Source organism: Lathamus discolor, chromosome 4 (genome assembly GCF_037157495.1).
Source record: "Lathamus discolor isolate bLatDis1 chromosome 4, bLatDis1.hap1, whole genome shotgun sequence".
Taxonomy (NCBI): domain Eukaryota; kingdom Metazoa; phylum Chordata; class Aves; order Psittaciformes; family Psittacidae; genus Lathamus; species Lathamus discolor.
The window spans coordinates 53,751,266-54,039,623 of NC_088887.1; the positions used below are offsets into that span (position 1 = coordinate 53,751,266).

Genomic DNA, 288,358 nt, shown 5'->3' on the forward strand with positions numbered 1-288,358 from the left:
TTGGTCTGACCCAGCACACTCGCATTCTTTAGTCTCAGGAAGGAGTATGGCATGGGACATTTGAGGTCTTTGGCAAAAGATCTGCACTGGAGACTTTTTGACAGAGTACCACCACATATTATGATATTAAGTACAGATTCTTGTGTGAGAAATTTCTCTTCCAGGATCAAAGCCTAGTTTAATGGTTATGCTGATGAAGGTATGATTTATATTCACCACACTTCAAATTACCTTCCTTTACTGCTTTTACTTCCTTCAAGGCACTCAGAGCTTAAATAGATCTTGTGCAACTTACCATTTGTTTCCAGTGACAGCCAAGGGCAGAAACATTTATAACAGCAGTGAAGCTCAAAAATGACATATATTTCATAAGTATTCACCAGTAATTGTGAAAAAAAGGCCTAAATGGTAAAAAAAAAATATTTTTGTTGAGACAAGAATGGGAAACAGTACCTAGATGCATTGAACAAATGAGATACTGAAAGAATCTTGGGAAGCTTCAAGGCCATGCAGTGCATGTTTTTATTTCTGTCTGCATGTGCAAAAGGTTCATGTGAAATACTGCCTGGGAAACAATGTGAGGTTAACATTAAGAGTGACAAAAAAGCCACTGACCAAGGCAAGTTTATATAGAAAAGCAAGTAATGAGAAAACTGCAATTTAAAAAACATATTTAGGATTTGGAATTTCCATCCTTAAGCAAGGACTGAAATTCTACAGAAGAAAGACATCTTCCACATATCCTCTTAAAATTCAGTGGAGATTTACACAGAAACCCACAGAAAAAGATTTTTGATGTTCTAGGAAGTTGAGAGTCCTTGTAAACTGAAGTGGAACAAAGAGAGACTGCCACAGTGCTTAGGAGCGGAAGCTCAGATGTTCTAGATTTTAATTTAAAAAATGCATTGAACTGCATAGTAATAACTAAGTACTGAAAATATCACATGGAAAATCCTGGCCAAAAGTATTCTTCCTGTTAAATTTAGGATTTTTTTTTTTTGTTGTTGTTGTTGTCTATGCATCATGTTACCTATCCTGTTGTGTCTCTGTCCCTTAGCTAACAAGAATTATCTACTATTTCATTTTTTGCATCCCTAATGAAATAAGATATATTAAAAGAAACAAAAATAAAAGCCAAAAAAACCCCCAACAAACAAAACAAACCTTGATAAACGGATAAAAAAACCAACCAAACAAACAGGCAAGAAAAATCCTTTTCTGGGCTTAAACCATGACACCTGGCAAGGATATCTGCCAAAAAATGGTAATACTTTACTTTCCTTTGCAAAACAAGTAGGCATGTTTGCTTGTCTCATATCAGTTGGCACTGGCTTTCAGACAGAGAAAGACTTAGAGAATGTGTAGTTTTTACCATTGAGAAATAACTACAAATATATTATGGCACAAAGTGCCATCTCTCCAGAGAGATTTAACTTTAGCTGAAGTCTCTTGCTGGGTTCACCTTGACTTACAAGTGAGCATTATACGTTTTCTGAAACTCTAGATGTTTTGGATAAATGTAGATTGTGGGTAGTTGATGACTCAGTCAGTTTTGACATCAAAGCAATATATGTATACTTCCAAAAGCCCAAGAGGAAAGCTTGTTGTAGCTGTCTTCCTTAGGGAATCTGATAAGGTTAGTCATTAAGTTTTTATTTCAAGATTAGATAATGCATTATAAAATATGAAATCTGAAGAGCTCAAACATTTACACAAAATGAAAGTGAATTAAAGGAGCAGTTACATGTATTGTTTAACAACTAACAGCAGTAAAACAAAAATGATCTTTTTTCCAAATAAATCAGTCTCTAGAAACCTAAATGATACAGAAAGATTTCAGTAGCATTTTTTTTCTGCTTGCCTTTGTTTCAGTCAAAATATAATTTTCACATAGCTTTTAAGAGTACTTCTTTTGAGGGTGATATTTTTTACCTACATCTATAATAAATATTGCTGACCAATACTTTTCTATGCTCAGTATGAAGTGTGATCTATAGCAATGTTGCTGGGACAGTCTTTTTACCTAAACAAACACACAAAAATTGGCCTTGAACTTTCCAAGACAGACTTTATGAAATGGTAGACAAAGCACAAGGAGATTTTTTGAAAGCTTTAAAGCAGAGTCTGCTTCTCAAGACTTGTATACATTTGCGATTAACTGAGTAACTCTGAAGCTATGATTATCTATGATTAACTTCATGAGTCTGCTCTTATTTAAGAGAAACTTAGCATTTCAATATCTATCCAGGGGGGCTGTGTTTGTTTTTTTGTGTATGCAAATATGGTTGATTTTTTGTAACCTGAAATAGCTGGTCCCTAGTTATTCAGAATGAGAAACTGGAACAAATCAAGGTATTTTATCTGAATCTCCTGTTTGGGGAGGACTTTGTTCAGATTCTAAACTCTTAAACCCAAAATTACTTCAGAGTAAAACATGATCCTTATTTTTCCTAAGATCTGTAAGATATTACGCATAACCACATTTCTCTGTCTTTGAGGATGAGATTATTAACTTTTGATTGTTATTATTGAAAAATTAAATGGGAAATTTTATCACATAATGATTAAAAAGAAAATAACTGAATGATAGCTAAATAGGCATACTCATCCGTAAATAAACTAATAAATGTGTTTCTCAAGTACTATACAATACACACAAGGTACTATGTGACCTCATTGCTCAAAATTATTACTTTCAAAAAATGAAAAGATGTGTAGATATAAGCAAAATGTATGGCTTATTATTTGATATTTCACATTAAGGTTCTGGATTCTGTGAGGTTTTTAGAGAAAATACACACTTCTGTTTTTTTTACAGTATATTGTATTGTGGAATGCAGTTCATTACAAAAAAATAACAATGAAGTCCACGTTATTGTTTCACATTGTTTTGTTTAGTTGTCAGGTTAATATTTTTTTTTGCTAAACCAGAGTTGTTGAGAACAACATTTAACTTACATAAGCAAACATTCAGTTACCTGGAAAAAAATAAATCTGCATGATACTTAACTATAAATATATAAAACATCATAATGTTACTAAAACGTAATTTATTCCCCCCCCCCCCCCCCCCCCCTTAGAATTTAAGGGATTTAAAAGTTGCCTGCAATTGCACTACAGCAACACATAGCAATGAAGACCTGTCTCAAGGTCAAAAAACTCTTCAAAGATCTAAATTGTGCAAGCTGTATATCCTGCATGGGGATTTGAAAACACTCAAATTATGAGATAAAACAAGTTTCCTAGGAAATCAAGTAGTTTAGATGAAAGGTCTCCATTTGATGTCAGAGTAAATATAGGGATTGTGAATAGATGCTTGGCATGGTAGCTAGTCACAGCAGGAAAAAAAAAAAAAAAAAAAAGCAGCACGGCATTTTATTGTTTTCAAACTCAAAAAGAAATGCTTATTTTGAGTGAAAATCAAAGTATAAGCTGCTACGGCGGTAGGAACAGTGGAGGACCCTGTAACTTCAGCTATCCTTTGTCAGAATTTCTAAACATTTAAGATATTACCATACATACTTTATACATGAGGAAAAAACTTCAACAAGCAAACCTGGCAGTTCTACCAGAATGACACACAGTTCCAACAGGTGTATGCTCTTAGCTATGAACTGGTGAAAGTCTTCTACCATGCTGTATTTTTTCTGGGAATGCAATTACATATAGCCTAGCAGTCAGAGAACATTTTGTAACACACAGGAAAAAATTATCTGTATTCTGACCTGCAGAACCAAATGGATGATTAGAGCCAAAAGCTCTTATGCAAATTTACTATTTAGTTGGCCTCTCCCATTTCCAGCCACTTGTAGATCACGTACGAAAGAATCCACGCTAGCCCTGCAATGAATGAAATTCAGTGATGGTTCCCATAATGGGTTTGAGAAGCAAATATCAAAGAGAAATATTGGATTTATAGAGTTTGCCAGGTGCAAAACGATACCACAAAACTTTGCGTTTTAACAAGGAGATTTCCTCAAGTTTTTTCTAAGCATATGCGCCTGGATAACCACAAACACTACAGTTTGGTGCCAGTCTGGGCTATTTCAGGCTTCTTATGGCTTTGTAGGAAGTAATTGCAATTAATTGAAGAAAGCTGCTTTGGACAATCCCTAACTTTATTTTCCTAAATCCATATTGGCATGTTATGGGATAAACTGTCAAAGAAACGAGGGGCCCGGTTTACAGGACAGCTTAAACAAGGCTGGCGTATAACTGCAACACTATTTTCAAAATCAATACAGAAATGGACCAGCCAAGGCACAGAGCGTTCAGCTGCCCTTACCATACTGTTGAAAAGAATAAGGAGATTTTGGTCACTCATGCAAATCAATGAGTCTTTTCCAGGCAGCTAGAAGGTAGAATTTAGTATTGCTCTTTTACTAATTTAGATGCCCTACATACGAACATTGATGTGGTAGATATCTTCTTCCATTGCCTTCCAATTTGTGGATAAGAAAAGCCATGTCATTACATGCAAACTTTTTTGTATGTTGTTTGAAGAACATATTTTCATTTTAAGGCTTCATTTTTGTTGAAGGCAGGGCGAAGATGACAGTGTATTTCAACAGCATCCCCAGCATAGTTTAGGTTTACTGGTACAATCTGATGGAGTTTTTTTAAGATTTAGTTGTTATTTTTCTCTGCTACCATTTCTAACTCATGTAAGTCCGTAACATAAAAGGGAAGATCTAACAGTTTAAACATGTTAAAAAATCTATTGAAATCAAAAAGAAAAATGTAAATTGTGCTGAATCAGGCTGCTGGATAAGCCCAGAAATAAGATCTAGGGCTGAGAAAAGAATTGAAATACAAGTCCAGATATTTTAGCTTTGTTGCTGACTGTGAGCATTGTTTCTTTATGGTATAGGAAAATTTATTACACCACAGGAAGATGATTGCATTCAGTCAAAAAGAAAAAAAAAGAGGATCACAAAGCTCCATATAGGTGGAATTTAGAGACTTCACTGACCATCTCAAGAAAATATCATCTGATTGCAGCATGTGAAGTTTCAGATAATATCTACAACTGTACTGCGTGGCATGCTCATCAATCCCTCTGCTTGTGGCTGAGCTAATTCAAGGGCTAAAATATGTGTGACACAGAAAGGAGTTATTCTTTTTTTTTTATTTTTCCTATGCCTGTTAAATCACCCATTTTTTTTAGGTTTACTCAGATATCCAACTTATTTAGGGTGCTTTGAACAGTCACTCTATTTTTTAAATAATAAATTAAAAAAAGAGAGAGAGGTTTCCAGTGAGGTGCATCCTTACTTGCTATGACATGAAATGAGATGTTACATGAAATTGTCCCATGTAGTCTCAGCTAACAGATTAGATTAAATCTAAGCAGTTTCACACAAGGCCAGATGGAGAATTTCTTCCCTTTGGACCAACGACTAATTGTGTAGACACAGGAGTGTCTCAGGATGGGGTCATCCAGGTCCCAACATGGTGATGCAGGTCTGCTAAGACTGAAAATTATGGCAGGTGGTAGCAGTGGAAAGGGTGAAGAGGCAACAGGGAAATAAAAAAAAAAAAAAAAAAAAAGAAGAGCTGAAGTGGAGGAGAGGGGATGCAAAAAGGATACATGCAAGCAAGATGAGAGGAGAAAGGTCAAAAAGGCAGCAGCAGTAGATTGAGGGACTGTGCAAAGCAAATAGTGTAGACTTCCAAGTCCTGAAACCTGTCTCCAGGTATGCCTGAGTGAATAGCTCCTGAATATTTTCCTCGCATATCTGGGAAGCTAAGTCTATTCTAGTCCCTGGAAGAGACTGTTCAATAATGGTCTCCTAAACAATTCCCGGTCATGGTTCATAGCTGATATAGAGTGGAGTCCACTCACAGCAGTCAGTTTGATTATGGATGCCCTGTTTCAGATGCTGCAGGAGTTTAATAGTACACTTCTGAACTATTCCGTAGGTCATTGGGCTCTCTGTCAGCCAGTGGTTTGAAGGACTTGCAAGTTATTAGGGTAGGTGTAGACTACAGCTTTGAAAAACTCACATCATTTCACTGTCCTGGGTTTTTAATTTTTTCCTAACAGTCTTAGACCAAAAAAACTCCCCTATTTTTATATGCAGGCTTAGACACGACTTTCAGGACTAAGAAGTCTACTTGTCCTTCTCCCTCTGATGCTCTGCTTCCACCAGAGATGAGCACCAAAGAAGCCCAACTGTACCTCTGTCCTGTGTCACTATGTTTACAAGGATTCTCTTTTCCTCAGAATACAAATTATGATTTCAAACTATGGAACCAACCTTCTACCCAAAATCATCAATACTTTTCCAGCCAGAGACTGAATAGGATGCCGGGAGGATATTTCCTATCAGTGAGTAAAATGTAAATGTGAATATTAAAGCCTGCAATTACTTCTTCAAGTGAGTTTTCTGTAGTTTCTCTGTAGCAAGGGTGTTTCTATTTAATTTGAGCAAGTTTTCACCTCACACAGTACATATTGATTTGAATAGTCTGTCACTTCTGCTCATTTTCTGTCATTTAGAGATGTTTGAAGAAGTATGCTAACATCAAGAACTCTGCTACTTGAGTACCAGATATTTTTAATCCTATGGGAAAACTATTGCCTCAACAAAAAGACATATGACTTAGTGTCTAGGTATGTCCTAGTTATTGCTTAATTTACTTCCATTATCTGTCTTTCATATTGTTTAAATCAAAAGGATGAATTTTTGGGTGTTCATCCCAAAGAAGAATAAGTACACATGCACATAAACACACAAACTTTTATATACATATAATTTCACATAAAATATGTACAATATGTGATTGTTTTCCAGTACTATGTACCTTGTTTCCTAAATATATTAGTAATGCTTTTTGATATGGTTTCTTTTTTTTCATATTCTCCTTCTTTGTAACTGATTTCTTTGTATTTAAAGCTATAGATGTTCTTAGAACAAAGATATTTAGAGATAGAAATGACATGCAGTTTCCAGTATAACACTTCCTGCAGGATAACAATTCTTTTGATACTATCCTAATCCATTATATTTTACCTCTTTTTAGGTTGGATCATTTTTGCATTTGTTTGAAAATGTAGCAGTATAATCTAGAACTATCCTTTATTTTAAGCACAAAGCAGCAACCACAGAAGCCAATTGCCTGCTATTCCTGGAACAGACTTTTATACTCCTGCCATCATGTTGCTTTTTCAACAAGACCTGTTGTGTTTTGTCTAAGATGTGAAGTATTTTCCTAAATTTAACATTGTCACTGCTTAGAAGAAAATTTACCGTTCAAGGCTCTCCAATAAATACTACTTGAAAAGAGTTCTAGGCAATAATTATTGTATACAACCTCACACTGAAACTTTTCATAGTCTTGCTGTTGAAACAAATTTTTGTCAGTCAAGAGCCAGAGTTCATTTTATTCTCTTCTTTGTATCCATCAATCTGAAGTGTGAATGCTGGTTTGATAGGTTGATGCATACTAGCACTAAAACAAAGTGACATCTGTATTTTCATTTTTTTCCAATTGTTTCTCTCATGATGACTAATAGTATGCAATGATGATTGGCTGCTGCCGCAAAGGAAAAAAGTCTGGACTCCTCTATATTCCACTTCTCCCTTCTTGGGGGATTTTATCATTGCTACATTAAGAGTAGGTCCATTAGCTTTAGGCATTTACAAAATAGACCTCTACATGTCAGAAACACGTCTAAGTCATCAGAACAGATAGTCAGATGAGGTTAGGATGCAATTATCTGATTTTTTATTTTTTTTATGTTCTGCATCACAGTAGAATGAATAAATCTTTGGAGGCCACAGATGTCGTTTAGTAGGTCTCGACAGAATAAAATTAAGGTTTAGGTACTCTAGATTAAATATTACACCTGTGCTGGAGTCACCTTAAGGTAAGTTTGGTGATGCCACTCTGAATATCACAAACAAAATTTCAATGTAAAAAGATTTCAGGTCTTTGTAGATATGCTAGTTCAGTGGGTCAGCAGTTATTATCTTTATTCATAAGTTGTGTGTATTTAACTATTCATTCTGGCATTTCTGTGCAATAAGGTTCCATAGTATTTAGTGAAACATGCTTATTTTGAAATAAATTATTTATAATTTTGTTTTGTACTAGACTAAGAAGTGTTTGTCAGGCATGCAATTTTAAACTATTCAAAGTGCTTAATCGTTACTGTGCCATGTTTTTAATAATCTATTTTGAAGGTAAACTATTTTTCATTTATGGGTTGAAATTATGCCTTTTGTTAGTTTCTTGCATGATGCTGTCAGAAAGTATAGCACATCCTATGAAGACAGGCTGAAAGAGTTGGGCTTGTTCAGCCTTGAGAAGAGAAGGCTCTGGGGAGACCTTATAACAGTCTTATAGTACCTAAACAGGGCCTACAAGACATCTGGAGAGGAACTTTTTACGAGGGAATGTAATGATAGACAAGGGGGAATGGCTTTAAACTGAAACAGGGTAGATTTAGATTAAATTTCAGGCAGAGAGTCTTCACTGTGAAGGTGTTGAGACACTGGAACAGATAACTCAGAGAAACTGTGGCTGCCTCACCCCTCAAAGTGTCCAAAGCCAGGCTGGCCAGGGCTTCAAGCAACCTGATCTAGCAGAACATGTCCCTGCCTATGGTTCCAACTATGTACTAGCTATGTTCCAACTAGTTCCAACTATGGCAGGGAGGCTGAAACTGGGTAATCTATAAGGTCTCTTCCAGCCCAAGCCATTCTATAATCCTATGATTCTATGATCTTCACTTGTTAAATTGAAGGAGTTAACAGGAAGAGCAGACATAGTTTCAGCCCCTGAGAAAGAGAATCCCTGAGAAATCTTGCTTGATGTCGTTCATACAAAATCTTTTAAGTTAATAAGACTAAATTACATTTCCATTTACAGCATTTACAGTAGCACAAAAATTTACAAAATGCGTAATTCTAATTCTGCGTTTTCTAATAACATTGTTCTTCATGGCACTGATGAAGAGTGTATAGAGTGTATGGGTTAAAGTTGACCTGCCTTATTCATTCATACATATACAGAGCTGTAAATGAATAATAGTTAATGGTTTTGTAGAAGAATTTGAACAATTTGGACTTAATTATGTGTGTGTGTATGTGTGATTACATAATTTGAAAGATTTACAGGAAAACATTTATTCTTTTTTATTGTATCACTTATAACATGACTATTAATTGAGCTGATGAGAAATTTTATTTTTTTAATATTTAAACATACACAATGTCAATAGCATAAATAACCATTGTCTAACATACTTCTGTCCTATAAGGCTATGTGTTGTACTATTTGTCATATTCATTCCACACTCTAAAATACATAAATGCTACTCAGTTTATGGTCTAGGATTTGAGGGTGGACACTTGTGCTCTCAAATTTGTCATGAAACGAACCAAGATGCTTATGTAGTGTGTCAGATTTGTGCTGTTATAACCTTGACATAAGTGCATATTGTAAATTTTATACCAAAGGCTTCATCAAATGACAGCTCATTCTTTTTATTCATTTTCATATATTTTCCTGCATTGACCTTGCTTCAAAAAAGGAAACTTTTATGGAAAATAATAATTAGTTGTCAGATGTATTTTTCAAGTACTTTGCTCCCTAACATCTATTTAATCAGAGCTGACTGTCAAGAATCAGGTTTCTGTTCATATCTTAGATTAAGTTCTTCTATTTTTCAGTCTAATGCAGAATTTTGTTGTCGGCTTATGTAAAAGCAATGGACATGTGTCTCTTCCTAGTTCTAAGAACCTTCTTAAAGACTTTCTCCATTAAAAATATTTTACTGTCATATAATTTTGAAATTTCATTGTCAGCCATGTGTTTTTCATTGAGTTCCTTCAGTGAAAGTATGATGTTGTCATCTTCGTGTGGTACTTAGTGTCACACTCTAATCTCAGTGAAAGAGTCTACAGGATCTGCATCACTTCCAGTCCTCTGAGAGGACCATTGGAAAGGCAGAAGAGTCAGAACACACAGAAATTTGGTTTTTTTTTATCTTTTTCTATCCCAAGGCCATAAGGTTCTACTCTGTTAAAACAACAGCAGATATTACTGACAGAAGGGTCATTGTCCCTGAACTGTTGCTGGATCAGCAACAGCAGGGATGGCAGGTTTTGGAGCTTGTGTATTACTACAGGGTGGGTACCACCCTGTCTTCTAAGTTGCAGGGAGAGTGATCTTTTTCTTGCATTATCTCCCTTTCTATGGCAGTTTCACACATGCAATTCCTCAAAAGAAAAAGTGCTGTCTGTCTTGCAGGTGTGATAGCAAGTAGTACCCAAATAAGTAAGTTCATGCTGTGGTGAAAGAAGGGGTTCCAAAAGCCCTTTAGTCAATGTAATCCCCTCTTTCAGTGTACCTTATCATGTTTCTAGTATAAGTTAGTCAATTTCCTGTGGACTTCTCTTCATGCAGTTTTGATTACATGAAGTTGATACGCTTTTTCTCTGTTTTATGGTATTTGACTATAAACATTTCTGTAGATTGCCTATATCTTCTATTTTTCTCAGTTAGCAGATTTTTAAAACTTGTTTTCTGTTAGTACCATAAATACAATTGATTAAATATAATCTACTGAGTCTCATAGTAGCATCACACTTTGAATTTGTAATTGCAACACACTGAAAACAGTTTTGTTATGACTGCTTCCAAATCCCATGTCTGTTTCTCTGTCATGATCAGAACTGCTGAAGAATCCAGTCAGGGATATAAAAGAGCTTGGGAAACAAATTTTCTCAGGTGTTTTATAAATGCACTTCCAGGTCATGTTGTAAATTTTTGCCATAAGGCAACAAATGTAACACATTCAGTTGGCTTTGGTTTTGGTCCTGTTTTGTGGGTTTTTTTTCTGAAAGTAAAGTCAGAAAGTCAGAAACTTTGTCAGTCATATGTTATGAAGCTCTCTGGTGTCTTTGGTTAATATTCCAGTGATGCCAAAAAGACTAAGGCATACTTTTTACTCACTTTTTTCCATAAGGTTTAATAACATATTTGTCTGGTTGCTTTGAGGGTGTTTTTTTTTTTTTAAGCAGGACATCTTAATCCTGTTACAGTTGATAACAAATCTGTTGATCTAACTGGCACAAGGGTTTCAACTATAGTTTGATTTATGTTCCCCTTGTTGTCCTGGGTTCAGCAGTGCAGTCATTTTTCTCCTTCTTAGTAGCTGGTGCAGTGCTGTGGTTTTGACTTTTGGCCTGGGAATAGTGCTGATAACATTGATGTTTCTAGCTGGTGCTCAGTAAGGCTTACTCTGACCAAGGACTTTCTGAGCCTCATGCTCTGCCAGGGAGGAGGGGAAGGCAGGAGGAAGCAGGGACAGGGCACCTGACCCAAACTAACCAAAGAGGTATTTCACACCACAGCACGTCATGCCCAGCATATAAACTGGGGGCAGTTACCTGGAAGGGTTAGATCACTGCTCCTTCAGACTGGGTATCAGTTGGCGGGTGGTGAGCGGTTACATTCTCTTCCCTTGTTATTTCCCTTATCATTATTATTATTGGTGGTAGCAGTAGTGGTTTGTGTTATACCTTAGTTACTGGACTGTTCTTATCTCAACCCGTGGGAGTTATAGTCTTTCGATTCTCCTCCGGGAGCAGGGGGAGGAACGGGGTGGGGGGGGGGGGGTGTGGGGGGTGGGAGAGTGGCAGGGGGTGCCAGGTACTGAGCAGGTGGCTGTGTGGCTTCTGAGTGACAGGCTGGGTTTAAACCATGACAGTTCTTTTGGGTGCCCAACGTGGGGCAGGAAGTGTTGAGATAAGGACAGATCTGACCAGAGTGTGTCTAATCGTATTTGTGATAAGCAATCATTGTTCTGGATTAATAGTCACTTGTCACAATGCTGATTTATTGGCTCTCAAAGTTGTTGCTCTAGATCTCACAGTTTCAACATGTCATACCTTACTTAGAGCCAGTATTTGCTGTGTTAGTGTTTATAGGCTGGGGGCCTTGGGCTAAGGTTCTTGTTTCATTGTACTTTATAGTAATGACTTGTAGTACAATAGACTCATTGATCATGAAACCGATCTGGCTTGCATTCCCAGTGTGTTCACCACCTTTATACTTTGGGCCACCACACTTATGTATCTGCAGAAAACCTGCTTAATCTTGATTACACATGCTTAATTCTCACTGGCTACTCCTTTGCGTATGGGATAGCCTCATGTTTGCAAGCCAGCTGAGTATTCACTGGAAATGGTATTCAACACCAACAGTGTCTGTTTTACCCTTTTGTGGGATCATTTCTAAATGGCTGACCTTTTCATTTTTTTCATCACAGAGGCTCAGCGTTTTCAAGTGAGGACTTGAGAGAACTTGTTTATTATTCAGCAGTGTTTTTATTTTGAAACCCAGGGATGATGAAAATCTAATTCACAGATTTCTCCCAGCTTTATTTCTGTAGCAACAAATATTTGTAGAAGGAAATACAACTTTAACCTCTATGAGGTTAGCTGCAGGAAGTTACAAAAATAGTCAGAAATGAGGATAAATACATTAAACTTCAGATTCTGTGGTTTTGCTTGAAACAATGTGATTTGATAAAAAAATCAATTTTTATTAAAAAGTAATTTTTTACTAATGTGCGTAAATGCTCTCATTAATTTCTCTTATCTACACTTACCTGTTATCATCTTGAAACTCAGAAGAAACTAAATTTTCCTCTTCTTTACACCCAAAGAAGTTCACCAGGTCCAAGCTCCAGTACTATTTCCTAAATAGGCAAACGCCTTCCCACACTTTTGCCTCAGAGCAGGGAATCCCTGTTTGTAGGCTGAAATAACTCCTAGATAATTTCCGCAGGAGTGGATGGCACATGTCTGTTTTCCATTTTTATCCATTACTTTCACAGGCTGTCTGCCAGTAGTAGCAAACACAAATTTTTGGTAGCTGGCATGCCCTATCCCCCAGAGAGCAGCAGCAGTCACCTGGGGATAACAGGAACAGAAGTAATACATTACATTTAAGGCTGGGCCTGAGACTTGTATCTATGTCTGCCATTACTCACAGAGGTAGATTTTATGATGCTGCCATTTTATATTTTTCTGGTTTAAGAACTCGATACTGTAGATGCTGTTTCCTATTTTAGTAGCCCCTGGAGTGTCTCAGATATTACTTTATGTTATTGATAGCAGACATGGCCATAGTCTCTGTGGTATATGGGACATTTCTGGTGAAACTGCAATCATTTACTGTTAAATCTAATTTGAGAAAAGAAACTGAATGCATTGCACAATGTGTACGTATTAGAAAAATAACGGAACAAAACACCAATAACTCAAGATAATGGAAGCAGTGGGTTTCCTTCTGTGAAATCACAGACTGCTCAACTGCAAGCCCTCTATATTGTGTCCAAGCTCTCCAGACACCAGGGGTCTTCAGAAGGTCCCATTGTGAATTTTTCTGCTGTGAAACACAATAAAGTAATGTTCTAAAAACCAACGAAAACAATCTATTTTGAAATTTTTAATGTAGTAATAAAAATACATTTTATTTCCTTTATGTCTTAAACATAGCTGTCACTGCAAAATAGAGACTCAGTCTGAAAAGTCCATAGCCAGTCTTATGTTCTACTAGGGAAGTTTCTGCACCAAATCATATAAATTATTGACAGGAGGTGCGTACAAACTTTTTGACTTTGAATTCATTCCTTGTATCCCTTCAGAGTCTATGAAAAGGCATCACAGCTGTCTACTTCTTGTGTCACTTTTCCATGAAGATGATCTTGACAAAAACCAGCAAAGTTATTAATTATTGCCTTTACCCAAGAGAAATATCATCTTGATGATGAAAATCAGATATAAACCAGTCCAAATCTAAGTGTCCCACAACACCACTTGAGTTTCATCTGTGATTAGACCAGAAATTAGACCAAACCTTTAATGAAGGTCTGAAATACTCAGATAACATTTTATTTTTATGGATGCAAATTTTCCTTCTGGGTTCCAGATGGAACTGCAAATGATAAAACACCAACAGTGTTTGCTGCAGTATTTCAGAACCAAAAGCAGAACAGCTCTAAATTTCCTAAGAAAAGCCTACTTGTATGATCTCCAGATTTGTTCTAAAACTGAAGCTATTCAGAGTTCAGCTGAACTCTGTCTACTCAGCAAAATTGACTATATTTAGATGAAAAGAACCTAAACAAAGAACATTTATAATTGCACCTACTTTAATGAGGTAGCAATGTTAAATGTGTTTTCAGTGACAACCAAGATGAAAAGGGGAAAAATGAGACATGGAAGACATTGAAAGCTGTGTGTGGAAAAGTGAGGATACTGAAACTTAGTTTTAATGATAATGTTCTGGCAAACGAACAAAAAATGCTCTGTGTTTTGTGATGGTTTAAATCCATAAAAAAATTATTAAGACTTTTAGTGCTTTGATAGGTGCTGGATCATGTTTTCAGTGAACAGGAAGAAATAGAGATATGGAAAAGTACTGCTATCTGTCTTGGAATCGGCTATCACTGAAAAAAAGCATTTAAGATCGAAAAATACACCAATGCAAAAATTTGCCAGAGCTAGCCAACCAGTTTAGCCCTTTAAGTTCTCATCCTAAGTGATGATTACTGAAAGTACTTAAGCTTGAAAACCCCATTAATGGTGTGCTATATTACATGATATGAGAATGAAGAACTTTATGAAATTGTGAAAAATTGCCCACTTCTTTTTTAGTCAAGGAACTGGAAATGCCAGGAAAAAATAAGTCTATCATCAGGGGTTGGTTGCTGTTGTATGGTACATCAACCTACTTACTCAAAAGCAAAGTATGTGTGAATATAAATAAAACAGAGTTAATTTGGTACATAGAACCTTGTTAAGCATTCAAAAAATGTGATAAAGCATTTTACCCTGAGAATGAATCAAGAAATGAATGTACGCCTTTTAAAATATAGGAATGGTACATTCTTAAGAAAACTTTAATAGGGAATGAGTGTGTAATTTGCTCTTTCTAAGTCTTAATTCTCTTTCTGCTTTGTCTAAAAACTGGACTACTTTCCATTTGCTCTTTGTAACTTGGAGTAATTAAAAATCCATTATACTTCCCTCTTTCCAATGACAGTACATAAATTAAGCTTCAGCAGTGTTGAAACACATGCAAAAAGTGATGTGACCCTTTCAAAGTGTCACTTATCTGCAATGCAAATTTCTCTGGGCGATCAGAAATTCAGCAAATATTTTTCATTTAGAACTCAATCTTTTACAGCTAAATGGTGTTCGTTTGTTGATTCACAGTTCAGAAGTTACTGGGGTGTTTATTTTTGTTAGTTAAATATGCACTTATCTAGTTTTTTTTTGTACTCCAGAACTCCTGGTAGTCAGCCTTCAGAATGCCTCAGTGCCTCTCAGCACTGAGACCTGCAGAAATATTCAGGCAGGCTTTTGCTTTTTAACATGTCCATTTTCAGTAACTCAGCAAGCCAATTCTGCTAAAGTGTGTATAGCATTTATCTTTACATATCTCTATTTTAGGTGTGGGAAACAAAAAATAACCTAACCCAGTGCTTCTCAGACCTCTTTAACCCAAACCTAGTACCAGCTGATTGAATTAAACTTTGTAATTGTGGAGTTTCATGAATCTGGGGTTCACAAAAAGGAAGAAGTACTTCTAGTTTGCCCAGATCAGATGTCCCTGCATAATTTTTTAGTCACCTTGTAATATCTCTTTTTCCTGATTACTGATTTTCTTTTTCAGTTTTATCCTGTGAAAAAAATTGTCCTTCTAAGCTTTTCTGAAGATACTACATGAGATTTCCATTTCTCATTCTCAAACCCTGGCAAGTGCTATAAGGTGCGTACTGAAAATAATCATAGAAATGTTGGCTAGAAGCAACCTCTAGAACTCATGTAGTCGAACCTCTCATTCAAAATACAACCAGGTCATACAGGCCTTTGCCCTGGTGTCAGGAAAGAGAAGGCACGGTTGGTGCTTAACTGGACAAGGGGCATGAAGAATAATAAGGCTTTTTATAGATATGCCAGCCAGAAAATGAAGGTCAAAGAAAGCGTACTCCTCCTAGCCAATGAGCACAACTAGCAAACTGGTAACAGCAGATGAGAAGAAAGCTGAGGTACTCAACTTTCTTGCTTCAGTCTTCACTAGCAACCTCACTTCCCACGCCTGTCAAGTGGATGAACCTCAAGGGACTGGGGAAGCAAAGTCCCCTCCACTGTAAGAGAAGACTGGGTCCATGACCACCTGAGGAACCTGAACATATATAAGCCTATGGGACATGAAAAAATGTATCTCATAGTCTTGAGGGAACTGGCTGATGCAGTTGCCAAGCCACTCTCCATGCTATTTGAAAAGTCATGGCAGTGAGGTGGAGTCCCTGATGACTAGAAAATGGGAAACATTACACCCATTTATAAAAAGTGTAGAAAGGAGGACTCTGGGAACTACCAGCCAGTGTGCCTGGGAATTTCCTGGAACAGGTCTTCCTAGAAGCTATGCTAAAGCATATTGAGGACAGGGAGGTGATTCGAGACAGCCAACAGGGCATTACTAAGGAAATGTCTTTCCTGACCAACCTAGTGGCCTTCTGTGACAGAGTGACTGCATCTGTGGTCTGGTGAAGAGCTGGGGGCTGCCTGGCTGAGAGCAGCCCTGCAAAGAAGGACCTGGGGATACTGGTAGACGAGAAGCTGGACAGGAGTTGACAGTGTACACTTGAAGCCCAGAAGGCCAAACATACCCTGGGCTGAATCAAAAGGAGCCATGTAAGCAGATCAAGGGAGGTGATTCTTCCCCCCTATTCTGCTCTGGTGAGACCCCACCTGGAGTATTGTGTCCAGCTCTAGAGTTCTCCATACAGAAAAGACATGGACCTGTTTGAGTTGGTCCGGAGGAGTACCAAAAATATTATCGGAGGGATATAGCATCTCTCCTATGAGGAAAGGCTAAGAGAGTTGGTGTACTTCAGCTTGGAGAACAAAAGACTCCAGAAACATCTTATGGGGGCCTTTCAATACTTAAAGGGGCTTATAAGAAAGATGGGGACAAACAAGTTTTAGTAGGGCCTGTAGTGATAGGACAAGGGGATATACCATCTCTAAAAACATTCAAGGTCACTTGGATGGTGCTCTGCACAGCCTGATGTAGTTGAAGATGTCCCTGCTCATCAAAGTGGGGTTGGACTAGATGACTTTTAAGGGTCCCTTCCAACTCAAACCATTCTATGATGCTATGATTCTATGATTCCATGATTCCATGAAGCTCCTACAATTTCTTTATGTAACCTGTTCCCAAGCCCTGCCCTCCAACTGTATTGGCAGTTACATGAATACTAGATTTTCTGAAATTTTTGCCTGCTTTCCACAAGGTTTTTTTTTTCATTTTCTCTCTATTAGTTGCTCACAGAGATTGCATTATCATATTAAAAGAGAGAAAATCAAGATGAGCCAGCCAGGATCTCTTGAAACAATGATGCCTACTCAACTGGCTATGTTAAACCAGTGAAAAATTGGTGGTTTATGTGCCAGGGACCTGTGTGCACCGTTCCCAAAACCCCAGGGCACGCCTGGCTGCCCAGGCTCTGAACCAGACCTTCAGGCTGGCTCCTGACTGGGCATCTGTCATTCCCATCACTCTGTTCTTGTCAGGAAGTTGTGGGCTTTGGGCTGGCATCAGTCACTGCTCCAAGCCCAACTCCCTCACTGGGTGCTGTAGGATGAGGCTCATCTTAAGAGAGCATGTCCTTGCTGCCCCAGTGGTCACAATTGTCTCCTCCCCTTGGGGCAACCAGCCCTCACAGACATGGTCATGTCCAGTCTGTCTATAAGATCTTACTGCATTTTTGGGAACTAGAGAGCAGGTTGCAGCTTTGAAGACCTCATTGGCTTCCAAATAATGTAGTCCTTTTTCTGATTTCTGGTGCTATATCAGAAAAGCGTAAGCAAAATTCAAACATTCATTCCTTTACCTCTAACTTCTACTTTTCTATTCTCATCTGGTTTGAAGTCTACTGATTTTTGTCTTCATGCATGGTCCAGCTCTCTATGAGATCATGAGACCTTTTCCAGACTTCTTAGTATGGCAGCTGTCTTCTTCAGTGAATCATACTTTCAATAACTCAATTAAAATAAAAATGTTGAAAATTTACTAAATTTATGCTAAAAAGGAAACACTTTGAATGCTTGAGTTCATGACTGACAACTATGACTTTCTCTTAGCTTTGCTTCGTGTTCTTGCGAAAATGTGAGCAAATTCATCTTAGCATGAAATGGAAACTTACAAGCAAGTTTTTTTCCTTATTTATTTCAGTCATTGGCTTGAATCTTCCCCAAGGGGTGACTTGATTGAAGTCTTCATTATTTTCTGATGGCTTGAACTCCTCGTGGTACTGCTGCACAGTGAGATGAGTAGAGGCCAAGGGTAATTCAGAGAGGGTAGGCATTCACTTCAGAAGCACTCACATCATTGCTGTGTCTCTGAAAATATTTATGTCCAGAAAATTTCCTCCACGTTTATTGCAACAGCTAGAAGCCTTTTAGGTTAGTTTAGTTCAGTTTTTAATTAAATCCTAGGTTCTTTAAAAAGAGTTCATTATTGCATTTATTATATGAATCATAAATATTTTCATTCAGCTTTTCACCTTTTAATGCATCTACTCTCCGATCTCTCAATAATACCTATTGTCTTGAGGTATTTGTAAAGAACCCTTGGGAAGCTTTTATTTATGTTGTGGGGTTGGTTTTTTTTCCTCCTTTTCACCTCTTTTTTTTTTTTTTTTTCTTACTTGAACTCATTGTGAAATACTAGATTAATCTTGAGTGTTTGAGCAGCTACTATGATGCTATTGGCTGATTCTGGGCACCATAGGTAAGACTGGCATTCAGAATTATTTCAGAAATAATTTATGTAATGCAAAATAATATATACATATGGTGGGTTTTTTTTTTTTTTTTGTTCTTTGATGTTTTGATACTTCCCTTGTCTCATAAGCAAACCATATATCCTTACGCAATGAGGTCTGAGCTGTACCCACAGATGAGTTCATGCAGTGACCCTCTGGAGTAAGAGTAAAGTCATTCTACTCCCATCCATATTCCTATAAATGCCCTGTTTTATTTACCTTCTGGCAGTGTATGAGGAAATCTTGTCGTTCAGTTTTAAGCAGGCTAAATGCTTCCACTTCTCTTTAGAGGGTGCTACGCAGCTTTCTATAACCTTTATCTGGGAGTTTTTACAGTGGCCAGCATTCCCATTATGTCTTTTCTATGCCTGTCCTCACAATGGTTACTGAGACACACCTTTTGCATAGTACCACCCAGGCAAAACAACCCCCTTATGCAATTGAAAGTATTGTTTCATCTTCAGTTTCATTCTTTGCCACAGGGCATGAGAGCTTATTAGGAACAGGTGGCAGTAGCCAAAGTCCTAGATTTTGCTTTATTATTTGTGTGCATTTACAGCCTTCCTATGTGACAGTCTCATTTAGCTGGTGCTACAGGCAATCTCTGTCTGTACCTAAAAATATCTTTAACAGCTGCACATAGGGAACAATCACAAGGGGAAGGAAAAGAAGCATACAAAAGCAAAAGGTAACTTAGAAAGGAATTGGAGCCAAAGGAATTCAAGACTGGGGTTCTTTTCTTATCTAAAAGGACACTTATTTTGAGAAGCATGCAGAGTTTGCTTTTACTGATTCTATTTTTGTTGATATTTTGTTCGTTGCCATTGTTTGCTTAAAATAATTTCTCAGGAGATACCTGGTTGCTGCAGGCAGCAATTCTTCGCAAAAGTAGCTCTGAAAGTGAAAAATAGGATTATTCTTTACAGAAGACAACTACTTTATACAAGCACAAAGAAATATCTGTGAATCTTGGCATTATATATTAGGATGTGTGACAAGTTCCTACAAAATCACAGACACAACCAAGAAATATTATGAAGAAAATATTTTTCTCTTTCTTCAAAGTTTCATCTGGAACGACTTGGGGGGGGGGTGGTGGTGTAATATCTTTTATGTCTTTTTCTGGTACACACTGGAAAAATCACATTTAAAAGTTGGATTTTGTCCTTTCTTCCCAAAGTCCTTGTAGCATTTATTATCTCACAAACTTTGCCTTATCCCACTCCTGCTACCCTGTCACCACCTTAAATATTGTTAAGCTATGGCTGAGAATAATCATTCTTTCTTTTTAATTCCAAGGCGGAGACCTTAAAATGGCAAGCAGAAAACAATTTATAACCCTTTTATGAACTATCCCTCCATTTCCTTCCTTTTCCTTAGCTTTTCTGCTTCCTTATAAGCATTTTGGCTGTGTGATTAGTCAGAACATTCAGTATAGACCAGTTTGTCATTGGACAACCCATCAGGGCTGCTTGATGCACCAGGTCAGCCTGCCTGTTTCAGATACTAGTCTAAATCCTGATTCATTTCTTTCTTCCCCCCCATCCCCCATCCCACAGCCTTGAGATCATAATAGGAACAGGTTTCAGGATGTCCTAGTTTCCTGGGAGATAAAATTAAGTATTTTCCTCATCCCAGAACAGTGTAAAATGATTCATGTTGTCTTCACTTACAAAATGTTTTTATATGTTCAACATCCTGGCTCCCTGAGGAACTCTAATTGGAAGTGTATTAGAAAGAAAGACCTACTCAGGGATGTGGAAAATGAAGTGTTCCTCCTCATATGCAGTATAAGAAAAAATATTTCATACTACCCAATGTGCAAACAGATGACCACCGTTTTCGTCTTTTTACGCTCATATTACAAGGGAAGAGTAGCAGAGATCTGTACAGTGTGCCCCTGATACCAGTGCAGGAAAGCCGACACATGCCCAAGCATCTTTCTCATCTTTTCCGTAAGTTATGTTATCTGAATTATACGGGGCTTTTGCTTTCTTTGTCCCTCAATTTATTCTGGGCAAATATTTGTCTACCCTGTCATAAAATCCTCCAGTGACTAGGATTCTACAACATGCTCAATACTCTTTTCTGGTGCTCCACTAAACATCCTGAACTCAAATAATTTCCCTCTAATCCCAAACACAATAAAAAAAATAAAGCAAAACACTCACCCAGGCTCCATTGCTTCCAAGCCATTTTTATATAAATCATCTCTGGCAACATTCTTCTAACCTGCATTTACATAATGTCACATCATTGGTCAGTCTTTACAGGGCCCCTTTTTCTTACCAGCCAGTTGCTGCTCTGCCCCACTGGCCATTATCAGCTCTCCAGGAAATTTCAGCAGGTTTGCCCTTTTCAGGTCATACTATATGCAGATGGTTTTCCACTGGCCACAGATGTTTGGTCCAGAGTTCACACCTACTTCTATCTCCTTAAGGGAACACATTTGTTTGACCAGCTTGGTATTGCTTTTGTCAGATAGATTTCTTTATCTGGGGGCAGTTATTGGTGTTAATAAACCTCTACATAACACTGTGATCAAACAGCACGAAATTGGATCTCCTTGGTCAGCAGTCCAGTATAAAGAATCAAAACTACAATTCCTCTTCACACAATTAAGCAGCTCCTCACGGAGTACGCTATTCATTTCCCTTTGTTTGTCATCTTCCAAAACATGCATTTTCGAATTAGTCACTTATGCTATTTGTATGTTGAATATGTGCAAAACTAGCAGTCATTAGTAGAATTCTATTCAGTACACATTAGGTATTTTTAATGATACATTTGAACATTTTCTTCCATAAAGCATCGTAAGAGTCTTGTGTAGAGCTTTGCTAGCCCGTAGACAAACTATAACCACTTGCTCGCTAGACTGCTCTCCAACTATTTGATAGTCACATTTTCAAACTACTTAGCTCTCATATTTTTCAGACCTTAGCACTTTGGATTAGCACAGTTATTAAATGAGGGTAACAGCCCATTCTTATTCGGAGACTGCCCTTATCAGAAATGGCTGAATGAGGACTGCAGCAGTATCTGAAACATGCTCATATGCCATGTCTCAGCTCTAACGTCTTGACATGCCCTAAGTTGAAATACTGGACCACTGATACCAGAAAACTCCGGTTTCATTAAGCTTCCTCCTTGGCAAGACTTCCCCTGAAAGAAGTATAGTTATGTCCAAAACTGCAAAGGTGGGTCTGAGCACACCAGCAAGCTATGGGTTCCCATAGATGAACAGCTGTCCAGCTCCAGATGTGTGTCTCCTGAGGGACAGCACATCTCTGTGTTTGAATTCAAGTGGGCAACAGCATGACCAAGGGTGTCTGAAACCTGTCCTTGCTACAAGAGAGGCCTAACCTGTCAGGTGCCTTGCAGAGTGATGCTGAGCTCCTACGCTGTGGGAAAGAGGGTAAATAAAGTATACTTCCCAAGCCCATAAATTCATAGCACAAAAAGGAGCTGCCACTCATAGCTGATTGAGCACCTCTTAAGACTCTCTCTTTTCTGACATGCTTTGATGAACAGTGAAATAGTTAACAGTCTTGACATTTATAGATTCTCAAGAACAAATACAGTTGCTAAAGCATTCTGCCTCATGGTGGACCAAGCTTTCATTGTCAGCTTCTCTTTACAAGTTTATAATGTGTTGACATGGGAAGATTTTTATGAAATTAAAGGGAATAAATGATAATTTTAAATGCCTCTGACAGAAATATTTTATACTTGTAAATATATAAGCAGAGGTTTTCCATTATATAAAGACAGGTAATGTGGTTTTCGTTCTTTATATCTTTCCGAGATATGAATTCTCTTCCATCAGAACTCTTCTGTAATCACATGAAAATATAACACATCAAGATTCTGTGAACTCATCTGAAAAGAAGATCAAATTCCCATGGTTCATAACCTTAAGCATCTGCTGGGGCAAGAGCAAAACAAACAGCAATATGAAATAGAAATAATTGGTACCTAAATTGGGAATGTGTATACGTGTATGGGAGCAAAAGAGAGATAGAAATCTTTAATGAACACGCATCTGTTCATTCTTCACCCAACAGTTAATTCTGCCCCTAAATCTCAAAATCAATATTGTTCTTTCCAGCTTGAGCCTAGTAATTCTGTTCCTCCTTTAAATCTGTTTCTCATGTACTGTCATTCCTAAGGCTGGGATGTTGTGCATCTCAGGCCTCTGCTTTTGCAGAATCTGTGTATATGACCACTTATTAGAGGCCTGGGTACATAATGATCTCTCCTGCGGCTTTCAGACAATAGATGATGGAGGAATGAGTGGCATAGCCTTGGTTTCTGCTTTATTTTTTCCCTTTTCATGTAAATGGAAGACAGGAAGGGAGTTAATTTTACTTTTCATAATGTCTCAGGTTGGTTGCTCTTTTCCAGAGGCGTGGTTTAAAAAAAAAAATAAAAAAATCTTGTCAGACCAGAGGGAAAGATGGTGGCTTCTTCAGATGACACTAAATGTATGCATAATCTCCAGAAAGAAGGATCACAATGCAAGGATTAGGTTCTTTCGCCTGTGACTCATAAGCGCTGAAAATAATCAGTGCATTCTACTGCAGGTTCAGGCAGTTACCCACTAACTTAGACCTCTGTTTTCAGGGCACTAATATCAGAGCTTTTGTAAAAGATACTAATTTTCAAGCAAGGTAATAAACTATTGTGGGCTTGCTGATTTTTTTAAATAATCTGGGTTGAGAGTTTAATCCTCTGTAACTGCAGGGTTTGTGGTGATACTGACCATTAATGTCTGGAAAAATGGGCTTCTGATAACATAGCCTACTTGTGGAAGAGAAATAAGGCCAGGTTGTACAGAGTCTTGGGTGACATGGTTTAGTGTGAGGTGTCCCTGCCTTGGCAGGGCAGGTTGGAACCTGATGGGGGGGTTGGAACTAGATGATCTTAAGGTCCTTTCCAACCCTAACTATTCTATGATTCTAAATAAAGTGAGTCAACCATTGCAATGAAATCAGTATTCACCTGACCAGACATTGACACTGATTAGAGCTGATGGTTAAGTAGATGTCCATTCTCTAGGCTCCTCCTAAGACCTGCATAAGAGCTCAGTAATCTGTGTCCCTTTTTCCATACACAATATTAGAATAAACCTAACATAATTTAGAAACATGGAAGAAATAAATCAGAGACTATTAGGTTTATCTTGTACACACTGTAAGAGATAGACAGGAAAGCATTTGGAATATGCCAGCTGGGTATTAAATATACAGATCCGGTCAATAAGACTGCGTTTAATTTACATTAGACCATTCATGAGGCCATGTGAAACATTCAAACAGAAAACAGCTCACAATTTTTAACTATATTTTCAGGCAAGATGTTGGAAAAAAACCTGAAAGTCTGAAGTGAGAATGACTGAGTCAAGGTTATCCATATAATACAAGACGCATGGAAAAAAATGTCCTCCCCCTAGTTCTGCGTGTAGAAAAACTCACAAATTTCTAGCAAGCCAGAAGCTTTCTTGGTACCTCTAGAGCTATCCTCTAAAAACTGATGTTTTCGACCAATTCCACCTGTAGACTTGACAAGACCTTCAATGTCACTTAGCAGCTACCAGGGGCTCCTCAATCCATTGCTCCTAGCTAGGAGTGCCTGAAACTCCAACTAGTGAGTCTCCTTTACAGCAGTAAAACTAGAGAAAGTTCTAATCAATCATTTTAATAAGCTCCCACTGAAGTCTGTGAAAGTTTAGGCCACAGTTAAAAAGCTCCTTGCCCTTATTCATTAAATATTCCTAGTGATGTAGCACTGCAGGGGATAAACCATATGACAGTAGTTTTGGATGCTTCAAAACTATATTGCAAAATCTGTCCATTAACTCTTAGTCAGCATAGATTAATGTAGATAGCCTTTAGTCATAAACAAAAATGTCTAGTAGCTGTTCATATTTATTTTGAAAAGTCATGAGGATTTTCAGTTGAGCCTTAAAAGTGAAATATGAACTGCATTTTGAGGCTTGTGTTTTGAAAGCATCTTGTGTATTAATATTTAATTTCTAATATAACAGTTTTATAATCTGTATTTATATAAAGCAGTAAGTTCTTACAGTATAATAAAGAACTTTGACATATTTTTAAGATAAGCTATTTTTACACATGAAGTTGTGGGTACACTTAAGGAATCACAGTGCATAAAGGTTTTCATGCCTTCAAAAGTGAACAGAGTTTTGTCTAAAAGGGACATAAAAGTATATATGGACCATTGCCTGCAATTCTGAAAATATATTCATACATTTCTGAACTTATATTTCACCACAACAATTTGCACAGGAAAGTGCAGGAATTAATTCAGTTTGTATTATCAGTGAAAAAGGACATTAAACATACTAAAGGATAGGTGAATGGGAAACTAAAATTGTGTTTAATTCCATTATTGCACCACAGAATCTTTCTATTGCATTAGACAGATTTTTCCCCTTGCATTCAATATTCCTTAAAATTATTAATATTATTACTAATATTTACTAATATTATTACTATATTACTAATACAATTATAGGTACTAAGTTATATATCAAATGCCATTTATTACATAAACATTTGTTTGATTTTGTTGTCAGTAACTTTAATTTCCTTAACTGAAATTCCCTTAACTAAGTTAACTCCATAATATTAAAGCATTTAAAGAATGAAAGGTGAATCTGAGTAACGTAGAAAATATTTTTTTGCTAAATTTATTTTCTTAAGACTCCTACAGACCATTTCCCTTGAAATAAGATTTTTAAATAAAAAGCTCATGCATTTTCTGCAGCTGAAATCTGAATGAAGTCTATATATTGAAATCAGATGTTCAGTGGGAAAGAATAAGTTTAGATTTTTTTTTTTTCACTTTTTAAAAAAATGCTAGGAAATCTTCAGATAGTCTACAAGTAGGAGAGGGAGCTGATGATCTTCTGAGCTCTTTTCTAGCTCTGTATTTATAAAGATCTAAAAAATAGTTGCTTTTTTTTTTTTTTTTTTTTTTCCAGCAGTTGCAACCCAAAAAAAGTCATGATAAACTAAACTGGCTGAACTATAACCTATATGTGAGAAGATAACTAACATCTGACCTGTCCCTTCTGTCTATAGCAAAAATAAAACGGTGGATGATGAAATTTTTTCTTTCTCCTCCAGCTGCACTGGAAGTGAGGAGATGAGATCTTGGCAGAGCAGCTGTGGATGAATTATTGTACTTGAACACAGATTATGTGTTAAGACCATCTGGGTATTCTGCATCATCTTGGAGTATTTTCCTCCAAATTTCAGTGGAGGAAAGGTCGATACAGAAGGAAAAGTGATTAGTTCAGTAAGCAGGTAGTAAAATAATTAAGGATATAGTATGTAGTGGATGTTTCACCTTCCAGCATCAAGAAATATTTGACCTTACTAGCCTTTTTCATATCTGAGTGATCTTATCAGGAAACCTGTCTAAGCAAGGAAGAATCTCTTCACTAACCACATATCCAGAGGACACCCTCACACTGCACTGCAGTGATCCCCTGCTCTGCGTGACCACAGAGATCACCGACTGATTTTCCTGTCAGCTGGAGTTTGCACACTGTGATCTTGCTCACCCGCAGAGAGAACCTTGCCCTTTTAGACCATCATCATGAATCTCAAATTGGGGTTGGAGCACTTTCCAAGAGTCAGCCTAAAGCCCTGAAAACAAGAAAAATAGACTGCCCACTGTACCAAATAGTTAACACTACATTTTCTTAACAAATGAGGTTTTTTTCACAAGCTGTAGTATTCTCTGTGTGTTTCTAAGCTATCTCATTTTACATCTACAAAGGATTCCTTGAAAATCAATTTTTCTATGAAAGTGTTTGAAATTGCAATGTATCATTTTATGTTGGCAGGGTAAGGTTTGTTGGGTTTTTGTTGGCTTTTCTGGCAGGGATTTTAGAAATGATTCAGAGATTATAAAGCAACATAAAGACCAGCTTTGAAAGATAGGATAAACTGCTCACTATGATTTGTATGAACTAATCTCTACTGCTTCTTTGTGAAAAAACATCAACTGAAGGTTATAGTCCATTGCATACATTAGCAATGACTACTTATTAATCTTATAACCTTTTCTAATTAACAGAGTAAATTCTAAAATGAATACAAATTGAATGGATCCAAGGGTAATATATATTCAGCTATGAAATGTGCCCTTAAATTTGCTGAAATATCTGCAAAGTAAGTGGTGTGTCACAGAAATAATCTGTTTAATTTCTTTTTTGTTCACTTATAGTCAACAAGAAGTGCCAGCAGCTGGCACTTTGCAAATAGCACATCTGTGTCAATCGCATGTATTATTATAGGCATGGCTAGTAAAATTGCATTGTTGCTGCTGCTGTTGCCATTGCAGCTGTTGCTCTTTACTATGTACTACAGTTCTTTCTTCTAAATGCATGACCAATGAAAAACAGAAGAGAGATCTGAAGGGCAAATTTAGAACAAGCATCTTAAATTCATGAAATGCAATATATGAATGAATCCTTAGGATGAGTGATGCTTATGAAAAAGATGTAAGTATAAACTCCATAATGTGTGAACAATGTGAAAATTTAGCTGCAAATATTTTAGCCAACAGTCAGCACATAAAAGTCAGTATGGACAAAAGCCCATGCAGGAACCATTACTACAAACAGATACAAGTGCCTATAGAGAGCCAGATATGGCAAGATGCAGAAAATATAGCTATGGTTATTTCCTAGCAGGGATCAAACTGTTGTAGTTACATGAGTGAGAAACGAAACATACGGAGATTGGATCTAGTGGTAAACTAAATTTTACAGTTTTAGTACCTGAAGGAAGGGAAACCATGTATGTGCAGTCCTTTAGAGGCACCTGACTCTCATTCCACTATCTATACAGAGAATACAGAAGCTGCATTAAACAGCTGAGCTTGAATTGTTCTTTCAAACAGTTTCAAACAGTTTCAAACAGAAGTGCTGGAGTAGAAGTGATGCATTACTTCAGCTGACACCTGTTTAGGCAAACTGAACTCTAGAATAGTAGTATATTTCTTTTTCATGTGGGGGAAACCAACTTAGATTCCACAGCACATCTGCAGAACCAGATTAATATTATACAGCAAAAAAAATCCTACAGAAAATGAGAAACATGAAGCATATAAGAATAAAATGGGAGCTGGTTTTCATTTTTCCTTGACATAACAAAACCTCTGTAATATCCAGTTAAGACAATGACACTGATACACCAAATGTGAGAATAATAATTTTGGGTATGTATGAGTCTTTAAATGTGCATTTATGTGTGTAAGAATATACGTGTATAGGAGTGTAGGAGCTAGGCTTATTTCAGTGGTGCCCAGTGACAGGACCAGGGGCAAAAGGCACCGACTGATACCCAAGAGGCTCTGAGCATCAGAAAACTGAGCATGACTGAGCACTGACACAGGTTACCCAGATGGGCTGTGGAGTCTCCCTCTGCAGAGACACTCAAAGTCTGTCTGGACACAGTCTTGGGAAACCAACTCTAAGTGGCTCTTTTGTGAGTAGGGTGTTGGACCAAATCATCTCTGGAGATTCCTTCCAACCTCAACCGTTCTGTGATTCTGTAATAACATTAATAAATCATATATGATCGAAATAAAAAACTATGACCTTATAAAGTTTTCTGTTTAATTAAGATAAGCAGCTTCCATAGTAATGCCATAAAGGAAAATTAGGACTCCTTTGTAGTAGATTAATTTTATTCCAGATAGATTTTATAGGTGTTAATCTGTGTGGATGAATGTAGATATTAAATATGCTGATTCTCTTTGACCCACATACCCAAAGGCATTTAGATATTAAAGTTCTATGGACTGAAATTGATGAAATTATGATTAAATTGAAATTAACTGAATTTCCAGTGCCTAAATCTCTCTGAGGTATTTTGTTTTCTCTCTTTAATAGGGAAGCATGTCAAACAGTAAAAGCTTATCACTGTATAGTTGCCTTGGCACAGCTCTTGTTTCTTGAGCGGCATGACTGACTCTGTGTTCTGTAAAATTACCAGTACTAAAACTGATTTTTAATGGAGTTTTCTCTTCTTGTTACCCCTCCAAAATGTATACAAATATTATGAAAATAATAACTCACAATTAAAACAATGCTGTTAACATATACATTTTTGTATTCAGATTATTTTTCAAATAAGGCACTTCCTTATAATTTTCTTTGAATGCTGTAAAGACAAAACCAGCTGCTATACTAGAAAAAATACGAGATATGCATAGAAAACAAGAAAGATGAGTGAAAAGTGAGAGCTAAAAATGTAGTGTAACAATTTTTCTTGAATTTTTGCTATGTCTGGCTCCCAAAGGCCACTTTGGATTCTGGACACATTTTTTGCCTTGTAAAGACTAAATAATATGTGCTATCGTATTACCGTGTCAGGTGAGCATATCCATACAGACCAGCATTAATATATATTGAGCAGTTCATAAGAAAGGTATAATTGGTGATTTAAAAAATTTTGCACATATTTGCAGTTCATATTCATTCATCAGAAGCATTCTTTGAGTTTTTCTTTTAAGTCAGCATACTGCATTCTACCACTTAGTTTGGGAATATTGGATGTACCTGACATAATTAAAGGCAGATTCTCACATCAAGGTTATGTGAGTTACGTGCATCTATTAAAGCATTAAGTGTTTGCTATGTGAGGTAAACAAGAAGACAACTTTGGGTAGTATGGATAAGCTGTCAGACGTCAAAATACAAGTTTTTTAATTTGCAATAAAAGCATGCAGTCAAAAATTATATTCACTGCTGATGGGTGCTCCCTTGACTGAAAAAACGGCAACTGCAAACACATATCCACCCCAGAAAAACCCACATTTTCCATACAGAATAGAAAACCTGCTGGAGGGAAATCAAAATATGTTATTGTTTTATTTTGAGCCCAGGTTTTTGTCATTTGCTCTTTTTAATAATAGAGTGATAGACAGACATGGATCCATCAAGGCATTAATGCAGTCATTCCGCATAGTAGTTACTAACTCCTGATGTCAAACCATCTTCTTTCCAGTGAGAACTATGACAGGAAAGACAGCATGGTACCAGTTCTTTTTTGTTTCTTTTTTTTTTTTTTTTTTTTTTATCATTCAAACAGGTCTTTGATATTAGAAAGATCTGTTCTCATTTGGAGATACTTATAAGCATTTTTTGTAAAAAAGTGGCTGATTTTGCACTAAGAAGGAAATGCAGCAATGCAGAAAAGCCATGTCTCTGTAGGGACCTCTGGTTAGCTTCAGCTCCAAAGGCATCAGGATCTGGTAGTCTGCGGTGCCTGACTGATACTCGTTTGCTTGCTGACTGGCAGTATCATTTCAGACGTATGTGAGTAAATACAGTTAATTATTCTCTGAATATACCCAAGCTTTAGCTCAGACTCATCTTACATTTCATGAGTTTTGCATCCACTGGAAATCTGAACTGCAACATCCCAGGCATCTCCTATTGTTCAGCAAACAGATGACACAGGTGTTTAAATAGGACAAAAGTATTGGAAACACTAGCAACATCCAAGCATTCTGCTTCAGCATACTCTCCCATCTGCAGTCTGCCATCCATTTCTGGGCTGCCATTCAAGAGTCTGTTTTTTTAAACTCTTCTCACTTTGATCTGATTTTATATTCACACTAGCACTTTGTGCATACAAATTCCTAGTAGCTCTTGTGCACTCAGTTTAGCTTGAGAACTTACAGTGAGAAACCATGTAACTGAAAGATAAAGCTCCATGCTTCCATTTATTTGAAACAAGGTGCCTTAATATTCTGTATACTTTAAATCGTCTTTGCTTGCTGCTTCCTCAATTTCTCATGCAAGTACATCACTTCCATTGAGATTGAATTTACAATAAAATTTACATTCGATGGGTAATGGTCTCCCCTTAGACGGATGGAAAAGGATTCTTCTCTGGCATCTTTTATTGAAAAATTCAGTTTCTCCCCAGTGTTAATCTTACCACCAGCACAATTGACTGTCACAACACAGTTGTCCAGTGTAATGGCCTAAGTGTATACCACTGAAATAAGAAACAGCTAGTAATTAAAGTTCTTATTCTCACAGGCTTCATTCTACACTGTCTTTTAAAGAAAAGGGGAGTTAAAAGACAACCCCTAGTTGCTGTATAAGGCTCCTGATCCATCACAGGCTTGGGATTGTCTCCCTTACCCTCTGAATTAATTTTATTCATTTGGGAAGAAATCACAGATGGTATTTTAAACTTTTATGTTTCAGGAAGCATTTTGCTGGCTCCCTCAGCAAGTACTCTTTCTTTATTCCCTCTTGGTAATATTTAAATAACTTCCTACTGTCCCTGTCCTTATTTTCAGGTTAATTTCATACTTTAATTAATGTGGTTGATATTCCCTACAAACATAGGATCATAGTTTTATAAAGCATCATAAATGCCATGTCTGCTTGGTACAGTATGGCACTTCAGAGTCATCAGTTCTTGGGATGGGACTACAAGGAATAATGCAATTTTGCTACCTTCTGCTAGCCTACTCCTTGTGATGAGAAAGCTCCAACCTCCAATAATTTAAGACCCTGCCAGTAAGAAATATTTTCCTCTCCTTCCAGCCAATGAAAGATCTTTTACCAAGTATTCCTCCTCTACTGAGAATGTGGCGGAGACGTATAGGCATGGGACTGGGTCAGAGGCATCAGCCAATACCTTTTGCAAGCAGTTGGTGCAGCAAACCAGAAAAATCATGTTACCTTCAAAGCCACCTTCTCCTTCCCTTTGTCCCTCCCATTCTTCTGCTCTGTCACGTGTGGTGTCATTTGAAACATGTGAAGGGTAGCACAGATAAAGTCAAAAGCTTGGGAAGGGAATAGGCCAGAGATCCTTAGAGCTGCCTGCTCCAGTACTGAGGCAGCAGGGAGACAGCAAAGCCCCCGCAGAAATGTAGTTCTGTTGGGGAATGTGTCCAAAACTGACCTAGTCCTGGGAAAAAAAAAGGAAGAGCAGGAGAACTGTATGGTGGTTGAAAGGGCTGGAGCCACAGGATTGACTTAGGCTGAAAAAAATGTCCCTACCTCAAACTACTGATTACCCACGACAGAGGTTCCAATTCCAGTTGTCCAAGATAGAACAGGGCCGGCAGGCTTTTTATTATAAAAGCAAAATAAAAAAAACAACCAAATAAAAAACCATAGGGAGAACCCCCCTAAACCTACAGCTTTACCCTGTGTATTCTTTTAAGTCTTTATAGTTGGATTGAGAGGGGAAATGTGGGCATTATGTTTGGCAGTTCCAGAGTTCCTACTGCTGCCTTTAGAAGATGATCCTGTGCACCATGTCTGAATTAATGGAAAAATTAAAGTGGTATGTCATGGTGGCTTAATTGATGCCAAAGAAGCTTGTGGGGAGGAGGCAGGAGAGTCAACGCTGTTTCCACACAAGATTAATGCTATTATGTATATCAGTACTGATGTGGGCACAAGATTACGCATAATAAACTGTTTTAAATAGCAATAATTAAAAGGAAAATTATAATGAAATGGATTCAAGGAACTCACACTGACTGATAAATAACTAAATTTCAGAAGTTCTTTACAAGATCAGATGTATCATATTAATGCAGAATAGTTACAGTTCAATTAGGAGCTTAATCTTTATTGCTTCAGTATTAGAGCCAAAAGACTTGCATTCCAACACAGGAAAAAAAAATGTCAGAAAACCAAGAAAAATCTTCCACCACAGTCCCTTCTTTCTGATCATTAGGAATCAGTCTCTATCTGATGAACTTCTCCAGGATGAAGAATAAGGTTGTTTGCTATCCTGTATCTTTATGTGAGAGGCCCTTGCACACCCTATAAATTCAAAGATATGGATGTGGTAAAAGTACTGCATATGATAGAGAGTAATTTCTTAGCTGTATGGTTTTGCTCTGCTTCTGTAATCTCACTCAAGAATCTGTTATATAACACTAAGCTGAATGGGACCTATCTGTGCTCTGGCAGTAACAGAATGCCTTCCTGAAACACTGACTGAAACGATAACATCTCTTGAGCACTGAAATAATGTATGCTTCAAAAACTTTTAAAGAAGATCAAGCTTCACAGGGCAGAGGGCAGGGAATACTCACAGAACAATAATAAATATCACAAAACTCCCTCGCTGTCTACTTGAGACTTCGTATTCCTTGGAGAAGAAAAATTTTGTATTCTTCGGAGAAATCTAAACTGGCTGAGAAATGCCCATTTAAGCAATGTTGCGCCACAACAAAATGTTATATCTGGTAGCAAAACATACAGTATCTAGCTCTCAGAGTTAAGTCACAGATAGCTGAGAGTACTTAGTATTTGAAATGTGATCCCATTCTAATTCTGAGTTGATACATGGATTTATATCCTTGATTGTAGGCATTAGGCATACGGCCTTCCTTTTAACTTGCAAAAATGCTTTCAGGGCATACACAAGAGCAGTGCCTTACAGAAAAGAGGGGAATGACAACACTGATTTGCCAGCAAAATTATTCTTATATTTTCCACTAATGGAAGATAACTTTTTTTTTGTCAAAAATTAAAGTTTTCAACAAAAATATGTTCATTTGTCTCAAAAAAAGAAAGAGAACAAAAAAAAGTAAGAATTTGCATAATCTCACAACAAGCGTCTCAATAAAATACAGTTAAGAGAAGGTAAAATGGGAAAAAGGGGAAAGGAATAGCTCAAGAAAGAAAAATAATGCTGTGAAAAGACTTATGATGTAAAAAAAAAAAAAAAAAAAAAATCCAGCTAAATTAATTTCATCCTGGTTTGCTCTACAATTACACAACAAATGTTTCACAATAAAAACAAAAATTCACCAAGTCAACATGACCCCCTAGTGCCAAATATATCTTGCCCTCCTTCAGATGAATATTCTGTTTTGCTACAGATAGTTCTTTGAAAATATTGCTGTAAAATGTTTGTCACCGTGACTACACATCTCACAGTTTGAATCTAAACTAGTGTGGTAAACATTTGAAAAATAATTTAAAATGTATATTCTATAACTAGTAATCATGAATTTACAAGTACCACATGACTTCGCAAAGCTTTCAAGTACCACATGACATCACAAAGCTTTCAATCACCTCCTGCAGCTCCATAGTTTCATAGAAAAATGTTTTTCTACTGCAATTTAAATCCTTTCTTTTTTTTATGTGAAGGAAAGCTGTTTACATTAAGAATCCATTTATTTTCCTAGATTCCCAACACGTAACATGTATTTTTATTTTATGTTGTATGATTTTGATATTTCAAAGAGCATTCAGTGTGAGAGAGGTATGCACTTTACCCTGTTAACCTTTATGATCTCATTTTCCACAGTTGCTGTTAAATTGCTTCCTGCAAAATGCCAGAACAGGTGACATTGACAATATGTTCTTCATTTTACCCATAGCATCCATGGGCAAAAATTATTCTAATAAGTCCTCATCAATAATTACAATCCCTTAAAAACATATTGTGCATATCTTCCCATAAGGTATAAGAATGGTAGAGATCATAACAGTCATTTTAATGGAGTTTGAGAAGTTCAAATTATATTATTTTCCCTTTTATATTTTTCCTCCAAAGGGTATTCTGAAAGTTTATAAAGGAGACTTAATGATGTGCATGCTTGTGCATGAAGAGAGTTTGTGCATCAATATTCCAGAACTGAAAACACAACCAAGGAGATCTCTTTGCAATATGCCAGTTGTTGGTATGCCCTTAGGGTAAAATAGTTGCAACATTTTATCTGAAAGCCATGGCAACATAGACCTGCAAGATCAAATCAAGATTGAGTTCAAAAGACCAGGCTGTCAAGCAACATATTAAAAGAAGTCAGGTCTGGCATGGATCTCCAGATATATCTAAGCAAGTTAAACCAAGGCTTTTTAACTGTCAGCATTATTTGATCTTACTGGTACAAGGACACTGAGAAAAAGATGAGACCAGACAAAGCTGTTGAGTGGGCAGCATCACGCAGTGGCTTCAGAACCCATTTTCAAAGGGATCCTAATAATAAATTAGTTTAAGTAAATCAGACAATTCCTACTGTATTGAAAGCTCAAAAGCCTTTCCTCCAAAATTTTTACTGCTTAGTGGCTCTCACTGAATGCAGTCATCATGAAGCACTACATATTTTCATCATATACCCTTGAATGACAAGAAGCCTATTGTAGCCAGGGAAACCATGTAAGCCAAGTCTATTTACAAAAAGTGGCATTCAAAGGACTGATGGAAACGTTCACTTTACATTTTAGGGCTGAGTTTGCTTTCTACTTTGGTGAAAAGAGTATCCTTGTTGATACGACAGCTTAGTTTCTCTGGGGTATTTGTTATTTTGTTCTAGTGATTTGATCATGCATTCAAGTCTTTTTTCTGCTAGGTCTTCTCACTCAGCTTATGTGGAGAAAAGGAGAGGAAAAGTGAGGAGAGGAGAGAATGCGAATCGTCCACCAGTTATAGGAGCCTAGCTGCAGATTCACTTAATTGCATAGGTGTACCTTTTGAAGCAGTGATTGAAACTTACTCTTAAATTTCATTTCCTCATTTCCTTAGATTTCCACTCTGTATATCTTCCATTAATCATTTCTTAAAGTTGGTAACAGTGTTTATCACTCTTTCAGAAAATGCTGCTTCTTGTTGATGATGAAAATGAGCAAAATCGCAATGGCATAAGTAGGACATAAACGTGATGGACAAAAATAGAAGAAAAATATAGACAGACGCTTCTATGAAACTGAAATCAATCTTTCTGCCTTCTTAGCTATTTAACACACATTTGTTCCAATTAATTTTAATAACACAAAGCCAAAAGTAAATAAATATTGAAACACGGATAAAGGAACCATACTTGTTAGTAATATCTAGGCATGATTTTCACCTAAGGTGAATAGTGGAACTTGTAGACAGTCCACTAAAATTGCAAATTATCTCTCTTAAGCAATCAGTTATACTGGGTAGGCTTCATGATATTATAGTCTTTAAATAAATTAACATGATTTGGTTTTTTTGATGAATGTTGACATGCACGTTACTTTTGTCAAGGCAATTAATGATGCATAAGAATAGAGAGTCTGCTGGTTCAATTCTGAATATTTTTTTATGTTTTTCACTATTTTATGTTCCAGAAAAGTTCACACAATATAATATTTAGAAATATCTTGTCTTCTTGTTTCTGCAGGATCCCTTGCTAGGTTCTATATTGTGCTCTTTTGTGAACTAGGAGTCGCTAGACACAGGAACAAGCAATTTGGATCATAGTTCATTTAGACAGTTGCCTGTCTTTTCCATCAGAGGAAGTATGCATCACCCTTTGGATACATTGTTTCTTTGATATGTTGTATCTTGATGCATTGTCTTTTCTCTATAATAATGACAATGCTGACAATTCATAAAAATGTGTGGGGAAATGTATGCTTGCATACATGCAAAAACAAAGGAAAAGCTTGCACTCTAGGTCTGAGCTGAGTATTTTGTTAACTTCAAGTCACATCAGGTTTGGTTATGTGACTGTACTTCAGATTCCCATGCAGCTAATGTAGATGGAATGAGCTTTTTCTTTTTTTCTTTTTTTTTTTTTTTTTTCCTGAGCTTACACAGTTGCTGGTTTGCCCCAAGATTTATTTGGTTTATTACAACATTGGCCAAAATTGTCTGGTGAAATCACACTTAAATTTTTTTTTCATTTTGTTCGGAGAGGAAGAAAAGACGTGCCATAAACACTGTTGATGATGCTGGAGAATATCCTCTGTCCCAAGTTTCAGATTCCAAGCCCACTACTTCTGGACTGCTTCTTCCTCTAAAATTAGCTTTGAGAACTTTTGTTTCAGCACATCTGGAGGAGGAACCTGTATGTGTTATTTCATTGCTTACAATTAATTTGCATAAATTAGACTTTCCTCTAGAAACCTTCAAAGCCATCTACATTTCTGCACTAAATATGTATGTATGAAAAGCAGGCATTTAGAGGGACTTCCTCCACTGTGTAGAAATAATAGCGCTTCATAGATGTCGAAGTTAAACAGATCTTTTCCCATCCAAGACTATAGGATAAGCCAGGCGCCTGGTTGTCCTTACTCATCCCAGTGAGAAATGTTTATGTCTAACACACCACCCACAATGAAAATTGTAAACATGTTTTCTTATTCTGGTCTAGATTTTTTAATTATTTCATGTTCTCTTCTCTCTTCTGTTTATTAAGGTCAGTGGAGCTGGCGTTTATTTTTATTTTTTTTTTTATATTTTTATCTAGTTATTTGACTAATTCGTATAGTCCATGCTTGCATCAGGTTTTATATCTTTCAGTTTATTTCCTGCCATGACAACAGCTATTATTATTTCTATGAAGCCATAAGCCAATGTGATGATAGTTAATGCTGGGCTTAGCTTTTTTCTAACTCTGTGTGAAAAATACTTCTTTCATCTCTCATTTAAATATTTTTTGTCCTCTGTTTTTAATAGTGGAATCTAACAGATTCAGTGTTGCTTCTTGTGACCCATGTGAAAAGGTACATTTTACAGCTGGATAGTAGTTGACCCCTCAGTGCCTTTGTGTTTATCCCCTCTGAAAGCTTTTCATTGTTCTGTTAGGTTTTTATTATCTTTTTTAGCCAGTACATTTTACATCATGATCTTTATGGTAAACAGTATCCTAGTAACAGAAGCGTTGAACTCGGAGAAAAATATTAGCTTGCATTGTATTTCCAACAAAAAGCAAGGCTGGAAGCAAGCTTACAAATATCTGATGGGCACAGCCTGAGCTTATGGAATGGGAAAGGATGAAAACACCCTTTAAAACTTACACAAGATTTTTGGTTTAGAATAAATCCAAGATATCGACAATAAGAGTAAAATATTATAAAATACTCAATCTGCATATCTTCTGTTTGTGAAGGGTCTCGCTCTGCAAAGTTCCTGAATATAGTGGCATGGTGAAGACTGCTATCTTGCAAGCATGTGTTCAAATGCCTGGCTGGAGTAGGATCTCTCTGCTCATATTCTTTCTTATTAGATATGTACTTGGTAATGAAATAATACAGACTATTAAGAAAGAAATCCATTAAGGTGCTACAACTAGTTTTATATCCAATATAATGCAGGCTAAACATTTTTAACATCAGAAAAATACTGCAAAAAATGCGTGGCAGATGGAGCCCTAAAATAATGTTTCATGCATAATTCAGAGCAGTTTATTTGTTTGCTTGGCTAAGAAGTATTTCTGAAGAGATGAAGATACAAGAAGATGGAAAATGTACAGTATGCATATAATAATGTAAGCTTTTTCACATAGCAGGTAAACATTCTTTGTAATAAAGATTGACAGTTGTATATTAAATGTTGAGATTTTTTTTTTTTTTCAGAAGTTCAGCCGCATTCTTCAAGTTAAGGTCTTTCAACACAATCATAATTGGTAGTAACAGAAAATGTAAATTGGAAAAGATCCTAATTTATTGTTGGCAAAATTCTATTTAATTGGAATATCTTACCCTAGTAAAATAATTAAAATTTCAGCATACACAATTATTATTATGACCTTAAAACCAAATTGCTTGGCTTGTATAATGATGATAGCTTTTAAATATTTTCAATAGGCTATTTCTTCACTGATTTGCAGGGCATGATAGAGACAAAAAGAACTGAAGGTCAGTGTCAAAAAAACAGTAAACAAACAATTGTAGCTTTTAAAAAATTACTCTAAGTGAAACTTGGGCAGTTAGTTGCAAAATTCTGATTGTGAAAATCTCCATTTAGGAAATTTCATATATGCCTCACTTTTAAAAAAAAGATCTTAAGCAGTCCAGGAGACAGAAGTGGTATTCAGCTTCCTAAACGCAGATGTCTTGAGATTTATGCTGTTTATACTGGTTATCTTATATCTTTTTTTAATCTATGCAAAAGCAAGAAAAGAATATTCCTAGGCATGACTGATTTAATCCTCACATAGCTGTACAATCTAGGCTAGACATATCTTGTTTTTCTCTCCCCTAAAGAGAAATGGAGCTGACCTCAGTTCTAGATACCTTCACTGTAAGTGTATAAACTTATATAAGAAAAATCTCAGACCTACATGTACATTTCTTCCTACAGTGATTTCTACATCTTTCTGAAGCCAGGAAATACATCCTCCTTGGGACATCTAAGGACTCTGATCCTACTTTCTGAGTGCTCCTGGCAATGCAAGAATGAGATTCTTCCTGCACAGGCACAGCTTGCTTTCAAAACCCCAAAGAAGACAGAGGATTCTTTTGAGCCTTTCCTCCTCAACTTGTTTCTAGATGGGTTGTGTAGTTAAAACAAAACATCCCTAGAGCAGCTGACTGGGTGTGAGAAGACGGTGGGCAAGGGGAAGCACAGTGCACTTTTTGCCCTTTCCACAAAAGCTTTGTGGCTTTGCAGGAAAGACTCCTAGACTCATGGGGACAGGAAGCAAGTTAATGGTGACAGAAAGTGACTTCATAGACATAAGGCATGTCCCTCTCTGCTCTAGAGGCAATCTGTTTCTTATGTTATTAAAAATACTTAATCAATCTTGAAGTTTCATAACAAATCTGTCATTACAACCTACGTGAGTACCTTTACTGCTTTACTTTACCCTCTTCCTGATTCCCTGGATTTAAAATTGTTTACTACTGAGTGGCACAGTTTCAACCAGAAGATGAAGAGTGTTTTTCTTTTTTTCTCATTCCCAATCTGTATTCTTCTCTAGGTCTTAATTTCATCTCTCATCTCTCAACTCACTACTACTACTTCTACGACTAATACTTTTAGTCCTCTAAACTGGCTTGTAGATGTGTGCTCTGATGACACCACAATCTTCTTAAAAAAAAAAGAAAATTGAAAAAATTAGGCACCATGTAGTGTTGCCTATGTCTGTTTGGTCCACAGACCAAACGTTCTCCCCTAGCAGAACAAGGGCAGCCACTGCGGAATGAGATCATGGCTGGGGCCCATAGCTGTTGTGAGAAGATGAAAAGCATGCCCTAGGCTTCAGTCTGTAAACACAGAAAAGCTTCCTTATTCTACCCATTTCCTGACTATGTATTTCATTGTCAATCTAGTATAATTCACAAGCTCCTTTCAGGAAAGCTCAAGGTTCAGTACCCTGAGAATCAATTGGATAAAAGTTATGCCACAGCTTCTGTTAAAGGGCTGGTGCCTTACAAGTCTCCAATTAGCAGGGATATACTGGTAGTAATATTTCAGTGAAAATAAAATACTCTTCTACAGTTTGCATTGCCTTCAAGTCATAAAAGGAACTTTGGTTTAATCAGGCACAGTTCCTCAAGAAACTCCTATGACATTGTTGCCTTTCTATGGTTTTCCCTAAAACAGCTTTACGGATGTAAAATGTTTCTTTGAATGAAAAGAGGTTGTTATGCTGTTAGATCAAGGTGATCATCCATTAAGATCTTGACCATGGTTTTTAATTTGTGAAGGTCAGAGTCTGGATCTGAATAGATGATCACCTTGATTTATCTTATGGGGTAAAACCCTTTCATGCTGTCCTGGTTTTGGCTGGGATAAAGTTAATTTTCTTCCTGGTAGCTTGGCTTTAGTGTAAGAACAATGTTGATAACACATTGATGTTTCTAGTTGTTGCGATAACACATCAATGTTTTTAGTTGTTGTTCAGTAGTGCTTTAGTGCTTACCTTGATCAAGGACTTTTCAGTCTCATGCTCTGCCAGTGAGGAGGGGACAAGAAGCTGGGGGAAGAGGGCGGATAGCAGAGACAGAACACCTGAACCAAAGGGGTATTCCATACCACAGAACATCATGCTTTGTGTATAAACTGAGGGGAGTTATCCAGAAGCGTCTGATTGCTGCTCAGGGACAGACCTCTTGTGACTGAGTTTTTTTGAAAGATAATCAAAGAGGGCTGTGATTCAGTAGCATTAAGCTTAGTATCAGAGATCATTTCCCTTTATTTTTAGTCAGTATTACAGGGGAGAAAGATGGAGCATGAAGCAGCTCCTTTTGTGAATAATACGCTTTTTAAAAGCCCGGTGAATGACGATATGTCACTGGTGACTGTGACTTTCATGTGTATCAGACAGAGAGGAATTAGGACCTAAAATTCCTGTTCTAACAGTCTTCCTGGAATTTAAGCTGTAATCTGGACAGCAGCATACATCAGTTGCTTCCCAATGCACTAAATACGACAGTGTAAGGCTGACAGTTACAAAACAATCAGCAGATTTTCCTAAACCTGTATATTTTGCCTGTTTGGCAGGAGGATGGATAACATTACAGATAAAAAATGAAAGAAATGCCCACACATGATACAAACTTTTAGTAATCTTTTTATCACTGTCAGCACTGGGAAACCACTTCTAAGGTTAGAGAGAGGATGTCTTCATAGTTCGGTTTTCCATTCCAGCAGGTCGAAAGAGGTGATCCTGCCCCTCTCCTCTGCTCTTGTGAGACCTCACCTGGAGTTTTGTGCGCAGTTCTGGTGTCCTCAACATAAAAAGGACATGGAACTGCTGGAACTAGTCCAGAGGAGGGCCATGAGGATGATCAGGGGACTGGAGCACCTCCTGTATGAAGATAGGCTGAGGAAGTTGGGGCTGTTCAGCCTGGAGAAGAGAAGGCTGCGTGGGGACCTCATAGCAGCCTTCCAGTATCTGAAGGGGGCCTATAGGGATGCTGGGGAGGGACTCTTCGTCAGGGACTGTAGTGACAGGACAAGGGGTAAGGGGTTAAAACTTAAAGAGGGGAAGTTTAGATTGGATATAAGGAGGACATTCTTTCCTGTTAGGGTGGTGAGGCACTGGAATGGGTTGCCCAGGGAGGTTGTGAGTGCTCCATCCCTGGCGGTGTTCAAGGCCAGGTTGGATGAAGCCTTGTGTGGGATGGTTTAGTGTGAGGTGTCCCTGCCCATGGCAGGGGGGTTGGAACTAGATGATCTTGAGGTCCTTTCCAACCCTAACTATTCTATGATTCTATGATTTGTGAGCAATGAAGGCCATATTAAAACAACCTTATTCTCTTGCAGTCCAACTTCAGTCCATAAGGCTTTTAAGATGCTTTGTATCTAAACTTCTGAAAGAAATATTTCTACCTAAAGCAACTTCATATAAAGTTCTCTTAAAATGTCACAATGAAGAATTCTGCTTTGCAATTTCCACCATTTTGCAATATTTTTCACACGAATCAGGTACAATAAAATATTATCTGCATAAAAAAGCTTTATTACTTTATAACTGTAGAATAAATAACATTGCAGGTATTTTTGTAAGTGAGCTGACCATACAAGAACCTGTTTTCTTCAAATAAATAGTTTTCTTTTTCAAGGAAAATACCTGTGGAACCATTCTGTCATAGGGAAGACTAGCATTAACCTACAAAGGGAGTCTAGCATGTTTATATTAATGTTCTCTAAGTATTCAGGAGATGCTGTATAAGCATTGCAAAGCCTATAATCCACGTCCTGAAAGATCTGCAATGTTTCATAACATTGAGAGTACAATTAGAAATGTGAAGATAATCAAGCTGGTTTTATTCTTACTAGCCAGTATAATGCAAGGTACAGCAGAAGTCAGGAATTCATCATCTTTCCATATGCATAAGAAACATTCCATTGCTGAATCTTTTGTTGGCACAAGCTCACTGCTTTCAGTACTCAACTAGTGGGTTAAAGCTGCTGTGGGTAGTCTTTAAAAAAATTTCAACATCCTTTGTTTGCTGTACAGATGAAGTTTTAGGCAGAATCTTCTCAGTTTTGATGCAAATGAAACTAAAACCTTTTTGGTGTTTCCCAGAACACAAAAATGTTCTGGAAAAGCCATATGTTCTATCAGGGTGTTCACAGAACCCCAGGAGATACATGCAGTTTCAGCAGCCTGTAAAACTGGGAGTCCCTAGAGCCTGGCTCTGTTCTTCAGTCTTGCAGGGAACAAAATGTGTGACTGTTGCTATCTTAGACCCAGAGATTCAGATCAAGATCTGTCACCTCCTGAACGGTGATTCGGGAGCAGCCACCTTGGTATGTTCACTCAGAGGCAAGGGAACTATCACTGTGTGGGCACCCAGCAAATTTTGAACAGACAGTCTGAAACTGAAAGATACTGCTGCAGAAAACACTGCAGTCCAGCTACTGCAGAGGTGACCTCATTCCTCCTGTCACCTGCAGTCCCTGCCAGACCCAGAGGAACCACAAATTCATAAGTCTCTGTCTTCAGGGTGGAGATAAGTCCCTGAAACCATCTGCTCCCTGGTGGTTCCCAGTGCAGTGTTGCTTTCTGGCAGCCGCTCCTCCTGCTCACACAGCCAGCCACCCTGCTTGCGCTGTACTCAGGCAGGGTGGACTCCTCTTGAAAGTGAGCTCCTTAGAGCATCTTTCAGATGCTGCACAGGCAATGCTAGAGGAAAGAGAAATGACAGAGAAGATAAAAAGTTCTGGCTTATGCACAGAACCATCATGTCCTAATATAAGTCAAAACCCACTATGCTTTAAAATCAGAACATACGATTTTTGTAGCTATGCTTGTCCTATTTTTCTTTCTTTTTCCATTTTTTCCTGTATCAGGTGACATCTTAAGTGAAATTTTCTATAAGTTGCCCACACATTTGAACACTCAGATCTCACGTTACTACAATGTGAAATAAACTATAGCTGGCAAATGATGATTTTCACTGAGCTGTGAAGGATACTGACCATATTCACTTAATTCTCTGCAAACTTTCTGTTGGATTTCAGTGAGCTGACTCCCATTTCCAAAGGCCCATATTTCGTTTTCATTTTTCTTTTTTCTGACACAGTAATTTGAGGCAAGTCAGTGTATTTTTAAAAGCCAAGAACCTGTGACAACCAGTCCCTGAGGGGGAAATATTATTTAAATAATTCTCTGTAGTCTCCTCTATCTACTAAAAGAGAATAAATATAATTAGAAAAATGTGACTAATATCTTTCTCTGAATCCTCAGCATGTGTCTCTTTTAGCCATCTATTCTCACTCCTCCAGGCCCTAGTGCCACATGGGCTAAACAGTAAGCACAGAACCTGTCTATAAACCTGAAACTAAGGGTATCTATCTTATACCTACTAATATAGGGGGATCTTCTAAACGTTAGTTTTCAGGCTCTTAAGTTGTGCTTTCTGTAGAGAAGGTGCCTTACTGACTAGAAAATGCACCTTCACCAGCTTACCACTTTCAGCAGTTTTTGTTCTTTCAGTATTCCCAATAGTTAGAGAACTATTATCTGTTGGGCACAGAGGAGGAACTGAGAGACAGTTAAATGACTTACACTGAGCCATATAGGTATCCCGTGCAAACTAGGATGTGATGATGTTAAATAATACTGTAGAGCAAAACACTTCCCTCTGAAGTTTAACTCCCAGTTTAAACTGACATATTCTACAAAGAGGCACCATGTTACAATACCAATGCTAGTTAAATGATGGATTGAAAATCAGTCTCAAAGTACCAGAGCAGCACATTCTCCTTGTGCCTTCCTTGTTCATAAATTGTGAATCACATATATCCCATCAACAGTGTGTTGTGAAAAAACAAGATTTTCCTTGTTAGATCAGGCAGTACCATTACAAAAATGGTATATTGTGCTTCTCACTTTATTTTGCAGATAGATAAACAAAGACTACTTTAATTACCATGATCTAACATGCCATCTCCAGAACAGAAGGTACAGTACTGAAAGGTATAATACATTTGCAATACAGGGAAGGTTTATTTTAGGCATTAAATGAAATGACATTAACATAGACTATAAAAAATACTGCCCTATTCTTAATAGAATCTTTCTTGAAGGAACAGTTGTAAAAATGGATTTCATATTTTACTGCCTGTCAAAATATTAAATGTTGCACTAAATTATATTTCTGGAAATATGAAGCTTTTGCCAGAAACAAGAAATAACTTCTCTTATTGAGGGTGGCCTGTGTGTGTTTCAATTTCTTGGATTTCATAATGCAGAGTTAATCCTTACTAGACATCAAGTAAGTAGGAGGTTAGCAGTGTCACAAAGCTCTAAAACTCAAATCTTTTCACTAAAACCACTATCTATTTTGTGATTCATTAGGGCAAAATATCCATCATCAGTATGACAAGCAAACATGAGGACTGAGTGGCAAAGAAATATGTAGAAAAGTGAGGGTTGTGGGCTTTTTAGGAAGATTAGAGAGATGGCACCAAAAGACAAGAAAGGTATGAAAGAAAGGCTATATTCAGGCAAGAAGAAATCACAGCAGTAGAAAAATTATGATTTTTGATACCTCAGTCAGGCAGCACAGAACAGCTGCGGTGCCTAACGGAACAAACAGTTCTTGCACCTGCAGAAAGAAAGGAAATAATAGCAACATAGCATCTTCCCAATGAAAAGAAGTAGATGTGGATGTCCTTGAGAATATAAATTGAGATCCCCGTCAAGGTCACAGCCCAACAACCATGGGAACAAAACAGATCCAATGGCACCAAACACCTTGTCTGGGTTACTGCTGTATACCTAACACACAACATATTTTTTCATATACGCTTCAGCAGGAATATTTGTTCAAAAAGTTTTGTATAAGCTGTGGCAGAGCTGCAGGAGCTGGAGAGAGCATCCCCCCATGCTGTGGTGCTAAGTACAGAAGCAGCTGGCACCCTGGCTGCACACTGCAAAAATAAGCATGCAGGCACTGGTGCTGTGCCCCAAGGGGGTCTTGGAAAAGACGGTGAGCACCAAAAACATGGGGTGTGTGGATCCCACCATGATGCTGAGAGGCAGTCACTATCACTGCAGAAGAATACTTCTATTCAAACTGCAGACATCTTTCTTCCTAAGTTTATGTAGAATAATAAGTGGCTACTTAAAGCAAAGAGGGAATTATGTCACATTACTGTCCATCTGACAGATTTCCAGGTACAATATAAACTGCCCTGAATGGTTATCAGACAAGTACCTGAACAGTCTAACTTTATCAGCATACACAGGATTTTGCTACATACAGAGAGCTTGCAGAGCACATATTTAAGATACACAGTCATGAACACAAGGCGAAACATCAAAAATAGGACTTCAAGGAAAGAGTACAACATTTCCCAGGACAGACATCTGGATATTGTAGAGAATGAAATTTTGAATGGAACTGCACCAGAAAAATCAAATAAAGCCCAGGTTTTACAGACAGAGAAATATACCATATATCACAATATATTCTTACAGGACAGGCTTCAATAGCTCCCAAGAACTAGGTCACACCCTTAATGTTGGCTGACTGAAGCTACTGCACTGCTATCATCACTGAGCACTTTTGTATCGAACAGATTTTAACATATTATTCTATTGGAATTAACCAGTGTCTTATGATACGGAGCAAGCTACCTTTCATTGTCAGGCATCAAATCATTTTAGTATTTTGCTGGTACAATGTGCTAAAGAAACTCGTTTGCCTGCATGTAGAGTGGAAAAAAAAAAATTGCCTGAATAAGATGTAGATAAAAATGGATACAAAAATTAGTCCTGAAGTACTGTATATTTCCCAAGGCTAAGAACTCAGAGACAGTTATATTTAGCTTTAAATGCTCAAGCCCAAGTTTCTTCTCAGAAAATGATAGATCCTTGTCAGAGAGTTTAAACTATGGCAAAGACATTTAAAGGAAGATCACATTTTATTTATTTGTGATCACACTACATTCATCAATAAAAGAATAGGTATGTCATAGACAGTGAAAGACATCTGTGTAGTATCATGTGAATTTGGAACTCAGATATCAAGTATGGACCAAATCTTTCTCTTTTTAGCAACTGGGCTCTGACCATGTGATGTATCCGCATCAGGGTTTGAAGGATTTGGGTGGTTTCAGGGGTTATGAATTTGGCATGCAGATATATATATACATATGGAGACTTATGGCACACACTCAGGCATACCTGAAGTAGTTTCCTTTTGAAACAAAGGTTGTCGTTATACAATAAGACACTAGCTAGGAAGCACTATTTTAATGTAGACACAAAGTCTTTGCTACATAGCTCTCAACATTATTATGGCACACACAATGTTAGATTGTTGGCAAGCTATTTATTATTTCATATCCATAATACTTGATAAAGATGCTATTGCAGGTGTCCTCTTTACCTATCAGTTACTAAATTATAGTAACAGGTGGACGTCTCCATTATTATCTCTGTATTTTTAATTGCTCTGTAATGTCCTACTGATACTGGGTAGCACTTAGCAAAAAGGACAGGAAAGTGTGCATTTAGTGATTGTAATTGACATACTACAGGTAAATTTCTTGCTGTGAAAGAAGAAAGATGAAGCTGAAGATATCTAGATAATTATCACATCTAGAAAATGTCTACAGCCTGCCCATTGGTAGATGAGGATGACAGCATGTGCTTCATACTAATTCTTGCATTATAAAGATAGAAAAGGTGTGTCTTGCCCTCCTTCTCTTGGAACATTTTCTTGACTGAAATCTTCTTCTGCAATGATGCATTTGAAGGCAGGTGCTCCTACATAACAAAACATTCTGAAGTCTGGTACCACAGTGGTTCAAGTCAGCTACCCACACTCTCCTGTTCCAGTTTCTAAAAAGGAATTGCAGCTTGTTTATCCTGAATTGACCTCCAGCAGGCTCCTTTCTGAATCATGATCACAGTAGCAAGACTGAAAGAGAGATGAGCAGCACAGCTGTAGCCATGGTTTCCAGAGAAGGTTGTCCCATGACAGCTGGTTAGGGACAGCATGGAGGGATCTGGTGTGGTTTTCTATTGCTAGGTGTATGACCCTGAGGATTTCATAGAAACGTCTCTCTGTTTTTGGAGTCAATGGTACTTTCTCTTCAGGGTCTGTGGAGAGATCAAAGAGCAGTGGGGGATCATGCCATGTGATGAATCTTCCATGGCAGAAGCAAACATGAGAATCATAGCAACCATTGGAGTCTTCTGGACTGAAGTTTGGAGTGAAGAAGAAGACTTTCCAGACAGATTCACCTGCAATTTACAGACACAAAACAGCTGGTGATAAAATGAAAAACCGAAAGTCCTCTAGTCTTATGAACCTTTAATTTACACCACAGGAAATCAGTCTTTTAGTACAACCTTGCTCTGTAGAGGAACTGCAATATACTGGAAGAATAAAACAAAATTGAGCGAAACAAAAATAAGCAAAACACACTTTCAGACAACACACTATTTATGAAATAATTATGATTATTTCATTCCCTTGGATGGATTCTGATTAACTAAACCATAGAATACTTAAAAGAACTTTGCATTTTTACATAAACTGTGCCAAGAAGATTTGCATAAATATTTACTAAGCTATTGTACTGTCTTCTGCAAGACTTATTAAAATGTACCTCTGCCCCTTGACCATATCCAGACATTTCTAGGTCATGTCTGCTTCTCATTTTACTAATGAAAACAATTTCTTTTTTACCTTTTTATCTCTTCCTCTCTTTTGTGTATTAAACTATTGCCCCCTGCCACATGCTTTCATTGCAAGCACCTGGAGACAGTTTCTTACATTATTAAATGTGATGGCATGAAAAGGTGTAATGGATGCTAAACTGCTCTCTCGGGCCTCTAGATGGTGGTTTTGGGATTTTTTTCCAAAAATAAGTAACTGTTACAGTGGTACAATTTTTAGGTGATGAACTGCTTTGTAAAATGGGAAGCAAAGGTCTTCATTTGCAGTTTGGTCATTCTCTTTCAGCTTAATTTGCTGTGTACAGAAACTGAATTAGTGTAACTTCAGTTAGAATTTTCACAGTTAAAAAATACTAGTTATTTCCTGGATTAAGAATAAACAGATATCAATTGGCTCCTTCAAGAAGCACTCTTGAACAGAAGGTACACTGCAGAATCCAAAAATATTTAACAAGAAAGGAGCAAAAAAAAGAAAAAAAAATAAAAGAAAAAAAAGGCTACTATTTTCCTCAAGTATCACAGAACAGACAGGAAAGACAGGCAGAGACAGGCACTTCCAGGGAAACACAAAGTCCTCCCAGCCAGGGAAGCACACTGTTCTCCAGAAATGGACCAGAGAATCATTAAATAGATAAAACCCCCTACTTCATTCTTAATAAAAGTAGGACATTAATCATCAGTAATTTCCATTCCTCAGCACCCTACTGTGAAAAACATTTATGTATCACCTCATTTTTTTTTTTCAGTACTGGGGGAAAACTCTGGTATTTTGTTGAATTTTATCAGAAAGCTTGTTAATGTTGCAACAGATAGCCACAGATATATGTGCACTACAGTGGTTAATATTTATTAATCAATTCATCAGTTCAACAGAATGGAAAATACTAGAACATGTGGGAAGGGCAGAGATGAACTGGTATATGACAAGCTGTAACTGTATCATACTCAATTTTTAAACATAAAAACAGGTTTAAAGAAAGAAATGTTTCAGTGGACTAAAGACTCACAGGCTGTAGTACTAGTCTATAGCATGAATTTAAAGGACAGTATGTGACCTTCAGATTCTTTACAGCTTCTTCTATCCCACAGCATTTTTCACATTATGGGAGATTTTACCTTTTGGAACCAATTCAGCGACAGAGCCTGGAGACTTCCAGTTCACTTCATCTGCACTTAAATCAGGGTCGGAGGGGTGATGGTTATTACACACATTAGACTGGGAGAACCCTCCAAATGCTGCCTGGAAGCCAGCAAAGGGGAAGGAGCTTTAAATGCTGAGAGTGACTTGCAGGCACAGGCAATAAGACGTGGCAAGCTTTAAAAGGCGTTGGCTGTTACAGCTGCAATGGCACAGTCTTACTGGGAAAAACAGAAGGAAAGGGAAGGGAAGGCAAGGCAAGGCAGCATTCCTTCATTTACCTTTTGAATAAGATATTGAAAGGTTGGTTTGATACTTGAATTCTTTGCTGTTTTCTCAGAATTGAAATAAACAAACAAAACAACACTTCTAAAATTTCTTTGAACTTATGCATGGAACACTTCCAGGAGCAGATATATGCCTCTTATTTACTGAGATTTAGAATTTACATTCTGGGAAGGTATGTAATTCCATACTAAACATTCCTTCAGGCCCTTTAAAAGTGTTTAGTTGGCAAGATGGACAATGAATAACAGAAAAAGCCAAAGGGCTTTATTAATCAGTGCACTGTGCACCTTTGTAAAGCACACATTTGCCCTGCCTGAGACTTTGATTCAGGGCACTATAACAGCTTGATAGAAAAAGAGAAAAAAAAATTCTATAGCTATTAAAATGTCAATTAATAGAATTCCAGTAAGGCCATGCACATGAGAACTTTGTGGTCAGGGTGTCTTACCACACATCTATCTTTGGTGCTACACTTGTGCTGAATGACATTGAAAGGAAATTTTCAGCCTTTTTTTTTACAGTTGGGCACTGTATCACCAGGCAATTTAAGGGCTTATAAATAGCAATATAAAGTTGGGGATTTTGAATTAATGCAAGTCAGTACAAGCAGCTCATGTAGGTAAGACATGGGGACAAGGAAGTAATAAGGCAGTTGTACCTTCCCCCCCCCAAAGAATAAAGAATTGTTCAGGTTTTGCTCTACACAGAGTAGACAGCATGTTGCAGCATCAGGTGTGGGGTTGGGGAGAGAGCATGTGTGACATCACATCATGTCTGAATCACACTGCTAGTGTTTTGAAGAGCTAGTGCTAGTTTGTTAGCTATGCATCTATATAATGTCATGATCATACTGCACAAAACACTGAGCTCTGCAAGAGCAAAGTCTGTTACTGTGTAATGCTCATCTGTTGTACTGCAGTGATGTTTCAGCAAGGATCTGGAACTTCATGTGGTGCTGGAGGAACAGCAGCACAGACTTTAACTGCCAATTTCCCAAGCATTATAAAACTAATGCATATCTATCAGTGTCTGTTGCTGTGGAGCAGCCAGTGTAATATACTAGGAGACATAAAGAGTTGTCAGACTTCTAATCTGTAAAGCTGATGAACTGTATAAGACTTGATATTAAAAAGTAAGAGCTCTCTCCCAGTCTCTCAGCTGATATAAAATCTCATTTTGTCAGAAGGTTAACTACAAGGATCAAATTAATCTCTCAGTAATTAACGATACCTTTGTTCTGCAAAGCATCTGGATAGTAAACTCTCTTTATATAGAAAGATAACTATATGTCTCCTCCTCAGTGAAGTTAGTAGTAAAATTGTCAGGGCTCCCCTGCAGCCAAGTATATCAGGTCCCTTCCAAAACAGAAGGCAAGCTCTAACTCTGTAGCACACTTAAAGATACTATCCCAGTGCTTCACAGCTACTTTATTTAACATCCATTTTTCCTGCAACTCTCCAGCTCTCTGAATTGTCCAGCAATTCCACCTATTCAACTCTTAGAACATCTCTTCCCTTCACACATTAAGAAAAACAGAAACTGCAGAAGCTGTACATCTAAACAGTCTCACATTAAAATTGGTTGTAATTAGTTCAAGCAAATATGCTATGAACATAATTGTTCAGAGTTCTCCCTAACAGACTCCTGTTTTAGTATCCTTTACTCATCTATTTATTCTCTTATACTTGAACAGACAGATAGCTCCAAAAGACAGGCAGCAGTCATGAGATCAAATAAAAGTCTCTCAGTAAGTTATAGGAATATTTCCAAGATGAAGTAACACACTGGATAGGGATGTACTCTCTGTTATAATATCACTGTTCTTAATCACTGATGGCTAAATGGCGTTTTTTGATAAGCAGTTCTTGAAGTGAATAGAAGCTATTGATGTGTTATTGCCTGGACCTCATTTTTACTGAATTTAGTCTATGACTTATAGCTTTATAAGTTTGCTGCAACTTATCTCCTTTGTTCACATTATGTTTTTTATTCTTTCTGTACAAGAACAAGTTAAACGAGTCTGTTCTTCACTGTAAATTGCAGTGCTGGTCTCTCCTTGACATCAGATGCCTTTGAGCATAACCCTGTGGGCGTAACGTATTGATGTAAATTGCCTACAGACTTTTCCTGTATCTCGAGTGTGCTCAGTAGCCATTGTCAGCTCCTACACTCCTAGATCAACCTCTTCAACATTTCTACAGAGTAGCATGAAAATTACATTCTTCAGATAACTCTTGTTATTAGATTGAATCCTTTCTTCCCACTTCCTGTATCTTTAGACTCATTTATTGTTAGGTTCTCTGCTAATCTCATATAAAGTAGATATCACATGTGTATATATTCAGATCTTCAATAATTTAGCAATTTAGAAAAGGTTTCAGTTGTGAAACCCTTGTAGAGCTATATGTAGCTCCTAGAGAATATTATCTGGTTGCTATAAAGAAAATACAAGCATTACTTTAATGACTACGTGCATTCCCCAAACAGCTAATAAAAATCTGCTATTTGAGTTTAAAAATTTCTAACTTCATTATTCTTTCAGTAATTTTTTCTTTTCTTTTTTTTTTTTTTTTTTAGATACTTATTTTAAGTATCTAGGTATCTTACAATGTTATATTGTTACATCAGTCAAAAGACCGTACCTTACGTCCTGTAGTAGGAGGTGGAGAATGAGTGGTATTCAAAAACATAATGTTATTTTATGAAAATCAGTTGTTGCTAGAAGAGGCTTGAATAAAGAATTCTGCAGAACATACAGTATTTGAGGTAAAACCATGGAAAATACCAATAGTAGTAGTGACTTTAAAATCTTACAGATAGAAATTGCAGTGTTAAGTATCCTCTAAACTGGAAAGGATTCCACATGGATGAATATATAGTAATCATACTAAACAACTGCTGGAGTAAAAGACAGTGAAACCATGCTCAGCCTGCTGAAGTCAAGACAGAAACTTCATGACTGAGCTCATTATCTAGAGTAAGTGATGTGCTTCCATTGAATTCTCCTGAATTCTTCATCATCTTCAAAAATACTTGATTAATCATTTATAGTGTTTTCTTGTTGACAAAAGTCCCAAATGGGAAGAATCTGTAGGTACAGAATCTATGCTGCTATAATGCAATTATATGCTTCTTATTTGGAAGTCTTACTTAACAGCAGTATGGCAGAATACATGTTGCCCTGCAAAATAAATAAATAAATAAATCCATCCATAATAATTTGGTGCATGTAATCCAGACACTTGCTAAAGATTTTTTTGAAACAACTATTTACTTGCTGAATGATGCATGTAATTTTCAGTTCATCCAAGCAACAGTTGACGGCATGCTGAAAATAGAATATAATGGTGGAACAAAATTAAAAAAACCCCAAACTGGTTATTTCCAACCTAAATTCAAGAGTCCTTGAAAACAGAAAAGCCTTATTTTATTGCTTGTGAGAGAAATAGTATCAATTTGCATGTACTGGTTTTCCACTGGAGTCACTAAGAGATAGAGTTAAGAACTGAGACACCACCACACTGAAGAATGTAACAGATAGTCGCTTTGACAAAGATGGCAAATACCAAAGAGAAAACTATCCCGAACTGTGTTTTGCCTTTTGTTCTTTCTGCCCTTCAAACACACATTTTATTAAAAGAAGATAAATTGAGGGCAATGATTACTCCCTTACATAAAGTGGATGCAATCATTCTGAGTGAAATGAACAGATCTGCAAGATTCAGAAAGCAATTTTCCTGATACTGAGCAACCATAAAAGACAAAGAAAGATGCAAAGAAAATCCCAAGCAACCTCCGCAGAAATTTTCAAATGAGCTTGAACCAACCAAAACCAAAACTATCCCCACAAATTTGTATATAAATTATCATTTTTTTCAAAATTTAGATGACAAGAAAACCCTTGACACACAGAATGCTAATAAAGTATTCCAAATTATTAATCTAAAAACTGGTAGTGTGTTTAACCTTTAAGTAGCAAGATGTACATCTAAAAATAAAAACAATTATGCAAACATAATTTGAAAATTAAAAGTATAAACTTTGTTATGCTGTTGCCTGGAATTTTGTACACTGCCAAAGAACACTGAATATTTTTTATTTTAAAAACTTGGGTACATTATACTTCCTTATCGGTGTCTTAGTTGAATATTTAGTTGTTTGGTTAGTTGGTTGACTTTTTTACTGCTAAAAAGCTACTAGGATAATTAGGAAATCTTCTGAAAAAAATGGGTTTATCTTGAAAATTGAATTAGTTAAGCACAAATGACAACATAGCAAAGGGGTTCCTTTTGTCAGGGTGAAAAAACAATAAATATTGAATCAAGGAAAGCAACCACTTCTATGTGATATGGTGCAAAAATCTCAATACCAGGCAGTCCTAAATATTAAAAAAGTAAATCTGAAAGACTGAATTTTCTTTTTACTGTAAAGATTATAGTATGTATAGTTTAGCATCTGAAATAAATGAGAACAGTTTTTGTCTCAGTGTTAGAAAATGCATCTCTTTGCCAGAACCTGAAACTTGTAAAAGATTAGAAATGGTGTAAAACTTTTGGGGGAATACCTGAAAGAAAATTGAAACTTGTATTGTTTGTATTTATTAGAAAGAAAAGTTGAGAAAATTGTGCAGGTACCAAGTCAAGTAAAACTAGATAGCTTGGAATAGCACCTAATACCTTGGGGGTGTGATCAGAATTTCAGGTGGAAACTGAGTTTTGAAATACGTAGGAAAGTTTATATCTAGTTCATTAGGGTTCCTATGAGCCTATCATCTGGAAACAATACATTTCAAGAAATGGAAAGCAGAAGTTTACTGAAGGTCTGTGATATAGAATAATGTGATTAATAAGAGTATGTTCAAACAATGCAAAAATCCCTCAAAATCATGAATTAAAAATAAACATCAAAAGGAGATAACACAAGATATTTTCTTAGAGATGATCAGGGACTCATATACATTTATTCCTAATAAAATTTCTGGAAGTCTATTTTCTGTTTTTACCTGTTCAAGGTTCAGGTATTTCAGCAGTCTGCCAGTCTGGATCTCTATACAAAAACCAAACAATTCATTTCACAGTTCTCCAGTCAACATGAATGTTTGAGTTTGAAGAGAAGAGTTTTAGGAAAGCAATGGGAAAGAGTCTCAGGAAAGTAATTTTCTTTTCTTGGTGGTATGCAAGATAGATACAGACATCTTCAGCTATTCTCCAGATAACAGAAAGCAGTGGAAAAGGGAAAAAATCTTGACTCTCTCCTAATTTGCAGCTTAAAGAATGCATGTATGCAGTGCAGTGAAAAACAGGCTTTACCTTTTGAAGTGCTAAAATCTCCTTCATATTAAAAACAAGGACAGAGAAGGGTCTCCTGGGGCTGCAGATGGGATGAATACATTTCAGCTGTTCTTTATACAGCTTCCAATGCTGCAGCCATTCCTGCCCCTTAGTTTTCAATCTAAACCATGAGAAAGGGAAATGCAAATACAGAAAAACAACCAAACCAAACCAAATCAAACTGAACCAAAATAAAAAAGAAACACTGAAAAGAAAAAGAAAACAAACCAAAAAACAACCCAATCAAAAACAAAAAAAGAAGAAGAAGGTCTCTATTTCACTTCAATCAACTGGATTAGGAAATTGGGTTTCTGTTCTTACAACGATTAGCAAGAGAGTAAATATATTTTTTTTAAAAGAAGCAAGGATTTAACTTCTTTTTTTCTGGAGCACTGCAAGTCCCAGTGTATAAATAGCTCTGCCTGAGCCTAACAATAACTCTACTGCCACTGTCACAGAGCAGAGCAGAGGCAAGAAAATACTGTAACAATATTTGTCATGCTTGTCAGGGGAAACACTTTCCTGCCTAAAATATTGTTAGCAGAAATGTGTATCAGTTGATCAGGTCAATTTTCTTGAGCTGGATATAAACAGTTTTGTGGTGTCTGTTCAACCTAGAAATACACTTCTCTCCTTTAGCAGTTACATTATTTCACACTTACTAAATAATATGCCCATGATGTGTCACCCAAATTTAGCTGCATTTGCCCTGATATATGGATCAAGATAGCAAATTAAAATATTTAGTGAGATAGTTTAGTTAAATTACACTTAATACTTGTTCTGCTTCCTCCAGCTGTTGCAGTTGAAACGCTGAACATAAATGAGGGATTTGGAAGATGATTTGGAATTTATGGAGGCTTTTCTTGATTGTGGTGCGCCCACGAAACAGGCAAGATCAGGTAGAGAGAGAAAAAAAACCCAACAAATGAGGGGGCAAACAAAGATTGAAGATGATACCCACAAAGCAAGTTAGGAATGATGAAACAAAATATCTTCAGTAATCAAGAAGATGAAAAGATTATAGTGGACCTCAGCACAAAATAGTAGTAAATGACTCAGATGTTTTATGCAGGGCAAAAATGTATGTCTTCTTAACATCAACAAAGAAGAAAACCAGGAGCAAAGAGAGAAGCCAAAAAGGTGTTAAAAAAACCACACACATGCCCCCCCAAAAACAACAAACAAAAGCAAACCCTACTTCTAAGATAAAAGACTTATCTAAAGAGAAAAGTGAAAGTGAAGGAGCCTGTGAGACAAACAAAAAAAAAAAAAGTGCAGAAAAGGTAAATGACAGGAAAACCCTCATGAAGGTCAAAGTTCACTACAGAAGGGGAAGATACACAAAGATTTTGTCAATTAGAAGAATCAAAAGGAGATTCAGTGTCAATGAGACTAGAAGCTCAAAAATGGGGATGGAAAGGGGAATAAACAGATGGGAAAAGGATGAAAACAGGGTAGAAGGACACAGTTCAGAGGGGAAAATGGGACTGCTCTTTGTCCAGCAAAAATGTGAACTGAAGACCACAAGCTATTACTGAACGAAAAATGAATTTACTCCAATGACTTACATACTGTAAATTGTGCTATTTAAGTCTTTCATGGAATTGTGTAGCTGAACCAGTGGAGAGCAGACATAAATCTACATCACACTGACACTTCAGTGTCCTCATGCATGTGACCCTCAAAACCAGAAAAGTGGTCTGCTGTTCTTGCCTCCTACTGTTCAGGAAACCTCAAGAAAAAGACTTTGCTACAGAGTATAACATGCAAATGTGTAAATATCAGTAAAAGATGAGTATGTATTTATAGAAACTTGTTACTTATTGTTACAGTTGCTACTATTTCTGTGATAGATTACTTAGTCACTGTGTTGCTGTTAAGACAATGGCTGGTAAAAAGGCATGAGGTTTAATGAGACTTATTGACATTTATAAAGTTATTTTTGAGAAGGACACCTATGCCTCCACATTAAAAGCTGCCCCAAACACCTGTAAGAAAGCATAAAAATATTTTCAGAGAGCTGATAGCAAACAGAGAAGATAAATGACCATTTTTGGTCATGTGTTAAAAGGAAAATTGAACAAGCAAAGCAAGTGGCACCTTCTCAATTAGATTTTAAAGATCTTTATGCCACTGTAACTCAAATCAGGATCTGTATCGCACCCATGTTTTTCTTTTCTGACCATTCTTGTCAGTTCTTTCATGACACTGGTTCATGGATAAAATGTCACTCTGTACTACAAAACTAAATCAGCATGTATTGTACTACATAGTCTAACTTGGTTATCTTATTGACTGCATATTTCTAGACAGGCCCTTATTCGAACTTTCACTGATTTAAAAGAAAAATAACACTAATTAAATTACAGGATTCCCAGTCAACTTCAAAAGACTCCCATAGTGTCATTCCTGACATTTATCAAAATAATAATGTTTTTCACATTGTGAAAAACGTGGCAAGGCATTTCTAATTTTAAATTCAAGGTACTTAGTAGGATTTATTGCTCATTGCTATGCTGCTACTTAGTACACAATTTCAAAATCTGGTGACCTCTCCTAATTTTGGATCCCTGCAATGTGGAGGTCTTTATGTAAGCTAGCTATGAGCCCATACTGATCTGCTACTCACCTTTGTTAGAAGTCTGCCTTAGGTTGAGAAGAATTCTGCTTGTTTCTCTTTTGATAAAACTGACTAGCTTAGGTTAACTGGGAGGTAGATGTTTACACTGCCAACTTCTACATGCTGTCATCACCATCCTGAGAATTTGCTAAAAACTGAGATGTCAAGAGCTTTGAGGGTACCAAAGAACCTCACTGGCCCTGCCCTGCCCTAGGGTAGATGTTTATCCATGCACCCTGCCAATGGACCAGGATTCAGCTCATCCCAACATCATCAGTTCCTGCCCAAGTGGACAGTTCTGTCTGTGCTCTCATCTCCTCCTGCTGCTGACTGGACTCCCCGGATGGACCTTGAACCTGAATCACCACTTTACCAAGTCAGGAGCCACTGGTGAATACTGTTAGCAACATGTAGCTCTGCTTGCTCTGCTTGCCCTGCTTGGGTAGTGGAAGACCTTTTTCCATCAGTAAAAGCGCTGCAGTGCTGGGGGCACTTGCAGTTTTTCCAGAGTCACTATTACAGTGAAGCATCACCCCAAGTTAGAGAGTCAAAAATCTTGTCCCTCCAGCATTTCTAGTCCATCCTTAATTTTGTTTTCTAAGGTTGAATATCTATCTATATGGTGCCGCAACTTATGAAAAATCCCACAGTGTTCTCAAATAGTGGGATAAACATCTTTCAAGTACAGCAAAAACCTACATATTTAACTGACATGGCCAGAAAACACAGGGGTTTGCCTTCCTTTTTCATATGTTAAACATAATTTTATATCAAATAAAAGTAATTCTATATACTTTTAAAATTAGTCTTATTCATCCTTAATGATCATTCAATGACCTTTGAAATATATTTGTGGATGGATATAGTCAAATATATTTTTGAAATATAGTCAAATATGCAGCAAATCTGCATTGACTCTGCTTACGTGATGCGTGCAGCTTTCTCATATTAATGCATGCAGTTTCCTCTGTTCCTGTTGTAGCACATAAGAACAAAAGCTCATTTCAGATATTTCAAATGAATTTTCTTTTTGTCATCTAATTCATCCCCCTGCCACTGCACAATTGTTCCCTACAATGTATTTTTTAAGAGCTCCCTTGATGGATGGTGTCTTCTATTGTAACTTTTGTGCTACTATCATTCATTTCCTTTATTGCAGAAGACAAAGACATTTCATTGGCACACTCCTTTCACGTAGTGTTTTATCTACTAACTTTTTCAATACAAATCCTTTACAAACTTCTGCTGGAGTTTAAACAAAGATTTTGGTGCAGGTGATTGCTCGGAGTTCGTTTGGGTTGTCCCATCCCTCAATTACCTGTTGCATTGTCTAGCCCAAATTTAATTTCTACACCTTTTGTAGAGTTGTAGACTGAATTGAATGTTAAAATCCCTGTGAATTTACTGGGAGGTTGGTTTCATCTTGTTTGCCTTCTGTTCAGTAAAGTATTTGACCTTAGCTTAGGAATACTAATAATAACCTCATGCTTAAATTTAGAAAACTACAATATAATCTATGACTGAAGATGCTGAGGGCTAAACTAATTGTTCAGGCAAGGACCGACATATGCTCCTCATCTTCCATCAAATCTCCTACTTCAAACCATTAAAAAAAAATTAAAATAGTAAATTATTTTCTTGGCACTCTGTGCTGTTTCTTACTAAAAAAAGTTAACAAAAATGTTTTATTTCTTTGTTATACTGACACTGATGGATAGGCTCTGAGTGATTTATTTAATGTTTTCTAAAAGTCTATAGGAAGAAGAAACCTTTCAATCAAGTTTTAAGAAGTTTAAGACAAGTGTCCAGTTCACTGGACAGCTCTACCTTGTACAGTAACCAGTGCTCAGCATTCAGATCTTACCTCCCTGAAGACTAAACTGATGTCTGCTTAGCAATATCCTCTAACACCAAACATAAGTTCTTCAGTTACTCGGCATCCCATTGGTAAAACCTTGTTGCATTTTATTCTTCTATCAGATACATGGCTATGTATACATGACATACTACCTAATATATCCAGGTAAATCCCGGTGGTTTTGAACTATGTGGTTCATAGACCTGGGTGCAGAATTTGAGCAAAGCCCTTTCCTTGGGCCTCCTGGAGAGATTTAGCTGTGTAAAATAGTCCTACACAATGACCAGAGAGCTCACCTGAGATGTAATCAGCCACTGAATGAGTTCATCTCAAACTAGAAGAAAGCAACAAAGGAGCCGGGAAACTCCAGACATTGTCATTCATTCTCTGTGTTAAATCTTACAGTTTTAAGTGTAAAAAAGACAAAATTGCTAGCACTTAAGGTGGCATTAGATTTCTCTCACAAAAATGAGTATAATCCAGATTCTAACTTAAAACTTCTAGTCAATCATTTTCATGGGCCATGAAGGGTGGGTTTTGGCAATTTTTCTCCCCATGATACATGGGTGGCAAAATGAATTCAGTCTGTTTTTATACCTCCAATCTCTGAAGCACAGTTAAAGGATTGTACGTAGACCACAGCTGCAAATCAGGTATTTGATCTCTTTGGCTTCCTGATCTCCTACTTTTAATTAATTCTATAATTCAATGTAATAATTCTAGCATGCCTCAAAGTATCTTTGAAAGCACTTATGACAAAAACTTAATCCAACATTTACTGCTATTTATTGTGGCACTATGAGGTCCAGGCTCTGTTACACAAGACAGTTAAACAAAGAAAGTACATCCTTGAGCATAAAAGCCTATATCTTTTTTACTGGTCTAAGTGTATGTCCTCATAGACGTTTACTTTCACGGATTTAACCCATTATTTTAGGAAATAATATAAATAGAATATAAACAAGCTTGCAGTCTAAAGTCATTCAGTTACACATTGTATTTCCTCAAAATTACTGAAAGCGCTTTTGGCGTTACATGATAAGGTATAAATTTTATATATATGCTCTCCTCCTCACTGAAGTTAAGAGTGATGACAGCAATCAATGGATACTGTGAAATACAAACATCTGTATACGGGGAGTTGTTTTTTGGCTTTTGAAGCTTACATTCAACTTTTAATTTACAGTTCTGCAAACAGTCTCCATCTCTCAATTTTAGCTCAGTTCTTTGTCAAAATCCCAGATCTTTAAAGATCTGAGATAATAGCAACATTAACAGGAAACACCAGAAAATGTTTTTCTATTGTATTCACTACCATGGCTCCTACTACTAGGCATTTTTATGTTAATCTCTCCAAGACAAGTAACTAGGCACACGTTCCCCCATTCCTCATCTGTTGAAATGGAAAAGAAAATGGATTATGCAAATTATTTTCAGCTGTAAAACAGGTTTGTTTCAGCACTGAGCGGTGATTTGCAGTGATCAATTCTGCTTCATACTATAGTGCATTGCATGCTGACAGACATTTACCACAACCTCAGTCTAGTGATTAATTAAAACATTCTAATTCAGACAGTGTTTAGATGGTTGCTTAACTTTCTCTTACACTTCTAAAGATGGAAGTCTAACTAGCTGGCTGTTTCTCTACTAATACTCTGTTTCTTTACTAGAACTGAATCAGTATTGCTAACTGAGATCCTGGTACTTAGGCTGTGTAGACATAAAAAGGTACTTAAGGGGTCTTTCATTCTACAGCAATAACATGGATTTATCAAGCCTGACAACATGAAAAAAATACTTAGTGGGGAATACTCAGGCCATTGTGTGCATAGACACTGTCTTTGTTAGTTGTAATCATCTGCCAGCATCTTAAATTTGAGGAGTACCCACTAATGGAATAATCCTTTGCAGCACTCAAATAATTTATACTTAATTTTCTTACTTGATTACAAGATAAAAAATTATAAACTTTTTCACATTTAAGCTGTGTTAAAAAGACACAGTAAAATGTTGACCTTTACATATTTTTTCTGTCTTCAAAATATGAACACTCCTCATGGTTACTTATAATTGGATTAAGTACTTTGAGAGATAGGTACTAAAAAACATTCTGTAAAATATGAATAGTACTTTTACTTTCTTTTGTTCAACCTGCTAATTGATGAACATTCAAGTATGCTTCTCAGAACTTAGGGTTTTTTGTTTTGTGTGTTTTGTTGTTGGTTGTTTTGGTTTTTTGTTTTCCCCCAAAATAGTATGCTGTAACTGTTTAACAGCATTGGCTGAAAGTAAACCACTTCCTAACTGAAGATGAGAAATATTTGGTCATATAAAAGGGAGAAGAAAGAGGACTTTGATGATGCTCAAGAGCTACAGGCATTGTATAATCTGTTTAGTATCAAGTTTCAAATTCCAGTTAAAGCATTTCTCAGCACCTTTTCTTGATTATGACAACCTCACTCTGAACACCAGCAGGGTTTTCTAAGCAAGCCTTTCATTGTCACTACATGGTCCTAGTGTTTGGACCTACTTGATATTCTTGACATCACCAGAACTTCTAAATGACTTAGCAGCCCTGCTAAGGCAGAGCTGAATGAACTGAAGCAGATAAACGAACAACCTGTATCCTTGTGTAATTTTTTGCAATTGCCAGTTGCTTTTCTATCCACTGACTAATTATGTTTACATTGACCATAAAACTATACCGAGACATTAGTTTTCAATACTTTTTTTTTTTTTTTTTGCTAAAATAAGCTTATTATTGCACCTTACAAGGTTTTCAGAAGGATAAAACTCCAAACTGTCAATGTATGATATTTAATAGGATAATTTCAAATGTAAAAAAAGCTGTTGGTAATTTTCATAAACCCAAATGTCACAATCCAATCTACATACTGTAGGGCAAGAACTGCATTTTCCCTTAATACAACTTAAACATGTCTAGGACAAAAAAGTAACAGCTCACTAAAGGCAAATAGCTTTGCTGGCTAAGCGGTTTTGTTATCAAGGATATGAACTGATGCTCAGGTATCTATAATGCTTTCAGGACTGAGATTAAATTTCCACTTGTCACTGAACAGGTCCATATGGATGGGTCAGAGCTATGGACTGAAAACCTGCCTGTACAACATCCTATCACATTGAAGAGAGACAAGATAATATAATTAATTTAATCTTGAACACTTTACTGAATCTTGAAGACTATTTTCACTGAGCAAGTGAGATGATTGAGATGGTTGAGAAGCTGACTTCTGTGATATAATTAATGGACAATACACAGGTAACAGGCTGTAAACAAAAACTTAGGACAGTGGGGTAATGACAAATTTATCTTATGGTCGACTAACTCTTCCTAACACTAAAAGGGTCACTAGTGCTTTATTACACTAGTGCTAATTCTAAGTACTAAACTATCATGACTTTATGGAGTTTTTACAGTCTTGTTGACTTTTATTGTGTGATTCCACCATGATTTCTAACTTCATGATTTCTAACTTTCTGCTCCTACTATGAACCGTAGGCAACCTATTTTGCTCTAAAATGCCAGTGTTGAAGAGTGAGTGAGTGTGTCTGACAAATATTTCATTAGAGTCCTAGATCTATGAGACCATTGGGTCTATAAAAATAAATGCATTATATTTACTATTCTGATTATTATGATTGAACTGCACCTGACATATGATTTTCAACAAAATTTGGGGTAAATCTTTGAATAAATTTGAAAAATGTTACAACATTTTTTGTTTCATTGGAGGAACTTGTTCGATATTACTTCAGGGACTTCTCATTTCTACGAAGAGGTCACTGAAAGAACTATGAAGAAACTATTATTGAAATCCATTTTTTTCCAGTTCCAAAAAAATTTTACACAAATCCGTCTGCAAAATTGCCCTACTAAGAACAACAAAACAAGAATGCCAACCTTATGAAGTTCAACCACGACAAGTGCAGGGTCCTACACCTGGGTCAGAGCAATCCCAGGTACGGCTACAGACTGGGCAAAGAAGAGATTCAGAGCGGCCCTGCAGAGAAGGACTTGGGGGTGCTGGTCGATGAGAAAATGAACATGAGCCGGCAGTGTGCACTCGCAGCCCAGAAAGCCAACCGTATCCTGGGCTGCATCAAAAGGAGTGTGACCAGCAGGTCGAAGGAGGTGATCCTGCCCCTCTACTCTGCTCTTGTGAGACCTCACCTGGAGTATTGTGCGCAGTTCTGGTGTCCTCAACATAAAAAGGACATGGAACTATTGGAACAAGTCCAGAGGAGGGCCACGAGGATGATCAGGGGTCTGGAGCACCTCCCGTATGAAGACAGGCTGAGGAAGTTGGGGAGTTGGTGAGGCCGCATCTGGAATATTGTGTCCAGTTCTGGGCCCCTCAATTCAAGAAGGACAGGGAATTGCTTGAAGGAGTCCAGCGCAGAGCCACAAAGATGATTAAGGGAGTGGAACATCTCCCTTATGAGGAGAGGCTGAGGGAGCTGGGTCTCTTTAGCTTGGAGAAGAGGAGACTGAGGGGTGACCTCATCAATGTTTACAAATATGTGAAGGGTAGGTGTCAGGATGATGGAGCTAGGCTTTTTTCAGTGATATCCTGTGATAGGACAAGGGGCAATGGGTGTAAACTGGAGCATAGGAAGTTCCACATTAACATCAGGAAGAACTTCTTTACTGTAAGAGTGACAGAGCACTGGAACAGGTTGCCCAGGGGGGTTGTGGAGTCTCCTACACTGGAGATATTCAAGGCCCGCCTGGACAAGTTCCTGTGTGATGTACTGTAGGTTACCCTGCTCTTGCAGGGGGGTTGGACTAGATGATCTTTTTAGGTCCCTTCCAACCCTTGGGATTCTGTGATTCTTTTCAGCCTGGAGAAGAGAAGGCTGCGAGGAGACCTCATAGCAGCCTTCCAGTACCTGAAGGGGCCTATAGGGATGCTGGGGAGGGACTCTTTGGCAGGGACTGTAGTGACAGGACAAGGGGTAATGGGTTAAAACTTAAACAGGGGAAGTTTAGATTGGATATAAGGAGGAAATTCTTTCCTGTGAGGGTGGTGAGACACTGGAATGGGTTGCCCAGGGAGGTTGTGAGTGCTCCATCCCTGGCAGCGTTCAAGGCCAGGCTGGATGAAGCCTTGTGTTGGATGGTTTAGTGAGAGGTGTCCCTGCCCATGGCAGGGTGGTTGGAACTAGATGATCTTGAGGTCTTTTCCAACCCTAACCATTCTATGATTCTATGAAATACGGGGGGGGGGGGGGGGGGGGGGGGGTTAGCTTCCAGGACTTACATTCAGAAGCAACTACACAGTTCACAGTGCACATCAGCCACAGCCACAGACTGGTCTCCAGCGTAATATCATCCAAGGGCACCCATCATCCAAGCACACCCATCATCCAAGCATCCACTGTTCTCTTTTATTATATTTTCTGCCTTTAATGGCATGGTCTTTAATGGCATACTGAGAAGTCACTTTGCTCTTGACAGTCAGGTTTCCAGGGAATTTCTCTAATACACAAATACTTTGCTTTATTTTCTAGGAGTAATAGGGTGTAAGAGACTGTGGCACACAGAATACTCTATGTGGGTTGTACATGCTATAACTACTTTCTTTGAAGAACACTACCTAAGACAACATAATGCCATTGAATACAATTTTTAAATTAGGATGAATCAGCGCTATGTTCTGCATGTAACATGCAGAATGCTGCAGGCTCAAATCCAACACTGAACTAAAGATATTTTTGGAAGTGTAATGCTCCAGAAATTCTTAAAGACCCACTTTTTACGTTACTTGGTAAGCTGAAATTAATTTTTGAAAGTTGCAGGGCATTTTTATCTCTCTATGTTGTAGTTGTTATTTATATTTGCTTTGACTACTGTTAAAATTATAAATAGATAAAAAATTACCAGACAGTAGCTCCAACTCAGATTTTTTTTTTTCTATTTGTGTTAGCTGTGGAGTACCAAAAAAAAAAAAAAAAAAAAAAAAAATCCATGGAGATTTTTCTTTCGTCCTGTCACAAGTGCATGACACAATATCTGACAGCAAGCCACTCAAGCTGAAGTTTAAATAATACTGAATTAGCTACTTTAAATGCCTTCGCCTTTATATAATCACTGAAATCTGTCAACCTTTCTCTGTTCACCCAGAACATTACTAATTTAGGTCAGGATATGTTGGATTCAATACAGCAGTATGTTATGGTTGCTATTTTTATACGAAGAAAAAGAACTATGATATGATCACTGAAAGTCTGTGTGTATAATGTCAATGTCAAAGGACATTTACCGTGGTCTTTCACTGGGGAAATGGCTCTGAGACAAAAGCGTTCCTACATCCATTTTACTATGACTAAAGAAGTCTATAGCTCTAGTTCTAAAGTCTATAATTTCTAGTTCTAAAGCAGAAATTTTTGTGTCAATGGGAAAATCTTACTCCTTCAAATTTTTATCTTTTCTTATCCCTTCCCATCTGTTCTTTTCTGAGAAAATATATGAGGTTAGTACCATAAGACTTGATTAAAGAAAAGATATTTCCTTGTAAGAAAACAAAATGTTTCCTTGACAGCAGTTATAGTCACATGGTAGCATTAGCTTTCTCTTTGAAGATGCTGTGCAAAAGAAGAAAGTTCTGGATGAAATGTCTTTTAAATTTACCTTCCTTTGTATTGCTAAGCAATGAAAAGAACTATAACTACTGGCATTCCCGGGGGCAATATAAATCCTTACTAATTTGTAACAGCATCCTCTAAGACCTTTGTTCACCACAGAGAAGGCAAATAAACAATAAATGGAAAAAATCTCCTCAGGGAAGCAAGCAAAAAAATAGGAAAAAGCTAGGCAACGTTATGGGATCTGCCAATGGGACTACTGGGTATGACAAGCACATCCTACAGTTTACATACAAAGCTACCACTGACATTTCTTGTTTGTATTAAGAAAGTAGAAGCAATATTAAGACATATCTTTAAAATACCAAATATTGACAGATAACTAATACTGTCTACTTCAGAGAAAACTGTTAATTTACTTTGCGGATGTCTGAAAGGTTATGGTTTTTAAATGCTCTACAAGGGCTGAACAAGAAAGGTCTGGCATTTTCAAATAGAAGTATATTACCACCACTTACAGTCCAAAATGTCTCTCACATACAAATTAATGCATCTCCATTTGCTAGTGACAGCCACTAGCTTCACCTACCCTCACACTGAGAACTTGACTGTAGAAAAAACTTTTTAAGCTGGTATTATAGAACTTCATAGATATTTCCTAGTTTTTGCTACCTGTCTGGGCTCCATCTGCTGCACTCTCTCAGGACAATACTGTGTTTGCAAGTTAGCATTCTTTAAGCATATGAATTCAGTTTATACTTTTTAACTGTTAAGACTTAATTCCATTTCACAAGAAAGGTTGCATCTGTCCAAATCAGAAGTTGTTACAAAACAGCCCTCCTGAACAGACTTTTTCCTGCTTTGTCCTCTTTATTGGACTCCAGTGTCTTTAGATGAACCAAACCTGCAACATTCTCTTTAAAAAAACCCACTATTCTGTAAATATATGCTAAGTACACAGTCTGAAAACTGTAAAACAGAAAATATTCCTCTCCATTCTCTTTTCATTTGTTTTTAATCTGGAACAGCTGAAACTGCAGAAAAGGCTAAATGAATGACTGAGAAGAGGCCATCATCCCTAGCCAAAGAACAAAATATGCCTCATGAAATACTGTAGACAACTGGACGCCGGAGGACACTGCAACAGCTAGGCATGAGAACAGCTATGAACTCTGTGATAATATAGAAAGAATCCCTGGTTGGTGAATTTGACAACACTATTTTCAGTAACTGCAGTAGATCACAACATACAAGAAACTCAGAATAAACAGTAATTGAAATATATCCTCTTTATTACGTGACGCAAAGTAGAAAATGTCTATGTAAAGCTTTTCGGTGAACTTCTACTGTCTTTAAAAGTCATTATATTTGCATGATGAGCTAGTTTCGTTATATTGTCTAGCATGCTTCAATTTAGATTGCCATAGCAAGTCTCTTTTTCTTTTGTTTACTGAATGACATTTCCCACTGAATAATGAAATCCATTTTGAAATAGAAAAGGTGAAGTGCTGTTAGTAAAGTCACTCCAGCATTTATCAGAAACATTAGTGTATTTTTATTAGTACCAGAATACGGTGAAGATTATTATTTCTTTATAATACAGACTGTATTGCATCACTTTTCTCAGTTTTTGTTACACAGGATTACAATATATTTCCTCCTTATTAAATGAAAATTCTGCACACAATCAGAGGAGTCTGAAAGAGGCAGTAGTTCCATTCAACTGTAGATTTGTTCTGTATCTGATGAATTCTCTCCTTATAATTAAGTTGTCATAGCAATGCATTTTTGATAGCACTGATTCATACGCCAGTAACGTTCTCGAGACAGAGATCTTGCTAGTTTTTTAGTACTCAGTTTTGCTAAATTATAACTTTAGCAAATATACAAGTACTTGTCTACTTGCCCTGGCATAAGAGCATGTGATCAGACCTAAAATAGGCCAAAGCATAATCTGATGTACACAACTGAAAGCTAAATAAAAGTTTGGGTGTCTCAGCTCAAGAAAGTAAAAGCAGATCCTTCAGCTGCTTTGTTTTAAATGCAAATGTCTAATGACTAAAACACCTTAAATTATTACACCTTACTAGGCAGAAAGAAGTTTGCGTTTTTTTCCAGAGGTGTTGCTTTTTTATATTGGTATTCATATGGTACACCAAGCAGCCATGGAGAATAAGCATTGATAATGGGCAATCACAGTACTTTGCTGACACTGTTTTAGCATGTCTTGCTCTGTACTTTTAACAGAGCAATTAAATTACATATATTTATAAGGTTTCAAAATTACAGAAATTCAACCTCTAAGGACTAGGATTGTATGCCTTGGCTGTTTCTAATGCACTGATACTGAGTGTCAGCATGCACAAGTCTGAGAGCAAGACATGAATCACAAGCAAAGAAAACTGCCTGATAACTCATTCCTTCTTTTAATTCAGAATGTGAAGAATAATGTGAATTATTTTTTTATATCATGCAAAATGTAAGGGAAGCAGAAAAAAAATGGTGTATCATCTTTTCTGTGGCTGACAAATAAGTGGAAAATAGAAGAAAAAAATCCTTTTCCTTATGTGTCTCTAGAAAAGATAAGGCTTAAATTTTGAAGGTTTACTCGAAAAGAGCATTGCATAGCACATATCCTTTAACCGCTCCTTCAAATGGCTGATGAAAGGGAAAGTTTATTGTGAATTCAGTAACTTACCTAAATAATACGTCTAATGAAGATATGTATTGATGTGGTTATGAGAAATGCTTAGCCTCTAAATATATAAATTTAAAATGGTAATTATTCACTCTGAGATACTCACCTTCCCTGAATGATGTGAGAATCACCCCTGCTTAAGTCAGACTCTAGAAGCTTGCAAGCAGGAGAAAGGTATGGAAGTACTGTGAATTTAATATATGCTAAATTTACTGGGTTCTCATATATGTAGCCTAAGAGTCAAAAATAAAACCCAAAAAAGTTTTTTGGAGTGAAACACAGTGGTAATCTAACAATGGCAAAGACAACGTTACTAAAGGAACTCTGGAGTAATGGAGTCAACAAGGGACCAAATGGCTAAGCGGTACTTTTTCTTCCCTCTCACTCCCTGGTATACACATTTTTCCTTAGGGTCAAAATCCTGTCTAAGAAAAAAAACTGGAATATGCAAGCTGAAGCTGACACACAAACTAAGACTTCCCATAAAATAAATACAGCAAGAAATATGAGAATATGTGCATTAATAAGTGCATTTATGCAATATATGCACATTTACCCTTTATTTAGAATGGACTGTACTTTAGTTACATAAGCACATAAAAGCATATTTTTTTCCTTAACAGTTGGAAGCCTTTTCTTCTATGAATTTTGGTAGGTTGCTGCTTTTTTCTTCAAAAGGTGCAACTTTAAGTTTGTAAATTGTAGTCTCAGACAATTGGGTCCTTTTTATAAGTGCCCATCACCAGAACTGTACAGAAGATGCTGTATATGGCTGGGATTTCACCCTGTGGCAGTTTCTTCTGCTAAAACCTAGGCCTAGTGGGAGGCAGAGCTGGTTAGTTTTGTCCTGTACATCAGGTATAATCTGCAGGCAGTATGTGTTTACACAGTTCCAAAGTAGCCGTAGTCAACCTAGTTAATTATCTGGGGAACACAGATAAAGAACATCACAAGTCTTTTCTGGTTTGAAAGATCATTTACAGTACACAGGAAAAGACAATTGATCCTTGATGAAATTTTTTGTCAGGAATATCATTATTTTTCTTAGATAAGGAGTATCGCCTTTTCAAGACTATCCATAAGGTAATTATCAGTTTGTGGAGGTCTTCTCTGAATTAAGTGCTATTTGCATGACTATTGGCAAGGTGCAACTAAAACATGAGAAATCCTACAATCATTTCTAGATACTGGAAAATGTGTGTGCTCATGGAGGAACGGGGTAAATATTTAGGCCATAAATTCTGTTAGACATGGAATACATGTACAGTTAGGAAAGATGATCAAATCCTGAAGACTTACAGTCTTGTAACTGATAATAGTAGCATGCTGAGGTAAAGTGAAAGTTGTATAATTTTCCAGCTTTCTAGTCTGTCTTTAATGAACGCGGCCTCATTAACTTTCTTGAATGTATTCCTAAGTATAGGGAATGAACTGTTGCTATAGGATACTTCTAATTTAGTTCTTTGCTGCTAGGCAAAAGCTCTGCAACATTTTGAATTAAATGTTTGAAATAATTGCTTTTCCAGGAAAAAAAAATAAAGAAAAAAAGGGGTGGAGGGTGTGTAAAGAGCATTACATTATATTTCTGCTTTACCTGTGTTCATTTTCACTTAGTATAATATCACTTAACAGTACAAGAAATAGTGACTGCGGATAGACTCTATCTGTAAAGGGTGAGCTGTGATGGGAGGCTAGAAGACAAAAATACCCTAGGAATATAAGGCATGTATTATCAGTTGCTTCATATAGAGCTGCTGAGATATCAGAAGAAAAAATCCCCATACTCATTTTTCCATGAGTACCCACAGCAATGCAGATAGCATCAGGTGCGTACAGCTACATTTATCTCTATACAAGAATAACACATGGGAGAGAGATAAACCGGCAAACATTTAGCTGACTGCAACAAATATCTTTACAAATATGGTTGCATTGTCTACATGGAAAAGGAATCTGAGATTGGACAAGTAAGAAAGAAGAAGGTGTTGAGCACTCCCAGACGTGTACAAAAGAGAGTAGAGAGGAGTATTCAACTATTGTCTGCTCTCACACTACACTGTAGGCTGACAAGGTAGTATATCAAAACCCCTTTGTGCTGGTTTCGACCAGGATAGAGCTACTTTTCTTCATAGAAACTAGTGTGGCGCTGTGTACTGGATTTGTGCTGGAAACAGTGTTGATAACACAGTGAGGTCTTAGCTGTAACTGAGCAGTGCCTACAGAGAGTCAAGACCTTTTCTGCTCCTCACGCCACCCCCACAGTGAGCAGACTGGGGGTGCACAAGGAGGTGGGAAGGGACATGGCCACGACAGCTGAGCCTAGCTGACCCAGGGGATATTTCATACTGCATGGCATCATGCTCAGCATTGAAAGCTGGGGAAAAAAGAATGAGAGTGGTTTGTTTGGAGTGATGGCATTTGTCTTCCCCAGTAACTGTCACACATGATTCTTTCCTGGAGATGGCCGAACACCTGCCTACCCATGGGAAGCAGAATAAATTTCTTGTTTTGCTTTGCTTGTATGAGTGGCTTTTGCTTTACCTGTTAAACCGCCAAAACCCATGAATTTTCTCACTTTTACCCTTCTGATTATCTTCCCCATTCCACTGGGAGTGAGTGAGGGCGCAGCTGTGTGATGCTTAGTTGCCAGCTGGGGTTAGACTATGACAACCTTGCATACAAAAGTCACATCAGTGTTACGCAAATGTTATTGCCAGGTTCTGACTGGACTTTGTCTTTTGATTGCCTTGGGGAAAGGATAAAGGGAGAAACAGTCTACATTGTTGCCCCTCATGTAGGTACAACATACTAGTCCCCCATCATTGCTTCCCTTCATTGCTCCTATCCTTCAATGATAACAAAGCTGAGCCTTTCCTCAGACAAGGGGTACTTCATCTTGCAAAGGTGTGTGTTTGAGATAAAAAACTTCTCTGCCTGACTGGGGGGTCTGCCTACTTCTCATCATAAGGCAGAATAATTTCATCCAAATTTAGATACAAAATGGTATTAGATAAACACATCTTTATTGCTTTGTTCTTTAACTATTTATTGAAATCAAGATATATAGGCAAAGAAGTGGTAAATAAATATTATAGGTAATATTTTCACTTTGCCTAGTTTAAAGTGAAAGAGTCAGGTAAAGAGTCAACCTACAGATGATATAGAAGACAAAGTTTCCTTTAAGTTTGTCCATCAACTATTAAGCAAGTCCTTTCCCAAGGTACATAAACAAACAAACAAAAAAAAAAATCATAGAATCACAGAATGGTTTGGGTTGGAAGGGACTTTAAAGATCATCTAGTTCCAACCCCCCTGCCATGGGCAGGGACACCTTCCACTAGACCAGGTTGCTCAAAACCCCGTATGAACTGACCTTGAGCACTTCCAGGGATAAGGCAGCCACAGTTTCTCTGGGCAACCTGCTCCAGTGCCTCACCACTCTCACACTAAAGAATTTCTTGCTAATATCTGACCTACCTAAATCAACCGTCTTTCAGTTTAAAGATATTCCTCCTTGTCCTGTCACTACACTAAAATGTCCTATCACTGTCCTAAAAAGCTACATCAAAGCTTGTCTTGGACCATCATTCTGAAGCTGCAACACAAGTTGTCATTTTGAGTGTCAAATGGGATGAGCCAAATGTGTATTTGACTTCATTTGGCAGAGAGATTTATAGAAAGGGAAATATGCATTTGTTAATGTGGAAGTTAATACCAGAAACAGCAAGCTGTTAGTTAAAAAGAAGCAAATCAATGGGAAATGCCTTTTCCTTGGCCTAAAAGTGGAATTATATTGTTCATAAAAAGCATGAAAAGAGAGCCTATAATACTGTATTCATTTATTGGATAATTATGACTTTGACTCAATGATTCCCCTATACTTTGCAATTTCAGTAATAAAAATGGCCATTCTGTCATCATACTTGTGTTGTTATTCAGCAATAATATTTTTAGGAAGACAGTTAACAGTGACTACTTAATTCTGTGACACAGACTGTCTTTCAGGCAAAATTAGTTTCAGATACCTTAGATCTCAGTATTGCATTGATATGTAACATTAATGCATAGCAAAAACTTAATATTAAATGTTAAAATGGTGAATAGGTGTGATCTAGCAAAAAGAAAAATGGAAAAGAATTTAAAAGGCTAGATATTTTAAATAAACTTTTGTTACTATAGCCCAAGGCTTTTTTCTGATGCTTTTCAAGCTACAATAAAAATTAAATTAAATATTTAAGATGTGAACAAGAAGTTTACTTACTGTTTCCCGGATGCCAGCGCACTGCATTTAAATATGCATTGCAGTAATGGAAGAGAAATTCATGGTTGGATTGGGTAATTTTTCCTTGAAGTAAGGGCATCAGATCATGTCCATCAATAATTCTGAGTAAGAAAGCATTTCAAAATCAGAAGGTTAACCCAAACCTCACTTTACTGAAAAGATTTCATAACTCTGCATTTCCATTACTTAAAAAAATAAATCTGAATAGCCACTTCCAGTTGGTCAATTTGGAGAAAAACCTTCAGGTGCTCTTTCCCCTTGTTTTTTTTACACTATTTAATGTAAATTTTACATTTTGCCATTAGGAAAGTTTGTTTCCTCAACAAATTTTTATATTTTTTTCTTTACTTTTTTTCTGAGAAAATGACCACACATTCAGGAATAAATTGTGACAACACAGCCCTCCATGTATACCTGCTAAAACTGTTTGGGACTAATTTGGCCAAAGTAACCCTAAACCAAGAGAAAAACATGCTATACTGTGTTAGGACCCTAGTAAGAACTCTGTCCAGCAAATTATGTATGCCAGGATTTGAAACAGAAGTAATTTTGAAGTTGGAAATAAACTATGTCTAAATATGTATTTTTCAAATACAGAAAAGCCTTTGAATTGCCGAAATCAGCTGGCAAGGAAGAAATCACAATCTGTACTTTAGACCTGTGTGAATTACAAATGTTACAAGAAGTTCTATAAGAAATTATTTTTACTGACATACAGTTCAGCAGTTAATTTTTTTAAGCATTTTGAGCAACTTCGCACAAAAACTTTTTTGAAACTTTTTTCAAAGTTCAAAAATGTCCATTACTGTGTAAAACCATTTTCACATTAGTGTAACTACTACAACATAGGTACTAACTTCACTTTTTTAAGCCTATCATATGTATAAAATTTTTGGCAGCAACTGTATTCAAAGACACTTCTCAAAGGATGGGCAGGAAAACATCATGGAATTTTTAAAGCTATACTGTCCAATAACTGCTTTCTGGGTGCATCCCTGTCTGTGGGAGTCTGTTGAATTAGAGTCTTTCTCATTTTCCATCTGTCATGTTTTCTTGCCTGAGTAATGCACTTCTGTTTTGTCCCTTGGCTTGCCCACTGTCAAGCTGGGAGCAGGACAGATGCATGCCAATTGTACACTTTCTGTTCTTCAGCATGTTGATAGGGAAAAGGATGTCTCCAGCAAGATGTCTCCAGTACTCTTGCATTACCACAACTGCTGGTTTCAGAGGGTATGGGAGACTTTTCTTCCTGACCCACCAATGAAGCACTAATTATGGCATCTAGTCTACACAGAAGAATCAGAATAGAGCAACCTGCAAGTGGAAGGTACACAAGTATACTGGGATTTCTATCAGGGATCAAAATAAAACATCTGTGCTTGGTCTTCACTCAAGCAATATGAACACCAAGTGCATAAGATCTGCTCCCATTAAGAATAATCTGAAATGCTTAACAGAGTTACTTCTCGTAGGGCATCTCTCAAGACCAGCCTGACTAATTTTTCATGTCTTACACATGTCCTGCCCTGACATTTCCTTCAAGCATTAAATGAATCATCATTAGCAGAGTGTCTCTGCTCACCACTGGTTTTTCCCACAGGGATTCTGGATGCTTTGTGCTCAGAAGCTGTTTGTGTGTGTTAGATGTTTTCAAAGCATATGCATATCAGCAGGTTTCTCTATTTATTGGATTTGGATGGCAGGAGACTTTTGGTGGAGGAACTTTGCTGCTGAGACTGAGTATCTTCTGAACAAGACAAAACACAGGTAGGTAGGAGTGCCAATAAAGCATCTAATGAATTTTAGAAGTCCAGTTTTGTTATCAGGCTTTAAAACTCTGTAAGGGATTATTTTCACTAATTTCAGTAGAGAATAAAAAAAAAAAAACAAACCCAAAACTGTGAGAAATGCCTAGCTGGCATTTTGATGTATTTTGTTATTCTAAGCAGGCTAAGGTTGACCTCGCAAAGTTCGATTTACACTTGCAGTTCCTTTCTTACCACATTCACTCATGCAAAACACAGATTTTTTTTATACATTCATTTTTGATTTTAGGAAATAATTCTAAGGCCTGATTTGACAGTATGTTGCTCTTGGTGCTTGTTTTGGTTTTGGCTGGGATGGAGTTAACTTCCTTTTAGTAGCTGCCAATGCTGTGTTTTGGCTTTGGCCTGAGAAAATGCTGATAACACACCCATGTTTTAGTTGCTTCTAAGTAGTACTCACCCTGATTAAGGATTTTTCAGTCTCATCCTCTGCCAGTGAGAAGGGGCACAAGAAGACAGGAGGGACCAGAGACAGGTCACCTGACCCAAAGGGGTATTCCATACCACAGAATGTCATGCTCAGTATATAAACTGGAGGGGTGACAGGGGTGAGGGAAAATGGGGGAAATTAGACCACCTCACCCCAGTCCCACAAAGTTATATTATAACAGTAAGGAAACCTTAGGTTAAAATGCAGCTGCTACTTCCAGTGTGGGATGCGGTTGGCATGTATGGAATCTACCTGATGATAGTTACCCAGGCAAACCTAGCTTCTTACCTCAGTGGTGGGGTTTACATTCTTTCAATTCTCCTCCTCATCCCACCTGGGAAGAGGGTAAGGCAGGGGGTGAAAGAACAGCTGCATGGCACTGAGTTACCGGCTGGGTTTAAACCACAACAGCTGTATTCTCTTCTTTTTGCTTGGTGCTTGTTCTGCAAGTTAAGCTGTATTTACTTATAATGTTTCTGCAAAATCTTTGAGTATATCGATATTAAAAGAGACAGCATACTACTGTAAATGATCACAAAAAAGTGCTTTTAAGCTCTATTTTTTCCTTTCTACTTCTATCTTAATAGACATCACCAGAATATATAAAACACTCATGAGACTTCCTCCAAAACAAAGATGACTACAGAGCATACCTGTCAGAGGGTAGTTGTGCCTCAGCAAGTTTGACTATGGTAGGAAATATATCCATGTTACTTGTTGGTTCATCAAGATAGGCACCAGCCTGTATCATTCCAGGCCAACGAAGCAGCCCTGGTACACGAATACCTCCTTCCCAGTTCGTTGCTTTTCCACCTGAAAAATGTAAGTTTTGTTTGCTAAGAATCAATTTCATATAAAAATAGCCACCCCATAAGATTCAATTTCCAAATATTGAGCATTCTGTCTGTCTCGAATCTTTTCATCAGATGCTTTATCTTATTTTCAATTTGCTGGGTTTAGATTTTCCACATAAAATCAGCACTTTTCTCATAGTAAATCTACTAATATATATTAGAGCTTATAAAATGTGTTTAGTTTACAAACAAAACTAAGTGACAGATGTAGGAGATAAAAAGGCACCTTGCAGGCATCTTAAGATAGAACTTTGTTTAGTGTGACACATAGCTACGTGAAGGTATAACCAAAAAATAGGAACTGAAAATAAATTGAGGTATGACTATATGTCTGAGGTATGAACCCAGAGAAGATATAAGATATTTTAAAGATATAAGTTATAAAGATAAGCTATTTTAATAAAGATATTAAAAGGGTACCTAATGACTTTAGATAGAAGAAAGTACTAATTTAAGTACATTACTGAATTCTCCAATGCAATAGGAGAATTGAAATTAGCTACAAGGATGGTAGATCTCAGTTTGTTGCGAAGAACCTTTTTGACTGGAAAACAAACACAGTTGCATCGAATGCACTATCAACTGATTGCATTCAATACTACATTGCAGCCATTTTCTTTGTTTCTACAAAATTCATCACTGGCCAGCCCACCTGAAATCCTTGCAGAAGGGCAATGTCTTTGTCATATTGCTACTATTACTTAATATATGATTTTAACAGCTCTGTATGAAGAGCTATCACATGTTCTATCATTAATGTCTTACAGTCATGTGATTATGTATAGCACTTCAGGTTGATCTTTGAAATTCATATATCACTTTGGAAAAAAAATCTCATAAGCCAATGAGTTTTGGATGTGGTTAAGAGTGGTCAGGGCCAGGCATTTACAACTAAATTGAGATTGGTTTATATAATAGCAATGTCCGAAAGAAGAGAAATATGTCTGTTGAACCCCTACCATTAAATGAATCAAACAGTAATTCAGGGGTCTGACAAAAACTACTATAAGTGTATTTTTTCATATCTCCCTTTTTCAAGTAAAAAAAAAAACACAAAAGAACAAAATATTACAACAAAGTACTTCAACAGTTCTGTCTCCTCAGCCTCTTAGACCTTTGAAACACCAGAGAGATATTAATATATTTGGCGTCAAGCCCAGGCCTTGCCATACATACTGCCTACTTTACTGACTCCTCAATGATCTTGTCTATTTTAGCATTGGGGGAGTCAGAATCCAACTGTTTTTCTGCAGCTTTTTCATTGCTCAATAAGGTTTCTACAGGTTTTTCACTATTCATAAAGGTAAGTAGCAATTTCAAGAGAGAATATTCTCTTTTGCGTAGATCTTTACCCTATATATAAACAGACATACATATATATACGTATATATATATATATACACACACAGTCTTGTGGCTGAAAAATCTTTAGCTCAAGATTCTTTGCAATACAAATTTTTTTGTTACTTTTTTCACAGGCTTTATCAGAATTCATAATATTGAATAGTCAGGGACATGTAATTATCTAGTCCGATATCAGAAAACTTAGACTTTCTAATATCTAACATTACATCAAGCAACAATCTGTGCTTTAGTTGTTTTTGGAAAGCAGTGCCAAGTTCAGAGCTCAGCACAACTATCTGTCTTTTAGAGCAGCCTGAAAAATTTACTCTTGTCACTGCGTCAGATGCAATTCCATTCTCGAGATAAAGCATGTGGTTTCCCATCCTAAAGCTCAGGAATGAGATACTTGCATTATTTTTGTTTACACTGTACACTGTTGTAGAAAATCCAATTTTAAACGAGAAAAATTTAAAGAAAATGTAGATTTATGTTTATTAATGTGTTGTTTGGTGAGGTTTAAAACACCTGTCACGTAGGAGAAAGAAGTGTTTGTCCAACAGTACGACGATTGGTTGTTAATACAGTTGAGACCAGGGTAGATGTCAATGGACTGTAGAAAAGACGGCTCTACCCATGTACAACAGTCATTAGGTTTTTAAAGGTCTGGTGAGGATTATGTGTTACTTCGCAGGAAAGTGTTAAGATTAATATCCTGACAGAACTATGATTCACAGAAAATCCTACTGAGAAGGGAGTAGTTAAATCTGAATAAAAATACAAGAAAAGAACATAAAATTACAGGTATCCTCAAATTAAGACATTTTCAGTGAATAGCTATGCTGGGGAGAAGATTTAGTTCATAAGATGGATCCTAGTTCTGTGTACACATCACAGCAGCTTGTTGGATGGACAGTACGGACAGACAGAAAACTACCATAGGTAGCTTTTAGTGCAAGGTTTCCTTTATTCCTCTATACCTGTCTGAACCTAGTAACAGTGCTAGATAGACTGGATTGTTTAAATAAATTCTTGTTTTATTGTTGCATTCTGTGTAATCTGAAGACAGAGCAATTTCAAGATAAGCGGAATTCCATTCCCACACGTTGAAATTCTTAAAACCTAGATATTGGATCACTTTCACAGCTCCTAGGTGCACAGCACAATTTTCTTGAATCATTACAGAACAGGGCAAAAAACTTGCACATTACCCAAGCACAAAGGGTGCACTCAGCAAACTCAGCCTCCCTGCTGTGAGATACAAAAAGCAAAATGGACTCCACAGCAGGGCTATCTCCTCACTTATGTCTATGAAGAAGTGATTGCTGTTTTCCTATCAAAAGACTAATTGGAGCATAATTTTTTTATATCTCTGGAGGTTAGGAATTGCAAGGAACCAGGGCAGGAATTACAGGTCCATTGCGGAAGACTGTCTTTTATTATCTATGCCTACATGGTGTTCATCTTCATTAGAACTAGTTTTACTGACATCACTAGAGTTGCTTAATGATATGATATGATTACAAATCCCTTGATATACATTATCTTTACAACTCTAGCTGTTAAACATTGTTCAAGCTAGCTACATTCTTTTTTCTTTAAAAAAAAAAACAAACAACCAAGGTTTCACTACCAATGCTTGAAACATGAATCAAACATTGAAATAACTAAAATATTAGAAGGAAAATTAAAAAATCACAGCAGGACATTATTTTAAAATAACATATTTTGATATTTAAGGATCTGACTCATTAGTTTTGTATTTTGCTTGGACTTGGCAACACTGAAACAGAGAAAAGGCAGCAACCTAGTAGTCTTTATCCCCAGCAAACTCTAGGCAGCCTAGTTATATATTATTTTTCTTCTCTTAAATTCTTCTAAAATATTTTTAAAACAGCTTAAATGACCCTGGGCTGTATTTTTATGCTTGGCTATCTATGCTTTCTGAGTAGTTGCACCCTTCAGTGCTATATTGAACAATAGCCTACATTTACCTTTCCTGAAAAATCTGCAGGAGCAGACTAAGTACAGACATAACTCTGCAGTCATCCACAACATGATGCCAAATTTCCATTTTAACCTCATTTTAAATCTAAGCTATGAGATTATCTCTTTTTTTCTCCTTCTGGTTTAAATTGACTGCTATTACTGAACTCTGGGAATAGAGCTTTTACAAAAGATGATATATAAAGGGGAAGTCTGTGGTATATCACTATTGATATTTTGAATGATGAATGATGAAAACTATTTAAAATAACTTTCTTAGATCATTTGGGTTTATAACCATACTGCCCTTTCTGTCCTTCTTATATTCTTCTAAAAACAAAGCTTCCAAGCCCAATTAATTCTCTTGAATAATAGAAAAATGCAAGGAAATTAATTATTCTACCCACCTGTAGTGGACTTCATGCTACTATTCATTACCTTAGTAAATGATCAAACAGCAATTTCTTTTCAGTGGCAAGTTCACTATTTTACTGATTTTTAATCTGTTTTTTATATATCTTTGTTAGTTTTCAACTTGAGCTGTTCTTGTACAGGTGAATATAACAGATATAGCTCATTTGGATGAATCTGACCTGTCTTCCAATCAAATGAGAGGGTTTCTAAAGATATTTTCTGTTTCAGTTAAAATTACAAGACGGGTTGATTATATAAAAATCTGGATTGCTTCAGAGAAAATATAAACATACAGTACATTTGAAACAAAAGCTCAGTTCCAGCTCTCATTACAATCAAAGAGGAAACTCCAACTAATATCACTAAATATGCAATAGCAGAGTTCCTGAGGCCAGAGTAATGGTCAGCTTGATTATTCTGTGACTTACAGATAGGAAAAGGTTTACTATTAGCTTCAAGAAACACTAAAGAATGAATTTATTACTGCAGTATATGAAATTATGTAAAAATAATAAGCTTCAATAAAATATTGAATAGTTGATTCTTCCAGTCCTTGTTTAGCACTCACAGATCTGTAGTAGATGTAAAAATCAGGGTCTAAGTCCTTTAGACATGTTAATTATTATTTTTCATGGATATTAACAAAGTATCTATGCATATACCTATTTTTAAGACGCAAAGCACTTAGAATGAATGTTGTACAAATGGTTTACCATTATCAGTGTTTGACTCCATTAGCAAACTCATGACCCACTCTAGCAGCATGATAGTAATCAAGTGCCTGTATTCATTGTGTTAAATGCTTCACAAGCACAAAGAAAGTCAAGTTTTCTAATATGCAGGTCCAAGGTACAGGCAAATTATATTTAGATACACATCGAAAAGAAGCTGACAGAAAGAGTATTAAGAGATACAAGGAGACTCCATAGAAAATCCCACACGTAACAGAGTGGAATAGATGTCAACAACTGACAATGAGGGAGGATTTCCACTGTTTGAATATGTACCAGTGCAATAGTATAACAATAAAAGGTATGGAGAAAAGATTTTAATGACTTTACTGTTTACTGCTATAAAGTACGGGATGGAAGAGATGCATTTTATAGCACAATTTTATAAAACTTATTCAAGAAATAAGTAACTAAGCAATTAAATAAAACTTACCACAATATAATTAGATTCAATATCTCAGGGCACCAAAGAAAAGTATAATGGCATCCTTAAGACCATCTTAAACAGTGTGTTTATTCAATTGAGCAAATATTCTATTCATCTTATCCTAAAATAGAGATCTAAAGTATTTTGGAAAACTAACCTTAGGTAGCTACTTCCTAAAGGAAAGCTAAGATGACTAGCTCAAATGGACATGCTTAAATTGCAGATGTCATAATAATGAGAAAGCAAGTGAAAAACGCATAAGAAGAAGTCAGTGGAGGTATCCTGCATATCACATTCAAAAACAATACCTCAAAGTTACATACCTTTCAAAACAGAGATATCACAGAAAACAAACCCCCTCTCCCCACCACTCCCCCCCCCCCCCCCCAAAAAAAAAAAATCTTGGAAAAATACTTTAGAAAGTCTTAAGAGACTTCAGTTAAACACAACAGTTGTCATATTTTGATCTAAAAATGTTAATTTTAACAGGGTGAAAACTAATTTATATAAGTCATAACAACTTTTATGTTATAAACAACTTAGAGGTTATAAATTATACATCCAATATGACTTATGTGACAATATATTAAAAGTCACTCAGTTACCTGATATGAAAGATAAAGAGATAGATGGGAAAATACACAGAAACAAAGATTTTAAAAGAAAAAAGAATCACAAACCTGAAGTTTCCGAAGAAAATAACTGGCCCAAATGACTCAAAGGACCACTAAGTCCACAGGAACTACTAGGTTTCTTTCTCTGATTACTGACCAAAATACTGAGTAACCAGGAAAAATGCATTATCACGAATGTACCCAGGAGTTCTTCAGGAGTTCAGGTAAGAAAGTCTTGAGTTATTGGGAAAAAATTCTTACTGAAATAGCTACTATTTTTTGTTTTAGAGGCTATATCCAGATTTCAACCTTTGAAAGATCTTTGAGAAGGACCTTCAGAAACAGCTTCAGAAACATAAATCATGGGTTAGGAGACAAAAGGTTGTCATGAATCAAAATCGGACTAACAGGGAGGAAACAGATAAAACAGCCTGTGAAACTATGCAAAAAGGTTAATATTAAGGTACCTTGATGCTACCCTGTGTTACATCCCTTGCTATTTTAATATATTTACTTCGATTTTGGAAGGGTGGTGAGCTGTGGAATTCAAAATTCCATGTATGACACATTGATCAAATTCAGAAGAAAAGATAATGGACTTCATCCCAAGCTGGATGGAACAGGAAACAAGATGAAGGTTCAAAATCTATAAAAGTATTTGCAGCACAAATTACCATCAGAATAAGAATTACTTATTCTAAGTATTCTAACTAAGGTCTACGGCCTTAGTTATTCATACCATAACATTCACTGCACACTTAAGAAAAAGGACCTATGCAAAGGCTAGTGCCTAATGCACATCTGTAATTAGTAAGATACAATGACAACAGGCAATCTATAGGATCTAATGGATAATATTAACAAGTAAGTATACAAACAAATAGTGGCAAAATGTGAAAGGCAATACTTGCAAAACCATTTTAAAAGACTGTATTTTGCAATTCAAAAGAGTTCAAAGAAGAAAATAATGAGAAATTAGGGACAAAAAATCCCTCATCAGTTGAGACTAAAGGGGCAGACTGGAGAGACAATTCTTTTCTGAATGAGATATTAAAAAGAAAGAGGCATAATAAAAGTATATAAAAGAAAGGTAAGCTGAGGAAGTTATAATAAGTTTTCCCTCCTTTATCCTGTATCAATGAGGAAAGAGTATTAAACTTCAAGATGTTCAATTAAATTTGCAACAGTCCCATTTCAAAACAGTAAATGAAAACACTGTGCTCTCATTGCCAAATGATTTAGGCTACGCTAAGAATTTAGAAAGACGCAAAGTGGTATTTCATCTTCCTAGCATTTATATAACTAATGCTAAAGTTCTTTGTAGAATCTAAATTGACAGGTTTCACAACTTAAACCAAGGTTGTACTATCTGGGATTAGGAGAATATCTTTTTAGGGACCTTCTTTGTTTACTACACAGCTTCTGCACCTTCCTCCAAGGAAATATCCTGATAACTGTCAGAAAAAGGCCATTGAAAACATAGGCCATGATTTTGATCCATCACTGCAATATTACTATATAATGTCTTCTGGAAAGGATATTGAAGAGAGAGACTGTAAATGTAAATGACAGCAAGTAGTTAAACACTATGTTAGCTCTGGTTTCTAATTTCAAGGTCTATACAAGTTTATGGTGACTGCTGTGGTCAGAACCCAAAGTAATAAAAACTTCAAAAGCAATTTCCCCATTCTGCATTCAGTCTTGCAGCATTAGCCTAACTCTCCAAACTCCTCTTAAAATTTATTATTGGTGCTCATTTGGCTGGATATCAAGACAAATTGGTGAGTTTGAATTGTGGAGATCTGTTGAGAGCTTTTGATTTTAGGGCAGAATCAATTATTGCTGAGCATACTGCTCCAGCTCAGACAAGAGGGTTAAGTGTCTTGATTCATATTCACATTCATGCAGTGCTCATGTGCAAAAAGATAAGTAGCAGAGGTTGTCTAGCAGAGACAATCTCTGGTAGAAGAGAAAACGACATGCATATCTCACAGCTTTGTAAACTGCTTATCAGATGATGCAGACTCCTAGCGCTTGCACACATGAAGCACAAGTAGCATAAAGATAAACCTTCAACTTTTGGTTTTTTTTTTTTGGCATATTGCTATATCAGTGCTGGAGACCTAGGGCTTCAAGGGTCTGATGTCCATTAAGTCTTGCAGAGATGTACAGACCAACAGACCTCTTAACACTGTTTATTGTACATGACTTTTAATATGAATAAAGTCTTGCTAATTATGCAATTGATTGATCACTTCTACTTCATCCCTTTTGAAGATTTAGTGTAAGGTGTCCCTGCCCATGGCAGCGGGGTTGGAACTAGATGATCTTAAGGTCCTTTCCAACCCTAACTATCCTATGATTTTATGATTCTATGAAAGATGATCCATAATATACTTGATAAATTGAGGACTGATATGGAGATGGAAAGAGTGGAAGATAAAGCAGAATTCATTGTATTTTTAAAATTTAGAAGTACATTCAAATGACGGCATTGGTCTTTTAATTTACTTCTATTTTATTAAGAATGTCTCTCATGCAATATTTTTTTGTTTCTTATATAGTGATTTGTTTTCTATCCCGTAGTATAGTACAACATTTGCCAGCACAGCATAGGTCGTAACTGCAAACCACGCAATTAATATTAAAAATTGCTCCCCTAATAACTGTATCAGTCAGATTTTTTATTAATTCAGATTTATTTCAAATTGCTCTCCATTCTGTAAGTATGAATACAAAATTTTGCAATGCTCGATAGAAAATGTTCCATTCAATCATCAAGTTCCTAAGGAAGACATATTCCCCAGTGTATTTGTCTTTTTTTCTTCTGCCTCATCATTTATCCTGTATCTTATGTCTGGCATTCTAGAAGGCAAGTATTTTTTAGAGCTTCTAAAACCCCTCAGGCTGTGCCTACAGCTACAGATATGTAACCATATGGTTTCTTAATTACTTAAATCACTCTGTAAAGCCTATGTGCTAACAGTCAAGATACATTTCACTCTGGTGTTAGCTGAAGGGAACCCATCTGATAGTTTGGAACCTGATGACTGGTGTTGCTCATTTTGCTTGTGTAGCATTTCCTTCACACACAGCTCTTTTAAAGCATAAGGGTCATTTCTCAGGCAGATACCTACTGACTAAAAACTGTAGAGTCTTCTCACTTGAAAACCTCACTGTATTGTTATTGTTTACTGTATATGTCTACTTTTCTTCCTTTTTGCAGTTTTTCAGATATTACATAACTAAGAGGAATTGGTGATCCATTGGTGGTTGTGCTGCCATCCAGAGGGACCTTGACAGGCTGGAGAAACTAGTCAAAAGGAACCTCATGAAGTTCAGCAAAGTGAAGAGAAGAAAAACAAGCTGAACTTCTTAGTGAAAGAATGAAAATAATTTTATCTCTGGTAAAACAACAAGAATATTCATCGCATTTACTTAAAAAGAATAAAACCAAGCATTCCTACCCTGATTCAATGAGATTATTAACAACATGTTGACATGCATTTTCCTAATGCTGTGTGTCTACTACTTGGACACTGGAAAACTGTTTTCTGTAGCTTGTCAGAAGGAATCATTTATTTCCTATTTGATAATGTGGTCTATGAGCAGTCTGTGACTGAATAATCATACTATTTGATTATGACCAGTCTGTGACTGAATGTTATAGCCATGCTACCGAGCAGAATTTTTCCATCTCCACATACTTCATTCTCTCATTCTACTATCTCTTCTTGTCTACCTTAAAAAAATAAAAAATAAAAAAAAAATGCGGACAATAATTATTTTCATCGCCATGTTGGAACCATGTTCTCAAACATATTCAATGACGTAGTACATCCCTGCTGACTGAAGAGAATCACGATGCCAGGGATATAGGAATAGAAAAACTGAGGAAGGCTATTTGCTAAGCTGGAACTTTTCTTTTTCACAAATCACCATATTGCAACAAAAGAGGTTCCTTTCAATACTGCTGTGTGATATCACCAGGAGAAAGTACACTACAATAAGGTAGACTTTAAATGCATTTTAAGTCTCCACAGAATAAACAGATTTTGGTGTACTAATCTCTTCAAGATCTTCACTAGAAAGAAAAAAACCAAACAAACTAAACTCTGTCCTTTTAACTAAAGTCTCTCCATTTCTCAATCAGTCCTCAATTTAGTGTGTTATGCACTATTTTCAAAACTCTCTTAGTATTTTCTGCTTGAAATCTTGTCCTTTTCTGGCTGTCGTTGAACTTGCGCATCCCAAACTCAATCCAACTCCGAATTTTTCCTTTTTTTAACCTAACTTTCCTTTTCTACTTTTTCTGTAATGAATATAATGGACTCTGTTCTCCCATCTTCTCTGCATCTTCTGTTTCTGTGATCCCACTCACTCCATGTTATTTAACTCCTAATTATGATTCCTGGTGGTTCACAAACCACCTTTTTTCTGTTCTATTCTGCTATCTGGCCATTATAATAAGTACTATGACCTGACATCCTTCCAAAGCTATACCTCTGCACATTTCAGGAGTATATTTGCTAGTGTTAAAACTCCACAAAGCTCTGATTGAGTATGTACTCTGGTTGAGCTGCTGTATTTTACAAGTAAATCCCTTGTATTTACTACCTACTTTTGAAATTTGTAATGACAGTCATGAGAAGTTTACTATTAGGGAATTGAGTTTTGACCTTGGCCATAGAGTAGGTTAAAGTTTTGGAGTGAAAACAAGGAGATCATAGTTTCTGACAGAGATTTTAAGAATCGCCAGAGAAGGTTCACCTTTATATATGCCATTGTATCCGCCATGGACTTCTCCAGAACTGGAGATTTCTTCCACATGAGCCCCTTGGTCAGATGTAAAGTATACGAGAGTTTTATCACTCAGATTATATTTATCCAGAACATCCAGAATCTGCCCTAGAAAAAAAAAAAAAAGAAAAGAGAGAAGAGCTTTAGTGTCTTTGACTGGCTTTTTCATTAGCCTTGGCAGATACAAATATTTTTGTCCTTATGCCTTTTTAAGACCACTTTCCATATAAATATTATTATACATAGCGATTGGCCTCATGCAGCATACAGTAGGGGACAATTGCACAAACCTTGTTGCAATCAGGACTATGATCGATTGCTGCAGGGTTACTTGAAGCATAAAATAAGAGAATTTGTGAGCATCAGAGAAAAAGGCTGATCCAAAGGGAGCCAGTGACCTTTGGAAGCAGTTGCTCTCAATCAAGGAAACCCCTCAGCAAGAAGATTCAAACTGCTGAAGATATCTGAGAGTCTCAGCATGCAGAAAAGAGCTAATAGTTTTGGGGTAAAGCTTTGCTGCTTAGCAACCTATAGAGGCAGCAGGGCAAAAATCTCAGTGTGAATGTTAGAATAAGACTTTCTAAGAAAAAAAGAAAGTTAACGTATGGAGTGCCTCTGAAGGCCCCATGTTTTGTTATCAAGCCTACTAATTAGTCCCTAATTTCTCATGATATAAGAGTAAACATCAACTAAACTCAAAATGTGAAAATTATTACATACACATACACATTTTAAAAGAGGAATCCACTTGGATGTGTTCTGTAACTTTAAGCCATATGGGCTTATGCTTCTTTTTCACAAAGGACTCCTCATACTGGCACTGCAAAGAGCCTTGCAGGACACATAAATTACATTCAAACCTATTTAGACTGAGTTCTTTAAAGAGGGTTTTCGTCTGAAGGAAAATGAAACCACTCTTTGTAACTTGCTCCAGTGAATTTCATATGGAATTTAAAATTATTGGTCCTGGAAAATGACCAAGGTTTAAGAATATACTTCTTCACATCAGCCTACAAATGAGTTTTAACCTTGTCCTTTAGGGATCTTGGAGCATATGAAGATGATTCTGTCTTCACAACCATTTTATCTTTACTCTTTTTACTTAAACATCCAAGACCAGTCCAATTTCAGTGTTAATTTTGATTTGCTCACCTGTCAACTAAAAATTAATTCATCAGCTGATGCCCAATTATTGTGTCAAGGAGGCTGAGATAAAAACTTTGAAATACGGAGTCTACTTTAAAGATTTTCAGATCACATTTCTGTTGCTATATCTTTTTTTTTTTTTTTTGGGGGGGGGGGGGGTAAGTAGTAGTTACCTTACCTTATTGCTACTATTTCTACATGTTTTTTAATGTTATAGCATCCTAAAACTGCCTTTTTAAAAAGGCTGACTGTCTTCATTTCTCATCAGCTCAACTGACTGGGTGATGAATAAAGGAACACCAGCAGTTAAGAAAGCGATACCTGTTGGTCTTGTTTGTAGACTAAGAGCAAAGAAGAAATGTAAGAGCAGAAGAGTTTGTTTATGTAAACTTTGAAACCTTGTGGGAGTTAAAGTTTCCCAACAGAGCTGAGAAAAATCTGTTACAAAGGCTGACATTTTAAAGTTGGTGGGTTGAGGGAAAATCATGCAGATCCATCTGACAAGACACTCGCTTGCTGCAGTAGGTGGACTTAGTGCCAGAAAAGAAAAAGGCAATTTCCAATTGGCCTCTGAGGTTGTCTGGAGAATGTACTTGCTAAGTAATTACGATATCCTTTGGAAAAGCTGCAATGATTGCAGAAAAGTAGGGTATGTAGATAAATTAGGGCATTATGTGTGGATATTCAGCCACATGACCTCCTGAATTCCCTTTCAACAACTAACAATCTATGATTTTATGATTCTATGATTATAATAATAAATGGGATTGCACAAACAAATATATGTGTAATGGCAGGCACAAATGTATTTTTATTTACATGCAGTTTTTCTTGATGAAATGGGATTTTACAATTCACCCTGTATATAAAACAAAATGAAAATAAAATGAGAATTCCACTCAGTACATCACATTAAATAATCTCTGGTGATCAGACATCTGCTGTCATTCAATAATGGATATTTTGATTTCCTAATCATTTCAGGAAAAATGTAAAGCAATGAAAAATATCTCACTATCACAAATAATTAAATAAAGCAGCCATCATTATAATTACTTTTATTTTTCCTCTGCAAGTAAGGTTGATTAGCTTGACTTGGCCTGAAAAAAAAATAAAAATTCTGGCACTCGAATGTTACCATTTCAGAAAAAAAAAAAAAAAACCAAGAAAACAAACAAACAAACAAACAAAAAACCTCACCAAACCACTGAAAAAAACAACCACCCAACAAACAAAACCAACAAAATGCACACAAATTCTCATCCAAAGCTTGTCTAACTCAGTGGCAAAACTTCCATTTTCTTCATTTGGATTTTTAAACACAAAAAAGATTGGTTACATTAGCATCAATTAACAAACGCTAAAATGACAGTTTATTTTAGCAACAACATTTTGCAGTACAGATGGACTAATAGTCGTAATTCAAATGACACTATTGTCAGAGAATGGCAATCACAAGTGCACTCACAGAAATGAAGCAAAACTTCCATTTTTATTTTCATCTTGAACACTGCCACCTTCTAGAATGAAAACTATAAATAATCAATATAGTGTGTGCTACTAAGAGATAAGCCCCATGAAAGTGCATTTGAATGATGTGGCCACTGTCAACACAAGCAACACATTCATTTACTGGCATTTCTAAATGGTAACCAATACAGAAGAAAAAATGCAAATAATGTATTATGGACCTCTGTGAACAGATACCTTTCCCATGCAATATTACATCGATTTTGGAAGCAAATGCTACCAAGTAGGCAAAATACATCCGCTACTGCTTTCTTATAACAATTTAACTTCTTCTTTAACTCTCCACTTTCATTATTTCTGTAGACTTCACAGAGACTTTAGGATTAAGTTAAAAATGATACTGTGTTTACAAATGTGTTAGTGATTTGGAAAACTGTCCAAAGGTTTAGTCAAGCAAGTGTATGAGCAAATGTATTCAATTCATAAATTAGTTTACTGCCATCTGAAGTCAATATGACAGAAAGGTTATTTGTGTTAATTTGAAATAATTGGGTCTTCAAAAATTATGAATTAAAAAGCCCAGAATACAGAAGACCTCTGTGTAGGACAAAATACTGAGGAAAGCTTTAAAGTAGTTTGCCAGATTTGAAGAAAGAACTGGATTCAGAAGGAGGCTTAAGGATCTGTCTCAGAACAAGATAATGGATGATAAAGGGAATTCCTGTAAATACAAATTTTTCCCCCACTCCAACAGACTTTTAAAACCCTCTGTTTCATCAGAAGCTTCCAGGAATCCTGAGACAATTACTGGACAAAGAGTGATCTGGGAAGATCAGCCATCACATCTCTACCTAAAAGCGGCAGTTCACTGTGGGTTTTGTTGCTGTTGTTTAGTTTTCTTTAATTATTTTTATTTGTGTTTTCAGAATTCCCTACTGATACTAGTGTTTGGTTCTGAGCAGAATCATTATTCAGAATCACAACTAATGTAATCAGCTGAACGGGGTCACCTCTGTGAGTGAGTGGCAACTCAGGAGTGCTTTCAGTACATGCATAAACTCCTACAAATTAACCTTACTTGCGTAAGTATCTGGAAGCCCATATTTCTCCCCAAAAAGATACTGAAGCTGTTTAACTATATAACCACTATACAGTAAACCCCTTGGGACCCTCTTCCTCCTACAGGATTTAATGAAAGTAATTCCACAGTTCATCATCTCTTTAGGGATCAAAGGCTAAGATATTCACCTTATAAAAACTTACTGTTGCAACTTCTGCACACCGTCATGCAGAAGCTAACAATCATTTTAATCTCTATGCTGATTTTGCATGATGAAAAAAGATGCTTCACTCTTTAATGCACTGATCTGATTACAAAATACACTGACTAAAACCTTCATATAAAAACAAGCTTAGTAACTAAGACCAAGACATCCCTATCTTAATTTTAGGTTTTTTTATATTTTAGGTTATAAATATGCAAATGTTTCTGTGGTATGCTCAGAGCCACCCAGTTTCCCCTTGATAAATATGCAAATCAGTTTGTCTCTGCAGAGAGGAAGTAATTATCACTTTCAGACCTAGTCATTGAGCTCAACACTTGAGGTAAAGATGGAAAATAATAAAACCATTGACAGCAATACAAGAAGTGGCTGCACATATGGTGAATAGTACATAAACTCTGCATGCAATTTGTTTAACATTCAGAGCTAGAACACAGTTACCGGAAAGTGGAAATTCTGGGGTGAAGCAATAGGTTGATGTTACAGCACGTTATCTGGAAGACGAGTGATTCTGCATAGATGAAGTATTAGTATATGAACATCAAAGGTGAGGGGAATACTAGTTAATATAACTGCTTGTATTAGAACTGAAAACAAAAGCATAACTGATTACAAAATGTACAATAATTCCTGCAGGAAGAAAGCGGAGTGTAGATTCAGTGGAAAGTCTTGAATCAGTCTTATTGTGCTACTATTATTTTTAAAGTTATGCTATGGAATCAGCCCATACAAAGAAGTCTTCTCCAAAGTACAAAACTGGAGTTTCAAATGTGCTCAGTTCTTCCTATGACATGTTAGTGGGATCTTTGGTGTCAATGGGACATTGCTAATGTGCTGACAGTCTCTCCCCAGCTTCAAATAGTTCAGACGTGCCACTGTTGGAAGTTCAAAACATGGAAGGACTGATGAATCCCACACTGAAACTCTGGTGCTAGCACAATCAAGCTCCACTTGTGCACATTGTAGATACATACGGGGTGGGATCTACAAACGGTGTACCCATCTCTATCTGATATAGTTACCATAAAGATTTTTTAAGATCAGTAAAGTAAAAGAAGCATTTTCATACACAGCTTATCTATCTTAAGATGAATGAATTTGGCCCCAAGAAATCTGAATCCTTTTCACAATAAAGTGAGACAATTGCCCTAGATTTACCTACCTACAGTTACCATGCAAATTATGCAATTGTTAGGTCCAGATAGGTCTGCAGAACATCAAACATTTTTCTATTGGATTCCCCTAGACTCAGGGTGAGGCAAGTAAAATCAGTGCTTGGAAAAAGGCAGTCGTTTTAAAAAAAAGCAGAGCAACTTTGGTGTGGGGTCAGCTAAGCTATCCTTGTGAATTTGCTTTCTGTTTGGCTTTGGATTGCCATCTAATTATAAACTTGTAATTGACCTGTGACTGTTTATACAGTCTTATAAGTATAATGTGTCTTTCAGACCTCAGGATAAATTTTCAGCATAGTGCACAGCAGATTAGGTATGCACTGCTTAGCAGCTATGAATAAATCAACCAAATTTTGACTTGTAATTATGCATAAGTTTTTCCTAGAGATAAGTACCACATATCTTATTTTTCTTATTCATATAGGGTTCAACTTAACTTGTAAATGTTAAAGTTGAAATGGTATTTTAGATATTTATAAATGCATGTGGATAATGAAGCACAGAGTTAAGATGTGATTAGGAAAGATGTGAAGACCTGTAAGTATAGCTGTAATATAGACAATGCAGGATGGAAAAGTTTTTCATATTTACATCAATACTACAACACTAATGATAGACGATTAAAGGTCAAAAGTATAACTATTCAGTGGCTATCTCCTTATTAGTATTTAAATTAGCTAATAAATGTATTGCTTGAAATTCACTTTTAGACCTTACATCTGTTGAACATAAGGCTATGTATTTCTAATGCAAACCCTAATTTTTAGCTTGCTTAAAATTCTAAAATATGAGAGATGGTCATGCATTTTAGAAGGGTCCATTGCATTTGCATTTTGCATGACAGCTGTGACAACTTTTTGAGGAAATTCGCATCTTCATTCTGCATACATCTGAGAATAAGATTCCATTTCACACATACAACTAAGATGCATAATGCAAATCACACTGTCTAGTTCCCCACTTTGAGGTATCCCATGTTTTCTTTCAGATTTTGGAAGGGATTTCTCTAGATAGGACCTAGACAAACTGAAAAGACAACGGAAGGATGCTGTTCATTTTTGAATTAGACTGTCAGGTGAAGTTAAGGCTTCAGTTATTTGACCATTTCAATATAAGCTGATGGTGATTGATTAAATAATTATGGAGTGATAAAAGAAACCCTTCTCCATATCTTCAAAGGTTTAAACATCTATTAATGTCAGACTCAGTTTTAAACTGAATATGCATATGCTCTTAGATCCAGATGTATAATGCCAACTTTTTGCCAGATTAAAGTATGAAGAATTATGAAGAATTTTAAAAGGGCAAGTAATTTAACCTCACTTTTTAATCCTATGCACTTTTCTGAAAATTATAAAGTATTTCTCAGTGTGTTTGTTTCATTTTTATAATTTTTGTTAAATAAAATTGGAACTGTGGTAAAATTGATTGACATTAGAGCCTAAGCATTTCTTTCTTTCAGCAGCCAAACCTTGTAACCCTTGCTGAATTTGGGAGTAGGTTTTAAAATTTTGGTATAATCATATACCATAAAGTTAAGAGGACTATTATCAAGATCAAATTTATAGTCCTCAGGAAATCTTAATTATTTTAATTTCCTGTTTTTCTGGTTTGAATTGTATAAAGGTAATGTTACATGAAAGTAGCTGTGCATTAACTCACCCCAAAACACAAGATGCCTCTTTCTTAGCCTGGACAGGACCACTACCACTCACAATTACTAATTCATCTACTTCTCTAATTGCTCTGGGGCAACTCAGTGGCTTTTGTGCCTAAGACTCTTGAAGCCTACTATGCAATCTCCATCTCCAAAACATGCTACCTGTGAACGATTCTCTGTACAGGCATTGTTAATACCAATAAGAAAGCAAGCTTGACTGATAATTGCCCTCAAGGGAGTTTTCCACTAATGAATGCAAACTCCAATCTGCCTTGTCTAAATGACATTCTAAATTAAGTAAAAAAAACCCAAACAGATTGATGGTCACAGATCTTCCTTTATGATTCAGGTTTTGCTGTTTTTTTTTTTTTTTTTTCAATTCTCCTTCTTTCATTTTTTTTTTGTGTTCCCAGTATGTGTCTGTGTGAGTTCAATATGACAGTATCTATGTTTATTTAAATTCCAGAGGATCCTTTCAGAAGGGAAGGCAAATATTTTTTTTCAGGTCATTCTCACTGATCATAGATGACTAGCTGAAAAGATTGCTCACTACCTTATAAAATGGGACTTTGATTCCTTAATTTATCTACGGGCTCTTGTAAAAGTACTCCCAGCCTATACAGGAAGAGCTTTTGTTGAAGTTTCAGAGTAGTATTCAGTAGCAGAACAACAAAAATAAAACAAAACAAAATAAAAAAATAAGCTAAAAAATAAATCTGCTTTTTCGTGGTCCAAGGCCTGCAAAAAGAACCATGTCACTCACTTTAAATCAGTTTGAAAATAATTGAGGTTTCTGCCTTAGGCCAAGATGCATTTGATACCCCAAGACATGGTAGGGGCATGAAATCATGGAGGGCCCTGAAATCATCAGGCCATTTCTTTTTTTTCCTCTGTCTTTTCTCTACCTAATTCTTACTCATGAATAAAGAAATATGTGATGTGAAATTACTAATATTGTTATTAGTCTACCTTTATAGAGGTTCAACAATATAAATGCTATGTCTCATTTGGTTTGTAAAATGGAGTTACAAAAATGGACCTATGTGACTTTCCTGTGTGAAGGCAAGACAGATTTCTGGAAAGGCTCTGCTTTGCATACAAGGATCACAGTAAGATGTGGGTTTTAAGATAAATCTGAAGGATAAATACGAGATGAGGAAGGATCATTCACATAGCAACACCACAGATCAGCTGAAATACTAACATATATACATGAACAAATTAATCTAACTGTAAATATATAGCATTTGGGGAAGAGAGGCGTTATTGCTAAGGTAAACTTTCCTAAGCACTGATGACAAATAACTACTAGAATGCTCCAGACAGCAAGTTTCTTAGTTACAGGAATACATAGATAGATAGGCAGGGACATGGTTAGTTCTTTCTGAACCTATAACCACAGTACTTAAGTATCACATACAGAGAAAAGTAAGTATAGAACAGCAAATAGATTTTTGCTCTCAAAGGCACTGGAAAAGCATGGCTAGCTATACTCAGCCACTGACTGTATCATTCTTGAGATTATATAAGTAGGACAACAGTAAGATAGAGCATTTCATACATTTCCTGATTGTGTATATTATTACATAGTGTCTCCTTTTTAAAACAATTATTTTCTACTATCTTACTGTGTATTCCTAAAGGTAATATAGACCAAGGAAGTAATTAAATGCCACATTAGAAAATAAGTTTGTATTCTGAGAGAGAAATGTGATATTATTCTCTAGCACCTTTTTGCCAAGAAAATCCCCAAAGCTGTCTTTAACTCAGCCATCTACTTTTATGAGCAGGGGGCTATTGCAACAACTACCTGACCAACTATGGCAGAATCACATGTAAGCTGAAGTGTGAATAGCCTGAGAAATTTGGGATATGGGGCTTGACTACCTCAGCTCTATAGGTAAGAATACTTAGGTTATATCCCGTATAAATCTTTTAGGGATCCTTTTAAGGACAACTGCCAATTTTGTGCCTTATTAAAATAAGCCTGCAATAAAAGCCATTATAGCAGCACTCTGCCCATAACACTGTGCTAAGATGTTCAAACTTTACCCTGTAGGATGTGCCATGGTTGATACAAAGGAACTTACATCACTCTTTTCTGAAGCTGGGCTGGAAGTGATCTTCAAAGATCATCTAGTCCAAAACCTCGACATGGGAAGGTACATCTGTCACTACTACCTGGTCCAGAGTCTCACTGCACTCACAGAAAATAATTTCTTCCTAGTATCACACTGTAATGTTTTTTGTTTTTTTGTTTTTTGTTTTTTGTTTTTTTTTTCATTATGTCCTATCTAAACCTACCCTGTTGCTGTTTAAAAGTGTTGCTCCTTTCCTACTAATACAGGCCCTGGTAACAAGTATCACTCTTCTTTATAAGACCCCATCATATATTGTAAGACAGAAATAAAGTGTCCCTGGAGCCTCCTCTTCCCCAGGCTAAACAACTCCAGCTCTCTCAGCCTGTCTTCATACAGGAGGTGCTCCAGCCCTCCGATCATCTTCATGGTCCTCCTCTGGAACTCATTCCAATGGTCCACATCCCTCTTGTGCTGGGACCCCCAGAGCTGGATGCAGTATTGCAGGTGGGGTCTCACCAGAGCAGAGTAGAGGGGCAACATCATCTCCCTCAACCTATAGGACATACTCGATGCAGCCCAGGGTACAGTGTTGCTTTTTTTTCTGGGCTGCAAGTGCCCATTGTCAAGTCATGTCCAGTTTTCAAACACTGAACTGAACAGATAAATCATATCTGTTCCAATCGTAAAAGAAAAAATATTCATGTGTTACTTGTTTAATGTGTGCTTTGCTGTTTTGCGGTACAATAATCAGCTGTACTCTAGACTAGAAGCACTTTGATGCCTTTCACAATAGCCATATTCTATACACATGGCTATACTTTTCACACTGCCAAAAACATTATCTTCCATGACTTTGGTAGAAATGCTGAGACATCCTGAGCTACTCATTAATTTCAAACATCTGGCACTAAGTTATCTTTGGGTCTGCAGGAATACAAAATTCATACTACTCTTCAGGGGCAGACCGTTCTTTTCTTTAAGTTCAAAGCAAATTTACATTGTATTATTTCTTGTTTGCCTGCTTTGTTTCTAAATTCCAGTCTGATTCAGAAGTGCACATAGAATCTAACTCTAAGCCATGAATATCTCATCCACTGAAATACAAAAGCCTGAAAAGCCTAAAATCTTTATCCTCATAACACAGAAATTGCACTAGTACTTTAAAAGCATGTAAACTGAAGCACACAAAGGGCAAAGTTAATCACACATAATTTTAGGCAAACTAAGTGTGACATCAGTCTAGGAGTTTGCTAGAAGGGTACTTGCTGAAAAAGAAAGATGCTTCTCTTCTTTCTCCTTTGTGCTTTACCTGGAAGCTGGCTGGGAAAAAGGAGGGAAGGGAGGGAAAGGTACTCTGCCTCCCTTCTTGTGGTAGCAGCAAGCTGCAAGATAGACTGAAACTGTGGAATTTAACTTCATGCTGGTTTAAGATAGGGCTTTTATTATCTTAGAGTCTCTCTTTCATCCTCTCAGTCAAGCAACAAAGCCCTTAGGGGTCACATGCTTCTTTGGATATGACCTTAGTACTGTAACCTGAAATCTGCTGGGTGTTCTCAAGGTTAGTACAATGTGCTCTTTCTGAGGAAATGTTACAATGAAACTTCCAGGGGTGGGAGAGGGAATGATTGACAAAGAGGTAAGCCAAGAGAAGACAAAAAAGAAAGCATTCAAAATAGTAATACCCTGAGTACACTAAATAAAGCATGTGAAAAAAAAAAAAAGGAAAAAAAGCAACATTAATAAAAATCACAGGCAGGAAAGCGTAATGAAGATTCAGTATCAGTATTTCTGAAACAGCACCCTAAACTGAAACAAAATTGCCATATTTTACAACCAACTAGTGAGGAAAAAAGCCGAAGAAGCTCAAAGATATCACTTTACCAGCTTGCCTTACACTAACCACAGCATCCGTATTCCAGTGCTTTCCCTAACCTTAAAAACTTTGTTACTTATCTCATTATTATACTTCATTATTACACAGAAAATGATAAAAAGTTTTCTGTAATGCAAAATACAGAACTGATTTCTAGAAGAATAATGACCTTTGGTAATATTACCAGCCTGCCTATTATATAGTGAAGTTGTTTCAGCAGTCAGACAGACCACTGAAAAAACCCCAATCACAGTCAATAAAAAGGCAGTTCTCCTAACCTCATCAATAAGAGCTTATTAACACATGGAATTTGAGCCTTGTGATTCAGCAGAGTAAAATTTCTGCATGGCGATTCACTAACAGGAACCAGCCTGGCAATGAACAACAGTTTACAACATAACCAATAGTGCCATAAGCTCTATTGAATGATTACTGTTTTCACTGAGAATTAGTTCCCCTCTTTTAAATAGGATGGTCTCAAAAAAATTAACATACATTTCAGAAGAAGCATGAAAAAGTTTCATGTCTCTCTCCAAGAAACAGCAGGGAGGATTTAAAAAGGACCCCCAGGATTCTCAGCATCATCACTGAAACTGAAATGCACATGGCCAGTTTTAGGGTTTTTCTACAGTTAAAAGAGATGCAGGCAACTATGAATAAATGGCAAAAGGCTGGAAGACTTTCCTGAATCATCACATAAACTGTTCATATCGTTATGCTTCACATGTTGGTGAAGACCAGAAGACAACTGGAGTTCCTGAGCCCAGGTGCACATTCTAACCATTTCCAAACTCCAACATGGATCAAGACCTGGAAAGATAAATGGCTCGCTTTTCCCTCTTCTCCACCTCCATTCCAGCTGAATCAAAATCCTAACGCTTTAGTACAGGTCCAGAGATGGATTAGTGGGTGACTGGCAGCAAAGCTATACCTCAGTAGATAAATCTGAACACCACCTCTGTGTCTCAGTTTCTCATCTGGGAAACCAATTAATGAGATTTGCCTGCTTCACAGAAACTTTGTGTAAGTGCTTATTTGCAAATATATTACATAGTTTAGTGAAGAAATGCCACAGAAAAGATGAGTGGTATCAAATAAATCTGTCTTCAACACCGAACTTCAATAGTGTGTGTTAAATAAAACATGAGAATTCATATTTGACAATGAGGAATACACCTACTGTTGAGTAGCTGCTAATTAAGAAGGCATTCTGTGATGATGAGACAGGGTTCCAATGGGAAAAGAAATGCCATGTACACATATACTTAAAAGCTGTACCATAAAACACAAACACAGGAAGACTGATTTTTTCTATACCTGACTTCATAGCCTTATAATGCTCAATGTGCCTTCTGTGTGTTTGTAAGAATTCATAGACTGCATCAGTTATACTAAGGTACTGGGTAATCCACTACAAAACGATCTGAAGGTATAAGGAAGAGGTGTGGGAAGGAAGGTTTAAATATCTTTAGTTCATCTGCTCCTCTGTTCATGTTTGATCTTCTTTCATGGGGATGTAACTTCTACCAGCAACATCCCTCATCTATTAGTTCAGTTGCATCCTTTATTAAAACCATGATTACAAGCTCTATAAATACCTAGACAGATACTGCTTTCAGTGTCCAAGTGTTGAAGAAAAAGGATGGCAAAAACATGTTCATAAGACAGTGCTGAAGGTTTCAGGTTCACAACAGGGACACTTTGGCCTAAGAGAGCAAAGTCTGTCATCCTGATCCCTCGTTCTAGGTGACTTGCCTTACTAAATTACTGGTGACTTTGGGACAGGGCAAATGCAATTCTTCTTAACAGAAACACAGTATCTGTGTGAAAAAGTCTGCTATGCAGAAGCACTCCACCAGCACAGTCACTAGTAGCTTCCTTTAAACGGCTTTCCTAGCCTGTATTTCGGAGATTAGCTATCATTTGGATACAGTTAGCCCAGTCAGTTTCCTCATTGCAACCTCAGCCCAAGAATACATAGAAATCACTGTATTCTTGCATGTCAGTTTTGGCTTAAATCATTATTGTTTTCTTAATCCCACTCCTCATCTACCTGAAGCAAAGAGCAATAATCCAACCATACCATTTATTTGTGAAATTAAACTTTAGGGGAAAACGTTAGTAGTACATTTCATTACAAAAATTCCTATCCTCTTGCTTGGAGAGTCATTGGGATGCTGGAGAGGGACTCTTCATCAGGGACTGTAGTGACAGGACAAGGGGTAACAGGTTCAAACTTAAACCAGGGGAAGTTCAGGTTAGATATAAGGAAGAAGTTCTTTACTGTGAGGGTGGTGAGGCACTGGAACAGGTTGCCTGAGGAAGTGGTAAATGCTCCATTACTGTCAGTGTTTAAGGCCATGACAAAGAGAGCCTTGGGTGACATGGTCTAGGGTGAGGTGTCCCTGCCCATGGCAGGGGGGTTGGAACTGAATGATCTTAAGGTCCTTTCCAATCCTAACTATTCTATGATTCTTCTATCTTTACCAGATCTAAGACAAGCTTTGTGCTTTATCCTGGGAATGGAGATTAGCTTGTACCAAAACCGATGCTAATGTTTTCAATGACTAGAACATTTTGATCACAATGTCAGATGTCATTTCACAATTTTTGTATTAGACACAATTTTTAGAAGTTCATAACTAATAGAAAGCCTTTAAAACTTTGGAAGCATGTGACTACATTTTTGTACAGTAAAATGCACAATGCACTAACACATCTTGCTCTGACAATTTAACTCTTGCAATATCAGATGCAAACGTAATCTGCTTAGCAGTTGGCAGCAAATTTTGAACAACACAGCACTACTACCACAAACTGCATTACACTGAAGTTTTCTATCATGGAGTACACATTACTAAGTCATTATTTAAACTTGATTGATTAAAAAAATGCTATGAGAATGGCTGCTTAAGATGTGCTTTGCAATATGACACCTAATGTTCTAAGAAGGAGCTTTGCTGCATATAAAGATGTAATAAAGAAAAAGGGAACTGTACTTAAGAAGGATTAGGTAGCTCAGAAGGCTTATCATCTTGGAAATGGGAGTCTTTCATCACTTAGTTACCTCTTAAATTCAGTCCTGTTCAGTAGTGACGGAAAGTCATTGCTGCTTAGTGACATATGAAATGAGTTTGGGTCTTAGTGGAGATGGTAGTTTGAAAGCATCCACATCATAAAAGGCAGAATCACAAATATCCTCAATGTGCACCCTTACTGGTGATTTTCCCAAATCTGACCTAAAAACAGGATGTGCTTCAAGAGCTTACCTACTGCCTTAGCTGAAGAAACAGCCTCTTAGAGTAAAAGCAGAAAAGTGTGGGAAAATTCTGTTCAAGTCAGAGAGTACCTGTATTGGCTGAATACCTTCTTCCTCAGAGATGCTGGCTGAATATTTTCCATGATAACAACACCTGGCTCAGCTAAGTTTATGTCACATTCAGAACAGCTGGGTAAAACAGATTGAGCCTGCTTATCTGCATTTTCTGATAATGTGGCATTATTCTGCTGTGCTTATATTTTATATCAACTTTGCACTGTTACAAATTACTACATCAGGTGAAAAACCATGATAAACTAGGCTTATCTCCGTGTAAAAGATTTTTTCTGGAAAAAGTAAAAATAAGAAAAAAATGATAGCTTATTCATTTTTTTTCTCAAAGCAATAGGAATTTTTTTTTTTTGTTTCATATTGTTAATGATTATTTTTAGCATAATTCAAAATTCTCAGAAGATTTGTGGTACATATTTAGATTGGTTCAAATAGTGTAGGATTCTAAATAGAGGTTGAAAGCAAAAAAAAAAAAAAACCCACACAAAAACCAAAACACAGTAAAGTTAAATAAAGATGTAAGAATTCACAGTGACAGCCATTTGCAATTATGTGTAAAAGAAGAAATGTAGATTTCAGATGAAACTCACCAATACTGTGCTGTTTCACAGAAGGAGAATAGTTACTGCTCAATATAGGAAAGAACTTGAAACAAAAAACAAACAAACAAAAACACCAACATCTAGGAATACAATTTCATGGGCAGGATTACTTGAAATAAATGTTAAAAGTATATTTTAATTGCTTTGTAATTAAAACTAATAAGTCAAGTTTAAGAGCTTATAGAATCAACAGGTTAAAATAATTACTTTAGAATGATAAAGAAAATACTTTTACTAGGAAATTGAAGACAGATCACACGCTATTATGCAAGCTTACAAAACCTGAAAAATTGGGTGACTCTAATGTGCTTCAGAACCTCAACAATTCCTTGGCTGTAAGATTTAGACCCTTTTTTTTTGTTTGTTTTGTGAATTCCTTAGACTACGATACCTTCATCAGAGCAAGAACTTTACTGAGTCTTGTGGGCATAGTTCAGTTTTATGTCTCCATTACGATTTTCCAAAAGTAGCTTTTGTTTGGTTCTGAAAACATTCTTTCCATCTATTAGGAAAGCAGTGGTATATCTATTACTTAAACAGAAAAAAGCTACAGGGGTCAATAAAAATTGTTTAAATTTAATTGGAATGGTTTCTACTTAGACCGTTGATTCACATCACCCCATAGTTGAATAAAAATTAAAAGCAGAGGACGTGATCAATCCACAAACATCACACATACTCTGTTCAGATGTGCAGACACTCATCAGATAATAGTCATATAAGCATTTGGCTTTTATCATCTTACAATCAGCCACTGTACAAATTAAGAGACGGCATAATTCTGCACATTTATATTGATACAATCTCTTTTACAACCCTGGGTAATCTTATCATGGAACAAGTGAATTAGATGCTTCCACAAAGGTCTGGAGTTGACTTGGCAGAGTTTTTCTCTTCCCTTCCTCCTTGAAAGCACTGTGTGAAAATAAGTTTATAGACAATTCCTGAGCATAATAAAAGCTGAATCAAAGAAAAACAGTGTGAAAAGTGGTCTGATTTTCAGTTAGATTTTATTCTAGCTGGCCTTTTTCAATTAAGTATGCTTTAGTTCTGCCTTGCTGTATTTCATTATAGGACACACATCAACCCAGACAGTTCTATAGTAGACTATCACAAATGCTTTGAGAAGTCATAAATGTTCCTCAGGAAAGGTTAAATTTATTGAGATACCAAAGATCTTAATTACATAAATGTTTTCAGTTTAAAAAAGTTAGGTACTGCATTTCCTTGTAAGTAAAACCTTTTTAAGGTATCACTGGTATCCTCAAAATGTCACCACTGTAGTAACACAGAATCACAGCATGGTTTGGGTTGGAAGGGGCCTTTAAAGATCATCTAGTCCAACTGCCCTGCCATGGGAAAGTACATCTGTCGGTAGGCCAGGCTGCTCAAAGCCCCATCTAATCTGACCTTGGACACTTCCAGGGATGGGGCATCCACAACTTCTCTGGGCAACCTGTTCCAGGGTCTCACCACTTTCATTGTAAATAAATTCTTCCTAATCCAAAACTATTCTCTTGCTGTTTAAAACTGTTGCCCCTTGTCCTGTCAACACAGACCTTGGTAACAAGTGTCTACATCTTTTTTATAAGACCCCTCCCTATACTTAAAGGCAGAAATAAGGTGTCCCTGGAGCAGAATTGTTCCATTCCTCTGACAGTTTTCGTGGCCCACCTCTGGACCTGCTCAAACAAGTGAATATCTTTCTTCTGCTGGGGACCCCAGAATGGGATGCAGTACTACTTGTGGGGTCTCACCAGAGTGGAGGAGGGACAAGAGTATCATGAGAGTATCTTGCTTCTGTTTGCTTCAGTGATACGGAACTACTCTCTTCGTATAAAACTCTACCAAACTTTTCAAAATATTTCAAACACCAGTTACAAGCAAGATGCATTGGGATTTATTTTTGCTCCTTTTCTTCTTAATTTACTAACATCAGACAATGGTAATATTTTCTTGGCATAACTTGATCTTAAGACAGGTCAGAAGATCATTGCAGAGAGACAGTTAAGATTTTGAAGCCTGTAAGGCATCTACATAATAAAGATATCCAGACAAGGATATGCCAGACTACCACTTGTGAGACTTTTTTACACTTAAACCACTCAGTTGTGATTGTTCTATGAAGGACTAAGAAGTGATATGTAGTTTTTCTATTAGCAGAACAGTAACAAACCATTTGCAAAAGTGATGTTGAGTCAGTGTGTCTTCACACAGCTTGTATGCAAGTCTACAGGGGGCTCCAAAACGCTTTGCAGTGATATTTTTTGGATTAGTGTAATGCAATTCACATCAAAAACAATTTCTGAACATATTCATTTCTCTTTCTATACTCAATTAGGAGTGAAGGAATGAAGGAAGGAAAGAAGGAAAGGAAGGAAGAAAATTGTAATATTGAATTCATTCATACATTAATCTTTTTTTTCTATTTTTGGACTGTAGGATTATTTTATCTGCTCTCATATGAATTATAATTAATAGAATTAATAAGGTGCTCAGCCTGCATTGAAAGAAAATTAATGTTATTAGTCAGAGAATAACTCTCTAAGGCATGTCACATGCAGTGACACTATAACTCTGAATGCTTTAAACATTAAATTCTGTTATACACACATTGGTATGCAAACGCAGTACACATATATGGTCCCAAAGCTTACCCAGAGACTTTGTATTCCTCATTTTTGACATGGACTGTAATCATACCCTTCAGTATTGGTTCAATAAGTCACAAATATGAAATATTCAAAGCAGTATTTTATTAATGCGTCTTACAGGTTTTTTCCTTCCTAGCATGGGGATTGTCTTATAATTGAATAATTGGTAACTGATTCCCAACAAATAAACAAATGAAAATAGAACTGGTTTTTATTTAGAATTCTCATTCATTGTGGACTTCTCTGTCTTAATAGAAAGACTGTTGCTTCTTCTCTTGTAAATGGCAACTAAAGTATTTTTTCTGATTCTAGCAGACCTCTCAAATCAGGAACAATATTTAATTTGCATTTCATGGTCCAATCTTGATACAACTTTTTCATCACTGGTACCTGACAGTATTAACTTCTACTTGTAACTTCTATTCTACCTTTTTTTTAATTTAGTCATCCACAAGGGATTCTACATTTTCTAACCATTGGATAATACAGCTTCTTTCATAACTGAGTAGAAGTTTTTGTTTCTTTTCCTACCAAACATTTATGATGTTGTGCTACAACACAGTTTTCCATACACTTATTTTTATTTCTTATGCTTGTGTTGTCTTTTATTATAAGGTTTTGCATCAAGTTGTTACATCTGGGCCGCTTTGTTCTTATTGCTTTTGCAAGTTACATTCATCTATGCATAAATACTAATTTCTGTCTAGTGGATAATAAAACCTGCCTTTGTGGAAAGCTTATAGTTTTATCTTTTTTAGCTTTTCCAGAAAATTTTGTTTAACTTTTCTACTGTTACATCTTCAGAGGCATTACAAGAAAGTACTGGCTACTGACATCAGCAATGCAGTGAATAAAACTACTTTGGCTGATATAGCTGATGCACTAGAATTTTCAGTGGAGGTCAATGAAAATAAGCACTCCCTTCAAATGAAACAAAGAATTAAAAAAGAAAAGAAGTTATATTATTCCTTTAGACTCATTTGGAAATGCCAGCCATAACTTTTTTCACCATTCTAACACCGCAACAGAGAGTAAGAATGGAACTAAATACATTTTCTGCCTCCTGGAGCAAGTATGCCATGTGTTAACAGAGGAATCTTACAAGACACAAGCAAAACCAACGGACATAAACAGACCCCCAACTGAAACAAGATTTGATGCCTGTATACTAGTAAATGACAGCTGAGGATCTGTTTCCTGATTAAGCTAACTCTATTGCCCCTGATGCTCCTGTAATGAATTGTAAAGGACAGTACAAGAGGAAACTCATTTATTTCCTCTGAGTTTGTTTAAAATTCCTGTTAGCACCATTAAATTTGTATCTCTGATTTATCCCAAGCTTTTTTAATAATATGCTTCTGTCTTACAAAACCTGGTTTGTTTGACACATCTCCTAAGAGCCTGTGGTCATTCTGGAAGAGAGCAGTCTTTTTAAACCTGTTACCACCTCTGCATCATTAAATAGCCAAAACCAGCAGCATGTCAGCTGCCCTAGTTTCCAACTTGCTGTTTAAACCCCGAAGCCACTCTCCTGGAGAAGGGAGAAAAACATAATGGCAGCAGCAAATGACCAATTAGGTTGGAATAAGCTAAATATCATAGAACAGAAAAACAAACAGTAAAATCAATCACAGACAGTAAGACCAGCTAATGCTCAGTAGATTACTACAACACAGATGCAAACAGAAATGACAACACATGCATACTTTTACCTAATGTGAGCACTTGATTGACCAAATGCTGGTGACCATTATGAAAGTGATAATGATTCAAGTTGTGATACAACTGGAATGAAAGCCACTCTTTCTTTACAAAAGCTGATTTAAAAAAAGAGGGTTTTTTTCTGTTATCTGCCACAGGAAAAGCCTTCCTCCTGTATCACAAGGGTTTTCCCTTTTCCAAATAGCGCACCAAATACATTACAAATCACTAAATGTGCTATGCTGCCTCTTCTCCCTTAGCTTCTGCAACTAGAATTCTTGATGCAAAATGTGCAAAGAAATTTACATGATGTTTACATGCACATGCTTGCATAGTTTAAAAATATGTATGCACCAAAACTAAGTATCTGTTTATAGCAATTTAATAAGGAAGCAACATGTCCTTGGAGAAAGCCAATTTGCACTGAGTTGTACTGAGAACAGAATTGACTTGAGGTATATGGGAAGGAGGAATGCAAGATCATCTTTAACGCCCAATGCTGCTATGCTCCAATCTATTTTTAAATATGAACTGTTAGTTGTACAGAAAGCCTGTTGAAAGATGTAATGATCAACTGCTCTCCAGCTTCAAACAGAATGGAAGGCTCTGTAGGGCAAATTGTTTAGTGTTGACTGTTTTTCATGAACAGAAGTGGACCACATCTGAGTGATTTCACTAATTCATAAAACTCACTAAAATAATTAGCAAATTACTCTTAGCAACACTATGTGTTGTAGTCACTGTATTTGAAAATGTTTTGTTATCAATATAATGTGGCCACTTTTCAAATTAGTATATTGTTTTATGAAGACAACACGCAGAAGCCAAATAGCACCCAGAAGCTCATGGAATTGGATTTAACTATTCTGCTTCAAACCTCCACATTTATGGTGTCTGTATCTCTGCTGAGACTATACTATACAGGCTACATTCATAGTCAAAGAACAGAGCAGACATTTGCAGGACACAATAAATTTGGTCATAAAGTAGATATCGCAAGAGGTCAAATTATTGTGCCTTTTAAACAACTGTTTCTTCCCTCTAAGTATAAAAGACAAGTATCTCAGCTATGCTGTAGACATTTAAACCACAGAAGCCTGCATTTGGTGAATATAAGTCTTCCATGAATTCCCTCCGCTGCTATTAGAAGGACATGTAACATACCTACACTCCAGTCCATTTCTTCCACTGCATCGCCATATAAACCATGCTTGCTCTTTCCTCTGAAATTTTTTGAAGCATATAGAGCAGTATGGACATGAAGATAAGACAAGACAAGAAGAAACTGCACATCAGTGTTCCTGAAAAACAAAAAAGAAAAACAAAAGAAACAAAACAAACCCCAAACAATTAGTATATTTTATAACAAAATTTCTACCAAACCAACAAAACAATAGCAACACCACCACAAAAAAAAAAAAAAAGATGAAGAGTAATACTGTAACTGATTACAAGATAACTCTGAACACACACACACACACATGCGCATGCATGCATGTACGCACACACACACAGGCACACACGCTGAACACTGAATTGAAAGCAATAATAAATGACAAAACCAAACTAATTGCTGTTTGCTATATATATTGAAAGAGTTGTTTAAAGCCAGGAACATAGTTTCTGGCTGCAAGCACCTCTCTTCATTTCACAAGTACATATTTACAAGCCCAAACATAATTGCTGTTCAGAAACATACCTTCTAAACTATATATGCATATATACAAGGAACACAATTACCTTCTTCACAAAGTCGTAACTATTTGGAAGTTGATAACTAGACTGTATGATGACCAGGATCAAACATATCATAACATCATAACTATGCTAAACCAAGAATACTAGTATTTTTCCTCCTCCTTTATCCTGAACTAAGATATATGACCAAATCTCTTGTCATTTAATGCTCTCTCTGCATATTCTCAAATAAATAACAGTACGTAACACTATAAGTGTGTTGCACCAAAGAATATGTAATCTCAAAGTACATACTAATACAAAGATTTTTCCTCTCACAGTAATTAAGTCTACATTGTCTTCAGCCTATATCCTGAACTGATGCAAAAGAAAAGAGTACAGTAAATAAACTCTGTAAATTTTGCTCTTCATGTGATCTGTCAACATGATATTTATGATCAATTCCGGCAGGCTGTGAAAGCACAGCTCAAGTAGGAACTTTTACTTATGCATTATTTATAGAACTTTGCTTAAAATTGTGTGGCACTAGCCAAATTTACTGCTATATGCTCTAACAGCATTTGTAGTGCATTATGCATATTGTAAATATCAGTTGAATCACAAAAGCACTACCCAGAAAATTTGTCTGGATCTCATGTTAAAGCACACAGCAAATTACAGAGTATTTTGGGTTTTATTTACCATATTTTCTCTCTCCAGTTTGTGGTGGCTAATACCTGTGATTCACATCAACATCAAAGGGAGACTATATATTTCCATATGGAGTTGATTCACCCACCCTTTAAAGAGGGAAGGAACAATACAGACATGCACACACAAACTGTTTCTTTAAAATGAAAGAAAAAAAATTTCTAACCTTTAGAATCTGAAAACAAAGTCTTAATAAAATGTATTAATCTGATATCAATAATTTATTCTTCAGGAAAATAACTAGATATAATCTAGTATATTTATGATCCATTTTTCCCCTCTCCTTGGTTGGATCTGGTTTTATACAAGCTGCATGGTAAAAGCTTTCTTTTTTACTTACGTACACAGCAGTACATAAGCACAAAATGGGAAAATTTGATCCAGATTACTCACTTGATGTTTCTGACTGGGACTTTTTTTCATATAAATTTTCCCTTAAAAAAAAAAAAAGTAAATGACAGAATAAAGAAATTTCATGTGGAAAATGGAAACAAAGTTAATTCCCTTCAAATATTTGGGCACATATCCTGTATTTTCTCACTATTACACAGTACAGATTCAAAGAAAGAAAAAAGGCAATATTTTTTATAAAATATACACTTTCTATGAAGTTGTGTTGCTATTTGAGAGGTCATACATGTTACATTACTGTAACAATAAATAACATGGGACTTCTGAGTCAATTAAGAAGACTGGAAATATCAGCCCTTCAAGTAAAAAGAAATATAAGTATAATATTTAATATGTACATTAATGTAACACTGACCTTTCACTAAAGAACATTTCTGCAAGGCAGCTGATTCTCAGTTTACAACTTTTTACTGCATGGGATTATCTCTGATTTTTTTCTTAAGTACAGTTCAATGAATTGAGAGTAAACTAAAAAGTCTGAAGTAAAACACCACAAAAATTTACTTTATACTTAAAACGGCATAGTCACAATTTACTTTCCATGCAACTGCCTTGTTCTGTGATCACAGAGATATCGTATTACTGAAAATGTATACCCGTATTGCTAAGAGTATCTAAAGCCTCCATTGCAAATGTTATTCTCAAGAGATAATAATTCAGGTTTGGTTTGTGGGTTTTTTGTGGGTTTTTTTGTTGTTGGTTTTCTTTTCTTTTTTTAAATGGAACTGACACAAAGATCTAACCTTCATGAAGAGCCATCTAATCAAGGATTGATGTGGAAGGGCACTTCATCATTCTCTTCTTTGCAACTCAAATTGACAGGATCTGATTGACAGTTTGCTGTCAGGTGGAGAAGTGTCTTACCTATTAATATCTTATAAAAGATCACAGGCAGCTATTTATCTCCTGCCAAAACTCTTTGAGAAGAATCGTAGCTGTCTACCTTTACCGTGACCTTGAAAATGGAATAACAATCAGCTTGTAGGCAGGAGAGAAATTTGACAATAACAGCTTAACTCTGGAACCACTTCAGTAAACAGCACCTTCAAAAATGTATTGCCACTATCTTTTACACAGTTCTAACACAGGGAACTTCAGTTTCAAAAGATCAGAGATTCACTTACTCAAATATAGTAATTTTTTTATCATAATATGAATCACACAGTCTTTTCAATTTACTGAGTAGCCAGAGAGATTACATATATATAAGACATTCTTTCATGTGCATTTAACTGATCTCAAAAACATCTAAAAGCATCACGTAACTGATGACTCCCCTGCATTGTAGAGTACTAGGTCCTTCTTTCTTAGTGTGTACTTTTACATTACTTAAGGATTCAGCTCAGGTTCGAGCTGCAAAGCACAGCTTTAAAGTGGGTGAGAGAGCAAGGTACAACCAATCTGACGTTGTGCTTCACAAATGGCTCTTTTTTCCTGCAATTTTGCTCAAGAAGCCTGCTGCATTGAAAACTCCTTAGGTAATTTTGTTTGCTTTTCTGTTCATTGCTGTTAATCTAATAATCGAAGACTACCGCAGCAGTGCAACAGGTGGGGCTCTGAATTTGTTTTTCTGCACTTGCAAATCAAACTGATATTTTAAGTATGATTCTGTACTTGAAACAAGATGTGGATATGCCATACTGGCAATTCAATTTACTTTTTCACAATAAATTCTAAATTAGCCTTTAATATGATGTACAAAAATGATCTTTCTGAACATTTTTTAACTATCCTAACACTATCCTAACATTTTAATTAATTATCCTAACATTCTGTCATAAAGTAGATAATTTTATCTTTTTAGACCATTACACCCCTGTATCAGTGAAGCTACTAGAATTCACAACAGCTGACTATGAAAGCAGATATATTTGGCTTTCCCTGAGTTGGGCAAATGCTGTGCTGTGTTAAAATTGGGTGAACAATTGTTTCCATAATCTCCAAAGTCTTATAAATTTCAGCTGATTCACACATATGACACACCTTAAAACACAGCTCTCATATTTTCAAAATTTTCCTAATCTGAAAAGAGAAATCCAGATCACTCAGGGGTAACATCAAAACCAAAAAAAAGGTGTTGAAAATGGAATGAGAAAGGGAAAAAAATGTAGAAACTTGTAAAACCTGAGTGTTTCTAGAAGACATAAAAAAGTAGGATGTGTTACTACTATATGTACATTAGTGAAACAATTCTAACATGCAAACAGACAAGTTACTTTTGACACCTCTGATTTCACAAACATTTCTTCCTTTAAATGGGTAAGACACATAATTCATATATGTTTTTATCTCTCTTCTACATAAGCTTTTTTTCCCTTCAAAGAGTATATTCTCTTAAACATGGGGTGGGGGGGAAGAAAGAAATTTCTCATTTACTAAAAATTATACTCGTTACTAAATCCCTTTCCCCTGCAAAGCCTTGGAGCCCAGTTTATGGATCTACTGCTTTTTAGAAGTGTTCCATTTCCAATGCAGTCTGCCTCTCATCCCAGAACAAGTTAGGTCCTTAATTCTTAAATTACTTAAATCTTTCATTTCCAGATGGCCCTAAAGTATATGAATTCACAGCTTCTTCCTGTTAGCTTTTTGCTCAAAAAGAACAAGCAGAAATCCGAGAAAAAGGGATGAAGATCCAGCAGAATTGTTATGGCTTATAAGTTACTACCCTTTTCTAATATATATGCACATATGCATCATGTGTATACAAAGAAAAACAAACACTTCTCTATAATTTGCATTTTGCTGTAAACTATTAGGAATATTCTTGTAGGATTCATAAAAACACTTGATTTCAGAACTCTAACTCCAGTACAACATGCTAACTGCTGTTATCTTAAGACCTAGCTATACATGGAAAAACTCTAAACTATAATCTGATAGAGTAGATAAAAAAAATAAAAATTAGAATGCATACTTTAACAGTGTTTTGATGACTGAAATAGAATAGATAAAAGGAAAATTAAAAAAATTATTGACTGTTATCACAGAATTTTGAATATCACAGCTATCCAATCTATAACTGAAAAAATTGATTAAAAATTGTTCATCTTCAACATAGATTTTGAACATATACAAGTTTACATACAAAGACTGCTTTCCAGAAGTGAAATTTCATTAGGATTTTTTATTTAGTATTATTATTTGTGATCTCCTATAGGATTTGTCAGAGAAGTATTCTGAATCATAGAGTGGTACTTCTGTGTTGTTAATTTCTGATATGTTAGAAATGGACCTCTGGAATTGTCAAAATTTGGATTGTCTGTGCAGCATGTCATTAAAAGATATGCTGAAGATGTCTGAGTGACAACCATATTGAATAATCAGCATCCATTTGACTTTCAAATATGCTGTAATGTTTAGAGAGTGTTCTAATAGGTTTACAAGATGTACACACACTTGCTCTTGGGAAAAAGTAGTGAGAATTAACATACACTGAGCTGACATGCCCACTTACAATTAGGGTGAACAAGTAAATTAGTATTGGTTTATTTCACACTTAGATCTGACACTTTTAATTGCATGCATACTTCTCCTACTCCATTTCTGAGCATCCTCTCTTTCAGTTTACCTAGGAACAAACGATAATAAACATACACAAGACTAAGGAAGAACAAATACAATACCACTTCTCGAAAAAACCACAGACCAAATTAAGTATAACTGCACGTACCTATATGCTATTAAGAAATTATAGAAGACTTTAAAAATACAAAATCTAATGATTATACAGAATCATAGAATCATTTAGGTTGGAAAAGACCTTCTAGATATAGTTCCACCATAAACTTAACACTGTCAACTCTATCACTAAACCATGTCCCTAAGTACCACACTGACATCTCTTTTAATTACCTCCAGGAACTGTGACTCATACGTCCAGCTATGTGACAGGCTGCCCATTCCCCTGGTCAGCCTGTTATAATTCTTGACAACCCTTTTGGCAAATTTTTTCTTAATATCCAATTTAAACCTTTGCTGGTGCAACTTAGGGTCATTTCCTCTTGTGCTATCACTTGTTACTGGGGAGAAGAGACCAACACCCATTCAGTACAACCTCCTTTCAGGTAGTTGTAGAGAGTGATAAGGTCCCCCATGAGCCTTCTTTTCTCCATATTAATTTGATTACTCTTATCCCCAGGAACAAGTTTTATGGTCACATACAATGTGAACAGCTCACAATTAAGATTGCTCAAGTGCCCTAATTGTTTCTCAACACCTTAATGTGCTTGGATATTCCTCAATTTAACATTGACTCTGAATTGTTTGGGTTATAATTCTCATTATAATTGCAGCACTCCTTTAACAAAGTTTATTGTAAATTATGAATATGCAATAATAACTTTGACTTCAATTTAACATCTCTTTTGTCTCGGAACCACACTGAGAACTGAAGCCAAGTACCCCCCGATATAAAGTCACCTACCTTCAGCTGCATCAACAAAGCTATGCTGACTTAGATGATAAATTGTTTTGCCAGCTCTAAACACTAACGTATGCAATAACATTGTCCACATTATGAATAGTAATAAATTTAAAAGAGATACTAGTGTTCTAGCATTGATTTCCAGTCTTCAACTCACCTGTTTCGGAGCTACTATTTTATTGTCATTGCATTGAAATCAATGCAACACTCAGACATATCAAAAACATTATGAATCACTACAGGCACACTGCACACTTGTAAATCACGAAAGAATCATCCAACATATAGCTAATGTACTCGAGAGTCTTTTGAAATCACCAAATGCTTGGTCACTGAGCAAATAACCTTTCAACAATTTTCGAAAGGGTGTGTGTTTATAGTAAACATATTACTTCACTGTTAAATTAGAATGTAGATGAGAAGACATCTATATATTTGTCACCACTGCCAAGAGGAAATAAAGATGGTTTAGGTTATTTATAAACACTCATGAGAATGTTGCTTTTGGAAAGGCGTACTTACTTAAAGAAATTTGATATAAGAAACATTTTATTTGGTACGATGACTATGGATGGCCACATCAAACATTTATATAGATAGAAATGATATAAAATTGCAGTATGAGATCAAGATTTTAGATAACCTTTTTTTTTTTCTTGCTAAAAGTCTTGACAAATGCCACACTAAGTCTAGAAAAGATAGGCTTCAATTCTTTAGTATAAGTTTTCATTCAGCAATAACACCATGCAAATGTATTTACAGTAACAACCTGGTACATACTTTTCAGAATAGCAATTAAGAGACTTCCTGTATTTTAGAACATATTTTTACTTTTGATTAACTATTTCTAGAAATGGTGCAACCTGTTTAAAAAGTGACCAATACTCTGGAATATTTTTCAAGAATTTAAATGGATGAAATATTTTTCTCCAAATATATCAATTTATATTTCACAATCTATAAATTTATACTTTTATGATTTTATCTCATTAAGAGACCTGTGGTAATAATTACACCAAAGTAGCTAATATTTAAAAAATGAAGAATGACTTAGGATGATTTTGTACATCCAATGTTTAGGTAACCCAATGCGATGGCTATTAGAAAAATCATTGCTGTCAAAACCCCATTTACTTCCTAACTTCTGTAAATCAAATCTTCTCAAAATGAATCTGCCATAAAAGTGAGGCATCTAAAAGACAGTATCTTAAAAACTTGGCCTTATGAATGCCATTTAATGGATGCATCAAATCAATGATGAAGAACAGTTTCCCATTCCATAAAAGTAATGGATTATGACTCTGCATTGTGCTTTCACATAATTAAGTCACATCACGAAAGATTTTTCATGTCTCAAGTTACATGAAATTCTCAAGAATGAAAGTCCTGAAAAAGCTAAATGGTTTTTTTGACAAAAAATTATGAAGCATGTAAACATAAAATTTTTAATTTTTATAGATATAATTATATACTCAATAGAAAAAAAATAAAAACAACAGTCACTTTCACTAAAAAGATTAACTGCAGCCATCTTTTTAAGGAAAGAAAAATGATGATAATAATGTAATGACATACTCCTTATGCCCACCAGATCACTATTTTCTTTTCTACTTCTTCAGAAGCATCGCCATTGTGAAATGCCACCATTAAATTACAACACAATTAGAAACCTACCTTTCTATAAACTGCACAGCTTCCTTTGTGAGTCTCTGAGTAAGGTTCTCATAGGAGAGTGGTTGCTGGATAATCTGATGGCCCCTCATTAAAAAGCAGTTCAAGTGTCGAAAATGGTAAAAGAAGAAAATCAAAATCACAAGTGAAATGGTGGCTATTAAAAAGCAGTAACACAGTGCTCGGAAAAGTATTCTGAGGAGACCTGTGTAATGCACTACTGCCAAAGAGACCAGGGTGATTCCAGTGATTTGGAGTGGGATCACAAGGGATTTCTGAACCCCTTTTAAAAATACGCTGCCTTGTCCAGGTTTGCAGTCTCTCAAGTTAGTCACGGTAAGTCCATAAAAGTAATCAAATCCATGACTGAGGGGGTGGTGGCAGAAGTCATTGCTTCTTTCACAGTTCATCCCAAGATGCCACTTCCCTAAAAAAAGAGAAGGACAGTGAGTATTTTTTGTAGTTAAATCATCAAACTTATAACGTTCCGTATTCCAAACATGAAACTGTCATTATTTGATATTTTCCCTACCCCCAAGCATTTATTGTGAGGATCTCTATTTTCTATCTTCTATCTAATCTTTCTTTATGCCTTCATCAAAGACTTTGTTCCATGTCTGCCTCTTCATTTTAGTAAGAAACAGTTTGGCACAGGTTCTGGTGGAAACCATTAAATTCTGAGTGGGCTAGCAGGTCACTGAAGAGCAACATAGCCCTAACAGATAATTAACTTTGAAAATTAAACCCTTGTACATATATAGTTAAGCAGTCATAAGAAAACTGTGGCAGCTACTGCTTTTTTAGAGAAAAGCCAATATGTAGTAATGAAATCTATTTTCCAAAATTTTGCTGGAAAATCATTCATCTTGAACTAGGTTTAAAAAAAACACCACAAAACAGTAACAGGCAGACAAACAGGAGATAAAGCAAGAATAGTGAAAATCAAATTTATTACTTAAATGACTGCAAGGTGTCTGAAATGGATACTATACATATATATAGTGAGGAAGATTATTTTATATATGAAATATATATTATATACATATTTATATATAAGGGTGTATATATACATGAAAATAAAAGAAGAAACGATAATAAAAAGGAAATTACTGCCAAATACTATCTTTCACAGCATTTTGTCTCACTAGGAAATCATTGTATTTCTGCAGTAATGTTGGACACTGACTGACACAAGAAAACTGAGAGTCTGATTTGCATTGCAGTAGCATAATCTATTTCATACTAATGACAAGTATTTAGGTAATTCAATCTATGACTCAGGTACATCCCTTTATCACATACTTATGCATCACTTAGTCCCACAGACCTAACTGTTTGGTAGCATTAAATCCAAATGCACAATTAAAAAAGAAAATCAAATTTAATTAAGCCTATTGACGTAAATGATGGCTAAGGCTATGTGCTTTTTGGTCTCAGCAAGGAAGTATGTTGAATATTTGACAAACATATCAGCCTTGACAAAACAGATGACAATATGTACTGCTGGGTCAAATTTTATTTATTTTTTCTGAATCAAATACCTAAACATGACCAGCACATTTTAGGGATCATGATCTTTAAAGAAATAAACAAAACTCCCCACAAACCCAGTAAGTCCTCATCCCCATAACCTAGCCCAAAGACATTTGAAATCTTTTGTTCTAGAGACTTCAGGATACAGGTGGTAGAAAGTACATAAAAGGAAAAAAGGACAAATAGAACTTTTTCCCCTTTCCTGCACCATCCCAGCTTTTAGACATCTGTAAGAAAAAGTCCTGACGCAGGCAGTCCTGAGCATCTCCGGGATCTAGAGAGCAGCACATTGATCCTGCACTTCTTAATTTGGCAAAGACAAATGCAGATACTGCAGTACCAAAGAGGGTGAAGATGGGGATCAGTTCTGATTTTTTGAGATAGTGCCTTGCAAATGGGATCAATGTCATTATTTCCCTTTCACAGCAAACGTGAATTAAAACACAACAGAAATCTTGAACCTGAGTGTTTGACTCCACTTCTCCTCGTGTATCTCTTGATGGTCTTAGCTTAGAAATGCCTTCAGTAGGTTACAGATGCAGCTATAAAAGCATTTGCAGGTCCTAGGTGCCAGTGAAATGCAGGTGCTCATAGCTTTCTCACCCCATCAGAAATTTTCCCTCTTAACTGTCAGAATACCTCCTCACCTGAGGAGGAAATTTGCTTTCTGTGGGCAGAATGGCTCTCATCACTACTTTTGATGTGGTCCAGTGAACATTTTTGTGACTGATTACAAAACCAGAAATGCAGGCCAATGTACCGAATTTTCAGATGTTAGAATGGTGCCATAAAGGTCTAGCCAAGGCTGCAACTCTCAATTTCATTCCCAGCAAGCAAAGATACAGATTTTGGAAAAAAAATGTTTCAGTGTTTTTTCTTAGGTTTACATGACTGTCTTTACAGAATAATTATAAAGTCAGATCTGTAGCAAGGTTAGGATGTAACAATTCTTATCAAGTTACGTAATGGAAATAAAGTTAGAGATTTATAACCACAAATATAAATGATCTTAAAGTCTGGGTTTTTTTCTCTGTTACTTCTTAATCTCAAATCACTTATAATTCAGTAAAAAAATAAGAAAAAGAAACCATATCAACTTAAGCATACTTTCAAAGTAATTTATTATGATACAAAAATGTTTGTTTAAACTAGATCTCAATAAAACTAGATACTGCAAGCTAGGGCAGAAGAATCTTGCAACAACAAATTAGGACAGGGGAAAATATAGGACCTGTTATTTCAAAAGGGTTTTAGCAAGCACAACAAATTGTTCAATGTCAAGATGAACTTGGGTCTCAAAAAAAGATTTGTTGAGAAGCAACTTAAGCCAAACAAAGCAGACAGCAGGTTAGCTGGGAAAAGCACAGAAGCACTGGTTCAAATTATATCTGCAGCTGTGATGGAAAAACACAATTGCCATTCTCAAATGGCTGATGAGGTAGAGGGTTTTGATAGATGCTGTGCTACTCTGAAAAAGCAAGTGATGACTGGGTCCACAATACATGTTTTGTTTCATTCCATGTGACAATAACTGCTGCCTGGAGCTAGTGCTTCAACAAATTATTGTAACGTGCTTTACACTCTGGGGCCCTTGTGAATCTGAGAGCAGTGCAAAACTCTCTCACCTCCTTGCCAAGTGAAGCTTCATAGCATGGGCACTTCAGACAAGCATCATACACACTTCAGCAGATTCCAGAAAGCTTTTGAGTGAGATTTATGCTGTTAATTGTAAATTATCTGCACCTAATAGTTTGAAATCTTTTTTCTCTGCTTTGGCCACAAATAAAGCTTCTGCAGAGCAAGAGCGATGCAATGAAAGGCACATGGAAAGGAGAGGCAAGTCCTATTCAGACAAGAAACTTCATTTGGAACTCAGTTTTTCAGAACCCAGAATGCTGAAGAAGCTGCAAAAAATCAATGTTTCCCCTCTACTTTTTCTTCAGACAGTTGAAAGGGGAGCATTGTGAAGACTGAGTTGTATATAATGATATAATTCTGTTCTTCAGATAAATGGTAAGATGCAAGCAGAGCAAGATCCAAAAAGAAATATTTTATGTGCTCAAAGTAATATATATACATGAAGTACATAGCAGTAGTAAGTATTAAGCACATATTGTTAAAATAGTCAGTTTTTAAGCTGTTCTATTAATCGTGCTCCATAGACTCTGCCAATTTTGTATTGGACACATCATTACTGTGATGTGTCCAAATATTACACCACCTCATTCTGGAGGAAAGATACAAGTCTCAGTTTATACATTAATACTTCAAGCTTTGGAGACAAGCTACATAGGTGGATTTTAAAGTTCTCTGGATGCTGGACAACACACCAGATAACAGTAGTGAGGAAAAGCTGACTGTAATTGAGCATAGTAGTAGTTAAAATAATATCCATCTACTTTCAGTAGAATTTTTGCATTATAAATAGCTATGTCCTATACAACATCAACAGTTCTTGCTAATCTCTGAGATCCTTAACTGGTGAAATATTACATATGCAATGCATCTACCTTTTTTGAGAAAACTTGATTTAGTTACAGATCTTCTGACGATGTCTCTTCCTGCCAGATCTATTGGATGTCACCTTCTTTGTGTCACAGGGGAAAAAAAGTGTATACATAAAATAGATTCTTAGCTAAAATATATCTCAGGATGTACCAAGAAAGAGAAAGTATATACGCGGAGACATGGAGAAAATTAAAAAGAAGAAATGAAAATGCATTTAGGGAAGAAAAAGTGCCCTTAGAGAGTAAAGGGGAGGGAAACTTAGGAAAAAAAAAAGAAAAAAAAAGGAACTGACAGTACAGGCTTGAGGAACTGAAAGGCTTCAAATTACCCTTATGCCAATCTTGCAGTGGTGCAGGATTTGACAATTAATTGTTTCGGAACTGCTGAGTTAGACTGAACCAAGCAAAGACTCCCTGACCTAGACCAAATATGATGTGATAGGAATACCAGCAGAGACAGAAAATGGCCTGGCTGGGAATCAGAGTCTGCCTATCTAGTCTTCAGATCTACATAATTTTTCTTTTTGTCATTTACACATGCTTTATCCTTAATTTTAATGCACTTCTTGATTTTTAGAAGCCTTCATTATACTCTAAGGATATGTTAATATTACATCTTATGGTTTCACAGCTATCATTCAGGCCACTTGGAAGAATTGTTCATTAAGCATCATGGAGATAACTTCTGGAGATCTAAGTGGCAAGCTGTCATGTTGCAGTGAAAGTAGTTAAAAAAAGAACATTAACTAGGTCAGCCCCAGAAAATGATTTGTATTACAGTGCTTTTTGCAAACAGAAAAATGATTTCTTTGCAGTCTTTAATTGAATATGGAGCAATAGGAATTAACTCCATGATGACCATGACAAATTATGAATAGCTTTTTTACACTATGATTCAAATACACCTGCACTAAATATACTTCAGCTAAGATTTTCAGGGTTTATATTTTGACTCTGTCAAAACATCAAGGTAGCTTATACTTTCTCAGACTGCGGTATCTCTAAGTAGGATTTTTAGTCACAAATATCAGTACTGGGTAGCTACATCATACATGTATTTTTAAACAGTGGTATGAATTGCTAGCCATGCTAAATACACTAATTTTTTTAAACAAAAATTACTCCCAAAATTGCAAACTTCTATTACATTTGAAAATCAAATTGGGTAAAATTAGGTACATCAATCATGTAAATTAATGTAGTAACATTCCGGTATGATGTTCTCTAAACAACTATTTCCTGGCAATTCCTTTACAGAAATACATTACGTAATAAAAGTTGTATTTCACAGAAATATTCTAAAATGAAAGGAGTGCAGAATAAGTCCATGGCCAAATTAGGAAAAAGTCTCCTGACATTATTTAAATGTTATACCTTTATGATACTAATTCTAATTCAATTTATTGTTCATCTAATGGTATTCCTTTTACTCATCACTGGATATTTATGCTGCAGTTAGTTCTCTGAACTATTTTTATAATGAGAGAGAAACACATTTTTATATTAGATATCTACCACAGGATGAGACAAATTTCCTAGAAATGCTCACTTTTGTCTGATGACTAAGAAGAGAATCCAGACGGTTAGTGCACATACTACATCATCTAGTTTATGGATATTAGAAAACTGGTGAAATGAATCCCACCACTGTGCTGACTTGTACCCTGCAAATGATCCGTTATTGTCTCTATGTTGTAATCAAACTCCTATTTGCACTGAAAACTTTCCAAGAGCTTGACTAATTTTCAATTTGTTCATCATGTTTCTTCAGTACCTTGCACGATGAGACTATAACTACAGAACTGAATTAGACATACTTACCTGATTAGTGCTTCACATATGCATGGGAATGTGATCAGCTCTGTGCCAGAAAAATAAATTCATTATGCTGTGGGGGAAAAAAGCTTAATGCAGATCCTTAATAGCCTATATGGAAAGCTAATGTTCTTTTGATTGGAATGAATGAAAAATAATTCTGTGTATGTATGCAATTTTACCTATTAAAGCAGTTGCATAACCTCTCTCCTTCAGGAGTCTGGAAAAAGTTATCTCTTCAGAAGGAAGTCCCCCAGAAGAGGCAGAAAATAAGAAGACACCAACTCGTGAGAAGGCAGCCATTCCTAAGTACAATAAAAAAGAATGATATTTGGTTGATATAGTGAAACAATTTCCATTAATTCTCTCTGCATGCACTATTTTACATGGTATCACTTAGATTACATACTGCCACCAGACACTAAATGTTGCAAGTGGCAGATACAATCATCCATTTAGCTGAGCAAGGTCTTTCCTGCATCGACACCAGAAATTGAGAAGTGGAGAAAAAAATTCTCTGCTTATAGTCGTGGAGCCAGCCATCACATAAAAAGCTGCAGCCCCTTCTGTAGATGTTCTAAGGCATAACATATCTGAAAGAAGTTGAGTTTGCATAATTCAGTTTTCCTGTACATAAGGAAGGAATGGAGCTGGGAATGAAGCAAGATCAACTCTCGAGTTCTACTCTCAGAACTTCAACTATCCTCATACGTGGTTTTCTACAAGCCTTTAAGGTTATTTGAAAGAAGGCAGTTGAAATAGGGCAGTCTTACTGTTGGGCATGTAAGTAACATGAGGTGAAAAAAGAGCAAGAGAGAGTCTGGTTCTGGAAATAGCGTGGCTAAGGCACTCAACTTCGGTAGGACAGGACCACTGATGCAACAGTATGAAGGCCCATGATTCAAAGCACACAGAGTGCATTAAAGAAGCATAAGGTATCAGCTAACAAGACAACATCTAAATAAGGCACAGTAATTTCTACATTACATGCTGAGAGTCTGAGGAACATAAACTTGAGCTTATAAACTACTCTTAGGATGAGGAACTTGAGAGCTCAGGTTCATGAAAATTAGATTACTAAGATTCCAGATGAGAGCTGGCTCCAAGTATAGACAGACAGAACACAGAATATCTATGCAAATCTGTGCAGATGTATCTCCAAGAAGTCTGAATTATGCAATTGTATGATTGCAGTGCCAAAGTTACATGACTGATGTAGACAACCAGACTCTTCCCTCTGGTATCCCTTGTGGTTAGATAAGAAAAAGACTCATTCGACTGGTTTATTAAAGAGAGCTCAACCTACCCGCCAAATACTGACTTCAGTTTTTCACCCCAGCTATCTTTATTGATCAACAATTTAGCTAGTTTTAGTCATCTGTACATATCTATATTTTACTTATTATATATTTATTCATATTTATTTTTTATGCACTTCAATATCTGGTAACTGAAATCAGTGTAATTCCCTGAAGTTACCAGAATGAGAGAACTACGATTTTTTTTTCTTTTTTTTTTTTTTTAATTGCTACATTTTTCTGGGTGTGTCTCTCATCAAATACTGCATTTTTGAATATTTTTCTTCAGCTCTATTGGCAGGATTTTTAAATTTCTAACATTTTTTTCCCACATCATGATTCTAGTATCTTCTAGACATAATAATCCTTTATTAGTATCTATTAATGTTTGGAAATAGTCCACATTTAGCAATTTAGTCATTTAATTAAGACAAAGAAAATTTTTGTACAAACATGGAAATAATCTAGTTTACCTGAGAGGCAATCAGTTAAGAAACAAATCAGTTCAAATGCTAATTTTTTGGAAATAAGAACACAGACCATAATGGAAAGTGATCTGTGGCTTTACCTACAGTAAATATTAACAGCAATTTAGCTGTAACAGGTATATAAAATTTTCCTTTGCAGCTGAGTAATAGAAAATTTTGCAAGTTATATTAGCTAGAACTTTTGCAGAAGCTTGTTACTTGATTTGAATGAGCACAAACGTATCAAGTAGGCTCCAGAGTCTTGCTTTGCTTTCATTCCCAGAAGCAAGGACAGGATGTTTTATCACTAATGAACAAGTGATCTGATTAATGTATAATGATCCTTGCTAAAAATGATGTTAAGGGAATGTTAAAGTTGCATGGCTAAGCACGGAGGGGCTCAGTCCCAGCACACTAAAATAAACAGACTGGATCTTCACTTACTTAAATGGGCTTTGGATCAGGTAGTTTAAAAGTAAGACAAGTTATTAAATGCATGCATTCATGGGGTACTTACCACTGTGTATGCATAGATACGGAACAAAAATACTTAGAAAGAAGGGAGAATTTTTTTCTTTCTTCCCAGTATTAAGGGCTGCTAGAAGATCTTAATGAATAGCCATCATACACTCCACACCCCCCCCATCTCCTCCACCCCCTGCCACCCTGAAAAAAAATAACTTGCTTAAATCAAAAGATTTTGCAGAAACAGAAATGTCTGAGCAGAAGGATTTATACCAGGTTTTCCACTGTGTCTTTCTAGGTGAAGCTCTGTGATGCCCAACAGTCAGGCTGCTCTCAAATATCCTAGGAGCAGCCTGAACGCAACTGGGGAGGCAGACAGAGAGGTCATTTGGAAGGTGGAGGAAATCAATGGAATTTGTCTGCTCCTTACATTAAAAAAACACAATCAGATTTTTTCCTCAGTATTTTAAAAATCTTTTTTCCCAGTAAAAAAAAAGTCTTTATTTTTGTGTTAACTTATCTGAAATGTGAGAATTTCCCATATATATGGAAGATTTGAAATGCTGACCATCTGCACTGAGCTTGATTCATCACTGGTTAACTAATCAAGTAATGATAAAGAACAAGAAAAACCAGTGAAGAAAATGCTTACTACAGATAAAATATTATATTTATATAGAAAGCAATGGAATTTTACCTGATCTGATAGGATATCGCCCAGTCAGGAAAGCAGCCCTACTTGGAGTACAAAGTGGGGATGCTGCTATGTGATGAGTAAGTGTCACTCCTTCCTCTGCCAGCCTGTCAATATTAGGGGTTCTAGAAAAACATAAGCAGGAAAACAACAAACGAATACACAAAGATAATTATCTGGAAATGGGCATGGCAAGATCAAGGCATCTGAAACAAAAACTATCAGGAAAATCAAGTTAAGTCTTATTGCATACAAATTATCAAAACCATGATAGGGTTGCAATTCTAAATACTATTGTGTCAAATATTTTTACATGAGGTGTCAGGTACATTAATTAATTAATTTATTGAGTACAGCATGAAGATGAAGGAAAAAAAATCAGCACTTTATTTACGATCGGCTAGTGACAAAGTTTGCTTAACTCACGAATGCTTTAAAATATGCTTAATTTATAGTACTTGTGTCATGTATATTTCAAACTACAATTGCTGATTATACTTTCCTTCTAGAGACCTACCCTTATTTCATTGGTTGCTCAATTCTCTGTTTATGATGCAACTTTTCAGCAGGATAAATAAAACAGATAAGTCTTCTTGTTAAGAAAAGAAAACAAAGATTAAATATGCTATTGTCCTGGGTTTACCAGGAGCCGTTTTGCTCCTTCTTAGTAACTGGTGCAAGCTCTGTGTTTTGACTTCCAGCCTGGGCAGAGAGCTGATAACACCGATTGTTTTTAATTGTTGCTAAGTAATGTTTATTCTGGCCAAGGACTCTGTGAGTCTCATGCTCTGCTGGGGACAAGGGAGGCCGGGAGGAAGCAGAGACAGGACACCTGACCCAAACTAGCCAAAGAGGTATTCCATACCACAGCACGTCATGCCCGGGGAGGTAACTGGGAGTTACCCGGAAGGGCAGGCTCTCTCTCTCTTCGGTGGGGTCGAACTCGTTCGGCGGTGGTATCGTATTCTCTTGTTATTTTCTCTTATCAATATTATCATTGGCGGTAGCAGCAGTGATTTGTGTTATACCTTAGTTACTGGGCTGTTCTTATATCAACCCATGGGAGTTACATTCTCCTGATTCTCCTCCCCATCCCTCCGGGAGTGGGGAGGGTCAGGGAGGGGTGGCGAGTGGACGACCTGCGTGGATTGGTTTAAACCACGACAGCTATTCTCTAGAAAGGATATTAACTTTGCTTACCTATAAAGAACTAATGAAATCTCTGAATGTTTTGGGGTTTTAACTTTACAAATCCATAGAAAAACTAAAATAAAGCTCTGACTCCCTCAACTGTATCATCATACCTTAATGTTCTGTTTCCATAACATCCTAGGTCTCCAATACCAAGATCATCAGCCATCAGTAAAATGACACTGGGACTTGAAGCACTGTATGCTTCGACACTGTTTATGGCACACTGGCAAATTAGTAGAAATAAAAGGAGTCTCATCTTCTTCCTGGTGCATAAGAACAGGTGGAAAACATAATAGATAAGACTATTAATCGAATTTAGTCCTATTATTTATTCCTCTGGATTGTATAGTAGAAGAAAAAAAAATCGACTGTAGATTTTTATTTGGCTGTTTTTTTTCCTCAAGAGTTTTTTCAACTTTATTTTCTCTGTTATATTTCTTAAAAATTAAAATGCATCTTTTAGTATATAGATAATTTTTCCTTTCATCTCTTTACACAGATGAATCCTTTAAATAAAGATGAATAAAGAATTAGTTACAACCTCAGTAACAATACTTTTGCATACACAGATGGACTATACAGCAGTAAATATGACAGCAAATAATTTATTTTTTTTATTATTTTTTTAGGTATAAATGTGTTTTAGGGAACAGAGAAACTGAAATCTTTTAGGACCAAAATTTCTAAGATTCATTGCAGGAAAAACAAAACAACAACAACAACAACAACAAATGTTCATCAATTCTGCTACCAATATAAATGACTGAATATCACTTCACAAGGGAAAAAAAAAATCCAGCTCTAGTTTCTTGACAGGAATAAGTACTATCCAAAAGGAAATTAAGACATACATTAAGAAATTATTGAAAGGAATGTTCAAGAAAAAGCTCTTTGCAAACATTTTAAATACCAAGGCCTGTAGCAAAATTATGTAAAAATATTTTATATCATATCACAATGTTCAATAAACAATGCTCATGCTATATCCAACTTAGGAAGAAGAATGTATTGTACACAATACTACACACCAGCTTTTATGATAAGAGCACAGTCCATTACTATTTTACCTAAGCAGGGACTTGTCGTATCTCTGTTTTAAACTGCATCAAGTATGCTCTGGTTGCAATTGAGCGCCTCTAGTCTGTGAAGGATTGTGTCAGGTATACACATCAAAAAAGAACAGAGACTCACTCTCCTTTGCTTCTAGTAATACTTCCATCATTTCTGGATGCAGGCAGCCTTTTTCAAATGCAGATGAGACATGAGTCACACCTGCACCCTGGATTACGCTGGGACAAGAAGGAAAAGGGAGGAAACCAGGACTGAGGTAGAAATTTGAAAGTAAAAGAGTAGAAAAGGGAAATAGAAACAAGAATTTTGACAGAGAATGGGGACAGCAGGTCAAGAAATGAAAAAGTTGTAAATCAGTGAGTTACAGTAGATAAAAGTAAAAGAGAGAAGAGAAAAGATAAAGAAGCCAGAACTAGAAGAGCTGGTTCAGAGACTAGAGGTCAAGAGAGACACATTCGTGCATCAGTGAGGTGCGGTGGTTACAAGTATCTGTAGAGAAGACGAAGTAGTCAGAACTAGAAGAGCTTGCACTGACTTGAATAGAGCAAGAAGGAAAGCCTGAGGCCCAGCTGGAATGAGAATTGCAGGCTGAAATTAGGAGAAATGGTAGAGGGTTTAAGAAACTGGAAGGGACAGGATGACAGTGGATAGGAAAACAAATTCAGGAAAACAGGTGAGAGAAATAGGAGTATCTGGGATGAAAGAGCTGAGGAGCTATGATTGTGGCAGATTAAGAGAACTGACTGGAAAGAGTCTGGGCAGTCTGCGACTGATGCAAGTCAAAATAGTGGGGATCAACCAACAAACTGGGACTCTTAGTATTTGTTTGCATACAGATAAAACACTAATAAGTATATTAGCTGATTTTTACCGCTTAATATATGCTTCATAACCCATTGACCTTGCTTTGACGACAACAATTCTGGTTTAGATTTCAGCGAGCAACACCTAAAGATCCCAGCCTTATCACTGTGGCAACAGATCATTACCTGGCTTATTCCATGGGAAGCAATCTACTTTGTTTCAGATATGGAAAATACATACACAAACTTTAAGACTAAACCACTAAATGCAGTTCTGCTTGGTGGGATACATCTAACCAACCCTCCATCCAATTACCATATTAATGAAGCTGTGTAGCACCTGCCACATTGCAGACATAATCTGCACAGTAGATTTAGCTTTGTTCCCTGAAAGAATGAATAAGTGTGATTTTCTTCCCATGCATTGCAGAGAACAGCTAGCACCCTGACCCCATAGGACAGGAACAACCTGCTGTCAGACCTTTAGTTCCTACTCCACTATTCAGATTGCAAGGGTCTCAAGGCCCATGGTAATAGGGATGCTGAAAAGGGTGACATGTATGTTGGTGACATATACAGAATTGTGCTGACGCTCGCAGGACATGCACATTTATTTCATAGAATTACTGAGTGTCCTCAGGTTTATTGCAGGCTTCATGTCTGAATAAAACCTAGAAATATATGCTCCTGCCACTAACAAAACTATCATTTTAAAAGCACAAAGCTAGCTGGCTTTGCAAGTTTTCCAAACAACAATTCCAAGTTTTAATTCAACTGGTACCAAAAAAAAAAAACAAAAACAACATCCTGTGTTTTAATCACAGAATCACAGAATCCCAAGGGTTGGAAGGGACCTAAAAAGATCATCTAGTCCAACCCCCCTGCAAGAGCAGGGTAACCTACAGTACATCACACAGGAACTTGTCCAGGCGGGCCTTGAATATCTCCAGTGTAGGAGACTCCACAACCCCCCTGGGCAACCTGTTCCAGTGCTCTGTCACTCTTACAGTAAAGAAGTTCTTCCTGATGTTAACGTGGAACTTCCTATGTTCCAGTTTACACCCATTGCCCCTTGTCCTATCACTGGATATCACTGAAAAAAGCCTAGCTCCATCATCCTGACACCTACCCTTCACATATTTGTAAACATTGATGAGGTCACCCCTCAGTCTCCTCTTTTGCAAGCTAAAGAGACCCAGCTCCCTCAGCCTCTCCTCATAAGGGAGATGTTCCACTCCCTTAATCATCTTTGTGGCTCTGCGCTGGACTCCTTCAAGCAATTCCCTGTCCTTCTTGAACAGAGGGGCCCAGAACTGGACGCAATATTCCAGATGCGGCCTCACCAAGGCTGAGTAGAGGGGGAGGAGAACCTCTCTTGACCTACTAACCACTCCCTTTCTAATGCACCCTAAGATGCCATTTGCCTTCTTGGCCACAAGAGCACATTGCTGGCTCATGGTCATCCTCCTATCCACCAGGACCCCCAGGTCCCTTTCCCCTTCACTACTTTCCAGCAGGTCAACCCCCAACCTGTACTGGTACATGGGGTTGTTCTTCCCCAGATGCAAGACTCTACATTTGCCCTTGTTAAATTTCATCAAGTTTCTCCCCGCCCAACTCTCCAGCCTGTCCAGGTCTCGCTGAATGGCAGCACAGTCCTCTGGTGTGTCAGCCACTCCTCCCAGTTTTGTGTCATCAGCAAACTTGCTGAGGGTGCACTCAGTTCCCTCATCCAGGTCATTGATGAAAATATTAAACAGCACCGGTCCCAGCACCGACCCCTGAGGAACTCCACTAGTCACAGACCTCCAGCTAGATTCTGCGCCATTGACCACAACTCTCTGCCTTCTTCCTCTCAACCAGTTCTCGATCCACCTCACTACTTGATCGTCAAGCCCACACTTCCTTAGCTTATCTGTGAGGATGCTGTGGGAGACAGTATCAAATGCCTTACTGAAATCAAGAAAAACTACATCTACCGCTCTACCATCATCCCTCCACCTAGTCACTTCCTCATAGAAGGCTATAAGGTTGGTCATACATGACTTCCCCCTCATAAAACCATGTTGGCTGTTCTTAATGACCCCCTCATCCTTGATATGCCTAGTGATGGAGTCAAGAATAAGTTGTTCCATCATCTTTCCAGGGATGGAGGTAAGGCTGACCGGTCTATAATTACCCGGGTCCTCCTTCTTGCCCTTCTTATAGACTGGTGTGACCTTTGCCATCCGCCAATCCTCAGGCACCTCGCCCGCTTCCCACGACTTACCAAAGATGATGGAAAGTGGCCTAGCAATGACCTCCGCCAGCTCCCTCAGCACCCGTGGGTGCATTCCATCCGGACCCATCGATTTACAGATGTCCAGTTTGCATAGCTGATCCCTAACCCAATCCTCATCTACCAAAGCAAACTCCTCCTTTGTCCTGACTCCTTCTGGGGCTATAGAAATCCGGGGCCCTCGGGGAGAGTCTGCAGGAGTAAAGACAGAGGCAAAGAAGGCATTCAGCACCTCTGCCTTCTTTATATCCTCTGTCTCCAGGGTACCCACTTCGTTCAGCAGTGGGCCTATATTGCCTCTTGTGTTAGTTTTATTTGCTATGTATTTGAAGAAGCCCTTTCTATTGTCTTTAACCCGACTAGCAAGATTGAGTTCCAAGGAGGCCTTAGCTGTTAATTAGGAGGTATGGAACTATACAGAGCAGTCTTTTTGAATATGTGTGGGGTCTTCAGCCACTAGTGAACACAGCAAATTAATTTTCCTTTTAATGAGCAAAGTTACTGTTGGAAACCAAAGTAGCAGCTGTATTTTATTTTAGATAATGAAAGCAATCTAAAAAATGAATGAAATATCTTCAAAATTAGCTGACTACAATTTATATGAATTTTAAAGAGATTTCAAGTCTGCATAGAGATATGAGCAGGAAAATACCTAAGAAACTTTATCACCTTGGTCAAACTTTACAATCTTTCACTGTATATGCTATACATATACATAGCAAAAAATAATATTTTAAATAAACATTCATAGAATATTTTAAATAAATCTACACAGCAATGTTAACAATAGCTGTGCCCAGTATCAACTAGATCACTGTAATTTGCAAAGTGGCTGAAAATCTTATTTTCTGGATCTATTCCTGCAGAAGTTAGCCTCATTTAGTACCTCATTTCTCATTTTGCAAATCAACAACAAAAAATGTTATTGAAAGATGTCTCTGATGTAATATTGCTGTATACTCCTCCACTCTGAAGGAGTATCTGTAGGCACTCTTACACGTTGGGCTATCTGCCTCCACCTGTTATCATGTCCCTGAAGTGAAATCAACACGGAAACGGGAAAAAAAATTAATCCTAACAACTCTGATTTCTCTAGTGTACTCTCTACAGTAGACTTTTATGCATCTTGAAGGGATGTGCTTGGAAAGCAAGAAATATTGGATGGATTAAATTGAGTGGAACAGACAACAACAAAGAAATTCAGAGGAGTAAAAAGGGAAGAATATGAGAATGAGGCTCTGAGGATACTGAGGCTCATCTGTGTCACACTAGGGTTTTTAATGACAGGCATGTGCAGATCTAACATATAAATGATTACACCAAATCAGATGAAGCTTTCATTTAACCTAGTATTTGGTCTCCAGCAGCAAACAATCCAAATGCTTAAGGTAAGAATATAAGAAACTTGGCGAGTATATTCTTTTACTAGTGCACCCTTCTAGCTTTTGACAGTTTTTGCAGAAGATCAACGGACAGCACGTTGATTAATGTAATCAGAAACTGACCTTTATTCACTTCAGAGCACTGCCTTTTATAGCTTCCAAGCTTGGTCCCACGCTTAAGCTTTATAATGATTGGTTTCTACACATAATGCAAAGGCAGCTGATTGGTTCCTTTTTCAGCATCTGGGAGCAACATGAGCTGATTGGTCCCTTCTTCAGCATCTGGGAGTTGTTTCCCTCCTGCAGAACTTCCGCATACGTGGCCACAACTTTACCCTGAAGTAACCTGTGAACTAGGCCGTTAACCCTTCCTACAAACTCTAACCAATGGCAAGAGTCCTGGATCGCTCACATGCCCATTGTTTGTTAAAAAGCTCTCAACAAGTATTTAGGGCATTTTGAACAGAAGAGCACTGTACTGAATCATAGAATCATAGAATGGTTAGGGTTGGAAAGGACCTCAAGATCATCTAGTTCCAACCCCCCTGCCATGGACAGGGACACCTCTCACTAAACCATCCAACACAAGGCTTCATCCAACCTGGCCTTGAACACCGCCAGTGATGGAGCACTCACAACCTCCCTGGGCAACCGATTCCAGTGTCTCACCACCCTAACAGGAAAGAATGATTATTGCCCTGTAGATTCTCTACCCTTAATGAATTTGTTTTAGTCTATTTTGAACCAATCAACTTTTGTTTCATTTGGGGTTGCTTTTTTTTTTTTTTTGCATTGAAACAATTTGATATTATTTTACTTCTACAACATCCTTTAAATGTTCGCACACTAATCTTCAGCTTTGAAGGCTTATGTTTTAGATTCAGGTGGCAAAATTTTTCCTTAATTCCATGCAGGACACCTAAATGCAATTTTCAATATCTGCTTCACTTTTGCTGTGATATAATAGGACTAATAGTTCCTTTTTTTATCCCAACATGGCTGCTAAGTTGAATGTATTTAAGAGGTGATTCTTAAAATCTCTCAATTACTTTCTCTTTTACAAGTCAGTCATAACTGTTGTATCTTTTATGTCATATGACTGCAAAAAGAGAAATAAACCCACATGCTTTTGACCTGCTTTTATTACTAATTCATTCAGACAAACAAACATTACTTTGCATTTGCAACAAGCTAAGACCCTGCAAATATTTATTGTATCCTAACTGATCACTGGTAACTCAATCTCAGTAATATGCTTCTAATATTTTAATAGTATAAACTCACTATTTCCTAATGCTGTTTTAGTATTTTATTTCTCCTCTTGCCTTGTAAGATACCTACTAGGAATCCTCTCCAGTCCTCAGAGCCAGATGTCCTCCTCCTGCTGCCTCAGGTCCAGGCAGCATATTTGACATACTTATAAGTCATTGTTGGTTTTTTTTTTTTTTTTTTCCAGAGACACAGGTGTCTTCCATCCTACCTATTGGTTAGGCACTTCAGATTTAGTGCCAGATTAGGATGACTATTTCTTTCCCAGGTTGGAACTGATTTGCATTCAGCCCTCTCACAGTGTGGTCACAGAAGGCTGGGTCTCTCTGTATCTGTAAACTGATTGATATCTGTGTCTGTAAAAACACCACAATGTTTTTCTGAAAAGTGCCATTAGATTTCAATGTGCATCTTCAGGTAACTATGTACAAAAATGAAAATCAATATTAAATTTATTAAAAGTTGCCTCATTGCAAGACAGAAATTTTGCTTAACATGAGCTCGGAAGTACGCCAGAGCAAATAATCATGTTTCTTGCTCAAGCAAGATTAATTATTGTGTTTGAATCAAGTAGAGATGAAGCCACACAGCATCCATCAGATACAAGTTTAAGGTAAATAAGATATCTTTTTTAAACATTTTCTCAAGAAATTGCTAGTTTTAGCTAAATTAAATTACAGATTTTAATGGCAGTATTAATAAATAGTAAACATTATTTTTGATAGCAAATTATAACATGAAGGGAAGACAAGATTATATTTTGTAATATAAACTGTAGCTTAATATAATTGAGTGGTTATAGTCCCTTCACCTTCACCCAACTATAGGCAAACTGGTCTCTTTTGAGTTTCTGATCATATTCAAAGTAATATTCCACAAAATGTTTAAAAAGTAAAAAAATCTAATTAGATGCAATATGAGACTAACCAATACACTTCCTTCAGAGCGATAGGGCACAGATCTGAAGGTTGGTATGTGAGTCCTGCTGTAAGTCTTTGGAGGGACAGTAAGACAAATGGCCAACCAATTAACACTGGATTTTAATTTCATCCAATTTGAAGTAATTTCTAACCCTTTTTCACTGAAACGGTAGTATTCAAATGCCTGTCACAGGAAATCATTAAACCTAACAGAAAAACAAAACAAAACCCAACAAACAACCCCCCATAAAACAAACAAATAAAAACCCTTCAACCCCTCCAAACCTATCTCTCTCCCCTGAGTTACTCACTGGCATCCTCTGAAGTCTGTCAAGATCAAAGCTTTGGATTTTATAAAAGGATAGTCTTCTATCTATAACTACTTTTCTAGTCAAAATGGTTTACCAGAGGAATTGCAGTGAAATGGCCAGTTAATTTTTCTTTGCCTCGTAAAGCTAGCAAGTAACACACCAGTAAAATAATCCAGTATGTTATATTGTTTCCAAAAGGATTTTTCACGTAAAGAAAAGAGAACTTGCATTTGCATTAATTCATTCTCAAAGTGTGGGATTATGATTTTTAAAACAGCTCTATTGTTATTTATATTTGCATTTTGATAACACTCAAGGGCTCTCATTATAACTGACTGATCTAGATACAAAAATTGAGAAAAGGCTACTATTCAGCCAATATTTATTTTAGCCACGTAAAAGTTAAATGTCTACATGGCCCATATCAACTAGACACTCAGGGTGCATTTGAATTTATTCATCTTAAAGTTATGCATTTAGACTGAGCTAATTATCTAGGCTTCCTTTCTAATTAATAGGAGGAGACAGGCACCTTAAGAGGATGATTCATCTCTCCTCAAGATTGGTATAATGAAATGTTGGAAGTGATGCTCACGATCTTTTCCCACAGACTACAAAGACAGCCTAAATATCTAGTTTAGACTGGATATATACAGAAAGGAATAAAGTTACATAAAAAAAAAAAAATCCCAATTTGATGGTGCATTGCCTATTTGTGCTCAGCATAAAATAAGGAAAAAAAACCAACTTTGTGCAATAAACAACCACTACATTACTTTTCAATTAGTATAATGTGCCCTAGCAAACTTACTGATGCAACAATTTCTTATTCTGTGAATAATTCCACTGAAATATGAGGACTGGGGACAAGTGTTCATGAGTTTTAGTTGCAAAATTTTCCTCTAAAGGATGTATATTTGTCCTTTCCAGACTGTACAGTAACCTGATGAATATTCTATCTAGAAATTACATTCAATACTGTTACTCAAGCCAGACAATATTTCAAGGAAGATGCTGTCAGAGATGACCACCAACAGACTATGAGCTCATCCTGACTGTTGTTCACTGCAACTCCCTGCTGCCCTCTTGCCTAAGGATTACACACATGACAACTAAACCAGCCTGTAACTGGCCAGTCATTGCTAGATCCTCTTACTTTCTTTCACGAGTTCCTTTTCACAGAAGAAAAAACACTTTAGCTCCTGACATATGACAAGAAAAAGTCTGTTAATCTGTATGGGCAGTATCAAGCAACTCTCATGGATGGCATACATTTTGATAGTATCTCACTGGAATGAACCTATTCACATGCTCAAGTATTACAAATGTTCCCCTGATCCCCATCACACCATGGGAGACACATTTATTCTCATCATGAGACAGTCCTGTCACACAAGGGGTAGAAGAGGGAGTAACAGTGTACTCATCATATGATACAGCTATACTCAGATCATTCAATGGATAAAATGGTACTGCAAGCAGCCCTCTCCTTTGTCCACAAGGACCTTTTCAGTTTGTCCCATTGCAGAGACTGAGAATGGCTGTATTAGAAGGGACATAAACTAATTGAGAGGAAATGGTTGTATCTGGACTATTACTTATGTCCAGCCTTTATGTTCTTTCCCAGAAACACTATTATAAAGAACATGTATTAGAAAAAGCATAAGGAAAAAAAACACCCAACCCATCTCCCATGTTTATCAAAACAAAATATCACAGTACATCACTTTTTCATGGTGATGTACTGAATGCAGGTGTCAATGTACTGGCAGCAGGAGGCTGCAGGAGAGGCCTCTGGAGAATAGACATGGGGCTGTCCTGTGCTGAATAGTCAGTTTCAGCCACCCCTGCAATGCTCCACTGCAGATATAGCCCATCAGACAAGCTGGCAACATCCTGGGAAAACATATTTAAGAAAGGGCAAAAACCACTCTGGGTAATGAACACAGAGGGAAGGGGGTGGAGTGGCAGAGACAGGACAGAGAGGAGGAGGAGGGAACAACAAGGTCAGGGCAGTAGGAGCTGCTCCACATAGCACTGACTTCATCCTCATAAGTCACCCATTGCCTCACTGAAGGGACTGAGCACAACATGCAGCAATGTTCTAGATGTCTGGAGTGAAGGTGTGGACACCAGGAAGATGGAAGAAAGAAATCTGAAATTGAGCCTGGGAAGTGGGAGGAAAGGTGTTTTTCCTGCATGTTTAGATGCCTGTACTTTCTTGTTTTTTCCCAATACTCCAATAAAAAATTAAATATTTATGCTACCTGGCAATACATTAATCCTCCAAGTTGTTTTGCCCCTGACAGTACTTATTAAGGTGTGTTTCTCTGTCTTTATTTGAAGTCTTGAGTCTTCTCACTTCTGTTCCTCTTATTTTCCTGCTTTCTCCCTCATCTCACTCAGGAGCATGGGAAGGAAAAAAGCAAGCAAGCAGCTGTGTGGGTGCTTGGCTGTTAGCCAGGGCCAACCTACCACATTTAAAATGAAAACGGGATGAATGGATCCAACAGCAAATTGCTTTCATTGATTACCATTAACCAAAAGTTTCTTTGCTGTGATGCAATTCATCTAGGTTCTAAAAGTGAACCTTTTACCAGGGAGAAAAATGGCAAAGCTTTTTAAGTAAAAAATAATTCAGTTGTGCTCAGCTGACTTATGGTGTTGCTGGTGTAAGCAGGAGGCTTACAAGAAATAAATGAACAGCTTCTCTTTCCTTTTAATTTGCACAAGTAAGAGACATTTAAAATAAACAAGTGTAGCTGCTTACTGAAGACTACGTTTCTTCTTTGAAGTTTCTAAGCAATAGAAAATCTGATTATGTTACTTCTGTTATGGAACTAATATTCAGGGAATGGTATGTCCTTATCCTGCAAATAGTTGTGAACATGTCTCATGTCAAATTATTCTGAATTATTTTGACAAAAGTCTTTCTAGTGGGGCAAAATAAAAGGAATTCTAAAGAAAAACACCCCAAAATATAGGATTTTGGTTTGTTTTGTTCTACATCTAAAAATTAAATTCATTATCTTTACTCTTACATCTAGAAAAATAGCGTGTTTAGCATTTACATGGCGAAACCAAATCACTTTAGTTGTTCTTTTGTGCTGGGAGATTTTTTTACCATGTTATTTTGAACAGGGTCAAAAGATTAACCCACATACCACCCATTTTTTTATGACCTAATGCAAAATTAGAGCAAATAGAATAGGATTATCCAGTCATAATCTTTATTTTTCCCCTATTACCATGCTGAAAAAAACCTTCAGAAATGGCAATAGGGAGGAATTAAGGTGATAAGTAATTTTCTAACCAGCCCTAATGCAGAGATACTCCACTAGCACTGTTCATTGCAAACACTACTAAATACAATTATTGGAAACAGATTTGAAAACAAAACATGGTGATCACAAATTAGGAGGTCTTACAAACCAGGAAAATGTTTACTCTGGAAAGAACACTTGTACAATTAGGAAAAGAAGGATTATGAGCTGTATAATGGTTACATAGCTGCCTGATTGCAAACTACATAGATCATAGTCTTCTAAAAAATGTGCAAGCCAAAGGGCAAAGACATTTACAAAATAAGGCATATACATTAGCCAACTTTATATCCCAATTCCAAAGATTTGATTATTTAGTAACTTCAGAAAGAATACCAAGGAACACCTGAATTACTCCTACAGAAAAACAAAATAAAAATAAATTAAAAAATTGTGAATATACTTAGCTTGGTGAAATATTTGAGGGATAGAATTTACAAGATAGGATTAGGCAACAATTAGAATGAAAGTCTTAAAATGAGAGATATCTGAAACAGCAAACAATCCTAAGATTAAAAGTATCTGCCTACAATACATGAAAAGACTAAGTGTGTTCTTAGAGTCTGACAGAAAAACAAAAATCTCAAACAAATGAGATGTGTACATTGTATTACAGCAATACAGGAAAAACAGCAATTTAGGCCACAATGTATCCAGTTTCCTTCTGCCTTGTGTGAGTATAAAACTCTTACTCCTTCCCTCCTCCTTCCCTCTCCTCTTCCCTTTCTTTTCTCTAGCTCTTTCTCTCTTTCACAGGAGCTCTAGGAAACTGGTAAATTCTTGCTGTTAGAATACAGCTCCTTCGCACATAGGAGCTAAAAGGCAAATCAGAACACAGCAAAATGAAAATTTTCATTATCTCAAAACTATAGTAATTCACTTCATTTTCACCTTATTTTATATGACATTTTAAAGAGCACAAATAAATACAGTAAGTATTAAAAAAGACTCTTTTTTTTTTTTTTCCATTTTCTTGTGGTAAACCAGTATTAACTTCCTTTTAACATTTTAAAGGTTACTCAATAATAGCTTCACGGGTCTCATTATATTTTGGCCTGGACAGGAGCATGCTGCAAGTACGTTTGAAGAGAATAACACGCTTTTTGAATTGTATCAGAATGTCTTTAAGGAAGTTTATGGGAAAGAACATTTTCCTTTGCTCTATGCCTTTAGGTACAGCACAATCTTATGTTTTTAAAGGATGGATTCTGTTCATCAGTGACAAGAACATGTCGCTTCCTCTGTCCAACATGCATTTTTCAGGACTAATACTTCACTGCTATTATTAGACAACTGCCGTAATTGAAAACATACTCAGTTGTCTATTATAATAACTTAAATGAACTGGAGATGTGATGCTTCTTATGTAGCTAAGAGTAATTTTTGTAAATGACTAATCCATGTCAACAGCTTCTAATTTTCTTTATCATGGTTGCCAGTTTTGTCAGCAGCACAGAATAAAAACACTGGGAAGGGGGGGAGAAGAAGAGAATAAAGTAACCTTCTAGCTTACTAACTTTGATTACTAATTATATAAAATTTATAACACTAGGGATTCCTGCAGAAGGCATGTTTGCGTACAAACTCATACAACACCAATCTGGCTAGTTTAAGACAATGTCAGAGGAAAATAGGTCTGTCTGAGCTCTGTACCCTAAGATTTCCTTCTGAACAGGCTGATCAATTCATTCTTTAGTATAACAGAAAAAAAGAAGAGGCCATTTTTACACCATTATCTTTTAATTTAAAATACTGTACAGGATGTGAAAAATCCAAGATCGCTATCACTGTGAACCCGAAGCAGTTCAAACTTCTGTGTTCACAGCCCAGACTGCAATAGCCATAATTCTTGTTAAGCACTTCCTAACAATCCCAGTCAAATATCCCGTCTTCCTCCTATCCCTGTTCTCACACTAAGCTGATTTTATTTAATTCTTCATCACACTCAAAATTCCTCTCATACAATCAAGAAGCCGTCACACAAATTCTTCTGTAATCCTAATCTTTCTAAACCATCTCTGATCATATTCCAAATCCTTTTCTCTTCAAGAATCCTGTATTTCTGTCATCAATATAAACTCAAACTGAATACCTCTTGGATGCAGCTCCTCAACTCCAATTCTGCTTGCCCAGATATTGCTGTTATCACTCTACCATTACAACTCCTGATGTTGCTGCACATTGCTGCTTTCGTCCTACATGACTTCTTTCCTCACAGCACAGGCTTTTCCACTGGACTGCAGTACACAGCACTCCCTATTGCAGAACATCTGTGGTTCTCCAGATGTTAAAGCAGCCTCAGCTGCTGGTCTGACAGGGATTTAACACAGGTCTGCACTCACTAAAATCCACCTAGAGAGCACCCTAAGGGCAGAAGCAAAAAAAATGTTTGTGAGAAAACAGGATGTATGGAATCTATTATTATCAAGTAATTACAAACCTGCATAGCAAGCAATATGCATGGTCAGTTTCTGTTCTAACACTTGTTTTGGTTAAATAGTCTTCTCCTCTTTCATCTTCTTTCTTTCAGCATGGTTGCTAAATGTAGAGCTTCTGCTTAAGCCTGGCAGATACAACCTATTCCGAAGTGATTATTTTTTCCTTACATTTTCTCTTTGTCTATTATTCCTTGCTATCCTCTATCCCAGAGATTACCCTTATATATACTGTCCTCTCAGTAGCTGTGTTTACCCTCAGTCAGCAGGTTGGATTTGCAAAAGATCACAAAGGAAGACATTAGATTTATTTAATATAACTTTATAAAGTACAGTTAAGTCTTGAAGGCTTTGAATCAAGTGGATTTTGCCACATTACATACACTGCACACAAATCACAGTCACTTCAAAACTACAAGCTTATTTTAGATCCTAATCCCCCTCCAAAACTGTTTAACAATTCATTTCCATTTGATTCTTGAAACAGAGTTTGTAATCAAAATTACATACACTTTTAACATTACTTTTTAAACAACCAGAGCGTAAGTGGTAAGAGAAAAAACACTGTTGCACAGCTGGAAAATGTTCACAAACACCCTGTTTGCTTTTTTTGTTCAAAATGCTTTCACTATTCAAGTAAAGCTTATATACTCCTTAACCTGTTGCAGGCAGGGAATGTTCTACCCCATTACAATCCCTAATAACAAAGTGCATTTTGTTGCAAAATAACTTGCCACCATAGTTGACAGTATCTTACAGACAAGAGTAGACAGTATTAACTTCCTTTTTTCCTTCCTTATCTAAAATAGATAAAACTGCATTAAGTTAAAGAGGAAAAGACAACACAGTGTATGTTAATTACTTCTAATAATTGCTAATTCCCTGCCATGAAGAAATTGTTTTGAGCTGTGAAAGAATATGAACTCCAACTATACATGACCTCAATGTTTACAATTATATATAACTATATATAAACGACAGAGTTTGGGGCAGGAGGGGCATTTTACCTTGCAGCACGGAATCGTTTCTGTTTCTGTCTCTGGTTTTCAAACAAGATGGCTCTACACTGACTGTTGATCAATGGATACAAAGTCCAGTCATGTGAACTGAAAACAGAATGGCGGAGGGAAGGAAGGATAACACTGAAAAAGACAACTTACTACACAATGCCAATGCAATTGCTACTTCACTAGTAAGAAACAATCTCAGTAAGTTTTCATAACGCCTATACACACATGCCTAACCAAACAATAAACTAAAACCAGTAATAAACTTGTTTCAGTTTATTACTCAAGATCTCCTGTTAGGCTTTTCAAATGCTAGTGGCTTTGCACCATATTTTTGGAAAACATGCAGAGTACCATTCTCAGGTACATTTCTGCCTTCTGTACACATGGTAAATATTCCTGCTGAATATATAGCAACTTCTGAGAAACTGCATTAAAACCCCTTTTAAAGCATAACTTCATTTTTTTCAAACTTTTCCATCAGAGGCATAGAATTACAGAGATTTTCTGTCTATAAACACACCCAGTAGTAGCCCATCCTGGTTTGTTCACTGTGCGTTGTCTTAGAAACTTCTGTACTCCCGGAAAATGACTGCTCTCAGGAAGTCCAAGGACCCTAATGCAAAAAAAATCATTCATAAAACTTTGAAAAGTGCTAGCTAGTTTACATATTATCCTCTTCCCTTCACCCCAATTTATGTATTTCCCACCAGGAAACTTCGTCAGAAAGACGTATGTCCAAAGATGTCTTTTCCCCCACATGGATATGAATGCAGGGTTCACCTTCATTTTTTCTTTCATAATTTGTTAGAAACGTTGCTTTTTTTAGACACTTTGGTCTTCTGGTCACCAAGTGGGAGACAGTATCTACACATTTATGTTTGAACATTCATATGTATAACAAAGCTCAACTCACTGAATTGGCAAAGGAAATTATTAATTTTTTTTAATTGTGTTTGGAAAGAAAAGGAGATTAAAAGATGCATGACTGGATTTATTTTAATCTAGTGGAGAGGCAGAGCTACCATGATATAGACCTTTTGTTTAAGTTCATTAAAATATGTCTGCCAAAGCTTTAGAAGTTTAGGATCAAATTCAATCGCACCACAAAGTGTTCATATACCAGCTACAGTACAAATATATCTTTGTAAAAACCAAACATGATGCACTGCTTTCTTAGACTGGCTGAATATTGGCACACACCTAAATGCTTATGCTTTTACATAAACCTGATAATACAAACTTGTATTTAATAAACCAATAACAGAGCTAAAAATGAAACAAAGGATACTTGTTAACTTCTCACTATAGTAAAACCCAAGGAACCTAGCTGATTTCAGAAAATGTTTTTGAAAGTCACACTTGTCCAGAATTTAAAAAAGCAGCTCTCCTGTTCCTAGGGACTTAATAAAAATTGGATTATTGTATATTAGACAATATTTATGCTGTAACAAATCTTCAGGGAAAAAAAAAAAAGTTTAATCTTTATTCTTCGGCTTTGTCTAAAACCACTAATACAAAGTTTCACTCTAAAAATTCTGTAGCTATGTAGTTACCCCGAGGGATGCAGGGGAATCATTACACGAACTTGTGAAATCCATGCAGAGGACTTTGTACAATTCTGAGGAAGTCATAATGGCTTTTATTATGGAACTCAGTGATATGTTTTAATGATTTTGTCATTTTTTATCATGGTTGTGCTTAACTTTAGTTAAGAGTTTAGCTAGGAGTTTAGCTGGAGGAACATACTGACTATACTATGCAAGAATAAAGATCCAGGTTTGGTAGTCACTATAGCCATAGTTTCTGTCAGGTACTCGACTAAGCTACCTCAACTCACAAACCTTTAAAGAAAGGTTGGCTTGCACAAACAGGAAAAGTATATTCCACTGAATCTAAAAAAAATAATGTATTTGATTATATTTCCTGGATGTGATGAAGTCAGAAAAAGCAGACGGCTATGTACATTCCCACCCTTTGTCAGGTCCTTCAAGAAGCAACAATCACCCAGCTAAGTATCTTTAAAAATTGACAATATGAAAGGTTTGCTGTATCTCCACCAACTTCAAACAGCTTCAGCATCAGCATTATCCCAGAAGATACTGGCAACAAATGTCAGTTACAAGAATGCCACCTACTGAGTGGAGCTTTGTGCTTCATGAAGTACACGCTTTCCTCAGAGCTCTGTAGCTCAAGAGCACAGCCTAACCCTACCTCATTTCATGACCACAGAACAAGATGGCTACTCTCTGGATGGCACATCTTACTTAATGAGGATATATAACCATCATTAATATTAAAAGTCTTGTTAATAAATTTTTTTAAAATTGCATTAATCTAATTTTTCCAGATAAGGGAATAATTGTTGGCCTAAAAATGAAAAGCCAGTGAAAAACAGATTACAGAGTCAGGCTGTCAAATGTGGTAATTAACATAACACTCATTCCCCACTGGTTGTAGCAGCCACCAGGCTAAGTGACACATGCAACATTTTTGAAACAGTGATACAAGGGTTCATTGTGTAACACAGCTTTTTTGGAAATAGTTGCCTTCTCAGGCTTGCAAGATAGATATGTTTCATACTTAAAAACGCAGAAAAAATCTTTTAAACTGTATGAAGAGGTAATAAGCTCTTCATGGGCTAGATCTGTTTCCACTGATCTCCTACAGTGAAGTATAATACTGACTGTTCTTAATTAATGAGGATACAGCTAGAAGTGATCCATAAAGAAAATTTTAAATTGAGCAAGTGGCAGCAAAAGCTTTTGGCTTACTACTAAATGGGAACAACCTAAGCAGCAGTAGTAAAAAAATATTCATAAGAATTACAAATCATTCATTACTGAACAAAACTATGGCAAAAGTGCTAATTCAATTCGTATGTTAATTCAAAGTTATGCTGTACCTAAGAAGGCAGTCTGTTAGTAAAACATGGCCTCTCTATTTGTCACTTATAAACCTCACAGCATTAAAAACGTATCTGAGTGGTGGACTTCTCTAAGGATACAGAAAAACTGGAATCCTGAAGAGCAAATGAAATGCTGAAAGCTTCAGAAAGCATTAACTTATGAGGAAAGGTTAAAGGAATTAAATTTGTTAAAAAAATTGAAAAAATATAGAGGGAGAATAAAGATATCCTAGAAGAGCAAAGACTTGGAAAATTTTAGGTAGAATGTCTGGACAGACATTTTAAGCATATACAATTCTGTCTCAAATAATTCATCTATGTCTTGAACATCTCTTCTGGCCTTACCAGCATGTAAGAATATATGAAAAGAAAATCTAGGAATCTTTCAATCCTGCAGTATCACTGTGAGCAATCATTCATCTTACAGAACCCAGGGTGAAATGGTTCAGATGTGCTTAGTAGGTGGACCTAGCTGTCTTAGGAAATAAAAAATGGAAAAAAAAAAATCAGGGTCTCACTGGCTTCACAGCATTGGGACTATATGCTTCCTTCTAGGTAGCCCTAATATCTGACTGTATCAGTATTTACAAGTGGTGTTTCCATTTCACAAATTTTTACGAAAACAAGTATCTGCTCTTTACCTTTGGCTAAGAAAATTCTAGTTCAAAGCATAAAATAGGAAATAAGGCTACATCATTTTCTCATATACTTTGTTACAACACACTGAACCTTATTCCTCCAGGTAGGTCCCCCTGCACTACCTAGGCTGGTAGCATGATTACCCTGATCATGTAGAAAAACATTGTAGGCTGAGTGTTGGCAAGCTCATTTATCTCTGCTTGACTCTTCTGTGTAGGTACAAAATTGTAAGGCCATGCACTCACAAAGTAAGCAGAATGTCTGAGCTCTGGAAATTCAGTTCTACAACTTGTTGCATGCTGAGTGGGGAACACACATATAAAACCTGACTCTGAAGCATTACAGATCAGTGGCTTAGAGACCTTGTGACCCAGGGAATCACAATCCTTCAATCTCTTTTCCATCTCAAGCTGTAATTGTTGCAGCCTTTGAAGAGGTTGAGCTGAACAAGACTGAAAGGGACTACTGGAAGGGTCAGTGCATTCAGTTCCACCCTTATTGCCAGCAACCAAGTGACAGATGTCTTGCTCAGGAAGGTTGACAGAATGTGTATTCCACATGGCACTACATTTTTTTTCTTGTAATCTGTAACAATCAAACTGTAGTAAAATGAAAAAATATAGCTATAAAATTCATATACAGACAAGAAAGAAAACCAACAGCATGACCAAATTTTTAGGCTCCTGCAACATTGGAAAGTTAGATAAATAAAGCTGCAAATGAAGGAAATGCAATCCCTTCTGCCCTAATCTTTCTCGTAGTTTAAGGCTAAGAGGGACCACTAAGCACTTCACGATTTCAATTACAATGACACTGCTAATCACCTTAACACTTTGCCTGCCTGCAGCCAATGTTTTACTAGAAGACAAAAAATTGTCAAAAAAGCTAATTCACAAGCCATAGAGGAAAGAAAATTATTTTCACTGACTTGAATGGAAACAAAAAAAGGCCCCTGAAGCATGGCATTAAGGCTTAATTTCTCAGCTTCAGAAACTGATTGTTCTGTTGTACCATCCCATCAATAAATACAGTAATTGACATCTAAAAATACCTTAAGAGTTCTTCTTGTCTCTTGTGTGCTTGGTTGGCTTTTCCAGAATTTCACTCCTCATTGCTGTTTAAAAGCCTTTTTATAGTGCCTCATCTAAATTTATGGATGACCAACACATATCTTCTTCACTTTATTCTCTTGAAGCATAACATCATCTTTCTTGCCTTTGTAACTAACCCATGTGGCAAACAGCAAAATCCAGAAAACAGATGGCTCTCCTCCCTCCTACCTGCTTGGCTGTAAGAAGACCCCTATGATTGATTAAAGAGGATAGACTCCCTTTTGACTCATGTAATGAATAAAAGATTACTCACATCAGCAGGTGTATTGTATTATTTAATTGCCTTAATATACATGCTCATTTTCCCTTTTGCAACCATAAAAACATATACTAAAATAATAATAGGGTGAAAAGCTCTTGTTTGGTGACATCCAGCACTGGGAGGGGGTTCATTTTCTGAGGGTTTATAGGCTCAACTATAGCAACTGTTATGAATCTCAGCTGATAGTTTAATTAAATTACATTTAAGTCTAATTCATTACAAGTAATTTGTTACTAATGGTGGGTTTAACAGTTGTTCATGTACATCATTGCAAAAGCTTTTAAATTACTGGATTTACTCAAGTCTTTATAGATTCTTTTTTAATATTCAAATCAAAACGGATTATGATCTGTTTATCCTCTTTGCCAAGGCGCCTGCAGAACAAGAAAAATAAAGTCAGTCATTTCTGTGTGAAACACATAGTGCATGACATTCCTGTAAATGGTACAAAAATATGTAAGTGAATCCATGTTTCGAGCACAATATAAAGTTGTGAAATAGGAAACTGAAATTTTTGAGTCAAGTGCATTACCTAAGAAAACACTGAAGCATAATCTGAAGCTTTTACTTTCCAGAAAAAAAAAATAGGTAAGTTTTAGTAATGTGGCAAACGTTTTAGCTCCAAGGTAAACAAATCTCAAACAAACATACAAAGGTTAAAAAAGGTTATGAGAACTGTATATGGGAAACATTGTGTTGTGTACTTAATAACCCCATGGATACACCCCTGAGTGTTCACACCTTATCTCACATGCAAGAACAAAGTGATCATAATGCATTATTACAAAGCCATAGAAAAAAAAGAGTCATTTGGAGTAGGAAGAGTCAGCTATAGGCAGCTAATCTACATTTGTTCAAAAACCTGGACATCCACATACGTATGTATCATGTAACACCATAAAACTTGGCAAAGATTTACTTATCGGCTTCTGTATATGCCTAGATAGAAAGTTAAATTAATTTAAAAAATGTACAAGAAGTTAACTGTGTTCTTCAGATTTGAGGGATTTCAAGTCTATTTGCATCTCAGTAACTGAAGTTCACCCTTCCCAACACACATCAGGTCCTTAGGCGTATAATTAACTATCCGTTTTCATGGTTACTGTACCTCCACCGCAGTATGCCTCCTACAACTCAAAGTTACTAAAATAAAGTCCTCATCACTTAAAACAGGCTTAAGATAAGTGATAAAAGGCAAACAAAAAAATTCAACTGCACAACTCCCAATCTCAACTTCTTCACTCATTAAAAAAAGTAAACCCAAATACTACTGCTGAAATGTTTGAGACAAATATTTAAGACAGCTCAAATAAAATTTAAATCAGCATTCTCACTTACTGTGCATCCAGAAAACTATGCTCCACCATGAATTAAAAGTTCTCCTTGGACTTTCATCGAGTTTCATTATGTTAGTAAAAAGACATAGTCATGCTGAATAGACCTAAAGGGTTTGTCTATTTTGAGAAGATTTTCTTGTGTTTGAATGCAGCTTTGAAGAATCAAGTAAGCTAACATTACACTGATTATCACTGATGAGCAAGAGTAAAGCAAAGCAAATTGAGGTCATCAGCCTGTCAGGTATCCTGACAGTCTTGAAATGCACACACTAAGTTATGTAGCACATAACCACATAAACGACTTAACCCTAAAATGTTCATCTTGTAGATTACACTTCAATTTTATAAGCTTTTTTCATAAAGACTGCCTTTAGGATTTATTTCCACTTTAAATAATCACGAGTTTTGCATAACCCTTAAGTTTTCTGAGATGAACTCGACACTAAAAATAGTCTCTCTCTTTTGAGGAGAATAGAGGAGCCAGAGTTGTGATCAAAATATGCGTTTCTCTAATTAAAACAATAAATGAAGATATCTAACTGATGCAGTTTGTTGGTTTGTTTTTTTTTTTTTTTAACAAGTACAGTGTTAGTGTGCCCGCAAATACAACTAAAGACAGGGTTTAGACTATCTGCTAATTATAAAGCGGATGAACTTCAAGTATCACTGCCATACAACCTCATTACTCACCCTCTTGAAACTTTTGCTTTTACAGCAGAAACACATTCTTTCTTAAAATAGGAGAATGCTACCATTATAAGTACTGATATTACTATAACGATTTTTCTATTCCTTTTAACAGAGTAACACTTTTTTTGACACATTGTACATAGGACTTTCTATTGATTCTAGCTATGTTCTCATCTAAGTGAGCCACTAAGGAGACAAACACATTTGGTGTCTGAAACAATGCTGGAATATTGACTTGGTGCACAGTGTTTATTGCAGAAACAAAATAGCTGTGGGCTTTCTTAACACTTATATAAGGTTACAAAAAAAAAAAAAACTAAAAAAAAAAAATAAATCTGGAAGCACAGGACCCATTTTCCTAAATCTATGCAAGACCTAACAGGTGTTCATCAGGACTACTGATGACATTTAAAAGACATTTAAGGCAATGTGCACAGTCATTTTCCTAGCCTACAAAGGCAGGACCTAAGCAGCATCATCAAATATAATCATTACAAAATAAGTTAAAAGCAAACAAACCAACCAGAAAAGCAACCCAAAACTCAAATAACTTAGTTTGAAAGTCAAGTTTTATTATTAAAAAGGTACAAGTAAAGGCCAATGGTGTTTTATTTATTTTCCTATTTCCAAGACAGAAAGAAGTATAAGGACTTTGTGCCTATATTTCTCACAACTGTAGGGCGAGGGTTCTTTTAAGGGATAGGTTTTGGGGGCAGCTAAGATGCATACGGAGGATAACTTAAAATTCAAATGTGACTGTATGGCACCTACAGTTAGGGTTTTAAAAATCACCTCTAACTTGCTAAAAAGGTGAAGTATTGCAAATTCAAATGATTGAACTGTCAGGAAAAAAAAAAAAAAACAACCAAAAAACCCCAAGAATTGCCAAGAGGCCTACCTACAGATAAGAGAGACAGGACTTGCCGTACACAAAGCTGCAACTAACCATTGCCTTACCACGGAACTGCGAAACAATACAAATCTTCAAGTCAGTATGTCACCTTGTAAGTTTGACACAGCTCTTTCCATAGCTGCTTCTGCAACTAGTATTTCAGCAATCTTGATGCTCAACGGTGAGTTACCTGCATTAAATAAAAACAGAAATGAAGGCTGATGAGGGAAGTTTTACCTCTTCTCCTTGCAACCGCGCAGATAGAACTGGACATTGTGTCCGTGCAAGGAGATTTTTGCTTTGTCTCCAGAGCACTGGGTTGGTTTTTGAACTTCAGATCTTCTTGAATGCTTAAAACCTCCCCTCCCCCCCACAAAGGAAAAAAAAAAACCACAAAAAACAAACCCAAACCACCATGCAAAACAACTCAGAATTAACTATTTCCGCACCCAGCAGCCCTTTTAAGAGATGGGTTTACTCTTTCTTCGCAGTTTCACGTAGATTAGTGCCTGTTTATGTCTCCAGTTACAAGCGATAATACTATCCTTGCAATTTTCCACACAGGCACACAAAAGCTTTGCGAAGGAATGCTGCCTGAAGATGGCAAAACTTGAGCAACTTCCCAGTATGTCCCGTAAGCAGCAGCAAACGGAATCTCAAATGAGAAATCCCCCTCCAGGAGGGACCCCATGCAGAGAAATAGGCTTTGTTTTTAAAAAAGAACCATAAAACAAACCACCAGAAATGTGTCGTCGTTCCCCCCTCCCGCACTCCCAGCACCGCTCCCGGCACACACACCCGCCCCAGAACAGCCCGGCTACCCTCTGCTCCCGCCGCCCCGGCGGAGCGCGCTTGCGCCGCCAACTGCCACACGGGACCGCGGCTGCTCTGGCCTAGACATGTCCGCTTCTTCTTCCTCCTCCTCCGCAGCCGCGCTGCGGCCAGTCACTCACCTGATCTTTGACATGGACGGCCTTCTCCTGGGTGTGTAGCTTTTGCCCCTCTCCCCCGCCACGGCCTGGCCCCTCGCTGACCGAGCACACCGCGCAGCCGGGCCCAGCCCGGCCCGTTGGCTCGGGCGGTGAGGGGCTGTAGCGGGCAGCCCCTTTCCCTCCCTGCCGTGACGCGCCGCCCCTCCAGCGAGGCGCCTCCCGAGGCCAGAGCGGGCTGTCCGGCCGTTCCTTGACGGTCTCAGCGCTGCGGGCGAGCAGCCAGGGTACCCGGGGGGGTGTTGCTTAAACGCGTTTTACTTCCTTGGCCCACTGCCCCCTCCGAACGTGGGCAAACTTATGAATTAAAAGGTCCAGGGCTGAGACTGAAAAGGGAGCTTACGCTTGAATCACCGGTGGAGGACTGAGTGAAGTTACGGTGACTGAGTAGAGAGGTGAGGAGCACATTGGGGTTAAAAGCCATGGGGAGTGGATGTAGGGAACAAATGGGTTTCCAGTTTGCAAAGGGCCCTGACACGGAGAGGTCGCTACCAGGGGGTGGCTTCTGCTGGGTGGGGTTGTCCAGGAGAGCACTTTTAAGTGTTTAGAGCTGCAGTCTGCAACTGAAAAGCCCGGGAACTGCTGTGATAGTCAACTCCTCAATTGTAATTTTGGTTTCAGCTTCGCAAGGTTATTCTGAAATCTGTTGCCTTCCGTGCTACAGCTGGATTGCACCTTGAGGTTTGAATAGTCAATATGACTAGAGCAGCTTTTAAGTCTGTTCTTAACTATTTTCTGAATCAGGGCCTTCTACTGTGTGTCTCCTGTAGAATAATGAAGTATTTTTGTATGTGCCTTAGTTTTTTAAATATTCCATGTGGAGTATCACACAGGAGCCAGCTTTGGATGTGGGTGAATTCTTCAAAAGTGTGAACTTGAGGTGCCTGCCTTCTTTCTGCAAAACCCAAGTTACGGCAGTTTCTGGAAAGACTTCTGTGAAGTCTAATGAATTATTCTGCGGGAGAAGTGCGCTTTTCCTTTCTTCAGGTCTGTAAGAGGTGAAGGCTATTCAGTTATTGTGGTTTAAAACAAAAATGGTTTTACTTATATTGTCATAAGTCAGATAGTTTCAGTAACTTTACAGCTTCAGTTGGCTTCAATTTGTTTCATTTGCACTCTCAATACATCATATGAAACAGTGATTAAGTTATTTCATTTTCAGTTTCACCACTGAGGTCTCAAATAGCCTGGGGTTATGTTTGCTGGGGTTTTTTTGTTTGTTTGGGCTATTTTTTTTAGCAATTTCATTTTTATTTAGAACTTTCAGGGAAGTTTTTTTTTTTATTTGCATGCGACTGCTTTTAAGTGGAATTTGAAAATCTGTTTCATAGAGAATACTCACCTGAACAGGACAGTCTAGGTAAGCAATATGAATGTGTAGGCATTGATGTGGATGCATGAGATTTCTACATCAGTTTTAAATGTATTTGTTATGTGCAGGTATTGACAGTATAGGTGCTCTAGTTTTGGACAATAGTAGCTGAAGGCATTTTTCTGAGATGCTATCCTGTCGATGGTTAGAAATTGCCTTGCTATAACGTTCCAAACAAGCAAAACAATTTGAAGTTCTGAGTCATATTTAGTTCTCCAAACTCCTGGGTTTCATACAGTGAAGAAACATTAAAAGTACTCTAGATTATTAACTGTACCTCTTACTTGGGAAACTAATTATAAGGGATCCATAACTCTTGGACTTATGTTTATCAAGATTGAGACACTAGAGGTATAAACCCACTCCTTCCTGTTATTAAATTTATCTGTTGTAAAGTATAGCTCCAGAGAAATACTTTGTCACTTTCTGGATTCAAAATAAAATAGCAGACATAAACTGAGGCATGTTGTGTGCTTATATATAAAATATACTTATGTGAAGTGTTTATACACCCTAGTATACTTTATTTTTCTCCCTATGTATGAGGCAAGGCATCCTTTGCCTGATAAGTATTTGTTGTGTTGCGTTATGCTACAGTGTGGTTTTGATTTCTTCTATTTTAAAAGTTGCATAGAAAGAGTATATTGTATTTCAGTAGTCTTTCAGCTGTGATGAAAGCTATACTTATGTATAAAAATAATTAAAAATACTCTTAAGTGTCTTACAGTGCAGAGGCATAAAAGGGATACCACCTCGATGATTTCTGTAACATACACTTCCTTTCAGTGGACTTATGTTTCAGCCTCTAAATACTTCGAGTTTTGTCACAACTGTAACAATTTTTTTATAAACCTGTTTGTTTCATGATGAATTGTGGCCCTTAGGAGGCAGAAAAGCAGTTGGGAGACTGGTTGGACTTCCGCAGGATTCATAAATGTTTCAAGAAATTTGGAATAATTCTGGGGAAGGACTGAAATAAGGCGCACACAGGCTAGACACTTTCTGCCTAACCTGTGTGCTATAAACCTTCTCAATGAGACAAATGGTTATACTGATGTAAAGCTATGCGAGAAATAATATCCTATTAATTTTTGCACCAAAATTCTTCATGTGTCAAACAGTGTTAATCGAAGATGGTAAAATTAATTTTTTTTATTTCAAGAAATACATATTTCTCAAAGCTATAGAAATCTGCTTAAATAACTTCTTTTGAAAGAGCATGAACAAAGTTGTTGATATTGGGTATCTAAAACTATACTTTTGTAACTTTTTAAAGTACCTCCATAGCTGGTTGCATTTTTCAGAATCTGAAACTTTAGGTTTTGCAGTAATTTTCAGAGCAAAGTAGTGTGTGAAGAAGAGTGTGACTGTTTTTGGAAATTGTCACCTAAGCCTCACTGGTTTTGTAGAATGACTATGAATTGATCTATAAGCAATGAAAAATCGAGCATTAAATTGATCTAGTGTAATGTGCCATGAGCTTGCTTCCTATAGCTGACATACTTGCTTCTGATTAAGGAAGGTACGGTATCTTCTGATAGGAAGATTTCCAAAATACTAATGAATAATTCATAACTGTGAGTGTAAAATCCTTAAATGAGGTCTGAGGAGCTTACAAGGTTTTTGACCTTGGAAATAATCCAAGTGCTACCCTATAGAATTTGCATCCATATACTTCAGCAGCTAACGCTAGGCTATGTGAAAGTGTTGCTGAGTCTGATCTTCTGTGACTTCATCTCCCCCATCTCTTTAACATAAATGAGACTGATTAAGTTGTCCTTGAGTCCCACCTTGATACATCAGCTTATCTTCAGTAGGAAAGTTCTTGCCAGTGGAAGTACTTCATCCCTTTTATTCAGTCCTTCTGTATCCTTATTTGAAGTGTTATCTAACACCCTTTTTTCAGCATTTATAATCAATGCAGTTCACCCTTCTGGGTTTTTTACCCTTCTGGATAACTTTCTCTTTCCCTTTGAGATGTTGGATGGGATCTTATTTTTTTTCTTCTGTTGTTCCAATTGCAAGGAATTTAGCACACTAGAGAATAATGTTCTCATTTAGTAAGTGAAATTTGTGAACAGCACCTCTAGACAGCTTATTTAATATGTAAAATTAATTGAAAGACTTGTTTTTTGTGGTAAACTCCATCTGTAATAGAAAAAGCAGTCTTAGTGCTAGTTACTGCAGTTACAGTCTTCTTTATTATACATATGTAGCACGATTTAGTTGGTAGAGTTTGTAAGTGGTGCTCAATTTACTGTGTAGTATAAACCGGAGGAAAAGAAATCACTAGATTTTAATTTTTGATGTACTGCCATATTTTATTTTCTTTTTTCTTTTTTCTTTTTTTTTTTTTTTTTGCGTAACACTTCCGTAGGGTTAAATTTCTCCTTGCTTTTATACAGCAAATTCTAACAATAAATGCTCAGAACTTGTACAGTAAATTGCTTTTTTTTTAAATGCTTTAGTCTGTACCAACAGAAGACTACTCTTCAATGTAGTGTAATTTAAACTATTAAACCTACTTACGAGTGCACTTATTCAGCACACACAATACAGGATTAGCCGGCTAAAATAAAAAGCCGGAAGCTAGAGACCTTTGATACCTAAGTACTTTTTTTATAGTTGAGCTGTTTAATACCTGATTCTCGCATTTTAGCATATTGTAAAAACATACAAAACCAACACTGAGGATAGAGAAGCAAAAACTCTATATTGAATTTACACAAAATACACAACTGGAGTAATGCCCCCAAGGATCCATCTTCTCAACTACTCCACAGGTTGTATTTTTAGCTATGACAAGTGTTAGGTTTGTTATGTCATTGTAGCCAATAGCTACCCCACCACCAGAACACAGATAGGATTGAATATTGCCTTTGTTTTTCTATGACTAAACTTACAGGGGGCTGAAAATGTCCCATATTAGAAATTATATTCTATACAAGCTGCATGCATAATATTTACCTTTCCTAACTGACAAATGAATTTGTGAAAACTGCAGCGATACAGTATTTCTTAGCATTGTACTTAAAGCTGAACTAAAGCTAAATTAACATGCAGAGAACATCACACTTCAGATAGAAAGTGTAGTCATGTATGTTATTAAGAGTAGTGACAATTTTATGTAAATTATTATCTTTGCCAGCCCCTTAGTGTTGTAAAACAGCATCTTTACATAAGATAAGTCAACACATTCAGGTAGATATAAAAGTTGGTTTCTAAAGTAGCTTAGTTTTGCAAGATACCTTTTCCATAACTCAGTCGTGTTGGCCTGTACAGGCACAGGTATGCCAGCTTGTTCTGACCACACACAGAGGGGGGCAAGAAGTAGTTTAGGCAACTGGGATCAGAAGTTGCTGTATTTGCAGCTGCTGTCTCCTTTGTGTGGAGGAGGCTGTTGGATTCTTGTGTGCCACTTCTAAGCAACTTCTGCATGGCTAATCATGCTGGTAATCTCTGGTCTATAATATAGAAAAAAATTAACTTGCAGTTAAATTCATTGCAGTGTTGAGATTCACACGAGTTTTGGCATGTTTTCTTTCTCCCCAGTGTTACCTACCAATTGTCACAGAGGTCAGAACTCAAAAATTTACTCCTACTTTCATTTCATTGCACAAGTTGCCTAGAGATTACTGGTACAAGAAAACTGGTAAGAGTTCCATGGTGGAGTTTGCTGATGTGCATGCTTGTCATGGTTTAAACCAATCCACACAGGTCATCCACTCACCACCCCCCCCCCCCCGACCCTCCCCACTCCCGGAGGGATGGGGAGGAGAATCAGGAGAATGTAACTTCCATGGGTTGAGATAAGACCAACCCAGTAACTAAGGTATAACACAAATCACTGCTGCTATCGCCAATGATTATATTGATAAGAGAAAATAATAAGAGAATACAATACCACCGCCGAACGAGTTCGACCCCCCCGAAGAGAGAGTGTGCCCTTCCGGGTAGCTCCCAGTTACCTCCCTGGGCATGACATGCTGTGGTATGGAATACCTCTTTGGCTAGTTTGGGTCAGGTGTCCTGTCTCTGCTTCCTCCCGGCCTCCCTGCGTCCCCAGCAGAGCATGAGACTCACAGAGTCCTTGGCCAGAATAAACATTACTTAGCAACAATTAAAAACAATCGGTGTTATCAGCTCTCTGCCCAGGCTGGAAGTCAAAACACAGAGCTTGCACCAGTTACTAAGAAGGAGCAAAACGGCTCCTGGTAAACCCAGGACAATGCTGTCTTCTATTTTTTAGTGCGAATGGGAGGTTAAAACAGCTTCCTATTTCTTCTGCATCTGAGCAAATAGCACCAGTTCAACTACACATCAGTCCTCTCTAGATTGTCCTCCATTATGGCTTAAGTGCAGGAATTAATTTTCTTAGGCTGGCAATGTGGCAAACTGGCAATCTTTGAAGCCTATTTTCTGCCTCTAGGTAGTGGCGACTTACTTTCTTGCCATTCTCCATTTCCATCTGATTTTGGGGAACAAAGAATGAAACAAAAATAATGTCTTGCCCCTGTGTTCTATACTTGTATTTTGTTGCAAAAACAAAGATTAAGGATATTATTAGATTAAAATACTGCATAGATGCTTCATGAGCAAATTTTGGACGTAAGTAAAACAGCTCCTCATTGAGAATTAATTAACCATAAGTAAAGTAAATAAGATTTGTCATATACTTGAAAATTAGCATTTAAATTTAACAGCAAGGAAAATTTTGGCAAGGACATAACAAACATTCTAACCTAGAGTCTAACTTCTGTTATTCCCATGACTGATTTGCAAATTGTCCATCCACATGGTTGCCTGTTGTTTGTGGTTACAGTAATCCAGAATTGGATCTTACTTCGCCATCTGTAGAACAGGATTTTTTTTTTTTTTTTTTTTTTTTTCATTTCTGTAACTGTTACCACATTTCAAAATGCCATGGGCAGCATTAGCAGTGATCCCTTTTTCTCCCTGGGGGGGTAAAAGAGGAATGTTCTCAAGCTGAAGGATCCCTGATTTGATTTTAATATTGTACATAATTTACACTCAAATGCAGTTTATTTTTTGTGCTTATTTATTTATTAGTTGAATGACACCCAAAGCATTTAGTTTTGAAAGAAATAAAACAAAACAAAGCTGCTAAATAAATTAATCCCACTGTTAATAATGTGGCTTTTATTTTCTGACTGTTAGACACTGAGTTGTATAGAGGGCCTTTAGCAAGTGGAATGGTTTGTTTTGAAGGTGCTAGGAGTCTAAAGGTTCCCTTCAGTGATTTTAAAGATGCACAAAGCAGTGTGACTATTTGTAAAAATTAGTCTTTTTCTGTGCCTAAATGCAGAACCTGTTTGTAGATAATGAGGTTTTATATTTGTTGGCTGTGTACACTGTTTTGTATATAAAGTTCCAATTATTTTGCTTTGAATGTAAATAATAAGGTGCCATAAATGGAACAGATTTTCATATAAAGAAAAGGTGCATAGAATTTTACCTTATAATAACACTATTTCCAGCTGTTGCGTTACAGTTTTCTTTTTACTTAAGAAGAAAAACAACATTAACAACCTTGCATTTTTTATGCTGCATACCAATGGTAGTTACACTGTGTGCCACCTTGGGCCCAGGTCTGCAGCTCTTGTTCTTAGTAGTTGTAATTCATTCATGTAGCCTTTCTGTGAGTTGGCTAATTGAACTCTTTGAGACTGGAATTTTTAAGGACACCTTAATTTGTCTGGATAGTACAGTTTATCATCAAAATTCTGCTTTATGAATTCTGTTGTATTTTCTCCAAGAGACAATCTTAATCTTGATACTGCCATTTATACTTCTAATTTTGAGGAGGAGGAATGTTGGGCTTTTTTATTGTTTTTAACATTTTTTTTTTATTTTTAACTATATCTTAAATTTATTTATGTAAAATTAATTGGCAGCAGACCTTCATGGTGATGATAACTTTCCCAATATGGTCATTGCTGTTTTAAAGACCAGGAATTGTATTAAGCAACACAAAAGCCATTAAGCTAAATATCTTCTCCCTTCCAATATGGTATCTACTGCTTTCATTATGGGCAACTGATTTTCTTTTGCATGATGTAGAGGCTGCTAGTGATGGTTGCTGCTTCTTTTATGTGTTTCTGTTCCTCTCTCTATTGATTCTTGTAGTCGCAAGACTACTGAGAAGTATTTAACCAAGATAATTTTTGTATCTTACAATGGTTCTGATAGAGACTCCTTGATTTGTACTTTTCCTCCCCCTTAATAATAATAATAATAGTTAAAATATTAATAAATAATGTCAGTGTTCTGACCCAAAGTTCATTGAGGTGCTGCCAACCTGTATCAAGATTTGTCTTGGTACTTAAGAGAAAACCATTCTGTTTTATTTATCTCACTTTTTGCTTCCTGTCCTTCAATAACCAGTGAGGAATGCTTGTCTCTGTTTATTGTGGCTCTTTTTTTGATATCTGACAATTATTTTTTTCTTTTTTTTATATGTTTTGCTTCTTGAAGGGTTGTACACCTGTTGATTTACTGCCTCTATGCTTTCTGTTCTTGTGCAGCTTTTGCTAATTTTTAATTCCTATTATAATAAATACCATTTTCCATATTAGTTTGGCAATATATCTTAATGCTGTAATTTGAAACAACTTGTATATGAGTGGACACTGCTCTTTGCCAAGTATGGTTTTGCTGGCGTTCTCTGTACTAGTTGTTTGGGTTTTTAAAAATGTATTCTTACTTTTCTTCCTCCTTTCCCTTTTGGGGTATATGAAGTATTTTTTTTAAAGTCCTCAAATAAGTCTTACTTCCAGTAAACTGCATGCCTCTAGTGTAACAGATTTATTCTTAATTCTTGAAAGCTTTTCTTGGAACACCAGTTATGTATCTGCACTCCATACATTATTTTTTTTCCCCCTCAGTTTTTGCCTCTGCTGTGCCTGTGTGTGGTTATTTTGTGCAAGTTTTGGGCATGTGCAGTTTGTCAGGATAATGCAAGACAACTGCAAGGAAAGCCCAGTTTATTATTTGTCAGCCCAGTCATTCTAGCTAACGTACATAGGAATTTACTTCTGATCTTTGTTATTGTACAGTATGTAAGACATTATACAGTGTCTCTTTCTCCCAGCTCATTAATACATGTTCTCTGAGCTGGTGTAATAGGTCCAGCAGCCCTTTGCTCTCCAAAGGATAGGTGGATACATGTCAGTCCTTTGCAGCAGCTCAGTGCTTGTGGGTGCTGAACTGAATGCGTTTGCTTTCGAGCGGCTCAGGCCTCTTGTTCACTCCTGGGCGTTGATTGTCTGTTATACTAGTTCACTCAGGTTCTCTTCCACAATGTCACTATGTACTTACTGCAGTTGCCCACTGATGTTAGGAAATATTTTTGAACATGATATCTTTAAAATTGTGTTCTGCTTCAATCAGTACATTTGGGTGTAATGTAAACTGCCACAAAATAAATATCCAAATTAATAGACCCTTGTTTGATTACTTATTTGACTAGTCATGACAGGGACTTTTGTGAGTTGACACTGGTACTGTTCTTTTAGGAACATCTCTGTAAGAAAGAGGAAAAAGTTACGCTAATACTTGAATAAGAATGGAATGAAAGATACTTTGTGTTTAATGAAATAAATGGGATTATAGAGTATCAGAGTATCTGAAGTAGGGTTTAAGGTGGAGCATGAGTACATGGAGAGATAATTTCATCTGAAAAAAATGTTTTATGTTAAGGAATTTTTGGTTTGTTTTGTAATATATGTATAGAAAGCTACTTTGACCTGTCTGTTAAGGGCAAAAGAGTAGAATAAGGCATGACCATAAAGTGACATAACTTTGGATAATGTCATCATTATGCTACAAGACCATTACTGCAAAAAATTACAACATGTGAAATAGCTGATCTTTTTATGCTGGGACTCAGTCTTCTCTATAGCATTATAATATTATTGGACTAGCAAAATGTTCTTTGCTTTGTGGCTCATGGGATATGGCGCCACAAAGAGCATATCACAGTGCAATAAATTTCTAGTCTTTAAAAATTAAAAACAGTGTTTCATGGGGAACATATCTCAGGAAAATTAATATATTTTGGCCACTAAGGTACTGTAGTGTATCTAATTGCTACTCCACTGCCTAATAACTTGCATTGTTATTATTGTTGTAGATCATATTTTTATGGTATTTATCCTTTTCCCATTTTTAGTTAGGATGTCTTAATTTTCCATGAATGATGACATCTAAAAACAAAGAGCAAGAAGTAGTGTTCCTATTCTGGTTTTGTGTCTTCCAGAACTTTAAACTTCTTATTTGGCACTTGTTTGCAAATTGTACAGTATTGTAAAATGTAGGTTCTTAAAATGCTTGACTCACCATTGACTTTGCATATTTTACTGTTTATCATGATTTTGCCTTTTTCAAAAAGGAAGTGAACTGTTCCTCTTCCCTCTTTTGGAAATTGCCACAGAGAGCAGGTAATTAGCATGTGTACTTGGAGACACTGTAGATTAACAAGGTAAAATTGAAGCTCTAGGCTCTAAGGGTTAGATTTAAAAAAAACCCAGACGGCAAAAAAAAAACAAACCAAAACCACACCCCAAATTTGCTTTTTCCCCAGGGAATAATACAAGATGATTGGATAGTTTGTTAGCATGGTTTTTCTTTCCTCATTACCCTGGTTAATTGAGAAATGGCTGTATGCTCTTAGAAGTTTCTATTGAGGGGAAAAAGAAAAGCTATATTCTAAAATTTATAGTAAAAGCATGGAAGTTATCCCCCTCTTCACCTATTCCCTTTTCTAATACTGTAATTCAACATAGAATAGATTCATGTTTTCATTTTCTTCCTTCTGTTACAATTGCAGCTTTCAAGGGAACTAAAGCAAGTATTCCTGTTTGACCTAAAAGTCTCTGTATTTATATATAAAGAAAAAGAAGGTGGAATACTACTTTTCTTCTGTGTGCTCTTCAGTAGATATTTAGTTTACATTTCTCTTCATACTATCTTTCATATTGAAATCGTGAGCTTCTGTTCTCTGCTTTATATTCTAATTGTATGTACAAGAAATTACGTTAAATTGATGTTCTAACATTATTCCTAAGTAGATTTCAAACGAGCTACAATAAGAAATATTTTGTTTGTATCCATTCATTCTTTCTAGTTTAGATCCTACCTACATAGTTACATTTACCTTTCTTCTCTCCTGCTATTTCTTAAAAGTAGTCTTCTTTTTAAAATTAAAAATAGGCTTGCTTTTGAAAACAAACAAACAACTCTCTAAGTTTAGGCCCAGCTGAGATTTGGTCCTATTTTTGTAGAAATTGTTCTCACGGAAGTCCTGAAATCCTCATCTTACCTGAGTCTTCTCGACTTGGCAACTGATTTGATAGTGCTTATCACTGCATCTTCTCCAAAACTTAGTTCTGTCATGCCATTCTTTCTTTAGAGGTGAGCACAGCATGGAAATACATCTTTCAGAAAGATTACATTTGTATTCATGAGTGTTTACAAGGTGCCCAATCCGTAAGTGTTGTACAATATCAGAAGTGTAATAAGGTGTACCTTACAGATACTGCTCTTTCCTTTGGTAGGAGTTGACACAGGTGTTCTACCGTGACTACAGTTCTGTTTAAATAACATTACCTACTCCTTTCCTCCAAGCTCTGAAGTGTTTTATTGATAATATAGGCCCAGAAGAATAAATTAAATATTCAGTGAAACAGTTTACAAAGACAGGTATTGTATAACTGTAATCAGCGGTAGTCTTAAGTTTGAAAAATGTATTGCCCACTTGAATTGTCTATAATGGAGCCTTTGAGACAATTAATGGCTTCAGTACTAATATTGTAGATACTTCCCATTTCCACTTCAACAGCTACTTAAGTTCCTCTAACATTCCATGGGAGGGAGTTAAAATTCTGAAGTTCTATAATTAGGGTAGTGGGTACTATCAGAAGAAATCCCTTTCTTGAAGAAAATAGCTCTAATTCTTGTATAATTTCATTTTGTTTATTTGATTACCAGTAAAGTTTTAAAGCTGTAGAAAATACAAGTTCATAACAGAAATGATGACAGGCAAACGGCCTTTTAGCAGTACCACCATGAACTGTGTCAACCCAACACAAGGAAAAAGCCTCCAACCTTTTTGCTTATGACAAACTCAGTGGCTAAAGCTGCCCTTTACATTTTAGAGTGTAGGCTGTAACCATGTTCAACAGTGTTCAGCTCTGTTTTCTTTGATTGCATTTTTTCATGCAATTGGATTCTTACATTAATAGTTAGATTTGCTCTTCAGACAACAGAAAAAAAAAAAAAAAGGTGGTTGATGGAATACCATATTTGCATTTTTAGTTTTCAGTGTCTTTGAAAACTACTGTCCAGAGGCTATTAGGAAGATGCAGCCTGTGGTGCATTTGCTTCTTTTTAGAGGAGAAGGGCCCTTGGTGACCAGCTGTTTTATTATTATTGCAACTTGTAACCTTTTAATTATTTTTTCCTTACATTTAGCAAACGCTTAAGTTATGCTGTTTAACTGGATATGCAGCTTTAACTATACACCTAGGATATGCTAGTTCTTCTAACAATTTCAAAACATAATAGGCCAAAAGTTACAGCCGTAGGACTTCATCTCTTTGTCTAAATGTCATTCAAGTTCCAGTGGTGCAGTTTAGTATATTCAGCAAATGAAGCAGATGCGTTTTATTTTGCTGATTGTAAGCTTGAGTTCAGACCAAACAAAAGGAAATTACCAGAATGGGGTCAGGTTCGATAGTTGAAGATAGTATTTAAGAGTGTCTCTTACAAATGCAATTTTTTCAGAGTTATTTCATATTCAGGTGTAACTTCTGCTTCATTCTGCTTCATTCTGCATTTTGTGCATCAGATCTGTTTGGATAATGCTGAATACAGCTGCTTATAATTGTTTTCATAGTTACCATATATAGTTGCATAAGTAATGCTTACATTAATTGTTTCTAGCTGTTATTTTTTTGCCACACCTTGTTAAGTGTTAATCAGACTGATTTTTTTCCTAATTTCCTTAAACTTCTCACCCCTTTCTAACTGTGAAGCCACCTGCAATGCACTTTCAAAAGCAATTTTCACATTTACAAGTAGAGTGTTAGCAAGTTGTTGCTATGAAGCAAAGAAATTACTTTTTTTAATCTGATTTTGGGTTAGTAACTGTGGAATTGGAAGTGTGTACCTTATCTAATGCACGTATTCAGAAGCTGTGCGGTTCATTGTTTCTTGCTTGTACCATTATGACTTAATTGATTTCAGTAGATTTGTCCCTAATTCTGAGTAGAGATAGAAAGACTACTGGATTTTTATTGTTTTCTTTAGTTTTTGGATGGAGGGAAGGAATTAGAGAATCAACAAGGTTGGAAAGGATCTTTAAATTCATTAATTCCAACTTTTATCCCAGGACTGGCAAGTCTGCCACTAAACCATGTCACTAAAGGCTTCATCGATGTGTTTTCTGAACACTTCCGGGTGTGGTGATTCCACCACTTCCCTGGTCAGCCTGTTCCAATGCCTGCCCACCCTTTCAGTGAAGAAATTTTTCCTAATATCCAGTCTAAACCTTGCCTGGCACAGCTTGAGGTTGTTACCTCTTGTCCTATCACTGCCTGCTAGGGAAAAGAGACCAGCCACGTCTTCTCTCCATCCTCCTTTCAGGTAGAAAGTGATAAGGTCCCCACTGCACCTTCTCTTCTTCAGACTAAACAACCTCAGTTCCCTCCGTCCTTCCTCATAAGATGTGCTCCAGGACCTTCACCAGCTTCACTGCCATTCTCTGAACCCGCTCCAGCAACTCGGTATCTCTCTTGTAGTGAAGGCCCAGACAGTATTTGAATATTTGAGGTGTGACCTCACCAGTGTCAAATACGGGGGGGGGGGATTATTACTTCCCTAGTCTTGCTGGTCACACTATTTTTAATACAGAAATAAAGCAAAAAATCTCCTTATATGATTATTGAGCATATGTTTTACCAGCCTGTCTTTTGCAAACACTATTGCAGTAGGACTAAGGACACTCCAGCAAACTTGTGTGTCAAGCTTATTAAATTCCATTTGCAGGAGAGTGAAGCTGCTTGTGTCTCAAGATGTAAACTTTGACCTTGACTGGCAGAACTGAGGTAGAATAGAAGAAAGATTGAGTGAAACTGGAATGACTCCTAGTTTGGTTACCAATACGTGTTTTTATTTTTAGCACATTAATTCTATGGAAGAAGGAAATGATGTTCTAAATTTTCTTGCAGTGTTTGAGTCTCTGAACACCTATTTTTTTGTTTCATTTAGTAGGTTACACAGCGGTATTTCATGTAACTCTTAAGCTGTCACACTTGAAACAGAGTCATAACGTAACATTTCCATTATGCCCAGAACCACTCTCTAGAAAAATTAGATTCAGCCTCTCTCCTTTGAGATAATTCAAAGTATGACGTTACTAAATGCTGTCGGAGAGTCTTCTTCTAGCTATTTGTCCTCATGTGAATTGGGTTCACTGGCATGTTAGTGAGATTCTCTGTCTGAACCTGTTTGTAACCACTGTATTCTTCCAGAATTGTAGTGTGGGTAAGTTTTATGTGTTTTTATAAAACATTCTTGGTACTGTTTTGTAATTATTTTTTTTATAATGTTTTCATTTTTTATTTTTCCATTTTAAACAAGGCATAGTTATAGTTCAGGTTAAGTGAATTTTGATGTTTGAAGTCCTTATGCTAGTTTAGAATTGTCATAATGTGCTAAAATACTACTAGGTCAGTTTGATCCAAGCACATGACATGAGGTGAATCTGTGCTCAGTCACCTGCTCTCTGCCAGGAAATGCCACTCTTAGGAAAGCTTTCAAAGCTAAAACATTTTACTTGAAAGTTGGGACTGGGTCCAGTACATCCACCTCTTGGTACCTGATGTGTGCCAGATTTTTAAGTGTACTCTGTAACACTTATAAAATAATTTTTGTGTGCAGCAGAGAGATTGATGCCTTTTTTTTTTTTTTTTTTCACATGGAGGTCCTTAGGGTGGTTTCAAACTGAGGTGATTTGAAACCCTTTCACAGGTATTTTACATCAAATGTTTAATTTTGAAGTGTCTCCTCTCCATGTCTTACAGGAACTGTAGTTGATGCTTCATATTTGTGTTTGGTTTTCAGGCTTCCTAATCAGTCTGCATCTTCTGCATTAAGTAGAGACTTTGTATGATGGGAGTTAGAGATCTTGAGCAGATCACACAACTTTGTAGAACAGTTTTTACAACAGAAACCTAACTCAAAATATGCTAGTGTGATTGTATATACCGTTAATACTAGGTAGATCACATTTGCTGAGAGGCTAAAAATTTTCAGCAAAAATTCGCATATGTATGTGGGGGAAAAGTGTTCAGCAGTAGGACAGAAAATTACTGTGTAAATACTTGCTAATTAAGTAAAAGGAATTATATTAAGCAATTGTTATAGCATACTGAACTCTGTAAGTCGCTTTATTAGAGATCCTTAACAAAAAAGGTCTCATACTGATACAATCTGACTGTTGCTGAGTAGCAGACTGGCTTAATTTCCTGGGAATGGGAAAAGTTTCTTTTCCCATATGAGGTGTCTTCCGTGCACAGCATCTGCTGTTGAGGTGCTGGCATGCTATTGATGTTTCAGCTCAGAACCATAAAAGTATTGTGTATTAGTGGTGCTCTAAGCAACCTGGTCTAGTGAAAGATGTCCCTGCCTGTGGCAGTGGCGTTGGACTAGGTGATGGTCCTTTCCAACCATTTCAACCATTCAACCTTTCAAACCATTCTGTTATTTAGGTAACTATCTCTCAGTGGACTCAATGATGCTAAGTTAGAAGCTTCTGTAGCCAAGTATAAGGTTTTATTTCATTGTGCCAATTACAAGCAAGGTGATTATAGTCTAAACTAAACTGCAGTCTTCCAGTAGTTCTGTGCTTTGCCGAAGGTGTTAGGAAACAAAAGGAGCTCATGTACACTCAGTTGTGACAGTCCACTAACTTCGAGTGGTCTTGCTCCTCCTAGCTGTGAGCTGTTTGACCTATGAGTTCGTTAGGACCTGCTTCCAGCCTAAGTCTGGAGGAAAGACAGCTCTCACTGTCACCATGTGAGGTTTTTCAGTGCTCTGTGAGGACAGCCCTCTACTCTGATCCTCAGCCCCATGTGGGAGGTGAGGGCTGAGGTCATGCAACTTCAGAGAAGCCTGTGGCTGGGCCACGTGGAAGTCCACACTTAACGCGATGTTGGAAGTCCCTTCAGTTGATATCTGTACCATGGTTTTGGGGTTTCATCTACAGTTTTCAAACAGTGATTGCAGCTCATAAACCATGATTTCCTTTTCGCTCTATCACACTTGCCTCATGAATCTCAAAAGTCTGATTCTTTTTTGTATTTTAGGTTCTAGTTAGGATTAGGTTTTCGGCATAGAGCTATTAAAGAGACACTGTGATTAGGTTTTGGAGTATTTCTGACATTTTCCTCTCGATATAGATGGCCAGCCATGATAAAATGTCCTCTTGGAAAATCAAGTGCATCAATTATGTTAGGTTTTCTCCTCTTAGTGTTAGCACCACAGAGAAATTACTCCATCAGCAGATTTACTTCAAAAATTTTAGACACTCTTGAGTGGGAGGAAGGGGTTAGCTTTATTAATCTGTAGTTCTTTACTCTTCCTTTGTGGTAGCATGTCTGACACATTGCTGCAATTAAGTTTAGAACATAGTCTAAGGCCACACTTGAAAAATAATGGCTTTCTTTTCTATTAAAGTCACTCTGTCTTCTGTAATGTTTCCACTGTTGAAGAAGCTGACTTTTTGGACAGTATTACAGAAAGTGATTTAGAAAAATGTAACACTGAAAGTCAAACAACTTGAATTTGCAACTCACGTAAGTATTCACATATATATATATATATATATATGTATATATATAGAGAGAGAAAGAGAGTCTCCTGGGCAAGCAAAAACTTTTTGAGAATAAGGAATTTGATATTAGAAGAGAACTGTGGTGTGCTGAAGAGTATTTTATCGTTGGTCTCATTTTGTTGGAGGTTTTTTTGAGGGAGGAGTAAAGTTTTCTGCCTTTTTTTTTCCCTCCATCTTGACTGTTCTTTTTGCTACTGTTGCTACTTTAGGTTGTGGGTTAAAAAAGAGCAGCTCTGGCAAGTCTATTCAGGGAAGGTCATCTAGAGCTCTTCCTGGAGAAAGCCTATCTTTGTATTGGGTTTGCATAGCCAGGTTTGGGGGTGGGGGGGAAGTTGCTGCAGATGTGGCTTCTGTGAGAAAGAAGCTGCTGGAAGCTTCCACCGTGTCCAAGAGAGCCAAGACCAGCCTGCTCAAAGGCAGACCCACTGGCCAAGGCTGAGCCCATCAGGAACGCTGATAATGACTTGGTCGTAAGATATTTAAGAAGGGCAGAAAAAACCCTATGCACAATAGCAACTACTAGAGAGGGGAGTGAGAATATGTGAAAACAACAGCCCTGCAGACACCAAGGTCAGTGCAGAAGAAGGAGAGGAGGTGCTTCAGTCTCCAGAAGAGATTACCCTACAGCCTGTGGTGCTGACCATGGTGAGGCAGGCTGTGCCCCTGGAGCCCATGGAGGTCCGCAGTGGAACAAATCTCCACCTGCAGCCCATGGAGGACCTCGTGCCAGCAGGGGGATGCTGGATGGAGGCTGTGACCCCATGGGAAGCCCATGCTGGAGCAGGCTCCTGGCAGGACCTGTGGCCGCATGGAGAGAGGAGCCCTCGCTGGGGCAGGTTTGCTGCGGAACTTGTGAGCTGTGGGTGATCCACGCTCGAGCAGTCTGTTCCTGAAGGGCTGCACCCATGGAAGGACCCCATGCTGGAGCAGTCTGTCCCTGAAGGACTGCACCCCATGGGAGGGACCCATGCTGCACCAGTTCATGAACTGTGTGAAGGACTCATGCTAGAGAAGTTCATGGAGGACTGTCTGCTATGGGAGGGACCCCACACTGGAGCAGGGAAAGAATATGAGGAGTCCTCCCTGTGAGGAGGAAAGAGTGTCAGAGACAATGTGGAATAAACTGACCACAACCCTCATCACACTGTCCTGTTGGTGTGAAGTAGAGAATTCGGAAGTAGATTGAAACCTGGGAAGAAGGGAGGGGTGGGAAGAAGGTGTTTTAAGATTTAGTATTTATTTCTCATTATGCTACGCTGATTTGATTGGTAATAAATGAATTTCCACAAGTTGACTCTTTTTTGCCCGTGATGGCAATTTGTGAGTGATCTTTCCCTGCCCTTATTTCAACCCAGGAGCTTAAGAGGGGTGTGATAGAGCAGCTTTAGTGGGCACCTGGTGTTCAGCCAGGACCAACCTACCACGAACTTACTAAGAATATGTATTTGGTTATTCTTTAGCTGACTGGGATTATATAGTGACCCTTTTGGTTTCATCTGCCTTGCGATACTTCTTTCCAAGTGCCTTGAAACATCTCATTTCAAAACAACTTTTCAAGCATTGTTTTGCATTCCTCAGGTCAGTGAACTGCTGCTATGAGTTGTCAGCAATATATCAAAAAAAAAAGAAATAACCCCTTGGTGAAGGACTAACTTGTGAATGTGCTATTAATTGTTCCTTTGGATGAGAACATTCCTTGTATAATGCTGTTGCCTTGTTACAGTAGCTTGTGTGCTAATGACAGTATAACTGTTACCTGACTTGGGCCTTGTGGTACACATACTAAGAAGCTGTGTCTGTTAGCCTTATGTTTGTAATATAAGCCCAACAAGCAGGATTGTGTAGGCACCGTATTTGCATAGGTCTGTTTTTAATGGTTAAGGGCCTGCGTGAATGTCTAACAAAGTGTGTCGAGCAGTTTCGGTGAATAAACAACTTTTCTATTTTTAAACTAGTGAGATGCTGTTGCAAAGTTGATATTTAATAAGTACAGTTTTAGAATGTTTTGAGTTAAGTCATATATAGTAGAAAGATGGATTCCCTCATGCTCTGAAATTGAAATATGAGTTTTTCTTTACTTTTTCGTGTGCTATTTTGTATTGGTGGTGGAGTATTTGTTTACATCTCCACATCAGAAGAGTGTTTGCATGGTTTATTTGTGAACTGTTTCTTCCCTGACACATTAAAAAGAAGGATAAGGTGCATATGTGAATACAAGATAGCATTAAGATACGCCTGATGTATTAATGTAAACTAAGATCCTTTTGAATTTGTTGAGAAGCTTCTTCCCTTCCCCATAGAAGTAAAATATTTCTGTGCATATAAAATAAGAAATTGGCTTCCTCTAGCTGCCATTAAAGAGTTCTCACAGTAATATAAGCCCAGAGGGGAAAATAGGTGATACTCATTTGGGAACAGTTCTATGCAGCTATTACTTTTGGAGCGCCAAGTTTACTTTCTTTTTAAGCTGTTAGCAATAACTGGAATTCATGGCAGGAAGTCTCATATCAGAGAAGGGCAAACAGATTGACAGCACTTCGAACAAGTCCGCCAGTAGCAGTGTGCTTCTCTGGACTTGGTGAAGTAATCATCATGTAGCATACTCTTATGTCTTGGGAGTGTACTTATGTTAATATTCTAGTACAACAGAAAAAATGATTAGCAAAAATTAAAGCTCCATAACAGATTTCTACCTGCTCCCTACTAAAATGAATAATGGATCATTTCAGTGAATTTTTCTAAGTGCTAATCAAAAATATAATGATTTGCAAATCATTACTCAAATTTGAAGCAGTAATTTTAATTTTTAGCAATTACAGAGTAGGTGATGTGTTCTTTTTTTTTTTTTTTTCATTTATCATTGGAATTTATGATTTATCAATCACATAAAATGGTTTACTGAATAACCTGCTCTTTATAACTAGCTTATGATTTGGTGCTTGCTGTTTATTTTAATAGAGGCTTTACCTTCATTTAAGTTCTAGGTAACAATAGGGTGAGCTTAAGTGGTACTGTTTATGAGAGTAGATCTGTTGAAAGGTACAAGACATGAATACTGCAGCAGCATTTCTTTTGATTTACTGGGGCAGACTTCATTTAGGTTCAGTCTGCCTGGTTGGGTACATCAGCACTGCATGCCTTGAAATTTAGACATGTCTCAAATATTTTGGTTGAGCATGCATAAAAGCAGTGCTTTTTTTTTTTTTTTTTTTTCCTCCTGTGACAGTGACTGAAGTGGGTGTCTTTGTAGGGTGATAACTTTGGATTTAGGTCGTTGGTTTTTTTTATAAGCAAGTTCATTTGGAAGAAATGGGGTGAATACTACAACAAAGAATAGGACATTCCTGTTCTTTATCTCCTCAGGGTGCCTTCTCTGATAAGGGGTTTGAGCCAATCTCCCTTTAATGAGCTTTAGGTTAACAGGCTTCAGGTTAGTTTGTATTCACGGGCTAGCACTCATCTGAGTTTTATTCTGTTTATTCTTTAAAAGACAGCCTTTTGCCTTTAAAACACAATACTATATACAAGGTATATACATCTATAAAAATACATATTTATATGCTTTATATACGTATATACAAGCATATAAATGGTATGTCTGTGTGTATATTTATATAACTAGCATAAAAAAAATCTCATGGAATGTTTGGGAAGTGGGCTCAGGCCCTTAAAGGGTAGATTGAAAGGCTGGACTAGTGCTCGAACACTTAGGCTATTGTGCAGAAAGTGATTTTTGCTGCCTGCCTTCCTCATCCCCACACTTGCTAAGCTGCTGTAAGTGATTTTGAGGTCACCTGTTAAACTGATTTTTTTTTTTTTTTTCCCCTCCTAGCCATAATAGGTAACTGTACTCATGCATTTTTAAACTAGTTTTCACAGTGTGAAGGTGTGAATGGAAGGGTGTTGGGAGGGAACTAGAAGACTGACCTTTTGCCACAAATTCCTAGTTGTCTACTAAAGATTGTTTATTAAAAAATATTTTCAAATTCTCCTTTCCTTTTTTTCTGGTCATTTTGTTACCTCAGGAGCCTTCAGCTATAATTCTTCAGTGCTTTTGGGTGATTTAAACTATTTTTTGCCATCTCAGACCTGTTCCAGTGACAGTCATATAGTTGGTAATCTTTTGCATTTCTTGTACTGGTTTTGTCTGTCTTGCTTGGCTGCTGCTATCACAAGGGGAAAGTCTCTGAAAGGAATAGTAAGGACAGAAAAAGAATGCACCATGCTTTATTCGGTGGTATAGTCTAGAACTCCCTCAGCAACTGGTTTTTATAACACTGTTGTATTTTTATGTTTCAGTGGTTTGTCATAATGTATTTCCTTCTTTTTTTTTTTTTTTTTTTATACAGAGCTGCAATTGTTAAGCAGTGGATAGTAATACCTTAGTTTATTCTTTGGGTTGAGAGGATGTTCCTTGTTCTATTCTAAGTTTGCTTTTCAGAAGCTGTTGGTTTCCCACTCTTCTCAGCTTACCAAAATCGCTAGCAGATCTTAAAAATTTCTGAATAGTTATGTAGGTTTTATTTTGGCAGCGCTGTTTCCTAAACTTTGTGATAGGCCATGTGGAAATGTGGTGAATGTGTCACTGTTTGATACTCATATCCTTAGTTGTATAGATATTTCAAGAATTGGTTCATTTGTGTAATCGAACAAGCAAAGAGCATGTACTGCCTGTGGGAACAGGGGTGGTAGAGTGGCAGGCTTGGTAACAGATCTCTAGACTTACTGTGACATCCGTCCCTGGCTTGCATGCAGTGCTTCAGCATTTGTTATACTCCTCAGTCTCGCAGACGACACAAGTGGTAGAGCTGATCAGCCATGGCTTTTGTATGCTGGAGAGAGAGGGATGAGAACTGTGAGTTCATGATTTTGCCGATGCTGAAGTAGGTGAGCATGAGGACCACTGACTGAGTTCTACATGGGATACACAGGACTTGACAAAGTTAGTCTTTCTGATGGGAAATCACTGTCACTGTGGTTTTGTCACTGCTGTTTAAATCCTTTGCTCTTTGACACTGATTGATATAATGGACGAATAAACACACAAAGGCATGTATTACATTTAAATCTGGAAATGAGAAAAATTGAAAATGTGATTATGATTACTATAATTCCATGAGTAGAGGAAGCGTCCAGTACTTTGTGGAATGTTGATTGCCCCCACCTTTTCAACATTTGCGTAGATCTGTTTGCAAGTTAACACTTTATACTGTGCTAAATGCCACTATTGAGTAGCAAAAACAAAAGCAAAATTTCATTTCCAATTATAAACCAAATTCTGGTTTATAATTATATTTATCTCCTGTACCCCAAATAAGCATTTCAGTAAAAAACAAACAGCACTGCACTAGCTACTAAGAAGGAGAAAAATGACTGCTACTGCTGAACCCAGGACAGTATGGCATCTTACATTACTGCATATCCTAAAGAGATTAAGGAATATTATGAAAGACTGATAGGAAAGCAAAATCATAGTCATCTGTGTGTTCAGTCAGTATTGATGGTGACAAACTCTAGTAAGATTGTCTCAAATCTTGGGCTAAAATCTTGGTGAAAATGACTAATTGTGTCTGAATTTGGCTAAAGTGATTACTGAAGATGGTTCTGTTTTACACATGGACAGAAATCTGCCTTACAGTTATGGACACAAGAAAGCTATTGCTTTAAGTAAAATTCTTCCCTTTACCCATTTCTCTGTCCTTATCAAAATAAAGATCTTAGGTGTCCAGGATCTTATTTTGACTTACTGGATTATATTGAATGTACACAATTACAGTTCTGTTTAGATTCCTAACAGAAGGATAAATCAGAGGTATATTTCCTTTGGAACACTTCATGCAAAGATGAGGTGCATTATTCAAAGAAGAACTCAGAACTAATGATTCAGATGAGCTATAGCTAAGATGAGCTTTCATGCCTACTAATCCCATCTTCTTAATTAACTATTTTAGAATTACAATAACATAATTTTAATAAATTCAGGACTTTAATAAATACATAATTTTAATAAATTTAGATCTCAAAAAAATCAACTTCCATATTCATGAATCATAATCTTCTGTTTTAAGATGTCTTCATATGTAAGTAAGTGATTGATAAAGCTGAAGTTTAGATGCTACCTTGATGCTTGCTGTACTCCCAACCTAGGTAGATCTGCACATTAATTCTGACTCCACAGTGATCTGAGCAGATCATACACTCCAGTTATGCACTGTGGTCTGATGCCAAGTGACCTTTAGGTTTTTCTGAATATACGTCAGCATATTTTTGTGCCAGATCACAAACTGAGTAATCCAGCGCCTCTGTCATTCTTGTCACTTTATTTGTATTTATTGTGGCTGGCTTTTGCACACTGTAAACAGCACTAGTGGAGTTGACTGTGCTTTTTATATAGAAGAAGGGTTGCTATAAAAATGACTAGAAGATGATATGTGGCTAAGGAATAAATATTACTCATTCCCAATGAAATGTAGTGAGTGGATGGACAGTATGTTGTGCTGATTATATCCATGTGAAAGATACATCAAGGGCCTAGAGCTAGAAAGATGAAGAATATTTTAAAAGGCAGAAGAGAATAAAGCTGAGGTTATACATTTACTGCAAATTTCAGGAGCTAAAAAGTCTTGCTCTTCCTTCCTTGTTAGAACAGGCCACTGCCGGGTATGTGTCCTGTTGTGTTCTCAGCTTGTATTCCTGACTGGGGCTAGCAGCTAGGGCTGGATTCGCTTCCTGAAATGTATGTGTTTATTACCACTTGGGATGCAGTAGGGCATCCGGCTGCTTGTACAGTAAGGTGTAATTCTTGCCCCTATTACTGTTTTTAATATCAGCTGTATGTGAGTATCTTGGACATACTAGGGTGTCTAAGATACCAGTAGGTGCCTATAATTATGTGCTTGATTTGAACTTCTAATTCCTCTTGCTTGTTTCCTTTCATTGGTGTGTTATGTTTACATGTGTGCATTAATTTTTTTGTATTGCAGGTTTATAGTAGTTTGAAATTGCAATTTGTTGCTCCAGTTAACTTCTGATCAATCAGGTGTGTTTTATTTCTTGTTACAATGGCAAAAAGCTAGCCTACCTTGTATTTGTTAAGCACTTTTTTTTAGATTTCTCTATTTCAATGGGAATAATAAGTCTTGAATTTGTATCATTATTTAATATTCATTTACTGCTGTCTTATCATAAGGGGGACATACACGTTTTCCTTCTTCTTCAGTCAAAAGGAACATATGTCCTTATCAAGTATGTAGGAAATGCTCCTTTTTTAGCACTAGGAGTCCCAGATTCCAATTGGAGATTTTCAGGTCTGTGTGTGTTTGTGTACTATTTGAATATTTGAATTATCCCCCACGCTCAGTTTTCAGTTTTTATCCATTCACTGTAGTGAAACGTGTCTATTTGAGGAAGTAAAATGTCCATATCTATGCTTTTGTCATCCAATCATGAGAATTAAAATATTTTTTTTTCCCCCTCTTTCCTCAAGAATTACAAACATGTAGAATCTTACAAGAGGTCATGAATCTTGAGATAATCGTAATTTTCATTGCAGTCATGTCGGTATCTAGAGTCCAAATGATACGACTTCAGGCAGAGTGAAAGTGCTCGCTTTGAAAGAAAAGTTGGATGTTTTGTAAGCCAGTTCCTTTAATGGATAATTAATAAGGAGAGGGAAGGAAAGAAGGCTTTCTGACATCCTGCTTGTTTAAGTATTTATGTTGCTTTAAATACTAGAGTAGTATGTGAGACTAACATACACTTGAATTAAATGTAGGCAGTGATCAGTTATGGTGTGTTGACCAGTTTAGTTGGGCTTTGTTTGTTTTACCTGTTGTTTGTTTGTTGTTTGGATTGGGTTTTTTTTCTCAGCATTGTGAAAACTAAGTTGTAACTCAGTATGAATAGGATAGAGCCATAGAATCACAAAATAGTTTATCATCCAACCTGGCCTTAAACACTGCCAGGGATGGAGCACTCACAACCTCCCTGGGCAACCCATTCCAGTGCCTCACCACCCTTACAGTAAAGAACTTCCTCCTTATATCCAATCTAAACTTCCCCTGTTCAAGTTTTAACCCGTTACGCTTTGTCCTATCACTACAGTCCCTGATGAAGAGTCCCTCCCCAGCATCCTTATAGGACCCCGTCAGATACTGGAAGGCTGCTATGAGGTCTCCACGCAGCCTTCTCTTCTCCAGGCTGAATAGCTCCAACTTTCTCAGCCTATCTTCATACGGGAGGTGCTCCAGACCCCTGATCATCCTCGTGGCCCTCCTCTGCACTTGTTCCAACAGTTCCACGTCCTTTTTATGTTGAGGACACCAGAACTGAACTTAGGTCCGCAATCTGGACATGGTTAAGCATTTCTTTAAGAAGGAAAGAAAAGTTTGTTCACAAGTCTGGTATGTGTTACTTAAAATGCAGGAGGCTGTTAAATTGAGTATCTTTAGCTATACAGATGAGTCTTTCAAACAGATTAACATGGAATTATCATAGACACCTATAGGAAAATTTTAATGTTCTACAATTATACTCTTTGATTCTCTCTTTTGTTTCTGCGCAGCTTGCTATGTTTTACTCAATAAAATGAGGATTAATTTTCTGTTTCAATTTTAAACTTAGAGTAAGAATGTTATGTCCTTCACCTTGTGAGCCTGACATACAGAAGAAAAATGAGTGTATCAGGGGAAAAAAAAAAAGATAACTGTGAAATTTTAAACAGTGTATTCTTAATTTGCCTCTTCAGCTCACAGAGACTACCACCTGGCGGTATCAAGCAAACTGGAGTATTTGCTTGTTTATTTTTTCCCTTCCTGGTGTACCCAGCTTAAGACCTTTCGAATCTCAGTTGCTTGTGTTTCTGCTGTGATAGCTTTCCTGTGTGTTTAGGGGTCTCCAAGATGACTCTTTCAGTAAGCGTTGTTTTAGAAGCATTTGCAAGGAATACTAGAGATGCTATTACTTTTCCTTTCATTTTTAAGCTAAGAGGGTTTTGAGAAACATATGCTAGCTACCCTGTTAAGCCTTCCAGACAAGCACGTTGGGCCCTTAGATCATCATTTGGCTCAATGTCCCTTCTAGTTACTGAAGGGGAACATGGAAAAGAGTGTTCTGGCAGGCAGCAGAGTGTGTCTTCTGCACTGGTATGTGCTCACATGATGGTAGGTATGATGATGGAAAACGGCCCCTATGTTTCCCATTTGATTTCACGTCAGAATCATCTGCTGATCGCAGGACAAGCAGATTACTGTGGTTAAGCAGTAAGCATTTGTCAGACTGCAGGGAAGATATTTGCATATATTGTAGTCATGGGATCTGCTCTTCTTTTTTCAGTTGTCTTCATAGTATATATGTTGAGGTTTAAACTCTATTGTATACCTTTTATGTATTCAGCAAGTGAGGCAATGTTTGCATTATTACCCCTATGAAAAATATTTTTACATGGCAAAGGACATGTTGATAAGTGAAGTCCCTAATTGCTCTAAATAAATCTCATAAGAGCAGCTACTTTCTTTCCTTGATTGTGCCTTTCATTGCTAAAATGATAATAATAAACATAACTTTAGAGATACAGAAGGCAAAGACATGCATGAGAAATAAATTAAGCATGGTTAACAGCAGTAGCTGAAGTTTCAGAGGAAACTACTTGAAAGGATAAACAGGTAGAAAAGCCACTGTTCAAGATCTTTGATGAAGCCAAGAGTTGAAAGGAATTTTATTCTCTGTTTTAGTGTTAAATAAACCTTATTGACCTTCTTTTTTAAAGACAGGAAAGATTGTGTAAAAAAAAAAAAAAAGAAAACAGTTTGAAAACTAAAATCACCTTTGACATAAAAGATGATAGTTTCACAGGCAAAATTCAACCTGAATTTTTGTCTTGTGAGATACCCCCTGGAAATACAAGTGGGTGTGTTCTGCTTGGGTATTCACATGTAAATGCAGAGGTGCCAGCAGGACTATAAAAATGACTGTAGTGTCTTTGAAGGCACTCTGAAGCTTCCAGTCAAAGATACTCTTGAATAATTAAATCTTTTTTGTTTTTAATTTACATGAAAAAACATAATGACATCCGCCAAGTACCAGATTTCCTTCCCTTCTATTATTTCTCATGCAAAGAACAGAGTATTTTAATTGAGACACTGCTGATAATGTGTACAGTAAAGAAAGGTGGTGAAAGAGCAGGTCCAGATAGTTCTTTGCTCTGACCCTTTGTAACCTGTTCTTAATGCAGAAGTGACAGCTTGATAATCCTAGGTGCCTCTGAGGTGATCTTAGAAGTCTGACCTCCCCTCTGCAAATAAAGGGAGGCAGTTCTGTCCACTTTGTTAGGCCCTCTGACTCCTGGCTGTTTATTGTGACCATTTATGTGAGCCTCCTTGTAAGACTGACTGCTCAGCTGGCTGTGCATGCTTTTAATCTCTTGGGGTTTGTTTTTTGTTTGGTTGTTTTTTTGGCAGATACTGAGCGTCTCTATTCAGTAGTGTTCGAAGAGATCTGTGGGAGTTTTGGAAAGTCCTATACCTGGGATGTGAAATCCTTGGTCATGGGGAAAAAAAGCACAGAAGCGGCGGAGATTATTCTAGATGTTCTAGATCTTCCACTAACCAAAGAGGAGTTATTACATGAAAGTAAAATTAAGCAGGAGAAGATCTTCCATACTGCTGAATTGATGCCAGGTATGTTTCTTTTCAACGTTTATATGTTGTTTATACAATTACATAAATGCTAACTGAGGTAGAAATTTTTAATCTGCCTTCTAAAAACCAGTTTCACGTACAGATTCAGTTACATCACTCTTGCTTCAGCAAATTTTACTCAAATCTACCTGTTATTTACCTGCTAAAGAGATATTTTACCTGTTAAAGGGTACTGATTTTTTTCTTGTTTACTTAGAGAACAGCATTTTTTTCTGTATGTTTTAAAAGAAGAAAAAAGGTAAATGTGCATGAATCTGTTTTTTAAACGAGTCATTCTTTATAATTGTTGTTGGCAACTGTTTAATTCAGAAAGTTAGTTTTCTCTGGCTATGAGAGAAGTACAAATACACTTTTAAATGTGCAGGCAAATATATGAGCCCGTGGGTTCTTTCAGCTGAGATTAATCTTGCCTAACCTGAACACTGAAATTTAAGCATGGTGTCTGAGCCAGCTGTGTGTGAACGGAGAGGGAAGGTTTCTCAGGTTATCCTAAGGCAGGTAAATTTCATCACCTCTGAAGATACATGCCATTAACCAGTGTAGAGAGCTCAAATGAGTCAGTTAAACAGGGTACCTCAAGATAAGCAAAAGGATGAATCTTATCTGTGGTGTGAACTCATACATTAATGCATTACATTTACATCTGAAATGCTTAGAGAAAAAGCCATCCAAAACAAGCAATACCTAAAGGTATGATTGCTGTTAACTTTTTGTACAGTGTTAAGCTTCCTGGAGCAAATGTCAATAATTTTTGAAGAAAAAAAAAAAAGAGGAGTTAGGAGAGGGGGAGGAATAAAAAAAAGTATTAGACGTGAAATAGCTATATGTCACTATAACAAGTCTATCTTATAACTTTTTGAATGTGTGCCTGTTTGTTCTGACAATCTCTACATCACCTTAATGATTTAATTTTTAGATTTTTTTTATGCCTGGTTTCATAATGCATTAAGGGGATGAAAGTTAAAAATACATGATGTGTTAGGAATTAATAAATAGCAAAAATGTGTAAAATTTTTTAGGCAATTTAAAAACTTGAGTATTTTGTGCAGCCAACTTAATTATCTCTCTTATATGCAAGATTTTTCAAATTGCAGCTTTCTCACTTACAGATCCACTTAAAATTGTACGCCTGGGAAAACAAGACAGATGTGAGGGATGTGTTTTACTTTTTTTGTTTCAAACTTCTGGGACTAGCTTTGCAGCTATATCTTTTGCAAAACAAACAAACAAAACCTAGTCTGGTTTTAGAAAATGCCAGATGAACAGACTGGTTGAAATGTAAGGAGGCATAGAGAAGAGTCGCTATAAAGTGACAGCTCATGTAATAGATGCCATTAAGTGGATATTCTGTGCCTGCTAGGGATTGTGATAATGTGGCTGAGCTGGCTTGAACAGACCTGCAGAGAGGTGACGGAACAGATTAGCCAAAGGAACATGAAGTTTTGTGCTCTTCCTGCCTTCAAAAAGTGAATTCTGGGCTTGCTGAAGCTGGGCTATTACAGATGAACCAAGCAAAATACTTACTGGGACAAGCAAGTAAACATTTTTATCATCGCCAGAATTGTTGAACTACTTGTCTTTTCAGTTCAACTAAATACATGTGATAACTTTCTTCAGGCTATTTTCTAAAGCAGAATTTATGTGAACTTAAGTACTTTATGCTCACTGGCTATTCTGTGGAGCAAAGGCAGCCTTGGTTACTGAAGTAGTGAGTTCTATGCTGTATTTGGTAGCAGCATACGAGACACAAGCTTAATTGCCATGAATTTTAGGAAAACCAGGTTGATATAGGCTAATAATCTATAAAGAAGTGGCTCCACCTACTTACTATTTATTTAGTTAAGGACTGACCTGTTCTGATACCCAGATTTTTAATCTGATACTTTTCTTCTGTTCTTCTATGTCTTCTGAGGATATTTATTAACATAATCCTTGTCTGTTTATTGTACAGCCTCTTTGTGTTCTTTAATTAAGAACGGACTTTATGCATGTGTTGTGGAAGATGTAAGATGGTGGTAGCGTTCAGAGTTCACAATGTTCTCTAACTAAATTGGTCTTTCATACAGTTACAGGTAAATATAGGAAAGCAAGGGTTTATTTTCTTACTTATGGCGTAGAGATGACTGTTGTGCTGAGTCTCCGGCCATCTTTTGAGAGTTAAGAGGCAAGTGAGGTTCTGTTTTTTGAATCAATTTGTACAGTTTTCACAAAAAATAATATTTGGTTTGGTGGGGAGCAGCGCTGGATGATGACCAACTATGTTTGAAGAAGTGAGTCAAACAAAGCAGCACTTGTTTCTGGGGATAGAATGAGTTGTGCATGTATTTTTGCCGGTGATGATAATTTTGTTAATTCCCAAGTCAAGTAGTTGACAGGTATGCCAGTGATGGTTAAGGATGGTGTGGAAGTTGTATGAATATCGGCAGCACACAATTCAATTGGCAAAGCAGTTCTTTGCCTGACGGGCTGTATCACAGCCGTGCCACTTAATGTACAAGAGTTCTGAGGCATTAGGAGTTTGAAATGGAATTTTGACTATTTCAGTATGGCTGAACTGACTGACAAGCTTCAATATATCAGGTCAAAAGCTGTGGTCAAAATACAGATTTAATCTATGAAGAGGATATATCTGTTTCTAATATGGAATTTTCCAGTAACTGTCGGAAAGTTTTTCACAGTTGGATTTATTTTTAGTCCTGAAAGAATCTTAGGGAAGGCTAGTTTTGATTCAGCGGAGAATTAATCCAAGGCAACACTGACAAAATGACAGGGCTGCCACTTGTGCTGCTTTTCTAAATATTTCTGTCAGAGTACAGACATTGTTCTTTGTGAGAGTAACATAGCAGGCTTTCAGTTTCTGCAAATGCAGTACTACATTGCAGGGAAGTGTATCATCAGAAGAGTAATGAGTGACAAGTGGAGCAGAAGAAAACCATGCATATGTATGTTTACCTATGCATGTATCAATGTGCTCTTGCTTAGCTTAAACCCAAAACCCCCAGAAAAATGTAACTCCCAAGTTACACAGCTGCCAACAGTTACTATAATCATGTCAGAATTAGGAAATTAATGCCATAATTTCATAGCGGTTTCTGGGTTTTGGCTCATAATCACCACAAAGCACAGATCCACAGCTACAGTGTGGTTATGTATATCTTTCAAACATTTTCCATTCCTGCGTTATTTTCATGATAGCTGGGATTTCTCTGTGGCAGCTCCTGTTTAGCCAGTGCAGAATGTGATGTGCAAGCTATTTTCCAGTTCAAGTACAGTTGGCTGTCTCTTGCAGACACAAGGAGCTAGTTTCATAGCTCAGTTTTAGTACCAAATGAAGCCAGTCAGAAATGACAAAACAAGAGGGGAAAAAAAAAAACCAGTTCCAATAGCAACTCACTCTAAAGCTATATATATTTCTTGAACAGTTTCATTCAACCAGCAGTCTAGCTTACTTAGCTATTGCTTCTTTGATTCATGTTTTGTCCTTAGCTGTTAAACAGAGTTCCTACCATGTTATCTTTTATTTTCCTTGTTGTTATTGTTTTAATGGTAGGAAATTACTGAGCCCATCCATGCAGGGCTGTGTGAGCCTGTAACTCCTAGAGATTAGTCAGCTGCAAACTGGGAATGATGCTGTCTGTTTGGCTCATTTCAAACATTTGGCCTTTGCATTAAGTCCTAAAGGTTTGCAACCCAAAAATGCTTTTATCAGAAAGTCAGCAACACAAATGTAAGAGGTTCTGAACTGTGTAAAACTTAGTACTCACATTTTAGTACTGTATTTTTTCCGTGGCCATGTACATTTCAGTATGTCTAGACTAAAATGAAATTATCGATTTGGTGAATGAGTTGTATATGATACCAGAAGGATCTCCGGTACTTTTTAGAGAGTAGTAAGTTGAGAACATAGAATTCTTTATTAATAGCCAATCAGCTGGAGAATAGGTTAATAGTTTCCAAGTCTGCTTTTGTAGCTCAGTAAAAGGATAACGTAGTATTGCAGATAGCATTTTTAAACAGTGTCCTAGGGCAAAAAAGTAATGTGTGAAGCTGCAAGTTATGTTTTCATAGTCTCATGAGATTCAGAAATAGGATTAGACTAGACTAGACCAGACTAGGACTGGACTATTTCAGTTGGTGGGGACATATAACGGTAATGTAGTCCAATTGCCTGAACAATTCAGGACTGACCAAGTTAAAGCATTCCTGGCAGTTACACCAAGTGGTGGATAGCCCCACCTCTGTCACTCTGTCTCCTGCACAGCAGCAATGTTGACTTCAGGATTCAGAGCAAGTGTAGATAATGAATAGCTCTGTGCTGATAGGCTTGCAACTGTTGTAGCGCACCAGACTACATAAAAATTACTTTTAATCAGCTTTTTGACTTAAGTGAACAGACAGCTGCTTCTGTTCTGATTTTTTTATTTTCTTTGTTCAGTGCTTTTAGTGTTCAGAGGCTGCTGAAATTTTTCCCATAGAATTGCTTTTATGAACTTAAAGGATTGTCATTGAATTGGCTAGAAATCAAATCAACTTGACAAAGCTCTGAGTGGTAATCTCAGCTTTTCTTTGATTAAAGACAGAGATGAAATCTTGAATAGCTTTAAGTGTGGTGTGGTATCACATTCAATGTAGGAACTGTACATGATTTTGAAAAAGAGGAGCAGCCTTTTCATACAGACGCTCTATGCTTAAGATTTTTATTTGTGCACAAGTGGATATAAATTATCAAGACATGAATAATGCATGTACGCAGTTAATTTAAACAGTGCTTGGAGCATTTTGGTTTCCTTTTGTCTTTCTCTCCACAGTACATCTTTTCTTCCAAATACACCCTGAATGCTCTTGGACAGCTTGTTTTGTGCAACATTACAGGAAAATTAAGTGGACTAGTTCTAAAGACCCTTGATTTTAGTGACCCAGAGATGAGGTGTACTCTGTTCTCATGCAGTTGGTGTGAGGAGAAAGCTAGCTGTATCTACGCAGTGGTGAATGAAGATGTTGTGACAGATATATGTGAAGATCATCTTAGAGGTGGTGCTCAAATTCTGCAAAAAGAATGTGAAGCTGTATTTAGGATAATAATTTGTGTGCAAGGTATTTGAAGAAAGGAAATGGTGATGAGTAACATTCTGCCAACAAAAAATACAGTGCACAGGACAAGCCTGTTGATCAAGACAGTGTTCATTAGAAAAGTCTGTAGCCATGTTGTTTCTTCTCCAGAATATGTAGTATCTCAGCTACAAGACATAGCAAGTATAGTTATATTAGCACAGGCTACGTAGTGTAGATGAGCTCTAAAAGTATAGCAGAGAATGAGAAACAAAATGTGTACGCCAGTGAAGGAAAAAGGAAAGAAGGTAAAAAAGCTACTAGATTAACAAACTTGTCAAACTTGATACAAAAAAGGAAAGCAAAGATATTATTTGGATAAAAGTAAGCTCAGATTAAATAAATAAATAGATTGCACCACCCCTACTGCCAAGAAAACTCAAGCATATATAGATACAACAAAGTATACATAGGGAAAGGTTTGGTTGCTCATGAAATACTGAGGGTTTTTTCTCTGTTAAAAAGGAACTTTGTGGCATGTTTCAGTACCCCACCCCATTTTTGAAAGAAGCACATTTCTTACTAAAATATTTACAGAGAGAATCATTCCTTTGGCTTATAATTACAATTGCTGGTAAAACATATGTGACTAATAATACTCGAGATAAAATTGCCAAATGAGAGTTGCTTGTATGGCTTATTAAGGAGAATGAGTATCTTTTCAACAATTAAAATTAACTGGAGAGCAAATCACATGTTGCAATTACAAAATCCAGAAAAAAATAAGAATAGCGCAGGAATTTAACTGGATAAATGATCAAATAACAAGTAACTAGCTGGGGAGGGGTATAAGGCAATTTATTAAATAAAATATCCTAAATAAGTCAGTTTCTCTAAAATATTTCTGTAGTCCCCAAAACTTTGTCGAAGGATATGCAGCAGTTGTCAATAGCAGTAATATTGTCGCTATAATAATAATGAATTGAGACCTGAGTGAGAGAAGGTTTTAAATAAGAAGTTAACGTATTTCATTAAATCAAATGAATTGTGGAGAAGCTTTTGGACATTGAAAGTCAATCAGTTTTGAAGTACCCATTTACTGTTTTGGGTTTTTTTAAGAGTTTGCATGGGTTTACTTTCTAAAAAAAGCAACTATTAAGAGGAAGACACAAAATAATAATGTGTAGTCTAACCAAAGCTCCTGTCATTTTCATACATTCTGCCTTTAGTTTTCTGTAATAGTTCAGTTTGAACTTGAATCTGAAAATGAATCTATGGAAAACCCACAATAGAACCTGATTTCATTAGCTACTTGATGCTTGCATTTAGTTAATGTAAAGAATATGCTGTATTTATGGTGTTTGGTTTAGGTGTTGGGTTTTTTTTGGGGTTGTTTGTGTGTGTGTGTGTGTGTGTGTGGTGGTGCTTTTTTTTTGTGGTAGGTTTTGGTTTTTTTTTTTTGCATTTTTTTGTTTTGTTTGTGGCTTTGTGGGGTTTTTTTGTTGTTTTTTGTTTGTTTTTAATTTATACTATCTTGAATGAAGTTAATCCTACATTATACTATTATGTGACCTTGTTCATGCAGTCTGTGGTGGCAGTACACAAACCAGCTGCATTTCTGAAGCCGTAAAACTGTGGGACTTCATCTGTGCATATAAGACCATCAGGCAGTTGATTTTCAGGTTAAGGTACTGGTAGAGCTTAGAGTGTGGTTATGTGGATGATGATGTAGTTATGCCTTCAAAATAATTGACTGCAAGCAGAAATAGGAAGACCAGAAATAATCCAACTGATAAACAGAGGAAACTGAAATTGTGCTTTAGTGCTGAATTGCCATGAATAATCCTCTTCTCTGTCTTGCCCAGTTTATGATGGAGATCACATTATTTTCTATCTTGAAAATAATTCTTATACTCTACTATGACATGTTCATAGAAACTTCATTTTAGGTAAAGAGAAAAAAAAATACTTTGTAAGGCAAAAGTTTGGTTGGAGACTTACATTACGAAAAACAGAAGAGCTTTATATTATCTCCTTAATTGTCTTGGAGGCATTTCACAAAAAATAGGTTTGAATCTGGAGTTCCAGAAGTGGTATAAGTTAAGGACAGTGATCTGTTCAGTAGCAGAAAAACACAAGAAAAGAAATTGTACAAAGACTTGAAAGACTATCAAGTAAAGTGTAGCAAAAATATATGTGTTGACTGTTCTGAAGTATTCTGTATGACAAAGAGCTCATGTTGTATAAAGCTAATAGGAAAATAAAGATTTCCTTTGTCTTCCGTCACTTTGAGTTAGCTATCAGTAGTTACGTCTTGTTAATTTTCACTTCATAATGAATAATGCTGTTTCACTATAAAATTTGATAACTGAAAAAAAATGAGCTGTTAATAGCACATAAATAATTAGATAGGGACTACAGTTACACTGTTTTAGCGTAGCATTATTGATTTCCTGAACTCTTTCTGTACATGTTTGTATTAATCAATGAAAAGGAAAATGCATCAGCCCAGGGGTTTTGTCGTTTTGTATAAGTCTCAATTTTAGTTTCTGAGTTGATCGAATGTATTAGTCACTGTGGTTTTAGCTGAACCTAAAGAGAATAAACATAATATTAGGAGTCTAATAGAGGAATAATACTTTTTTTAAAAATAAAATTATACATACATGATATATGATTTTCAGCAACTGTCAGAATAAAAGTGCTGATCTCTTCCTTTAAAACACATCTATGGTCTCAGAAGAAATAACTCCTTTCTGCTGGCTTAAGCTGTTCTCTTTTCCTGAAGTTGTTAGCTTGAAGGAGAGCAGCTGACGAGGTGAGTGCAGGGCCAGGAGTAACGTCAGCTACCCCCAGTCAGATGGAGAGCAGCCCTGGAGCACAGGGAGTTCCACCTGGGTATAGATGAGGGGTCAGTATTGGGACTGGCACTGTTCAGCATCTTTGTTGACAACATGGATAGTGGCCTCAGCAAGTCTGCCAACAGTGCCAAGCTCTGTGGTGTGGCCAACACACTGGAGTGAGGGGATACCATCCAGGGGGACCTTGACAGGCTTTAGAGGTGGGCCAGTGCAAACCTCATGAAGTTCAGTAAGACGAAGTGCAAGGTCCTGTACCTGTGTCAGGGCAGTTCCAGGCACAAATACAGGCTGAGCAGAGAATGGATTGAGAGCAGCCTGGAGAAGAAGGACTTTGGGATGTTTGTTCTCATCAGCATAAGCTGGCAGTGTGCACTTGCAGCCCAGAAAGCTGACTGTATCATGGACTGCAACAAAAGATGTGCTAGCAGATTAAGGGAGGTGATTCTCCCCCTCTCCTCCGCCTGGTGAGACCCCATCTGGAGTACTGTGTTCATCTCTGGGGTGCCAGACACCAGAGGGACATGGGTGAAGATGATTAGAGGGCTGAAGCATCTCTTCTGTGAACACAGGCTGAGAGATTTAAGCTTGTTCAGCCTGGAGAAGAGAAGGCTCTGGAGAGACCATATAGCAGCCTTCCAGTACCTATCGGGGGCCTACAGGAAAGCTGGAGAGGGGGTTTATAAGGGCATGTCATGATAGGACAATGGGGAATGGCTTTAAGATGAGGGTAGATTTTGATCAGATACTAGGAAGAAGTTCTTTACAATGAGGATGATGAAACATTGGAACAGATTGCCCAGTAAGATGACATGACAGTAAGCTGCTGTGTCTGTTCCAAAACTTAATGTTTAAAGAGATGAAGAGATAGTTTTTACCTTTTTGATTACTTGAAATGAAAGAGTACATTTGGAAATAAAGCACAGTGATGTGGGATATTTATTCCTTTTTTTTTTATGATTACTTGAAGAATTTATGTTGTACTGGCTAAGATTGTTACTGTGTATGTAGCAGATTAGGACGGTACCCTTGAGCTGGAAAACAGAGATCCTTATTTCTTTTGGTCTTTCTTTACCTACTCCTTTTAATCAAAGATACAGAAGGAAAAATTAAAATTAAATAAAATTGCTGCATGTGGCTAAGCTTTCAGTGGGAGGGGTGGACGACAGTCCCAGAAAGCCTAGCAGATGGGTCCCTCTCTGATGCATGGGCCTTGATCCCTGACATGGTAGCTACAGGTAAGTTAGAAGTTAGTGAGTTTACAGGAATTTTCACCATACTTCTTCATAGCTACTAATTTTTTTATGTTGTTTTTTTTTTTGTTGTTGTTGTTATGTAACTGAAATCTTCTTTTGATTGAAAAACTTTGTAGCCGTAGGGGATATCATGGCAAAGTTTATTAAAAGGGGCAGTTTCTTAAAGAGGTTTGAAACAGTTCCCCACTTCCTCTTCTATTGTAGTTTTCTGAAAAAAAAAACAACAAAACCCCACACAAGAAAGATACTAAGAAAGGTACTATTTTCCTAATGAAGAATTATATGCTAAATTAATGTAATATTTGTGCCAGCAACTTGATGTGGTGGCAGTGTCTACAGCTATACGGGTGGTAATTGATGCAAAGAAAGACATTATTTTCTTGATCTGTAGCTTTTACAAAGAAATAACAAACCTGGAATGAAAATGTTTTTCAATTGCTACTGTCTTGAGCTGGTTAAGTTATGCTACCTATTCTTCCATATGCAATTTTTTTTCTTTTTTCACGCAGCTGATTTTCCACTTGTATTTTTTAATCTGTCTTGCTGTGTTTACATATGCAAATAATAATTTCAAAATGGCATCTTTTTATAAAATTGCATTTTCTGAATAATGTAAATCTTTGCTACATGGAGCTATTAGGAACAGCTGCATTTCGGCTCACTTGTAAGTGAGGGAAACCGAAAAGACAAAGTACACACACACGCACAGAAATCATGACATATGCTGGGGGAATATAAGAGAACCTTGAAGAAATAACCTTTCTGCTACAGTGCTTTTCTGTGTCTGGCTACCTCCAATAGAAATGTAGAGTAAACATACCCTGTGACAGATGAACGGAAGCTGTGATGCAATGGGACTGAAAAAAATTGTGTATCTGTAAAGAACACAGCTTTAGAGAAAACTAACTCTGTCATACTAAGGGCATCAGAGATAGAAGTCTTCTTTCTTGTGGAATCTTTGCACTTCTGTGTATTACCACACCCACAATATGCTAGCCTTGGTAAATGTTGCAGATTATTTAGAACAAATTCCTTTGTATGAATGCATTTTATTTTAAAAAAGAGATGTTAGCTACAGGTTTACATTAAGATATCTTAATACTTTCGTTAATTTAATATGAATTTACTTCTCATGTTTCAGAATGAAAGTATGATCTCTATCTGGAATAAAAAGTAAACTGGTATTTAGCATCATATTTCAGTGAGAGGACAGAGTAGCATCATTTGGAAAAAAAAGTGTGGTTGCTTATTAGGATAACCATTTAAGGGGCCATAGGAAGGCTTTTAAATGGATGATGCATTGGCATTGGAGGAGGAATAACACTTGTTATTTCTGTCCAACTGGACATCTAGTATCACAGAAGTGTATGTATTTATATTTTAAAGGCTGTCTTCAAATACAAACATGGAGCTGGAAATGTCAGTTATTACTTGGTTGATTAAATTCTGGAGAATAGAGAAGAAAACTGCACAGGGCCACAACTACAGGTCATACTTCCAAATAGATGTGTTAGTTAATGTGCCTATTTGCTAATCTACACATTTTGTTGTCAGTAGTAAGTTCTTAAAGTTGGGCATATGACTATTGCCCAACTATTGGGAAGCCTAGATCAGAGATGCTGGGGTAGCAAAGGAAAGAATTAAATGGGCATGAAGAGTAGGAGTTTTGAGGGATCAGGGACCAGACATAAGTATGACTGAATCAGGAGGGAGGGAATAAGATTAATTTAGTCTAATCAGGCATGAAAAGTATGATAAGAATTTGTGCAGTTGGAAAATGAAAAAAAGAGAATCATTCTCACGTTGACTGAAAGAGTCAGAAGTCAACTGAAGGCTTATCTATCTGAAACTAATAATCTGGTGTCCAACACACTTCGGATTCATGCCAAGAGGCAGAACTGAAATGATTTACAGATATGGAGGGATTTTCTCTTGTGACTTAGTAAAGAGTAGATGTCCACTGCTGTTCTCCATTAGACACTGCTAATTGTTCTGTATGGGGGAGGTATCCAGCATATAAAATGCTCCAGTGAAGAAGCATTGAAACCTCTGCGTCGGAAACTCAAAACTTGCACCAAGGAATGAAGTATGTTTCCCTCTTACACAGACTGCTGTGTTTTCGCTATTCACTGCATTAACCTTCCAGAGAAGACGAGATCAAATTGAAGTTTCTGCCCATTAGGCTTGAGGTGTTCATTACTCTGGGTTCACAGCATTAATAGATAGAGCTCTGGTATAACAACTGTGACTGACAGCTCTCCTCTGCCCAGTGTTATTTGCTTTAGTAATTGCAAAAGAGAAAAACTGAGCTGTCTTAGGGGCTGGTTTACACCAGTTTGATACCTGATTCAGAAATTAAAACTGTACCTTTGAGTGGGAAGAGTATATTTCTTTGATTTTGATTTTGATTTTTTTTTTCAGGTGCAGAACTGCGTAGAAAATAAAATGCTCCCCTGCATGATTTTCTCTCACAGAGAGTTTTAAATAATAAACATACATAACGTTGGGGACATTGCTTAATGGGCTTCTAGGGGGTGCAATGATGTTGAACCCATTTTTGACATCTTTTGGGAAAAGCCTCATTTGATGATAGAACGAATACATACCTTGAGGAGTGTTCTGTGACTTTTGTGTGGAGACAGGAATGTTTTGGATATAGCAAGAATTTTCTTTTACACTTAACTGATTGAAATAGGTTGTTACATTCAGTAAGACAACATTGTTGAAATACTGCTAAATATATTGTAAGTAGTTGTAAATATTAATACAGGTAGCTACGTATATGCATATGTGTATATATATATATGTATATATATATGTATAAAAACCAAAATGTATTTATTTGTCTTGCAGGGGTTGATAAGATGATTCGGCATTTACACAAACACAACATACCCATGGCTGTTGCCACCAGCTCATCTGAAGTGTCATTTCAGATGAAGACAGTCAGACACAAAGAGTTCTTTGGTCTTTTTCATCATATCGTGCTGGGAGATGACCCTGAGGTGAAGTGTGGCAAGCCACAGCCTGATGCATTTCTCGTTTGTGCAAAGAGATTTCACCCTCCTGCACCTCCAGAGAAGGTAAGAAGGGAAGAAATTAACTGAAAAGTTAGGAATACTCTCTTTTGACTGTATTTAGATTTGTTTTTTACTTGTTTTGTTTTGTTTTTTAATGTGATAAATACTTAGATTAACATTTTATATAAACATTAAAAAGTCAGCAACCTCTGTTTTCAAAGGTGTTTATGCTGTTGAATCAAGAGATTGTTGGTAAGTATAATTTCCCCCCACTACATACAATGTTTGTGATGCAGATTGTTCTGATTTACTACTTGGTAGTGTGCTGTAATAGGAAAGGGTAATGATTTTCCATTCTGTGCATAAATCTGGAAGTTTAACTTCACTTCTCAAAGTTTGGAAACAGTTATTTAAATATACATTAGTTATCATACATTCATGGCTGATTTACCTGTTAAGTGTCTAGACATTAAAGACACTTCTTTGCAAGAGGGCGTATATTTTTTTTTTTTTTTATGCCATCTCTTTCCTCTTGCATTCTAAATCTCTGAGGTCATAGTTCTTGTTTCTTGATTTAAAATCGATCAGTTTGAACAATCTTTCTCAAGTAGTAGAGGCGTTTAGTTTCTTTCTCTTGTGTATAATTTTCTAAACTTGATTCTGAAATAGAAAACTGTAGGGAGAATTATTTGAAAGATAAATTGAGGGTTAGTTAAGATAATGTCTTTGCTTTAATTTTAAATTAAGTTGCCTTTCTTGCTTTCTGTCTTTCCTGAGTTGAACATAAGTTCTGAAGGTTTGGAATTTCATAACTGCAGAAAAATGCATTACATACCAATTATTAAGGAACAACTTTAAGTGGATTAGACTGTGATTACTATTTTCCCAGTAGGATTGTTCAGTAAAAAATGGTTACACAAATACATACAGAACGATTAGTTAAGATTCTTCAGCTCTTCATGCTTCAAGTCCTTACACAGAGTCTAAATGGTATTTGTGTTGCTCAGGAATACAAAGTGAATTGTTTGATGCAGTGTGAACCGTATTAAGTAAACTGGGTTTGGTTTCAGTTTGGTTTGTTGTTTGGTGGTTTTCGTTGGTTTTTTTTTTCGTGTTGCAAGTTCTCTTGCCGTTGTGTGTGTGTATACATCAACTTAATTTGGAAACTCAGATGTTCAGAAAAGGTACATCAAATGTACATGATCATATTCATGCAGATGACAGTTGTATGGACATGATAGGTACTTTTGTGAGTAGGCCTTCTATGTATGGTACATTCCAAATGTTGAAGAATCTGAGCAACAAGGTCGTAAATCTCACCACAGAGTCAAGTACTTATGAAATTTTAAACATGTTAATACTCAGCGGAGAGCAAATACTGAGAAGCAGCGCAGGGTTTTGGGTGGAGTAAGAGAGGAGTTGAAAGCTTAAATCACAGCTTAATATTGCTTTCATATAAAATTATTCTGTCTCGCTTAAGTGTATGTCAAAGGAACAAAAACCAGGGTATGTTTCTGCCATATTACATGGTGTGTTTCTTGTGAAACAGGATGAGAGGTGTGTAATGCATGCTTTCAATTGGATGGAGATGTGGCTGTAAGCTGTTCTGTAATTCTGAATGTAAAAGAGCAGAAAGTATTGATATTTTATAGAAAGCTGGGTCATAACTGGTATTGTGTCTGAAGGAAAGGTAAGGAAATTGAATATCAGCTGTGCTAATGACATAATAACTTGTTATTTCATGTGAGGAGCCTCATAGTAGTATCTAGAGGAGCAGCTTTCCCAAAAGTCTTACTTTATTTGGCTCTATTTCAAAAAAGTCACAAGGTGGTAATAATTAAAAAAACAAAACCATTAAAAAAACAAACAACAAAAACAGTGACAGTTTTGTAGGTGTTTTTATTCATTCATCAGTAAGTAGCCTTAGTTGTGTTAACAATGAAAAAAATTTTGAAGATAATAGTAGCATCTGTATTACCTCTAAAGTTTAAAATTATGAAGTGTATGTTAGACAAACAAGATTTCAGAGTTTTCACTGTAGTTTTGTGTAGTTATTTTCTTTACCAAATAATTCAGCTGAACTATTTTTGTTGCATCTACAAGTCACAAATGTCAAAGTGTGGGAATTTAGCACAAGCACAAAAATTCCAAGAAGAAGGCAATACAGTACAGATGAAACTACCTGAAACGTTAATGACAAATTGAGGTGTAGTGGTAGCATCTGCAGTGTTTATTCCCAAGCACTGAACTAATAGAGCTACAGGTTTGTGTGGGCAGGTTTGTCATAGCTGTGAGTAGAGGCAAGAGGCCTTGGACAGAATTCGTGCTCCTTCTATTGGAATAAAGAGAGCTTGGGCCTTAACATAACCAGAGCATCTGGGGAGGCATATTAGGGAAGTAAGATTGCTGTATAGTTAAGATGTTGAAAAGTCGTGGTCGGCAAGCAATGTTTAGCAAGTCGACATTGTTAACTTTTGAATGTTAGAACGTCAGCCAATGGAGTTGTTATTGCTAGGCTTGTGATGTAAGTTAGCCTTTGAATGTTAGCCAATGGAATTGCTGTATCTAAGGATATGACGCAAGCTGGAAGAACAAGATCGGTATATAACCCAGTGTATACGCAATAAACTTTGGCAATTGCTTGATCACATTGATCGTTTCTGCACTGTCCGTGACTCCCGCGTCAACAGGTTTGGATTGCATGCTGAAGATCAGTAATGTGCAAGGTTGCAGCAAGTTATCAGGAGGTATGCATAATGTCTGCATAAGCAGGTAATTGGACTTAAGAGGAACAGATTATTAGAGCAATGTATGTGGTGCTTAGGCCCACGTATCTGTGCTATATGTGGTTTAGAAGTTTTCTGTTGGGTTAGATTTACTCTGATCCCTGGCTGAAAGCTGTATAAGTTTTATTTGAGCTTTATGTCTTCCTAAGCAGACATAATTAGAGATTGCTTGATATGCACCTGGAGAGGATTCCACTTGTAACTTCCTGCTAGTACACACGAAAACTACTTAGTGAAACCAACCATCAGCTACCAAAGGAGAACTGTAAGATTTGCTTCAAAACTTCCCTGCTGCTCCAAGCAAAAAGTACATCATAGCCAGAGAAGGCCAAATCCAGAATTTAGCATTAGTGGTATACCAGCCTGTGACTTGTTGTGCAGGCACACTTCTACAAGTAGGCAGCTCTAAAATGATGTAAAAATGGATATGATGTCTGTTTTACTATGACTGAAGGCTATCATTATTGTCCATCTGGGAATTTTTTAAATGTTGACCTTTTAGTTTGCAGTCTTTGGTTAACTAGGAACTTAATAAGCATGATGATGAAACCACAGCACAGGAATTTAAAACAAGATACACACTGCAAATTCAACCTAGGTCTTAATATATTGTGATGCATGAAGTTTCATGTGAACTTCCAACACTGGGAACAATGCACTGTCATATGAGTAAGTAATTAAGTCGGGTAATCAAAATGTCATCTGCAGATTAAATACTAGAAATTTTGTCTTCTACTAAAATTAAAATTTATTTAAAAATATATATATGATGAATTATGCTTTCAAATACACAGATGCAACTTGCATGAAAACTAGCTGGAGCTGTACATATGTAGAAACAATGTGTGCTTAAATATGTTAATGTTTAAAGCACTGTGGTTTTTTTCATGCATTTTAGTTAGACAAGTGAAAAAAACATTTTAAACTATTACTTTGGGGTTTAATTACAATTTTCCTGCCTTTATATTATAATAATATGGAAAGTAAGTTGTTTCTTTTTTTTTCTAGAATTAGTTACTAAGTATTTTAATATGTTTCAAATTTTTACAATATGAATTCATTTTAAGGGAACCTTTAAAATGTGCAGAGACAAAATTGAAGTATCGTTGATAACAACAGTGTGAAATTTGGTAATTCAGCTACATGTGCCACAGAACGTCTTAGATAGTAAGAAGGGATTTTATGAGTACATAGGAGACAAAAGGAAGACTAGGGAAAATACAGGCCCATTGCTGAATGAGGTGTGGGACTTGATTACACAGGACATGAAAAAGGCTGAAGCAATGTATGTAGCAAGTCAGGAATGCCAGGTCGCAGACACCAGAGGGAAGGGATGGAGCAAGGAAGATTGTACCCCTTTTTGGGAGAGAATCAGGTTAGGGAATACTTAAGCAAACTAGGCATGAATAAGTCCATGGGCTCTGAAGGCAGGCACCGTCAATTGCTGAGGGACCTGACAGATGTCATTGCGAGACTGCCCTGATAATCTTTGATCAATCATGGTGACTGGGAGAAGTGCTCGAAGACTGGAGGAAAGCAAATGTCACTCCTATCTTCAGAAAGCGCAAGAATGAGGACCCAGGGAACTACAGGCTGCTTAGCCTCACCTTGACTCCTGGAAAGGTGATTGAGCAACTGATGCTGAAAACCATTTCTAGGTATAGTAAGAAAGAGCAAAACATTACTAGTAGTCACCCTGGCTTCAACTAGGGGAAGTCATGCTTGACCAGCTTGCTAAATTTCTATGAGGAATTGACTGGCCTGGCACATGAGCAGTTGCTGTTGTCTACCTGTGTTACAGTAAGGCTCTTGATGCTCTTTCCCGTAAGACCCTCATAGAGAAGCTGTTGATGTATGACACGGCTGAGCATTGAGGTGGGCTGAAACCTGTCAGGGCAGCTGAGTCCAGATGGTGATGTTCAACAGCACCTAGTCTAGTTGGGTGCCAATGACTAGCACTGTTCCCCAGGGGTCAGTACTCGGTCCAGTCTGTTTAACATCTTCATTAATGACCTATTTGATGGGACAGTTTGCTGATGAAAATAAGAGAATGCTCAGGGGTATATGAATACCTGAAGACAGACTGTAAAGAAGACAGAGCCAGGCTCTTTTCAGTAGTGCCCAGTGACAGAACCAGAGGCAGTTATCACAAACAAACATAAGAGGCTCTGAGCATAAGAAAGCACTAATTTTACTGTGAGGGTGACCAGGCACTGGCAGAGATTTCCCAGAGAGGTAGTGGAGTCCCTTCTTGGAGATACTCAAAAGCCATCTGGGCATGATATTGGTCAACAGGCTCTATATGTCCCTGCTTGAGCAAAGGGGTTGGACCACATGAGCTCAAGAGGTCTCTTCTAACCTCAGTTATCCTGTGATTTGGTGATATACTTCATGGGGGGAGGGGAAGAAACAAAAGTGCCTTTGCTGAACAGAAAAAAGAATATTGTTCCATTTTGATTTTAAGAGCTCAAATTATTTAGAATCATGCTTTGGAGTTTATATATACTAGAATATTAGTTTTTGCTTTAAAAGAGCTCATAATATCCTCGCTGTTTAAGTGTTTCTGTGTGTATTTGCATATAATACGTATATCAGCTATAACTTTTCAGTGTTATCTTGAAGCAATTTTGTTTCATAGTAACAAAAATGTTATGCTCCTAAATTTATTTCAAATACAAGACTAACTCAGAGGGTTTCAGATATTTCCATTCAAACATTTATACATACTTCCAGTATACTCATTAAAAAAACATGAATTTAATTATTTACCTACTTGAAGATATGTCAGGTCAGGGCTTTTTTTTCCAGTGTTTTGGTTGTATTGCCTATAGCTTTTCTGTAAAATAAAGGACCCTACTACTAGTGTAATTTAAAACCAAACAAATACCACTTATAGCCATTGCTTAGAAAGAGAGAAAGACTGGAGTAGACTGGAGTAATACAAATGGTCATAACTCTTGCAGAGAATCAATCTCTCTATTAAAAAAGTTCCAAGTGATGTAAATCATCACCTTAATTTAAAACACTATTTCTTTGCAGTTTCTTCCATTTCTAATTAATTAATTGATCCCATAGTTACGAATAATCTCTGTACCAAATCTAGTGAGAGCTCATTAAAATTTTTCAGACTGATTAAATGGCATTCCGATTTATGAGTCTTGGTGGAGTTTTTATGTCATAGAAAAGAGAAGTTCAAAGAAAAATTTTCTGAGACTTTTTTGCTACTGAAAGAGTAGTAGGAACTCAGAACATTACGACGATTTTGTAGTTTTAGTTTATATTATATCAGAAATAGAGAGTGAAGAAGGCTGATTTTGCATTTAGACTTAATGTAACCATCATTAATGTGAGCTTGTGTAAAAAGGATGCCAAAGCCTATTTTTTTTTCTTATTCCCTCCTTTTTTTTTCCAATTTTCTACTTTCCCCGCCCCCCCCCAAGCACACCACTTTTTAATGTATGCATGCAATGTATGTGTTTTGTTTAGTATGGGTTTCAGATAAGCAGTTATTTTATTAATGATGTTTCTGTTATTCCTCATGCATACCTGGAGGTTGAATTTATTAGGAGTACTTTAAGCAAGGTATAGAAATTACAAAGGTGTGAACAGCCATTCTGTGTAGCGTACTAAACTGTAAATTGGAATCACTGCTGCTGAAATCATATATTTTACTCAACATAAATCTATCCCTTTTCTATTTTATAAATGAATTGACTTGCATTCTTTTCTGAATATTTACAATTCACAAATCATAGAATCATAGATTAGTTAGGGTTGGAAAGGACTTTAAGATCATCTAGTTCCAAACCCACTGCCATAGGCAGGGGCACCTCCCACTAAACCATGCCACCCAAGGCTTCATCCAACCTGGCCTTGAACACTGCCAGGGATGGAGCATTCACAACTTCCCTGGGCAGCCCATTCCAGTGCCTCAGACATTTAGAAATAACAGAAGTATTAAATGTAAAAATACATAGAATTTTTTTAGCTTAATTCAAACCTATGGCTGTCTCTTCAACCTTGACTGTAGTCTGCCCTTTGAATAGGCCTATGTTACCAACCATTCCTCGGTAGAAACACTCTTACAAACAGCTGTTCATGTTATAAACCCTTCTGATTTGCACAAGTTCTGTTGTCTTTGGGCTCAGAATTTTTACCACTTATGTTAGCATATTGTTAGATATTTGATTTTTCCAGTGGTGCAACCTGCAATCATAATGGTCATAGTATACCTGACTTTTAAATCATTAGGCTGTATTCAGTGGGACTGTTGTTCACATACGCTGCTGCTTACTGCATGCAGAGGGCGTAGGATTACTCTGCAGCTCTTTCTAGCTGCTAGTGCATTTTGAGGTAGAAAGTAGAATTTGGAATTTTTTTTTTTTTTGATAGCCACTTGATTTTGTTGTCTGTATTGGTGTAATTACAGTTCATAAATTAATTCAAATTAGGCAGTTGATGGGTAAGAGCCATTAAAGAGCTTCCTTTGTAATCTGATTTGTTTGTGCCAAATCCTGTGTAGCCAGGCAGTTAGTACACTGACTGAAGGTCTGGGATTTTTGAGTGTTTCTTGTCAGGCTCTTTCTGAAGATAATTTCCTCACTGCTTACACAGGGTGTCCCTTTGGAGTCCCTTGTCTGCAAGGTTATGCTCAGTGTTCCTCACATAGCCTCAGACCCTGTGCTGTGCAGTGGCCATCTTCCAAACAGAGCAGAGAAGACTTCTTGGCAGATGTATGCTGTGCCATGGGGATGGTGCTCCGTGGGGGTGGTGAGGCTGCTGAGCAGCTGGTTCAGTGCCACAAGAGCTTGAAACTGCTGCTCCTGCATTCACACAGCATGCTTCAGCAAAAGCAGAGTTCATTTCTGCGATGAATTTAGATTACGTGTGGCAGATTGTATTGTTACTGCACATGGGGTGATTGGGAGGTGAATGAAATATGTCTCATCTTTTGTATGTACCCAGATTAGTTTAATTGTTTCATGCAAGATGTATCTTTAAGTGTTGAGTGAAATCTGAAAGGGTAGATCTCTTCGCTGAGACCAGGACATCTCTGTGTGTCTGCCTTCTCACCAAAATGAAGTGTCAAGTTCAGTAGGAACCTCACTTTCTGACTATAGCTTTTTGAGAAATTAGGTTTTTGCTTCCATGTGTCCATCCAGAATTGCACAATCTCAAGAGCTTGTGTCTGTTTCTCAGGAACAGGATCTCTTGCAGTTAATCTTTTGCAAAGCATAATTGCAAAAGTAGTCCCAGTTCCTAAAATGTCAAGAAAAATTGGCTCTATAGAGATCATAACAGCAATCTGGGTCTTAAAAATCTTAAAATCTGGGACTTTTGAAAGCAGTTGAAGAGAGGATTGTCACAAGAGAGGATTGTCCTTATCTTGTCCACTGTGTGGAATACTTCCTCAAAAAATGGGTAAAACAGCTTTTTGAGCACTCTTCAACCTGAGGAGTTCAGTCTTCCAATTTGTGGGTTTCGTTGGGGACTGTCCTAGTTACCATATTGTACACCAGCTGCTTGCTAATGAGGTTCTCAACCAGAACTTTTTGCTGAATTCATGAAGCCTTTATTTTTCTTGTTCTGCAGTGTGACTGAAGACTTATTTCTAGATGTCAAGATGGCAAGTTGTGTTTTGAGTAGTTAGCATGTGTTGCTGGCCTAGCTCCTGAATTCTTGCTACTGTGGGGCACCACAAAATAATAAACAGTGTAACTTTTTCATTCCCTTTCCCCTCTTGACCCCTGCCCTGAAAAAGCTGTTGATTTCAAATGCACACTGGAGAAATTAAAAGGAATAAATTATTAATGAATTATACCTTTAAATTGTCTATTGGGCAGTTTTAAGTAGGTACTGAACAATGTAGTGGTTTATGTATTAAGACCTCCATCTTGAAATAGTGCTTGAAGCTTATAGCCTGGCATGCAAAGATCACAGCACTGTAGTGGAATGTGCTTTTTACATGGTATGCTGCTGGGCAGTCTGTTGACTGAGTCCTACAAGTTCCTCAGCTTCTCAGTAGTCTTAAGCATGTAGCCCTTATTTTTGGCTTCCAGGCTGGATGAGGAAGGCCGTGATTATGAATCTCAGCTTTCTAACTTTAATGGGCAAATGGGCATTGCTCTAGAGGGAAGAATGTGAACTACTTCACTGCATGTAACAATCCAGGACTTCTGAAGATCTACTATACACATGCACCTTTTTCCCAAGTCTGTAATAGGCCACTATTTTATATTACAAGACAGTTGAAGGAAGGAAGCAGTTATAAAGGTGTTGTTTTCAGTTATCATACTCTCAGTTCACGTGGTGGATTTTCTTCCTTCCTCTTCTCTGAGGCACACTCCCTCGCACCCCCGCATGCTGGCAGTCTTTATTGTATATTTGTGGAAGAAAAATGAGATGTTGCATGGCTTGAAAGTAATTTAGCTCTTAAGTGTTCTAGACATTGCCCTTGTTACTGCAGTGCATGTTTATTTATGGATGTATTTGTCTTACGGAGTTGAAAAAAGTCATTGAAATTCCATGCAAAAAATAACCTGGTCAAGGTTTGCTTTCACTCAATGTATTTGATTGGAAGAAGAAAGGAGTATTATAATTGGTTCTTAGTCTTTGGAGTACCCTACTGGGGGTGGGGAGGCAGGAATAATTTTTTTCCCTTGCATTTGTCTTGATAATGTATCAAGTAGCTGCTGAGGGACTTGATGAAATGTAATGCAGAATAATAAATTATGTTCTGCAGTCTTCTTTGCTTCTACGTGAGGTGAGTGTGTAAACACAAAGAGACTGGTACACCTCAAATTCTAAAAGCATTATATTCAGATTAGCAGGTCACTGGAGATGCATTGCTAATTGTTTTAGGGAACTCATTATGGGCATTATCACACATTAATTATGCACGGTAAGAAGGGGAAAAAAACCTTCTTTTATGATAAATTGCTCACTGAGTTATCTTTTTTTCTTTCAAGACCTTGAGCATTTTTTGGAGATGCCAAACAGCAGTCACTGACTAATTAGATTTTAATTAACAAGAATTTTCACACACACAAAATGTTTTTAATGTTTTTTGGGTTAAAGCAAGCATAAATAAATCATGCTTCAAAAAAATCTAGTGCACTGATCCTCTCTGTATCTCAAGATACCTTCGTAATCACTCCAGAGCTGCTTTTAGCAATGCTTTTCAACCATTGAAGGACAAAGAATGAAGACTGAAAAAAGTAACTTGCTCTGTGAGCAGTATTTTTTGGTTCGTTCTTTGTGAATTATTCTCCAGAACCCTTTGAAAGACTAACGTCAACTATGTGTTGCTTTAATGCACTAAGACTGGGGGAGGGAAGGTTCGTTTACTTTTTGTTGTTGTGTAAGTCGCTTCTTCTTTGTGGAGATGTGGTTGTAGGTAATTTTCAGAGAGCTGGTATTTGTGGTAGGGTTCTGTTTATTCTTTTGTGTAGCAAAGAATTTCTGAGATGGGTTTTGGCGCAGTTGCAGAAAACCTACACACAGGACCATCAATTAACACTGACAAATTATTTATAACCTAACAGGGCAAAGCATTTTGCTCAGGCTGACTGCTGTATCACAAAATAAGTGCACTTACAAGAAGATTACAGAGTGTACTCCATAAAGCAATGTTTGAGATTTTTTTTTTATTATTATTATTGTGATAGACTGGTGGTATAAAGATAAAAGACCTTGTAACACACACAAGAGCTGAAGAGGTGACAGCTTTATCTACTAAAAAAGGATGCTTAACATTTCCGTTCCAACATCTCTTTATCTTAGAATAATAGCATGCTTCAAAGCCAAGAAGGAAATTGTTCAAGTTAAGCTTCAGTAAGACTGAAGTGATTCTGATTTGAAGCAGAAAACAATTACAAGCAGTGGTAGGAATGTTGTTCTCCTATTCCATCAAAGAAAACCTTTCATTTTTGTCTAAATAGTACTGAATGTAGGAGTTGCTGTTCATGCTCAGATTCAGTGTCCATTTTATTTGGTACCATTTATGATGACAGCTAATACCAGAAGCTTTTAATAATAATCACCTTTTAGCTAGCGGGGGTTAATTGGTTAATTTATACACTGAAATTCTGTTTCCCCCATATCAAGTAATTGAAGGTTCTTTTTAACCACAAGAACAACAAGAACAACGACAACAAAAAAAGAGAGGGGTGAAGGGGCTTTAGTAACCTTTTCACAGTATTTGTTTTCTTTATGATGCTGATGATTATCTGGGACAAAAAATTCTGTAAATCTTTTGTATGTGTTCTGAATTTCTTTTTTAACTGCTTTGAATATCAACTTTTTTTTTTTCCTATGAGAGGAAAAAGAGAAGCAATTGATCTACCACTCAGTATTTTAAGTACTACTTCTCACATCCCTTTTAATTTCTTGCTCCATAAATAAAACACTTTACAGTCTGTTCAGACCCTCACCATCTGAAAGGGCTGTGTTTGGGATTTTTTTGAGGGGCGGGAGGATGGTGGTGGTGGTGTTTTGGGTTTTTTTTTCCTTATAAGCATTTTTATTTCATTTCTTCAGACCCTTCCTCTCAAAAGCATTTTAACATAGAATAATGCCTGTATCATAAAGTAGAGAGTATTCCAGATGAGACAGCATTATATATTATCTATGAATATATACAATATCACCCAAGCTCTGAGTTTTCACTGACCTGTCTACAGCGATGTCCAGTACATAATCTGAATGTTAGAAGATGCACATGTAATTTATTTATTTTTCAGCTGATGTGTATTGCTTAGATTTCTTGACCATTTTATTTCATTTTATGCTTGACTGCCAGTAGACAGACTATCTTGTCACTCCAAGTTTCCTACAGGTGTTTCTTATCTCAACTAACCTACATAACTTGAGTCAACAGCAGATTTTACTAAGTGTGCAGGTAAGGATTACTAGTCAATAATTCCTGTTCTTTTAAAATGCATCTACAACTACTTTCTAAAATAGTAGTATGGTAATGAGAAATGGTTTTTAATGTTAGCAACTCTTTCACTTTGTTGCCCCAAATCTGAGTTCTTTCACCCAGCGTGCAAGAAGCCAGTAAAAACACAGGGTTGAGGTATTGATTTATTTCCTGTCTGCAGAGATGGGTAGTAGGTGGTAATTCCACAAAGCTAGCACACCAGTGCTTCTCAAATCACAGTTATTTATACACTTAACGTATTAATTAACATATCTTCTAATACATATGTATTGTTATTTTCTCACATGATTGGCTAAAACTTACTTGCCTAACAAACATGTAGATTAATATGCATGCTCACTACAATTTTTCAGATTTTCACTTCCTTAATCTTTTGAGGAGGTGATATACATGGCGTAGATGGTCAATGAATTACTGGTCACAATCTCCCCCTGCCATATTACCTTTTCCCTAATTTCATCTGGTTTGGGTAACTCCAGACAACATCTCATGGACTGTTGCCCTAACAAGCCATTATTTACTCCTGTGGTTACCATCTGAGAAAGAGATAAATTGCTATCCATTGTTAAAATTCAAACAAGCCCACCAAGCAGTTTTGCTAAGTTAACATTAACCCTTAAGTTCTGACATTAACTTCGTAGTTTAATTGCTTCAAAGCCTTAGGGCCTTGCTGACTGGTAAAGACTAGCTGAGGAGATTTCATCCATTATTGAAAATAATTTCAGTTCTTCTTACAGAACATGTTTTCCTCCATTAGGAAATTGTCCTCTTTCTCCTGAGCAGATACCTGGTCACAGTGATCCATTCAGTTGCAGTCTCCAGGATGAATTATTGCATCCTGCAGCTTCAGAATAAAGAGTGGAAACATAAGAGGTTGCAGCCTATTGTCCCAAGCTTCAAAGCTGTTACAGACTCAAGATATTACTGATTCAAAAAAAGTGCCATGGGCAAAAAGCATAATAGTATGTAACTTATCTTGCTGCTTTCCTCTTTCAGTAATGCGGTTATCCCAAGAGAATGTCAACAGAACCTTTTATTCTACAAAGAATGATCATGTATCTTAGGCAGGATATATTTGAAGTTTTGCTTTCAATTGTGGGGTTTTAACTTCTCAGGGTGAAAATTTTCATTGAGAAGATTTTTTTTTCCTTAAGCAAAAAGTTTTTGCAATTATTTTAATGTTTTCCTCTGAAGATAATATTTCTAGTTTTTGGGATAAGTGGTGCAGTGGTCATATGATTACTTCCATGAAGAGTTACATTGTGTAGACCAGGTCTTTGAAGTTCATGAATCTGGGAGTTCTGCAGTCAGGGATAGTGCTATGACTCTACCATGCTATGACTATTACTAGACCTGGGAATGCTGAGTTTTCTGATGTTTGTGTCCTATGGCTACATATTTAAGTCTGCATTAAACCCTGAGGGAAACAAAAGCATCACATCCATGTACACTGGATGATAGTCACAGAATGTGCCCTGGATAACTCTCAGAGCACTGTGAAATGTATATAAATACTTAAACTATAAGTACAGACATAGCATTTAGAAACTAATTACTCCACATATGTGCACACATGGATTGGCATTTATTTAATGAATGTTGTGGCTTTTTTAGTCAATAAGGTTCCAAGTTCCTATTTTAGATGACAAGTAAGTATTGTCCCTCAGTTTTCCTCAGAGTTAGTTAACAGAAGTAATTTCTAATAGAATTAAGAAGTGAATCAACCAGCTCTGCATTTTCTTCCAGCTGTTCTCTGCTGCCCTGGTCCAGAAATGAGCAAAAGTAGTTTAAGTAAGACAAATTTCAGTTAATAGCTCAGCAATAAGAGGGGGAGGAAGAAGAGAATGTACTAATGATTCCTGAAAAAGTGCATTTTTAAAGATACTGCTGAAGAAGGATGAAGAGTGTAGGCATGGAGATTGTACAAGGCACAGAGGTCAGCATGATATAAGACATACAGCTGAAAGTGGGAGAAAGAGATAAAGAATGCAATTAAGTGAAAGGATAGAAGATGTCTAGGGAGTAAAAGGGAAATAAAAGCAAGACATACAGTAATTCTGAGTAAGATAACATAGGGCCTTGAAGGTGAAAATGGAAACTTGAATTTGTGACTGCATTAAGTAATCTATATAGCTTCATTATAAATTATGAAGAGTTAATAGTGTGCAGTAGCCCATTTGTCCTTAGCACTTTCCGAAGCATTTTTTAGGGAGTGTAGATGAAGAGTGAGGAAACAGTAGGTAAGTTAACGATGTATATACTGAAATAGTAAAAGCATTTACTTTTTTGAGACTAAGCATTCTGTCTCAAGAGGATTGGTAGATGATGTGACAGGGCTAACATTACAGCAAAAACTCTTCAAACATTTAGGATGCTGCATGTCTAAATTTAAAATCTCATGAAGGTAGCGGAAAAGAAGGGTCAGCTGCAAGTGTGTGCTTTGGCATGTCTCAAAGAGGTTCTCTTTAGAAATACTAATGTTACAATTTCATCTTCTGTCTTGCATTAACTAGCAATTTGAAGGCATTTGGACAATATATTACTGTCTCTCCTGTCAATTGATTTTGTTTGTTTGGTTGGTTGGTTTTTATCATCTTAACAATCAGTTGAAGAGCATGTATGCTTGAAAGATGATGGTTGACTTTGAGTAGGCTGGTGGAAGACTGTTTTACTGATATCTTACTGTTTACAGCTCTTCTTCACAGTTGTGGTGTTAGTACATGACAACCTTAAATTTCTTTAAAATTATTAATGTTCAGTGGTATAACTTTCTTGTTTCTCAGATGTTTTGGGGAACTGAATTTGTTTTAATTGTATAGTGCTAATGAAGGATGAATAAAACTTTCTGTAAGTCAGTTATTCAGAAAAGGCCTCCAGTGTAGTTTGTCTCAGAAATTTTGAAATGTATCCATTCTTTGCTGGAACAATTCAGTCTCACCAGCTTTCACACCATTTTTAAAAATCTGTGAATTGAATTCTTAGCTTCTCTGTCTGAGTTGAGTATGTGATCTGGCTTTGTGTAAAGTGATTACTAGTAAGAGCTTCAGGCTCAATGTCAGTCCAAGGATGAAAAACTCCATCACAAAATACTGTATTTTAATATAAGGATTTCAGTTACTCAGCAGTATGAAGACATAATAGTACTTGTGACATGCTGTGCTGTATTGCTTTAGGATCAGACTGAACACTGGAATAATAGCATTGAAAAGAAAGAAAAAAATAGGATGTCTGATTTGAGCATCTCTTTTTCTCCTGTTGATATCTATATTTCACATAGTGTATGGCATGTCAGGCCCTAGTTATAAAGACCTGTGAAAGAAACTACATGGATTCCTGGTCTTGCATGTTAGGAATCAAGCAGCATGTGATGTATAAACTTGCATAGAATTGGGCTGATCCAAAGGCAGATCCACCACAGGATACAGCTGTTGGGTTGTGTGATAAAAGCTCATCTGCAGTCCTGTGAAAGAGCTCAGAGAGGTAACAGCAGTTGGGGGATCCCAAATCCTGCCTGGCTGCTCCCAGGCCCACCACAGGAGCCATCAGCCCCTCAGAGACCTGTCTCTACAAGGTCAGAGGAGCAGAGTCACAAAGGCAGCCCAGAACCCATATTAAGGAATTGGAGTGAGGGACAGCTTCTCTGGGCCCTCCCAGGGCTGTCCCAGGAGAGTCATCATGGTGAATCATCCAGCCTTAAGGCCCATCAAGGTGAATCAATGCTGGATCGCTTTTTGGACTGAGGGGAGATGGTACTTGGGACATGGTACACAGTATGGAGTGCAGGGGAAGAACATTTTGGAATTGTTCAGGATCTTTACAGGGAAATAGAGGGATAAGGGGATAAAAAGGTCTGGAGGTGTGTAAATACGTGACACACTTGTCTGGCAATGCCCTGCTCTTGACCAGGGCAGTCTGTCCTGTTGTCAGATTCAACTTCTAACTCTTCCTGGCTGAAGGTTACCTGTTGTGTTTTGCACCCTTTCCACCCCCCTTCTCTTCTTGTATCTAGTTGGACAGAATCTCTCCTATTTCTATTTAGGACCATCATCTCATGTTCTTACTATGCACCTTGTTTAAGAGGGTGCCTTCATCTTCTGTAATGTCCTCAGAGATAGTGGGCAGCAGCTCTTTGGCCCTCCACAAGTCTTTGGGCTGAAGAAGCCAAGCTCTCCTTCAGCATTTCTTCTCAGAGCAAGTTGCTACAACTGAAGCCATCTTGGTGGCTCTCTCCTGGACTTCTTGAAGTTCATCATCATCTTTATGTTTTTTTTCTTTCCTAATTTTAATGACTAGTGCACTTTTCAAATGTAATCCTTGTGCATTTGAGAATTATAATACTAAATAGTAAGAGAATTTCATAGCCAAGCTTCTGCTCAACAGATACTATTAAATTATGAGCCAAATAGCCTTCCACAATTATGTAGATTTCCTTGGAGTTGTCATTTTGTTCTGTGTTTAAATATTTGAAGAGCATACAGAAGCCTGACACTTCTTTCAGTTTTGGCTCATGGCTAGGTAGTTGCGTAGCACAAAATACGCAAAATAAACGTTGAACTCTGGCCCTGCTTGCTTTCCCCTTCCCTTCTTATCCATATTGCTCAAATGTGAGGCATGTTCCACATCATCTCCTGGGCAGAGGCCATCCTCCTTTCAGTATCATGACCACCTTTAAATTAAACTGTTTCTCATTTCTGTGACCATATTTGATTTTCTTTGATATAAGTTACTGGCACCAAAGATTGGGTTTTTTTTTGTTTGGTTGGTTGTTGTTTTTTTTTCAATAGAGGTAGTCACTGTAAAGGTCTGTTTTAATAGCTGACTTTATGGGTTTTATGCACAGTACCTTTGTGTAAGTAAGTTCATGAATACTTCTTTCTGTTTCACTTAGAATTTCCTTCTCTACCATGCCTTCCTTCTTGCTTCAAGAGGAAGAAAAGGGACAAATTGTTTAAGGAGAATCTGGATTTTCTGTTTACAAAGCAGTGAATGTTCTGAAATAAACTACAGTTGTAAAATTTGTTTTGTTTGACAGGTTAATAAATCTCAGCCAAAGGTCTGAAAGACTAGAGATATTAAAAGCTTGTGTTGCCTCACAAAAACAAACCAGCAAAGGATTTAGGACTATTCCAGTTGACCATGGCTCCCATTGTATTTGCAGCTGCATTAATTTATGGGTCTTTCTCACAGTTTGCTTTTTTTTTTTTTTTTTTCTTATGTTTTGGTTTTGTGGTGAGCATAAACAAAAATCACCAGAAGTGGCAAAAAGTTAAAAATGACACGGTTCTTCAACAGGTAAACATGTTCATGGTGCAGACAGTGCAGTGCCAAGTCTTCTGTTGACTTTATAAGCTTTTGTTAGTATCAATAAGCTTATGAATTTTAGAGAACTTAAATCTACCTTTTCAAACCTACACCTATGCTCATCAGTTTTGACACTTTCATGCATAGACATGCAAGACAAATTACACTATATTCCAGCGGCAGTAACAGTTGACTAGGATATCTTTTGATACAAGGCTTGGGAAGCAATATCATAAAAGTATTTAGAGCTTGGCTATTGATGTAATATTAATTTTAAAAGTGGAAAATTATTTGTTAGTTGTTTAGAAACCGATTTCTAGTAGAATTCAGAAGGACACTGGGATGAATAAAAACAAAAATCTGTTGTAAGTTTTCCTGTGTGCCTTCTTCAGATTCAGCAACCATTTCTGGGATGGAAGGCTCTGGAGAAAACAGTAGGAAACTGGGTACAAATATTAGTGGTACAGTATACTGTGCCTGATACATAAATTCAGTCATGTTGTAGATACTTTAATATGTATTGGCAATGTCACATGGAAGTGTGGGATATGAATTACTACTTATTTTATTAAATCTGTTAGGAAGTTTAGCAAGGACCTCACCCACTGCGTTTTCCCATTAAGTGTCATTCAGACAGGGAAAGCATCGCTGCAAATGTTTGAATTAGATTGAACATGTGATGACAATGAAACTTCAGATAATGCATGATTTAAGACTACAAACTTCAGTTTATCGGTACATTCCCAAAACAATGCTTATGCTCTGCTGGTGGTACTTTCACATTGAATTGAAGCAGTTTTAGTTCCTGCCAGACCGTCGTTATCCAGGAGATTTGATTCAGTCATGACAAAGTATCATGGAAGCTGCTTTATTCTCCCCAGCCCTTCCTGAGTTACTGTTCTTGGCGTTTTTTTACTGCGTTTGATGTTAGCTTTATAAATGTGTGCAGTTTTTTATCTGTACGTATAGCGATATATATCTGTATAGAGATATATGCAGATACATATTTTAAACTGTATATACTGCATGTATTCACTTGTGTATATATATTTGTGTTGAATCCAGGAGCCCAACAGGAGTGAGGGTGCTGCAACTCCACAATCCCAAACGCAGCCAGCAGTGAGGCTGAAAACATATTTTCAGTAGTCATGTGAGCACACATGTCATATACAACATGCATGTACACATGCCAGCCCCACAGAACAGCAAAGTAGAAATGCTCATCACTCACACAAGCACAGAGTGTACCAGTGGTCTCATCCTGTTCCCCTCTCTGGCTGATCAGGTTGAAGGTCTATTAGTGCAAATAATATATGCGTATAGGTGCAGTGAGGATTCCTTTAGCAGCTGGATTAAGGCAGTCAGCTGTCCCTGGATCTGTCTCCCCAGTCACTGGCACCTGAAGGCATGAGTCACCAGTGCCATAGCCCCATTCTAGCCTTCAGTGCAGATCCTTTTCCTTCCTCTTCTCTCATTGATGCCCATGCAATGGGTGACGTAGACACAGCCTATCCAAATGGTCCTGAATGCTTTTGCACCCGTCATGTCCCACAGCGAGTCTCTCATGCACACACCGATAGGTTTCTCAGACTGCCGCAGGCACCGCTATCTCTGCAGCAGCTGGCCAGAGCTAACCTTTGCCTATTCTGTCCCTGCAAAAGCCAGTGCTGTCTGTGCTATCACCAGTAGAGACACACCTGGCTCCCAGGCCACTTCACCTACTTTCCAGCAAGTACAGCATGCTCTTCATTAGCACTCACATGTTCACTTCACATCCAACCGCATTGCAGGTGCTGCACTGTGGGCACGTGGGACCCCTGGTCCCACAGCAGGGCTGACACTGAGACCTCCACACAGGTGTGCATGCACTCTAGTAAGCCTTTGCCCAGGAAAACCGTCAGAAATAGAGGAGACAGGACAGGCTCATGCAGGCACAGCTGGGCAAGTGGACTGATGGCCCCTGCTCACATCACACCAGCCACTTCTGTCCTCATTCGCATGGGGTGCCCTGATGTGTGGAGCCTCTCCTGCTGGCACATCCAAGTGGATCTGGCCCAGCTTCAGGGCTCCCTGGGGGCTCCTGTGGCATCAGGAGTGGCTGGGTTATGAGCTTCCATTGCCTCTCAGGGTTGCTGGGTTCCCCTGCACCTCCTGGACCATCCAGCATCATAGGGATCAGTTTGTAATAGCTGACGGCTGCTGTGCTGGGCCTGGAAGCAGCCAGGCAGGGTGTGATTCAGGCTCCCCCACCTACCCTTGTTGCTCCTGCTATGCTTCCTGTGTGCAAAGACCAGCACATCTATTACATAAACTGGCATGTGTGTATGTTTGTATGTATATATATATATATATATGTCTTTCTAGATATGAAGATGTATAGATCTCTCCTGTAGAAAGAGAGTTGGCAATTTTAACTGCTAGTGCTTCGTGGACGCTGTTTGGACTTACTAAAGTCAAAGCCCACCTGGACGCATTCCTGTGTAATCTGCTGTAGGTGGCTCTGCCTTGGTTTGAACTAGATGATCCCCAGAGGTCTCTTGCAACCCTAACAATTCTGTGATTAGTAATGTGATGCTTCATAGTCACAGAAGATTTGGAAGGAAAGATTTTGTTAATTAAAAACTGTAGACAGTTTTTAAGCTGTGCTCCTTTTCTCCAAAGAGGGTAGTTAGGAAGGCACCCAAAGTAGAGAGAAAAACTTTTTTAGTTGATAGGAAAGTAGGAGAGCATGTGGGAGTGAAGAACCTCAGCTGGCAGCACTGGCACTGCCAAGCAGAAGAAAACCTGGTTGAGAAAAGCATTCAGAGTGTCATGAGCAACATCTTTGCTCTCCATTTAGATGCAAGATGCTGGTAATCTGAAAAAGCTCAAAATAACAATTGTCACTTGATTTTGTAAGATTTTCTTCCTTTTAACAGCAAAGTTAAAGGTTGACCTGGTAGAGATTGTGACAACAGCAGTTCTAGATGCATTAATTGTTTCTTTCTGTTTTTAACCATAATCTCGTGATATTCCATAGAGCTACTTGTTAAATTGCTGTTTTACTTCTCAGTGAGGAAACTGTAGTCTATGGCTTTGAAAGTCTTGGAGTGTTTTATCTGCAGATGGAGGGCCATTGAAGAAAGAAATTTCTGTGTCTTTTCTGACATTATTTTCCTTGCTAAGAATAAAACTTTAAAACTGTTGAGGAATACGTGTTTAGCTACACTTTCAAGACCTGCAAACACAGAACATACATCCCCAAGACAATCTTTATCTATGGATGAGAAATTTCAGTCCTCATTCTTTAGACATATTTGCCATCTGATTTATAAATTTTCTCTGATCAGTAATGAATCTTACCTGTATCTCACTAGAAGCAGTTGAAATCAATTACCAAAGTTTTTAAATATAATGGAGAGAAAACACTACAACTTCTAATCAGAAAAAAAAAAGGAGAAATTACTTGATATATTTCCTGTATACTGAATCACAGTGTCTGAGAATCTCTTTTGCTTCTTTGCTTCTTGCCTGACAGCCTGTCCTCCTTTTTTTTCTAGTCACATCATATTTTACCTGGTAGCCAGAACATATCTTTCAGTGGATTGTGTGGCAGTGATAGTTTGTCACCTTGACATACCTGCTGCAGTCTGGTTTCCCCAGGGAATCCTTATATACTGTCTGGGAGCTGAAGCTTCCAAGTTATCAGCAAAATGCTGCTCATAGCTCTCAGCTCCCTGTCAGTTTATCCAGATTCTTGGCAATTCCTGTGTCAGTGTCTCTTTCTGAACTGATCATGTTGCTTTAGTAGAGGTGTTTTCTTTCAGGTTGTGTTATGATGGTTAGAGCACTGCAAAATCACTGTTTGCACTATGCCATGGTAGTCATACTAATAGATAAACACATATAATTTGATATTAAAAAGAAGAAAATAGAGGTGTCCTGTGCTTAGGCTGAGATGATTTAGTCTTTTCCTCAAATAAGTATGTGTTATAAACACATTAATTCAGCTGCTTTTTTTTGTAGGTTGACTGAAAGGATTTGTAGAGAAGGCAATTTGCCTTTGGCTTAACTGTGAAGAAATGTGTTTGCATCAGTATTGGGGTGACTGAGACTTTTTAATAGAACATTTTCTATTATCATAGGTTCTCTATTGGTCACTTAGGAATATGTTTTGCTGTATATTCTGCACGTTTGTCATTTAGAAGTTCCATTATAGTGCCATCTACCTTTGCACCAGTGAGCAAGGCTGTACACTTTTGAACAGGAAAGAAAAGCAAATTGATTTCATTTTCAGGAGGAAAAAAAAAGACAAAAAAAAGCAAAAGCAAAAACAAAAAAACACGAAACATGGCCAGTGGACACCAAGTTCATAGAATCATATAGTTTGGGTTGGAAGGGACCTTAAAGATTGTCTAGTTCCAACCTCTCTGCCATGGCCAGGGGCACTTTCCGTTAGACCAGGTTGCTCACAGCCCCATCCAGCCTAGCCTTGAACACTGCCAGGGACGGGGCAGCTACAGCTTCTCTGGGCAAATTGTGCCAGTGTCTCACCATCCCCACAATAAAGAATTATTTCTTAATGTCAAATTTAAATCTACCCTCTGTCAGTTTAAAGCCATTACCCTTTGTCTTATCCCTACAAAGCCCCTTGTAAAAAGTCCCTCTCCAGATTTCTTGTAGGCCCCTTTAGGAGCTGGAAGGCTGCTTGAAGGTCTCTCCTGAGTCTTCTTTTCTCCACAATGAACTCTTTCAGTCTTCATCGGAGAGGTACTTCAGACTTCTGATCATCTTTGTGACCATGATGACCATGCCAAGTTGACCATGAGCCAGCGATGTGCCATTGTGGCAAAGGCAGCTGATTATGGGGGAGTGTTGCTAGCAGGTTGAGGGAGGTGATCCAGCCCTTCTACTCAGCACTGGTGAGGTTATGCCTGGAGTACTGTGCCTAGTTCTGGGCTCTGCAGTATGAGAAACAAATGGAGCTATTGGAGGGAGTCCAGCAAAGGGCCACAGAGCTGATGAAGGGGCTGGAGCATCTCTCCTGTGAGGAAAGGCTGAGCGAGCTGGAATTCCTTATCTTGGAGAACAGAAGGCTTAAGGCAGAATATTCTTATTAATGTAAATAGATAGTTGAAGGGAAGATGCAAAGAAGGGAGGAGCCAGGCTCTTGGCAGTAGTGCCAAGTGGCAGAATCAGAGGCAGTGGACACAGACTGAAACACAGGAACATCTCCCTCTGAGCATCAACAAACATTTTTTTGCCATGAGGGTGACTGAGCACTAGCACAGGTTGCCCAAGGAGGAGGTAGATTTTCCCTTGTTGGAGGTGCTAAAGCACTGTCTAGACATAGTACTGGGCAACTGGCTGTAGGTGGCCCTGCTTGAGCAGGCGGGTAGACGAGATGACCTCTAGAGGTTCCTTCCAACCTCAGTCATCCTGGGATCCCATGATTCTCTGAGTACGTATGAGAATTATGTAGCATTTGCTCATTTTCTTTGTGTGTATGTATATTAGGTATAGGCATCTGTAATTCATAATGCATCAGCCCAGAAACATGACATCAGGTTCAGAGTAAAAATTCCAAACAGTCGTGGAGGAATGGACACTTTAAATTGGAAACCAGCTCTTATCTCTTCCAAAGACTCAAGCAAACTGTTGAAGGTCAGCAAATGTAGGATAATTCAGATCTGTGGATTCATTTTGTGAGTAGTGATTCTTACTTTTAATATGAAATCATTATTGCATTGGATGAGTGTCGTGGTTTAAACCCAACCACAAACCTCGTCCACTCACTCTCCCCACTTCTTGCCCTCCCCCTGCTCCTGGAGGGACGGAGAGGAGAATCGAAAAGAATGCAACTCTCACGGGTTGAGATAAGAACAGTTTAGTAACTAAGGTATAACACAAATCACTGCTGCTACCACCAATAATAATAGTGCTAAAGGAAATAACAAGAGGAAAGAATACAACACCTCAACACCAGCCGACCAATAACTCACCCCACTCCCCCCAGCCAAGCACCGACCGATACCTCCTCCAACCCTGCAGTCCCTCTACCCCTTCTGGGGTAACTCCAAGTTACATCCTGGGCATGACGTGCTGTGGTATAGAATACCTCTTTGGCTAGTTTGGGTCAGGTGTCCTGTCTCTGCTTCCTCCCAGCCTCCCCTCCTCCCTGGCAGAGCATGAGGCTCAGAAAGTCCTTGGCCAGACCAAACATTCGAGCAGCAACTGAAAACATCGGCTTTATCAGTACTGTTCCCAGGCCAAAAAATCAAAACACAGCACTTTACTAGCTCCTAAGAAGGAGAAAACTGACTGCTGCTGCTCAAACCAGGACAATGAGCAAGTAGTTGTCACTTAAGCATATGGCCTGTTGCAGTGTTTTAAGGACTTTGCCCATGAGAGATCAATTTACAGGCAGATAGGTGGTAGTTTTCCATTTACATTAGTTTGCCATCTGTCAGCTTTATACCCTGTTGACATCTGGACATTATTTCTGATTGAAATATACAGATGAGAGGTTTTTTTTAAATAAAAATGATATTAAGACGAAGCTGATGAGAACTCAGATAATGATAAACTTGTTTCTTTGAAGAACTGAGTACCTAAAAGAAGTTACTCATGTCAGAAGCTGTGTGACAGGTACAGTTAGTAGTTGCTGATACCATGGCCGGTATTCCCAAACTAGTGTTAATGTTAAGCCACTGTTACAGAAAATTCTACTTCTCTTGGTAGCCTGTTCCAGTGTCTCACCTCCCTCATACTGAAGACTTTTTTTCCTGCTATCAAATCTAAAACTCTCCTCTTTCAGCTTAAAGCCATTCCGCCTTGTCACTACAAGATTTTGTAAAAAGTTTCTCTCCAGATTTATTGTAGGCCCCTGCTTAGGCAGTGAAAGAGTGTTACAAGGTTTCTTGGGAGCCTTGTCCAGACTGAAAAAGCTCAGCTCTCTCACCCTGTCTCCATAGTAGAGGTGCTCCAGCCCTCTGATCGTTTTAATGGCCCTCTTCTGGACTTGCTCGAGCAGGTCCATGTTTCTTTTGTGTTTGGGGCCCCAGAGCTGGACACAGTACTGCAGGTGGGGTCTCATGAAAGTGGAGCAGAGGGAGAGAATCACCTCCCTTGACCTGCTAGTCATGCATCTTTTGATGTAGCCCAATACACGGTTGGCTTTCTGGGCTGCAGGTGCATACTGCAGGCTCATGTTTTGCTTCTTCCACTTGGCCTTGTTGAACTTCATGAGGTTCGCACTGGCCCACCTATCTAGACTGTCAAGGTCCCTCTTGATGACATCCCTTCTCTCCAGCATGTTGATCGTACCTCACAGCTTGGTGTTGTTGGCAAACTTGCTAAGGGTACCCTTAATCCCATGTGCTGTGTTAGTTACTAATCCAGTGCTCAATCATAGCTGAGTTAGTTCATATTTCAATATATATTAAGCTGAGTAAGGCCTAAACTACAGGAAAGGAGACTATTTGCATAGATACCGTATGTATACCATCTATTTATATACACGCATACATACACAGAGTTAAATGGAATCACAGAATATTTTGGGTTGGAAGGAACCTTCAAAGGTCATCTTGTCTAACCCCTCTGCAATAAGCAGGGACATCTTTGTCTTTGATCAGGTTGCCCAGAACCGCTTCCAGCCTGGCTCTGAACATTTTTCTATTTTTGTCCATTATTTACTCCGAAATAGTCACTTACATCTTACAACCCTTATTCCTTTCACTGAAAATGACCTTTTATTCTGCCTGTAAACATGCTTGAGTCAAAATAAGAACTGAGCCTTTCAGTGAGGTGACTAGTAGCCTTCTCTTTTCTTGTAGAGCTGGTCTAATAGAAAAATAGGCACAACTTGATAACTGTGGGTCATCAGTGCATTTAAAAAAGGAAAAAAAAAAGTGTTTCCATGCAGTATTTTAAATAGGTAAATGTTATTTCACATTCTAGTGGTTCTTCCTAGTGCTGATTATCTTAACTTTATTCTTCTTTGGCTGTTCCAGCACTCTTAACAAGGTGACTCCAAGATACTACATTTTTTAAGAATTTTAGGAGTTGTTCTTGGGTTTGGTTTGTACTGCAGTAAAACTACCTTTTAATTTGCTGCTTTCATTCTCTTGTTTTTGGTTGTTTTTTTTTTTTTTTTGTGAAGTCAGTGCTATTAAATTATTTTTCCAAGCAGTATTATAAAAATGGCTTGTTTTTCTTTTTCTTTTTCTTTTTTTTTTTTAATTACAAAAGCCAGTTTCTAAGAGGTATTTAAAATTCAGTTCAGGATTTTACCCAAATTTGCCAAATTAGAAGTTAATACTTTTCCCAACTTACTTGTATACTTTGTTGCCTAAACAACTTCTTAGAAAATCTATATTGAAAACAGCGAATTGCCTTTTTTAATATTCATATTTCTTTCCTGTAGTTGAAATGTATAGAAGATCATAATCAGAATGTTTTTTAGTGTTTTGTTTGATTTACTTAAAGGTGCTAGTTTGTGGCTTTGTGCTTGGACTTTCATGCTATTAATCTTAAATATTCTCTAAAAGAGAACTTTCAGCTGTTTGAAGAAAAACCACTTTTCTTTCAGATCATGAAAAGTTAAAAGTGTAACATAGCTATATCTCACCAAGTCACTCCAGACTGGTGACACTGTGTCATGTATGGTTCAATGAGAAACTTGTACTGAATACAAAAAAAAGACCTTTTCCATTACTTTTTTTCACTCCTAATGAAAACCTGTTTAAATGTGAATACCTCTTCTCACACTTTCATTCTTCACTAAGGAAATTAGGAAATGACTTCATGTCTGAAGCATATGTGGTTTGTTATTAACACTTCTGGCAAGGATTATACAATAATTAAGGTGTTGGTTAGATCAGATTAAGATACATTTCAGTATGTGGGCTGGCCTTTCTGTGTAGTAAGATAACACTGGTCAAGAAGATATTATGGAAAAAAAGGACACTGTTTTGAAAATGTTATGCTGCTTGAAAAAAATTGATTGTTCCGTGAGAATCAGCTGCCTTCTGCAGCACTTGCTGAGTTGGTGATGCACTTGCCTAAACACATGCTTAGGCAAGTGGTGATGTCCAGCTACACAAAATAGGCAGGGTACTTGCCATCATCATCCTGCCATGCTGCACCTGCAACTGTAGTCATTCCCTATGGCAAAAAGGTCATTGTATTTACTCAGGAAGTACTTCTACCTACTTCCAGTTTCAGTTTGAGTATGGATTCAGGAGAAGAGCTCCTCCTTTGGATGTACCTAGTTTGTATCTCTGATGTGTTTGCTTGTGAGGTGGGACCAGCTTTCTTCCAAGGTGCAGTGTAATAATACAGTACACAACAGGCACAAGCTGGAACACAGGAAACTCCTGCTAGATGCTTGAAAAAACATTTTCACCATAAGGGTGGTGAAATATGGGAACAGGTTGCCTAGGAGCTATGTGGAATCTGCATCCTTGCAGATACTCAGAGCTCACCTGGTTAAGGCCCTGAACAGCCTGCTCTGGCTGGATGTGCATTGGATAGGAGTGTTTCTAAATGGCCTTCAGGGATCCTTCCAGTTTAAATTATCCTTCCGTACTGAACCCTGCATGCAAGCTGCAGTTACTTAAATGTGTTGTGTATTATATGTCAAGAAAGTCAGTGGTTTTAGTAAAGATACTTCCGTGTGGAAGACAAGGCAGCACAAATTAACTGTTTCATTGCACAGAATTTAGGCCACTTTTAAAGATAAGTGGCATAAAACCCTAGCGTGTTAACACAGTATGAGTAACCTCAGTAGAGAACATCTTGAGTATTTGCCTTGTGTTCTCTGTAAAAGAACAATACTCTTCTATGGCTAATCCACGCTCCAGTTGATAGAGTTAGATTTCTGCTGCCAGGATAATTGAACACTGTTTCAGAAGCGCCTGGGAATTCCTTGAGGCCTGTAACACGAGTTGCCATACAAAGTTCCCAGTGTGCTGTCCTCTAAACACACAGTCCTCTGTGAAAAGAGTGCTCCAGCCATCCGGAATGATCAGAGTAACCCCGCATGTAAATGTGACCTTCTCCCTGCCTCACAGAGCCGCTGTGTCTGGGTCTGACTGTCACTTGCAGAAGCACTTTCTTTCACTTGATCGGGTCTTGAAAACAAGCGAGAAATTTGAAATTTCTGCCCTTCTTCCCCATCCAAACTGTTTTACTCCTTCTGGCCCACCTTAAGATAACATCCTGTGAACGGGTCTGTGGGAGGGTAACTGATGGTATGGGCTGAAATGTAAAGTGGCATTTATGCTGGAAATGCAGAGTGATCTAATTATGTGCAGATGTAACACACTTCATTTTTTTTCCTTTTTTTTTTCTTTTTATTACTCTAATGATTGTTATCTTATAAGACTCCTGGTAATCAATTTGATTCGTGTACTGCTCTGCAACGTACTCGTAGCAAGTTAAGAAAAATCTGAATTAAAAAGCATATACGTGTTTAATTTCCAAATGGTTCATAATATGAGTCATTGAATCATAAAGAATGGTGAGTGGTAGTTACTATTCTGGATACTCTGATGCTTAATTCAATTTATTAGAAGTTTCCAGCTTGTTTGTTCATTTCTTATAACACTTAAAAACATCTTGATTTAGTCCTTATTTTCTTTAATGGAACTAAGATGTGGGCCTCTAAGCTGCGTAACTGTCTTAAACGGCATATTTAATATGATTTTGTTATCCTTGGCTAGTCAAATTGGCACACATCCTTAAAATAAAATCAAGCGTAGTTCATTATTGCTGCTGAGACTTTTCTCAACTATTTTTGGAAAGAGTGTATGTCCAGAGAGATGTTAATCAACTTATTTCATTATTGTTTCTTTGTTAATTCTTCAGAGAGTTAACACAGTGGGAGGCCAAAATTGCAAATACTGTAGCTGCTTAAAATGCATTTATTCAGTAATGTTTAAGTAACTCTGGTGGTAAATAGGTCACGCAGAAATACATTTCCCCCTGTTCCTCGATACTTTGTGTATCAAAGCATTGGAAAAAAGAAGGCACAAGTTGCCTAAAAAGTAGCCCAGTATCTGTTATGACATGTTGGTTTCCTCTCTCCTTTTGTGAATTTCCACCTCCTCCCGTAAGTGATGAGTAGCATCTTTTCAGCATCTCAGTATTTTGTAAGAGATATGGTTGTGTTTGTGTTGTATTCTGAATTATCTTATAGTTCTTGAAAGTTCTTGAGTCACTCACACTAGTAAGACAGTTGGTCAGTAATGGAATTATTTTAAAAATCTGAAAAAAAAAATTGAGTCAGTGAGAAAAAAGAGATGAAAGTTTTTGAGCAAAACAAAACCCATAGTGGCAATGTCTTCCAGACCGATAATGTATTTCTTGGATACTGTTTAGTTTGAAATATGAGCACAGAGTATAAGCTAGGTTTTCACAACAAGGAGAGTAAAAATATTTTTGGAAGAGAGCAGTCAACAAGTTACCTGTAGAAATGAAAGGTCTGACTGCCTTCTGGTTGGCAGAGATGAACAACATTTTTCTGAAATCAACATGAGCTGCCTTTACTTGGTAGATTTCTTCTTGCAGCCTGTTTTGTGGCTCACTATCCACTGATTAAAGTCAGTGGGGATTTTTTTAGTGATATGATGGACTTTGAGTTAGTCTTAAAATGTTTATAGAAGACTGCACTGTGCATGTATACATAAATTGATGTATAAGGTTACCAAATGTTTCCAGAGTGCAAATTTTACAAATAATGTCACACTTTTGACCAGTTAATTTGATCATGGAGAAAAAACAATAATAAATAAAAATGTTACAGAAGTGTAATATGCAATCCATAAGAAGGCCCAAACATAATATGTCACTTTCTGACACCGAATGCTTCTGTGTCATTTGAGGATAGGAAATACAGTAATCCTCTACTGTCTCTTCTCATCAAGCGCAAACAGAGTCTGATCCTGTTCAGGGGAGAAAGAACATAAGGATAACCTTGCTGAGTCTTACCAGCCCTTTTTGAAACTGTGATTTGAAACCTTAAAATTCCACTGTTTTCCCTTTGTGCTTTCATTGATCAGGAGGGAAGAATAAAATTAATTATTATTATTATTATTATTTGTTTTTTAACTACTTGTGACCCCAGAATGCCATTTGATTTGGGGGGGGGGGGAGGAGGAGTTGTTAGTTCTTTGTAAGACTCAATAGGACTGAAGGGTTTTTTTAAGTATATTTTGCCCAGTGAAAGACTTAACCATGTTGACTTGAGTTTGAACAGACCACAATGTAAATGTCATAGTGATAACAGTAAAAAAATGAAAACTCTAATATTTTCTCATTAAATACGTAGCTGTTTCCAATGAAGCATATGGGGAATACAGTGTAAAAATTATAATATATTAAAAGAAGAAAAGAAGAAATTAACAAATACTCAGTTCCTTCTCACTCTTTTTATCAAAGGGAATGAAATACTCAATACTTGTAGTACGCTGGTTTAGAGACAAGAGTGCTAAAATGAGTAGTTTAGTAGTCCCCATGTCTGCAAATGTTTTCACTGAGATTAAGGGCCTAACCAGACCAGACCAGAACCAGCAAATGGAAGATTTTTCTAATACAGTGTGAAAGAATTTGAGGCTATATTTACCCATTTTAAAGATGATGGAAATTTCCATTCTTTTTTTATAGAACAATAGATGGTAGTGTTTAATGTGAAGACAAGTTTTACGTGTATAAATTACGCCTTTTTTTTTTTTTCATTCTTCATTCTGTTTTAGAGCTGATAGTATCATATATGGTAAAGGATATTCAGTAAGCACTCCCATGCTTATATGTTCACAGGTTTTTCAAAATCTCAATTTCAAAACTGATTTTAACCTTTTAAGTTTCCAGACTCTTTGGTTATCACTAATTGCAGTAACATGTATGTATATCCCTGTTAGTTACATAAATATTCCATTGAGTCTTTTACAGTATATGGGTTGGAGAGGGCCTTCTGTATATACTAAGGGCCTAACTAACTCTTCTTTCTTACATTCTTAAATTTCCTGTAAGGAGATGTAGTATTGAGGTGCTGCAGTAATTTTATTATTTCTTCCTTTGGTTAAGTGATTAATTTTTCTAGGTTCATAGGGTGAAAAACAAATCAGTATGCTTTGCTACTTTACTTTTTTAAGCACCTAGTTCATTCCAAAGTGAAAACTGTCCTATATTGGTATGACCTTTTGAAAGATCTCATAGCAGTAGTATTGATCAGTAACACAAGTTTCAGAAATAATTCAGAGAAGCAGCCAGCATCTCAGCCGAAGTCTGTATAAATCTCATCTGTCTCTCTCAGTTGGAGTGATGCTGATATTGCAATACTTATGCACAATGGGGAAGAACTTGGCTGCTTTAATGTCTCTAAATTTAGTGTGTGGGTGGACCAGGACAGTGAACAGTTTATAACATCTCTGTGCAAGCAAAGTTAATAAATCCGTTTCGTATGTGAACCTCTGTAAACCTTTCATCATCCATTTAAAATGTTGCTGTTGACAATAAGTGCCAGTAGCAAGAAATACTGGAGAAAGACCTAGTACACTCATTACCTGTAACATTAAAGCCACTGTAATTATGAGTCTTTTGCCTGGCTTCTTTGGTAATTAAGAGTTTTAATTGCTTGTAGTTCCGGGGAATTAGTTAAGCTTTTTATTATGCATATTGCCTTCCATAATCATTGGCTCTTCTTGTACAGTAAGTTTATTGACATCATGGAAGTCAATTAGGTCTTTCAAGGCAGAGCAGTGAAGTACATTTCTTTGTATGGATTGGATTAAAAAGGTTTCTGAAAGGTCCGGATAATGCTGTTCTGTGCCACATTTAAGCTTATTTTAGAAAAGGCAAAACCTGTCAGGTTTTCATTTATTGTCCTTAGAATGTTTAGAGTCACAAACTAAAATATTCTTAAGAACAAAACCTATAGGCAGAACCGTGCTTCTGTTCTAGTAGCAATTGTTCCAAGCTTTGCAGGATCAGCTGGTTACATATTTGTAGTTACTAATAGTGATAATGATCAATATTTGAAGATATCACATTGTTCAAACTGGAATTCAGTGACTGTATGAAGGAAATGAGCACAAAAGATTTCTGTGATTCTGTTGGATCACTATAAATCATTAATTAAGTTTTACTTATTATGTGAGCTATAGAAAGCACCCCTTACTTTCTTTGGCAGATTCCAAGTGGTTGCTGACATGCTGATGGGCAAGAATCAATATATTAAAAAGAAAAGAAAGCAGAAGGAAAGGCTTCATTATTCCCTCTTACTCTTCCAGTCTCTGATAGATTGATAGACATAGTGCAGACATTCAATACATCTTGCAAAAATGTTTTCTTTGAACATAATAAAGTTTTTGCAGGTTGTAACTTGGTTCTCTTAAAGCACAGCCTAACAAATGTTATGCATCCCTAATACTCCCTAGTGTGTTAGGGAGCCTAATAGATGCAGTATGCTGTTGTATGATCTCCCAGTATGTCGTATCTGGATTCAGTCAGAATTTAAAACTTAAGTTTAGCAGATCACTAGTATTACCCATTCAGTATTAGTTGCCAAGTCTATTGTGTTGTGAAGAACAGCGTTAGAAAATCCATCCTGGGTATTTGGTAGATCAGTAAAGACTGTGAAGGGCTTAATGCACAAGAGAAAAATCTGTGATAAGGCAGAGTTGTACTGTCTGAAGAATGTGGAAAAAATTGTACCTGACCATCCCAGCATCTTTGTTAAAATAACATGTGGTCGTAATTTTGGTATTAGTAGTAGTAGCAGTGCTACTATTGATAGTAAATGCAGTCTGAACTGCAGAAGTGTCAGTGTGGGTCAGAAGTTTTCAGATGGTTGAATGCCAAAGATTGCTTTGGATTGTCCATGACCAAAAATTCAAACTCAAGAGTCAGTAATGTCAGGAAGAGATGCTTCATTATATAGATCCTGGAATGAACTCCAGAAGCATTATCCTTTAATATAGAAAAGTTCAGACTAGATGATATTTTATACATTCATTATTCAATATTCTGATGTTAAATTGCAAAATTCTCATAAATAATGTAGTGATTATTTTTAACAACCTTGCTTCCAAACTGTAATCTTGAATTATTGTTGCTATTGTAAGACATGGAACTTTTACCTGACTAAACTGCCTCTCCTTTAGAAGTAGCCTTCCAATATAATTGCTAATTTTCTTCCTCAACATTGCTTTGGAAGAATTGAGCAAATAGAGCATGAATTCAGTAGCACTCTTCGAACAACTGACTGTCTTACCCTCCCATCACTCAAAGTCCTAATACTGACCTAGGTAGTGTATTCTCCCTCATCTTGTGTGTGTAAGAAATGACATGCCTAATAAGTGAAAGCACTGCTGCTTTGTCATTTTGCAGGTCGCAGAGTTAGTCTTGAAGAGTTGAATTGCTTATAAAGGTATTAAAGCACTTGCTTAAATTTACTGTAAGCTTGTGCTTAAACCCATCCTTATGAAATAAATCACTTAGGAACATCTGTATTTGTTGCCGGGATTCAAGTATGCATGTTGATGTTTTTTTAATTGAAATGAATTTAAGGTTAATTACCATGCAGATGTTCAAATTGAGAGGTTTGCCCTTGTTCTAATTAGGGGTGTCTTAAGCCAGGAATTGAATTTAGTTTTCCTACTAAATTTTATTTGGGATCATTCTCTCTTTTACAACAAAAGATTCAAAGTTCATAGTAACATTATTCTATATTTTTTCCCCTCATCTTGTTTCTCAGTGTCTTGTGTTTGAAGATTCACCACTTGGAGTCAAAGGAGCCCTGGCAGGAGGAATGCAAGTGGTTATGATTCCAGATGAAAAATTAAATCCAGATCTTAAAAAAGAGGCAACACTACTGCTGAACTCCATGGAGGATTTCAAGCCAGAACTGTTTGGTTTACCAGCATATGATTAGTGCCTAATCTCTATGCACATGCACTTAACTGGACACTGGGAAAGTGGAATGAAATTTTGTTATGATTTTATGATTGTTTTGCATCTTTTCCTTTCTTTCTTAAAACTAGAACACAAAAGTCCTGCTAACAAGTCTTCCACACAGTACCTTTAAAAGTTGCCTGGGATGTTTATGATTTGTCCTCATGATAAGTAATAAATTAAAGCAGCGTTTTGTCTTGTGAAGTGAATCCAGCCTTGCTCTCTGTACATCACAATGTTTTCTGGTAATATTATAAAACTATTTAGACAATTTATTGTAATTGCACTGGAAGCTTCTTGTTCTGTTTCCACTTGAATGACTTACTGTTTAGATATTAACCATAAATCTGTTCTGGATTAGCTTTTATTCCGTTACATTGGTTTTGATACAGTTATCACTATCAACATGTTTATCTATTTCCTCATCCTGTGCTTGTCCCTCTATTCCCCTTTGTATCATGTTGTCTTTTTTTTTAATTATTATTTTACTTATTTATTTTTCCCAGTTATTTGCAGGGATTTTGTTGTATTTTCTGTGGTTTCTTGTTTTGTTTTCTTCTTTGGAGTTGAATGAGATGACCTCCAGAGGTCCTTTACAGCTTCCATTATTCTGTAATTCTATTACTAGCTTTTTTGGCATGGTTATCACCTGCTATGAGCTATATGAGATCATGTGATCCTATGTTTTACCCAACCAAAAATGCTTTGCATCTTCCTTCTTTCATTTCGTTATATTCTTGTCATTTTTCATGTTGCCATGGAGCCTTCGCTTTCATTCTTGTGAAATGAATCCATCTTGTCTCCCTGCATCAATTCTGATAAAGTTATGGCCTTAATCCATTGTATCCAAATAGCTTTCTGTAGTCCATCCTAGCTTCTACATTCTTACCTCTTTCTTGAGCCTTTTTTTTTTTCCAAGTTCCCTGCAGAGTTTTGCTTTCTACTTTAAAAATACAGAAATTGTAGTTTTGGTTTATTTAAATTCTTACAATTTATTTTCCTGGCTGCCATAATTTCCACAAAGTGTTTATGTTGTCATCTGTCTCTCTTCCGTCTGTTTCTGGCATCTCATCAGGACAAGGGTAAGTGTCTCTTTAGAAAATACTAGACATGTAGACAGGTTTTGGTGAAGCCCACAAGTACATGTATGAAATTATGGAAGCAATGTCTTTTACTTTGTCTAAAGAAAGCTATATTACACAGGGTTCATGATCGTTTTATAAAATGAATGATTGTATTTGGTATTTAAAAAACTAAATTTCTAATTGAGTGTCCATAAGGCAATCCAAAATCTTGGCAAAATATCAAACTCCGTAAAGACAAGGAGTGTGAAATAAATAAGAGAATTTCTATGTATTATGGGAAGACTGCTTTGGCCTCATTTTTTTTTTTTTTAATATCATCTGTTTATCTATGATGCTCCTCACAAAAAGTCTTCTGTAGGTGTTTAACTGTGTTAGGTTTAAGGTTTTCATCAAGAGCAAAGATTAATGAATCATAGACCCTTCTGTATTTTGGGTGAGCTTCTTTACTTTTTTCTTCCCTCCTGGATTTAAAAGAAACCCAAAATGTTACATCTTTTATGTAGACTGTTGCCATTTTCTGTTACTGTAGTCTGTTCATACCTCAGAAAATTAAGAAAGTGTTATTTATATCATATTATAAATACTATAGATTGACTTATATCACATATAAGTCAGTTATGACCTAGATGCCACCAGAAGATTTTTAGTGCACCTAGTGTAATGGTTTGCAGTTAAAGGCTTCTCATCTAGGGCTCTTAAAGCATTTTTTAAAAAAAGGGTGATATTGTTTCCGTGTAGGTATTGTGCATATTATGCTTTCTCTTTAAGCTCATGGATATTGCAGTCATTAGTGTTTGTACAGTGACAACAGCACATCCTGTCCAAGACGAATTCCATTTCTAGTCTTTCCAGACAAGATAACAGAAATATTGCTGTATAATTCCTCCTTTGACTTATGTTACATAAAACAAAGTGTTACTGTAGAGCAGTAATTCTGAGCTTTTAAGTGTAAAATAGGTGCCTGTTGGGATCCCCTTCGATCATAATTACTGAATTCCAACAGGGAAGTTACTAGGTAGAGCAAGCTTTAATAAGCTGTAATTAGTAACTTAAAAAAGTTTTGCACGTATTTAATATAACTAGGGAGTTTAAAAAAAAAAAAAAAAAAAGCATGTCGCAGAGTTTTATTTTGAAGGAACTATCATCAAAGTTTCGGATTTTATTTTTAAAGATGTAGAGAAATTAATAAATGTCACTGACAGAATTACTTCATCATGACCACCATGATGAGATCAGCATATCCTACAATTCTAATTAAGTAGCCTTCTCTTTTGCAAAGAATTAATAGCCAGAAAACTACCACTTCTGTACTCAACAGCTAATCTACCCTATACAATTATTCTTCCATGCATTTAGTATCCCACCTGACAGTTGCCAGAGAGATTATTGCCCCAAACTGAAATCTGTGAACCTGAGCCATATGGTATAACCTTTAAGTAAAACTCCCTTCCATGTACTTTACTGCTTGCCATTAGCCAGCTTCCTGGAACAACCTGTGCTGAATCCTTTGACAGTTATTAAAGTAAGTGTCAGTGTTGTGTTTAGGTTTTCTCTTGACTGAATGAAGAATCAAAAGATTATACTAATTCTTCATCTATAGTAATCTTAAAAATTCTGTCATCTCCATTATATATGAGGTGGATATTCATGTCAGCAGTAGGTGACTGTAGCCTGCCTGATTAACCATATACCAAATACCAACATATGTTTGTATATATTTCTTTACTGACTTTTTGGTTAGATTTGTGGCTCTGTAGATCAATCATCTCAACAACATCTGTTCAGAAGAGGAAAAAAAAAAAAAGCATTAAAAACTTGGATCCCTTTCCTTACTTCCATCTGCTGCTTTCCAGATGAAGTCCTGTTGTGACTTCAAGTGAAAAAATCCTTACCAGATCCTGGCAACAGGTCATGAAGACATGTGACCAATCAGGACATTTCTATGCTCCATCTGTGTTTGTATGAAGAGGACTGTTAAAAACTAATCCAAAAACTCCCATCGTCTAACTCAGCAAACAGACTTCAGTCCCAACAAATGCTTAAGTGCGTGCTTAATTCATTTTTATTAAACATAGAAAGTAAGCAGCAGCTTAATTTTAGTTATATATATAGTTTTATTTGTCTTAATACAGAACATGTGTCTTAGGAATATCCTGAGAAATTCAGCCTCCACAAATAAAGGCAGAAATTCATGACCAAGTTTTTACCATTGGAAAATAGTATACGTGCAGCAAGATGGAGCCAAATTCAGCCATGAATAGAGAGAGAGAGAGAGAGAGAGAGAGAGAGAGATAGATAGATAGATAGATAGATAGATAGATAGATAGATAGATAGATAGATAGATAGATAGATAGATAGAAAAAGACAAATTAATGATGTCTAAAATGTTGCTCTGGAACTTGAACTCTTTTCTGCCTCACAAGTGAACTGTGTTACACGTTTTACTGGACCTCCAATTAAATTAATCTTGGTAGAACATCCAGGTTGCAGAGATACACATAAACAAGAGTTTCATCGAATATAGTCAGGTCAAAATCCATTAGAACTGGATTAAAATTTCAAAATGCAGTCTGACTTCTTTGAAGCTTGTCATTTGCCTTCTACAAATAAAGATCAAAAAAAGCTGAGATGTTCATTCCTTGTTTGGATTAAATGTCTTTGTAAAGAATGATATAGTTAAACTGTAGAAACCTCTATCCAGAATGAAACTTATGTTCCATATATTCCAAAAAATCTCTTCAGCAGAAACCAAACTAGATAAATTAGAAAAAATTGCAAGAAACTTCACATTAAGAAAAAATGAAATTATTTTCCACAGCATCAAAATTAATCCATATCTTTAACACTTAGAGAATGAAGCTTGAACTTTTCTGCTTTATTACTAGGTCCAGATACAGAAATCCCCCTTTTTTTTTAAATCTTGTTAAATGTAGACAGCAAAACCACCAACACAATTCAATGGACCATATGAAAACACTCATTTCTAATATTTTAATATTACAATATGAAAACAACCACAACACCCCTTTTTTCCTAATTAGTTTCCATGTATTTCTTTCTAATTTACCTCTTTGTTACTTCACTGAAACTCCTGTTCTGACACTAAAAGTGTAGAACTATTTTTTTGCAAATTAGAGGGAGTAAGACGAAAGACTGGAGTGGAGAAAAAGGAGGTCTCAGAACACTTCTCTGTCCCAAGGGAAACATGACTGTCATCAACACTTTATGTTAACCTATGTTAACCTTCACTTTAGCTGACATCTCACAAATTTTGAGTCTAATCACCTTATTAAAGTGGAGAACAGGAGGATTAAAAACTTAGACTAAAGCCCATACCAGAACTTCTGAGGGCTGATGAGCCTAGTCCGGCAGCAGGGCTCACTGAGTGTCCACACCAGGTAGCTCAGTGTAACAAAAACAGATTTTAGAGGTCAGGGAGTAGTGTGAGAAAGGCTGTTTGTTGATCTCTTCTGTTCTTCAGCCCTTTGACCTTGACCTAAGCCATCATATTCAAAATGTTAGGACTTGGCTCGCTCTCATGATTAAAACAAGCTTCAGAAGGGAAAAGCATTTCAGCTTTCACCACTCTCGTCACAGCTCTTTCTCCAGAATATCTGCAATATGAAACTGGAACATGAAATATTCCAGGATCAATACAATACATTGATTCCTGGATCAATACAATTGTGTTGTACAATACATGAAATATTAACAGCATTGTTGTCAATATCAGGGTTCCTTTGATTCAAAACATAGCAGAGAGGGTGTTATTTAATGGAGAAAAACAAAACCATAGAAGGAGGTAGCTTGAGACAGTAAAATAAACTATGGTATAAATGTAGAACCAAACACTCCAATGAAATGAAGGAAAAGGAAACAGAAGAGTCAAGTCCACTTGACCTTAGCAAAAATGTAAAAGCAGTAATTATCATAGAATAATAGAATGATTTGGGTTGTAAGGGCACTTAAAGATCATTTAGTTCCAACCTAACCTGTTTCAGTGCCTCACCACTCTCTTAATGAAGAATTTCTTCCTTATATCTAATATAAATCTCCCCTCTTTCAATTGAAAACCATTCCTCCTTGTCCTATCTCTACGTGCCCTGATAAAAAGTCCCTCTCCAGATTTCCTGTAGGCCCCATTTAGGTACTGGAAGGCTGCTTTAAAGTCTCCCTGGAGCCTTCTCATCTTCAGGCTGAACAACCCCAACTCTCTCAGCCTGTCTTCATTAAGAGAGGTGCTCCCGGCTTGTAAGCTCCTGATTGTCTTCTCATCCATCCCCAGGCAGAGCTCCATGCAGTCTATCTGGTCATTGACATAGAGGGCAGCACCCTCTCCTCTTGCTCCCTGCCTGTCCTTCCTGACGAACCTGTATCCTTCTATTCCAACACTCCAGTTGTAGGAGGCATCCCACCACATTTCTGTGATGCCTCCACAAGCTTTGAGCATCTCTCACTGGCACTGGCATCAGACTGGTAAGAATGGGATGGATTAAGGTTCACTCCTCCGGCAACTAGTTTAAAGCCCTCTTCACCAGGTTGGTAATTATGGATAAATCTTTGCATTAACATAAGCAAAACCCATGTCAAAAACAGATTCAAAGACAATGTGTTATGATACACTGAGATTTATAAAGGTAAGAGTCAACCTTCTGAATCACATTTCTTAAAACCAGTGTCTAAAGGAAATGAAGCAGTTGGAATCCAGAATCAAAGAAGATGTGTAAATCACATTTGATGAATATCAGAGCAGAAATAAATGTAGACAATATATCTGTAGGTACCTCAGTTTAGACGCTGGTAAGGTTGTGGAGTCATTTCAGTTTTGACTGCAGAGTTTTGCAATTGTTGAAAAATTTCAAAATGGAAGAGTGTGTCATCAGCTTGAAAACAGCTGAAAAAAAAAAACACATACCATTGTTCTCCATCATCTTTAGCTCAGACTTCATATTGATGTAGTGAATTCTTCATTTCTTTGAAGTCAACAACAGGCCCATGGCAGCTAGAGCGATTTGCTCATCGAAGGGATATTGGAAATGGACTTTTAACTGTCTTTTATCCATGATAGCATGGGTACTTTAAAAAAGTGGATTGTGGCGCTGTCATTTACTCCTTACCTCACTAAGAGAAATAACACTGTATTGACAGCAACTTCTTCTCATTTAGAGAACTAGTTAGTTGGAGAGCAAAAGTTTTTCCTGTAGATTTGACAAATGAGTTTCCATTGTGTCATCTGGATGTCTCACTTGATTACTACTAACTACATACCTAGGATGTGGGCAATGTGTCCAATAGCTGCAGTATCCAAGCAAAATCACTCTATGACTGCAGATAAAACTAACTACACTCAAATGTGATAAAGAATTAGGAACTTCAGACTAGAGGTTCATTGTCCAGATCACCTTCCTACTTTCAGCTTGGTTTGGGGGAAATGTAAATATGATAGTTCCACAGCTTTATTCCTAATCACTTTTTCCAAAGGCAGAGTAGAAATGTGTAGGGGCAAGAGGAAGGCACACACAGATCAATCATTCTGAGCCCCTGTGATTTTCCCAGAGAAGCTGCCCAAGACCAAGGAGGTTTTGGTGTTACAAATTCAGATACACAGATTTTATCTCTGTTCTCACAGTTTTCTCTATTGCATTATGAACTTTAGTGGTAAACATAAATATCTGAATTGCAGTTAGGCTTCAGTTGCAGCAAATTCTCTGTATACATTGCCAGAAATGCAGGCAAGTGTCTCAGAGACACACCAGTGCAACTGCTGTTGCCCCAGCTGCAGCTTTTCATGCTCTTTAGTTAGTCAGCTGAGACACAGCCAAGCACTGGACCATGGCAGTTAAGCTCAAGAAAGAGAATGTAAGTGCTACACTGGGAAGGGGAGGGAGAAAAAAAGGAATGTTTTCCCTTTTCAAAAAATGCTGAAAGTCATTCAATAGCGTTGTACCTTGTGAAATGTCTTTTTGCTGTAGCAGAATGTAATATCAGCAAACAGTAGTTTTATCACGTAGGAATATTTCACACATTTATCTGCTGCAGAACATCCACAGAGACATGGATATCATGAATCAGATTTAGGTAAGGGGAGCACAGTTTTTCATTGCAGTATCAAAAGGGGGAGAAATGAGGTACACAAGATGGGGGAAACTAAGCATTAAGCTTTGCTAATGCTATCTTGATTTAAAATCATGAAGACCATGCAAACTGTATTGAATCATTCTATTATTGTGTCTTCATTGCTTGGATATGATCCAAAAGTGCTGTATTTTACCTGAAAAACTGATTAAGTCAAAATGAATTTCCTGGTGGCTCATAAGTGCAGCCTTGCAAGCTTGTCCGTTACAGCCCTCACCATTGTTCTTGTTGATGGCTGCATCTGAAACACTGTAAACCCCATAGCATTCACTTTATTCACACCACACACATTAGGAACATGACTTCATGTTTTTCAGTACAATATGAGGCAGGAAAATATTTTGGAATTTTTCCCATCTCAAAAGCAAATAATACTGTAAGGAAATTTATTAATCACATAATTTCATCCTGTTGTGTTTCTTTAGCATGTGTAAGGTAACTCTGGTTAGTAATGATTTTATCAATGTTACAGCACACACATGTAACCGAAATTTGTGGCTGGAAATTAATTTATATGTCTGGAGTGTGCTAAACACATTCCATGGCTTATCTTGTGAAGTTATTTGTGTTAATTTTTTGTGGGTATGTTTGACAGAAGGCTGTTTGTGAAATTGTATAGGGGCATACATGATTATGAGATCTGTTTGGCTTTTCTCCTTCCAAGCTGAGACTCCACAGGCTTTAAAAATACAGGGTATTTCTCAATGACATTTACTTGGATTACTAACTTTCCCCAGGAAATGGAAGTAAACCCTTATCACCGTAAATTCTGCTTTAAGGAGAGAAACTGCTCAAAGGACTAAACCAGTTAGTATGAGCACCCTGCTGGGAGGCTTACATTCCCTTTTCCAGTGACACTGAACCATTGTAGGCTACCTCATCTGATGTTTAGCAAATAACAGCACCTAACGTGAAGCAGCCTTTTTTTCAGAGCAAGATAACTACTTTAAGATTTACCTCACTTGTGGTCTACGTCTAGACAGCTACGTCTACCTGTATGCTTCTGTGACAGTATCAGCATCCAATCTAGCTTCCATAGATAATCTGGGCATCTATTATATCCGCTTCTAATTGCTGTAATGACGACACCAAGGACTGCACATTTAGGACAGTGTATCTGTGAGTGATTAAATTCTGTGTACCTGAGAGTGTCTTCTCACAAAGGTAACCACTCCTGACCATTCATGAGGAACTATCATATTTATTTGTTCTAGTCTACCTATGACTTTTACACAACTCTCTGCATTCTTAGTTCAATAATTTACAAATCTTTCTGCTTACACCCTTCTATTAACCTGTCTGAAGTTACTACCATAGTGTTGGCCTTGACAGTTGCTATTAAGATGTCTTTTTCACAGAGTTACTGGGTTTTTGGTTTGGTTTTGATTGGTTGGTTGATTTGGGGTTTCTTTTGTTGTGTTTTGGGGTTGTTTCCTGGTTGGTTTTGGTTTTGGGTTTTTTTTTTAATAAGAGCTAAGTGACTGCAGAACAAAGCAGTTGCTTCAGAGACAGAGGGTTGCGCTTTACTAGAAGGCTTCCAACACTTTTTTGCACTTTGCACTGAATTTGTTCTATAGCTAGATGTCCAATCCACTTTGTGCCATGACACTAGGCAAACTCATCAACACTTAATCGATGTAAATTAACATGTACTGTAAAATTGTTCATACAATTCAATAGAGAATTTAAAGACAATAGTGCAGACTATGATGATTTATGGCAAGCCATCATACCATCTTCCTACCTCATTCAGTGGTGGTGGTAAGACTAAAAGAGTGCCACACACATTTCTTGTTTGACTGAAAGAAAAATATCTCTCATGAAAGGCACAGGTAATTGAAACTCATAAAATCCTCTGTTAAATGGGCTATATATCATACAAGTCTATGCAGACCAATTCCTTTTAGCCCATCTCCCTCTCCTGTTACATTCTTCTTCCCCTCCCCTTATTGTATATAAGCATTTCAGTTTAGCATGTACTAAAAGTAGAAGGATTAAAATACATTCTAAACTCCTAATAGAATACCAATGTTTTTGACGTGATTGAACACTATGGCTGGGCTCCACAGCTGAGGTGTCATTCTTGGTACAATATTTTTTAGTTCTTCTAGGTTTACATGAAAAATATTAAGAGAAATATGCTTTTTGAATGTATGAATGGTAATCTGGATAAATATCCTACCTGCCTTAATAATTAAAAAAATCTTCAGCTACTTTTGCCAATTTATTATTATTTTTTTAAATTTGACTTTGTAGCTGTATAAAATGTATTTATTGTTCTTATCTGTATAATTCAGTAACTCATCTCTTTGTAAGTAAAATGTTCAAAGACATGTCTGATGAAATTTTAGACAATCCATTCAAAACAGAAGATTCTAAGAATTCCAATTAACTTTTGTTGTTTGCAGTTATGCATTCGACAAAGACTTTGTCTTTCATATCAGATTCTGACCTAAAAAGTACCCAGGGAAAGGACAAGCCATTTTAAACGTGAAAAGGGAAAAAGTGCATTCTACTAATTAAATTAAAAACAACCTGAGGTTTATTTGTTAAAAGATAAAATTTATCACCTCATTAAGGGGTCTTTTGGGGAAACACCACCCAGATCTTTGTTTTACAGTGAATCTCATCCTCAGCTTTCTTGGTTTATTATCCAGCATGCTGGCACAGTTATCCCTAGTGATCTGAACACCAGTCGCTTTTGATGTTGAAGATTGAAACTAATACACTGGGGATTCTGGAAATACAAAACCAATCCATTGCATGGGCCACATTTGCCATGCGCAGTCAGGGTGAATAACTAAACTGTTGTATGCCAAAAGAGCTTCTACATGATAAAGTACCTGCCATTAGTCATGTTATCTGAAGGGAGACAGGAAAAAGATATCAACATCTATGAGTAAAATGTACATGTAATCAGTGGTCATTTGGTCACTGCAGAGTGGTCAGATGGCAATTCAAACATCGCTGAATCCCCTTCAGTACCAGTAGCCACCTTAAGTGCACAGCGCATCTTGTGCCAGGAAAAGAGAGCTGTCTGTGTATCCAAAATGCTTGAAGTAGGAATCATCACCATTACAGAGTCATACGTCTTTCTAGATTCCAAAGTATAGTCATGAAGACTTTGATTATAGTTCACTAATGATAGCACAATACTTTTCCCCTCTTGTACTTACAGGGCTTTTTTTGGAAGTGCAAACTAGTTGAGTTATTCAACTCCTTTAGTTGTCTGATTGCACAGCTCATTACAGATGTAAACAATCAGCAGACATGAGCTTTACAGATGCAGTTAATCACAAAACATACAAAAATATAATTCTATGTCATAAAAGTTAAAAACTTGTAAGCCAGAATGCAAACAGAGATGTGAAATATTGGGAAAATATTAGTGGTGCATTTGGATTTTTTAACAGGAAATTTGCTTTAATGTTATTATATAATATTTTAAATAAACAGTTTGTAATTAGTTTTTTTATAAGCCTATTGCCACCAGGAATATTGTAATTATAACTGCACAACTTAATGACCATTGAAAGGAAAATGTCAAATTTACCCAAAAGCTGTTTTTTACCCATATTCCAAATAATTTAACTTTTTAATTGTAGCTGTACATTTTACAAAGCCAAATTTGTTATTAAGATTAAAAACTAATATAAAATAAAGCCTGTAATAGCAAACAAAAAATGGCTCTTAAATCTAGAATACAAGTAAATCCCTAGCTGTTCATTCTCTGTACAAAGAGAAGAGACAGTTCTTTTATCCTGTTTTTCTTTATCCTTCTTTCCCTTTTATCCCTTCAAACATGGAGCTTAATCACCCAGGATTACGGTATGTACTCCCTCTGATCAACACCATAAAAAGTTAGCATCTCAGAATAATAAAAAGTACAGAAGACTGATAAATAATAAAGAAATCACTTTGCCTGTGTAAAGCCAGGTTATCTGAAAGCAGTGCAATTGAGCTGTCTTTCCATACGCGATAAGAGCGTCTAGGTGGTCAGGGTAGATGCAGAAGGGTTAAGATACCCATTGAGTGAATTTGTTTAGATTGTTGATTCAGCTTATTTTTTCAGTTTTGTTCCAGTGCAAATATGACCAACCACAATGTTAAAGTAAAGAAATAGTGAAGTGAGCACAATGCAATTGCAACCCTTCAGCTGCTTAGTGAAATTAATGTTCCTGTGCCTTTCTCTGCTCTGTGTTGGCTGTGGTCTAATGTGACTGTGGAGCTTCTGGAGACCTCCTGGGAATGCTCATATCCATGCCCGTTGTGGCAAAACACACTGTCCTAAGTTATGGACCCAAAGCTTCCAGGGTAGCAAATCGGCAAAGAAAATATGTGACTAATTTTCTGTTTGGGGCATGGCTTCATGTGTTTGAACATGGTGTAAAATAAAGTATAACGAATCCACAATGATTATCATTGGACAAAGTAAAAGGTTTCCTTCAGTATTTCTGGTCTCTTTTGGGAAACATCCAGATAATATAGTCTCATCATAGTCGATGATAAAATTTCCATTACAAAAGTTACTCTGAAGGATGTTAAGCTCTTTCTCCCTCTCACTTGGGTGTCTATGTAATTTGCATCAAGGAATTATAACAGAAGTGTCAGAGGATTTCTCTACACTGTCAAGGTTGATTTTCAAAAGTATTGAAACATGGACGACATTCAGGAAACATCTGGGAGAAAAATGAATGTTGTTCTAATATTTTAAAAAGTCTGCATAGAATAACCTATTTAGTTATAAGCTTGTCATCATAAAATCAGTCTGAGGAAAAGAGATGAAACATCTGATATGGGACTCAGTTTATAAAGAATTGAAAGAGAGTAATTTAATGCAAATCAACACGGGTTTCTGGAAAATAGGTCTTGTTAATTAACTTGGGGGCTTTTTTATACAAATTTGACTTGTGAAGGTACTGTTGCTGTAATATTACTGGGTTTCTACTCTGACCCGATATGGCACAGTATCCTGATAAATAATGTGAAAAAATAAAGAAGTCTGTACACTGCACATACAATCTATTAAAAGTTACCTAAAAAATAGTTCACTGTAATTATAAGGAGGACTCATTAAGTGGTAATGGAGGTTGATTCACAGAGATCAGTTTTTCGCTCTAAGCTATTTGACAAGGTTATTAATGTCTTGGGGGAAAATAATTGTTGTAACAGGCTGTACATGTATGTGTCCTTAATATACCAGTTTTTTCATACAGCCTTTGTGTGAATGAAAATGTTTGAATGAAAAAACCAATTTAAGATTACAAAGTAAACATTTTCTTCCACCTTGCTTTGAGTACTAAAGACATTGACTTGAAAGAGAAAATACTCCAAAATATCCTGCTAAAAGATTTTTCTCTTATTTTTTATAAAAATAAAAAGTATAATTTCTGCCATCATCAATAGAAAAAAATGTAACCTTTTCTAGTGGATCTTCTAAATTCTACAGTTTTTCAGATGCTTGAATTTGCAGTTTGAATATTCATACATCCAAAACAGATACTGTTTCTTCACTGTTGGCAGATCCCTAAGTCGAGAGATATATGAAGCTGTGTGTTGGGAATGATATAAGTTACCCTGCACAGGCATGAGAATCCAGGCTGTACGTTTGCTTGGTAGGAACTTCATCAACACGCTGCTCTGGGTTTATTTCATTCTCCATGCTATACAGAAAATGACCACAGACTACTGTCAAATACCTCTCTTTAAGATCTTTTTCACAGTGTTAATTTGGCAGCAAATCTTCTTACCTTCACCTCTTGTTCATTATTCCATTTCCCTACAAACATTATATTCCTTATGCTCTTAGAGCATTCTAGTGACACCACCGTTAGATTCACCCTTGCTGCTGCTAATAGATATAGAACCTGATACCTCTTATTCAACTAAACCTTCAGTTAAATCTCTATTATTTAGACAGTGCTTCAGTGATTAAAATAATTTTATCAAACTCTCATGTTGTATTTCCTATGTAAACATGCACCCCTTTAGTGGAATACTGTTATTTTTTTTTTAAAGTAAAAAAAACAAAACAAAACACCACAGTAAAGAAGATCAGCGTTATTTAAAGATATAGCAGCTGGTATAGTTATCGTAATTGTGTACTCTTTAAGACATGCGAAAGCTAGCATCCTAAATTTTGATTTTATCTAGACAATTCTACATATATTTTATGAAAGAAAAAATGCAGATCTGCAATCAAATATACTTTAGTGTAATTATATGAGTATCCTGCCCATTAAGCATTTAATTCTTCAATATTTCCTTAGAAAAGAGACTATATGGCCAGTTTTGGTTGAAGACATGCATATTGCAAAAGGAAAAAAAAACAACTAAACTTTTTTAATAATGTAAAGAAGATAAAAGTTTTCTTCCTTTTTTTTTCTTGAGGTTTTCTTAAGATAAAAATTTCCTTTCAGAATTTACAGCAAAAGCTTAATTGAAGCATGAAAACTTTAAGAAGTCTTTTGACTAGAAAGCTGAAAGAAATCAGTTTTTCAATACACCCAAGCTTAGGGAACTAAAACCCCATAAATCTAAACTAAATTACAAGAGTATATTAGAGTTGGAAGAGATCAGGAAAAATATATTCTTCAGTGCATAAAAGGGGTGAGTTTAGTTGGTAGTTCTTGCTGGCAGAATGTCTTGTTAGCGAGACAAATCAAAATATATGCCTTTGTATACATGTCACTTACCTTTAATGATAGTCTTTCAGTTTTCATGGTCTTATTTCACCACATATCTGGAGCAACATAGACTTGTCCATAATATTTTATATCCGGACTTTGTGCATTTTATGCATTTGTGAAGACGGTAGTTATGGATCAACTAACCATTGCTTGAAAAGACAAGAACACTTCTCAACACCCAGTTAATTCTGACCTGAAAATTACTGCATCCGATTCACTTAATCCTATGTGTGCTAAAGGTTCTGTACCTATAAATTTCCAGGCACTCCTCGGGCTTTTTTTTTTGCTGGGGTACTCTGTGGATGAGGAGGTATGGCTTTCTCTGAGGCTGGAACACTCCATTCCTAGGGGAGGCATTTTTATGGTACACCTTTGGAAGTTTCACTCTTCCATAAAGACAGATGTTCTCCATCACTTTTTAGAGAAAGTAACTCATCTCCATCCTTCTCTTTACTTTGAAGGAACAATGATTAAAGAGGGCAGTGGAAGCTGAAATTATAATACACCCACTCATGCATCCACTTGCAACTGAGCTGCTCTGTCTTGGCCTACATTATTTGTGCATAAGATCTGCAACTTTTTCATTAAGTAATTAATAGTAATATTGTAACTAAGCTGGCAAAAAATATGATATGTATTCAATTTTTAAACAATGAAAATAATTGAAAGAAATGAGCCAACACACTTTGGAAGTTCACAGCAATACTGTCATTGTGCTTCTTAGCATTGGAGCTCATTTTACTCTGCAAAATGTGTACAAGAAGCTCATTACATTGTTGGGAATGAGACAAAACACTCTGAAGTGTTGATACAATGTGAATACGCCATACAGGATGTACAAACTGAATTTAAGCAATGTATATTGGGGGGTCAGGACACACTTATAAATAAGGCTTATAAAGTATTCATCAGATCACTTTTGTACACTGAACTGATTCATATGCATTACACATTTGCTCTCCCTTCTACATCTCTCTCTTGATCCTTCCATATGCAGGTCATGTAAGCTTAGTCTCTCGAGTTCAGTTAGAATCAGTGGACAAATGTGGAGATGATAAGAAGACTGCAAAATATGTTTTCGTGTTTGCCTGTGATTTCAGTACAGGCCTGGGAATCTGAAAGTTCAAAAATATAATTGTTTACAAACTTCATACATCCCCTGTGGCACTGCGGTGATTTACACTAGCTGAGGATAATGTTCTTGTGAGTCTACCTCACAAGGAGCAGTGTAGACAAACTGAAAGGACTAAAAGAGTACAAATTACACATATTTTAAATATAGTATTTGTTTTATGACCATGAAGTTAAAAAAAATGCAAACAGAAGTATATGTATTTTTTCTGACATGTTTTTTGTTTCCCTGCTCATCTCCTCCTCCTGTTTTCACATCTTCTCTGGAAAATGATTTGCAGATTTCACAACAAATGAGAGATAAACCTGAGGATGATTCTTTCCACTCTTTTTCAGAAACCTTCTTTCTTTGACAGAGAATTTAAGGAATCAAGGTAATTGCCTCCACTCAAGAGATTCTAATCCAATTTAAGAAGAAAAATTGAGTGAAGAGTGGGAGTTAAAAGTGGAACAAAAGGGTTAGCTTACTTATTGTGACCAGGACTGAAATGAAAAAAAAAAAAAAATAGTAAGTTATGCTTACTGTCGTTTTGCTGATTTAATTATCAAAAAAAACCCCATTTTCTAATTCTAGTCTATAGCTACAATTTTAATATGAGGTTTTATACATAATTATATCTCTAAAAAGAAAAGCAAAAATGCTAATTAAGGTAGCTACACATAGTTATAAACCAAGATGTATTTCCAGTATATTGTCCTTAACAATTTACGCTTTTGTGTCCATGTATGCATCACATCCATGTGCATATATCAAGGAAGCAGAACTATCACTGTCCTAAGTGCAAGAGGTATTACAGTTATGACAACTGATAGCAATTGTGCATACATTTCAGTTCAAGGAAAATAAAGGAAGATGGAACTAAATGAAATATTACTTGCTTATTACTTGCATACAAAGCAAATGCACAAAAGTACTAAAAACTTCACTGTTATTACAAAAATCATGAAAGAAAATTCTCAGTGGAGACATATAACACACTGTCTAAAAAGCAATATATAGTCATGCACTGAATATTAGCATCTCAGTCTGAGAAGCAGGGAGGAATTATGTAAGAATAGATAAATACATATTTTACTAAAGAGTAAGAAATCCAACAGCTTTTGCATTAACCCACAGGTCATAAAATAAGTGAGTCTAGTAACAGTTATCCTCACTGGGATTGAGAAGAAAACAAAGCAAAACCAAACCCACCTGTAAATGAGTCAAAAGTAGCTCTTGTTCACTGTACACCTGTGATAAGAGCTCTATTAGACAAAATAGATTACATGTTGCCAAGAGTATAGCTTCCTGTTCTGAAGACATAAGGGACGTTTCAGTTCTGCTTGTGGGCTTGTATGGATGAGAAAAAGAGCAGAGGCATGACTCGTTCTGACAAAGAGAACCTATTCCCAGAATAAATGTGCAGACCCTGAAATTGTCAAGACAAACAAAGAAAGCGTGTAAAAGAGAAAAAGGAGAAAACATCTTACATAAATGAAGGAGGTGAAAGAACAGATGCTCATTTGAGATATCAGTTAAATATAAAATAATGCATTGGCATGCAAGCAGGGAAAAGTAATCATTCAGTGCTGAATGTCTTATGCCATTAATATCATGTATGCATAAGTTGTCTCTTACAATATCGCTTCTAAAAATATCATTTTCATCTTCCACAATTTTCAAAAAGAAGTGCACTTCACAACCATTAGCCACATCTCATTTTTGTGATAGATTCTCGTTGATACAAACCGCTGTGACTTCATCTGTGCCAATGGATCTTTTTCGTATTAATTTAAGCTCTTCATCTTTTCCTTAGCTGTTCTGCGCAATGTGGAATTTTGTGCAATTAACAAAGTAATTGAACATAAAATGGTTTTAGTATTTTTGAAGTCCAAATAATACTCAAAACAAATACGCTTCCATAATCACATCTAAACACATCTGTTGTACAGTTGTATGATCACCCCTGTAAAAGGCCCTCCCTCATTTCTTTTTCTAGTATAACTCCCTTCAGGCAATGTATTACAATATCTATTTTTCATCCAACAACATCCCTCAGTTCTCAGACTGGCCAGAGGATCACTAGTTGGGAGCAAAATTCATCTATCAAGGACATAATATAGTATTTATGTCTCATAAATCCTTGATTAGTTTAGAAGACCCAAAATCCTGTAGGGACTGTAACAAATTCAAAAGCTGTTCCTAAATGATAGAGTAGATGTTTGAGTTTCTGACCTGCTTTGTTGCTAGGTACTATAAAAAATACAGGCAGACAGTAGTTTGCTATGTGGATCATATATTGGCCTACTCAGTGTGAGAGCTAGCATGCACTCAGACTTCAGACCTCTAGTTTGCAAACTGTAATGCACTAGATGTCAGTTGGTGCAAAGTGGCATAATACTGACAAATCAACACCTATAGAATCTAGTTGGTCGCTGTCATAGGTTTGGTTTTGAGAACTAAGGTCTTAAAAATCACTGAAAAATAGTGATTTTTGTTTAAGATTACAGGATATTTTCTTCTTTTGTTCCTTGGCAGTGTTTAAGAGCATTTTAAAGTGGCTCTGACACTAAGAACGAATGGAAAATGTAGATAGGTAGGGACAACATTCTCACTGATCACAGCTTATACAGAATCACAGAATCACAGAATCCCAAGGGTTGGAAGGGACCTAAAAAGATCATCTAGTCCAACCCCCCTGCAAGAGCAGGGTAACCTACAGTACATCACACAGGAACTTGTCCAGGCGGGCCTTGAATATCTCCAGTGTAGGAGACTCCACAACCCCCCTGGGCAGCCTGTTCCAGTGCTCTGTCACTCTTACAGTAAAGAAGTTCTTCCTGATGTTAACGTGGAACTTCCTATGCTCCAGTTTACACCCATTGCCCCTTGTCCTATCACTGGATATCACTGAAAAAAGCCTAGCTCCATCATCCTGACACCTACCCTTCACATATTTGTAAACATTGATGAGGTCACCCCTCAGTCTCCTCTTTTGCAAGCTAAAGAGACCCAGCTCCCTCAGCCTCTCCTCATAAGGGAGATGTTCCACTCCCTTAATCATCTTTGTGGCTCTGCGCTGGACTCCTTCAAGCAATTCCCTGTCCTTCTTGAACAGAGGGGCCCAGAACTGGACGCAATATTCCAGATGCGGCCTCACCAAGGCTGAGTAGAGGGGGAGGAGAACCTCTCTTGACCTACTAACCACTCCCTTTCTAATGCACCCTAAGATGCCATTTGCCTTCTTCTGCATTGATAACTATGCTGATTTCTACTTTTTGGAGGCAGCTAGCATTTAGTAGCTCATTGGAAGAAGGCCAACAAATATTTCGGCTTAATTTATTGTTTCTGATTTGGCTCTCACATTAGGAGAGCAGTACTAAGTGAAAATGTTAATTAGGCTCCTAATGCCCACTTAACATAGCAGTCCTCAGTTTCTAAGAACAGTTCTTGACATGCCACAGGGAGCTGCACTACCTCACAGTGGTACCATTCCCCTGAGATTTCTGGCAGCAAAACTGTGTTAGAAGATGGCTAAAAATATGTTACTCTCCTAATATTAATTTTCCATGTAAGCAGTTGCTATAGTTGCCATAGAAATGTTATGTAATTGCATATTGATAGGGGGTGGCTCGTGTGAAGAAGTCAACATTATGAAAGTATTCAGAGGACCTTTGGCAGACTTAAAGGAGTTTTTCAAGTGTGGTATGGAACTGCCTGGAACAGAATAGAAATAGCCAGGTTTCAAATTTTAGCTACTGCACAGGTATAAGTAATTCACAATCTCCTTATCATGATGCATAATCATCTTCTCTTCTGAAAAGAAACAAGCACCTCCCTATAATTACACCCTGTTGTCACAGGCAACCTTGGGAGTGCTGTTATGTTCATATTGTGGTGACTACACTGTACCTTTTCTGTCATGCAATTCTTGCAGTCAAGCTGCCCTGTGTTTTTTTTTTTTTTTTGTGAAAAGCTGTGAATGTGTAAATATGACTGATTTAACAGATTCCAGAGTGCACTATTTGTGCATGTTTGGTGCATATTTGGGATATGAATGCATTTTTAACAAAATGCCATGAAGACAGGGTACAAGAGTAAATGCTTGCTGAATAGCATAGAGAAGAGTCCCAAGATTCAGTTACTGAAATAGAATTCCACAAATATGGACCCAGCCTTGGATCCTGCTGTGAACCACCTTTCATCTAGTCTGAGTACTGAAAATCTGTGACTGCTGAATTCTGTGATACGGGAAATATGCATTTACAGGTGGATATGGATGTATTTCTGCTTCTGCAACAGAAAGTATGGAAATCTGTGCCAAAAGAAAGGGTCAATCCCAGACCATGAAAGATGAGAAAAGTTATTAGATTTGTGTCTCATTTTCCTACTGGCTATAAAGATACATATATAAAAACCCAGTTCGGCTTCTGTGGCCCTGGCACAGCACGGTTTACATCTATGTGACAAAAATCTCATCTTCCCACAGGCTCTGCTGTTTGTGCATTGGGAAGCATCTCTGGTTTGTGTTATCTCTTGAACAGGATTCAGGCAGGGTTATTTGGCACAAGCCACAGCCATGCCCCAATGCTGGCTAACCTCTGGATAGGAAAGATGCTCTCATGCCTGTATTTCAGATTGTTCCTCAGCCAGATTTAGTTTACCAGTACAGATGTAACTAACAACAAATTCTAACAACAGTGTCCCTAATACAGTGAGGGACTGGACTTCTCAAGAATGCAAAATGTAAGAACAGCAGGATTTTGTGTGTGTGAGTGATTAGACCTTTATGTCTCAGCTCTTCATATCGGAGCAGATGCTGACATGCTGGGCTGACTGCAGCTCAGTATTGCCAACATCAGTTCCACCTGTTGAACCCTCTCAGTGGATCCTGCCTTTGAGCCCGGGAACAGGCTAGATGACACCCAAATATAGAATCATAGAATCATAGAATAGTCAGGGTTGGAAAGGACCTTAAGATCATCTAGTTCCAACCCCTCTGCCATGGGCAGGGACATCTTACACTAAACCATGTCACCCAAGGCTCTGTCCAACCTGACCTTGAACACTGCCAGGGGTGGAGCATTCACAACTTCCCTGGGCAACCCATTCCAGTGCCTCACCACCCTTACAGTAAAGAACTTCCTCTTTATATCCAATCTAAACTTCCCATTTAAGTTTTAACCTGTTACCACTTATCAGTACAGTCCCTAATGAAGTGTCCCTCCTCTTTATTTACATGTTTTCTACAAATCTAAATAAACTATTGTTCCTGCCTAGGACAGCTTGAGTGGATCCTGCAATACTTTAGTTCTCACTATAATTGCATATGGGGTAACAGGACATAGAAACACATTAGCGACATTAAAAGTCTTGCTGCCAGGATCTTGGCCTCACCTCCTCCCCACCACAGCCGTTTTTTAGTTACATCAGCACACTGGACCTCTCCAAGTTGAAAGCAAAAGGTAGGACTTAGCTGAATGAAAGCTTGGGTTTCAGGTTCAACAGCTTGTTCACTGGTTGTACACTGAAAAGTCCCCTTACTCCCTCAGATTCCCTAAGGAAGTTTGGAAGGAAAGTTACTGGGAGATGATCTGTATGCTGCCGCTTTCTCAGCTTGGCTTTTCTGACTTGAACAACCAATTTTGATTGCAAACAGAATTGCAGTGCCAGAGTTAGCATTGCCTGTGTCACCAGCTTAATAAATAGAGCAAAGAAACCCTGGCACAATGAACATAGAATTGGAGCAAAGTCACTGCTAGGTAATGGCTCAAGTAATGAAAAATACACTCATGATTTCTGGGTCTGTTTTTTTTTTTCCCAGTGGTTTTATTCCAGATGCTGGAACCCCAGGATAATGCACGCAAGATTTCAATGACTTTGTGACAAAAAATATGTGGATTTTATGATATTAGTTTCCAGTAGACACCCTGTATGACAAACTGATGCTTGTTTTAGATGGCATCTGTTGTGTGCTTATCCATGCCTTGAATGTCTTTTAAACTGTAGTGCTTTGCAGAATCATCCACATAGAAAAAGTGCTGTAGTCCAAGAAAGTCAATGTGGAAACAATGAAAGTAAAATCACCTTCAAAAGATAAACATGACTAGTTTTAATACTTGAGCAGTAATGATGGTTATCTGAGGTCCTAAATGTGTCTCTTGAGTCTTCTTAAAACACTATCTATACTATCACAGTGTATATATTTTTAAATAAACCACTCTGAAGATACCAGAGAATAAAATATGTTATTTCATTATTTCATTGTTTTGAAATAATATTCATAAAGTACCAAAGAGTGAAAAAAAACCCCAAAACAACAAACTAAGCCAGCAACATCTCCACAAGAGAGTTAGATTGTACTGTTCTCTTATTTAAATATATGAGCAATTAAGACTTCTTCAGTGTTTCACCTGACACATTTTACTGTCTACTTTCAGGTAATTTGAAGCTTGGTCATACTAGCAGTGTTGATAAGATATAAATGACTACGGGATATATAAGGTAAATGAAGATCATTATGTCCCCTAAACATTTCTATTTATTTGTTTCTTTTGCTGTCATCTATACTCTAATGTTTACTATTGGCAGAGTGACTGAAATGTAAATGAATAATTTCACTTGTATACAAAATACGACTCTTCTATAGTAGTAGAACTCAATGCATGTATGCCAGTACATTTTGCACACAGAAAACTAAAATTCATTAATTACAAACCTGAGATTTTAGAAAGTTATAATTAGTTTTTAATCTTTCAGAATAAAACAGATTTCAAAATTATACAAAAATTCAATTACTTATATGGAAAAAAATACTTGCAAAGTGACGTGGTTTTTGGTTTTTCTTTCTTTTTTTTTTGTTGTTTGTTTTGGTTTGTTTTTTCATTATTGAAATTTTTCTTCTGTGTTCAAACATAATTGAATATCTGCTACCTGCAAGTCAAAAAGCATTCCTATTTGAACTCTGTTTTCTTTTTATATTAGAAAGCAGAATGTGTAAGGTTGGTGTGATAAATTAAACTTAAATCCTCAATATTAAATTCTAAATTCATTGTATTGTTCTGCAATGCAATCTGATATTTTTCTACAATGGAGATGAACTTTTGATTCTCAGAAAAGATTCTTGGCAGGAAAAAAAGAATCCTAAAAAAATGACCGTAGCTACCTCCACATCCTTTTGCAGAACACAGAGACCCTAATGCTAAATTCAGTTAGTTGAAATGCATAGAGATACTGATCAACACCATTTATTAGTGATAGCTGCTTTTCATTAATAGTTTATCTAAGATATGTCCTGGGACTTTATGGAAAACTAACTATACTTGCTACCTCTTTAGTTTTCCAAAATATTTGTGATGTTAGAACACCCTACAAAAGACAGATTATGAAGTATTTATGGAAAAAAAACAAAAAACATATCAGAGCAATTGGCAGCAAATAACCCTTTTGTTAACAAAACATGAAGGAGACTAAACCAGACACTTTAACAAAAAAGAAAAAAAAGAAAAAGAGATAGTAGTTTCTTTGCTAGGGAAGAAACCCTTCTGACAAATCAGTAAGGAGGATTGTGGATAAGTAATACCTACAGTATTAGTCCATTAAATCAGTTTTCAGTGTTCAGACATGCCCTTGCATCTGTGGGTGAATAAACATGAAATTATTACTCAATTTTGTTAAATCCTCATCTATGTTTTTTAATCACGTGTGGTAATAAGGTTTTCCACATGACTGCATTCTTCTCTTACTCAGCTCTGAATTTTGCTAGGATTTTCTGTCTTCCTTCGTGTGCCTAAAAACTTCAGAAGCCAGATGTGAATTACATTTTTAAGTAGTATATCACACCATAAGGATTTCAAACCTCAGAGAAGGTCATGGGAGAAAAGCCATCTCCTACAAGCCTACACATTCCTGTTATTGAAAAATTTAACGACATCTTCCACGTGTGGCTTTGAAGGACGTAAGACTGACATACAGGAATTGGTCTTTTTATTTAATGCTTGTTTTGAGGCAAACTATTTGGTAGCAGTTAGACCGTTGTCTTTGAACAGCTGTAATTTCTTGGTTTTATTTATTTCAAAGTATTTAAATGCAACTGATAGAATTTTAAACAATATATCTTTAGCTTTAAATACATACAAATACATATATTTTCCACCCTTCTGCCAGTAGAGAGTTCAGTTTTCTTCTCTTGTTAGCTAGTAGCGGAATGAGAAAATAACAGATAAAAGAAGATTTTCTCTATGTAAATGAGCAGATGTTATTCTTAAAAGTACTATGAAGCTTTGCATTTTTTATTGAAAAAAAAATCAGTGGGAAAATTGATTAAAATAAAAATGTTGCCACAGACTTCTAAAATAAAACAAAGCAGTGGAAAATCACATTAAAATTCCAGTTGAAGACTGCTAAGCGGAAGAGAGAAATTCCAAGAAATTTTTGAGAGAGCACAGTCTTCACCCTGCACAACATCTGAGAAAGACACAGTGCTCAACTTGTGTAGTTTACAAGATCACTGTGGGGAACAAACGGGCTTATAATGGAAGATAACTTACTAATAGTATTTAATTGATGTTTAGTCAACAGACCGTTACTCTTTTCTGTGAATACAGGCAATGACATGAATGAGAACAAATGGAAATTCATCATTAAAAAACGTTTTCCCTTTCACTATGACAATTAAAAAACCTCCAGATCATGGAGCCAGGTATTTTCTTCAGATTTGCTTATTTTATTTGGCTTTTATGCCATGTTACTTTCAAGTGCTTTGGAACAGCATTTTCCCTTCCTGCTGCTTTTGCATTCCTGGAATATTTCCAGTAAAAGTTTCCTCTCCTACTCTTATGCTAATTAATACATGGTAGAGTACTATGTTGTGCAGTATATATGCACATTAGTACTCCTAACATTTTGCTACTTCTTTCAGTAATTAGCATGAGAGGATGAAAGGAGATGTTTTTTTGCTAATGAATGCTCATACAGCACTTTGAACATGTAAGGACCTATGGAAGGCTGAAGTGCAATGTTTTCAATTCTTTCCCTCAAGCTTTAAGTCCGTGTTTGGCTGGCTTCATCTTTTCTCCTGTGTCTAAAACCTTTCATTTACATATTGATGTTCAGTGATCTTCAATGATAACATTAGAAGATTGAGCACAGGGAGAGATTACAATTCATATTCACTGATACACCTATATGAAAAAAGCAACAATGGAATTGATGTGATATTACACAATTTCAGTTTATATTAAAATAGCTTGTGATGGGAGCAACAGTGGTGACCTAATCTTACTATGAGGTAGAATAAAGAAAAACCTTTTAAGTATAACAAATAAAATCACAAGTACTTTAAGCAGAAAAAGAAAACCAACCCAAGATTGTTTTGTTTTTTTTAATTATTATGGTTTAAATTATTGGCTGGACCTGAGTTGATGTATTTGATGATATTCTTCTGCTATCAAGCTGAGTTAATGAACTCAGCTTGGATAGATTAAATGCTGTGCTCCTTTGCAGATGGTCATGTGCATTTTTATAAAACTCGTTTAAATGTGATATGGAAAAGTGCAGGGGTTTCTGCAGAAAATATTAATATTTTTTTCAGAATGCAAAAGCAATTAGGATTTCCTGCTGCTGAGAAATTTCATGTTCCAGAGAGTGCTGAACACTTTCCTAGAGTAAAAATTAACTCTTTTTTTCTTCTGGATTTGGACGCCCAAAAGTAGCTGTACAATTTTTTTCTTACTTTCCTTCTCTCCTGCACTTTACAGTAGTTGTCTCAGAGGATCTTGTTTCTTTTTAAAGTTTGTCCTGTTTTATTTCAGCAAAACTGAAAATTTAGACTCTGCATACAGTTTCTTTTCCAAAACAATAAAAGATCCTGCCCCTCTGCTCTGCTCTCCTGAGACCTCACCTGGAGTATTGTGTGCAGTTCTGGTGTCCTCAACATAAAAAGGACATGGAACTGTTGGAACAAGTCCAGAGGAGGGCCACGAGGATGATCAGGGGACTGGAGCACCTCCCGTATGAAGACAGGCTGAGGACGTTGGGGCTGTTCAGCCTGGAGAAGAGAAGGCTGCGTCGGGACCTAATAGCAGCCTTCCAGTACCTGAAGGTACTGCTGGGGAGAGACTCTTGGTCAGGGACTGTAGTGACAGGACAAGGGGTAATGGGTTAAAACTTAAACAGGGGAAGTTTAGATTGGATATAAGGAGGAAATTCTTTCCTGTTAGGGTGGTGAGACACTGGAATTGGTTGCCCAGGGAGGTTGTGAGTGCTCCATCCCTGGCGGTGTTCAAGGCCAGGTTGGACGAAGCCTTGGGTGGGATGGTTTAGTGTGAGGTGTCCCTGCCCATGGCAGGGGGGTTGGAACTAGATGATCTTGAGGTCCTTTCCAACCCTAACTATTCTATGATTCTATGATTCTATGTTAAAACATGGGCACAGTTCCTTAAGATGCAATAGTTGTGGTACAATAAAAGGAAAGTTGGATCTATGATAGGAATAAACCTAAACAAGTGTTTTTCTGGGACTGTTTTTGAAGAAAATGCAGTTTAGTAAATCAGTTTCATTTCTTTTCATACATTTTTATTACAAAATATGAAATTTGAGGATTTCAGAGGTATGCGTCTGTGAAAAACAACCAAAACAGATGAAAAAAAAAATCTTATTCCATGTTCCAGTACCGCAATTTAATATTTTTTTCTATTCAGAAGTGGATTTTTGTACAGGACTAGCTGTTTGCTTATAGCTATTCTTGCCATAGTGATAGGGTAAAACATTTAAAGTATTTATAAATTATCATAGCAATAATAATAACTGTCAGCCTACATTATCCAGGTCCAGAGTTCTCTTGAGCTCAAAATTCTTGTACATGTCTATTTCAAGTATTGTTTCACTAACTTCTCTGAATGCCAGTCTTCTCATGGGTGTTCCTCATGATGTAAGCAGTCTGCCAAATCTATCAACATCCTGACTTTAATACAGTTTTCTGTTCCTGACATAATGAAAAACCACTTTTTACCCTGTAGCACATTTAGGTGATTTCTCAGTCTCACAAAATTCCCCTCTACAGCTCCACTAAACACTCAGCATGAGTAAGATCTGAGAATATCCAGATCAATTGGGATGCTTTAACTGCAGGATATCTCTGTCATTTTTTAATGCAAGGATATGAAATACATTATTCCACATGGATTTTAGCAGTCTTTTGTAAGATGAGAAAGGAGAATTTACACTGACTTCAGTTTATGCAATGTATAGCTGAATACTTAATTTTTTTTTTTCCCTTTGGCTTGGGTAGTTTGGGGGAAATATAATAGTTCATATATCCATGGAAGTCACTGACATTCCTACACTTGTGGTATTCTGCTGATTTGTTCACGTTTGAGACAATAGGGATTTTTATTTTATTTTTTTTTTTTAACTTGCATTTCTTGTAATGCTGACTTCCATAAGTCTCATAGTTTACAATATCACCTGAATATTGTCTCTTTCATTATGCTGGCTAGACTTCCTTTCCTGAGTTGCTATTCCTATCTTAAAGAACTGAACTAGAAATATGAGATGATTCTAACCTCACCACTGCGGCATTCTTCTGAGAGACATTTCCTACTCGGATTTTATATTTTATTAATTGTTTTCACTGAATTAATGATTATTTCTTTCACCTTTTACCTTCTGACCATTGTTCCACCTATCTTTGCATACAGCAGCCTAGTTTTATGCAATTAATATAACCAGCATAAGTTGGAGTATGCATCTTCTAGAATGTCAGGCTTTTATATATATATGCATAGGTATATAACAGAAGAGTAGACTGCAAACTTTTTCATCACCCTTGTATTATACTGGAATCTGACTAAAAGAACATTGTGATCTCAATAGGAAATATTTTATTATATGTCTAAGCTGATACAGGGAAGTTTTATTCCTCAACTCCTATTCAGCTCAGTCTAAGCAAGGCATTAATAACCTATTTCCAAGATTTTCAGGTGGATATGACATGCTTTTTTTCTGTGACCATAGACCTCTGTCCTCTGCTTTATGTCTGGAGATATTTCTAAGTCATTTTCTTCTTCTAGACCCTTGCTTTTGTAAGAACCTCTGATTTCTTGCTGAAGCTGGATTGTTTTTGTCCTGTCATTACAGAAGCTATCTGCATTTTCCTCCTGTGTCTCCGACAGCTTCAGCATGACCCACAGTTGAAGTAAGAATAGCATGCCGTTCTAAAGAGTCTTCTTCTTGGATATATCCTCAGTTTCTATTGATACCCTTCTGGCTACATGGTGTTCTGGCTACTTAATTCCTCCTCAGGTAATGTTTTGAAGGCTGATATCCTTTGTTCTGTAGTTTTCATAGGGTTTTAAAACAGTTTTCTAAAGCTTTTTTCCCCTGGTCCTACATTATCTTTACACTAAGATTCATAGAGCCACAGAATGATTTGGGTTGGAAGGGACCTTAAAGAGCATCCAGTTCCAACCCCCTGCCATGGGCAGGGACACCTTCCACCAGACCAGGTTGCTCAAAGCCCCATCCAACCTGGGCTTGAACACTTTCAGGGGTGGGGCAGCCACAACTTCTCTGGGCAACCTTTGCCAGTGCCTCACCACCCCCATACTGAAGGATACTGATTTTTAAGTAGTATCTAATCTAAACCTCCCCTCTTCCACATTAAAGCCATTCCACCTCATCCTATTTCTGCATGCCTTTGTAGAAAGTCCCTCTGCATCTTTCTTATAAGCTCCCTTTAGGTACTGGAAGGCTGCTTAGAAGGTCTTCTGGAGCCTTCTCTTCTCCTGGCTGAATAAGCCTAACTCTCTGAGCCTGTCTCTGTAGTAGAGGTGCTCCAGCCCTCTGATCATCTTCATGGCCATCCTCTGGACTTCCTCAAGCACGTCCACATTCCTGCTGTGTTGGGGCCCCATAGCTGAACAGTACTCCAGGTGGAGTCTCACGAGAGCAGAGCAGAGGGGCAGGATCACCTCCTTCGACCTGCTGGTCACGCTCCTTTTGATGCAGCCCAGGATATGGTTGGATTTCTGGGCTGCGAGCGCACACTGCTGCCTCATGTTAAGTTTCTCATCAACCAACACCCCCAAAGTCCTTCTCCACAGGGCTGTTCTCAATCCATTATTCTCCTCAGCTGTAGTTTGTGCTTGGGATTGCCCCAACCCAGGTGTAGGACCTTGCACTTGCCTTTGTTGAATTTCATGTAGAAATTCAATATGAAGTATTCGCTTGAATCCATGAAACATGAAGGAATTTCATGAAGGGTCACTTTGATGCTTCCAATATATTAGTAACTAGTAATTTTTTCCTCTCTTTCTACAATTTATCATCTGTATGCTTTATTTTAATGTATTTTTTTAGAATCTTTCTAAGTATTAGTGATTACCAGTAGGTGATCTAGCAGAAACCTGGTTTAACATATTGGCTTCATAATTATTGCTGCATCAAGAACAGCTAAGCAAGACATGGGAAATTTTTGATAAGCCTAATAGCTCCCACATTGCATGATAAAATGGATATGATGTTTTGAACCTCAAAAATTATTATGGCTTTGTGGGAAAAACATCACACAGAAAAGTAAATTTTATCTGTTAAGTAAAAACCTTGCTAAACAGGAAAAACATAAAAATGGAAAAAACCCCAAACCCAACCCTCACCTCAAAGATCAATTACCTCCTTCTTTTAAGACAATTCAGGTACAGCCAGATTGTCCCTGAAAGAAGCTCGTATGACTTCTTTTAAAGTTTTATATTCTACTGTTTCTGCAGCCTATTAAACAGCCTGTTCAGACTTTTAACTAGCTTGTTTTCTGGATCTATCCAAAATTTTCTTTGCTGTAAATTAAGCTGAATACTTACTGTACTGCACTCATGGGACATAAAGAACAATTGATCATTCTCATTAACAGCAGCCTTTTGTATTGGAATATTCAGTCACAGTCTTTTCTAATCAGAGGCAATTTCCTTCAAACTGCTTTCACATTCAAATTTTCTAAATTTTTTTGTGATTTTGATGGTGTCATTTGAATTCTAAATTTTTTTTAAATGCCATTTCAAATCAATGTATAATACTCAGCAGAAGCCCTCCCACTGCCAGCAGTGCTCATTAGCTACCTCTTGGTGCAAACTTGCTCTCCTACCTCGGAATTGCTATTGGTTTGCTATTATCATCAGTATCATGACTTTAACGCTGATGATTGTGGCAGACTGCAGAGATCATTTTGAGCTCTGAGGCTGTCTTCCAAAGGACCTGAGTTCTCTTCCTGACCAACATTATTTTAACATTTTTTCATCACTTCATTCCACTGACCTGGTTATTAATGAAAATACTGAGCACTACCAGACCTAGTAGAGAAAGTATATCCATAGTCCTGCAGTAGCTATATTCTGTTCTGCCACTTGATTGCTACTATTAACCACTTTTAGTAGATGCTGGACTTGTTTTACGCTAATTTCATCTGCTTTCCTCCTTGCTTTCCTCTTTGCTGATGACAACGTTATAATTGTAACAAACAAACAAACAAGCAAACAAAAAAAAAAAAAAGAAAGAAAAAGATAAAGATATAAGGTACCCTAGGGCACCCTCCTGATTAGAGTTTTGGGCTTGTTTTTAAAAAAATTATCTCATCACCATGCTCTTTTTGAATGAAATCCTGATTTAGGGGGCTATAGGGATGCTAGGGGGAGCTATAGGGATGCTGGGGATGGACTATTCATTAGGGACTGTAGTGACAGGACGAGGGGTAACGGGTTAAAACTTAAACAGGCGACATTTAGATTGGATATTAGGAAGAAATTCTTTACTGTAAGGGTGGTGTGGCGCTAGAATGGGTTGCCCAGGGAAGTTGTGAATGCTCCATCCCTGGCAGTGTTCAAGGCCAGGTTGGACAGAGCCTTGTGTGGGATGGTTCAGTGTGAGGTGTCCCTGCCCATGGCAGAGAGGTTGGAACTAGATGACCTTAAGGTCCTTTCCAACCCTAACTATTCTATGATTCTATGATTTTTTTGGCAGGTAGCTTCAACCTAAGCAGTGTCTTTCATCACAGTTTCTGACATACCAAACAACCCCATGAAAGTAAAACAGAAACTGGCTTTGAAGTGGTAGTATGTAAAATGTATTTTAATATCAGATCACGGCCAGAGGTAACATTTAAAGATGTTGCTTTTGTCAGGTCAGCTCCAGGCAGTTTTTGAGTACATTCTAAGAGATATATTGTTCTGGATAAACATTTTTTTATGTCTGCATTTAAATTAGTCACCTGCATCAACCCTTTTACAATAATAAATATAGTTGCTGACTGTACAGGTAAGAAGTGATTTACATGTCTTAGGGAGACACTGGTTTAGATGTTACTCAGCAAACCTAAAGAAAGGTGGAAAGTAAAACAATGTAGACCATAAAAACATACAAACCAAATGTCTAGAGATCCATTCCCTGCTACTGAAAAAAGGGATGCAAAATATGATCAGATTAGAGGAGGTACCTTTTGCAGACACAACGTGGAGACATAATTAACCATGGGAAAATGCAGAGTAATGCTGGTTAACTACCAAACATGGAAGAAAGTCTAGGATATGATGGGCTTTGTTACATTATTCAGATTATATTCAAATCTGTTTACTTGTCACAACTTATGAAAGCTCCTGACTGTTCTGGTGCCTTGCTGAACACAGCACATAGCTGACGAGGAGTTAATTGAAACTAAACCCAAGCAAGAAAGAGGTTATGCCTGCAGGCAGAAGAAAACCCTAGGGAGCTGTCCATCATATTTGCTTCTTTATCTGAAGACATGTCGCACAAATCATCAAAACAGCCTTTGGTTTCTAGACTCCCTTCTGAACCTGGACTTATAAATAGCAACCTATACAAGAACACCAGGACTAAGATGACTTCTCACTTTTATTTGGTGATGAAATGACCTTAATCATGTATACCTTCCCTATCTCATGAATTAATTATCATGATGAAGCTTACTGAAGCCTGAACACAATAAGTACCTACACCCACTGTTGTGCTCTTGGCACTAGCTCCTTATAGAAAGAACACTGAGTCACATTTAAAGTTTCATCTAGTGTTTTCCAGTCTTTGACTGAGCAGGAACATGGTTACTCTGACCTTCAGAATTTAAGTACCTAACTAACTCCATGAGTCATCAGATTTTTGGAGATTAGAAAAGAAAAAATGGAATTCAGTGCTTTAAGAAATTGAGAAAGAACATAACATCCACCACTTTCTACTCCAAATGCAAAGCGCAGTTTCTTATGATAAAACAATTTGAAACTGTATAAATATTTCAGTGAAATTGGCCTAAAACTATCAGATTTTATGCATCTTAATTTTATACAGTAAAATAATGGCATTTTTTTCCCTCTGGAAAATAAGAATGATGATTACTGGTGATATAACCTAGGTTTGTGGTAAAAAATGTTAAGGGAGACCTAAGAAGAATGAAAAATAATAAAAAAAAAAAACAGTTCAGGTTCACTCCAAATATTGTATCTTGACCATCAACTCATTTAAAAAGCTTAAATGGCTTGTGGCACTTTTCCCTCCTCACCCCCACCCCAGGCATTTCTAGCAAAAGCAAAAGTTTAGTCCATAAGGTTAATTTTTAATGCTATAGGGCTCAAGCCCCATCAGAAATATGGAGCTGATCTCCCTTTCTGCTTCCAGCCAAATGCTGATCCTATTACAATGAGGTATTGGAGACCCAGTACAAAGCTCACATTTCTGTCTCATATCAGAAGTCTTTTTTTTCTTTACAGCAACTACCAACTGGGTTGTAAGAGATAGCTGACGTTGAAATTGATTTACTTCATATTAAATTGTTTATAGAGTAATACTAGAGTAAATTGTTGAGACAGTGAGAAAAAAATGGCCAAAGGATCTCATTTGAATTAGGTAAATGGAGAAGATGAGACTAGATTTCTTAATTAGGCTTCCTAGGGATACTTCTTTTCATCGGGGTAATTTTACACCAACGTGAATGTAAAAACTGTTTTGGAACTACCAGAATTAACTATTTCAATATTTCATTTTTCACCCTTTTATCTTTTAGTCATCCAAAACTATTGCTTGAATTCCTCATAACCAGCAGTGTTGTGTTTTGTTTCATTGTTTGTTTGTTTGTTTTAATCAGTTTTCCAGTATAAGCTCTGTCAACAAATACTTTGCTGATGGCTATACTCAAGCGGCTTCTGAATCTCAGTGCCAGTGGTTCTTCAGAGAGATCTTCAATACTTCTGAGGCGAGGACTTCCAAAATGCTATCCCTACCACTGATTTGTACTGTGGAAGAGGTAAGTTATCCCAGACCAGCGTTATGATATGAAGATCAAGAAAAGACAGCAAGATTTTGCTTCACTAATTTTCCAGCCATTTTTCTCCTCTGAAAAAATGAAAGCGATAATGAGTAGAAAGCAAGTTTTATTTCAAAACATTTTCCAGACCATTATGTATCTTGATTTAGAGGTTCCAGGAACCTAAAAGAGCTACAGATAGATTTCAATTTTATTTTTTGCCTCTCTTCCCCCAAAGCAGAGTTATTAAGGAAGGAATATCTCATAAGACCATCCACATGTTTTCTCACATAACACATGAGGACATAATTGAATGAGAGGAGAACTTGTGGTTATATATTCACCAGCCTCTTTTCAGAAACCTCGGGAAGTTAATGGACAACAGAATAAATGTGAATTTCCTAAGTGGAAAGGAAGCTTAACTTAAAAGGGGGCAAAAAATAAATGCTTTTAACTTTGTCCTCATTGGAATCTGTAGAAGTCTTGGAAGCACTTGTGAGTAAAACCCTGCTGCTGTCCCCAGAAACAGAGAGGTGTGGGAAGCATGCCCAGAACATGAAGGCCCCACTGCTCACTTCAACCATAAAGAGCCAATTAATATTCTTGGCAGCAGTGTGGTGGTTGTTCCCTCTTGTTAGCCTTTTAAAACAGCCTCTGGGCAGAAAAAAAAAAAAAAACTAAAACATCAAAAAAACCCTAACAAAACCCCCCAAGAAATAGGTCTGAGCCATTGCTAGAAACCAAAATTCCAGCTTTTCAGGGAAGAATTCCCTGGTATGGGAAAGGAACTGAATGACATCAGCTTTAGAAAACAGAGTATTGTTGGAGCAATTTGTATATAAAAGTTAGCACTGCAAAGGCTCACCAGCTCCCCTTTAACCTCTCTTTAGCTATTGCAGAAGTCATTGTTCAGGTCACCTGTTTCTGTCTCAGCCTTGCGGAATCAGTGACCTACAAACCTAGCACCTCCTCCAGGGTAGAAAATGCATGAGCTTGTTCTTTAATGCATATCCTTAGGGTACATGGTTATTTTAAGTCTCTCTGCTGCCTATTAACATTAGCAAAGATTGCTATACCTTTCCCTATTAAAAAAAAAAAAAAAGTAAAATTGGACTAGAGTGTAATGAAGACTTTATTATCCTGACACAGCAAAGTGTCCTTTGTGCTATTTTGCTTTAAAGAGTATAATCATGTGCAAGTGAAAGCATACAGATAATTACTGCAGCGTTAATAATGTTTTAATTTATTGAGAAGGTAATATCTCACTGGATGCTCTGGGAATACCCATAATACACCCTGAGTTTGAAAGGTTTGGGGCAGTTCTTGTGTTGGAATAGTTTACACTGATTTCTTAAATATCAAGAATCTCAACCATTTCATGATTTTTAATTTTTTTTAACTCACAATCTATTTTATGAATTACTCTGTTTTAATTTCTTTAATATCCTACATGAGTGTATGGTACTAGGAAGCATGCCAATAACTTTCAAATCAATTTCAGATGTTCTGCCTTGGAACTTACAATTTTCTGACATTATAAGTCTATTGAGTGAGTCTACTCTTCCATTCACCAAAGCATTCTTTTGAGTCATCATATCAAGTATATAACTGCTGTGAACAATCAGTAAGGAATTCTGTGCAGAGCTTGAAGATGACTGTGTGTCTTTAGAGACTTATATGTCCCCATGTCCTGTCATTTCAGGAGAGAAATGTTGTCTTTTCAAAGTCACTGATTTGTACTTTCTGCCTGACTTAATTCATATGGAGACATTCACAGACAAAATAAAACCTTTTCTGAGTACAAAATGAAAACAGGGAAACAAAGCTAAATGTCTTAAAATCCAAGTAACTCACAAAGCTCATCTCATTTTGACACAAAGAAAGACGTCATGCTAAGTCAACCGAAGTATATGATTTATTAATGCCATTTTCTGCCAGCTCCAGGTAAATAGTACTGATATACATTCGAGCTTAGACCTTGTCCTGTTTACATTTATTCATGTTAAAGATCACAACTGACTTACAGTTAGACTCTTTGGCTGCCACAATGTAAGAGCTGGGAGTGCTATAAACACAGCACCAACAACCAAACTGTGCCTGGTCAACTTCATCACTCTTCCACTCCCTCTTCTGATATTCTCTCTCTCTCTCTCTCTCAGTTTTGAAGTAAAGTGGTTTTCAGTTTGTTGTCAATGTTGCAAATAATTTTGAAAGAGGAATTCACTGATCCCATAATACACTGAAAACAGGATACAAAAGCATGAGACAACAGTGTATCAGATGTCAGATGAGATAGATAGTTACCTGGTATTAAGTAAATTGAGAGCTTTCTACTTGGTAATTTAACTAGTTCCCAGTTGGAAAAAAAAAAAAAAAAAAAAAAAAAAAAAAGGCTTTCTAAAGATGTTTTAAATATCCAGGATTCATGGAGGACATCTGGTAAGTTAAGACTATTTTAAGATTTGCTTGGAGAAAAGCATTTTTTTCTGATCCAAATCTCTTCTTGAAACTTATGCAACCCATGACTTTATAAGTGCATAGCATTTCCTAAAATATTTCCTGCTTGATATGATGTATGAAATGATTGACCAGCAGTTCCTTAGTTTCATCAAGGAGTGATGTATTAACATGCAAGGCTTAAATGCAAAGAAAAACTTAAATAACTTGCAAGTTTCTAGCACATCCAAATTCTTTATTGAGTATGTTGGAACCAATAGCCAGAACAGAGTAGAAAAGATGTATGATTATAATCTCTTTTACAAAGCATAAACCTTTCTTTTAAACAACAAAGCCCCTAGAACTGCAGATCTGTCAGCAAATAAGGTTCATTGCTTTCTCTATTGCCTGTAAAATGCCAGGAGAGTTTCAAACAAATAGCACTAAATGTGAAATAAATGTAGGGCCACTCTGTTTTCTTCACCTAACTGAAATTCCACAATATCCTGCAGTATGTTTTAGCATCAGAATGCACAAGTTTTATATTTGAGTAGGGGGGAGTACCTTTGAACTAAAAGATCTGTAGACCTACCTTAATTGTAAAACCAAGTAGAATAATAGAGACTTTAAAAGCATTTCAAATAAGTAGCTGTGCCGGTTTTGGCTGGGGTAGAGCTAATTTTCTTCATAGCAGCTAGAATGGGGCTATGTTTTCCATTTTTGCTAGAAGTGTTGTTAACACAGGGATGATTTAGCTATTGCTGAGCAGCGCTTACGCAGAGTCAAGGCCTAGTTTGCTCCTCACCCCACCCCACCAGGGAGCCATCTGGAGGTGCACAAGGAGTTGGGAGGGACATACCAGGACAGCTGACCCCAGCTGACCCAAGGGATATTCCATACCATATGACATCATTGTGATCAGCTTATGAAGCTGGGGGGAGCAGGGGGAGGAAGGGATGGGACACATTCAGAGTGATGCTGTTTGTCTTCTCAGAAACCATTACACGTGATGGATCCCTACTTTTGTGAAGATGGCTGAACACCTGGCTGCTGATGGGAAGCAGTGAATGAATTCTTTGTTCTGCTTTGCTTGTGTGTGCGGCTTTTGCTTTGCCTTTTAAACTGTCTCTGTCTCAGCCCATGAGTTTTACTTTATTCATACTTTCACTTTACTCATACTTTACTCTTCCAATTCTTTCCCTCATCGCACCAGAGAGTGTGAGCCAGTGGCTGTGTGGTGCTTAGTTGGCTGGGGTTAAACCACAACAGTAACTATAGCATTTGTCAGGCAGAGTGCAATTTATGACCAACAGAGGTCACAGAGCATATTTCTGAACCACATTTTGGACCATAAAACATAATAAAGGTCTCAGGCACCAGAAACTTCACTGGACATGGTAATTTCCTGTGTTTCCAGATGAAGCTCAGAAATCCACTGAAACACACTTCTGAAGAAAACAAGTAACCTAGGAAAAAAAATATTGCAGGTCCAAGTCCTTGAAGGAATTTTGGCTTTACAATGCCCAGTTCCTAGGTATCTTGTTCCCACAAGGTACATGCCTTAGCTAGGATTTTTCAGAAAGGAACTGCTTTAAGTAAGCCAGGGTTGAACTACAGGGAAAGAACAGATCTGCCATTTGTCTAGCTCTCATTAAGCAGAAATCCTCCCTTGTTTTCGCAATTCTGGTGGAAAGTTGTTATGTCTTAGATATAGAAATTTGCTGGGGTAATGCAATCAGCTGTTCAGCCGTGCTTTGGGAAGATTTTAGGTGCATTTGATACCTGCTACTGATTTTAGGCCACTGGCTACAGTGATTTGGAGGATTCTCTAAGCTTCAAGTTGAGCTGAGCTCTGAGTGGCTTACTGACTGGAAGGCAGTACTATTTTGCATATATCTGGAGCAGAAATATGACTTCAAGCAGAAGTAGGTGTCACTGATCATAGGGATTGCAGTAGAAAGTAGATATTTGGATAGGCATGTCCTGAGTATGTCTGAGATTTTAGGGAAGGGAAGTTGTATACTAAGGAGTATTCTGTCTCGTTTTATCTCCAAGTGAGGGATTGTGGACATACTTTTTGCAGTTGCATTGTTCCCATTGCCAAGAATCTCATTTGGAGATCAAACGTCTGCTTCCAGTTATTGTCTCTCACCAGCCCTGAGTTCACCTGCATTTCTCTTGCTCTCCCTGAGGAACTTTGGTGGACTTATTGCTCAGCAAGCAGCTGGATCTATAATTCCAACAAGAATTTAGCTGTAGATTACTGCGTGTCACAATATTATGCTAATGTTCTTAATGAAATCCACAACTCTCAATTAAACCTATGCAAGAGTGCAGGGAGGATCCGCAGCTCCCTGAGAGACAGGAAGCCTGGGGCAGAGGCTGACTCCATCACAGACTGTGGCCTCTCCAAGGTGGGTAAACCCACAGAGCCTGCGCTGAATGGGCAGCTAGCTCCAGGTTCTGGAAAAGCACCACTGACAACCCCAAGCATGGTAAGTGGTAAGCCAGGGCCAGAGGCCACACAGGAGCACCAGTGAGGAGAAAAAGGAGGTGGGTGCCTGAGGGTCCTCTCAGGAGATGAGTTACGTGCAGAGAAGAGAAGGTCCTTGTGTGAGACAGGGGCCAGAGAGGGCTGGAGAACAGCACTCCAACCACATGGCTGGGGCAGGGACAGATGACCTTGGTGTGGGCTGAAGTGGGGCCCCATGGGCAGTGGGGTGGGGAGCGGGTGGAGCTGAGCAGGCACAATAAGGCCTGTTGGTACCCTCAGAGACCTGATGATATATATATATAAAGATATACATACAAGGTCCATAAATGTATGAGGATACATGTTTTACAATCACAGTAGGAGGCAGACACTGAGCTATAGTGTACTGAGCCCAGGTAAATCTGTATATTCACTACAGAGTCATCTACTTGAGGCTAACTACTAGGAAATACAAGAGTCTAGCTGATTAAGCCAGTAATTTGATATCTAGCTCTTAAAGAGAACTCTTTCTGGCTGCAAAACTATTCCTACTTTGGACACTGGATAGTCTTGCCAGACTTTTCTCCTGATTAAAGTTTGATTTCCCATATTCTTATTACTTTTAATCTTCATTTCAGCCATATGAAACATGGTTTTATGCATGAGTTGACTCTATATGTCTCTTTGAGGTATATTATGGTGAGTCAAAGTCTCTCTTCAACATCTCTGCAGTGAGGAGGATGTTAATGAGGAACTGGAGCCCTGGTGATTGTGCTAATCATCTGTTCACAGAGCCATTGTTATTTTCTGGCAAAGCAAGTGTTTTAGCAGGCATAAAGCAGACCAGAGTAAGAATTAATACATTTCTGCCTGTGCTGCCTTACCTACAAAGGAGGATGTGAACAACTGAAGTACAAATTCACACTGCAGATCAAAGATTCCATATTTTTATACACAATCCCTAACTACTTATTGAGAAGTAGCTCCTTGGCATTATTTATGCAGTCAGAAGCTCTGAGCATACCTACTGAAACAGAGTACATAGGTAAGTGAAGTAACATGAATGGCTGTTTCATAAAAACTAAGAGTAAGATCTGTTCGATCATTCACTACTCAAACAGAAATTTAGGATTGTAGGTGGCAAATAAATTGAATTTCAGTAATTGCCAGTGGCACCTTACAAGAGAAATACACATTTAAGTCTACTTTGTAAATATTGCCCTTTGTGCCTTTCTGGTTCTTCAGTATTGCCAGTGAAACAGTAGCTACTGTCACCAATCCAATTTATAATCAGCCTAGTGGTGTAGATTTGCTTGAATGAACAAGGTTAGTTTTAATTGAAAGTGAGACTAAGAATAGTAGCATAAGGGTGCTGCTAAATTGCCTCTACAACTCCAATCAAATAAGTGTAGTTAAAAAAAACCCCTAACTTCTTTTAAAAAGGCATTTGGAACCGGTTGGAGTGCACAGATGTTGAAGTCATACAATGCTGACCAGCTAGAACTTAGGCACTGAGGTTTAAAAACGCCTTTTGCTCTGAGTGATTATTGAACAGTGCATCTGGCTTCTGAAAGAAAAGTTAAGTTTTATTTAGTATAAATGACATAATGGATTGCTATTAATTAGCTGCATTATTACTGAAGAGGCTGTAGTTGTAGATTACAGCTCCCTGTGCGCTCTTCCAGACACACTAAAAATACAGAACAAATGCTAGTGTCTCCTCCAGATAACTGACCCTCTGCACATATTGTAGCCAAAACAACTTCCTCACCTTGTCTGAAATTAGGAGCTGATCCTAATCGACACACGATTGAAAAGAAAACTGATATGACTTTTCTTTAGGCTTTCAAGGTCAACTACTGCAGCTCTTCACCTCTAAAATCAGTCTGAAATGCACCATCTGGCATAGGAGGAAACAGAAAGGTGAATTCTTTTGCATTTGTAATTTTTAAACTTCCTCTATTAGTCTCTCTTTTTCTGTTCCTTATGCATAGCTTTTGCTCTTTCCTGTTTCCGAGAATAGAGTTATTCTGGGGGTAATTCTCTACTGAAATTAATTTTATTAATTGCACAAATGGCAAAACAGTGTGTACCTGAGTTAAGTTTTACAAGATAGGGCACTTTTGGAGCTATTAGTGTCACAGGAATAAACAGAACAGCAGGTACTCTTAATTTTCTGTTCAGTCCTAACCTATTAATTATTCCTGTAAAAAAAAAAAAAAGGAATTATGTGCTATTAGAATTATATTATCTGATGATAAAGCCAGAGTGAAATCCTTGTTTCTAGCAGCCTCTAATGGTTCTTTTTTCTAAAAATGCATTTTTAAAAAAATATATAAATTTTTTACATCCACATATTCCAGTGGCTATGAGCTGTATGCTTCTTGTGCCTTACAGTTATGTCCTACATCTATTTCTGCTTTTCGCTGTTCCAAAAATCTTTGACCTCTATTTAGGAAAACAAAACACCAAAAACCCCTGTCTTTTGTTAATGAATCTTACAGCTTCAGCCAGTGAGCTAATTAGAAACATTTGCAGAATACAGAATAGAATGCAAAAGGGTGTGTAAGACATAAGTTTATGGTTCTTTTAATCACAGACAGGAAAAAAATCTGTTTTTTTCTTTTGGCAAATAAAGAAAAAAGCTGTTTTGTAGGTATTAAAATGTAAGGAAGGAAGTTATGATGTAAAACACTCCTTTCTGGGAGATTTTTACTGAAGAAATAGTGAAAATGCTAATTGAATACTATTTTCTATTTTTCAGGAAAAAGGTATCAATTTTTTTTTTTGTAATTATGTTGGATTTAGGTGTCTGGATGTTGGGGGAAGGACGGGGGGGCGCTGCAGGGCTTTCCTCTGTAAGGAAAGACTAGCAGCTTTCTTGATGTATTTTTAAGCTTATATTCAATGAGTATTCAGTTGTATTCATATGACCTTGTTTTCTTACTCTCTAATCCTCCATGATAGGGACATCTGCATGAAATGGTTGCTAATTCTGCCTAATCAAGCTAATGAATTTGGTCTGTATATGCTATCCTTTTAAGGACTTTCTAAGAATGCTGCTGAATGTTTGTGCTTAGATTTCCACATCCTGTGTGGGAAATACCTAACCCCACCTAAGCTTTCCAGCATCTCTCACAGGTTTCAGTAAAATTGACTTACCTGTGCATAGAAATATGGAGGTAAATGCCTTTCTTCGTAGAGCAGGGCTTCACCTAGAGTGTGCCTGGGTCACTGGTCCAGGGAACTTTAGGTTAATTTCTGGTGTCTGAAGAAATTAAAATCTACAAGATGTGAACAGTCCTGGAAAATGGAAAGTGGGGCCTAAGAACTCATACAACATAAGCATACGCTAAGTTTGGAGATGTTGCACCACATTTCAGATATTTACCTGTGTCACTGGGAATCCAAGAGACAGTGTCAGCTTTGTTTTATTTTACCGTGTTCTCAGAAAGTTCCCTCACAATTTTAATGCTATATTTAATTTTGTCTCAAACACTTCCTACTTCAGAAACGTTAACTGCTTTCAGAAATGTCTTCCGATGACATTAGATACTCACATGTTTGTCAATATAGCCTCTCTTCTTTTACAAGAAAATCTATACAAAAGATTTTTATCCTAAGTGTGAAACATAAGCAAAATTGTTTTAATCAATGTTTCCACCAGGGTTCAGTGGAGGCTGTTTGTCATTGTAATTCACGAGGGGGCTGACTGTTTCCCAGTATTGAATGTCTGTCAATATTTTCTGTGAGAAGTCAGTGAGACTTTAACACTGTAAAAATTGTTACAATTATGGCTGGGACTTAAGAAATGTATAGAACAAAAGGCAAATTTAATTTATATGCAGGTTTTTTCAATCGCCTGTGTAAAACAGTTTATTATTTGTTTGAAGTGAGATTGCACAACATCCCATATATGTGTCAGGTGCTGCATGTAATAATAGGGGTGTGGCCACCTCGAATCTACTTGTTAAATTGCCTTGTGAACTCTGGGACAAGACTGTAATTCCCTTGACAGACCTGCGCAGCAAAGAGGCTGAAGGCACTCACTCTCTCCCTGCCAGACTGGCCTTATTGCAGTTGCCGCACAAGCTGTGCAGGAAGCTGCTCCCTGGGGTACTTCTTGAGGTGCCAAGACTGTAGTTCCCTACAGGTACATTGGGAAGTAGATGATACCAAGGTTTACTCCTGCTGAAACAGAAATAAATGTAAACTAAACTGTGGGTTTGGTCATAAACAAACACTCTGCAGTTTGTTACAAACCAAAAATTGAGCCCTGAGCATTTAAAGAGTCAAATACTGACTTTGAAGTTAAAATCTTATTCAGATGAAAGACATCCACACCTCTGCAGGTGTTATATTGTTCAGTCTGTCTGGAGTACAGAATGAACAAGACAGAAATCTATTGATTTAGGGAATGAAGGCTATTTCCGCAGCCAAAGGGTGTGAGAATTTATTTTTACATGAAAGCTTGTATTCTGAGGAAAACACCAAAATCTGTACAAAGATGTTTATGGAGTACATGACTGTTGTCTTCAGTGAATATTGACTTGGTATTCAGCGCTTTAAAATGCAGGGTCTGCATAGGCTGTTTCAAAAGGTACCATGAAATGTGACTGGGAAAACTGAATTTATAACTGTGATGCAATTGATGGACAGAACTTGTGAAATTATCTACAACCACAGGGGTTAGGGGTGGGGGAAAGAGTGTGAGTAAGAAATTGATAGGGCTGAAAAACTTGTTTTGAAACTGTGTTTAATTACCAGAAGGAACAGCAATACATAGGTTCCCTGTGCTGCATTTATGTATTCTTCTCAACTAAGAGATAAACTTTACTTAACCTCTTTATTTAACTTTATCTCTTAACTAAGAGATAAAATATTTTGGTTGTGTCAGTTGAGGGAATCCTGGAGAAGTTTACAAACTAAACGTTAAAAAGATATTCTGGTATATATTGCCCAGTTCTAAGAAACTGGCACTTTCAAAGCCAAATCACTCAGAAACATTAATGATTATAAGCAATTGTGGTACTGCTACTGGTTTCTTGCAGTCTTAATTTTTTTCTCCTCTAGGTATAGTTTGTCAGAGCATGGGACAATAGTTTCTCAAAGTCCAATACAGGGCAATCAGATGATTGTTTTTTACTGAGATATCCTCTAAGACTTCCACAATTTGTAATTGGCAAGAGTGACTGCTTGATGTGAGAAGCACTGTATTTGTGTTTAACAGCCTTGATGGATTTTCTGCTGTGAGTTTGACCAGTCGTGAAGATTTTGCTCCCACATCATCCCGTAGAAAAAATACAACTTAACTATTTGTTGGGTGAAGAAATAATACTTTTTCTTGTTTTAAACCTGAAATAACATGGTTTAATTTGATATATACGGATTTTTGTTTAGAAAAGTTAGAGAACAATTATTCTCTGTTGACTGGTTTTCCTGTGCCACTCAGCATGTTATACTCTAAATGCTCAGTATTGGTTTACTTCTATTTCCACTGAGACTATCAACAAAGGATTTGATGGAAACAGGTCAAAATTGGGAACTTCTCAAATTTATTCTTATTTCTTTTCTCTTCCCACTTTTGAACAACATACACTTTCGAACTTTTTCATTCTGTCATCTTGCAAACGCTCCCTTTCCTCTCAATTTTTTTTTTTTAATGCTATGAATTATGTTATGCTGCATGAAGTAAACATATATTGAAGCTTCACAGATATAACCAGGGACCTCTTCTTTCATTTCCCAGGAGAAATTGTACTAAGAACGTAATAACCATGACAATCAAAACTCTGCAGTCATTCATTCTTATAAAGAACTCCATATGTTTGCCAGGTAACTTGGGACATATATAAATGAAACACACAAAGTCTGTGTTTGTATCTGCAGTGACTAATGATTTTCAAGATTACAGAGACTGTTCATTTCTCTCTAGTAGCAAACAAAAGCAACAGTGGAATAAAATTTAAATTCCTGTTTCCTTTTCATAATATGTTACAGATAGCAGGATGATCTCTTATTTAGTGTATCAGACTTTGTCAGAATAAAATATTGAAACAAAACCAGGAACAAAAAGATTCATTAAATCCCTTATATGATGACCATTAAAGCAATTTATTTTTCTCCTGAGATCATTCATTTCACTTTCTAGTCATTTGTCTTACCTCTGGTTAAAAGTTTTTCCAATCATCTGAAATTTAATCTAACATTTTAGTGTTAGTTTAATCATTCATCAATTAAAGATTATGAGCTACCTCCCCAGTTAATGAATATCAAACACCACTTAGTCATTGAGTAATATTGCTTGAAGATTAGCATGTTTTTTCCTCTTGCAACATTCCTCTAGAATGATGTTTTTCATGTTATCGCCATTAACTTTAAAGTATTCAGTAATTAGTTTTCCTTTTAATTAAGCTTGACTCAACTTTGACTCTATGGCTAACTTTTTCAGCTGGCTTTAAAAATTTAAAGGAGACTTCTCCTCCTTGGGCACAAATTATAAAATAAAGAATTTTAATTTGTCTTTTAACGTTAATTAACAGTATATGTGAGAGACAAAAATCAGGACATATAAAGAAAGGGAATGGAAATATGAACCAGTCTAATGATACAGTTAATGATGCTGTAGGGATAGACTATTTCTAGGTACCTGTAGGAACACTTAGTTTTGTATTTCCCCTGTACATTGATGAATTAGTCAAGTATGCATGCAGGTATGGTAAGCATACAGACCTCCATATAAAGTAGCTGTGCAGGCAAAGCTAACAAGGACTATATGCATTGAACAGTTAATGTGGGAAAAGGGAAAGAGATTTGCTATTAGGTAGGCTTTAGTACATTAAAATGGAGATCTTTGTAGTGAAGATAGCAGACAGCTGTCAGAATGAACCATTTACAAATGCTGACTTGTGCTTCAGCAGTGATGAGCAGCTCCCGCTCTCACTATTGCATTGTAATTAGCACTCCCTGAAACAGTTCACCAGAGATTTGAAGAATGCTAAACTCTATACTTCTTGCCCTGGCCTAGTTTAGATAGCTTTTCAAGCCAATGATGGGGAAAGGTTAATGAAGAAGAGTCTGCTCATTAGGAACACTAGAAATATTAAGGGATTTCTTGTATTTTCTAGTACCACTGTGTCTATGAAGCAATGCATTCAGATGACTCTGTTGCAAAGAATGAACAATTTATGACATTAAAAGCCAAAAAAGGACAAATAGTTATCCTACCAATTCTTTCACTGGCTCTTGATTTTTTTGGGGGTGGGATCTTTGGTTTATATGTGAAGTCCTGGTCTTTAAATGTAATGAATGTGCTATATCCTTTCTTTAATAAGATGATACAGGTAAGAAAATTTCCTGTTTTCCTCTTTGGATCATACATAAAGAAGACCTGAAATGCACTGTTAGTTTCTCTTGATTCATTCTGCATATTGGACATACCCATCCTCAGTGCCTGGGCCCCTGGGACATGTGGCTCCCTGTGGGTCAGGAGCACTGGGGGCTCCCCATGGTGGTTCAGGGCAGGGCCTGGTAACCAGGGACCATCCCATCCACAGCCAGGTGGAGGGGAGGTGGGGGGAAAGCAGAGCAGCCCTGGGCACCAGGCACCTCCCTGGGTACAGGTGAGCCCAGCTCAGCAGGTCCCTGGCTGGGCAGGGCTGTGGGCAGCTGGAGACCAGCCCTGCTATGGTGTTGCTGGGGCAGGGGCTGATGGCCCTGGGGGCTGGAATGGGGTCTTGAGCACTGGGCAGGGTGGGGGAGCCCCATGGGGACTGGGCAGGGACAGTCAGGGCTGGTGGTGCCCTCAGGGACACAACATGAACCTTGCAACATAAATGCAGTTTGAACCATGTTGAAAGAAGCAAAAAATGTAGCATCATCATTTTGAATTTGCTATAGAGTCAAGCTGTGGTTTGATAAATGGCCATTTGGTGTCAGGGATGTGTACCATAGAAATACACAAGAACCTTAAGGTCTAACTGACTACAATGCCTGTTTCTATTTGTTGTAAACAATTAAGATTATACAGTAATATAAGTTTTAGGTCTGTTTAAACTTAATAATAAATATTGAAAAAGTTATATAATAGCAAGCACAACCATGCATTTTTACTTGGCAAAACCTTGTAAATGTTATCCTCAAAATGAGCAGCTGTGGGTTCCAAGACATATAATCATTCCCTTCCCCCTTCACTGCCATCCAAACAGTGATAAGTGCTAATTGGGAAGTCTTTCTTATCGGTTCTCAGGGAAGCATATTAACATTTGTCCTAGTTAGGAAGCAGATTATGCTCATAAGGGAAATTGGGTAGGGGCCTTCCCCATTAAGCCCTGAAGGGCAGATAGCCCTAGCTCAAGCACAGCCATGGGGTAAAGCTGCTGTGGGCTGGAAAGGTCCAAGTGATTAGTCTATTGTTAGCACTGGGTGCATGAACTGAGTTGGTAAGCAATTTCCATGAGGAGCCGTATATCACGCTCCATTGCATGAAGTACCTTTCCCACGGTATGAAGGCTAAATACTGTGTGTTTCTATATTATTTTTGAACGTTAGTCTGCATAAATGCTTGTAGCTGTTTGTAGAAAAAGACATTGGAGCACCACTGTCTGATTCAAAAGAGAATTAAGGTTATTCAAGACTAATAAACCTCTGTTTTCCAGCTCAGGTTGTAAATTAGTATTAGTGTGGGCCAACCTTATTTACAAAGGTGAAAGAAAAAATAGAATTAATGCCCCACAAATAATTTGACAAACTCCATAAATCCAAGTGTTACAAACTCATGCATCACTTCAGGAGGGACAGGCCAAGTGAAAGGGTGTAGTAGTCTTTCACAATATTAAATAGGGTCAACTGTAAGACTTCCTGATAGTATCAAAGCATAATCATACTGCAAACACGAAGGTAGTTTAACATAGAATAAAAACACATGCAGATAAATGCCAATTAATGCCAGTCAATGCTCAAAGACACAATGTTACTTCAATCACAGTCTGAGAAAAGCAACTTTCTTCGTTTATTGTGGACGGATTTTTAGCAAGGAATGGCCATGTTCCCAAGTCAGAAAGTGCCTACGTGGAGTTCGACATGAACCGAGGATGAAGTAGGACGTGGATAAGGAAGCAAGAGTAACGGTGCAAGCAAGATAAGAAGAAACTGGAATGTGCTAAGATACAAAATAGTGAACTGTTGGCAAGTTTTAAAGGTTAGGTTCCCATGGTCTTATTTGATCAATTGTATACTAGTTGCTGTGAGCTGCAAGAATATGTATCCAATCATAATACACCAAGCTATTGTAAGCAGATGCAGACTATAGTATAAAAAGGATAGATGCTTTGTAATAAATGGCTTTTATCTGATCGCATTGATCTCTGACTGAGTCCATTTCTGCGGCAGTTTAGATTTTTGCATGGTTTTCTCTCTCCCCCTACTTTTGTACTGTATACTATAGCAGAACAAGCAATCAAACCTTTAAAGTTGAAGTCATATTTAAAACGCAGACTCCTTTTCATGAGTTTAGATAAAACGGGCACGGTCAGAAATTATTTACCTCCTTTTCAATTTGTCTTCTGTGAGGTTCATGGAATTGACTTACCAACTATCAACAACCAGAATAACAGTTTTACTCAATGGCGGCTATTCAGACAGTGATTGACAAAGGTAATCAATCTGCCCACTTTACCCCTTTACTTGAGGACTTCTGCTATTTATCTGGGATAAAAAGAATCATTTCAGTTTAGTTCCTAGCTGGTTAATCAGAAAAAACCCAAAACTCAAACAAAACCAAAACCCAACAACGCCCCCCCAAAACCAATAGCAAACCAGAATAAATACTGGTTTTGTATGAGAGAACAGTAGGAAGCATTTTTCTTTCTTTCTGGAACAAGTTCACCTTTTTCATTTGCAGCAGCACTAAATGCTGGGAAAAGATCAGAAGCTACTTCTTTGGTGGCTTTTCCCCTCCCTGTCCTTCATACTGCTTGAATATTGTATATGCAAGATGGCATTACCTAAAATCCTTCTGATATACAAATGTCAGGGGTAAAAAGCAAAAGTAAATAAAAGAGGAAAAAAAAAATCACCCACATTTTCATCACTTCTCTTCCTGTGTTAGGTTCTTGTTTAATAGAGTCCTGATGGCTCTTCCAGGGAATCCTTTTGACTGGGCATAGCCCCTAAAGCTTCACTGAGCCACTCTTCATGCATGTCCAGATTGACCAGGTTTAGGGTCTCAAAACCTTGGTGTTATGTAGGCAAGTGTGAGTCCCAGTGGGAGCATTTTAATGAAGTCTTTAATCAACTCAAATGGCAGTGACTATTTCTGACTTCTCCCAATATCATTGTAGTCAAATACTTAAGTCTCCCCAATTAGTGAAGTCCAGTGCAGGAAAAACAGCTGCTGTACATTCAATATTTGTATGATTTTGTGCTATTTGACCAAAGGACCTGTTCTATTTACATTTCTAGAATGTAGGATACAAGGCTATGTAGGTGACAGACTTGGTAGAAGACATTTAATGAAACAATTAAATGGCATAAGTGTTCTTAATTCTCACCCGAGAGAACTGAGTCAGACAATGGAACTCATTTCCGGAATAACCTTATAGACACTTGGGCCAAAGAGCATGGCATTGAGTGGGTATATCACATCCCTTACCATGCACCAGCCTCTGGGAAAATCGAACGGTACAATGGGCTGTTAAAAACCACACTGAGAGCAAAGGGTGGGGGAACTTTCAAGCATTGGGATACACACTTACCAAAGGCCACATGGCTGGTCAACACCAGAGGATCTGCCAACAGGGCTGGCCCAGCCCCGTCAGAAATTTTACGTATTGCAGAGGGGCACAAAGTTCCTGTGGTGCACATAAAGAATTTGCTGGGAAGAAAGTCTGGGCTATTCCTGCTTCAGGTAAAGGCAAACCCACTCGTGGGATTGCTTTTGCTCAGAGACCCGGATATACTTGGTGGGTAATGCAGGAAGAGGGGGAAGTCTGATGTATACCACAAGGGGATTTGATTTTTGGGGAAAACAGCCAATGAACTTAATTGTATGCTGTTGCCTGCTGTGTAATACTTTTATAGCCCATCAATTAGATGTCTTCAGGTCAACAGCGACTGGCCCTGACTTCCATCCAACCATCATCCCAACAGAGAATGAACTTTGATAGAACCAGACAAGTTCTGCAGTGAAGGAACGATCAGCATCAGCAGGCAACGATCCAACACTGCACACAGCCTTTCCTGCCCTGAAAGACTGTTACAAGGGATGGAACTTGACATCATGGACCGAATGGACTCAACAGCATTATAAGGATTGGTCCATGCACTAAGAAATGATTTGTCTGTGTGTGTGTATGTATATATATGTAAGAGAGATGGTATATTGAAAATGTGGGATCTGAGCATGACATGAATAGCATGGAATAAGGGGTGGATACTGTCCTGGGTTTAGCAGTAGCAGTCAGTTTTTCTCCTTAGTAGCTGGTGCAGTGTTGTGCTTTGACTTTCAGCCTGGGAACAGAGCTGATAACACTAATGGTTTTAGTTGTTGCTAAGTAATGTTCACTCTGACTAAGGACTTTGTGAGTCTCATGCTCTGCCAGGGACGAGGGGAGGCTGGGAGGAAGCAGAGACAGGACACCTGACCCAAACTGACCAAAGAGGTATTCCATACCACAGCACGTCATGCCAACTATGTAAACTGGGGGCAGTTACCTGGGAGGGTTAGACCACAGCTTGGATTGGGCTGGGTATCAGTCAGCGGGTGGTGAGTGGTTGTATTCTCTTCCCTTGTTATTTCCCTCATCATTATTATTATTGGTGGTAGCAGTAGTGGTTTTGTGTTATACCTTAGTTACTGGGCTGTTCTTATCTCAGCCCGTGGGAGTTACATTCTTTCGATTCTCCTCCCCATCCCTCCAGGAGTGCGGAAGGGGGGGTGGGGGGTGGGTAAGGAAAGAAAGAGGGAGAAAGGAGTGGGGGGGAGTGACTGAACGAGATGTGTGGCTGGGTTTAAACCACGACATTCTGAAACCTTATCTTACTAAAAAATAGAAAAGTAAAATAGTCATGTATTCATTTCTGATTTACTGATTTTAATTTTTCCTTCTTCTCTTTCTCACTACTTGCATACTTTCAGTAATAAAATGGAGAGAAAGCAAGAACAAGTAATACTGAGTATCTGTATTGAAAACCAGTTTTCAGATAACATAATACAGACTTCTCTGCAATGTTAAAAAATAGTTGTATAAATTTGTTGTTGTTGCTTGCCCTAAACTATTTAAATACAAATTAACAGCTGTGACTGCTCAAAGCAATACCCAAGAAGTCATTGTGCTTTCTCAGTCTATACTGAGCTCTTATGTTGCAAGGAGCAGTATTGCTCCTATGAAGGAGGAGGTTTAGGAGTCAGGATAAATCTTCTCAGCACTGGAAGTGTGAAAAAGTATTGCACTGTTGTCCTGGGTTCAGCAGTAGCAGTCATTTTTCTCCTTAGTAGCTGGTGCAGCACTGTGGTTTTGACTTTCGGCCTGGGAACAGAGCTGTTAACACAAATGTTTGAGTCTGACCAAGGACTTTCTGAGCCTCATGCTTTGCCAGGGAGGAGTGAAAGCTGGGAGGAAGCAGCTAGTCAAACTAGTCAAAGAGGTATTCCATACCACAGCACGTCATGCCCAGGATGTAACAGAGAGATACCCGGAAAGGCACGGGCTCTCTTCTGGGGGTCAGACTTGTTTCAGCGGGTGGTACCGTATTCTCTTCCCTTGTTATTTCCCTTATCATTATTATCATTGGTGGCAGCAGCAGTGATGCAGAGTTACATTCTCTCTATTCTCATCCCCATCACTCTGGGAGCGGGGGGGGGGGGGGGGGGGGGCGCGGCTGGGGGTGCAGCAGGGGGAGAAGAAGGAAAGAAAGAGGGAGAAAGGGGGGGGGAGTCAGTGAACAAACTGTGTGGCTGGGTTTAAACCACGACAACTGTATATGCAGCATAATACACCAAAAGAGTATGTATCCTGGTTTTGTCTCTGTCTCCAACTTTCATGTCCTGTATTGGTTTGGTTTTGTTTGGTTGTTTTATTTTTTGTTGCTGTTGTTTGGTTTTGTTCGTTCGTTTCCCTCTGGTTTTCAAATTGTCCATTTAGAAGCACTACAAAAAGTATAGCAGAAATTGCACTTTTTTTTTCTTTTTTTTTAGTCAAGTACTGCCTGTACCTGCATGGTATTTCATGAGAAGTGGCAAAGAACTGGGCAGTTGGTATTGTATTGAGGTTGATGAGAGGTTGAATGCTATAGTGATATCATGCAACTTGTGTGATTTGGACTTGACCTAGATAATATCCTCTCTTGTGGATAATTATAAAGTTCCCACCAGAATGTTAATAAGCTGGTGTTCTTTATCACCACTTAATCACAAATTAATCCCACTTCATCAAGATATATGAGAGGGGTTTTTTTTTAAAGACTTTGTATTTGTTAGCATATATTCATCTTAAGTTTCGATTGGTGCACTGCAGTTCTTTCAAGTCTTACCATAACCAGAATCACTGAAATTTACTGCTTTTACTTTTCTTGATGGAAGTGTTTTGGTATTTGTGAGTTACAACTCCATTCATGAATGACAAGGCCATTTTTTTCAAAGCTCCCATTTAACAGCCATTGCTGGTAACCACAAAGGAAACAGACATTGTCACACAAAACAGTGACTGCTGTTCAATTTGGTTTTCATATGAAACATCCTTGCGCTTGGTGAATCCTCACAAAATAGATCTGATGACTTCATGTATGTATTAAACAAGTTGCAATAACTGCAGGTGCAGCAAGCAAGACGTCATAGGAATGAGATCTTGAGAAACTAGCATCTGCAAGGTATTGAAAAATGACCCATAGAGCCTTAAAGTGAAGCCTACCTTATTTTCTTTAATCTTTTTTAATTCTATACACTTAGGGAGTGTTACATGAAGTCATAAGATACAGAAATGCAAGGGTATTTCTACTGATGCTGAATAAGATATATGAACGGAAACACTTTCCCCCATTATCTGTTAGGTTCTGTGAGGCAATAACTTGATAAAATACACAGGACATAATCCACCTCCTCTTAATTGACTTTGAATGTTTTCTCTTGCTTTTTAATAGGAATCAGATGAAATATCTATGCAGTAAGTGCTAATACTAATTTTTTTAGAAAAGTAAATATATATAAAGGAGAAAAATAAATTCTTTAGAACATTGTAAGATGTTCTTATGAGTACTGTGGAAAGAGATACTTGCAAAGATATGTGGAGTAGTGTTTTGTATGGTCAACTCTTTTCAACTTGATTCTACCACAGCATTTTGATGTCTGCATTGTATCTTGGTAAGCAGTGATAACCTGATATGCTTCTGTAAATTCTGTGATAAAGTAGGTTAAGATATTTGCTTCTTCCAGAAAGTTTTAAGAGCTACTATTCATCCTTTTTAACTCAAAGCTTTTCTTCATCTGTCTCCTTCTCATTTCACAGAAATATCACCAGTTTGCTAGATAGTTTTGATATGTTGTGTTGCTGGCATAATCTTCAGACGAAAAAGCAAACAGTTATTGCCTATACCTTTAATGAGAAACTTCTTGTATAACATCAAGACTAATTTGGATGAACACTGCAGGTATCCACAGAGCACAAGCAATGTCTTTTGCAAAAAAAAAAAAACCAACCATAAAAAAGTCTTTGGGGAAGATACAATCTGCTTTGTACAGAAATAAAGCCAATTCTATTTCCCACTCTCCCTTAAATGTAAGCTGCTTAGTAGGGTATCTCAAAAAAGGATAAAATCTAGAGATTAAAAAGTCATATGACACATAAATCAAAAGAACAGAAGGGGCTGAGAATGAGTTTGTAAAGAAGTAATTTTTAGCATTCACTATAATTGGTCTGCTACAGTACTTATCCATTATCTGCTTTTTTTAGTTATCACCATTTTTCTGGAACATGATGGATAATTGTACTTAGGAATTTAAAAGTAAAATGTTGCATTTGCATAAAGAATTCATTTTTAACTCAATTTCACCTTTACACTTTTTAGCCTCATCTTATTAGGAAAAGGCACCTGAAAAGCAAAGTTAGTTTCCATAACAGCATGTCTTATATTGCTATAAATCACAAGACCTTTTGACTTTTGAAAGATAGCTTCATACTCTATACAAGATTTCTGTTCTCTGTGTCACTGTGACAGCAACCTCAATTTGATACTATAATATAACTGACTAGAGAAGCTGGCACTGTGTCTTTGACGATTCAAAATGAAGGTAAAAAAATGTCACTTCAAGAACATGTGCAGTATTTCTAAGGCAAGTACAGGAAGAAAGCAGAAAACATACAAAACTTCAGCCTTTAAATACCACAAACAGTTGAAATATGCACATCACACATTTAATCAACAATAGAGGCCTTTTGGTGAGAGCAATTTATCATCAGATAGACACAGATTATGACAGACGATGGAACACACGACAGCCTGTTTCTCTTCATGCGCCTGAAGACGTATCTGCTCACATGAAACATTAAGGCTGCTAGACCTGTGAGAGTTAATAAGGGGTTTAGTAGGGCATATCTGCTCTTAGATTATGCTTCCCTTTCAAACATTTACATAAACAAGTACTCATAAATGTGCGCCCGCTAAATGCTCTTGCCTCTACTCTTCCAGCAAAGGTAGACAGATTTATGGGCTTGTCTGGTTTTCCCACAGGCATTCTGCTTTCTATTGTTCACCTTCATGTGCATCACTGTAGTGTGTGCAGTTTCTTCAGAGCTGATAGGAATTATTCAATTTCAATTTAACCTTTGAAAAGTAGTCCTTCCCTGAAAATACCATAATGACTGTGTATAAAATAAAATACATTTCCATATAAATAGTTGCATTTCCATATCTCTCAGTTGATTCCTTTTTGTGTTGCTAGAATATTTTCTTTAAAATACATCACTAACATCCCTTCCCTATGGTGCTTTGATTATGAGTGAATTTTTGTTATGCTTAATCCTGTATTCGAATATCTTTTTTTTTTTCCTTACATTTATTTGTTTTTTTCTGCCTCTGGTACTTCCTCCTAATTTAGGGCTGTAGGGAGATTCTCAGCAGAATTAAGTTGGAATAGCTCTCCTGATCTCAGAATGAGTCAAGCAGTTTGCACACAAAGAATAAAGGAAAACATCTCATCTTGTACCTGGACACAAGAACTGGGTTAGCACATAACAAATCATGTGTGAAGCATTAAAAAAACTCCAAAACCAGACAAAGAAACTGCTGTAAGTCTTATCTCAACAGTGAGAAATTTAACTAAAAATATATTTAGGCTACATTTGCCATATTTCAAATAGCTTTCTCTAAATTCACTGTTTTCTTGTTTGTATAGCCTTCCTACTATCTATCTTGTTTCAGCTTTGCCTCTCATTCATGTTTTCATAGCTTTCATCTTTTTTTGTCAACCACTGCTGCAGTTACTGAGGTTTTCTTATTCACATGAATTTGAAGATGCATGGTGGGATTCATCTTGCCTAGTCTGGCTGCCTCAGGCTGAAACAGGTAAGTCTTAGTTGGTCCCTCAGACTCTCTTTATCAATAATTAAAAAAATAACTAGCTACACAAGATTACATTCATTGCATTTTAAGAAAGGACAAGTCATTCCCACTATCTAATTCTCACCACAAATTATCAGGGAAATGAAGACACACTAACTTACTTATACCCAGAGATCCAGCTTTTAGATGCTCCAGTGCCATGGAATTAACTTCTGATTTTCTTTTTTTTTTTTCTTCAATTGTTTATTTTTTATACATCACTTCAAAATTTGTCTTGGGGGTTACCCTAAGAGGATAGGTGAGGTGCCAGTATTACAAACACTTTTCTTCCTATGAGCTAAAAGTTCCTTAGAAATGTGTATGCAATGTGAATCAGGCTGCTATCTGTCCTCCATTTTTGGTAGTTTTTTTTTGTAAGTGTTTCCTTTTTCTGTTGCTAACTATATGTTCTTTTATCTTGACTCCAGATTTGTATTGTCCCAGAAGAGCACAGCTGTCAGTTTTAAAATCAAAACTCAGTCTTTAACATGGCTGTGTCTCAATCCATTAATATGTATAAGACTAAGAAAAATGTGCTTCTCAATGAGAAGAACAATGAGAAACAATGCTCAAGGTGTGGCATGAGTATGTGCATATGCACATGTGCCTATGTCTCCAGCAGACAGAGGTTTGGGGAGGGAGGGCTCAGCTGACTACTCTGACTTTCAAAAGAACTTGTCATATAGATCCTCAGTCATCTGGAATAGTTTTGAAAACACTTCATTCTTTTCCCTTTCTCACAGACTTCCATTAATCAGTGCCTTCTGGTACAAGTCTGTGTGGGAGCTGCAGTCCACTCAGTCTATACAGCCAGAAAGCTTAATATGTATCAGGAGCAGGACATTTTGGAAATTGCCTATTCTCCTTTTCCCAGAAGAGTCAGTCTTTTACATATTTAGCTGACACATTCAGAAGTCAAATGCCTTTATTATGATCATTCATTGCCAACAATGTGCTCTGCACTATGCAATATGTAACACTGCACGCAGGGTCTTCTCTAGGGACAAAGAATGTTCTCTAGTTAATGGCAGGCAGTGAGACTGTAGAGATTTTGAAGGCAAAGTATTTTCTTGAGCTTTACAGGTACAACAAGAAAATGATCAAAGTCTTTTGAACCAGACAGCGCAATCCTCACAGCTCCCTGTTAGAGCAAGATTTTCACTTGGTTTGGATGTGCTTATGTTGTGGACATAATTCTAGACACTTTCTCAAAGTAAGTCAATACTTACACTACACTTTGCCATTGTTTGCTTGTTTTCAAAGGAAGACATTGTCTTTTTATATATTTTAAGATGGGAAGTGTAGTTGCAAAGGAGTAACATGCCCTTTATCTTGCCATAAGCCAGTGTCTGAAACAGAACCTACACTTTTAAACTGTGTCCAGAAGCTACGTCATTTCAAATGATGGTGTTTTGGAAGGAATAGTAAATGGAAGAAAATTTTTGACTGGTGGAGTGTCATACTAAAGGTGTACTGTGCACATATTAATGCAACTGCATCATGCCAGTGAACTAGAAAAGTCTACTGAACCCTGTGCTAAAAGACAGCAGTTGTATTGTCCATTAACAGCCCCTGTTCATAACATTTGGAAGCATTTGCAAGAATCTGAGATTCCCTGTGCTGCTGCTTCTTTTGGCTCTTCAGTTGGTACAGATTGACACACCAGCCATTTGTAAAATACTTTCTCCTGTTGTTCCTTATAGGTAACACACTGAACTTTTGCACAGTTGCTTCATATTAATTCTCAGTGTCATGGATTATATCTTCTTCATTTAACTGTAAGGTATATGACAACATTCTGGAATAGGCACTGCAGAAGAGATGAAGGTTGAGATTAACAAATGTAAGATAGCTACTGTAATGTCAGCTGGCGGTAAACACACTTCACTTAACAGATGAAAATAAGCATGTCTAAAGGTGCTATTTTTTCCAAAACCATAAATGAAAATGAAACTTAGAAATAGCTATTATTAATCCATTTAATGGTGGATGCTACTATTTTTCAAAAGTACTCAGTTATTTTATAAGCGGCCATGGCTTCATAAAAGTGAATCACCCAAGCAGTCCTAGTCACTCTGCAGGGAAAAAAAACACAGTAACTGCCATATTGGGTAAGAATGAAATGCTGCCTAACACAGTGTATCATTTACAAATGCAGCCAGCACCAGATACTTCTCATAAAGATTAGGGTTATCCTATGATCTTGGAAAAGCAGTCTTCCTAGATATTTTGAAAGAGATTACTGTTAGCTTTGATGCAAGTTTAACAATCTAGTGGTCAAAGTATGAGAGGACAAAATTTAAAGTGTATCAATCACGATGTTAACACCAGTAAACATCCTATGTATTTCATTTTCATTAGAAATACTGTTGGCTTTTATATACAAGAACATGAGGATAATACTAACCTAGGATAGCTGATTTTTAAAAAACTATTTGCCCTATTGCTGAACTATGAACTCACTAATTTGTTCGCAGCTATTTTTAACATATTTTTTCCTGTTAAAATGCAATCGCTATATTCCACTCAACAAAGAAGTGAATCAATATTAAAAAAAAAAAAAAAAAAGAAAGAAAAAAGGTGGAAAACAGTTCTTGAAAGCATTTTGAGCAGTTCAGGGCAGGATTAGAATCATAAACCAGCATCCTATGCCATGTGTCAGGGCCTTGACCATGGATCATGCTCTTCTCTGCAACAGCTGGTAATGAAGTCAGAGAATAGGCAGTCATGCACTTACCCTTTTTTGCTGCAACACAGTCATATTCCTTTGAGTTTTCGAGACCTTTTTGCTCTTCTCTTCTCTGTATCCAATTTTGGAGATGAGCCAAGGGCAGTAATACTAGGCTTAGTCAGAACTTGTTCTTTGTTTGTAGAGAAATAATTTTATTAGAGGTGGAGGATTAAGTATTAATATCAGAAAAAAAACCAAACCCAAACCCCAAAACCAAACAAAAAACCTAACCAACCAACAAAAAAATATCTCATTTACTTACAACTCACAAAGTTTACCAAATTATCCTGTTAAAGCATCCCATTGAAATCCTTTTCTATTTCTTTCTTTCCCATCTGAACTGACATCTCTCTAGTTTCATTGAGAAAACTCTTTAACTAGTATCAATTCCAAGTGTCCTGGTGACAATATTGATTCATATTAAAGCAGTATGTGTATTTTCCTGCTGCATTTCTTTTTATAAATTAATTCTTCACATTTGCAAGATTTCAGCTATGGGGAAGAGTCATACAGTACTATTCTGATATCTTCATGCCAATACACCTGCTAAGTTATGACTTGTTTCAATAATGTAGTTTTCAAAACATTGTCCAGTCCATTGTTTAAAACAGATAGTATCTTAATCCATAAATAAGGTTTCCAGTATAACACATGGATGCATTTCTTACCTTTAAAGCTGGTAAAACTTGTGAATGTAAAACCTAAGTACTCCTATAGATGAAAGTTAATATATAAGAGGCTTGTGGGGGGAGTGAGAGCAGGAAAAATGTTTTCTGATGTGGCTGTATGAATACTGTGGTCTCTGACATGTTAGTTTACTGTTAACTTCCCCAAAATCCTGTTGAGCGTTAGAGCATAAGAGAGCTTTTCTGTGCAATTTTCACTCCGTGTTTGCAATTTACGAATGTTTGTGCATGTGTTCATTGGTTTCAAATGCATATGTGCAGTTTGAGGAATGATTGGTTTTAACTATGTTTTAGGTTAAGTAGCCAAAGAGATGAGTCTGGTTTTTACACACTATTTCCAAATTTCTGCCTAGTTTCACAAGTAAAATGACACAATTTCTAATCAGCTCATTTAGACAGAGCCTACTCCAAACTGTAAAAGCACAAGACATTTTTCTCTCATTGATTACAGCTAAACTTTTTGTTCAACAGTATTTTTAAGACAGCTGTTATTTCAGGAGCTTAATGTCATTAATTTTATTTCAATATTGTTCTTACAGCTTTTTTCTCTTCAAAGAAAATCTCTGCAACTTGTCTTGAAAGCTCTAGTCATAGCCAAATTAATTGTGTTTTCTACACAGTGAGGCTCATCTCTCATTTTAGTCAATTTGTTTGGGAGTTTGCATTTTAGGGTAATCTTTAGGCCTTTTCTTCTTTCAGTATGAAAAGGAGGGAGAAGAACTTCACAGTCAAAATTATTCAACTGCAGAAAGTCACACAATTGCAAATTTTATGGTGAATTTAACCTGTGCTACAGCTGACTGCACAGCTGCCACATGTTTATAATAATGTGGGTTCCAGTTTTCCTTCAGACCCAAGCTCCAGTCACCCATATCCTGATATGTCAACTGACATTAAGATTCTACTCTTGAGTGATCCAGCTGTCTTTCCTGGCAGGAAGATGAGGGATTGCATTTAAGTCTTTTCCCTGCAGACTCTATGATGACCAGAACCATACTGGCTAAAGACAGTTCACGGTGCTCCTCTCATGTCTTCCCATACCCCCAGGTCTGAGCCACATTGCTTTTTCTGCCTTGACCTTGTGTTTTTTTACTACAGAAGTTCATAAAAGGTGGACTGCAAGACAGCCCTCTAATTTCTCATTAGGTTTTCTGTGTACCTCATGTTAGGAGGCTGATTCGTATCATGGAGAAAAATTAAGTCTTCATTCATGCTTTGAATGTGCCCACAGCTGAGTGAACATCATCTGGTGTGAATTCTGCAGCAGGAAAAGGAGGCAGTCTCTTAGGATCTCCTGTGCATCAGCCAGCAAGGGAGACACACAGATTTTTTTTTGGTTGGTTGGTTTGTTTACTCTTTGCCACGTTCTACTGTACCTGTGAAACAGTAGGAGGGAAGCTGCAACCAGGACATTTCACAGCTCAGGCAGCTTTGAGTAAGTTTCAAAAGTCCCAGCTTCAGTGAACAGGATACCACAGTCCAAAGAATGAAAAGACAACCCTTACACACAGCTAGGCCTGAAATCCAGTAGAGGTAATTTTCAGTAGTCTTAGGCTCCAGAACTAATTCCTGAAGAGATCCTTCAGGGCCATTTCTCCCTTAGTCTATATAAATACATTGCTATGTATAATCATTCTGACATTTGTAGAATAGCTTGATGTATAGGCTCTGGTTAGCACAAGTGTTTTATGAGGTACTGACTGGTCTGCAGGACTGGGCCTCTGTACAAAAGAACCCCTAAGATAAATCAAGACATTCATAAGTCCTCAGCACAACTGTATCTTCATCTTTCACAAGATATGATAGGAAGCTACTTCTAGTTTAAGTGAAGGAATCTACTCTGGTTAGTAAGGCTGTACATATCCCAAATAAATTATCTTTGTAATTTCTGTCAAGATCCTTGGGCTTCTTTTTTATTGAAATAATATCAAAGATTTATTATTTTGCTGTTCTTGAATCTTCTTGCATTTGCTGAATAAACCGCATTTATGATATATCAAGGCTGCTGAATAGGCTTCTACTGCCCATAGAAAGCTCAAAAAATGTGTAAATGGTGTTTTGTGTTAAACTGCTTGTACTTCCAGCCTGTGCAAGACCCTTTGGTTTTGGTTAAGGTCAGTAGAATGCTAAAGGACCATCTGTCCCTAAATTTTTGTTTCAAGGCTTCCTAAATTTTAGAGTCAAGGTTTTACTCCAAAATGAACTTTATCCTTGGTTTTTGCTTCTACACAGCTCTGTCGTATCTTCCAGACAGAGATCCCATCACAGAGTGCAGATGACTCTAAGCACAGGGCTGAAAATCCCACTGTCCTGATTTCACTTTGTAGCTCTATTAGATATGTCTAACTCTACCCAGAACAGGACTAAGCTTTTCATAGAGTTTTGACAGGTTAGCGTGATTTCTCTAAAATGGGACACCAGTTATTATCTATCAATAGTATAAATAAAAGTCTTTGACTCAGAAACCCATGTTATTCTTTGACACATATAGAGCAGAACAGATAAAAAATTAATAAAATATTTGTTTTGAAATATTCTTTTTGCCCACTACATTTCACTTGACTCCATTCATATCTGTAGTCCTGTAAAAGGGTTGAATGCAAGTATTATACTGATGGATGTGTGGATGCTGCACTGTTATATGATCTGACACATAACTCTTCCGCAGGCAGTCTTCCATTTTGGGAAATCTTTTTCTGCTTAACTCATTTTAAAAGAATTTTTTTTTCTTGTAATAGTAATTAATTTCTATGACAATATAACCCATGGCAAGAAACTGTATCCTGTACCTGAAGATATAACGATAATGTCTTACCTGCTATAAAATTACTATTCGTGTAATTCACTGCTATCTTGTGGTTGATGCAAATAGAAATGCAAGAATCCACAAAGCATGTATAAACCACACTTTATGTTTCATATAGCTAAAATATCGGTAGTTAATACTACAAAGCTGGCACTTTTTATGTACCATCAAAAGATCCTTTATGAATCACAGTTTCTTGATGGGGAAAGGGAGGGTTTGCATTACAAGTATGAATGCCTATTTGCAAATAATACATCATCTTCAGTTGTCCTTGACAGCGACACACATTACATTTAGAGGATGGAGCCCCATGTCTCAGCAGATTCTGGCAGTATTTCATATAGCAGAGGAGATATTCGGAATTAGCCTTGCACTGTACATTGTTCCCTGTCCTTCACCGACTGAAGTACCAGCACCAAGTACCCCAGTGGGTGGAGATTTTCTCCTCCTCTAGTTTTTTTTCTTTTGTGTGTGTGTATGTGTGTGTGAATGTCTCCACTTAAAACTTTTTTTTCAAGTGACCATAAAATACTGTAGGCAAAGCATAAACAAGCAACTAGCTGATAGGAAAATGTTCCTAAAAATAAGTATTCACAAAACCATGGTGTATTAATTTACACTCTTCAGTAAATGGCAGATTGATGAGAAATAAATTAATCTGCTTTTAGAAAACCCAGTGCTATGGGGAAATGTACCTTGCAGTAGAAATTTATTTTTGTGCTACAGGTATTATTTTGCTTTTACTTTGGGTTAAAATACTAGCAATATCAATTTAAAATATCCAGAGTGACTTATTTTTAAAGAGCACTAATAATGTTATCAGAAAATGGAAAATTAGTTTCTTGTTTCAATCTCAGTTGAAAGGTTTCTGGAAAAGGAGTGAAACTGAACTGAAAACTAAGTCCAACATAATATTCATTTAAGTTACCTAAATAACCTGGTCTGGCCTCAAACTGATCTTACTTGGGGCAGAAATTTGGACTAAATGACCTCCTGATGTCATTCCAACCTGAATTATCCTACAGTCTTACGATTTCGATACGATTTTCCATACTTTAAATAGAGTTAAGACAGACCCCTGATCTGCTGGACCACTTCTGAATTAGGATTAAATTTCTATAAATAACCTATAAGGCTGTCATCATTTAGGATTAATGGCGTATGAAATTGCAATGCTAATTTCATACGTCTGCAGCATCTTTGCAAGGCCCAGCTAAAATGTTCATGAATGCTATGTTCTATGGATTTGGGAAGCACTAAAACCAGAAATTCATGGTAATCCTAATGAGAAAAAAGTTTTATTCCCTTCTAGGTTTGTTCTGGTTTCAGGTGGGATAGAGTTAATTTCCTTCATAACAGCTGGTACAGCTGTTACGGTTTAGTCTGAGAACAATGTTGATAACACACTGATGTTTTAGTTGTTGCTATGTAGCACTTACCCTGATCAAGGACTTTTCAGTCTCTCATGCTCTGCTAGTGAGGAGGGGCACAAGAAGCCCAGAAGGAGCAGAGACAGGGCACCTGACCTAAACTAACCAAAGGGGTATTCCATACCACAGTGTGTCATACCCACTATATAAACTGACAGGAGTTACCTGGAAGGGACCAATCACTGCTCGGCTCAGCCTGGGTATTGGTCAGTGGGTGGTGAGCAACTGTATTGTGCATCACTTGTGCTTATTGGTTTTGGTTGTTGGGTTTTTTCTTAGTTTCATCTCTCTCACACAAGATGTTATTTCCCATTTAATCATGTAATAGAATTTTTGGCTCAGTAGAGGTGATTTTCAGGCTGCTACTTTAGTCCACATTTTCTATCAAATATTTCTAAGGTGAAACTGAATTTTATGCAGTAGTTGCATAGAAACTAAAGTTCTGAAATATATGAATTTCATATTGATTTTAAGACTTAACTCGTATCTCTTTGAGACTTCCTAACATGGTAAAATAATTTAGTTTTAGCTTCTTAGCTTCATGCTATCATGCTTGTCACTACTTTTCTTCAACTTTAAATCTCTTGTCATTTTGAAGTCAACAAGTTGCTTGATATGTATTAGGTTTTTCTTTTGAAAGAGAGATTCTGAAAAGGAAAATAAAGAGCACAATTCAATATCTGAAATTGTGTGCGTAGGATCAGCCACTTGGCAAAATTTAGTAGAAATAAGTAGAAATATGTCTGGGAGCACAAATTAAGGAAATGAATTCTCAAACTGTGTTAGTCCCTTGTTCTGAAAGTCCAAGAAATCCTTTGTCTGCTGAAGCGATCTGGCAATTTTGGAAAAGCAATCTCTTTCTGAATATTTGAATCTGTTCTTTCTGTCTCTCAGAAAGTGGCAGTAAGGAAAAAAAGGAATAACTTTAAGTTTCTTTACTCCTCTAAAATATTAAACACAGATGTATGAATTGTGACAAGAGTATGTATCATGGGGATTTATTTAAATAAGCAATTAAGATCATCAGGGTCTTTTTTGTTAGGTAATTTGAGCTATTTCTCCATAGTCTGCCTCCCCCATTCTTTCTCAATGTCTACGTGTAAATATAGCCTGAAAAAATACTGTGATTCTTAAAAAGACTGGTTTTGCAGATATTGTATGTTTCCCTTACAACAAGTGCTAAAACCAAAACAACAAAACTAAACAAAAACAGTTGTACTAGAACTCAGATGAAATCCAAAGGGGCAATTTTGCAGCATTTTTGTTTTGTTTAGCTGACCTGTTAAAACACCATCCTGAGAATTGAAAATGCCATCAGGTGAAGTTGAGCAAAAATAAAAGAAAATGAAAATAAGCTGTACAACATCAAAAACTGGCCAATTTTGACAGGCATCATTAGCATCCCAGATTATAATGTTATGAACCTTGGTGTTTTGTGGATACTATTTAGTATCTCTGTCCTTTAATGAACATTTTTCTGATAATTTAGGTAATTGTTGGGTTACAGTGTCAGGAAAATCACAGCTGGAAAAGAGACAATTACAGTTAATTTAGACATGCCTGTGCACTGAACTAGTAACAAGTACAGTTAGCCTTTTCTGGAAGATGTTTATCTAACCTCTTTTTCATAACTCTTTTGAAGGTATCATCTTCCTTATTAATATCTGGGACATTCGAAAAGCCTTATATTTTCCTAATATGTATTCTGATTTTTTTTACAAGGGAAAAAAGGTCGGTTTTCTTCTAGTCCAGCCTCCATGAACATGGAAATAAATTCACAGTCCTGTCTCTGTATATTATTTAGCTAGTGGAAAACTATTATCTTGTCCCTGCCCTTTAATCTTTGCATATTTAAACTTAACAAGTGCAGGGTTTTTTTCGGCTTCCTTTCTTAGCTATTTTTTGTTGTTCATGACAAGAATGACAAGCTGCTACAAGCTCAGGAATGCTGCATCCCAACTAGAAGGAAGTGCAGCAGAAGGGCCAGGAGACCTCCTTGGATGGATAAGGAGCTGCTGAGGAAAATTCAAAGGAAAAAAGAGGCTTATAAAAAATGGAAGCAAGGACAGGTAGCCTTGGTAGAGTACAGGGATGTTGTCCGGGAAGCTAGGGACCAGGTTAGGAAGGCTATGGCCCAGTTAGAATTAAACCTAGCCAGGGATGTTAAGGATAACAGGAAGGGATTCTACAGGTAAGTAGCAAACAAAAACCAGACTAGGGACAACATAGGCCCCCTGAGGAAGCTTTCGGGAGAACTGGCTACACAGGATTTGGAGAAGGCTGAGGTTCTGAATGACTTCTTTGCCTCAGTCTTCACTGGCAAAGGCTCTGACTGCACCACCCAGTTCTTAGAAGGTAGATGCAGGGACTGTGAGAATGAAGGCCTTGGGCCCACTGTAGGAGAGGATCTGGTTCGAGACCATCTTAAAAATTTGAACGTACACAAGTCCATGGGACCTGATGGAATCCATCCGCAGGTCCTGAAGGAGCTGTCGAATGAAGCTGCTAAGCCACTGGCCATCGTATTTGAAAAATCATGGCAGTCAGGTGAAGTTCCCAACGACTGGAAAAAGGGAAATATAACCCCCATTTTCAAGAAGGGGAAAATGGAAGACCCGGGGAATTACAGACCAGTCAGTCTCACCTCTGTGCCTGGTAAAATCTTGGAGCACATTCTCCTGGATGGCATGCTAAGGCACATGAAAAACAACAAGGTGCTTGGTGACAACCAGCATGGCTTCACTAAGGGGAAATCCTGCCTGACCAATTTGGTGGCCTTCTATGATGGGGCTACAGAACTGATGGATAAGGGTAAAACAGTTGATGTCATCTACCTGGACTTGTGCAAAGCGTTTGACACTGTCCCACACAACATCCTTGTCTCTAAATTGGAGAGACATCAATTTGATGGATGGACCACTCAGTGGATAAAGAACTGGCTGGACGGCCGCATGCAAAGAGTTGTGGTCAATGGCTCGATGTCCGGCCGGAGACCGGTAACGAGTGGTGTCACTCAGGGATCGGTGTTGGGACCGGTCTTGTTTAACATCTTCGTCGCTGACATGGACAGGGGGATTGAGTGTGTGAAGTTGGGGCTGTTCAGCCTGGATAAAGAGAAGGCTGCGTGGGGACCTAATAGCAGCCTTCCAGTACCTGAAGGGGGCCTATAGGGATGCTGGGGAGGGACTCTTCATCAGGGACTGTAGTGACAGGACAAGGGGTAACGGGTTAAAACTTAAACAGGGGAAGTTTAGATTGGATATAAGGAGGAAATTCTTTCCTGTTAGGGTGGTGAGGCACTGGAATTGGTTGCCCAGGGATGTTGTGAGTGCTCCATCCCTGGCAGTGTTCAAGGCCAGGTTGGATGAAGCCTTGTGTGGGATGGTTTAGTGTGAGGTGTCCCTGCCTTTGGCAGGGGGGTTGGAACTAGATGATCCTGAGGTCCTTTCCAACCCTAACTGTTCTATGATTCTATGATTCTATGATTCTATGATACTAAGACACTACCTAGTTTTTCCAAAATCTTGAAATGTGATGCCCAAAATTAGATCCAGTGTTTCTTTTGGGGCTCCATTAGCAATGTATTAGATGGCATAACTGCCTTTTGCTTCTTTTAGGTGAGATTGTATTTTTTATGTAATTTTTTTTTCTTGTAAAATCACAGTAGTGCCTTCAAATACAGCTTGTGATTTATTAACCATTTTCTGTAGAAACATTTCTTAATTATATTTGTATCTCCACCATCAAAGTCATTACTGAAAATACTGAATTATTCTGACTCTTTGGAAAGCCCACTTTATTTACCCGTCTACTTAGACAGCAAACCAGTGAGTATGATATATTCAGGAAGTTGTGCCATTTAATTTATGGTGGTTTTAGTCAGACCATATATTTTAGAATGATTAGGAAAAATATGCTGTAACTTAGCCACTCCTAAATGTCAGTCATATCTGGTAATACCCTGTTTGCAGTTGGGTTTGTTATCTGATCAAAAGAAAACCAAGCATTTTGTATGATTTCATCAGAAACATGGTGGCTACTTTTATCCGTATAAACTGCAGACACACACAATTGTTTGATTTATTATACTTCAAGCATAAAAATTTATTTAAGTATTTCCACTTTTTCTACTGCCACCATTTATCTATGCATTTGCGATCAAATTTGAGGACGGGAGAGGTTGTGGGAAAATGTATTTTTACTTTCATTTCAGGCAGTATGAATTCCTGAAAAGGAGTTTTCGTAGTATGTTGAATTCTTCCTCATTAAAATTGTCTGCATAACATCTATGTCAACACATTAAAAGGGAATTTTAAAGGAGAGAACTGGTTATCTGATTAAATGACTGACACATTTATGATAATTGAGAGATTGTGCTTTCCTTTCCTTTAGTTTCATGTGTAAAGGACAGGATAAAATTCAAACTAAAAGGAAGCAAAAACTTTTAAAACATAATTTTTCTCCTCAACTTTTTAATGGCTTTACTAAATATCAGTGAACGATAGCCTCAGAACATTTTTGGACCTGGTAGGCTGATTTTTTTTGCTTTAGTGAACCTCGTCATATAATTGCAAATTGGCACATTTCAATGAAAATATTGCCAGTTAGATTGACTCCTGACCTGTATAAAATGCAATGAATAAAATTTTATAATTATAGATTAACAGAGCACGGAAATCAGAGATTAAATAAAATTTATATTTTCTTTCAATTCAGCATGTATTAAAGAAGCATTGTGAGAAATAAGCAAAGAAACAGCGAATCAAAACATTTCAGAAGTCAAATGCAGAAAAAAATGGTGGAGTTAGAAATAAGCAGATATAAGGCACATGAAAAACAACAAGGTCCTTGGTGACAACCAGCATGGCTTCACTAAGGAGAAATCCTGCCTGACCAATTTGGTGGCCTTCTATGATGGGTCTACAGAACTGATGGATAAGGGTAAAGCAGTTGACGTCATCTACCTGGACTTGTACAAAGCGTTTGATACTGTCCCACACAACATCCTTCTCTCTAAATTGGAGAGATATCAATTTGATGGATGGACCACTCGGTGGATAAAGAACTGGCTGGATGGCCGCATGCAAAGAGTTGTGGTCAATGGCTCGATGTCCGGCTGGAGACCGGTAACGAGTGGTGTCACTCAGGGATCGGTGTTGGGACTGGTCATGTTTAACATCTTCATCGCTGACATGGACAGTGGGATTGAGTGCGCCCTCAGCAAGTTTGCCAATGACACCAAGCTGTGTGGTTTGGTTGATATGCTGGAGGGAAGGGATGCCATCCAGATGGACCCTGACACGCTTGTGAGGTGGGCTGATGCCAACCTTATGAAGTTTAACCATGACAAGTGCGAGGTCCTACACCTGGGTTGGAGCAATCCCAGGCACGGCTACAGATTGGGCAAAGAAGAGATTCAGAGCGGCCCTGTGGAGAAGGACCTGAGGGTGCTGGTCGATGAGAAAATGAACATGGGCCGGCAGTGTGTGCTCGCAGCCCAGAAAGCCAACCGTATCCTGGGCTGCATCAAAAGGAGCGTGACCAGCAGGTTGAAGGAGGTGATCCTGCCCCTCTACTCTGCTCTTGTGAGACCTCACCTGGAGTATTGTGTGCAGTTCTGGTGTCCTCAACATAAAAAGGACATGGAACTGCTGGACCAAGTCCAGAGGAGGGCCACGAGGATGATCAGGGGACTGGAGCACCTCCCATATGAAGATAGGTTGAGGAAGTTGGGGCTGTTCAGCGTGGACAAAGAGAAGGCTGCGTGGAGACCTCTTAGCAGCCTTCCAGTACCTGAAGGGGGCCTATAGGGATGCTGGGGAGGGACTCTTCGTCAGGGATTGTAGTGACAGGACAAGTTCCCATAAAATTGCTGAACTGTAATTGTAAAGTGCTAATTAAATAAAATATAACATTTTCTTGAGAATAAAGTAACAGTACATAACAAAAGTAATATAACTTTTTCAAGGTATCTTGTCTTTGAGTAAACTAGATATAATAATTATTCACCATAGTTTGCAAAACTTACACTTCCACAATTACTACAGTGTGAATCTCAAAAATTTGAGCCTGATGCCTCAGTTGCTTCAAGTTAGATATCACAATGGACTTTGCTTACTTAAGTGAGTCCTAGTGAATATGATCCTCTTTAATACCTTTGTTGGGCTTTAGAATAGTTTGGAATTGAACTAATTCACAGAGATATTCTTAAGAGGGGAAGTTCATACATTACCAGCTTAAAAACAGCTGCCAGCTGTTCCTTCAATGTGTGAATGTTGCCTTTTTCTTGCAGGCCATGATCGTCCTATGATAAAATCTGAAACTGGAGTTTGATCGTAGGCCGGATGTAAGACATGGAATATTAAGCCATATTGGTAAGGGTTTTTTATATAATAAGAGGAGGAAGGGTTTTCAACCTAAAATTGTTTAGGATGAGCATTAAAAGTTAAAGAGCTGCATTCTGACTTGCAATACTACAGTCTCCCATTTAAGAAAAGAAAAAAGAAAAACAACAAAAACCCAAAACCTCTGTAACTGAAGCCACCTTCTTTCTTCCTCCAGAATTGCACAGTCTTCTGACTGGGTCAACAGAAGCCAGATTTGGTCCATATTTTTTATCTCCACACGTATAATTTTCCTTGATATGACTTTCTTAAATCAATTCAGTTTAGCTTTTTAAATGTTCCTATTCAGAATATGTTTGGTGCTAAATTATATTTATATAATTTTCTAGTATGTCATTCTGTCAGGCTGTGAGCAGCAGCTGCAGGCATAAGAGCAATGTAATTCATTACCCATTAAA

General features: G+C 37.2%; 2 protein-coding genes across 18 annotated transcripts; one reads left to right on the top strand and one right to left on the bottom strand.

Annotated features, from left to right (window-relative positions):
* Positions 1-42,047: 42,047 nt before the first annotated feature.
* On the bottom strand, positions 42,048-148,315 carry STS (steroid sulfatase). 17 transcript variants are annotated; one of them, XM_065677489.1, is made up of 15 exons: positions 147,919-148,311; positions 147,031-147,155; positions 143,724-144,420; positions 143,035-143,271; positions 139,126-139,741; positions 137,776-138,047; positions 124,437-124,589; positions 123,136-123,257; positions 120,391-120,513; positions 114,357-114,780; positions 106,625-106,761; positions 86,458-86,595; positions 75,974-76,133; positions 73,044-73,165; positions 44,423-47,803 (listed from the first exon to the last, which is right to left on the bottom strand). In XM_065677489.1, exons 7-15 carry the CDS (start codon positions 124,580-124,582, stop codon positions 47,421-47,423), a joined length of 1,755 nt encoding a protein of 584 aa, XP_065533561.1. In that variant the 5' UTR covers positions 124,583-124,589; positions 137,776-138,047; positions 139,126-139,741; positions 143,035-143,271; positions 143,724-144,420; positions 147,031-147,155; positions 147,919-148,311; the 3' UTR covers positions 44,423-47,420. The 17 variants fall into 17 exon arrangements, 15 of the variants coding, with proteins under 15 accessions (XP_065533574.1, XP_065533561.1, XP_065533565.1 ...); XM_065677502.1 differs by lacking the exons at positions 44,423-47,803; positions 143,035-143,271 and adding an exon at positions 42,048-43,228 and having other exon boundaries at positions 147,919-148,310; XM_065677493.1 differs by lacking the exon at positions 143,035-143,271 and having other exon boundaries at positions 147,787-148,312.
* On the top strand, positions 147,783-221,449 carry PUDP (pseudouridine 5'-phosphatase). The gene is made up of 4 exons (XM_065677504.1): positions 147,783-147,949; positions 174,698-174,916; positions 186,954-187,183; positions 219,888-221,449. Exons 1-4 carry the CDS (start codon positions 147,865-147,867, stop codon positions 220,062-220,064), a joined length of 711 nt encoding a protein of 236 aa, XP_065533576.1. The 5' UTR covers positions 147,783-147,864; the 3' UTR covers positions 220,065-221,449.
* The last annotated feature ends 66,909 nt before the right edge of the window (positions 221,450-288,358 follow it).

Coding starts and splice junctions, on each gene's coding strand:
- STS (XM_065677501.1), bottom strand. CDS start 124,582: ATGAGACTCCTTTTATTTCTACTAATTTGCCAGTGTGCCATAAACAGT. Junction 120,514..123,135: donor GCGATATCCTATCAGATCAG/GTAAAATTCCAT, acceptor TATTGTACTTAG/GAATGGCTGCCTTCTCACGA. Junction 47,804..73,043: donor GCGCTGGCATCCGGGAAACA/GTAAGTAAACTT, acceptor TGTAAATTGCAG/GTGAATCTGTCTGGAAAGTC.
- PUDP (XM_065677504.1), top strand. CDS start 147,865: ATGTCCGCTTCTTCTTCCTCCTCCTCCGCAGCCGCGCTGCGGCCAGTC. Junction 174,917..186,953: donor TACTGCTGAATTGATGCCAG/GTATGTTTCTTT, acceptor TTTGTCTTGCAG/GGGTTGATAAGATGATTCGG. Junction 187,184..219,887: donor CTCCTGCACCTCCAGAGAAG/GTAAGAAGGGAA, acceptor CTTGTTTCTCAG/TGTCTTGTGTTTGAAGATTC.